Here is a 250,234-nt window from a genome sequence, read left to right as displayed (position 1 = left end):
AGTTGCCCTGTAAAAGAATCAGAAACTCTGAAGAATATCCTTCCCAACTCATCTGAAGCATTGTGTTAATCCTCTTTATAATTACGTGGGATTACACTGCTTGCGACCTGAGTTTGATCCCGGAGGAAGCTGGGCTAAGGTAGCCGGCTCAAGGTTGACTCTGAGAGCCAAGCCAGAAGTGACACCTGACACAGGTTGTCAGCTTCCCTCAAGTTTTGATGGGAAATGTAGGCAGCTTGGCAGAATGTTGGACAAGTGACAGTTGAAAAGTCCATTGGACAGCAGTTGGAGAGCGAAGCTGCGAGACCAGGATGCCTACATTTCCATCCTTCTGAGGTCGGTAAAATGAGTACCCAGTTTCCTGGGGGTAAAGTGTAGATGACTGGGGAAGGCAATGGCAAACTATCCCGTAAAAAAAAAAGTCTGCCAAGAAAACGTAGTGGTGCGATGTCCCCCCATGGGTCAGTAATGGCTCAATGCTTGCACAGGGGACTACCTTTACCTTTACCTGTGCATCTGAGAAGACAAGGTCCCCTCCCTTTTGAGCTTCAGGTGTTCCTGTTGCTGCCTAATAATTAGCAAAGCAGTTTAAATTCTTGTTCTACTTTTTGAGTAAGCTTTGAATTGGTGCAAAATAAACCCAGCCACATTATATATACTGAACAATACTCCATGAAAGTGTACTGAAAGGAAAAATTGGGGTGACGGGGAACAAACAGATCCCATCTTACCAGAAAACACAAATGGTTGTGTGCAGGATTTTAAGATGCAATTCTGAACACAAGTTGCAAGTCACACTATTGTGTACATAAATGGGAAGGGCGATATGAATGGGGACTGTGTGTGTGTGTGTGTTGTATGTGTGTGAGAGAGAAAGACAGAGTGTCTTGGCAGTCATTGGATGAACAACTGGCCAATAGCAGTTCCAAGCAAGCCCTACGCCCGTTCTGTACTATTAATATTCTATTTTCAGGAGGGAAAGAGGCAGACATCTGAGTGAAAGGAACTTCAGCTGACACTGAGAGGTTCTTTGTTTTTAATATGGAAAGATATAAGGATAGATATTTACTTATTTACTTCCCCTTGTCTGGAAGATAATTAATTGCATTATATTTACAATATGAGCTAAAACCAGAGATTTCTTTGATGTATCTTGTGTTTGCTGAATTGCACTCTACGAGTGAACTTTATTAGCCTCTGTTTTCCCAAGGGAGAGAATTGCAGCCAAACATCTTTTGAGAGGAATCCATTAACAACATCACATGAAACTTCAGATAATTAGCAGGAGATAATGCTGGTCTGCTATTGGTTTTGGCTTTGTTAAAAAAAAAATTCCCTTCTCACTCATGTATTTATTTATAGTCCCTCTTTTTTGCTGAGACTCAAAGCAGATTACACAATGTAAACCGATAACAGTCCATATGAAGAGTAAAAGTAATGTAGGCTGATACAATCAATACGAGGAGACATCAAATCTGCAGTCCACTACGACTAGGATTACCAAAAACTGAACAAGCATGGCATATTAGGCATGAGAGAGAGTGAGGACATAATGACAATAAATGGTATTGCATCAGTAGAAAACTATGAAACAACAACAGGGTAATACATGCAGGAAACTGGTAATATGTCCTGTACATAGTGGTAAAAAAAAAGGAGCCCCGTGGCACAGAGTGATAAGCAGCAGTACTGCAGCCCAAGCTCTGCTCACATCCTGAGTTCAATCCTGGCAGAAGGCAGGTTCAGGTAGCCGGCTCAAGGTTGACTCAGCCTTTCATCCTTCTGAGGTTGGTAAAATGAGTACCCAGTTTCCTGAGGGCAAAGTGTAGATGACTGGGGGGAGGTAATGGCAAACCACCCCGTAAAAAGTCTGCCAAGAAAACATCATGATGTGACGTTCCCCCTTGGGTCAGTAATGACTCGGTGCTTGCACCTTTACCTGCATAGTGGTACAATCCACAGTCCCTTTCCCTTTATAAAGCACCTTCCTGAACTATTCTGTTATAGTATAGCCCTATTATCTTTATAGAAAAGCTCTCTTGAACAACTATGAAATTGCATAATTTCAGATTGACAGGATCATGAGAGCCTTCTTGATTTCCTCAGGTTGGCCATTTCACAAAATGAGGACCACAACAGAGAAAGCACTTGTACAGGTGGTTGTTGATCTTGCCCATTTGCACGGTGGCACCTGCAAGAGGCCCTGAACAGAGGGATAGAGCTGTCATGGCAGAATATAGGAGATACTGTCCTGCAGATATGTCCAAGGCCATGCAGGGTTTTGTATGTGATAGTCAGTACAAGGGTTGTCATCTCCAGGATGGGAAATTCCTGAAGATTTTGGGGGTGGAGCCTGGAGAGGGTGGGGTTTGGGGAGGGGAGGGACTTTAGAAGGGTATAGTGCCATAGAATCCACCCTCCAAAGCAGCCATTTTCTCAAGGGGAACTGATCTTTATGGCCTGGAGATCAGTTGTAATTCCAGGAGATCTCCAGCCACCATGTGGAGGTTAGCAACCCTAGTCAGTACCTTGAATTGAATCCAGTAGCAGATAAGCAGCCAATGAAGTGACTGCAGAATGGGTGTAATGTGTATGCCCCATCTAGCTCCTGATAATAACTGAGCTGTGGCATTCTGTCCTAACTAAGGTGTCTGGGTTGACCTCTAGGGCAGACCCATGTAGAGTGCATTACAATATTCTAATCTTGATGTTCCCATGGCATGGCTCTAAGTGGCTAAATCTGCTGAGTCAAGATAGGGAGCCATCTTCCAGGCTTGATGAAGTTGGAAGAAAGCATTTCTTTTGCAGCTGAATTAACTTCCTTCTCCAGCAGTAACGGTGGATCCAGTATAACTCTTAGGCTCTTAACGGGTCAGTGTAGATCAGCTGAACATCATCAGAAGCAGGAAGTACAATGTCCTCAAGGCCTTAGCCTTCCCAACTAGCATTACTTCTGTCTTATAAAAATTCCATTCCCATTTGTTCACTCGTCGCCACTGAACCACAGTAGTCGGGTAGTGCTTTAAGCCCTCTACTGCATTGCCAGGAGATTTGGATGGATCTGGGTGTCATCAGCATATTGCTGACCCTCAGTTCTAAAGCTATGAATTATTTCTCCTAAGGTCTTTACACAGAGGCTGAGTAGTAAGGGGAATAAGACTGCACCCTGTGGAAGTCCCACTGATGACAACTGGTCCCCGATAGAAACCTTTTGAGACCAGTCCATCAGAAACAGTTTAAACCAGTTCAAAGCACATCCCGATACTTACTTCTGCCTCCAAACACCTCAATAAGATGGCATCATCTACTGTATCAAAGGCTGCAGATAAATCTAGTAGGAGCAACAAAGAGGTGTTGGCTTTGTCTACATTCAGATGGAGAGGATCAACTAAGGCTACGAGCAACACCCATAACCTGGTCTGAAACCATAATGAAAAGGATCTGGAGCAGATGAGTTATTCATGAAGACCAGGGAGGTGATCTACTGCTCTCTCAATCATCTTGCCCCCAAAGGGCAAACAGAGACAGTATGAGAACATTTTTCTGTAGGGCCTCAGAGTCAAGCTACAAGTGACGCTTGACACAGGTTGGACACTTGTCAGCTCACCTGAAGTTTTGATGGGAAATGTAGGCATCCTGGTTTTACAGCTTGGCTCTCCATTACAGCTGCAAGACCAGGACGCCTACATTTCCCATCAAAACTTGAGGGAAGCTGACAAGTGTCCAACCTGTTGTCAGGCGTCACTTGTAGCTTGGCTCTCAGTCTTCAAATTGTTTAATTGAATAATAGTTGCTACAGTAGACCTACAACATTTTCAGGTCCTGTTCCACAGTCAGTGGCAAGGAAGTAGCCCCAAAAGATAGTCATGGCAATAGTTCTTTTTTAAAAAATTATTAATTTTTTTAACAATATGCAATAGTAAAAAAACAAATATATGACCATATAACTATATAAACAGTATGAATATAAACATGTGCTCGAGACAGCGTATCAATTGCCTTGGCAGTATTTACCACATATGTGGTAAGGACAACGAAAGAACATAAAATTTAATAAATTGCTACGTCATGGTAATAGTTAAAGATGTTCTCTTCCTAAAACTAAGTGGATGTTGTTGTGGGTCCGAGGGAAAGCCAAAGCCCCCTTCTTCCTGCATGCTGCAGTCGTGATCCGAATTGGAAACTTAGTTCCCCTTAGGAAATCATCTCTGACTAAGTACCTGAGGTGATCACATGTCAAATGTAATGTGTAGTTTAGCCCTAACAAATGAAGAAAACCACACAGAGGATTACAGGTGCCAATCTACAGCTTCTCGTGTAAGATTATATTCTTACAGATGATAATGGTAGCTTGAATTCCTGTTCCATCATTGCTTCAGTAAGAGAAGAGATATCCATGGAAACTAACCATGCCTGAGGGAGCTCAGGAAATACTGTAAATGAAAACGGAGTGTTTTAAGAAGTTGGGATCTTGGGCAGGCTCTGCTACTGTGCCCTTGACAATTAGAAAGCAGGCACAAGAGGGCTGGGCTCAGGGGGTTTTAATCCCTCAACCACAGTGCACACAACATTCTCCAGATAGAAATCAGCACCCCTCCCTCCAAGGAGGGTAGGGGTGAGGAAGCCTTGCCCCACTAATGGAAACTCCTTCCATCAGCAACTGCAAGATCCAAGCCATGAATCCCAGTGCTGTGGTCCTCGGCCAAATCTCCCCCAAGATATTGAGAAGACTCAGAAACCTATCAGGATATTAAATCATGGATTTCCCACGTAACATGTACTTTGATTCTCAGACCCACATCTTGCAGATGAACTGCCCATTCAAGAAACATCTACAGCCACTATGATTCATTCTGTCAGAAGAACTACTTGGAGCAAAATCATGGCGACAGACCCATTCGCAGTAAGAAACCCAGACAACAACGTTGCAACTGTATCTGAAAAGCAAGTGTAGGCTAACGAACACATTACCAAGCAGAGACTGAGCAAGCTTTTGAATTCCTCAGAACTCTTCATCAGGCTAGAGGTTTTTAAAAAAAAGAAAGCAGGAACGAAGAGAAAAAAGATGTTTGAGGACACAGTGGAAAAGCCCAACAATTTGCAAGCACAATGGAAAAGCCCCACAAACTGCAGTTTGTACCAGCTTTAAATCAGCTTACAGTATAATCCTCCGCAGAGGTTCTTGTCAAAACCCACTGATTTCCCCAGAGTTTAGACTGGAGAAACTCTAGATGGGACTGCACTGTTAATTAAATTAAACTTTGCTAAGTGCCAAACAGATTTCAGGCGGCACCAAGGACTATTGAGCTGGTGAAGCAAGCAAATGCCTTTTGAAGATACAAAAGCCAGCAATAATTTGGACAGGACTCTGTTTCAAAGACAGTGGCAAGCTCACAGCTGGATTGCAACAGGTCCTGTCTCCTTGTAGAAAGACAGGAATCTTAGTGGATCCCCAAGGCACATAGCAAGTACCTATAACGGTCTGGGGAACGTTTCAACCCTTTGCACAGGGAGGAAGCATAGAAAGCTATTGTCAGACGGACTTGTGGAGATTCCCTTTGTACCTCTAGAATGAGCAGTACTTTGTAAATCAACAAATATCAACAGTATATTGCCAACAAGCAATAAACAAATAAATAAATAATAACCATTTAGTATATAAATCCTCCTCAGGACATGTAAAATGAGTAATTCTTAGCCTGAATCTCTGTTCAGTGTGTTTACTTCTTGCCAAATATTGATGTCACTGTGACAACACCCAGTCTCCAGACCTATAAACTAGGAACTTAAACTTCACCCCCTACAAACTTTTTCTTTTTTTATAACTGAGGCTTTGGGGACAGTCTGCTAATCCTCAATGAAGGCACCTCAGGGTGCCACCCAGCATTCACTTAGCCTGTTGTGAGGGGATTTTCAGCTTGAAGGAACTGTACTGCAGGCTTGAAGAAAACAACTAAGAAACAGGTTTATTTCAGGGGTGTATGTGGGTTGGTTGCTTTTATTTTCTCTAGTCCTTTCAGTACTACAGTTACCAAGTTACTGAAGAGTTGGGGCCTGAGAAAGAGTAACAGTTACAAAGCAGGTTTCTTGTTTGTCTGATTCCAAATTATGTAACGTGGAACAGAAAGACTTTTAACTGGTTTATAACACAGGGCAGACAGGCTTCCCCTTTTTAAAAAACTGTTTTGACAGAAACAACACCCAACCCCTGGATAACGCTAAGTTGCAGGCAATTTAGGGGTTTCTAGGAGAGAGACAAACAGAGGTTTTTTGCCATTGCCTGCATTGTGTATTGACCTTGGACTTCCTTGGTGGGCTCCCATCCAAGTACTAACCAGGGCCAGTTGTATGCACACACTTAGGAATGCACACTTGTATGCACACTTACTTAGGAATAAACTGCCTTTAGACTGCATAGTGGGAGGAGCTCAGTCTCACAAACCCGGTTTCAGCTTAGATCCAGCGTTGGCAGCCTCCCACTGCAGCGGTGCCCTTAACAGTAGTTCGATGTTTACCTTTACCGCTTGAAAACTCATACCTGGGAAATCTAGTTGGTCTTTACGTTGCTACTGGAGCCAAATCTTGCTCTTCCACTGCAGACCAACATGGCTACCCACCTGAAACCAGCTTTACAGTGCAATCCTAAACAGAGTGACTCCCGTCTAAACCCATTGAAATCAATGGGTTTAGATGGGAGTCACTCTGTTTAGGATTACTGGTCAGTCCATTAAAAGGTCCATTCGCTGATTCTTGCCGATCAAGCTGCCCTTAAAAGTAGAGGGAAAGGATCGGCTTTTGCTTTCCCTCCCTGGTCAGCTGGCAACACTCCCACTAAGAAAGTCTTCCCGATCAGCGCCTGCTGGTGCAACATGAGCCGTCTGGAGCCGGATCTCTGGCCGCCCGCCAGGACTTGGCAAGCAAGACCGCCCGCCCTCCCCCTCTCCATCAGGCCTCTCCGAAACCGCATCCAAGCCCTGGGCGAGGGGAAGAAACCCCCGGCCCGCCCGCCCTTCCCATTGGCCCGCGCGGAGGGTGTGCCGCGAAGGCGCGCTCTGCCTGGCCGGCGCTGATGTCACTCCGCAGCGCTGCTTCGCGCCCGCCCACTCGGCGCGCCGAGCTCCAGTGGCAGCGAGTCCCGCCCGCCCCGTCGAGCCCAGGGAAGGAGGCTCGTTCGGTTCCGCGGCGGCGATTGGCTCGGGGAGGGGTGGGAGGCGGGCTCAGGCCCGTCGCTAAAGGAGAGGAGGCTGGGCGCTGGGCGCGCTTGGGCTGCACGGGAAGGGTTCGGGCGCTCTGGTGGAGGCAGTTGGGCAGCGGCTGCCACGAGTCTTTGGGGTTCAGAGCATCTCTCCTTGGGGCCCGGGACGATCGTACAGGTAAAGAGGCCGTGCAGCGGGGCGCTTACTTTCTTGGACATTCCGCTCTTCTTCACCCGTCCTCTCGCCTGGATCCTCTCGTGGATTTCCGGAGAGAGCGCGCTGGGAAAATCTTTTCCAGGGCGCTGCTGGTTTAGACGCAGATCGCTTGGCCTGGCAGTAAATCAGCTGCGTCTCCGGCTCGGTTTTGAGCTGGAGATGCTCTCGAAGAGCATGAGCCTGGCGACTCTCTCGCCTCGACGTGGCAAACCTTTCTGGAGGCTGTAAGGAAAGGAAAGGGCTGGTATGCTGTCGAATCCTATGCGTGCTCATTCGTGTTGAGGCTGCTTTCACGCTCGTCGGATAATGCGCTTTCAACCCACTTTAGCAATTGTTTGCAACGCTTCCTGGATGAAAGCAGCCTGGATTTAAGGGGGCGGACCCTTTTACAGGGGAACGGTCCTCCACATTGCTTCTTGGGGTTAAGTTCCGGGGGGGGGGGCTCAATTGCAACTGGATTTAGGATTTAGGCCTCTGTCTTCCAAATCTCTTGTCCAGTGTGTTTTTATCCCGCTTGCGCATTCTGTACCGGAGGCTGTTTCTCCACCGCGGCATGCGCTTGGAGGAAAAGGCATTCTTCCTATGGTTGCCAACTGCAGCCTGGGGAATTCCTGGAGATTTGGAGGCGGTGCCTGTGAGGGGGGAATTCGGGGTGGGATGTCATCTATAATCTATGATACATCATACAATCTCTCCTCTGAAGCTACCATTTTCTCCAGGGGAACTGAGAGCAGGTGGAATTCCAGGAGAATTCCAGCCCCGACATGGAGGATGACAACCTCGCTTCTTCATGGTCGGGGTCCCAAAGACCATCGCTGTGCTCGGGACCCCGGGGATGCTGGAAGGAAGCGGCCGGCTTCTTCTGCAACTGGTTCCCGGCCGTGCAAATGGCGCTTGCAGAGCAGCTGCGAGGGCTTGGCACCGGCCGCGCCCCCGGGGAATGCTCTGTCCTAATTGGAACGCAACCCGCTGGCACGGGCTGCTCTTCCCAGGGCGAGCCGGCAGATTCGGTGCCTGGCTCGGGGAGGAAGCCTGCCTGACGTCGCCTTCTCCCTTTGCACGCGAGGAGGCGAGCCCGTGCGGACGCTGCCCGTTGCTGCGCTGCAGAAAAGCGGGTCGAGCTGCTTGCGTAACGCCGCGACTGCGCACTTGCGGGACTTCCCTTCAGGTTGCGGTTTTCGTTAGTTGAGAGATTGCAGTTTCTCAGCAGCCGGGAGAGAGTGCTGCCGTATCAGAGGGTCTTGCGGAAGGCGGTTATGTGACGATTTTCTTTCTCGGGCACATTTCCTTTCCTCTCTCGCCCAGCCCCCGCGCTTCTGTTTTGCTATTTTTAGTGCTACTGCTTCTTTCCTTTTCCGTGCTCCCCCCCAAATCATTTGAAAATGCGAACACTGCATACTGAAATCTGATACAAATCAAGCATGCATTTGACTTGGTGCGTGGCACATTGTTAAAACAATTCTAAATCCCCAATAATAAAAGGCATCCCTTCGGACAGATGCTTTGCAATGACATGGCCCTGTTTAGTTACTTGCGGTTCCGCCGTGGACAGCCTTGAGTCGGTTTTTAAGCGCCTGTGCAAAAGGCATGCCCGACTTGCACACCTATAGTGAAATCTGCCCCTACCAGGGCACCTGCTCCTCTATTTGACCTTCAGGGAAGAAAACAAATCCCAAAGGGAAAAGGATCGGAGCGATTTGTTAATCCTGCAAACTTCCTCCTACCCCCATTGCTAAGAGCCAGCTATCATTCTGTCAGTTAGAAATTCTGTGTAAAGCTGCCTGGAAGAGTGATATGTAGAAAGCAGCAGTCAGCAATCAAAGATTAAAAGGGTGTTTTTTTCCCTTTGAGATGAATCTTGGCATGGAGCTGCCAGTCTGTGGGAAAGGACAGGGAGCCCTGTGCGTTGGCTAGATTGGGTAGGCCTATGTGGGAAACGGATTCGGTGGAGAAGGTGGGTTTGTGAAAGGTTCTAAAGAACTTTTTGCTAGAGAAAGGAATGTGGGAGTGGAGTAGTGATTAGAGTGTAGGGTTGCCAGCCTCTAGGTGGGGCCTGGGGATCTTCTAGAATTACAATTCTTTGACAACATATCATTTCTGGAGAAAACGACTGCTATGAAAGACATTATACCCTACTGAGGTCCCACCCCTTCCCAAACCCTCCCCTTGCTCCACCCCCAAATCTCCACGAATGTCCTAACCTGGAGTTGGCAACACTTCTACAGTGTCAGGTTAGGATCTGGAAGAATCCCCTCTCTGCCAAGGAAGCTTGCTGGACGATCTTGGGCCCGTCATTCTTCAGTAGCCCAGCCTCCCTCACAGGGTAGTTGTGAGTATACCATAGAGGAGGGGAAATAACATTGTAAGCCACTTCGAGTCCCATTGAGGAGGAAAGTGGAATATAAATAGAAAATCTGCCTTGGATGGCATGAATTATTAGAAGCAACTGCAGTGGAGAAAGATTTGTGGAAGGAAAACACTTTTAGATAAAAGCCTTTGACCACACATTAAGTTGCCTCATACGGAGTCAGGTTCTTGGTCCATCTAGGTCCGTATTTTCTGCCCTGCCCAGGTCTCAACTAGATGTCTTTTACAGTACCTACCACTTGATCCTTTTAACTGGAGATTTCAGTCAGTGCTTTACCACGGAGTCACAATGGCTCCTCCTGGCAGCATAAAGTGATGGAAGGTGGAACAGAGAAGCCGAACCCCTTCCTTTAGAATTGCCTTTTAAAAAGTTCCTTTAATTTTTTGAAAGACACTGAGGAATTAAGACCATTCTCATCAAAACTTGTTCTGTTTTTCTCATGCTTTTCCATTGAGAAGCTCGGAATGATGTACGTGATTCTCTTCTACTCCTTTTCATTTTCACAACAACCCTGTGAGGTAGGCTAGGATTAGAAAGTGAGGGAGTGAGTGGCATAAGATCATCCAGAACATTGTGGTAGAGTGGCTGTTCCCATGCTAGTCTGATGCTGTAACCACTGCACCGCACCACATAAACAATTTCATCTTTCATTCTGTGGATTTCGTAACAGTCCATTTCTTCTGTGGGCTCTCTTAAAAAAAAGAATTTGGAATGCATTTCCAAAAAGGAATGATAAGGTGGCAGTTTTCTTTAGTCTCATCATCCACATTCCTTTCTGTACTGAAAGGAATTTCCTTTTGGAACTTTTCATAAACCTACTTCCTCCACTGTGTTATTTTCCATTGTAGGTTGTTAAATGTCGACGGCTCCCTGCCCTTTCCCACACACGGCTGCTTCTAGTTATTCTCTGCCAAGATCCTAATCTTGCCTAATGTTATCTGGCCAAGAGCCAAGCCTGAGGGCTTCCATTCCAAACTCAATGTAATTTTGGGTTCTAAGTCTGACCAAGTTCTCATCTCCATGGTGATTGGACCCGGAATGCGCACCAGCAATTTATAGTTGCATGTCTGCGCTCCCATCCAGTGTAAACCAGCGAGCTTCCACTGCAGAATGAGGATTTGAACCTGGGACCCTCAGATCATATTCCCTCGCTGTAACTACTATGCTGAGACAGCTGTGCAAATCCTTAGCTTCTGAAGACAGCTGTGCAAGTCCTTAGCTTCTAAATTGGTGGTGGTGGAGAGTGATGTCAAATCATAGCTGACTTATGGCAACCCCTGCTGGAGTTTTCAAGGCAAGAGACTAACGGAGGTGGTTTGCCATTGCCTGGCTCTGCAACCATGGTCTTCATTGGAGGTCTCCCATTCATTTACTAACCAAGGCCCATCCTGCTTAGCTTCCGAGATCTGATGAGATCAGGCTTGCCTGGGCTATCCAGGTCTGGGGGAATTGTACTTATAAATATCTATTTAAAGAACGGAGGCTTTTGGCTGTTTTTTTGGGGGGGGAAATCTTGCTTTCTGGCAATTGAGATATGGGTGAAGGTCTCCATATTCTATGTGTATTGGATAACTGCAAGTAACTTGATTAGGTGAAAGAAGGAATTGGCATCTGTGCTTGTCTTTGGAAATACTCAAACCAGTAAATCCTATTTTAATGAAAGTGTACAGTTCAGAGGCAAGAGAACAGAAAGGTAATTAGTACCTTTTTTGTTTCCCTTTAAAAAAAAAAGGTGGGGAAACGGTTCCCATCTGAAAAAGCTCCGATTTCAACTTGACGGAAGGTGTTTTGATTTTCTGTAGTACAGAAATAGACGCTTTCTTTGTTTGCAAAATAATTCCAATTCAATGCTTGATAGCCTTTCAAAGGCAAGGTCATGGATTTCATTTTCCTAGCTACACCTGCATTTAAGCTGTGGTAGCCCTTCAGCAGCTGCCGATTGTGCGTACCTCCTGATTAAGCTTTCTTCTGAGCCATCAGTGGAAAATTCCTCTGCCTAGGCAAAACCTACATAGCAGAAGGTGATCTTGCTCTTGAAACTCGGCAGAATGCTGAAAGTAACAAATGCCAGTTTTTAAGAGCCAACATGGGTTCACTTTACGAATGAAACAAGGGACTGGTATCATGCACTGGTTTCAGTCACATGTTCAACTGTACATGTGTTGAATGTATCTGGATCACTCACTGTACTTTTGAAGAAAAATGAAGTGCACACATGGAAGCCCTGTTCACAAGTTACAGTGAACACATGTACAATCAGTGTACAGTGTACACTAGATTTTTTTAAAGAAATGCGGTTTTCTCATTTTACAAGACTGAACTCCACATTTATTTAAAAGACAAGCTCCACATTTATTCAAGAACCTGGTTTCATTTGTAAAGTGAGCATGTGTTGGCTCTGGCTTACAAATAGTTCACAGGGCTAATGTGTACAATTTTATAGGTTAAAGGGATTCCTAGAGGGACCCGTATAAAAGTTGGCAACCCTACTGGGGGAGTGGAAACATAATTGGTATATCTTGCCACCACCCCCATATAAAAAGCCCCCCCTTCAAGATTCTCCAGGTCGCTTAGGCAGGCTGATATGCTCTCCGCTTTTTCCCTTTAACGGATTGGAGGGCCTAACTACATGTTACACCGTTTGTAGATCCACCAGAGCTTCTGGAAAACCGGACATGTGTTCAGAGCTCCCGGTGATTTTTGAAACTTAATTATCAAGTAGATGGGGACCTTATTTGAATTGGGGCCGCGTGTAGGCTTTATTCCTCCCGCCCCACCCCCTGTTCCATTTTGCTCCGTTGGAGAAATTTACATGCATCTCTTTTGTACGCAAAAGCTTACTCGAGGGCAAGTAATGGCTCCCTGGTGTTGTTTTTGGCTGAGAAAATGGTGCAGGGGGAAGATTTAAGCCTCCTCCTATGCATGTTGCAGTCAGGGTTGCCAATAGCCCTGGAGAAAAAAAATGTCCCATCATTTTAATAGAGTCTTAATGTGTAGAAATGGGCAGCTGAAGTTTTCTGCAACATGGAAATAGGTAACATCACGGGCTAAATAACCTCTTGCTAAGCCTCTGTTAAAAGGACAGATTATCCTCCAGGTCTGTTGGCATCTGTATTACTACCTCAGTGAGGCCTAGACCTGGAGCTGAAGAGATGCTGATGCAACTGAGCAAAGCAGTCACATCCTGGGTGTCATTCCTGGGCCAACACTTGTATAGGGTTGGGACTTGCAGTGGCTTGTTCCACTGACATGAACAGACTCTTAGATCTCCATTGTATTCAAAGCCGCCTCTTTTCAGTATTGTGATTTACTTGAGGAAAGGAGTGGTTGACATGTTCTTTTCATGAGATGCACTGTAGTGTGAGATGGCCTGGGTTCCTTTCCAAGGCCCGCCCTTCTACAAATCCTGGCACGGCAACAGCACCTGTGATGCGATTCCTTAGCTGGGTTGCATCATGTATCCTCTGCATTACCGTCCCCATTGCTTCCGCTGGCATGTAGATCCCACAGCCTGCTAGGTGTGAGGGCTGTGCCGTGTAACCACAGAATGATGCAAATTGCATTGGGTAGTTGTGTGACTTGCGTTTTGCATGAACACTCCTAGCTAAACAAAGCCATTATGCGCTCCGTGTCAATTTGGCTTGTTTGTTGCCGAATGTGTTAAACGTGTTTTTCAGCAATCTCTTGAAAAAGCCACTGTAGCCATAATTAGCCTTTTGTTTCTCAGCACAGCAGGCCTTCAGTTGCTGAGATTCCTGTTCTAGAAAGTAAAATGGTAGAATCTGCCTTGGTTAGGGGTGCCAGCTGGCCAGTTTTGCTCCAGCATGCCCTTTCTGACTGGCTGCCAGATATGGATTTTTTTTAACATAACAGAAGAAATACAAGCAGGGCCAGGATGTAATTATTTATCATTATAGATGACTTTGGGTGAGTTTGATGATTCCCCTTCTTGCTTGAAATTATCCGAATCCTTCTGATCATAAGCACAGAAAGTGGACAGTGTTTATAAAGCGTTCGTTCCCCTTGGTTCTGCAGCAAGTATGCTGTGAGTAGGCTCCGGGAGTATTGGCCCCGGGCCAGGAAATCTATTTCCAGACTTGTGCATTCCAGCCTTGGCAACTAAGAGCAGAACCACAAGTGACAAAAGGCACAGATTGGACACTTGTCTGCTTCCCTCAAGTTTTGATGGGAAATGTAGGCATCCTGGTCTTGCAGCTTCGCTCTCTGACTGCTGTCCAATGGTCTTTTCAACTGTCACTTGTCCAACATTCCGCCAAGCTGCCTACATTTCCCATCAAAACTTGAGGGAAGCAGACAAGTGTCCAGTCTGTGCCTTTTGTCACTTGTGGTTCTGCTCTAAGTCCTTCTTCCAAACCTGGTATCTTGAACTGTGAGCCAGAAGTCCATGGTTCAAATTCACTCTGTCCTTGGTTAAACAAACCACTGCCTTTCAGCAATACCACACCATTTCCCCTAGCTTGCAATACCCAGTTAGAAGCAACAGCACTGATCTTACATGAAATAATGAATGGGAAACATTCTGGCTACTCAAATCATGTTCAAGTCTAAGGGCACCAGTGTGGTATAGTAGTTAAGTTGAGGAGACCCAGCTTCAAATCCTCACTCAGCGCTGAAGGCCAAAGGTGACCTTTAGTCCAGTCTGTCTTTCTAATACACTTTTATCCCACCCTTCTTCCAAGGTACCCAGAACCATATATCTAGTTCTTCCTTTCTCATTGGCATTCTCTTGGCCTAGGCCATTTCCAGACGGCTTACCGGCCCCCGGAATGTCGCACCATGTTGCGGGGAAAACGCGAAATACCGCGTTTTCTCGCGCGAGTTTTGTGCGACGTCGCAAATCTACTATCCAGGGGTATAAGGATGAAATGGAAGAAAGGAAAACCACGTGTCCCACCCTGTGATGCATATTAGGCTGAGAACTAAACCCAGAATGGGATCTTCTGGGCTACAGCAATTAATTGCTCTTCTAGAGGCTTTGTCTAATTTACCAGTTAGCTGTAGTAATGCTCACCACAGTCATTCTTTTGGGTGCACCAATTAATTTGTAGCGTTATGGTAAGTTTATTGATGATCCAGCCAGAGTTGAGCATTTGAATTCAATTAGTGCAAGCAAAAACAAATGTTTTTGTTTACATCATGCTATGTGTGATTAAGGGAATTTGCTCTGTTGCAACTGATAAAACCTCAAGAGCAAACATTACTATGTCACCTGGGAGGTGTCATTTGCTACGGTGCATGAAAAAAATGTTTCCTGTTCAGGTTTCATTTAGTCAAAGTGGGGGGAAAAGCAAAGGACCAATCTGACATTCTCAAAGCTTGAAGCTGTTTTTCTTCTTCTCCTTTCCCCCTCCTGATGGTTTTATAAAGTTTCCTTTAATCGCAGACTTTATATTTGGAGCCCACTGAAAGCAAATTATTTGCAGAAAACTTTGTGCCACAGATATTTATTTGCATTTATATCCTGCTTTTCCATTGAATAAAATCAGCCCTCAGAGCTAACCACATACCTTGATTAGAACAATAAAGCCATTAAATTTATAACAGAATAATTCTATAGCCCCAAGTTCACAAATGGAACATTTCCCAGCAGAAAAAACCAAACAACAAAAATGCATCCAAATAAGGCTGAGGAATAAAATGATAGCTTGCAGCAGCTTGCAAAAGGTGTGGCAAGCTTCCTGAGTTCTGTAAAATGGGGGCCACCACTGAAAGTGCCCTGGACCATGCACCAACCAACCTAGTTTCCCTCGTTCAAGGTGCACAAAGCAGAGCAGCAGGTGATCTCAAACCATGGACAAGTTGGTACAGGAGTAGCCTGGTTGATAAAAATGAACAGGATACACAAATCTACTCCCAAATGTTAGACGTGCCTGCAAAGCAGCGGCTGTAGTCATCAGGGATCATTAATTGTTTCTCCATTTGAGGCAGCAAGAACGGTTTCAACTTGGATTTTCTCTGTGGCTGCTCCTATTTTATGGAACAGTCTCCCTGAGGATGTGAGTAAGGTGCCAGCCCTACATAGGTCTATAATGCAGAGCTTTGCCAACAGCACTTGAGTGGAGGTCTGTCAGCGTGCGGGCCCGAGAGTGATAGTTTGCTTTTTTCTTTCTGTTTGCATTTCTGTGGGTTCTAGATTAAGGTCGTTTTTCTTTTAAAAAAAAAAGCTGTATTGAATCAGGAGGAAAAGCAGGATACAAACATAAATAAACTAAACAGTATTTATATGTGACCATTTTGCAGCTAGCTAGCATTATGGCACGCTCCTTTGCAAGTCTGTGTTATGAAGTCACTCTTAGGAGTTACGGTCCATGTAGCCTGCTCCAGTGTGCGTGAACTTCGAAGAAAGACTCACAATGTTCCCTCTAAGCTTTGCAGTGTTGTGAGCTAAAAATCTACTTTGTGAGTCGAAACAACAACTTTCATTTAAGTTTTGTGTGCACCTCCTTTTTAAAAAAAAATTACAATCAAATTGTTTTGATTACAATTGAAACAATTTCACAATAAAAGCCATTAGGTGAAAGGGCCACAAAAATCAGAGTATACTTCTATATAAAAGTGGATATGTCCATGCTGATTACAAAGGGGTAGTTGTATTAGTCTGTTGCTACAAAATTAAGCAGACACACAATGGCACCTTAAAGACTAGCACATTTATTTCAAGATGAGCTTTTGTGAGTCAATGCTTACTTCTTCAGCCTCCTTCTGCACCAAGGCCAAGTTAAATGATGCCTTCACCATGGTGGTGGCTGAGGCGCTACCTCCTCTCCTCCGCTTTCTGGGGCTGAGGGGATCCTAGCGATTTCAGGCTGCACAGGTCAGGCCAGACCCGATCACTCAGCTCTGCTCTGTTCCCCAGCTAGAGAGCCAGCAGTGGCTGAAGGCGCTCTCTGGCACCACCCTGGGGGCCAAACCAGCCACAGCCAGGAAGGGAGCAGAGAAGTGGGATGAGGCTCGATCCCTGCTCCATCCCTATAGGGCCCACCTGCAGATGCTGGCTGACTGGGAGGGCGGGGCCACCTGAGGGTTAGTATTTGTGAGCTACATCTGAGAAGCTGTGAGCGGAGGAGTCAGAATCTGTGAGCGATTGCTCACGTGCTCTTATTAGCGGGAACACTGCTCATGGGATTCAATAGGACTTTCTTTCCAAGTAAATAGGCATAGGGTTGCAGCCTTAGCCAGGGTTCTTACATTGTACAGTACTGAAAGGAGTAACATGATGACCTTTCCCATACCACTGGGATAATGTGAAATGCATGAGACCATGTAAGAAAAGCACATGCTGCCACTCCTCTTGCATGGGCCCAAACATCTTGTGTTATTGTGGTGACTGGAGAAAAGTGATACAGCAGTCCTTCCTGTACTGGTGTGGTCACAATAGAACACAGGCTTTGTGCTTTTACTTAGTACTGAGGTACACTGATAACCAGTAGTAGGATCTGAGTCCACGTAGGGCTCTGCCCATTGTGAGTTTGTTGATATCATCATACTAGTCCTAAAGAGCCAGTCATGATGATGCATCCTTTTCTAGAGGTCCTCGGTTTCATTGAGCCTATGGGTTCTACTATAAAATGGCTGCCATGGGGGCTACATCAGATTAGAAAATGGCTGCCCTGTAGCTGATCTCAAAATGCTGGGAGGATCCAGGCCAAACATCCTCCTACAATGGAGGCAGCTGGTTCTGAATTGGGTGTGTTCTCTGTAGACACAAAGGTGATGCCTCCATAGAGTTAAGGCTAGAGAGTTCCTAGAATTACAACCAACAACAACAACATTCAATTTATATACTGCCCTTCAGGACAACTTAATGGCCACTCTGAGTGGTTTACAAAGTCTGTTGCTATCCTCACAACAATTACTCTGTGAGGTGAGTGGGGCTGAGAGAGCGCTAGAAGAGCTGTGACTGATAAAGGTCACCCAGCTGGCTTCAAGTGGAGGACTGGGGAATCAAACCTAGTTCTCCAGATTAGTCCTGCCGCTCTTAACCACTACACCAAACTGCCCACCAGGCCATAGAGATCAGTTCTCCTGGAGAAAAAGGCTGCTTTGGAAGGTGGATTTTATTGGCATTATCGAGGTTCCTCCCAAACCCTTCCCTCTCCAAGCTCTACTCCCCAAATCTCCAGGAATTTCCCAACCTGGAGCTGTTCAGTGAAGCAGAAGAAAGCCAAGAGTAGAACTTTCTTTTGGGAAGGGATGCTTTGTACAAGAAGCTAATGGACACCATTTTGAACCTGACTCCTGTGCCATTATAAGTTGACAGAACAGAACCAGGATAGGCTGAAGTTGAGATTCTTAATTGTCCAAGAAGCTGGGTTGCCCCAGGCAGTCGCTGTATCTTGCTGTGAGGACAAATTGGGCGAAGGCAGCGTGTACTCCTCTCTGAGCTCTTTGAAGGAAGGGCAGGATAAAAATGCAATAGCTGTAGAAAAGAATGTGCCTCCTTCTGAGGATCTTTGAAGTGGCCTTTTTATGCACCATGGCAATATAACCCCCCCCCCTTCTTCTTCACCAACTCTCATTGTTTCCAGGACATTCCAAGACCTGCTTCCCACGGTTCATTCTCCACCAAGTTCTGTGGAACCAAGTTATGTCCACTGCTGCTTTAATAAGCCTGGTTAGAAACGGAGGGCACCAAGTAAGGAGGAGAGCGCTGCTGACGTCCCGCCTCTTCCAAGACGACAGTCGCTTGATGGTCGTGTGCCAGAGCTCCACCACTGACCGCAGGGCATCCCGCTTTGATCTGGATGGTAGCGGCCGCCCAGCTACGTGGGACTCGTTTGGCATTTGGGACAACCGCATTGACGAGCCCATCCTCCTCCCACCAAGCATCAAATATGGGAAGCTGATACCCAAAGTCAGCCTATCGAATGTAGGCTGTGCAAGTCATATTGGGAAGCGAAAAGAAAATGAAGACCGTTTCGATTACGCCCAGCTAACCAACGATGTCCTGTATTTTGCTGTTTATGATGGGCACGGAGGAGTGGCAGTGGCAGACTTCTGCAACAAATATATGCAGAAATATATCCGGTGAGTGCCTGGTTTGGGGGGTCTCTGTTACAGTATTATTATTATTGTTTATTTATAACAATAAACTTTTCTCACTGAGATCTGGTATAGCCTGTGGCCACCGTTTGATCTCATCAGTTCTTGAAGCGAGCTGCCAGTGTCTATCCCTCTAAGGCTAAGGGCCAAGCTACAAGTGACATTTTCCATTTAATTGAAGTTTATAGAGCGGCAGTCTATGGGAGGGAGAACATGCGGTCGGGAGGGGAGTGCAGGCATCGGGCTCTCGCCGGGCGCCCCCCTTCCCCTCCGCTGGGTGTGTGTGGGGGGTTTCTGTAAACTTCAATTAAATGAAGAGCCAAGCTGTAAGACCAGGACGCCTACATTTCCCATCAAAACTTGAGGGAAGCTGACAAGTGTCCAACCTGTGTCAGGCGTCACTTGTAGCTTGGCTCTTAGTGCATATCTTAGTGACAGCTACTTTCATTTTGCCTCAGTGTGCTCTCTTTGATCAGTTGCAAGTGGCCTCAGCAGCACAGCATGGCACCAAATTTGTGCAAGTCTCTTTGGCAGCTGTTCTACATCTCTGGAGTTCATTTCCTCGTCTAGCTTTACCATGAATTCATTTGATGCAAGTGTTTTAGGCATGGAGTTCCAGAAAGGGTGCCAGTGAGTGGCCTATCTCATTTCCTTTGCATGTGTCTTTTACTGTTTGTGCTAGATAAAAAAATAAGGCCTATATTGTCTTCACCTCTGGTAGTTTGAACACATTTCTGGAGCAACTTACATACTGGTGGCCAAGTTTTGTGGTGTAGGCTTAATTTATGCCCCCCCCCCGGTCTATTTATTCACACAGGGTAGGGTGGAATATAAGCCAAAATAAATCAAGTATTTGATGTAGTATTTACATTTAGATAGTGTTCATGAGTAAATTTACCCTGAAGTGCAGTACTTCCCAAAGGGCAATTCCTTAGGCATATTACCTTCTGCATGCATCTCAGTGCATGTAAAATGGATGTAGTGCCAAATGATGATTTACTTCGTTTATACTATGCCTTTCGCACAGAGGTAGATTCAGGTAGATTTAAAAAAAATTAAACATCTACAATAAACAAAATACAAAACCATAAGATACATTAAATGTTAAAAACGACACCAATGTCCCCTTCATAAAAATACCCTCCTGAAAAATTCCATTTTGCATATTCTACTTAACGTTACTAGTGTAGGAGCCTAGGATTCATTGGGTAGTTTATTCTACCTGGTGGAGACCACAAGAGAGAATCATCAGGTATGGGCAGCCAGTGATCTTCACCGTTTGCAAGGCAGCAACTTCACGAAGCCTCCACATCCCATAAAGGCAGTCCATACAGGGCAGTTGGTGCTGCATGCATGCTTGGCATGGGCCTTTTAACCATGCTAGTCATCAGGGCTTTTTTTCTAGGAAGAGGTGGTGGAACTCAGTGGGTTGCCCTCGGAGAAAATGGTCACATGGCTGGTGGCCCCGCCCCCTGATCTCCAGACGGGCAATCTCAACTCCCCTCTGTCTGGAGATCAGGGGGCGGGGCCACCAGCCATGTGACCATTTTCAAGAGGTTCTGGAACTCCGTTCCACCGCGTTCCCCCTGAAAAAAAGCCCTGCTAGTCATCTGTTTGAGATGGGCGGACAGGTGGCTTCTCAATTTTATATTATTGTTTTCTTCTTTTTCAGAGAATTCCTCGCTGAGGAGCAGAACATGGAAATAGTATTGTTCAAAGCTTTTGTTGAAATAGAGAAAGCATATGAAAGGCACGCTCACTTATCTCCTGATGGTAGGTACAAAGAATGTTTCTATTCTAAGATGGAAGGAGAAGGGATGTCTCCTTTCATGAGGGGGGCGGGGCTAGTCATTTTTTAAAAAGTTTAATGTTATGTTCCCGTCCCCAAATGTCTTTTTAACATACAAGGGTTTGCTAAACCAGTTTTGTAAAATCTGTGTTCCTCTAGGCCTTTACTGCTGAAAATGTTAAAAGAAGAAACTACTTGAAGTGTCAAAATTAAGTGATGTGCTGCTTTATATCTTTTAAAAAAAAGATCCTTGTGGCTTCTGTCATCTTGCTTCCCCATAAAACATAACACTCATGCAAGCCTTAAGCCTAACCTTGCTCTTTTGGCTCTGAATAGGCAGTTTCGTTATGTAATACGCTTTTATACTATCCCTTCCTCCAAGGAACTTGATGCAACATTTGTGGTGGTTTCCTCTCCTCTGTTTTACACTTGCAATAATCCTGTGAGATAGGTTAGACTGAGTGTGTGTGGCTGGCCCAACATCACCCAGCAAGCTTCCATAGCAGAGTGGGGATTTGAACCTGGGTCTCTCAGATCCTAGTCTGACACTCTAACCACTATCAGATTAATATTTACCAAACAAAACGGTTAATTTTGATGGAAAACCATATTGAGATCTGAACCATGTTTCCCAAAGATCTAATTATAGCCATTCTGGCTACCATAATCAAGAGCAAATAAATCCATTAAAATGTGCATCTCACAGATGAAAGATGTGCTCTAAGGGGAGAAACCATCTGCCTTTGAGATCCATACTTGATTTGAGAATGAATCCCCCTGATTTCCATAGTATTTCCTGCTGAATGTGTAGTCTTGGACTCCTTATCTATACTCTTATGCATACTTGGAAGTAAGTCCTGTTGAAACGGTGGAATTTGCTCCCTGTTGAGTGGTGTGTGTGTTTTAATGTTTTATAAGCTGTTGGAACTAAGCTGCTTTGCCGGAATTTCATATTTAGGAGGCCCAAGAATAAACCAGTTCTTAAACAAATGGCCAGTGATTCATCTGTTTACCTAAACGAGGCTTGTGTTCATATTTTGGGCTGGCTTGTGTTTGGTGCTGATCCACTCCTGTGAATCAGCCAACTGAATAGAACAGAGAAAAGCGAGATGGCAAAGACCTGAGTGTTTATCGGTTTATCTTAAGGATGCCAGAGAGACAATTTATTTTTAATTGCCTCATGCCTTTTGGTCTGACAGCATGCCCACTTTATTAATTGGATGAGTTGAGAGCTCTCTTGTCTCCTGATCCAAAGTGTACAAAATGAATGGGAGAGGAGAAATCAAAAGGCACGTGACACTTTATACCCTATCATATGCAAAAGGCAAGCCCCTGCCTAAGAAACCTTTTACAATAGTTGTGTATTTTAATAATAGATATTTTATTTTCATCAAGGAGTAGTGTCCTCTGGAGGATCTTAGAATCTTGTGTATTTGGGTTTAGTGACGAAAATAGTATTCATAATGCAATTAAGATACTGAATGATTTTTTTCCTAATTTAAAAGATAGTCAAAACCGTGACTTAAGCTTTAATATGTTAACCTGCAACACTGCAGAAGTGAGAGAGCTGCAGAATTTTAAAAAACAAACATCTACTTATGGGACTTCTTGTGAGGCGTTACCTTGCATCTTTTCCCCCCACCGGCCATCATGGATGTGACTTTGCAGCCAATGGGCATTTTCATCTTCGATTAAAGCCACCTTAGAATGAATGAAATGCATGTCCAATTCACAATGTAAGTGAATTCCCAATAAATTGTGCTGATAGATTATTGGAAGTTCTTGTCTGTAACAGCTGGAGGGCAGTGGCTGCGGTCTCCTTCCAAGTAACCACTGGAATTGCCAGGGCTGTCTTGATAAATGCTGCTAGCTATATCGATAAACAGCTTTTGATTAGCGAAAAGCGAGAAGAGAAGCAAAAATCAGCCCCTTTTCACGAGTAAAAAATAATTTCAATATGCAAATATTTGCAAAAAAATTCAGATAAAGCCTCTAAGTTGGCTATTTCCATTATGAATATTTTCATGATTTGGGGCATGTCTTTAAGTACCCTAAAAATGCCTTTTAGTTCCCTTCATTTCCAAACTAACGTCATACCTTTATGGTATTTTTTTAAATGGGTAGGCGTGCAAGTGGATTGAAGGGGTTGCTAAGGAAAAATGCATAGTGAAGTTGGATATGGCAATACAAGAATTAAAAAATAAAGATCTCTAAGCAGAGTCCTCTAACTTGGAATGGATGCTCTGCTTTTTTTTTTGCAGCTCTGATCCTCCCAAGTGTTGCAGGTTCTATTTTAATTTTGAGCAAAACTTCCTGGGTGAATTTCCTATTTGCCTCTGTGTACATGTTATTTGTGGCAGACACTGTACCCGACCAGCAGCTCTAGAACTGGAGGCCCGGGAGTCTATATGCTGGGCTTCAGTGGAAAGAAAGAACAGCTTAATTTGGTCCCAGGTGAAGGAGTCTGGCGGGTTCCTAGCCTGGACTACTGGAAGGTTCCCACATCCACTTTGTCATATTAGTTGAGATGACATGCTCTAAAAATTTCCAGTGAGTGTTAAGATACCTATTGAAAGATTTTGTATTTCTGTTGTTTAGGAAACAAGAAATCTGTTAACATTCCAAAGCAATGCTCTTCTTGTCGAAGGCTTTCACGGCCAGAGAATGATGGTTGTTGTGGATTTTCCAGGCTGTACCGCTGTGGTCTTGGCATTGTAGGAACTACAATGCCAAGACCATGGCGATAAAGCCCAGAAAATCCACAACAACCAATGCTCTTTTTGCTGACTGGATTAGACTCAATAGTAGTAAAGAGTTAACATCTTAATGAAGAACACAATTCCTTGGTTTTGGAACTGCGCTACTACTTAGGGGATTTAGGCGACCAAGCTCCACTCCAATAGAACTTGGTAAAGGGCTCCTGTGCAGAAAGCCCAGTGGAAAAGAGTGTATCTACTTTTAAATCCTCTGGCTAGCACCAACTATAAAATGCTTGTTGATCCAACTGAATCTTGTCTTAAATACACTGTGATGTAGGAACTGCTCTCCTTGCATCACAGCTGGTATATTGAAACTGCTTCATACTTAGTTAGATCATTGGGTCAGCTTAGCTTGGTGCAGTTCATGCTAATGAATAGCAGCCCTCCATAATCTCTGGCAGAGGCCTTTCCCGACTCTGTGTCTCAAGATACTAGAGATGTCTGGGGCTGAATCCAAGACCTGCACATTTTCTGTGATCTCTCTCCAGGTACATGGTGTTACATATTCTGTGTAATACCATTTACCATTACAGATGAGGAAGATTTGGATCCAGTAGCACTTTAAAGACCAACTAGGAGCATGATGACCCTTCCAAGTTTTCCTGGAAGTAATGTCACACTGTTGCCTCCCTGCATTCTCCGGCTGTTTGCCTGGCAATTCTATTTAGCCATGATCCTGACACATGCTAGAGAACTTACAAAACAAGTAATTGCACCAAACAGACCTCCACACCTTACCGTGGTTATGCCACATTTAAAAAGAAGATCTGTGAAACTTGCCTCATCTATCTTTGAGGCAAAGCCTACTGGATGCTCATACCCTCTGAAAGAATCCTGATGGCTCTGCAGTAGGTTTAATGAGCAACATCTTCACAGATTCCTCAGTGTTTTTATTTTTTGCAGTAACAGAAAACTTTTCTGGTCTCTGGAGGATTTGGTCTGCCTGTTCCAAATGAATTCTGAACATAGGCAAGCTCAGGGCTTTTTTTCAGCAGGAACGCAGTGGAACGGAGTTCCGGAACCTCTTGAAAATGGTCACATGGCTGGAGGCCCCGCCCCCAAACTCCAGACAGAGGGGAGTTGAGATTGCCCTCCGCGCGATCAGGGGGTGGGGCCACCAGTCATGTGACCATTTTCTCCGAGGGCAACCCACTGAGTTCCACCACCTCTTTTCCCAGAAAAAAAGCCCTGAGCAAGCTTATACGCATACATAGATTCAGGCTGCTTTGTTCCCGCTTTGCATGGAGTGCAAAGGGGGGTTTCACATATTCAGTGTTTCCTGATTTTGTTAGCATTCTGCTAAAAATGGTGCCTCAGTTCCAAAAGCAAGGAATGCAATGGGTGGGGGGAGGGGCTAGTAGTGATCTCAAGATTTGGCCTTTAATATTTAGAGGGGGTGAAGGAGGTAAAGGCAAGAGTACCTCAATTTTTGACATTTTGCTATGTCCTATTTAACTTCTTGGTTTAAAACAGGTATTTTACTGGCAGTATTAAAGCTTAGAATTGCCTACCTAAAAATATTATGCAATCTTCCACTTCTCTGCTACCGTTGATCATGTATGGAAATGCTGTAAGCCACTTCATGATACTTAAAAATGCAGAGGGTGAAACTAAACTAGTAATCCTATGCCTGCTTTGGAGTAAGACCCTTTGGACTTCATGGGAGTTGTTTGGCCATATCAGACTGCCCATGCTGGAGAATTGAAAGGCAGACTTATGTTGTCACATCTGAGGGAAAAGGGAAATTTCTCTCCTGAAATTTAGTTACGGTGGAGTTTGAGAGCCCTTTACTGAGCTGCAGATCCTTCTTGCAGTAACAATACCTGTTTTAAATAAAGACAATCATAATATTGCCTAGTTCTAGGTACCTTTTTGGTAGCTTTCTTTTCTTTTCTATCTAATTCCTTAGTGTGTTCATTCCACAACAAGTTTTGATGCATTTCTTGTCACCCTTTTATTGTAGATAGGGGAAGGGGAATTCTGGACTCTCTGAGCATTGTGGTTCTTGTGGGAGAGATCTTTGGTGCTTCTCAAATCCTCTCTTCCTGTAGACCTGCATCCCATGAACCTACTGATGCATGAAAGGGCATGGGCAACTATACCCGTTGATTAGAACCTTCAGAAAACTACAGTTCCCAGAAGTCTTGGGGGGCAGCTTTGTGAACTACACTGATTTCAAACCAGCTTCAGACTGGTGTAGTTGCAAAGTTCAGATGTACCTTATCTGGCTCTGAAAAAGGATTCCACCTATATATATATATATATATATATATATATATACTTTATATATATATATAAAGTAGCAGTAGAGAAAAATGCTTTCAGCTTTTCTTCAGCTGCCATCCTCTTGAGCTTTCTGAGCTCTTAGCTTCGTCAGCACAAGCTTGCAGTGCCTACATTTGAATCTTGCTTTTCTACCCAAAGCAGCTTACAATACTTTTCTCCCCTCCTCCATTTTTTCTTCACAACAACCCTGTGAGGCAGGTTAGGGAGGGAGGCGGGAGAGACAGATAGACAGACATTTGCTGACTCAAGGTCACCCAGCAAACTTCCATGGCAGGGATTCAAACTTGGGCCTCCCCAACCTAGTCTAACCCTGCCATACCACTTGGGGAAAGTGAAGTGCTGGAAATGTCTCTGAACCCTTGTTGAAAAACTCTTAAAGTAGGACCTCTCCTGTTAGTATCACACTTGCCCCCTTGCATGCAGCCATGTTGTGAAAAGTGTTCCTCCTCCTTTCTGTGCACGTGACATCTCTTCTTCCTGTTTTCATAGCTTTGAGCTGTACAGCAGTGAGTCTCCTGGTAATAGAATAGTGGATGACAGTTTAAAATGTAAAAGAGACAGGAGGGAATAGTGCTCAGGTGCTAACAGTGTCTTCTGTGACCGTTATAGCTACCTTACTGAATGCCGGGACCACGGCAACCGTGGCCCTGCTGAGGGATGGGATAGAACTGGTCGTGGCCCATGTTGGTGACAGCCGTGCCCTTCTGTGTCGCAAGGGGAAAGCTCTGAAGTTGACCATCGATCACACTCCTGAAAGAAAGGATGAGAAACAAAGGTACATCCTTATCCGCAAATCAACTTATGCGGACATTTCAGTTTTTCTTGGCATCTTGTAAGAATTCAGGAATCCCTGTTTCCAGGCTGTACTGAAAGAACAAAGAAGAGAAGGAGCATTATCTCCTCTCCCTCCAGAGAGAGGTAGAGGTTGCACCTCCAAATACACGTGGCATCTGAGGCCGCCACCTCACCCCACTTCATTGTAGAGTTGGCCGTGCGTCTCCAGAACAGTTAATTTAACGCTTCATTTCTAAACCTACTACATGAATGGGAAAATGACACTTATTTTAAGAGGAGGTCTTCTTCATAAGTGGGTTTAGGGACCTAGCCTCAGTATTGGTTTGTGTTGTTTCCTGGACTCTTGTACAAAACCAAATTGAATCTGAATCAGTAGATTTTATTTCTTTATTTAGCTATTTACACACTATTTTTCTCCTGAACGGAGACCCAAAGCTGCTTACAACATTCTCCCCTCTTCCATTTTATCTCACAACAATCCTGAGAGGAAGGTTAGACAGAGGGTAACTGGCCCTAGCTTCTATGGCAGCGTAAGGATTTGAACCTGCCTCCCCCAGATTCTAGTCTGATAGTCTAACCACTACATCATGCAGGAAAATTCACTTTTCCAACATGACATACTTGATAATAATACAATAATAATACATTCGATTTATATACTGCCCTTCAGGACAACTTAATGCCTACTCAGAGTGGTTTACAAAGCATGTTGTTATTATTATCCCCACAACAAACACCCTGTGAGGTGGGCGGGGCTGAGAGAGCTCCAGAGAGCCGTGACTAGCCCAAGGTCACCCAGCAGGCTTCAAGCGGAGGAGTGGGGAATCAACCCCGGTTCTCCCGAGCGGTCCCACGCTCTTAACCAATACACCAAACTGATGCCAGCCCTGCAATATCCTAGACATTTGTAGTGGGCATTTAGGGATTCCCATTAGGATAGTTTTAGGTGGGTAGCCAGATTGGTCTGCAGTAGAACAGCAGGATTTGGGTCCAGTGACACCTTAGAGACCAACAAGATTTTCAGGGTGTAAACTTCTGAGAGTCAGAGCTCTCTTCTTCATATCAGGGATTCCCATGTTGGGCTGAGCAAATTACAGGTACTCCTATCAGAGAGGGTCTAAGATCTCTGAAAAGTGGTGTGTATTTAACTGAACCTCATGGCAGCCATCCTAATGGAACTACCTTCCTTGAAAGGAAATGGAAGACTGAGCAGTTGTCTTCCAAAATCATTTCATACACCTAAGCTGTGAAAGTCTGTGGTGGGTAGCAGCCACATAAGCTGGTTGTTTGGATTCTGTATAAACCATTTATAAGTTCTGTAAACTACTCTGGGCATATTTTATGAAGAAGGGACAGAGAATAATCTCTCTGCTGTTATCTCCCTCTCTCTCTGGCATGTGCAAAGAATCAAGAAATCTGGCGGCTTTGTTGCCTGGAACAGCTTAGGACAGCCTCATGTAAATGGCAGGCTTGCAATGACACGAAGCATTGGTGACCTCGATCTTAAGCAACGTGGTGTGATAGCAGAACCAGAAACAAAAAGGATTCAGGTAAGAGGCTTGCCGAGGCTATATGCTTTCTTAAGTTGAAAGCCCGTGGGTGGTACTGGTAACAATTTTGTGTTAGGAATTTTCACTGCCAATACCATCCCCCACCTCCACCCCCATTCTGGGTTTGGCTACCGATGTTTGTGCTGTTATATGAGCAGCAGTTTGTAGGCTGCTGTGCACATTGAGTTGGCATGCCCAACATTTTTAAAATACATCCTCTGGAAATTCCCAAAATCAGAGTGCTTGATTACATGCAAAATGCCTGATTCGAGTCCAGTTATCTGATGGAGAGAGCTTGACTCTCAAAAGCTTATCCCCTGGAAGCCTTGCTGGTCTTTAAGGTGCTACTGGACTCCATTCTTGTTCTTCTACTGGAGACCACTATGACTGCCCACCTGAAATTATGCAAAATGTAGGTAGCACTAAAGCTGACTTTAGCAATACAAATAGGTAGGGCTGTGTGTATCACCTGAAGCTTGCCCTCTCCTAGATCAACAGATGTGGCCCAAAACTGGTCTTGAAACTGAAGCAGTGGCACTCTCTGTCTGTAAAATGGAGATTTTAGTGTCCTTTGTCACAGGATTGTAAGGGTGATGTTCAGGGCTTTTTTCTGGGAATAGAGGTGGTGGAACTCAGTGGGTTGCCCTTGGAGAAAATGGTCACATGGCTGGTGGCCCCGCCCCCTGATCTCCAGACAGAGGGGAGTTGAGATTGCCCTCTGCGCCGCTGGAGCGACGCGGAGGGCAATCTCAACTCCCCTCTGTCTGGAGATCAGGGGGCGGGGCCACCAGCCATGTGACCATTTTCAAGAGGTTCCGGAACTCCGTTCCCCCGCATTCCCCCTGGGAAAAAAGCCCTGGTGATGTTTAAAATAACTATGGACATTTAAAATACTATGGACATTAACATTTCAGTCTTAAGCAAAGTTATACCATTCTAAGTCCATCGAAGACAACTGGCTTAGCAGGCTGTGTAACTATGCTTAGGATTGCACTGTAAAAATATTCAGTCTTCTAGGCTTGTTGTTATCCAGTCAATGAAATCAAGAGGCAAATTTTCTTTGCAAATAGAAACAGAAAAGAATGTAGGTGAGGGGCCAGAGTTTAGAGATGGAGCTGCTGCATTGACACAGAGAAGTGTTGGGTGCTAGTGTGACGTAAGGAGCTCACCAACATTCCTGGCTCCGTTACGAGTTAAATATATAGTTGCCCCAGCAGAACAGACTAGAGATCCCTGGACAGCGGAGGGCCTTTCCCCTTGCCAGATGGCAAGCCCTCCCTTCAGAAGATCCCCTTGTTTTGTGTTTTGCTGGTCTAAGGACCGTAATAAATTCTGAAATTCAGAAAGTTCAGTTCTTGGCCATCCCCAGTTTTAGCACTCCAGTTAGCAAGTAAAGACCTAGGGAAGTGCTTTCAGTGTAGACAGTACTGAGCTAGATGGACTAATAATATGACCTGTAGCATCAGGCAACTTCATATATTCATATAGGAGTAGATTCTATTCCCGATGGCTCCCATTAGAGTCTGCTATTTGTAATCAGAGGTGCATTTAAGAGGGAGGTGCAAAACTTGTCCCTGCCATGCTCCATTCCACTGGCGGAGGGGAGTGCTTGCAGTATATTCCATCTTTTAAAAGTAATAATGTATGTCATTCATCTAACAGTTTCTAGTAGATTGCTATCAAACTGGGCGATGCCTGTTTGCTTGTGTCCCTGCAGCTGCAGCATGCGAGCGACAGTTTCTTGGTCCTCACCACAGATGGCATCAACTTCATGGTGAACAGCCAAGAGATCTGCGACTTCGTCAGCCAGTGTCATGATCCCACCGAAGCAGCTCAGATTGTTACCGAGCAGGTAAGTGGCTGCTGCTGGACTGAACTAGGGACAGTGTGGTTTTTCCACTGGGCAGTTGTCTGAAGCAAACAAGCTAAGCGTGCTTGGATCCCTTTTGTGGTGCGGTGGAACGTTTTTGTACAAACTGGGATAGTTGAGACAGCTAAACCTCTGTCTTGTCCTCTCTTTGTCAGGCTGTACAATATGGGACGGAAGATAACAGCACTGCCATTGTTGTGCCCTTTGGAGCTTGGGGCAAATACAAAAACTCCGAGATCAGCTTCTCATTCAGCCGGAGCTTCGCCTCGAGTGGGAGATGGGCATGAAGGCCTTCTGCAGCCCGGGTGTTGAACACGCTGTGATGAAGGACGCTTACAAGAAGGGACTCAACCTGTAGATGTCCATCTTTCTTCCCAGCCTAGTGCTTTCTGTCTGGGTTATGTGTTGCCTTTTAAACAACAGCCACACAACTGCTTATTTTAGTCCAACGACTTTCCCGTCCTCCGTCATCAAGGTTGGAGAAGGATCCTAGTTTGTGGCTGACATCTGTTTTGGGATGTTGTACTAGGTGCTTTATTTAACATGCCTTGTACATTTAGAGGGTTGAGAGTCTGTCATAACCAAGCTCTCTTGATTTGCACAATGAATCCAGAAGCAGTGGGAAGCAGTGGCATTTTTCTTCCCCCACTATTGCAGGAATGGCCTGCTTAAGGAGGTCAGAGAAAACCAACTAGTGGGAGACCGAGAGCTGCACCAGTGGCTGCATGCTGGTTTGTGTAGCCCATTGGCTCCAAGTTAAACCAGTGTGAATTTCAGATACAAAGCTAGTCTGAGGTTCCCTCATGATTACAGGCCTGACGGAGACCATACTGTGCAAGTTGAGTGGTAGAAACTCAGCTGTGCGGCTGCTATTCTTGGGTCTCTTTCTTCCAAAATGGAGAGAATTTCACCCTTGGCTTGAAGCACATGCCTGTTACTTCGCTTGTGGAGACCTTGGCCAGTATAGAGTTAAAGGGACCCGCTATGGCCCTAGAGAAAGGTGAGGGCTGGACATTAACAAGGGGGAAACATACTATACCTTTAGAAGAATGAAAATGACGTGATTTTCATTGTTTTATATTTTTCTTCAGAGGAGGATACTAGGAAATCAGCCTTGCTTTAAAAAAACCCCTCTTAAGTGATAAAAGAAAATTTTAAGTTCATGTTAAAATGGCTAATTTTCTTTCACTTCCAAGTCCCTGAACAACTCTGCCTCAAATGCACAAAATTAACAGGTGTGTGTGTGGGGGGTGGATTTTGTCAGGGATACTTGGACATTTAAGTTCCAGATTTGGTAATCTTCCACTGTAATCCGAATGTCCGCTGCCTGAGGATACAGTCTAGAGTGCCCAGTTAAAATTCTGTATGATAGGGATAGTTAAATTTCTCTACGACTTGACTGAGTTTCTGGGCACTTTTGAAAATTTGAGGAAGGGGTAGTGGGTGCCACCACAAAGCTGCTGCCATGGCAGTCACAACGTGTTGGGAGGTTCCAGGTCAAGTGTTGACATCCTGTGATGGAGGGCAGCTATTCTGCAATGGGTGCTTCCTGCAGGCCCAGAGATTATTCCTCTTGGGCCCTTCTGCACTACCTCCTGATTTAACAAGGTGGAGGAAAGCCAGGATTGGCTCTTTGCTTTGGAGAAGAAGCAGGAAGCACATCAGCAGGTGCCCGCCCCATAAGGCTCACTGCTCTAGATAGATAGACCTTGGGAACTCTGCTAAGCATCAGAACCTCAAAAACACACACAACAGAATAATTCCAGTAAAGTTATTTTTTCACTAGGAAATACAGTGCTGAGCCATCTAGCTAACCCCGGTCACAATGTGAACTGCTGCTGTTGAACATCTGTACTGCTTTTAGGGCCACATGTTTTGTGTTGGTCATTCCATTGTGAAAAATAGCAAGCGCTTTGCAAACAGTGCCCTGATACTGTCTTTTTAGCTAATATAAATGTTATATTTGTATAATATTTGTAAATATACAGTGCTGTCAGAATAGGTCACTGTAGTGGCGCATAACAGTTTTTTTGGATGACTGTTATGGTCTTTTCTTCCTTAACTCCTGTTTTTCAAGGGTTTGAAGTTTGTTTTCCATTCTTTAAAAAAAGCTTTATTTTGGATCCTGCACATTATTCTGGCTACTGTTGGAACAGAAGGAGAGGTGAATAACAGAAGTAAATGGAAGCTGGAGCAGTGTGCTGCTAAAAGTCCCAGAGGGTTGGATCCAACTGGCTTACCTGCTGGTCAAAAGAGGAGGAAAGTGTCCCCTTTGACCACCAAAAACCAGGGATCATGGAATCTTCATGGACAAAAGCCGTGTGGGAGAGGACTTGTAATAACGAGTGGAACTGGCCAAGATGGCGTGAAAAAAGCTGGCGGGATCCCATCCCAAATCTCCTTTTCCCTTGTAATATGCAAAGCTATAAAGTTAGTTGTGTGATATCAGCTTGCTTCGAATCCATCCAGTTCGAGGGTTTCTATTTACCTGGGGCCGTCCTGATTTTTCTGGCACTTGAAAACTTTACGCTTTGTAGATGCCTTCTTAATGTTTTGCAGTTGCAAGTTAACTGGTATTGTATTGTTTTTCAAGCTTCTGCTCACTTTCATAAGGAAACTGGAAGTTCACACTACCAGTTTATGCACGTTTGCACTACGAACTTCTCTAGAAGTTTAACTTCTGGTGGTGGTGAATGTCTCTGGTGCACATAAGCACTAAGGTACGATGTCGCACAGCCTGCCATTGCGCACATGAATATATTTCAGATTGTTGATAGATACCATGTATAGGGACAACTTTGCTTTTCTAATATGTTTAACCAAAAGAACAAATGTTTTTTTAATATGTTTAACCAAAAAAACAAATACCCCCTTTCACTTTTAAATGCACGCCTTGATGAAGTAAATGAAGTAGAGCTTCCAGCATCTTGTCATGTTGTGAGTGGAAAAGGGCGTGTACAGTCATCCTTGGTATGATAACAGGGTATTATATGCATATTACTCATCTTTCAGATGTTAGAAGGTTTGAGATCCCTTGTTCCTCTTACCACCGCCAGCAGCTGGTGATAATTTCTGCTGTAGCAGATAGGAGAACTGCAGAGACTTCTTGTCTCTGAGGTTTGGTTGCTACTAAAACCGCTTAGAGGCAAGGCTAGTGCTGGTTATTTGAAAACTATGAAATTGGCTGTTTGCAACCTGGAATGTCACCATTGATTTGAAAGTGTTTGAATTCTGCAGCCCAGCTGCTACTTCACTTTAAAATGTCCACTTTAAAAGACAAAACAAAAAAATGATCTTGTAACAGAAGCTGGCTAAAAATTGCCTGAATAATAAACAACTTGCTTCTAATAGTTCTGTGTTCTATTTCTTCAGCTGTGTGTGCTTTCATAAATTACATAGGTATGTAGCCTGGTAGATAGAAGTGGATGTGAAAGATTAGGAGATCTCCTTTTTAAAGACTAGCATTCAGTTTCCACTTCTGGTATCTTTGGCCCACCATGGAGTACCTGCATGCCAAACAAAACAGGCCTCAGAGGCTTGAGCATGGTATGTGAAAATCATGGGATCAAATGGGCTTAAAAAACCAAACAAGCAGGAGTATAGGAATCTCCCTAACCTTCAGTCCTCAGTTGGTTCACTATTTTTAAGTCGACGCAAGGATAAGAATGTAAGAAGAGCCCTGCTGGATTAGACCAGGCAGAAAATTCGGAAGAGAACCCTTGAAACGCTGCATTGAAATCTGAAGGGAGAGTTAAATGTCTGGAATTTGGAAGAAACCCCAAACCCCAGAAGTGGCAAAAATTGCCTGTGCAAAAAGGCCACTGTTGCCAATCCCTGGGTTGGTGGGAGGACTTGTATGGGAATGAATAGTCCTTCAAGTCTGTAAGTCCCAGGCCTTAGCAATTGAACAAGCATCCACAAGTTGAACCTAGAAGCAAAGTCATAGCTACTGTAACTAGCAGGGCATTCTGTCCACAACCCAATGGAAGACAGGCAGCTGGCTCCCAAATAAATGGGACCTTCTGAATTGTTTTCAAGCAATGCAAAGTACATGGCAGTAAACCAATCTGGAAGTTGCAGAAGCGTTTATCCGTATGGCAAGATCTGACATGTCTAAAAGGCAAGTGACTATGTGCTTAGGTATAAATGAAGGCACAGCGGACGACAGCTCCAACCTCCTAAAGGAGCAGTCCTGAACCTGGAACACAGATACTAAGCTACAGGCCCATTTCATGCATTTTTAAAGAAACAAACCTATTAGGAAACCAGTAAACTTCGGACTTCGAAACATAAAAGATAATCAAATCTTGCCATAAAGCAAATGTTGCTTGTGCCTTGATAGAAATGAACAAGTTATATGTTGTTATATGGTATTTTACTGAATTATATTTTATATATATCTTATTTTCAACGCTATTTTAATTTTTTTTAAATGTGATGTTCAGCACCCTGGGGACCAATTGTGCATGGAAAGGAGTCACAAATGTTTTGAATATATAAATGTGTTAAGTACCTGGTTCCTCCTAGAAGTCATTATTCAGGCCATTTCAAAGTGCCCAAGATTGCCTTCTGGCAGCGTATCCCTCTCGTGTTCTTTATGGATGAATGCATCCAGTAAATGATCAGAGAAAGTCTGCCTTTTTCAGAGTCCTGATGAATTTAGGTAGAGTGTCACACACCCTGGTTGTGAGAAAGAATCAGTATCTTGGAAGTCAAGAGTATGCTAGAAACAGGCTTGGATCCACTGGTAGTTTCCATGGGTGGATGAGACCTTTGTCTATGGGATATGACTTCCTGCCAGTTTCTGTTCCATGGATCCTCCCAAAAATATCTGCACCGATCAGATCAAGCAGAGACAGATTCAGAAAATGGATTTTTTAAATTCAGGAATCACAGTACAACTAACTAACACAAGGCAATTGCCGAGAATGTTTAACTGTAACAATGGTGACTATATATTCCTTGCCATAAACTCTCTATAGTTCTGCTAATAGAACTATCCCCCTAAACTTGGGGATTGTCCCTAATGTAAGTTTCCAAGCGGTATACCTTTACCAACTCCTGGCTCCCAATTTACGTAGAGCCTTTTCTCTGGCCAGATTTAATGTTCTTCCTTCAGCCATTTTATCTGGTAGATTTCATGGGATTCCTTATTATAGCGGGTGTTGTCCTTGTTTGATGGACTGTGTTGAAACTGTCTCCCATGTTCTTCTCCAGTGCTCTTTTTATCTGGCACCACGCCCGGATCTTCTACATCCTATATTAGCCCAACTTTCAGAGTTTTCTGATGATTTTAAGGTCCAGTTTCTGCTTGACAACCCAGATGGGGAAATAACTGAAATAGTAGCAAAGTTTCTCTACCGTGCCATGGCTATACGCCCCTGACAAGTAATATTCTATACTAGTTTTGCTGTACTGCTGCCCTGTTCCTATCTGTAATTTTAATCTCATTCTGTATGGACTCATTTCTGTATTTAAAATCTTATATTTTTATATATGCCAATAAAGGCTTGCTTGAATGTGTATATTCCTTGCCCCTCCCTTTTCCTATCGAACCGAACTCTTGGCTTTGACAGCCTTTCAGCGCTAGAAAACTATGTAACTTCCCTACCTTCTATAACTGACAGGCTAACCCCTGTCAGACATTAAACTGCAACTATGTAACTTCTACCTTCTATGCCAGACAGGTTAACCCCTGTCTGACACTTCCTCACCTTTCCCCTTCGTGTTGCAGTCCAAAATGCTTCTCTTGGGGGACAGAGAATCCCCAGAAACAGCGTGGGGTGGGGATACAATGAAAATTACTCCCCTTCTGTTTGTGAGAAATCTTTCATTGAATCCAAGTCATGGGTTGAGGTTTTCAACCTCCATTTTAATGAAGGTTGGTTTGAATTATCAGGGAGGGTTGAATTTCTATTTGACACCTTTAATCTCTAGCAAGGTGTTCCAGGAAAGCGAATGCCGTTCCTTCCAAAGCATTTACAAAAGGACAGGCACAAATAGGCAGTAGTACAGAACTGGGAACCCTGCCCAAGGCCAGACCTGAGGTTTATCTCATTAGACTAAATATCTATTACTGAAGCCTTACAGATCTGCAGTAGTCAGCCAAATTACTTTGTGATTGAAGCGGTTGCCTTCCAATGTCTATCTCTGTGACCCAGATCCCTCCTGCAGGGAAGAGAAATGGGCTATACCTCATTGCTTCTGGAATGAAGGTTGCTGGTGTGGCTTCATGTGTAGCAATGAAAGTTCAAGTCCAAGTTTCTAGGACCGAAGCCAAGCTATCCTGGCTCCAGCAACAGCTGCAGTCACCCATATATAGAACGGTATCCTTTCCAAAAGACTATGACCGAGCACTGTTGAGTATGCCACACGTTAGAAAGCACCTGCTCTATCGTGTCATGTGTACCCTAAATCTCTGTGCTTCAGCTCAAGAGTAGGGACCCCTCATGTGGGTCACAGAGACCAACTCCTAGACTGTGAGCTAAGTTGCCAACCTCCAGGTGGTAGTTGGAGATCTAGAGTTACAACCGATCTCTAACAGGGATCAGTTTCCCTGGAGAAAAATGGCTGCTTTGGAAGGTGGACTCTATGGCATTATACCATGCTGAGGTCCCTCCCCAAATCCTGTCCATTTAGTCTCTACCTCCAAAATATCCAGGAATTTTCCAACCTGGATCTGGCAACCCTTACAGAGCTGCCATTTTTAAAGCTGCTTTTTGGAAGGGACAGCTGATAGGCTGGGACAGCTGATAGGCTGATACAGCTGATTCTTGAAAGCATATACCCTGAAAATGTTGATCTCTGAGATGTCACTGGATTCAAATCTAGAAGTTGGTGCCACCCCTTAGAGGTTGGCAACTCTACCACCCTGATACTTCAGCAAACATTGTTTCTCAAAAATATCCATTTTATTACGCTGCTAAGTAAAAGGGAGCCAAACTCACAGGTGCCAGCAGAGACTAGAGACAATTAAAGCCCAAATTAAAGCCCTAAGCAGATGGACCGGCATATCTGCAAGACCTCCTGTCCTTAAATATGCCCCAGAGGACACTTTGATCAGCAGAAAAACTACTATTGGTGGTCCCTGGCCTCAGGGAGGCTCACCTGGCCTCAACCAGAGCCAGGGTCTTCTCTGTCCTGGCTCCGACCTGGTGGAACTCTCTGTCCACTGACACTAGAGGCCGGCAGGATTTGCGATCCTTCCTCCAGGCCTGTAAGACAGAGATGTTCTGCAAGGCATATGACTGAGGCTGTGCTAGGCCTCCACCGGCCTGAAGGAGGAGGAAGTGGATAATTACATCTCCCAGTAAACCTGACCATCACCCTGTTTTTTAATTGCCTAGTTGTTGCCTGATACATCCAAAGTGAAGCCAAGTAAATAGATGAGCAGGAACTGCTGCCACCTTGGAAATTATATTAGTACTGTTGAGAACTAGTTTTAGACAGTTATAATGTTTTATGTAAAATTATATGAAATCATGTTTTATTGTATTTTAAATGATGTGATCCACCCTGAGCCCGTCTGGTGGGGAGGGCGGAATAGAAATCGAATAAATAAAAAAGAAATTACCTTATTTTACACCACGCGCAGCTAGCTACCACTGAGGCCTATCCTTTCCAATCAGAATTCGTGCTGAGTCCCCAACTTCTTTCCTTCCCCCCACCTTTGTAGCAAGTATATATTATTATAGGTTTGAACCAAAACGTTCTAAGAAGGGCCGTTTCCACACAACTCCCCTTCATCCGGAATGCTGTGCAGCATCGTGAAAAAACCGCGGAAGATAGCATCTTCTTGTGTGAGTTTTGCACAACGTTGAGCAAAACTCGCACGAGAAGACACTATCTTCTGAGGTTTTTTTGCGACGTTGTGTAGCGTTCCGGATGAAGGGGAGTAGTGTGGAAATGGCCCAAGGATGCAGCCTGTATTTTCATTCAATGGATTTACACCACCTCTGGCCTACAGCTCCCAGATAATCTTCTCCTACAAAAACAAAATTCAGAAAAGAAAAAATCTCTCTGCAGGAAAAACTTCACTTTAAAGAATAATGTTAATAGATCTCTGGACTTGACTGGTAAAGGTTACTTACTGAGAACTGAGCTACTCAGGTTTTGAACTGCAACAGGAATATACTTTCTAACACGTGTAATCAGGACGTGCTAAATCAATAGTTTGTCCAGCTGGGAGAATTTCCATAACGATATTTGCACTATTGTCAAGAATGCTGAAAGTAATAGCAAGAGAATAAATATCTATGCACAAAAAAGAACGGGAATCCAAGTCAACCACAAAAAAGGACCTGTGTGAAAGCATTAGAATATATTAAATGAATCAGCAATGTGACAATATATATAAATATAGAATTGTACACGAAGCAATGTAATATGTCATAATGAACTGTAAATATGGATACGGGACATGAAGTTTAAATATACTCATAGAGTGTAGAAAGTATACTACTGAACAAATTCACACCATATATTAATATCCAATGTATCTGACGAAGGGAGTTTTGACTCTTGAAAGCTGATGTGCTAGAAATCTAGTTGGTCTCTCAAATCTTGCTATACAGTGTATACTGGATATAAACATTATTAAACAATGGATATGACTTTGTCAGGTTCCCTGGGCTCTTGACTCATTTTGTATATGCAGCTTCTTCAGATATTCATGTTTAATGATTCCTCATTTATCCTTGTAGAGAGAGTACTAGTGATAGATAAAGATACTTCAAGAGTTTATCAAGCATGTCTCAACTTTTCTCAGATTTGAAGAATCCACCTACATACTTTCTTTACAAAGAATGAAAATAAATACTGCCATCTAGTGGTAGTCACAGAAATTTGGTTTTGAGTTCTAGCTAAAAACTACAGGAAAGGTTTATTATTTATTTGCTTATTGATTTATAGTGTTTTTCTCACTGACACTCAAATTAGATTACACAGTGCAAGTGAAATACAATATAATCAACAGCTTGGACATTCAACTGAGCAAAACAGAATAGTGATCAACCATGAGGACATTCAGTGAGTAGATACAATAGGGTACCATAGCAGAAAATTTGAAAACAAGCATAAAGCCAAGCAAAGAGATGAAATCTTCTGAAAAAAAGCATTACTAATTAACATGACATATTTAGCAATGTGAAAACTCCCTGCTAGGAGCATACCTACATCAGCAAACAGTACCCAATAGCATAGTCTATAGTCCCTGTCCCTACTGAGCATCTCTCTGAGCTACTTCTTACGATGCATTCCTATGATCTGAGTAGAAAGCCCTGCTGAATAACTCTGTTTTGTATAGTTTGCAGAAAGCCAAGAGAGTGGGAGCTTTCCTGACCTCCTCAGGCAGGCCATTCCATAAGGCGGGGGGCTACCACAGAGAAAGTAGATGTGCAGGCAGCTGTTGATTTTGCCCAAACTACAGGGCGGTGTTCAGATGAACAAAGCTGCCATGGTGGAACATAGTGGGAGAGGAGGTTGCACTTCTGTAATGTCATGCCCTCCAATATTTACTGGGGTTGCACTACGCAAGCACCTATCATGTGGCATTTGGTATATGTGGTGTTCCCTATAAATGTACATAAGCATATATTTGAAATGCCAGATTACAAGCCACTCCCAGCATCTTTATATCATTAGTTATCTGGGATAAGAGTTCCTTAATTTGCCTTCCATTTTGGCATTTATTTGCATATAAGTTGGAGACCATCACCACCTCCTATAATTAATTCCAAGTATCTGGTCTCTTAAGGGATTCTTAACTCATTGGTCATTTCATGTGGGTCAATCAGTCTCTTTTAACCTAACCTACCTCACAGGGTTGTTCTTGTTAGAATAAATCACTGTAGCCTAATTTGAATAGAAAGAGTGAAGAGTACTTGCAGATGGAAAGGGGGCTTGATACTTTGTATAGTGTCAGTTTGTTTATCTGTTGCTGTTGAACTGGCCCCTCCCTGCTGTGAATGAACATTCCTTTTGTGTCAGTTAAAAAAAGGTCTGTTACTGTAACTGTCTATCTTATGTACAAGTCTTGAACAAGTTTTCTGTCATTGTTTGCTGTTTGCTTTACTGTATATAGTTATTAAAGGAAGTTCAATATTATCTGAACAAGTACGTCTGCAGGATATTACTTCTCACTAGATTCAACTATTGACAATGAGATATCGATCGATCGACCGACCGACCGACCGACCGACCGACCGACCGACCGACCGACCGACCGACCGACCGACCGACCGACCGACCGACAGACAGACAGACAGACAGACAGACAGACAGACAGAGGGGTCATTTCATAGAAAAAGAGCTTGAGGAACTCATTAGCATAACTCATTAGCATAACTAATTAGCATATGCCACACTCCTTGTCATCGCCGGAAGTGTGTCATTAGCATCACTGATTTGCTTATGCCACACACCCTGACATCACCTATCCTAGCTGTTTTGGACCCAATCCTGGCCATTCAGGGCCGAAATTGGGCCCAAATGGCAAAAAGGGGCTGAAAACGGCTGAAAAGGGCCCCAAAATGGTCAGGATCAGACCACTGCTGAGTGGGAGAGTGATCCACCACCCATCAGAGGCCCGATCTGGGCTGTTTCAGCCCCAATCCAGGCTGAAATGGGCCCAAAACGTCTGAGAGTCAGGTGGGTGAGGCCACCTGACATGTGACCTCTTTGGGGAAGTGCTGGAACTGCATTCCTGTGTGTTCCCCCTCGAAATGACCCCTGGATAGATAGATAGACAGAGAGAGAGAGAGAGAGAGAGAGAGTGAGTGAGAGAGAGAGGTGGAGTATCCTGCACCTGGTGAGTGAAGGGATATTGCCCCATAATGAGGATTGACTGGGGTATTTATATATATCTTCCTCACAGATCTAAGTCTTAAAAGGAGAGGACAGCCACGTAGGCTGCCCTGAGCTGTTTGGAGAAAGGATGAGATAAACAAGTGTTAAAAGTTGCCGGCTCCAGGTTGGGAAATTCCTGGAGATTTGGGGGTGGACCGGGAGAGGGGAGGAGTTTGATGACGAGAGGGAGAGTATGCTGTGGGACAAACTGCTGCTCAAGGGGTACAGTCCACACCAGAAAAACGGAGCAGAGACAAGGCCTTGACCATTTCCTCAGCATCATAGCCTTAATTCAAATCTGACCCCTTGTGTCTAATCACAGATTTCCTGCATCACATCTAGTCTGATATTCTGAGGGAGCAAACCTCTCAATACCGGCATGAGGAGGTTACGTAACATTACAGGAAAACCTTGCGCTCTGTGTCCTGTTGTTGGCCTTCTGGGGCAACTGGTTGGCCTCTGTCTGAAGCAGAAGGCTGGTCACGGTGGAACATTGGTCCAGTCCAGCACTAGCAGGGTACCTCTTATGATGGTCCAAAGCAGTCTTTGCCTTCTATTATCCCCACCGCCTCCTGTTTCTTTAGCCTTATTCTTTGTAAGGAAGATGTTCCCTCTCTGTGATCTTTTCAGTTGCCCTTTCCCAATACTTTCCCCCAATCTACAATATCATTTTTACAAAGACGTAAACTAGAACTGGTACAATTTATTCGAACCTATTGAAGAACTGGTACAAATTATTGAATCTATTGAATTCAAAGGGCTTAGAAGAAGATAACTTTGTTTTCGACGGCAGTGTAAATGAGGTTGCACCGGATAGACATAAAATGGCATTATGAAAGTCTTGGATTTATGATTGGTTTCTTTCCTATTAATTCCAGAATTTGCCTCTTCCTCCTCCATTGCCACAGCATTCTGGACTGAACATTTTAGAGAGCTTTGCTGATTGATAACACTTGACAATCTCACAGAGTTAAACAAAATTCAGTTGTCAGTAGCGCAACGGGCTGAGGAAAAAACAATTTCAAGTCATACCAACCATACTTCATAGGGAGACACATGCTGCCATTTTCTCTTACATAAAGTTCCATACAAGGTTAATGGAACAGAATCTCAAACAGCTTAACTTTCATGTCTATATCATGCCTTGGAACTAGAGAAAGAGAATATTAAGAGTTTCCAAGCCTTTTATGCAGGAGGCAGCTGTTCCCAAACAAGTGCTCCCTGCAAAGTCTCAGCTTTTCTGAAGCACCTCCTGCTCCAATGAGGAGAAGGAAAGCCTTTGCTTTAGGGAAGAAAGAAGTGGACACTAGAAGTGCCCTGGTGCCATTGGTTGCAACCCTGGGCATCACTCATTTTACCCTAATAACACCACAAGTTTTTCTGTAGCCTGCAAAATCATGTGACGATTATGTCCTTAAAGCCAATCCTCATCTCCATGAGAAAGGAGGGGAGTTTTCTGCTAGGCATGCATGAGTGTCACCCATATAACCATAAACTTTCCCACCTCCTTGTAATAAAAACTGATTATGCCCATTAATTGCTAGTTATATAAAAGCATTTAACCTTTTAGATCAGATGTTTAGACGTTTATGACACTTTATACATTGTGTTAAAGCTCCTTCTCTAGTTCCAAGGCATGATAGAGACATGAAAGTTGAATTGTTCGGGATTCTGTCCCATTAACCCTGTATGATACTTTGTCATCAGGCCAGTGCGAGGGAGCTTGTGGGCTCATGGGGGGAGGGAGGTGACAAAACAGGCCTCCTGGGGAACAGGCCTCCTCTTTGGGGCCCAGATTGGCCTGCTATGAAGCATGAGAGTGCTCCTGGGGGCTGTGTGATGATGTCACTTCCCACATGAAACAAAGAAAAAAGTGTAAGGTCCTCCCTCCCATTGGGAGGGTAAAGGGACCTGGCAACTCTAGGTAGAGTGGGAGGTCAAAACAGCCGTGGAAAGGGGCTTGCCCCCTCTCTCTTGTCATGTCCCCTGAAGGAGTATTCACACCAAGAACAAAACTGATGCTGACTACTGTTGAATCACTATCACACAACTAGAGATGGCCATGAACCAAAAGACGAACCAAAGTTTGTCATGAATCAGGTGGGTTTTTGGTTCACAAATTGGCGGTTCATTAGAGCTAATTTCTGACGAACCACTATGATTTTTAGAGCAGTTCGTATGGTTCGTTTTTCAGTTTGTCACTGCAGACAGCCTGGCGCCGATCAATCTGTTACCTAGGCAACAGGGTGAATGCAGACTTTCTGCAGACCTTCTGCAGCCCTGGAAGTGACAAACCAACAAACCAAACAAACCAGTTTGCAAACCAGGCAAGTTCATGGCGGTTTGTAGTTCGTGAAACGTGACAAACCACAACGAACTGCCATTTTCCTGGTTCGTGTGCCCCTCTACACAGAACTTGCTCCAGCAGCCACTATCCTGTTCCCGACCTGGTAGTGGTGGCTACTGTGTCTCTCGGTGTGGCCCAGTTGCCACCATGCAACAGGTCCCAGCCTGGCTGGTCACATGTCCCGAAGGCTGGCAAACCTGATTCCTTCTACCCCCAGTCCTGGAGCTTCTTTGGAGAGTGGACTTTATGGCATTATACCCTGCTGAGGTCCATCCCTCTCCAGGATCCACCTACAAAATCTCTCAGAAGTTACTACCCTGGGGCTGGCAACCCTGCTTCTAGGGCTTTACCAGACAGGGCCCAGATTGTCTTCACTGCCCACAGGCAACCCCCTCTTTAGTCAGCGCATGCCTGATGTGTGGCCAAATCTGAGGAGTCAGGCAGAGTGAACAAAACTTTTTTAAAAAACAAATTGCTAGCAAGTAAGTAAATAGGAGAAAAGCTACAAAAACGGAGCAGAATTAATACATGCAGGCCTTTTTTTCAGCTGGAACGTGGTGGAATGGAGCTCCGGAACCGCTCGGCAGCTCTGGGGCAATCTGAACTCTCCTCTGTCTGGAGATCAGGGGGCGGGGCCACCAGCCATGTGACCGTTTTCTCCGAGGGCAACCCACTGAGTTCCACCACCTCTTTTCCCAGAAAAAAAGCCCTGAATACATGGATGTGACAACTACTCAGGGTAGGACTGGATGACGTCATGGATGGGAGTCCAGCAGTGGTATGAGATGTGGGGCCTGTTATGTCACATTTAAGGTTGCCAATTCCAGGATGGAAATTTCTAGAGATTTGAGAACAGTGCCTGTGGAAGGCGTGGTTTAGGGAAGGAGCTCGGCCGTGATGTGATGCCAAAGTCCACCTTCCAAAGCTGCCATTTTCTCCAGAGGAACTGATCTCTGTCACCTGGAGAGCCACTGTAATTTTAGGAGACCTTCAGGCCTCACTGGAGGTTGGCATCCATACAACGTGACCTGGGTGCCACATTTTTGCACTTCAAATCAAAGGGCTCAGGAAGAAAAGGTGATGGGACAGAGGAGAAGAGAACATATTTAAACAGATTTAGCTAGTGTGGTGTAGTGGTTAGGATATTTGGACTAGGATCTGGTAATCTCAGGTAATTCCCACTCTGCCATGAAAGCTCTGGTTGACCTTGGGCCAGTCACATACTCTCAGCCTAACCTACCTCAGAGGGTTGTTGTGAGGATAAAATGGAGAGGAAGAGAACAATGTAAGCTGCTTTGGGTCCCCATTGGGAAGAAAGGCGGGGTATAAATGAAGTAAAATAAAATAAAATAAATAAAAGAAAGAGGTTAAATGGCTGAGCTCCTGGCAGTTTGCAAATTGTTCCTCCATTTCTTCCCAGGAAGCGGGACAACATCTGCACACATTGTATCTCCAGAAGAAAAAGGGTTAGATAGAGTTGTTTTTCTCTACTTTAAAATCAAAGGTTGAAATTCAAAGGTGAGACATGACAAATTTTGTAGAGGGCATTATCCCTGACTGCCACACCCCACACCACAAGGCCTGGTAGTGTATAAAGATTTCATACCACCATGTATTATTCCATTTGAGACATAGGACTGAAGTCCATCAGCTCTCTATCCAAATGACAAAGTAATTGAGGAATAAGACAAACTATTTACTCTTATGCTGGAGGATGGAGGGATGCTCGTTTTGGAATGCGAAGATTTAGTGCAAATGCTATAAATAAAATGAAAGATTCGGGCAGGAAATTTAAACAGCATTAATTACATCACTGTGGCTGCTTGACCTATTTGGAGGAAATACTAATGTGTCTTTTTGAAGCAAGTGTTAATGCAGAAGAAGGAACATTTTGTGGCTGATTGTATGCTGAGAGGCCTTTGTGATCTGATAGCCAGGTACTAGGGATGCCAGACCCCCACCAGGGGCGGGGATCCCCTTCCCCTCACCCCCCTCCCCCACTTACCTGGCCAGCAGGGGGGGGGAAGCACACCTTCTGTGCATGTTCCTGTGCGCTGCAGCCGCCTGGATTGGGCCCATTTTGGCCTGGATCAGGCCTGGATTGGGGCCACTGCGGAGTGCAGAAGCGCTCCTGCCTTCCACAGCAGCCCAAAACGCGTCCATTTAAGCCCAGATCGGGCTCATTTCATGCCCATTTTGGCGTGGATCAGGCCTCTTTTGAGACACTGCGGAGCGCAGAGTGCGAAATGAGCCCAATCTGGGCCAAAACGGGCATGTTTTGGGCCGCTGTTGAGGGCAGGAGCGCTTCCACGTTCCGCAGCGCCCCCAATCCGGTCCCCAATTCCCACCTTTCTGAATAACTATAGTTTACCAGATTTCTCATTCACTGAATTTTGTTGCTCTCTAGACCCTATAGACATTAGCTTACCTGTTATTCCACAGAACTTCCTAAGCCTGCAAACATAAAACAAAACACCTCTTTGAACCATATCTGCTTTTTAAGAAGCAGATTGGAATAAATGCTAGGGGTGCCTTTTAGCATCTTCATTTCCTTTTGTACTGCGCTGACCCAGCAGTGTTGATCCATTCTTCTTCTGTAACCTCCAGGATGGACTATCGTCCCATTTTCTTTGTGGGGCTGGCCTTGCAGGCATACCAGAAACTACAGCTTGTGCAAGACGTGGCGTCTTTTGGCTGATTTTGGCCATTGCACAAGCCACAGATCTTATGGCCGTGCTGTTCTTTCACCCTATCCGGCAAGTGGGAAAGAATAATCCATGCTAGCGAACAGATCTGGGGCAGGAGTACATAGAGGTTGTTCTTTATGTAACAAATATATCTGTGGGGCAAGATAGAACTGGGTCCACTTCTGAACACTGGTGAGTTTTTCTTCACCTATTGAATGACTCTTGTGAAATTGCCATTCATCAGCTATCAAAATAAGGTCTAGAGAAAATCAGCCTTTGCACTTGGCCCCTCCCTAGAGGAGACCTTTCACCCTCCCTTAATTGCAGCTGGAAAGGGGAGGGTGAACATTCTCCCTTTCAGGGCCCTGCAAAGAGACTTGTCTGCTGTCCTTTCTGTGGATTAACTCTTTATGTTGCAGAAACTAGCCTTTTGGATGTCCCATTCAGGTATTGAGGGAGTATCCCATCTGTGCCTTTTTACCAGCTGCACGAAGGCCAACAATTGTCACTTTACCATTGAGTCCCTCTTCAACAGGCTCCAGTTTTGCTTCCAGCATACTCTTCTATCTGGTGGCTATCTCTGAGCCCACTAAAAGGGTAAGTCCAAAATCGGCCAGGGGAATTTTGGGGGCAGGGATGTGGTTTGCATGGTAATTGTATCCTGCCGGGTTTCTTCTGAGCATGGTTGAAAGAAAAACAACAACAGATCCAAAGTGTTCTCGTTACCAATTTTAACTGGTAATAGTTAAATACAGTTTCAACTGTCTACAGCTGTTCTGTATGGGGAACAAGGAAGGCAGTCTTGAGTGGTTGTATTAGTTACTCTTCATTCTATTTTAATTAAAAAGGAGTTTTAAATGAGAACATGATCTGCCAAACAACTGAACGTTTGCAGCCGGTCTTTAAAGATATCAGAGGCTAGTGACAGAGGGGGGCCACCACATTACTTAAAAAATAGAAATATGTATGTTTGTAGAATTGGGATACGCCTGTGCAGAGATAAGGTTTTAGTGATCTGAGCCTGTCTAACACTGATATGACCACTGAACATTAACCACGCACTGGTTCCAGTGAAAACAAAGGAACTTAACTGAATAGAGAAATCCCATTGATTCCAACACAATTCAAGGGCAATTTGCTCTTTACTACTGAAAATGTAATGGGGAAAGTCGCTAACTACAACAGAACTGGCGACTTTCCCCAAAAAGTAATTTAAAGGTTGAAATCTGGCTAAAGTATGTCTGATATGCTGCAGACTAAAGTATCTTATATTTATTTGGAAAGAAGGGACTCCATTTCCTGTGTTTGTGATCTTTGCACAAGTAATACAGATCTGCCACAAACGCCTTAATCTGACCCTCAAACTTTAGGACCCATTTCTAAAAGCGCTCTACTTTTTGAGATCCACTTGCAAAGTGCCTCCATGCTACTTTCTCCTTTCCCAACATAAAATTCAAGAATCATACATAAATTTACAAAAGGATAGCTTCATGTTTATTATTAATTATAAATATCTTAGACTGAGACACAGGCTGTTTTTCCTAGCTGGATTGTATATTATGCGGAAGCAAACCCAGATGAGGTGTGGAGCTTCCCAGAACCCCTTCTCCCAGCTCATCCTGTTCCTCTTCCTTCCTCCGGGCCTTGCAATCTGGAGCCTGAGAACCACTGCCTAAAAATCTTTGCCTAAATGTTAAGTCTGTTGAGTTTAGCTAACAGACTTAACAGATACTTTAACTGTGTTCTATATTTTTTGTATTCAAATTTTCTTTATTTAAGCTATAAACTACACACCACAACACAATAAACAACAAACATAGAGAACAAGAAAAAACACACAATTCTAAACATAACACACTAACGATACATATATCTATAAAGTTAAGAGGAAAAGAAAAAAGAAAACAAAAAAATCCCTAAATTACACTACAAGTTGAGTATATGTCATTTCTAGAGTCCCACTTACTCTAAATTAGTCACAAACCCCCTCTTTTTTCTATTGTTCCTGTTTCTTAATCCATAAATCCAGATGTCATCAAATACTTGTTGTCCATTTCATGCAAAAAGTCTATTAACGGTTTCCAATCAGTCAAGAAGTTAACTAATGTCTTTTCTCTAAGTAATGCAGTAAGTTTTGCCATTAACGCAAACTCCAAAACTTTTGTCAACCATTCCTCCACTGTAGGCAATGTTGTAGTTTTCCACTTTTGTTCATAAAGTACTCTTTCTGCTGTAATAAAGTATAAAAACAGTGTTCTAAAACTTTTTTCCAACTGTTAGAAAAACTTCTATATTTTTTAATGTTTGTTTCGTTTGGCATTCCCTGATCCCTTCTTCCTCTCCGTTTTTCAATTGTTTTTTAATCTTTTGTATTTATTTTAAGCTTTGGTTTTCAATTGTCATAATGACATATCTGTGTTCTAATGGTTTTTATGATGATTTTTGTCTGTATTAATTTGTTTTTAATTAATGTTTTAATTTAATAAGGCCATGGTAGCCTTATTGGGGCAGAAAGGCAGAGTTACAGTGGTTGAAAGTAAGGTCAAACTGAGTGATGTAGCAAGTCAAGTCAAGTTTGTTATTACAGTCTGCGACCAGCACATATAAAACCATTTGCAAATCAGTTTAAAAACAATTGAGACTGGATACAGGAGAAGAACGATGAATAAATATAAGAGTAGAAAAATAAGATCATCATAAATTAGATGTTTAAAAGGTTAAAATACATTCAGACTGCCTTATGTGATTTACGTTGCTTGTAGACCTGGGCATGGAATCTTGCTACTTGATGTGTTGTCTGGTGATTCTGATCAGACAAAAGATAATCAAGTTTGATTTTATTTGAACTTCCAGGGAATCTTTCTACGAATGGACTGATGGTTTCCACTCTAATTTTACTGTGACTTGGGCAGTTAAAGAAAATGTGCTCCATTGAGTCAATTTCTCTTAGGGGACAGGAACAAAGCCTAAGAGAGTAAGGGATAGCTTTAAACTTTCCTTCCAGAACGGCAGAGGGTAGAGTCGAACTTCTAGCTGAAGTAAATGCCCTTCTGGAGTTACTGGATTCAAGAAAGTAAAAATAGGCTGCAGGAGCAGCAATATATTTAATAGTATCTGAAGAAATAAAATCTGGTGCTCTAAGTAAATCTATTTGTCTTTCAATGCCTGTCATTCTCTGCTTAATGAGTGATTTTGCCCGATCTAACCCCATGACTAGCAAACTTTGAGGGGAAAGACCCAATTTTCCCAGGCATTTCAGAGTCGCCTTTTGCCAATTAGATTGAAATCTGTCTTGGAATAACAGAGGGAGCAGACCTTGCGGGTTTAGACTTCCTGACAGCCATTTGAAAATTGAAAGGATGGTGAGTCTGGCCTCTACCCTTAACATTCCTGTTTCCAGTCTAACCTATGAGTTAGGCACGCATTTGGGCACTTGTAATAGGGCTCTGCCCTATTTGGACTGCACTCTCTCAAGTTGAGAGAAAGAGGAGGATGGCGGCCCCAAGAATGATCTGTATACTAATTGGGCGATGTAGCAATCCCAGACTGAAAAGATCAAGATTTGAAGTACAGCATCCCTGGGAGAAACAGACAATGGTTATTCCAGTTGTGGTAGGAGTGCTAGGTGCAATTCCAAAAGGAATTAACTAAAAAATTAGGCAATATCGGTATTGACAGGAAAATAACTGGCCAGTTGCAACCAAGGCGATACCTCACTGATTCCTAGATTCTTGGATAATATCTGCATTGGTGAGGGGCCAAAAATTCCAGGCCAAATATCTGGTGTACTGTGGAAAATAAAAATATTTTTGACATTATTTACTCAATTTATACCTCACCTTTCTCTCCAAAGCAGCTTACATTGTTCTCATCTCCTCTGCTTTGTAACACCACTGTGAGGTAGGCTAGGCTAGGAGTGTGTGACTGGCCCAAGGTCATCCAGCAAATGTTTATGGCAGCGTGAGGATTCAAACCTGGGTCTTCCAGTTCCTAGTCTGGCATTCTAACCGCTACACCATAAAAATAGTTTTAGGTAGGTAGCTGTGTTGGTCTGTAGTAGAAGAGCAAGATTCGGGCCTAGTTGCACCTTAGAGCGGAACCACAAGTGACAAAAGGCACAGGTTGGACACTTGTCAGCTTCCCTCAAGTTTTGATGGGAAATGTAGGCAGCTTGGCGGAATGTTGGACAAGTGACAGTTGAAAAGTCCATTGGACAGCAGTCAGAGAGCCATGCTGCAAGACTAGGATGCCTACATATCCCATCAAAGCTTGAGGGAAGCTGACAAGTGTCCAACCTGTGCCTTTTGTCACTTGTGGTTCCGCTCTTAGAGACCAACTAGATTTCCAGGGTATGAGTTTTCAAGAGTTAAATGATGAAGGGAGCTTTGAAAGCTCATACTCTGGAAATCTAGTTGGTCTCTAAGGTGCAATTGGACTCGAATCTTGAATTGGACTCGAATCCATACTGGCTTTTACATTATAAACTTAATTGTAAACAGCATCAGAGATTAGACCAGGGCCAGACAACCTTTTTAAAAATGAAATGCAGTATCTACCTGTGGCAAACAAAATTGCTCTGTGTGTGTATGAGTGAGTGAGTGAGTGTGAGGGTATTTATTGAACTATTTATATAGTGCCTTTCCCTTGTGGCTCAGGGTGGTTTCATTTCCAATTTTTTAAAAAAAACATACAAAGCGTAATACAATTATATCTCTCTTCCCCAAGAACATGTCTGCAGCTGTCACCCCATAATTGAGAACCCGCCATGCTAGCCACAGAAGTAACTCCACCTGAGCAGAGGGCAGCCCCCCACCCTAGCTAATGCTCTTCAGAATACTGTTACTAAGTACTGGAATTCTGAGTTTAAATTTTATCCCCCACATCTCTTATCATTCCTTTACCCTACTGTAGGATGCCATGTGCTTGGTACAAATTTGAAAACAACAAGAAACAAAAATGAAAAAGTGGGAGTGAGGGAGGGATTGAAATATCCTTGGGTTTCCTTCAAAACTAAACTTGTTGCCTCTGAAATGCAGGTTATTAGGTCTGCATTGGGTTTCCAAGATTGCAATTCTGCTGTGTCAATCCAGGAATCTTGTCTTTCTAAAATTTGTCATTTTCTTTTTGCTTATTTTTAATATTTAGGATTTCTTGTATTTGTTCCAGTAATTTTGCATCAATCTCTGCAAGTCCAGCCGATAGCTCTTGACATACTTCTTGAATTTTCTTCTGTATTCTTCCCTCAGATTTTTTTTTAAATTAAACTTTTATTTCTCGTAAAAAAGTACACAAATATAAATACAATTAGACCTGTGGAGAATGTAAAAGAACTTACTAGCATCAGACATAAGGGCAGTCAAAGAGAAAACCAAAGTCTATAGTCTTTTCTCTGTGCTAGGATCTCTCTGAATTCCAAATAATCAAAGACAGGATTCCATATTTCTTCATAAGTGATCCATTGTGCACTAAGCTGCGAGCTACAGAAAAAAGGATTGTGCACAATTTTCTCCAAAACACAAATCTCCCAAAGTTTCTCATGCTATCTATCGAAGGAAGGTCCAACTGGATCTTTCCTCAGATTCTTGAATATTCTGGGTCCTTTCCTCAAATTGTTGCATTTGGTTTGCCAGTATTTGCGATAGCTTTTCCAGTAATTCTTCATTTTTTGGGTCTTCATCGATTTCTACTAGTTTCTTTTTCTATTTGCATGAGGAGCAAAACAAATCAGCTATGAAATCTGAAATTTAATATTTAATAAGTCCCTCCTGAATGTTGAGGCAATAAGACAGTCTATTGAAGCTGATCTAAAACTTTATTTTGAAATAAACAGCACACCCAAAATTTCTCCATCCATACTATGGGATGCATGGAAACCAGTTTTGAGAGGGAAAATGATAGCTCTCTCATCTCACCTGAAAAAACAAAAAACACAAAACAAGGACAGGCTGTTACAAAACATAACACGACTGGAAAAACAATTTTCAAAAACGGGCTCCTCAAGGATATATAAACAATTACAAGCTGAATGCAAAGTCCTAGAAATGGTAGAAACAGGCCAAATTTTAAAAAAACTTGATCTTTTTAAAGCAGCATTGGCATTAAACTAACAAAACATTAAGACTTTTGAAATGGAAATTACAACAGGTTAGGAAATTCAGAGAGAGTACCAAATCAAAGAAAGCTTTCAAGTTCTCCAGAACTCTTCATTACGCTGAATGTTTAAAAACAAGGAGTGGGGAGAGAAGATCTCTCAGTCCATGGTCTTAAAGTCTCTTTCATCGGCATCCTGTGTAGAATATTTCATGTAGCATTCCCAGGTCCCTATACCCTTCTGGTGGGAGGAGGGAAAGTCAGGACGTATCTGTTGTAGTTTTCTTGTGTTCACACAAAGTGGACGCAGGCTCCCAGAGAGGTGTGATGATGTCACTTGCAGGAAGTGATATTCTCACGCTGGACACGGGCATGATCCTGCACTTTTCATGGGGCTACTTGACCCATTTGGGGCCAAAATTGGCCCCAGCAGAGCACAGGAGCATGCCTGCAGCTGGCGCAATGATTTCACTTCAAGAAGTAACATTGCGCCCCACCAGGAGCGCACCTGGTGCACACATTCCAGGGTTGCCTGCTAGTGGGAGTTGATTGCTAGGGGGTTTATCACTAGAGATGGGCACGATCCCAAAAAAATTAATGATCAAGCTGATTGTGGATTGGCGCCGGCGACGATCCCGATTTAACGACCCGCACCGAGCATCTCCCGTTCCCGATCTGTGGATCGTGGATTGTGGAGGCAAAAGTGGAGGGGCGCCCCGCTGTTCCGAGCGATACAGGAACGGTGGGTGATGCTGGCGGCATCTGTGTTTGTGTTTGGCCATCTGTGTTTGGCCATCAGAGCTGCCTATCAGGGTTTGCAGGGATGAGATTGGAGTGCCTATGGCTACAGAACACCCCCTTCCCCTTCCCTCCCCTGGGTGTCTTCTCCCAACTGGTGATTGCTTTGCTGCTCCGTGGTTGGAAGGAAGCCCTGCTGATCAAGGAAAGCTGGGCTTCCATTCGGGTTTCCACGGTGACAGAAGGAGGGCAAACAGAGCTCAGGCATTCCCCTGACTCCGTTGCCAGGGGAATAGATTGCTGGCACCTGAGTGTCTGGATCCCCGATCCGAGCCCGATTGCCCCGATCCAGGCCCCTCCCGATCGCTGGATCGTTGGCCATGGACGATAACGATCTGCCGGGTCACGATCGCACAATCGCCATTATCGTGGTTTGTCATGCGCTGGGGCGCCCCCTGGCGGCGTTAGCGGCGGGGCGGGGCAGGGCCCCCTCGGCGGGTCCGTCCTGCGAGCGTCGGGCCGCCGTCGCTAGGCCCAGGGCACGAGGGTCTCTTCCCAGGTGGCCTCAGAAATGGACGGCCCTTGTCTGCACCGGGGGTCCAGGCAGCACGTGGCTCCACCCAGCCGACTGCGCCTTAACGTCAGGGCAGCCGGCTTCCTTCTCCTCCTCGACCAGCCTGTGGAGCCCTCTTAAATACCTTCCTCCCCCTTTAGCTCCACCCCCTGTCCCATGCACCCCCACCCAGGGCCATCCCTACCACCTGGGCCAGGTGTGGCCATGCCTGTCGGCCCCACCTGGCCTCAGCCCGTTGGTGGGCTTCGTGGGGTTTTCCCGCCCCCTTGTCCCTGCTGCCCTCCCTCTCCCTGATGGGCAGCTGGCGGGGCCTTTCCCAGCCCGGCACGGCCAGGCCCGCCCCCGCCCCAGCATCCAGCTCGGCCCGGCTGGCTCCCTCCCCTCCCCCTCCCCGTTGCGGTGGGGAAGCGCCCGGGCTGGCCGAGAGCGCCTGCGCTGGCGTCCGCCCGCTTGGCCCGGCCGGGAGCGGCTTGCCCCCGGCCCTTTCCCTGCGCCGGTGCGCAGCCCGATGCCGGAGCCGCCGCGGGGCCGCGGTGGCCGGCGGTGGCCGGCCCGGGGCCTCGGCTGGCGGTGCGGCGGCGGCGATGGCCGGCGCCCCGGGCGAGCGAGGGCCGCTCCGCACGCCGCCCCGCGGGGCCGTGGAGACCGGCGGCGGCCAACCCGGGGCCTCGGCCGGTGGCACGGCGGCGGCGGCCAGTGCCCCGGGAGAGCGAGGGCCACTCCGCACGCCACCCCGTGGGGCCTTCTCTGCAGCCCCTCCGCCGCCCTCCCCTCGACCCCCAGGTAGGTGGCAGGGGTGGTGGTTGCTGCTGCGGGGGGGGGGTAGGGGCCCGCGGAGTCTGAGGCCCCCGGGTCGGGCCTCGGACATGGTTTTTTTCAATCGTAATGCGGATTGTGCCCATCTCTATTTATCACCTTCTGCCGATCACCAGCGATCGGCGGGCAACCAGGCAAACCACTGGGGTGGCAGGCAACTGGTAAGCTTAGTTTCACAGCTTCAGTGAGGACAGGATGTAGCTGTCTGGTATCAGGAAAAGGGCATAACCTGATTTCCCCCTTCGTCTTCCTAGAAGATTAAAGGTTCAGCTTGATAACCAGCTTCACCTTATCTAGTTAGTGAATACGGCACAGTAGCAATTTCTCTGTGGTAATCCAATAAATGTTCTTTTGCAAGATCTGAGCGTTCAATTGCAGTACTTTTAGCCCCAAATAATGGGTTCTTTCTATGTCGCTAGTCCATCCCGGGCACAGTGAAAGCTGTAAGAGGTGTCTCTTTTGTGAAGGCCTGTTGTTATTTGTGTTCCACAGGAGAGGACAAAACGTGGCAAGACATAGTTGTTCACACCCCTATATTATTTCTGAGGCTGGGGAATGGCTGGGGCTCAGTGGGAGAAGCATCTGTTACTGTGCAGAAAGTTCCAAGTTCGATCCCCAGCAGCAGTCTAAAGGATCAGAGGGTAGATGACATGAGAATCCTCTACCCGCCAGAGTACACAATAATGACCGTAGCAATTCAAAATTCTGACATGGTATAAGGCAAGATCATGCGTTCATATTTTGATGTATAACAATGACAACACTTGAGCCTCTCTTGCACCATTTGTCCCACGTATTGAGGGAGTCTGTGAAATTTGCTTTTTGCATATAAGTCATCCACTCGATTTTTGTGATTCCCAGGAGTGAAGAAGGGCCTCAGCAATGACTCACAAGGCACAAATCAGCATTCCGATATTGGAGGCCAATACAAATGGTGTCCCAAACAGGAAACGGTCATCTCAGGAGGACATGGCCAGAGACACCATTGTGACCTTTCACAATATCTGCTACACAGTGAAGACCAAGAGTGGCTTTATATGCTGCCGAGAAACAGTGGAAAAAGACATTTTGAGAGATATCAAGTATGTATTTCTTAAAATGGATCTGTTATTCCTTTCCTTCGTGGTTCTTAGCATTTATAGTGGGCCTTTATGGTGTATTATGTGCTTCTAAGATCCAGAGGAGTTAGCCGTGTTAGTCTGTAGTCGCAAAATAGTAAACAGTCCAGTAGCACCTTTAAGACTAACCAACTTTACTGTAGCATAAGCTTTCGAGAACCACAGTTCTCTTCGTGAGATGAGATTAACTACAGACTAACACAGCTAACTCCTCTGGATCTATGACCATGGCATTCAGCTGAATGGAGAGGAAATCCATCAACCTCATGAAGAAACTGGCACAAATACAAACAGATGTCATCTTCCTTTCTAAATGCAAAACAAATGGACATTCTACCCAAGGGACTGTGTGTGAAGAACCCACTTAAATCCACTTACTGCACAGACTACAGTGAGAAACTACGCAACACCTTATCCAGAAAACTCTTCATTCACCGCATCGGACTGATGTACAGCAAACAACAAAGGATCAAGCATGAGATCTCCAAACTAGGCTTTTCCATAAAAAACAATCATGCATCTGATGAAGAGAACTGTGGTTCTTGAAAGCTTATGCTACAGTAAAGTTGGTTAGTCTTAAAGGTGCTACTGGACTCTTTTCTATTATGTGCTTCTTTATAGTCTTTTCCTCAGTAATCCTCACAACAACCCTTTAAGGTAGTATTTTCATATCCATATTGCAGATGGGCAGAGAGAATATTTATTTTAATGCATTTATACACCTACTGTGCTCTCAATTTAAAACCGGCAATTAAAACTATTAAAAATATAGAATAGCTGCTTATTCAAGCTGTACAGTGAGTTCATGGCATGATCAAAATTTGAGGCATGGACTTTGTGATCCAGACAGAATATGAAAGACCAGGATCTTCTGTTGATTTTTTACAAAGGTAATTAACAGCTCTAGGTGAAGACTGCAGAAGGGTCCCTAAAGGAAGAGGGTATTTAAGTCTTCCCTTCTAACCATGATCTAAACAGCCCCTCCAAAGCATCTCCGCTTTGGGGAAAAGCCAGATCGAAGAAGCAGAGCCTGTCTTTAGTTTTCCCCATCCATAGAGCTAATTGCAACTTTACAGGGGGCTATTTAAATTATAGAAGAGCCACAAAAGGAATGCATTAAACTTCTTATTACCCCAGTGACTCTTCCGTGATCTTCAGTGCAGCAACCTGATGGCGCTAACTAGCTCTTTAGGATTTTGTGCACTTAAAAAACCCCTAGAATCTTTCACATTTTGTCTGGTTTATTCTCAGTCCCAACAATATTCTCATTTGTTCTATAATACAAGAAGCCATTGCTCAGTAAATGTTGCACACATAGGAAGCCTTATGTCTGATGTAATGTCAAAAAGATTCCATCTGTTATCTGCAGTGAACTATCTATGGTTTGCCATCATAATTAAAGAGAAAAGGCACCGCCCAGTTTTAACAAGTGTCTTGTTTCTTCAGCCATTACTAGTGTTGGTGGTAGGGAATCCCCAGCCAAAACAAGAAAAATTCCCGATGCCTGCACAATTTTTTTCTTTGGCTTCCGTGTCGCTTCTCTGGATCTCAGCCAGAATGGTTTATTTTTCTTTATGATGGGTCTCAGATGTTCAGTATTATATGACCACAATTTATAAGATGCCTATAAATAATTAACTGAATTATATTGCTTTTGGTGCAAAAGGTAACAGGGGCCACCCCTTGTAGCATTAGGGCAACTTATAGTTAGAGAACTGGAAGTGACAGGAAAGCAGTAATTACCGACCGTGGCATGCAAGGAAATTAATGTCCAAAGTTTCAAAAAACATCTGGTGATCCATAGTTGTCATTTATGTAAACTGTAGACTGATCTCCTGGAAGATTGGCCATTGCCACCTTATTTCCTTGGTTGTTTTTGAAATACTTTTTCAAAGATGTGTGCGAATTCTGTGTTGCCCTATTTGGGCTTAATAGATTTCCAGTGGGCAAGATCACTAAAGTTACACGCTTTCAAATAATGTTATTTAATGGCTTCTATATTCTGGAGAAGTCTGGGGTTCCTTAGAGAGTTATCAGGAGTTATTCGCGGTTGACAGCTTGCCCCACCTTGACCTGGATATCCCAGGTAAGCCTGATCTTGTCAGATCTCAGAAGCTAAGCAGGGTCAGCGTTGGTTAGTAATTGGATGGGAGACCTCCAAAGACCGGGGGTGCAGAGGCGGGCAATGGCAAACCACCTCTGTTAGTCTCCTGCCATGAAAACCCCACCAGGGGTCGCCATAAGTCAGCTATGATTTGAAGGCACTCTCCTCCAGGCAGCTTGCCCACTATCACAGATCTCTTTCTAAAGAGCGGCTACAAGGAAGTTTACTGTGCAGCTTCAAGGAACTGTTGAGTATAAAAGGCCCACATTTAATTTCTTTCCTTATATTCCTATATATCTAATAGCACAAGGCTGGTGCTATTAGATAGTGAAACCTGAGGCCAGCCACAATGACCAATTATGGTTTTGCAATTCCTGGGGGATCACAGGTTTGCAGAAAAAAACATGGCCATTTTTACATGTCTTTAAAATAGTGCAATACTCACGGAAGGCTGCCTGCTTCCTAGTGCGATTTTGATGCCATCCATGATGATGGCGCTTTCATGGCTGCCTGCCTCTGATTTGTAAATCAGAGGCACAAGGAAGCCAGCAGCCTTCCATAAGTATCATGCTATTTTAAAGAGGTGTGAAAACAGCCCACGCTTTGTAACACAAAACATATTTTGTGGGTAAACTGTATCAAAAGAACTTAGCCAGTGATGTTTCCAGGGCTCATTTCGAGGGGGAGTGCACAGGAACACAGTTCCGGCAGTTCCCTAAAGAGGTCACATGTCATGTGGCCCTGTCCACCTGACTCTCGGCCATTTTGGGCCCGTTTCAGCCTGGATTGGGGCCAAAACGGCCCGGATCGGGCCTCTGACAGGTGGTGGATCACTCTCCCACTCAACAGCGGCCTGATCCTAGCCATTTTGGGCCCCTATTTGGCCATTTTCAGCCCCCTTTTGCGACTTTGGGCCCAATTTCAGCCCTGAATGGCCAGGATTGGGTCCAAAACAGCCAGGGTAGGTGATGCCAGGGAGTGTGGCATATGCAAATCAGTGATGCTAACAACACACTTCCAGTGATAGCAAGGGCATGGCATATGCTAATGAGTTATGCTAATGAGTTCCTCCAGCTCTTTTTCTACGAAATGACCCCTGGATGTTTCACATATGCAGATAATCACAAAAAGCAAACTGCTAAACAATTCCAGTCTTGATTGGCCTGTGGGCTGATTCAGTATAAGGCGGCTTCATGCATGTTCAAGGCTGTTGTCTAAACTTAAAATATATGTTGGGAGATCTGATGATGGATTTGCAATATCTCACTTACTTGCAACCTTTGTCTTGCCTTCTGCTCCTTGCAACACAAGTGTGGCCTGTGCAAGTTATTTTCAGTAGTTTCAGGTACTAAGCATTTTGTTTTGCAACATCCGGTGCAGTGACAGATTGCTTGCTCATCCAGGTAGGCTTAACTCCTGCCTGCCAATTACAATTTCTTACAGGTTATAGTACACTTAAGAAAAAAAAAGGGGGGGGAGTGTCAGACTGTTGTTGCTGGACAATTGGGTTCGCAAGCATTGATGATTAACGGAGGTGATTTAATGGAAGTAATGAATAAGAAAAATGCTGGGCTTTGCTTTACAGTGGGATAATGAGGCCAGGACTGAATGCAATTCTTGGGCCAACAGGCAGTGGAAAATCTTCGTAAGTATTGCAAAAATTAATCTATCTACCTCTTATGTATTAATTCCATCCTGCCTCCAAGGATTCCAGGGCAGCATACACAGCTTTCTGCAACTTTACCCTTACGACGACATTGTAAAGTGGATTAGACTGAGAGATTGTGATGAGCAAAATGTTTAGGAGTGGGGTGCTTGCCCTTTCCGATAGTTCTGGTTGTTGTGCTCTCAGCTGTGCTTTTTTAAAAACAGTTTATTAAACATATATACAATAACAAGCATAGTTCAACCTGGGCTGAATCCACACTTACCGGCGTAGCGCTAAACAGTCGGAATGATAGCGTCTGCTTGGCTCTTTTTCTTACGTCATTGCACCATGAGAGTGGCATCGTGGCGTGATGATGTAATAAAACGCGCCAGGAAGACGCTATCATTCCGACTGTTTAGCACTATGCCAGTAAGTGTGGATTTGGCCATAGTTCAACAATATATGATAAACGTTATCATACATAAACAGCATAGGTGTTGCATTATTGTGTCATTTTTCTTCTTTTCTTATCTTAAATATTTATAAATATTTATATTCTTTTATCATTGTGGGACTAGAGTATTCAGAGTTTAAATCAGCTGTGCTTTTTGATGGTTTTGGTAGAGCAGTGGCCCTATGCTGGTGCCCAGCGGCCAGGTGTTCAATGATACGGTCTTAGGGAAGACATATCCGGGTGGCTTTTCTAAGTGAAATGGTCTACATTGAAGAAAAGTTGAAAAAGCAAAAAGTGATGGTTGATTTCTCCTGATTATGTGACTCGGCAGCTAAAATGATTCTGTCAATGGTTTCTGATTTCTGGCTTGAAAGATCTACACTTCTTTCCTCTAAGGAGCTATTGTGCTGGGCCAGTGAGAGAGGGACTTCTGCGAAATCTTCCAGCAGAGCCCTGTGGTACATGCCATGGACCTGTTTATAAAATATACACTAAGGGCCAAACTACAAGTGATGAATGACACTTTAACGGCAAGTGTATTCCTCCCTGTTCACTTGCCCTTCACTTGCTCTCCTCTCGATCCACTTGCTGTTTAAGTGTCATTCGTCACTTGTAGCTTGGCCCTAAGTTGTGGCCGTGTCCCACACTCGATGAATGTCAACGTACATGGGAGTTACGATGCCTACATGGCAGCCTAGCACAATTACTGCTCTCCGTGAAAATTGTGCATGTCTATCTTTCAGCAATTAGAAACGTTCGGAAGCTTTGGTGTGCTGTATCAAAAAATAACATGTGATGCTTCTCTGACTATTCTTCTAGGCTATTGGATATTTTAGCTGCAAGGAAAGATCCTCATGGGTTGAGTGGAGATGTTCTGATCAATGGAGCTCCTCAGCCTGCCAATTTTAAATGCATCTCTGGGTATGTGGTGCAGGTAAGTAATTTCCAGAGCGTCACTCTTTTGTGTCCATTGAAATAGAAGTCACTGTTACCGTCTCTGCGTTTCTTATTTTACCATTCACAGAAGACTTATTTTCTACAGAAGTGCTGTTTTTATTTGCGTTTAAAGCAGTTTGCCCCATATTATATTTATATGCCTGTCGTGAATCACCCTGATCCTGTGTGCGGGGAGGGCGGGATATAAATCTAATAATAAACGTAAACGTTTTTCTGGCCCTGATGGGAATGCTTGCATGGAGCTCCATGTATACCCTGGAATCCTTCTATGTGCATTAGGGTTCCTAGTTTGGACCTTGTATCAGGAAGCAGCCTAAAATTTTTCTTTTGTTCAGGATGATGTGGTGATGGGAACCCTGACCGTGAGAGAGAACTTCCAATTCTCAGCAGCGCTTCGACTACCAAAGACTGTGAGGCCATACGAAAAGGAGGAGAGGATTAACCAGATCATCAGTGAACTGGGCTTGACAAAAGTGGCAGATTCAAAGGTACTGGCTGATTATCAGATGTCCTGTTCATACTTTTAGACAGAGTAAGCATCACATTTTAATCAGATTTAACCGTTTCCCAGGGTATGCATTGCTAAGAAAAAGAGATTGGTTCTTCTTTGGTCTACGTATTTGTCTCATTTGGCTGAGCCCTGGGGCTTCCTTCGCCAGGGAAGAATTTAGTGGAAGAGCTCCACTAAATTCCAACCCAGTGTTTTTATTTATTTATTTATTACATTTCTAGACCGCCCTCCCCGTTGGACGGGCTCAGGGTGGTGTAACAACATATAATTTATAACATACAGTTTAAAACAATAAAAACATTATAAATAAACATTTAAAAACATTATCCATGTGCAATAAAATTTCTCAGATGGTGGATATAAGTATGTCACACTTTATGAGCTCCTGCATGGGAGGTGGATGGTCTTCAGTGGTATGGCCGGCAAGAGGACAGCCTAGCCCCCACCAAATGCCTGGTGGAACATCTCCATCTTGCAGGCCTGGCAGAAAGATAACAAATCCCGCCGGGCCCTAGTCTCCTCAGACAGAGAGTTCTACCAGGTCGGAGCCAGGACTGAAAAGGCAAGAGAGAAAGCAAGAGAGAAAGCAATGCTGTCTCGCTCCGGGTCTTTTTGAATTATGTGTGTGCCTCCTGTAGTGAAACGGACCACACGCTCCTGAGGAAGTTGATACGAAATCTTTAGCGTGCAGCCGGCCCTAGATTGGGCGTGGTCTGGAACTCCGTCTTTCAGCTTCACCTTTTTCCGCTTGTTAACATCAAGGAGGACTTGGGAGGACTATATTCTAAGAGACTTTATATTGTACCTGGTTGGTCACCATGTAACCAAGAAAAGTTTCCTGGTTGATCCATTGATATATCTGTATGAAATGAGATTGTATGAAATATTTATGAATTATCTATAGCACTTGCACTTTCAATACATTTTTGTGAATGATTGTTAAATTGGCACGATTATCTGTATTGTGCTTCCCGTGGATTTGTTCCTCTTTTGTCCTGCTGGATTATTACGGGGGCAGCCTTCGTTTTCATCATGACTGGAGCTCTGGCTACCACTCGTGCAGCTGCATTCTGAACCAGCTGCAGTTTCCGGATCAAGCCCAAGGGAAGCCCCGCATAGAGCGAGTTACAGTAGTCTAATCTGGAGGTGACCGTTGCCTGGATCACTGTTGTAAGGTCGTAAGGTCATGGGTTGACAAGTAAGGGACAAGTTGCCGAGCCTGTCTTAGGTAGAAAAATGAGGATCAAACAACCGCTGCGACCTGTGCCTCCATAGACAGAGAAGCATCCAGGACCACCCCCAGGCTCCTAACTCTCGATACCGGGGTAAGCGGCGCTCCATCGAGAGCAGGGAGCCAGACTCCCACACTCTCCATTGTATCCATTCATTAAGGAGCCTCAGCAAGTTAAAAACTGTGGCATAAATAATAACAGAATAAAGTCAGTTTCATTATTCAGTTTCCCACTTTTTTGGGGGGGGGGAAACCATGAGAATTATAAATTTTCAAAATGTGATCTGGCTGCACAATGCATCTTCTTGTTTTGCATTAGGTTGGAACCCAGTTCATTCGTGGTATATCAGGGGGAGAGAGGAAAAGGACCAATATCGGAATGGAACTGATCACTGACCCAGCGGTCTTGTTCTTGGATGAACCAACCACTGGCTTGGATGCCAGCACAGCCAATGCTGTTCTGCTCCTCCTGAAGAGGTAGTGGTACATGTTCTTTGACTGGCAATTAAACTAGACCCTTCTTCAGTTCAATGAAAGGAACTGTGACACAATTACAGATTCTTGTACGAGCCAGTTTGGTGTAGTGGATAGTGCAGAAATTGGATGAGAGAGACCTGGGTTCATGTTCGGTGATGCTCACTGAATGACTTAGGGCTATCTCTTCTCAGGGTGATTGTAAGATCCAATAGCAGGGAATTGAGTGATTTTGGGCTGTCTCTTCACAGGGTGATTGGAAGATGCAGTAGCAGGGAATGTTAAATGAATGCAGTTCAGCCTTAGAGAAAGGCTGGGGAATCCACATATGGTAAATAAAAGATCTTGACAAAAAAGGCAGCGATTGAAATAAATCAATACTTGTGTCGTAGTATTGTGTATCTTCACTGGGACTTTGAATGGTTTCTCTCTACATTAAAACACTTCTTCATGTGTTGTACCAAGTTATATGTGCATTCTCTGATACTGTCTAGGCCATTGATTTGAGTAATATGTGCTCTGTACAGGATGTCCAGGCAAAGGAAAACGATCATCTTTTCGATCCACCAGCCTCGCTATTCCATCTTCAGACTGTTTGATAATTTGACCTTACTGGCCGCAGGAAGAATGCTGTATCATGGACCTGCCCAGAAGGCCATAGAATACTTCAGATCTATCGGTAAGCTTTCAGAAGGCAAACAGTTGGCATGGAGGAAGACATGTCTGTGAATTGGTATACCAATATCTCGTTTAATTTATCTGGCTCTGTAGCCATTTGCCCACTTGGTGGATGTCTGCTGATCTTTGGCTTTGACATTCTCTCACTTTGCGTAACATGAGAACAAGAATGACGTTTGAGTTAACTTTCATTACTTAATGATATTTCTTATTTTGATTGCTGATTTTCTGCTAAGAGGCCAGGCAGGGAATGCTTGGTTGCCATGGATGTCAGGAATGCAAAATAAGACCGTTGGAGCAAACAACTAGAGAGTGAGGAGATCTGAAGGGTATGTGTGGATTTTAAGAGACAGGGAAGCAAGGATTTTAGTTAAAGCTCTTTTTAAGCTCAACAGAGCCATTGTTTCTTTCTTTTATATATTATAGTAGTCTAAATATATCTACTTTGGTCCACATTTTATTTATGTCTAAACAAGCGTTAATGACTGAATGGATCTCCTTCTAGCTGTGGGGTTCAGTAGATACAACCAGGGCTTTTTTGCAGCTGGAACATGGTGGAACGGAGTTCCGGCACCTCTTGAAAATGGTCACATGGCTGGTGGCCCCGCCCCCTGATCTCCAGACAGAGGGGAGTTTAGATCACCCTCCGCACTGCTTGGTGCAGAGGGCGATCTAAATTCCCTTCTGTCTGGAGATCAGGGGGTGGGGCCACCGACCATGTGACAATTTTCGCCGAGGGCAATTTAACCTTTTAAAAACTCCCCCCTTGTTCCAGCTGACCCAAAGTGACGTCATTGTCCGGTCCTGAGTTCTACCACCGAGTTCCACCACCTCTTTTCCCAGAAAAAAAGCCCTGGATGCAACCAAGATATAACAGAGCTCTCTTGCACTGGGCCCTCATTTCTGCTGGCCTGTGCTTCCTCAGAAGAGGTATATGTGACACTTTCCCACTCCATCCCCAAGACTCAGGGCTGGCAGCAACAGGTAAAGACCGCAAGGAATTTCTTCTGCATCAGCTCCAATGAAATTATTGGTAGGAATGTAGGAGCGCAGCCACAAAGGGCTAGTAGACTGTGGTTGATATTAAAACATATAAATATAAGCCAACTAAAATGAATTCAATAATGCAGTTAAAACACTGCTCCAATATTCTGTAGCTGTCAAACTGAGCCTAGACAAAGATTTTTGATCCGGTTCAAATAATCAGGAAAAAAATGGGTTTCTGTATCTGTACTACCTCAAATTGCGGACATGGGGGTAGAGGTTATGTTTTAGTTCTCCCAAATGTAATAGGTATGATAGTTGATTTCTTTGACCTTTAGTCCACACCTTCGCCAACCTCATGCCTTGCTTGTGGGCTTTCCATAGCCATCTGGCCACCTGCTACTGGAAATATGATGGCAGACTAGAAGCACTGTTGATCTGATCCAGAAGAGGCCCTTCTTGACTACTTCTGTTAAGTGATACTTTCTGAGGATAACTGTATCACATAATTTATCCTTGACAATCTGAGCTGGCTTTTGCATGTCTTCCAAAAGATGCCTAGACTCTTGTTCTGGCAAGACTCCAAGAGAAGGAAGTGCCACAGCTGAGGAGCCTTCACCAAGAATGATTCTCCATGTGCCCTTGCTGTTCTAACTTGGCACACATCTGGGCCTATGCCATCTTTGGCCTGCAGATGCAGCCTAGGAGTGCCAGGATCATGCCATCAGTGTACTAATTTTGCAATTGTGGTGATGTCATTAAATATGAGAGAATTCATGCACTTCATCTGCAAAAACAAAAGCCATGGTTAACTGAAGCCCGCTTTTTTAATAAGTAGATTTTTAAGAAGCATTACTCTAAGAGACTGGGAACAATTTTCCTCTGCTTTTGGATAACCTGGGAGAGCTTTCTCTTTGTAGGCTATGAGTGTGAACCGTACAACAACCCTGCTGATTTCTTTCTGGATGTCATTAATGGAGACTCGACAGCAGTGGCATCAAACAAGGCTGAAAATGATATAGGTACACAAAACGTATCTTGCATTTTTTTTCTTTCCTCTTATGAGCTTGGCACAGTGTACGTGGTTTCCCCCCCCCTACCCCGCTGCTTTCTTCTCCACAGCAACCCTGTGAGGTAGTTTAAGCTCAGAGAAAGCAACTAGTCCAAGGTCATTTAGTGAGCTTCGTAGCTGAGTGGGGACTTAAATCCAGGTCACTCTAAGCTGTTTGCTTTTAGTGTATAATATGGAGAGAAGACTTTCATGTTGGACAGCTCTCTCATAGAGAAATCACTTCTGGAGATATCGGGTTAACAGAAACCATTAAATTGTATAGAACACAGGCAAGTACACCAGAAATTTCACCCTACAGTTGTGTAACCACAGTTGTGTATCCACTATACAGCCCACTTAAGGGTTTTCCTTAGTGTTGAGTGACATGTTGGAGCTGAAGCACCCATAATTTAAACAAAAGATAAAAACAAAAGATAAATTATGTGCAAGCATAATTTAGATTATATGTCATAAAAAAGCTGAATTCTACAATTCACAAATTATGCAAACAGAACCCATGTGCATAACTTATTCCAACTCTCAGTCTAACCTACCTCACAGGGTTGTTGTGAGGATAAAATGGGGGCGAGGAGAATAACGTGAGCCGATTTGGGTTCCCATTGAGGAGAAAGGTGCCCTATAAATGAAGTAAATAAATACATCCATCAAGCGCTGAAGGCTGGGCACAAACATTTAAAAATTATGCAAATAGCTTTCTGACTCCTGAGACTTCAAGAATATAATTGCACGGAAAAAAGGAGGAAAAGCTTCAAAAAGTGCCATACAAGACTTATTCAACATAAGCAACATATGATGTAAAGTAAAGCTAGATAACATCATTATTTTGTAATTGCTATAAAGGAGTAAGAGATGTAGTAATTGCTACACTCTTGGTTATACTACCAAGCCATTCAGTGGAACAGCTCTTTTCCCTGTTTCTTGCTGGGATAAATGTACATATTACTAAGAGTGGTTTTTTTTTTTAAAAAAATTGCCACTGAGATTAGATCTCACATGTTGAAAGGATTTTGTTAGCCAAACCTGGATAAAAACTTTAATTTGTTTTAATGACAGTTACTGATAACAGGTGTGTTCAATAAAGCTAAACAAATGTTAACATAGAAGTGATGGTTTGACGTACTTTGACTGTATAATGATAATAGAAATCATATTCCATTTTAATACGTGTCTTTTGTTTTGGAGCCCTATGGAACAAAAGAGCAGAAACACCTTGGGCAACTTCATAAAGAATGAATCAGATTCATTGGATATTTTTCTTCTGTGATCTGGTGTAGATTTTTTTTGTTTCTAAAGCATATCTTTCCAGTCATGAGGTCTCAAAATTTTCAAAAATAAAACAGAGAATGGCAAGAATCTAAACTCTGTGCCCAGCACTGCATACTGTACTTTCCCCAGAATCATGGCTTACAAAACAACTCTGCTGATAGCTTTCTACAAGTATCAGCTCTAAATTGGCCCTTAATTTTTAAGTTTTAAATAAAAATATTTAGTCTTCCCATTTAATATTTAATAGACTATACTATTTTAGTCACTATTAATTTTAGTCAAAGCAAAGCGCTTGAATGAGCTCCTATAGAATTGCAAGCTTAAGATGCTTTTGTCCAGGTGATCTTATCACACATTTTATTTAGATATTTATACCCTGTTTTTCTCCTCAGTGGAGACCCAAACATTGTTCTGGCCTCCACCATTATCCTCACAACAGTCCTGTGAGGCAAGTTAGGCTGAGAGGGAGTGACTGGCCCAATGTCATCCATTGAGCTTCCAAGACAGAATGGAGATTTGAACCCAGGTCTTCCAGATCCTAGTTTGACACATTATTCACTACATGTAACCAATATTCTCCTGTCTTTGTTTTCAAGATAGCATCAGTGAATATATCAGCCGTGACAGGACGTTGGCAGAAAGACTAGCAGAGGAGTATTCGAGTTCTTCTTACTACCAAGAAACCAAAGAAGAATTAGAGAAGCTGTCATTGGGAAGCCAACACACAACTGCTGCTTTCAGAGAAATCACATATTCCACATCCTTCTTTCACCAGTTCAAATGGGTCTCCAAACGGACCTTCAAAAACCTGATTGGCAACCCCCAAGCCTCCATAGCACAGGTAACCCTGACTTAAATCATGTCTGTGTCTGAGCATTACTGAAAAACAAGTTGTATTTCATGGCAAATTTTTCACATTATGCAGAGGCAGATCCAAATTTGCCCTCAAGTTTCCCACAGCTTCTTCTCCCTACTCATCCTATTTCTTTTCCTGCTTTCAAACCTTGCAACTTACCTGAGAGAACACCATGATACATTTTTTACTCTGACTCTACAGTTTGAGAACCACGGGCTTAACCCTTCCTGTTATATCGCTTTCCTCTCACATTCTCTTTTCCTAGCTGTTTTCCTCCAAGCCCTGACAGACATTCAACTGGGAAGAGAAGAATGCAAGGGAAAGTGGTGGGCAAGGGAAGAGTTAAGATGCCCCCCGTCTGCTTTAAAATGTTCAGAAGCCTGGGGCCCCGGACTGAATCTGTCATTAGGCCCTCAAAAATAATACCTGTCTGTTTTGATCCAATATTTATATGAATGCTCTAATTTACTAATACCATTCTCTTGTTTCTACTGTTTGGTATAGTGGTTTGGTATAGAGCCAGTCTGGTATAGTGGTTAAGAGCACGGGACTCTAATCTGGAGAGCCGGGTTTGATTCCCCACTCCTCCGCTTGAAGCCAGCTGGGTGACCTTGGCCTAGTCATGGCTCTCTGGAGCTCTCTCAGCCCCACCCACCTCACAAGGAGTTTTGTTGTGGGGACAATAATGACATACTTTGTAAACCACTCTGAGTGGGCATTAAGTTGTCCTGAAGGGCGGTATATAAATCGAATGTTATTATTATTATGTTATTATTAATAAAATAATTGTGGAAAAGAGAGAAATGAATCCTATAGAACATTATTAGATAGACCTGCCATCTTGTTAAATCTTTCTTCTCTACAGAAAAATCTCTTCAGAATGCTGACATGTACAGACTGGGATTCTCTCTGTATGTTGATATTATGGAGATCCCTAATAATTGCTTTGTAAAAGCTTGACCTTGTGACAAGAATTATGGCCTTTCAGAGCTTTGTAATCTTTCAGGGTTAAGGGCCTTGACTTATTTCTTTCTCTCAATCTTTTTGATCTCCCTAACGTCATTAGGAACAGATTTGAAATGCGGACTGTAAGTGGCCCACAGTTCATTTCCCCTTCTGTGCTAATCTTCTCAATCGGTCTTGATATGATCCTTGTTTCCCACTGCAATTGGCTTAGTGGCTGGATTATCCCTGACATTTGGTCTTTCGGCAGGTTCTTAGCATTGTGGTACCATGTGTGAAGTGCTCTTTAATGTTAATGTTCAAGGCTTTGTCCTCCTTTGAACAACAGAAAAAAGGACTCGGCTGTCTGACACCATCATCTTGGCTGCAATTTTAATAATTTCAACCGAATTCTTAACATGCAGTCTCAGCCACTCTTAACTATATTAGGAAACCAACGGATATTCCGGCTGCCTTATTTTGTTTGATTCACTAATACACCACTTTTCTGCCGCTGAACTATTAAAAATAACTGTCTACAACAGGAGTCCTCAGTCGTGTTAAACCTGTGGACATTTTTGGAATTTTGAGAAAAGGTAGCAGGTGCCACCACAAAATGGCTGCCAAGTTAAGTGGGACCAATCATAAAATGGTTTCCAAGGGAGGCCAATTATAAAATGTCAGGAGGTTTCATGCCAAGCAATCCTCTTACGATGGGGGCCGCTATTTCACAATGGGCAGAGCCTATATACCTGAAGGTCTCCTGGAGGCAAATATTGCAGTGAGGCTATGGAAAGCTGGGACTGGTTCTTTTCTTTGGGAAACTGACATTTTAGGGAGGAAGCAAGGGGAGATCATAGCAGAAGGCCTGTGTGTGGTTAGTGGGTGTTGATGGTAGTCAGGTTAATTTCCTCATTAACCTGTCTTCTGGTCCACACTGAAATTGTTATTTTTAGATTTTATTTGTCCATAGTTGAGAATTGATTACTTTTGCACTGTTTTGCTGTAAAACTATGTCACTAGATAGTAAATTGTGTTGTTTGTGTTTCAGCTGTGTGTTACAATTTTTCTGGGATTGGTCGTAGGTGCCATATTCTTCGGGGTGAAAAATGATGCTAGTGGCTTGCAGAACAGGTTGGTCAGCTGGAGGCCATGTTATAACATGACTGCTGTTTCTTTTTCTTGTGGAAGCTTTAAAATGACATTGATGAATACCTTACATTTATATCCTGCTTGCTTTCGGTTATGGAATGCAGAGTGCACTAGAGAGGGTTCCCAACCAGGAGTTCCCACATCTTGCCATTGATCAGACTTGTTTAGCTTCAGGAAGGTGGCTACATCATCATATCTTAACCACATTAAAGGACAGTATTTGGCTAGTTTTTTGCTTGAATCTTGCACTTCTCTTTGACTGTTTAGTAGGAATCTAGTTAGTATCTTAATTTTAAAAAGTATACCCTGAAAAGCGAGTACGCTTCAGATTCTGGCCAGTCTTGTCTGAATGAGTTCTGGCTCTTTCCCCAACGTGCCAGATCTTTGTCCAGCCTCTGCTTAACCTTGCAGGTTCCATCTTGGCTTCACCACCTAATCCTTACTAGGGACTGGCATTTTTTAAATCAAAAGTTGGCCCTCCTCCAGGGCAGGCAATTCACAGCTTCTCTACAAGGAATATATATATATTTCTGTGTGTATATCCAGACTCTCCTAGTATGACTAGCTGGCAGATAAATTGCTACATTAAGGGTGCATGTATGAGGGAGAAGGAATAGGGAAAATTGTTTCAAGAGTGTGATAAGAGTGGCAAGATAGACCCTGCCTCTGGCAATCCTGCCCTTCCTCTGTGAGAACGGAGCCAAACTAAATGTGACGGTGAATTTGGGCCACCACAGGTTTGCTGTTGCCGTTTTAAAGTGATTTTAAAATGCCACGTGGGCATGATCCTGATTGGCCCTGTGATATGGAGTCCCCCCACCCCGCAGCTTTTCAAGTGCTGAAACAGTCCAGGATCCCACATGGGCATCCAGAGTTCAGATCTGCAGGTCAGTTACATCCTGTTCATCTAGCTGATATCAGTGCAACAAAAGTGGCTTAATTTGTCTGTGGATTTCAGCCCAATGGTGCTGTTATTGTGAGTGTTCTTTATCTTTGCATATAGCTCAGAAATACTCAGCAGGATTTATGCATTCCCAAGTAGAATTAAAATTCATACACCAGTTAAAATCAGATGGTTCATTCTTTCCAGCATGAGTAGGGTAGCAAGAGTCTATGCAGCTGCAGCTTGCCATGTGGTGTGGCTGAAGGACAGAGTTGGATTCAGTTATTCCCTTCTACCAGGGCTTTTTTTCAGGGGGAATGCGGTGGAACGGAGTTCTGGAACCTCTTGAAAATGGTCACATGGCTGGTGGCCCCGCCCCCTGATCTCCAGACAGAGGGGAGTTTAGATTGTTTAGATAGATCTAACCTCCCCTCTGTCTGGAGATCAGGGGGCGGGACCAACAGCCATGTGACCATTTTCTCCGAGGGCAACCCACTGAGTTCCACCACCTCTTTTCCCCCCAAAAAGCCCTGCCTTCCACTAAAGTGGATGCAAAGACTCCCTTCCACTAACAGGACTTCCATTGGGTGAAGCTTTTGTGCCTGTAACTTGGTAGAAGGGGCATCACTTGCTCCACTTCATAGAGATTGTCCAAGGTTTAAGCTGCTTGTCACATGAAATCAGTATTCAGAAAAATAGCTGGATGGCTGCTAGAGTCTTGAGCTATGCAGAGGACCATTTGAAACAACAAGCTTGCAAGTTGGTCTCCAGCTCTATGTCTGCTTGAGCATTACGAGTGCCCTTATGTAGCTGATATGCAATGCAATCGTTGCACCGGGAAGCCAGAGTGGAATGTGAACTGGAGTGGGGGCAGGTGGCAAAATAAGAACAGGTGATGGAAGGGCAGGATTGCTCCGATTGTTAAATAAAGAAGTAGGTTTTAAAGAGCAAAATGGTTGTTGGCAACCAATACTAAATTTCCTTGATAGTTTGATTTAGCCTCTGATTTACATGACAGCTATCTTTGTTTTATTTTTGCTCTGTAGAATCGGTGCCATGTTCTTTATGACCACCAATCAGTGTTTCAGCAGCATCTCTGCCATTGAACTCTTTGTGGTGGAGAAAAAGATATTTATGTAAGTTGAACATTGTTTGTTTCGGAAACAGGACCTCTGAAGATGACTGGTGTGCATGGGTAGGTTCATATGTGAGAAGGCGGTCCTTAAGATGTGCTGGTCTCAAGCCATATAGGGCTTTAAAAGTCAATACCAGCACCTTGAATTTGGCTTGGAAGCAAATTGGGAGCCAGTGATATGGTCCCTATGACCCACTCTAGTAAGCATTCTGGGTGCAGCACTCTGTACCAACTGAAGACTTCAGACAGTCTTCAAGAGTAGCCCTGCATAGAGCACATTGCAGTAATCTATTACTAGAGATGGGCACAAACCAAAATACGAACCAAAGTTCATGACAAACCGGGCTGGTCAGAGCACATTTCTGACAAACCACCACGAACTTTAGGCTGGTTCGTTTTGTTCATTTTTGGTTTGTCACTGCAGACAGCCTGGCGCTGATCAATCAGTTTACTAGGCAACAGGGGATGGACTTCCTGCAGACCTTCTGCTGACCCGGAAGTGGCCTTCTGCTAGCCCAGAAGTGACCTTCTGCGGACCCAGAAGTGACAATTTGCTGAGCTGGATGTGATGTTTTCACGAACCAAACGAACTGGTTTGTGAACCGGGGCAGGTTCGTGAAAGTTTGTGGTTCATGAAATGCGATGAACCACAAACTGCACGGTTTGGGTTTTTTCCAGTTTGTGCCCATCTCTATCTATTACCAGGGCATACATTATAGTGGCAAGATCTTTCCTACCCAGGAAGGGCTGCCAAAGCTGGTAAAAGGCACCCCTGGCAACTGCTGGTTATCCAACAAGAGGCCTGGGTGCAGGACCACCCCAAAACTACAAACCTGCTCTGTGCAACCCCATCTAGAATAGGAGATAACCCATTTCCTGGGTCAGACCTATGACATAACAAGTTCATGAAAGACAGAATGGATGTATACTCTTTAGGCAAATGCATTTATTCTGGTTTCAGTAATGTCATCTGATCTGATAAATTCCCCACAACTTACTGAAATGGTTCATGCACACAAAATGATTTGCTCAGTTAGAACTGATTAATCTTGTTACGTTGTTGTCTTATAGACATGAATACATCAGTGGTTACTACAGGACATCTGCATATTTCTTCTCAAAGCTCATGGCTGACTTAATACCCATGAGGACTTTACCAAGCATCATTTTCACGGGCATAATTTACTTCATGTTAGGCAAGTATACAGTAGACACAGCTGAGGGTAGAAGATTGAGTCTGAACTGAAGATAACTTTGTTAAATGGGCTTGGTATCATTTGCTACCTCAAGTTTTGATGGGAAATGTAGGCGTCCTGGTTTTACAGCTTGGCTCTCCATTACAGCTGCAAGCCCAGGATGCCTACATTTCCCATCCAAACATGAGGGAAGCTGACAAGTGTCCAACCTGTGTCAGGCATCACTTGTAGCTTGGCTCTGAGTGAATCGGGGAATTCTGTGCTTATTGGGATGTAGAACCTTCTGGTTGAGTTTGTTAGCATTTCTCCTGCGGTGATAAGAGCAGGCAAAGGGGTGTTGGTGAGCAAGGCCTTGCCCCCAGTCTTGCCTTGGGTGAAACGAATCACAAGGCCATGAAATGACTGAGCAGGACTGAACTCAAGCTGGGCTATTTTCTTCTGAAACAGAAGTAATAGGGAACTACCTCACAAGGTGGCTACTGAGGAATGCATTATTATGCCAATTACATATGCAATATGTTTTGAATGACATAACAATGAATATCGAACAGAGGATACAAACATTCCCTTCTTGTCTTGTCCTTCTAGGTTTGAAGCCTACTGCAGAGGCGTTCTTCATTATGATGTTCACCCTAATGATGATGTCTTATACGGCTACATCTATGGCATTGGCTATTGCCACAGGACAGAGTGTGGTCGCTGTGGCTAACCTACTCATGACCATCGCATTTGTCTTTATGATTGTGAGTATCCTTACTTGATAGTGACTTACGACTGCTTCATGAGTTATGACTGAGAAGCTGAACCATATGGGCATCTGGCCATGCAGCTAGCTGAAGGAAGAGCCACCCTTGCAGTTTTTGTGCCAACAGAAACAATACCTTGGGCATAATGTCTCTCCCAGTGACGTGTGGCAGCGATTTCAAGACTGTGTGCAGGAATACAGTTGTGAATTACAAGAAAGGCTTTGAAAAAAATGCCACTATGTTGGATTCACTCACTGCTCTCTGCTGTTTGAACAGGAAGCCCTGTATAGCAGTTATACTTCTTCTTTGCCAAGATATGGGCAACAGCACTGGAACTAAAGGTGGAAATACATGTTACAAAGTACCTAGGGATGCTCAAGTGAATCTCATTTCACATGTTCCCCCTCCAGCTTTCCATGCACTTGCTCACAGTCACATTTCAATTGGCTCTATGTGAGTACATTCACAAGTTCGATATCAGTTCCTCTTCAACTGCTAAAAGTATCTCAGACTGTTTACAACTGCCAAATTTCCATTTCCCCCCATTCATTCATTGAAATGCAGATTTTCACACCTTAAAGAAATGCAAATTGGCAAATCAGAGGAGCCTAAAGTATTTGACCTACTGAGTTCTCACTGCGAAACAGAGCTGAATTGGAGCTCTGCGCTCCTGATTCAGTTCGTACTCACTTACAAATGCAATCACACAAAGGGACCTCTCATGAAAGTGCCATTCACATGTGCTGAGCAAGAGGCAGCCTGCACGTGAATTGAGGACCACACCTAAAATCCTGCACTTGAGCGTCCCCCGCTAATTCACAACATGTATTTCTACTCTAAGAAACATGAGGGAGGGGACAAGACACACTTGGACTCTGGAGCGGTCTTGGGGCCAAACTAGATGTGACAACATCCTCATGTCCACCATGGGGACGCTGATGCCATTTTAAAGCCTAAAATGAACAATTTAAAAGGAAATTGCCTATTTTAGACATTATAATGGCAGCAGCATCCTGGTGGTAGACATGAGGATGCTATCATGTCTAGTTTGGCCACTGGGAGACCCCCTCCAACATTGGAGAGGAGTAGCAGGCTGCAGCTGCCCCTTATGCTTGCCACTTCTGGGGCTCGGATAGCTGGCTTCTGGTGGCAGCAGCTCCCATCCACATTCCAAGGGTGAGGACCACCTCTTGCTTGGCCCTGCTGGGGTGCGTGGTGTGTGGTAGAGGTGATAGCGATTCTGGGGCCCATCCTGGACTTTTGTCTCATAATCACTAAGAGCACCCTTGGTTGGTCTCCCTGATGCAGCCCAGGCCACAGCTAACAGGCATGATGAGAATTTCAAAAGTGCCACTGTTGTCCACCAAACATGTCCCTGCTTAGTCTAATCAAAAGGTGGGACAGCAGTAACCAATCTGGAACAGGGCTATTCTGTACTGTACTAAGAACGTCATATTTTACATTTGTGGTCAAGATTGGCAGGAGGTAGCAAATACTTAAGTACGAATATAAGTTTTTCCTATACGGCTGGGCTCAGTGGTTCTTAACCTTTAATCCATTGCCCCCCCAATACACAACATTATCATCAAATTCCCCACCCCCAAGCCACAAGTAAAGCATTAGGACATGAAAGCAACACTCCAGACAAAGGCAACTTGTATATTTTTGTGATATATGACTACAATGGGCATATATTCAATGAGGCCCTTGTGCCCCAGGGCCACCAGCCAAGTCCTCAGTCTTAGACTTGATACTTGTTTGCACTCTGCTGTGGTTTTAAGGGGCTGGGATTTTATGCTTAGGGTGGGCTGAGCTGCATAAAACGGCTCTCCACTGCTGATTGTCAGAATCCATTGCAAGTAGGGAGAATGGGCTGCTTACCAGCCAACCTTCCCATATGCCTCCAAAAGTTCTGAATGCCTCCCCCACCCAGATTTGCAGAATGCACTCAGGTGGTGTGTGTGTGTGTGTGTGTGTGTGTGAGAGTGCGTGCGTGTGTGTGTGTGTGAGAGAGAGAGAGAGAGAGAGGGGTGGGTGGGGTGGGGTGGGGTGGGGGTGGGGAGGGGTTCGTCTTGAGAATCAGGAATTTTCAGCACTCTTGATTTATTCCTGATTTTCTTAGCAGTTGATCCATAAGAATCAGAATCATTTTGAGCATGAGTCTTCCTCATATCTGTCCTCTTTCTGCATTTTTCCAGTGGTGAAATTAGTTACTTTTCTTCTAGATGTGCCTTAAATAATTGATTTCAAGCAAGGATACTGTCATCATCAGGGATGTCACAGCACCAAACCCCCTTTTTATTTTGCAAATATATTATATAAGTACAATAAACATGCTTGCGGGGCCAACCTTTTATAGCAATATATTGATACAGAAATATATTTCTGTTAGATTTTTTTTTAAGATAGAAAATGAAACCACACATTTTCCAAGGTGGAGAAAGAGTAGGGCAGGAGGAAGCAATAAGGTGTGGTTTGATGAAAAAAGTTGTGTCATCAACAAGTGGGTGGGAAGTGGGTGGGAGTAGTTGGAACAACCAAAACCGAAGGAAACGCTACGCACAAAGACCAAAGGTGACTCAGAATCGGTTTCAAAAAAATATAGGGGTAAAAGTGTTCCCAAAAGAATCAGAAAAAAAAGCGGGGGAAAAGTGAGGTGTAAACTATAGGCACAAGAAAAAGTTCAGAAATCAGGGGACTATGTTGCTCAAGCGCCCCTAGATTGGTCCAAGCGGCAACATTGGAATGGGTTTCTGATGCTCTTCAAAGATCATAAATTTTTGGAAGTTATGGATATGGTACCACCTTTAAAACCACTGTTTAAACCCATTTAAAACCACCTTTGTGGATTCGGTTTCGTTTTCTCAGCCATGCCGGACGCTCCTCTCGGCTGGTCCGGAGGAAACGACCGGGCACCCTGACCGGGCGGCTGATCCGCAAGGATTAGCCCCCAGGACTCCCAGGGAGGGAGCCAGGGTCCGGGACGCGGCGGGAAGAACTCCCCGAAATCAATGCGGGGGGGGGGGAATTGCCCGTTTGTCCCTATGAAGGCCGGCAGATGTGCGCGGCGCCTCGAGTGCCGCCGGGCAACGAGAAACGGCAAGTAAAAGAAACAGGCGGAAGCCTGTAAACAAGCGAATCCCTTCTGTTCTACAAGCATTTGTGAAGGAGAGGTTGATCTGAAGAGGACTCGCTCTTCCCCTTCGTTGAGTTCCAGAATTTTGTTGGCGCCCCCCCCCCAAAATGGCAGCAAAGAAGCAAAGTCCCGCTCTCGGTAAGTCAATCTCGGCTACCTTGCAGAAGGGGGAGTCGCTCGAAGAGTTGGTACGCAGGGCGGTGGTGGAAGCTATAAAACCCTTTGTTGACAAGCTGAACGAAACTGATCAAAGGGTGGGCTTAATTGAAAGCGAGGTGAAAACCATTAAGGCAGCAGCGGGGGGGGGGCAGAAAAGTCTGCTCTGGAAAGTGCGTCACTTGTGAAGGCTACAAAAAAGGAGCTGAAGTTGGTGGAGAACCAGCTGATCGGGCTACAGGTGGAACGAACGCAGACAACTTTGCGTCTCCAAAACGTTAAAGAGGAGGAAAATGAGGATCTGTGGGATTTGGTCTCGGAACTACTGGCGACACCCGCGAGGACGACTAAAGAAGAGGTCAAAAGCGCCATTTTGGAGGTCCGTCGGGCTTCTTCAAAATATGCAACAAAGCGACAGTTGCCTCGTGAGATCATTATTGACTTTTCATCTAAAAAGATTCGGGACACCATCCTATATAACTCATACAATGCGGATTTGGACTTTATGGGTTTGAAAGTCAAGATTTTGAAGGACGTTCCATTTCTAGTCCGGAAACGGCGTTTTAAATATAAAAAGTTTGCAGCACTTCTGAGGGACCATGGAATAAAGTACAAATGGTTATTCCCGGAAGGAATATGGTTCAGATATAAAGATCAGGCCTATAAGATATTATCAGAAGATCAACTAAAGGATTTTGAGAATAAAAACCCAGAACTCTGCTGCACCAAGAACGAAGAAAAGGAGGAGCCGGAGGGGGGGGGGGAGGAGGAGAGCATCGCAACAGCAGTTGCACAGAGAGAATTGCGTCCGGGACCTAGAAGGGGGAGGAAAGTTTAATCAGAATTTGAAATGTTTATTCTCTGTATGATTAACCACTCCATCATTATTCTATGGAGCTATTTTTGTATTATGACAGTATGAAGGGAAACATTGAAGTGTAGTGTTTAGTGTTTGTAGTTCATTCCCCCCCTTTTCTTTTCCCACCCCCTTTGTCCCTTCCCTCTCCCCTTTCCTTGTGATAGTCTTGTGTAGTGTTTTGTAGAAAAAAAAAATAAATAAAATAAAACCACCTTTGTTTTCTATCTTGGTTAGAAAGGGCTTTTGGCTTTCTAAATGCAGTACACTATTACAGATTAGGGGAGAGAAGTTTAGAGGAGAACCCACACAAGTTTTAAAATATGCTGCTGGTGCTCGTTGAAGCTCTGGGATCATTGCAAAATAAACAACAGAACTATGTTGGAGAATTGTATTTAGAGTTTAATTATGGTTTTGTGGCTTGCAGATTTTCTCTGGTTTGTTGGTCAATCTCACCAGTATTCTGCCTTGGCTTTCCTGGCTCCAGTACTTCAGCATTCCTCGCTATGGAATGACAGTAAGTGCTATGGTCTCTTGTGTTATATATGTGTCCTTTCCAAGAGGAAACATCTCCCTTTGCATCAGAATATTTGCTGGATGCCAAATCAAATCATTAGTCAAATCAGCTCCATCACCTTAAGATTCTAGCTGAAGATTTCTTATGGATAACAATGACACGGGGAATAACATGTCCATTGGTTCAACCCAGCTGCGACTAACAGTGAAATTCTAAGCATCAGAATTTCACTGTAAATGTCAGTGAAAGCAAGGGGATTAGGTTAGTCATTACTAACTTGCAATGCCATCATAAACAGAGTTTTACAGCCTTCTAAGCCCACTAAAGTCAAAATGTGTGTTTGAATGGCACTGTTGGTCTATTAGTTTTGGTAGGATGGCCTGCCTGATGCCATACTTGGGAAGTAAGCCCCAGTGGAACTTGGCCTGCACCCCCCAAGTAAATATGCAAAGATTACAGCTTTAATCAGGGCTTTTTTTTCTGGGAAAAGAAGTGGTGGAACTCAGTGGTGGAACTCAAGACCACACAATGACATCACTTGGGATCAGCTGGAACAAAGGGGGAGTTTTTTAAAGTTTAAATTGCCCTCGGCGAAAATGGTCACATGGTTGGTGGCCCTGCCCTCTGATCTCAAGACAGAGGGGAGTTTAGATTGCCCTCCACGCCGCTCGGCTGCACGGAGGGCAATCTAAACTCCCCTCTGTCTGAAGATCAGAGGGCGGGGCCACCGGCCATGTGACCATTTTTAAGAGGTGCCAGAACTCCGTTCCACTGTGTTCCCGCTGAAAAAAAAGCCCTGGCTTTAATCATGAAAACTAGTGGGATTGGGCCCATAATCTAATTAGTGAACTTCATTGCAACTACTTTGTATATAGTTTTTATGTGGTTCTTGCACATTCATCATATTCTTGATGTATTTATAATGCCAGGCTTGACAGCCATCTTAAAAATGGATTTCATTGAAAAATGGACTGCATCATAGTTTTGATAACTGGCATGTCAGTCTGTAGAGTAATTTAATGGGGGCAATTACAAGCCCTTCTCCAACTAACAACAACAATAAAACTACAGGTTATCCAGTAGTAACAATTTTCCAGCAAAACACATACAAGATGCCTGAGCTAGTTTTACTACTACAACAGTTTGGGAGCCTGTGTTTATGTGAAATAAGAAATCAAGGAATGTTCTTCCTCCTCCAGCATTCTGTACTGTTGTGAAAGCTGTCTTCCGTATTTCCCCCCTTTATTTGATTCCCCACAGTTGTCAACATTACACGCGCAATGAGCATGCTCAGTCCACCTCAAGCCATTTTGTGTTTCTTCTTCACTTCCAAACTGATATCATTCTGCAAACTTACAGAGCCCCCAACCCACCTAGGATATAGAAATCCAAACTTTTGGAGTCAATTTTCACTATAGGTGCTTGAGCATTAGTAATTAAGCTGAGTTTGCACCACAGAGGGATGGTTTGGAAATCCACACTGGGGGAAGCTCAGTTTTTTGGTATAGATTTATTCTCTGGGTTTTTTAAAAAAATCATCACAATATGGAAGTCTATGAAGAATCATGGGAGAGGGAAATAAAAATGATCGATTCTCCCTCCAGTGCAAATCTCTCCTTCCAGGATATTAAAAGCTTTCTGAAACTTCAACAGCCAATTATCTTGCTGGTTTTTTTTTTTAAATTAACTGACTCACAACACTCTGCTTTCTGAGCATGATTGGTTCGTCAGGCTGGGTTTCTGAAGTGTGTTTTTTGGTTACCTTACAATGTCATATTTCTCTGCATATCTGAGGAGATCCCCCAAGTACATAGAAACCTCTACCTTTTCTGCTGTTCTTGTAATTCGCATGATAATTGTAATTATCATGAACCACCCACTTTAGCATCAGATGCAGGAAAATGATTTATATGGTACTTTTCTAAATCACTCAAAGTCCCTCCATAGGTATTATCTCCACCCTCTTTATAATCTAGAGGCAGGACTATGTTACTTTCCTCGTATTGCTGTGGGATAACCATAATGGACAGTCTAAAGCCATCCAGTGAGCTCACAGCCAAAATGAAATCTGAATTAGAAACTTTCTGGCTTATTTTTCTCATTCTTGACCCTACACAATTTATAAGGAGAGAAAATGTGGTATTCTTTTTATTTTGCAGAATGGCAGTGTAACAACTAAACCAAAATGTGTTGTTTAGAAGTCTTAATATTGTTTTGCCCCTTATCATCTTAGGCCCTGCAGGTTAACGAATTTACTGGTCTACAGTTCTGCAATCTTACCACAAATGTTAATATTAGTGATCCTAATTGCGTGGAGATTAGCAGATTACAACCGTAAGTATTAGCTCTTTCTTCTAACCAAACTTAATCCAATAGGCTGAAGCCATATGCAGTCCTCACATGACGATCAGCCTCTTTCATGTATTGCTTAAGTCTCCAAAAGAACACCAGAAGGAAAGGAATAAGCCCATGTCATTGTTATGACTTACCATAAAGGTAAAGGTAGTCCCCAGTGCAAGCACCGAGTCATTACTGACCCATGGGGGGATGTCACATCACGACATTTTCTTGGCAGACTTTTTATGGGGTGGTTTGCCATTGCCTTCCCCAGTCATCTACACTTTACCCCCAGGAAACTGAGTACTCATTTTACCGACCTTGGAAGGATGGAAGGCTGAGTCAGCCTTGAGCTGGCTACCTGAACCCAGCTTCCGCCGGGATCAAACTCAGGTCATGAGCAGAGCTTGGACTGCAGTACTGCAGCTTACCACTCTGCGCCACGGGGCTTATGCATGACTTACCATATATCATTATTATAACTTTGTCTGGAGTAAGCAATCTGCATCTGGGCCAAACTATCCCCTTGCATGATGCTGCCCTATGTGAAACTGCCGAAGAGTAATGTAAAATGGAAAGGTCTTTTCAAAATATACAAAGTACAATTATCAATGTCAAAACAGGAGGTAGAAAAGTGCAGTGGTTAGAGTGCAGTCAGATCAGTGAGACATGGGTTCAAACCCATGCTATACCATAAAGCTCATAGGAGACATTGAGATCTATCACCCTCATGCAGCCTAATCTACCCTACAGGGTTGTTGTGAGGATAAAATGGAGGAGGAGAGAACCTGGGGTTGCCTGCAGATCTTGCAGAATTACAGCTGATCTCCAGATAGCAGAGATAAGTTTCCCTGGAGAAAATGGCTGCTTTGTAATATGAATTCTATGGCATTACACTTGGCTCCCCACCCCAAACCCTATCCTTCATAGGAGCCACCCCTAAATATTCAGGAATTTCCCAACCTGGAGTTGGTAATCTTACGAGAACGATGTATGTCACCTGGAGCTCCTGGGATGGATGGTAGTATAAAAATAAATTAGCAGCCACAATACTGAGAATAATTCCTTGAAGCACATTTTTAATGTTTATTTTTAAACATTTGCCTGCCTGGACTGCAAATTCCATAGAATTTCAGTTCAAAATGGAAACTATATAATACATAGTGGACAAACCCTGACTTGTGTTTCTTTTAGGTGCACTGGAGAGCAATATCTGGAGAGCCAAGGGATTGATGCAACAGCCTGGGGTCTCTGGCAGAACCACCTTGCGTTGGCTTGCATGGCCATCATCTTCCTTACCATTGCATACCTGAAGCTGCGTTTCATGAAGAAGTTCTCTTAAAATGTACATGGAAATGAGTCTGTGGTTCAGACTGCCTTATCATAAACAGAAGAGTTACTGGATGGACTTTTTCTTTGGTTTTGTTAAATAGATTCTTGTATAGTTATAATTATTCCCTTTGTTCAGTTTACAGTTAGGAAAAAAATTGCCAAATGTTTACCTGTATAGTACACCCAAATGTTCTTTTGCTATATCAGTTACATTGTGCATATTGGCACAAGTAGTGAACCTAACAACATTCTTCAGTATTTGCTTTTTATAAGTGGCATGATTGATTCAAATTAAGCATGTCTTAAGCTCCACGCAGTTCAGTGGAAGAGAGCTGCTTTAATTCTCCCTTTGAAACCAAAGGGACATAAAATGCAGTCTTTGGCTGGATGTCACCCAATAATTATTAAAATATAGAATAGTTTTCTGAGAAGTTGGCTTTACACTTTGAGAAGGTGTCATCACAAACATATACAATATAGGAGTAAGATACTTACATTAGGAAAAACAACCAACATAAATAGTTTGTTTATCCTCTAGTTTTATTAAGCACTAAGTGTTCTCAGCTTATTGCACATAATGTATTGGCTGCATTTAGATGTCAATAACCCTCATTGCTGGGTTTGTGTCTTGCTCCTTTTCAGACAGAGATCACTGATTAGAAATTAACTCTAATTGCTTATACATGGTTCTAGTTAAACTTTCTAACTGTGGCACCACACTGGGTCACTCCAGTTATCCCAAGCACCTGGCATGGCCCACTGTGATGCCATGGGTAGAGAGTTTAACTAGGAAGAGCTGAATTCAGATTCCTTGCTTATTCATGAAACACACAATCTATTTTTGTTTATGTACAGTACACCATTTCTGTAGATGCACTAGAAATAAATATCAGATAAACTGCATCAATGCCTCCAGCCCCATGAAAAACCCTGTGCACAACAAAGCTGTTCATGCAGAATAAAGTAGTTGGGAAACCTCCTTAGTACCTTTAAAAAAAAAGTGTGGCAGTACTCATATGTAAGGTAATTCCAATTTCCACCAATATCTCAATCAATACTTGGAAGAGCCCTGATGAAGGTGTTGGTACTAGTACCAGTGAGTACCATCATAAAAAAAGCTGAGGACGGATGGAGACTGCAGATATCTGTGTCTGCCCAAAGCACCAGAATCAAAAGCCATGTTATGCCTTTTGTTAGGATCAACCAAAATAGCACAAAATCATTGTGCAAGTTCTTGAAGTCTGCCAGATGTTTTCAACAGGCTGGATATTAAAAGGCACCGGGGGTGGGGGGGTGGGGGGAAGATGTTTCACACCTGATCTTATGGCTCTTCTCTGCATCCTGTGCAGAATGGCAGGCAGATGTGACTAGTTAATGGGATTCTTAGTGGAACTAGTAACAAGTTGCCTTCTGGGAGAAGAAGGAAAAATGGCTGCTCCCAGAGAATAACAGGAAAACTCCTTGACTAAACTCCACCAAAACACAGAGAGGCCTTCAAAAGCTGATCTAAGGAAAAGACAAGCCTAGTAGTCATATTAATAACAGCATCTGAATGTATAGAAAGAGGATGGTGAAAACTTATTCTTCTTGCTCCCAAAATACTTTGAGCTGCACTGGTCAGTGTCCTTAAGACAGACAAAATAAAGTAACAACAATAATATTTGCACTTATATACAACTCTTCTAGATAATTACTCCACTCAGAGCAGTGAGCAAACTTAGTGTTATTATCCCCACAATACAGCTGAAGAGCTGGAGCTGAGAGGAGTTGCCTAACCAAAGCCACCTGCTGAGCTCATAACTGTAGTGAGATTCGAACCCACAGAGTGCTAATTTCCAGCCCAATCACTATGCTACAGAAGTACTTCAAACAATACATCATTAACTTGTGAAACTCACTGCTAAGCATATTGGACACTAGCTTAAATGGGATTATACAAACTCATGAAAGATAGTTGGTTCATCAGCGGTGACTAGGTGGCACCTCCATTTCAGGATGAGGTGAATTTCTGACTGTTATATGTCTGGGGGTACTCCTAAGCCCTTGTGTTGTTCTGGGACTGCTGAGGTATCCCATTAACAAGCATGTAAGGAAATGATGTATTTATTCAGTACATTCTTAAGACCTGTTTTTACCAAGGACCCACGGCAGTGTACATGTTTCCCCTTTCTCTTATTCACTACAGCTCTATAAGGTATTTATTTATCCACATTATTATAGTCCACCTCCTTGGGCTGCAAATTGGCACTCTGCTGGTTCAAATCCCACTACTACCAAGAATTCAGCAGATGGCCTTGGGTAAGCCACTCCCCTCAGCCTCAGCTCCCCAGCTGTATTGTGGTGATAATTATAACACTGACTTTGTTCACAGCTCTGAGTGGGCACTAATCTATTTCGAAAGATGGTACATAGGCACAGTTATTGTTATGCAATGTGTGTCAGGTACTCCAGCTCGACAGAGTTCCAAGTCAAAGAGATTCATGGCAGAAAGGGGATTCGAACTTGGGCGTCACTCCTCAAACACTGAGCTAAAGGAGTAACTGATTTAATCTCGCAGAGCTTTTAGGAGCGAAAACTGCCCTTTTAGATGGAACCCATGTCGAGCTGCACTAAAACCCTGAGGTTTTCTCAAGCGGGCCAACAAACACATACACAACGCCAGCCTGGCACTTCCCGCATGCCTAAACTCCCTGCGGCGTTTTGAGAAGGAAAAGGCGGCTGACTGCCCCGCCCACCAGTATACACTCGGGTGGTGGAACGCGCGAGCCGGAGCCGTTATTCAGACAGCGCGTCAAGCTGAGCATTCCAGAGCCCGCCCCTCAGGGATGCTTCACCAGCCCTACAGCGCTCACCTGAGGCGATTTTTCGCCTCCAGCAGGTACCGGTTTTTTCTTTTTGCGCATGCGCAGCCGGCGGGTGGACTGTTTTCATCCATTCCTCAGCATCTCCGCCGGGTAAACAAAGGGTGGGAGGAAAAAGGGAGTGGGCTTCTCCGCCTCCTGGTCAGCATCACTGTAGGGTACTTGGGAGACGAGGAGGAGAGAAGGGAGTTTTTTCTTAAAAGTGAGAGGGGGGAAAAAAACTGGTCAGAAAACAACCAGAAACCTGCCCAGTTTTGCATCTGACGAAGAGAAGTGTGGTTCTTAAAAGCTTATGCTACAGTAAAGTTGGTTAGTCTTAAAGGTGATACTGGACTCTTTACTAGTTTTGCCATGTTTATTACAGACAACATGCCCTGCATAATTAATGTTTAAAATGGGGAATTCGCTCAGAGAATGTAGTATGGGGTTGCCAGATCTGGGTTGGGAAATTCTTGGGGATTTTGTGTATGGAGACTGGGGAAAGGCAGGATTTGGGGAGGAAGCTCAGCAGTGTATAATGCCATCGAGTTCACCCTTCCAAGCAGCCATTTGCTCCAGGGGAGCTGATCTCTGTTGTCTGGAGATCAGTTGTACTAGCAGGTGATCTCGAGGTCTCACCTGGAGGTTGGCAAGCCTAGGGCCCACATGCAACTTTAAGTGGGAATTAGAAAGATTTATCACATATAGGTCTATCAGTGGCTAACCATGGTGATTAAAAGGCACCTCCACATTCAGAGGCAGTAAACCTCTGAATACCAGAGCCAGGAGGCAACATCAGGGGAATGCCTCTGTACCCTCTTTGCTGGATCACTGGTCTCATCCAGCAGGGCTTTTATGTACTTCATGTTCTTGTGTATACAGTGGCTTTAGAATACGTTCTTTAGACACATGGTGAGGACAAAATTATGCGCTGCCTACAAGTGGGGCTGTATTTTTGTTTTTGGGTGGAGGGAAATTGGTTTTAGAACATAATGTTTAAAGAAAAAGTAATATTAGGGATTTTTTTTCTCAATTGCAATGTGGGCACACATGTGCACATATATAACCAAGTACTTATTTTTTTTCCACTCCCCCTCCAGGATATCTAGTTTTCTTTACAAATATAACCCTTACAAGGTAGATTAATGACCAGCCCAAGATCATCTAGTGAACTTTGTAGTTGATGGGGGATTTGAATCCAGGCCTTCCCACACCAGTATGACTGTGGTACTCTGTTTATTTGTGGTACTCTTACTTATTTACAATATTTTTTGCATTAGTCATAGATATTTTCAGCCTACAGTCAACCATGATCATACGCCCTCTAAAAAAAAAAAGCTTCTTGGAAAAGCACAGTTTTACATATTGTTTGTTAAAAGCAAGCAGACATAGGTCCCTCTAGTAACGAGCCTGTTCCAAAGAATTGGAGCCATGGCAGGAAAGGTTATCATCCTCACTGAGGACACCTTCACCTGTCAAGAGAGGCTGGACTGAGGACAGCAGGATTCTGTTTCCACTTTCATTCTGCCTGTTTTTATCAACAGTCTTGTTCTATTTTCAGGACTGGTAGAGTAATGGGCAGGCTAACTCTTCTCTGCAGGTGTAGAAATATTTTGTAAGTGCTTCATGCATATGCTCAATGTGAACCTTTTTGTTCTCTTCTTGAAAAAGGGGTGGAATGCAAAGATTGGGTGTCTCCACAACTGAGCATCTTGTGTGGAGTATTCATGCCTTTTGAGGTGTTATTTATTCATGGAGGAGACAGGGACAGAACTGCTCATCCACACCATGTCAGTTATAGTACCTGTTACGGTAATTATTTGATGTGAGCCGTAGAATGGTAGAGCATACATTTGCCTGCAGAAGGTCTCTGGATCCCTGGCATTTCCAGTTAAAGGAGATCAAGGGGGAGATGCTGGGAAAGACCCTTCTTTACACCCAGGATAGTCCCTGCCAATCAGAGTCTTATTTATTTGGTGCATTGTTAATATACTGCCTTCTGACAAGGAGTTCTTAAAAGGAAAGAACCCGACATGGCTCTTTCCTCCTCTAGTTTATCCTGACAATAACCCCTTGAGGTAGGTTAGGCTGAGAACGTGTGATGGCCTGTGGTCACCTAGTAAGTTTTATGGCAAGTGAGTATTTGAAGCCAAGTCTTTCTGGAATGTTTCCAATCCCGTGACCACCATAGCATGCTGGTAGTAGAAAGTACTGAGCTAGCTGGACTGATTTGCTGTAAGGCAGCTTTGTATTTTCTTAGAGCCAATTTTCCTATTGGGTGGATTTGTGGTCAAAAATTCAAATAGAAAGAGAATATACTAAATAAGAAATCTTAGATATTTTGCAATCTTTTTTTCTCACCAAGAGATGTCTTTTAGATTGTTTGTGAACTTTGTCATTGCTTAGTTAATTTGTATACATTTTAGTCAACTCTTTTTTGATTATTGGTTTCATTATTATTTTGGGCTAGCAATGACTTTATCATCCCTCCATTTATACAGTAGAAGCGTTATCCCAAAATGAGAAAGTTTTCTCACACCTTGAATGAAGAACATGTAAAACATGCAGATAAATTGCAGACAAGACATATGATACTTTCAGAATCTGCATTTACTCATGGAAGCACAATGACCTTTCACGACATCAGCTACAAACTGAAAGTGAAGACGGGCTACTTTGGCTTTCAAAAAACAGTTCAAAAAGATATTTTAACAGATATCAGGTAATAATTGCTTGAGGCTTACTGATCTTGAGTACCATCCTGCTTTCCCTTTGTGTTGAATAGAGTAGCCCTTCCTTCTCTACTATGATTCTGCAATGTCCTCAGCATATACTACATTACAGCCAGAATGATCTCTGCAAAAGAAACCCTCCTGCGTTCCACACTGAAGCATTCATCAACTTCTTCCTTCCCCAGGCCTTTTGTGTGCGATCTGTGCTCAGGATGTAGGCCTTCTTGTCGTTCATCATTTATGTTCCATACATAAATCGTAAACTCTAAGAAAGGGTTTAGTGAATTTAAAAGTTAATGTGGAGATCCTAAAACTCAGGACAAAATAAGTGTCTTGCTAACCAGCAGTATATGAAAACATAAGCACAGAATGTTACAATTCATTATTGTTGTTCTTCACAAAGATATTAACTATTCAGGGTTTATATCCATCCTGCAATGGATGGATATAATCTGTGCAAACAGCCCATGATGCTAACTTTATATTATACTATGTCTAAAGCCCACATCTGCCCTATATCTTGGTTCCCAAGGTGGAAAATCCAGAATCCTAATCAACATAGGGTACACAGCAAGTTCTTCTCTCAAACTCCCCTGAAATTAACAGGAGCTGTTCTCAGGGAGAAATTCCCAATGGATTGAGCCCTGTCAACAGATGGATCCTATCTGCTTTCTTAAAGGCACCTAAAGAGTACCTGGAGTTAAATGAAACTAGTTGATTCATACTCTTTCATTAAAATGTATTTACTTTGTTTAAACCCTGCCTTTCTCTCCAGTGGGGACTCAGAGCAGCTTACATTGTTCTCTCCTTCATTTTATCCTCCAACAACACCGTGAGCTAGGTTTGACTAAGATTGTGTGACTGGTCTGAGTCAGCTTCCACTAAATGGTAGAGATTCAAACTTAGGTATCCCAGATCCTAATCTGACACTGTAACCACTAATCACTGTACCATGCTAAACCATGAAGAGCTGATCAAACAAAGTTTGTTATTTATAGTCTGCTTTTTTCACTGAGAGTCAAGATAGATTGTGCAGTGTAAGTCAGTACCATCAACAGTTAGAACATTCAAGTTAAGGCAATTCTTTATAAAATATGGAACCTAATCTTGCTAAACTGTTCCTGTCACCATTGATATTTGGAGGGGGGGGGAGAAGGCATTTCATTTAAAACTACATTATGAGTACCAGACTATAGTCTCTGTAAGAAGAAAGAACCCCCCTCCCCACAATCAAAGATATCCTTGGATGCTCGCTCCCTGACTCCAAGTGATGAGAAGTTGTTAGCGCAGTGCTACCTGGATTTTGTTCTTTTTGGACAATGCTGGAAACTTAGGAGCATCTTCATAAAATGTGCAAATAAGTAGAGCAAAAGTGGAGGCAGAGTGTGGATCCTGTGGGGCAAGAGATCCACCATTCTACATCACCATTCCACATCTTCAGTGAGAGAGACTTCACTCCAAGGTGCTTAAGCTATTTCACAGATTTCTCCATCTGCCATTTTCCCTCTCTGTTCTAAAGTTCAGATTACTTTTTTTTTTAACATGCATTGCTCCCTCCCTAAGACTGAGGGCATCTCCTTCTCCAATATCTGATGACTATTTCAATCAAGAGACAACAGTACCTGATTGAGACCAATTAAAAACAGCACAAATTACTGAGAAAGCTTTCAGGTTCAGTAAAACCAATCTTCAGGATGGAGGTTAAATTTTTAAAAAAGGAGCTGGAGCAGAGGGGGACATTGCTGGTTAGAAGCCAAAAGCCCCTGATCTTTAGCGTAGATGAGTAGAGGAAGATTAAGTAAATTAAACAAAATTAGATTAAGCTGTGGAAATGTAAAAGAAATCTCAAACTGTACCAAAGGGTTGTGGGATAAAAAGGCAGCAGCCCTTGAGAATATTAAAGGAAACTGTTATCCATATCTAGCACTAAAGAATGCCCAGTTCCCTTGAAAGACAGAGAGAAGATACAGTAGTGCTTCTTTTAGCAAAATTCCAGGCCCCAACTGCATTAGGGTGTTACAACAGAAATAAGAGTCATGTGGCACCTTGAAGACTAGCAAATTTGTTGTGGGAGAAACTGCATGAGTCAGCAGCACCTGGCTTTAAGGTTCTCATGACAGTAAATGTGTTGGTCTTTATGGGACCCAGTACTCTTCATTATATTAGTGAAGCTGAAGACAAATTTTAAGTGTTGTGTTAGATCCATTCAAGAGAGAAAGGTATAAGTAAATCATCTCCCAACATCAGCTGCCTGTTGAGGAAACATGAACATTCTTTTGTCAGTAATCCTTTCTCCTATTACTATCCCTTTAGGGGAAAATTGTATTTGTAGATGCTTTCAAAATAATCAGATAGCAATCTCTTCATAATCTCTATGGGGTTGGACTTGATTATTAAAATATATGAGTAGACATGGGCACGAACCACAAATAAACCGAACTGTGCGGTTCGTGGTTCATGACATTTTTCACGAACCAGGAACCACGAACTCCTACGAACTGGGGCAAGTTCACGAACCAGTTCGCGGTGTTTAAATGCCCCTTTCTGGCCGCTTAGCAGCAGCAGCAGGAAAAAGGGTATTTAACCCCCCGGATCAGCTGCTTGTCAGGGAGATCCCTGACAATCCCCACCCGCAGTTTAAATGGCCATTTCCCTGCCTCACTGAGCGGCAGGGAAATGGCCATTTAAACTGTGGGTGCGGCTTGGCTAGCTGGCTGGGAACTCCTGGCTGGGCAGCCAAGCCCAGCAGTTTAAATGATCAGCTGCTTGTCAGGGATCTCCCTGACAAGCAGCTGATCTGTGGGTTTAAATGCCCCTTTCCTTGCCGCTTTGCAGCAGCACAGAAAGGGACATTGCTGTTTAAAACGAACCAAACTAACCAGTAGACTAGTTCGTGGAAGTTCATAGAAATGAGCTGCCATGAACCACTGGTTTGCGAACCACAAACTGGGCTGGTAAGTGGGTTTTTTTGGTTCATATTCCGGTTTGTGCCCATCTCTATATAGGAGTAAATTAAGCAACAAACTTGTGACAAGTTGTTTTTATTTTACAGTGGTGTCATGAAACCTGGTCTCAATGCAATTTTAGGACCCACAGGCTCTGGCAAATCATCGTAAGTGTTTAAACAAGAACGACAGCTTGGTTCATGATAAACTTGTACTGTGAAGTTTAACTTATTATATTCAACATCAGTAACTGAAATCAACTGAATGTATATATTTTAGACAGATGTTTAAAATAGCTTTAATTTGGTTATCTAGTGAACCTGATGATCTATATAATAATAATTATTTGAGATTATGGGACCTTTTAAAATTGTAAGTGAAAACCTCTCAAATTGATCTAGTTTGCGTATCTTCTGTTTTGGCAGGGATAGCAGCAATAAAATGTTTGAAAACTTACCAATCACATTGTCTGACAAAACAATAGATAACTGGCAAAAAGAACTAGCAAGATCTATATGATATGGTAAGATACCTCAGGTTGCATTTTCTGTTATGCAAAAACAATGACTGGGTGGAGGAATGTGTGTCTGTTCTGAATCTGATTATCTATTACCAGTCCTTGAGGTTAAAGATATTGCATAAACAGCTTTGCAAGACTGAAATTTTACCATGGTATTGCCAACAGCAAGATAGCATTAAACGTTTTCCGCATGGGACTAGGAATATGTGGTTTCCCTGTTGCTCCTGTGATTACTGATGTAGTACAGCAGCAATGGGGCTTCCACATGGTAAGTTTCCCCACATTTCTCCAGTCCCAGGCCAGTAGCAGCAACAAAGGGCTTTTTCAGGTTTTTAAAATCAGCAATTGAATATCATAGTATTATTGTATCATTAAAGTAATTTGTCTATCAGGTTCCCTGAATATTTCTTTTTTAAAGTAAGTCTACAGCTCCTGTCTTTGTGGTGGCATAAAGGAAAGTCACATCTCTGAAATAAAAGGGGTTGGGAATTCAAAGAAGCTGATAGACAGATTGTTATATCCTTATAACAATGTTTCATTGCAGATTTTTTTCTTTAAAAAGCTCTCTGCTGGCAGGGGAAATGGCCATGGGTGAGTTAAATAGGAAAATTGTGCTGATGTAGGTGGAACTGAGAAGATCTGGCTTTTCTCATCCACATGGGTGCCACCCTGGCTTTGCTGAGATCTTTTCCAAACCATTACTACAAAACAAGGTTTGGGGAAGATCAGAGATGGAGGTAATGCAGGAGGTGCATTGAAGCATCACAATGCCATGAGGAAGCAGGGGGTGGGGGTGGGGGCAAACAACCTATATTTAAGTGCTACCACTGTGTCAAATAGCTAAACTATCAAAACTAACAGAAATGGTCAGAGTGATGTTAGAATGAGGAAACCATCTTTTTTTTAAAGTTCGAAACTCTTAAAATTCTGGACTGTAGAGTTACCACTTACCACTCACAGTGGGTTGGTATGATTATGCAATCTTTTGTAATTTTGAGTATATTTTTCTTTTTTCTTTGGTTACTGTTTATTACTATGTGTCTTTTGACATATCCTTGTCTTTAGAATGCATATTAAAATTATCTTTTTAAAAAAGAGTTTGATGTCTGATCTTCAAAATGCACACAGTCATCCTGGCTGAATAACTTATTTACTCTAGGCAATTTTGTATATCTTCTAGGCTATTAGATATTTTAGCTACAAGGAAAGATCCTCGCGGACTGTCTGGAGAGATTTTGATAAATGGATACCCTCAGCCTCCCCATTTTAAACGTATGTCCGGATATGTAGTACAGGTAAATAATGTCTATAATAGGCCTTACTTTTTTACTTTCCTCCTCTGTTACACGCATTTCACACTGTTCTCTGTGCATGTGTGCTAGCATTGGTGTAATGGTGGATGTAGATGAAAACTTATTGTTTTGTCTTAAAGGATGATATAGTGATGGGGACCTTGACAGTAAGAGAAAATTTAGAGTTCTCAGCAGCGCTTCGTCTGCCTTCTTCTATGAGTTCACAGGAGAAGAAGGAGATAATTGACCAGATCATTGTGGAATTGGATTTGACTAAAGTTGTGGATGCCAAGGTACAGATGTGGCAATGCTGAATATTTACCGAATGTCAGCTTTTGATGGTAGTTAGAAAAAGCCTGTCATATAAGGAGGTTTCTTTTGACCATGCCTGCACAAGCTGATGCTCCTATCCTTCAATATTTGCCTTCAGGGAAGTTTGAAGCCATTCCCATTATGAATCCACTGCTTTATGCGAATACCTATCAGGCTGCAAATACAAGAATCTTCCTTATAATGAATTAGGCCATGAGTCTCTCAAGCTTAGTATTGTTTGCTCAAACTGGCAACAGCTCTACAAGGTCTCAGGTAGACTTTTCCTCTTATATCACCTCCTGTCTGATCCTTTTAACTGGAGATGCCGGTCACTTTTTTTTTTATTGTATATTTTTCGTGCATTTCCTTCAAAACATCCTTATTCCCATACATATATACCCATTGCCCTCCAACCCCTCTCCATAAGTTCATATACAGTTTCTATATCTTCGGCAGAAGTCCCTTGTAAGAATCATTCTTCTATTTATCTTGTTTCTTCACATCCGGATAAGAGGAGTTAGTCTCTGAGTCCTCTCCTTCTTCTATTCCTCCTTGATTCTCCTTCCTCTTCCTTCTCACTTAATTCATTGCCGAAGATATTGTATCCTATAGCCGGGGAGGGCTGAGAGTTTTAGTGTATTTTGGATGACTATTTCCCATTCAAGTTATTCATCTGTATTTCCATACCCTTATCCCTCCCGCCCTCCCTTTAGCTACTCATCCTTTCTAGCCAGGGGCACAAGCTTAGGAGCTTCCACCGAACGTCCCGTTGTTGACCCTCCATGACCCATTTTAAATATAAATGCCATTTTTCCTTAATCTTTCCTATTCTTAATTCCAATGACTCATCCTGATTAATTATGGCTATAATGTCTGATTGAATGTATTCAAATAAATAATCCTGCCAGTTTAGTTCTGTCCACTTAGTTTTGTCTTTCCAACCAAATGCTATTACTGCTTTACCGGCTAGCACCATTGCTTTAAATAAGTCCTGTCTTTCTTTTCTGATATCTTTATGACCTAAAGTACTACCTAACATCAATTCTAGGTCTATCTTTGGTCTTATTGCGAAGAACTTATAAAGTTGCTCTGTTACCTTCTCCCAAAAAGCTTTAACCTCTGCACACTCCCACCACATATGGGAGTACCATCCTTTCCCGTTTCTGCAGTGCCAACAGTTTGAACTTAGTCTTGAGAACATATTAGCTAATATAGCCTGGGTTCTATACCACTTCGTGTAGAATTTCAATTCCAGCTCTCTGAATTTATGCACTTTTATCTCCTGTATACCTTTTATAAGTCTGTCAACCCTTCTATCCGCTAGACTAATTTCTACGCTCCACTTCCCCTGAAGGAGGGTTCTTGTCCGATCTTTATCAGACATCATGGAGATGCCGGTCACTGAACCCAGGACTTTCTGCATGCAAATAGCAGATACTGTGCCACTGAGTGACGGAGTCTGGGTACTGGGATAATAAAACCTCTGGCTGCCTGCCTGTTTCTAGGCACAATTCAAAGTCCTGCTTACCTTTAAGACTCAAAACAACTTAGGGCTGTTGTACTTCAATGACTGTCACCTCCTGTACTGCCCAGCCACCAGTTAAGATCCTCTTTCCACACTAGGCTCTTTGTGCACCTGCCTGCGGAGATCAGGTGGATGGCAGCTAAAGAAAGGGCCTTTTCAGTGGTGGTCCCTTCCCTTTCAAATTCTCTTCCCCAGAGGGTCACTTGGCACCTTCCTCACTGTCATTTAGGCATGGTTTTTGTGGATTGATTTTAATATTGATCATTCTTATATTGTTTTTATTATTTTATTGTATTGTTTTTACTTTGTGAACTGCCTTAAGCAAGTCTCTTGGGAAGTGGCAAGTTGCCTCAAGACCTTTTTGTTTTTAGTTTCCAACAGAATTACCTTTGTTTGAGTCACTTTTTAATATGTTAAGTCTTCTTGGGTACCAGAACCAGTGAACGGGTGAGGTGTGTATATGCTGTAAATCATATTTAAATGAAATGCCTTCCTAGTTTTAACTAAAATATCTTCCTAGTTTTTAAGCATTTTATTACAGCCCAAAGAACGTCACTTTTGAGATTTCTTCTCCTGCATTAGGTTGGCACTCAGTTTACTCGTGGAATATCTGGCGGGGAGAAGAAAAGGGTCTGTATTGGACTAGAGCTCATTACACACCCTCCAATATTGTTTTTAGATGAACCTACCACTGGATTGGATTCCAGCACTGCCAATGCTGTCATGGAGCTCTTAAAAAGGTGATTGCACTAGACTGTTAGGCGTTGCACATTATTGGCAGAAATGTGCTTCCTGGATGAGTGCAGATTGCAATTTATACATCATAAATTGAGAGCTTGGGAGGAATTGCAAGGAAATAAACCCTTGCTGACATGGATCGCTCTCTTTCCATGATACAACAAGCTCTTTGAATTTAAGAAAATAAGTGAAGCCTGTTGGATCAGATCCATCTAATCCAACATCCTGTTTCACAAAGTAGCCAAACAGTTGCCCTGAAGGGCCAGACAGACAGGAGGTAAAAGCCAAGGCCTTCCCTTAATGCTACCTTTCAACACTGGTATTCCAAGATTTGTTGCCTCTGTATATGGAGGTTCCCTCTGAGGCTTGAGCAAGCCAGTTTTAATTGTATCTTTGTTTTTTAATTACTCTCAACTGCTCTCAGCATTCCAAGATCAATGAACATGCTCAGCCCTCATTGAGTCTCTTTGAATCCCCCCTTTAGACATTTAAAACTACTAAGTCCCTGTAATTCTGTGATTATTCTTTCCAAGGGGTTTTCTTTTGAAGTGCAAAACATCTCACCTAGATGTTTTAATTTAAAGTCTCATGTATAGATATTATGAATGATTCACAGTATTAAAAACAAAGAGTAATTGCTTCAGTTAATTATCTTTTCTGTGTTGCATTTAAGGATGTCGGTGAGTGGGAAAACAATTATTTTTTCAATCCATCAGCCCAGATACTCTATTTTCAGATTATTTGACAGCCTAACGTTACTTGCTGCAGGAAAACTTGTGTATCACGGCCTGGCTGATAAAGCTCTGCCATACTTCAGATCTCTTGGTGAGTTTTGTATGGTGTGTTGACTAAAATAGTATTTCATAAATGTCATTTGGTTGCAGAAAACCCCACAGACACTCATTTCTACAAAAATCTCACTAATTGTGAGATTTGAAAGTACAAACCATTATACTATGTGATTTTTATGCAAAAAAATTCAGTTGGAAATTCCTGTAGATTTGGGGGTACAGCCTTGTGAGGGGCTGAGTAAGCCTGGCTGGAGATCAGCTATAAGAGAGATCACCAGCTCCCACCTAGATGTTGCCGTCCCTAATAATTAATGGTCAGAGCTTATTGGGTGGCATTGGGCCAGCTTATTGGGTGGCATTGGGCCAGTTGTCTGTCTTGGTCTAATTGCTATACTACTAAGTTTTGCAACTCTGGGTTGGAAAATTCCAGGAGATTTAGGGATGTAGCCTGAGGGTAGAAGGGCTTAGGGAGGGGAGGGACCTTAGTGGGATATAATGCCATAGATTCCACCCACCAAGGAAGCTATTTTTTCCAAGATCAAAAAGAGTCCAGTAGCACCTTTAAGACTAACCAATTTTATTGTAGCATAAGCTTTCGAGAATCACGTTCTCTTCGTCAGATGCATGGAGGGCAGAAGGAAACTGGCCAAATATAGAGGAGGAGAGGGGTGGGGGGAAGGGGGGAAGGAGGAGAGGGGGGATGTAAACAACTCCTTTGATATGGAGATGCAGACAGGTCCTTTTGGTGTGGGGATCAGTTTGCTTGTATAAAGATTCAAAGGAGTTTGCCATGTTAGTCTGTAGTAGCTACCCAGAAACTTAGTAGTAGTAGCCTTATCTAGTGCCAAATTTACTAGCTGCCAGGTGAAGACATTTTTATTTTCCCAAACCTTTTAGATACCTTCCCACTAGAGAAATTTATTCATTGTTTTGTTATATTGTTGCACTTTTATCCCATGGTTCTTTTAACTGGCTTTTTTTTACTATGTTGGCTGTTTTAGGATTTTAATGATATCCTAAATTTCTGTCTGATGCTCTTTTGAATTGTCTTTTAAATTGTTCTATTCTGTTGTCTTGTGTTTTTGCTGCTACTTTTTATCCTTTTATCCTTTTTTATTGCTTTACTGTTGTTAGCATTCTTATTGTTGTAAGCTTCCTCAGATATATGGAAAGGTGGAAGCAGGGCTTTTTTTCAGGGGGAACGCAGTGGAACGGAGTTCCGGAACCTCTTGAAAATGGTCACATGGCTGGTGGCCCCGCCCCCTGATCTCCAGACAGAGGGAAGTTTAGATTGCCCTCTGCGCCGAGCAGTGCAGAGGGCAATCTAAACTCCCCTCTGTCTGGAGATCAGGGGGTGGGGCCACCAGCCATGTGACCATTTTCTCCTAGGGCAACCCACTGAGTTCCACCAACTCTTTTTCCAGAAAAAAAGCCCTGGGTGGAAGTATAAATATTTTAAACAAATAATCTATGTCCCATTGTTGTAGTAAAGATAAAATGGCTGGTGGTTGTAGCAGAAGTATATATGGTACACCATACTCCTAGTAGGAAAGATTGGAAAAAAATCAAAATCTAAATTGAAGGGGCCTCATGGCATTGTTAAGGCTTAAGAATTAGCTTCTTAAGCATTCTGAAACGCCTGTGTGTGTTTTCAGGACAGGTTTGCACAATCGACAGTTTTATAAATGACCTGCCATTTCTTTACAGGTTTTGTCTGTGAAGCATACAACAATCCTGCTGATTTTTTCATGGATATCATTAATGGAGACTCTACTGCTGTTGCAGCTAGTAAAACTGGCTTTAGTACTACAGGTACAGATGCGGAAAATCTTTTGATACCTTGTGGAAGCAGTTGATTTACAGTGGCCACAGCAAGGGCATGAAGAATCCTCACTGTGTGTGTGCAGGCAGCCTTTGAAAACTTTTTAAAATTAGAAAAGTACAAAAATACATATATACATACCAAATTCCATTGAGGACAGATGTTTCAAAAGCCATGATAGATCTGGTCTACTAAACACATTGTCATACTTGCTGCTGTACATCTGTTGGCCCGTGCACTTGATCCCAAGAATAATTTTTATGGTAAAAAAATAATGAATGAATGCCATTGTTCCATAAATCTTGCCACAGCCTCGGAAAATGTTGGCTTGGATACTGTGAACAAATTGCATGCTAGATAGTCTCTGCTCTGGAGATTGCTTCCTTTTGTGGTAGCACTTCTGTTTGCACAAATGTTTTCAGTGAGCCTTGTGCAAATGGAAGTGCTAGTGCAAGAGGAAGCATGGTTGCAGCAGAGACAAATTAGCACACATGATATTTGCTCAAAGGTTCCAATGTCGTCTTTTCGTCCCCTTTTTAAAAGTCTCCATGAGAGATTAAAAATGATACACTAAATTATCTGAACACAAAATAGGTAGTAGTGGAAATATATTCTTCCTCTTGGGCTCAATAAGTCATAGTAAAACCTATGCAGGTCTTCTACTGGCTTCTTTCAGGCTTGTTTTCCTTGGCGGAGCTTGGAACATGATGAAAACCTGCCTGCAAAACCAGTTGAACCAGAAATTATGGAGGTACACAAAAAGTATTTGCCATGGACCATGGCACTAGTAGCTGCACTTTAGCTACAAGTCTCCGAATGCTATCATAACATAAGAAGAGACCCGCTGGCTCAAACTAGTAGTCCATCTAGTAATCCAGCATCCTGCCTCACACAGTGGCCAACCAGTTACTATGAAGTGTCAACAACAGAGCACAGAGGCAAAGGCCTTCCCCTGAAATTGCCTCTTGGCACTAGTATTCAGAAGTATACTGCCTCTGAATGTGGAGGTTCCCTTTCGTCACCATGGCTGGTAGCCACAGATAGACATCCTCCATGAATCTGTTCCTTTATAAAGTTTTCTATACCTGCAGCCATCACTACTTACGAATCCTCTGCTTACGAATTCCACATCTTAATCACTCATGTAAAGAAGTATTTCTTTTTGTCTGTCCTCAGTCTACTGCCCATCAGCTTCATTGGATGCCCTCAAGTTCTTGTATTTTGGGAGTTAGAAAAAAATCCTTCTACTTTCTCTACCCCGTGCATAATTTTATAAGCCTCCATCATGTCCTTTCTTAGCCATCTCTTCTAAACTGAAGAATCTCAGGCCGTTCAGCCTTTCTTTGTACAAAAGGTCTTCCAAACCCCTAATCATCTTGGCTGCCCTCTTTTGTACTTTTCCCAGCTCTTCAATGTCTTTTTTAAAACATGGGGACAAGAACTGCAGACATTATTCCAGATGAGACCGCTCTGTACAAGGGCATTATAATATTGGCCATTTTATTTTTAAACCCCTTCTAATAATTCCCATCATTTGTTCACCGTCGAATATACTTCCAAGTACACAAACTTTATGAGTTAATTTTGTCACTGACTCGCAGCATAATCGTCTGTTGTTGTTTTCATTTTTTCCCCATTTGAATCAGACCAGGGAAATCCTGAAGGAGAAGTTGCAATCATGTTAGCCCAGCAATATTCCCGATGTGCTCAATACATAAAAATGAAAGAAGAATTAGAGGAGGTGTCTTCAGAAAATAAAAAAAGAAAGATATCTTACCATCTTATTCCATACTCCACTTCCTTTTGTCATCAGCTCAAGTGGGTGTCCAAGCGCACCTTTAAAAATTTGATAGGCAATCCACAAAACTCCACAGCTCAGGTAGCCTTTCTTTTGATCAAACTTATTATTAGGTAGGGAGTAATACAGCTGACTTCTTTCTGAAAATGCTTTGAATTTAAATATCAAAGTCTTGTGGGAAGAATGATGTTTGATACATTATGGGATGTGCAGTGTATTCTCTCTGAAGTGTTTGGGGGTATGTCTGCACTAGAAATGTGAACTGATGTCGAACCTGTTTAAATGTCAAAGTATTCAGGATCAAAATAGATGAGTTAATAGGAGATCTGTGATGGGATACTTTCCAGAGATTTAAAACAAGAATGCATTCAGCTGTGTGGGCTTTGGTTTGGATCAGGGCCATTTGGGGAGAACGGGTCTAACACTGTTACACAAATCAAACTTCACCTAGGATCTGTTATTAGACCCTTTAAAGTTGAAGTATGGATATCATCTTGTTTTCCTTAAATGAACTATTTATTTATTTGTTTAGAGTATTTCCGTGCTGTTTCTTCAGAGTACTGCTTGAGTGGCTTACAGTTAAAAATCACAATATTAAAGTACAAGTCATTAAAACATGAGCATTTGGACTTTAGCAGGATAAAAACCATTCAAAAAAACAGAACAGACCGTTAAAAAGCTGATAAGATAAAACCCCTAATTAAAAGCCTAGGTAAAAGGATGTGTTTTAGCCTGGCACTTATAAGAAAGTAAAGTAGGTGCCAGGTAGGGTTACTACCTTTGAATTGGGAAATTCCTGGAGACTTTGGGGAGGGGAGGGACCTCAGCAGAATGTAGTGCCATAGAGTCCATACTCCAAGAGCAGCCATTTTCTCCCCAGGGGAACTGATCTCTGTTGTCTGTTCCTTTTAAAAAAACACACGCTTCTTTCATTTTGGACTTAATTCTGTAAGAAAAGAAAAAGAAAAAGCTAACTGAACAGTGATGAACGGTACATTTCCTAATGGCACTTCAAATTTTATAGTTTTAAAAACCTTGACTTGTAAGAAGTCCCAAAATACTCTGATAAAAAGGAGGTTATTTGCTGTGTTTATAAAAAAAGTGCTAGGTGTGTTACATGAGTCCTGCTTTGGGTGGAGAGGACCGAGGCAGCTCCAGCTGAGGAAAAGAAGAGAGTCAGATCTTAACTGGCAGGCTGAATAGTTTGGGAGGACATGGTCCATTATGTACCTTGATCCCAAGCCATTCAGGGCATTAAAGGTAAAGAACCAGCACTTTGAATTATGCCCAGAAACAGATGTGTAACAAATGCAGATCTTTCAGCACAGGGTTGAGATATGATTCCTGCCTTCCATGCCTGCTTGTTGCCATAATTAAACCATCCCCCTACCCTCTGCTTACTGATTTTGAGCCAATTAGCCTTCTACCATGGCACTAGGCATGGCAGAAATAGTGTAATGGTGCATTTGTGCCAATTTTTTGGTAACTGCGGCAAGCACTTCAGAAAAGTTGCAATAACCTGGTCCGATAAAATAAGTGCTTACTGAGCAGGCACAAAGCTGCTTGGCATAAACTTCAACAACAGCAGTTAAGGCAATCCGATCATGATCTTGCCTCATCGCTGTTCGAGGGAGTTGAAAAGGTAAATTTGCCTGGTAAGTTGCATTTGCATCAGACTTTGCAGAATGCCTGATCCTTCCAGTTACATGTTTTCTACAAAATCTGCAACAGTTTTTTAAAAAAGTGATAGCTGGTCATCTCTTCAGAGTGTGTGAAGCTAAAAGCTTTTTGTGGATGTTGATATTATAGGGATCCCTATTAATTGCTTTGTAAAAGCTTGACCTTGTGACAAGGATTATGATCTTAAGAGCTTTACAAACGTCCAGGGTTAATGGCCCTGGCTTTTTTCTCACAATCATTTATATCTCCCTAACCTCATTAAGGATGGATTTGCAGTACAGTCTTGAAAGACCCCACATTTCATTAAACCCTGTTTGCTAATCTTCTTATATTGGTCTTGATATGATCTTTGTTTCCCACTTCAATTGGCTTAGCAGTAGAATTATCCCTGACATTTGGTCCTTTCAACAGGTCCTTAGCTCTGTGGTACCATGTAAGCAAATGCATGTTGGTGTTAAGATTCATGCAGCTCCTCGTGCCTTAAACCATGCTGAACAGCTTGTTACCATCATCTTGCCTGAGATTTTCATCTCTTTTCCTAATTCTTAGGACAGAGTAAAATAGAGTGCAATTTTATTATTGTAAATTGAATTAATTAATTATCCTCACAACAACCCTGTGAGGTAGGTTAGGCTGAGGGAGGAGTGACTGTCACAAAGTCACCCAGTCATCTTCATGCTATGTTCTGCTGCAACAACTTCACTTATCAGAGCCAGGCCTTCTGAAGGTGCCATCCTGCAAATAGGTATAATCAGTACGTGCCTGTTCACTTGCATTCTCTGTGGCGGCTCCCACCGTATGGAATTGTCTGCCTGAGGGTCTTAGGAAGGCCCCCATACTGTTATAGCTCTGAATAATGTGCAAAACAGAATTGTTCAAGAGGGCATTTTTGTAGAGGAGTAGAGCTGTGATATAATGGATCGGCTTGAAATGTGACCTCTGTCAGAGATAATGTGTTCTTTTCCCTGTCCCTGGTCTTCAGTTCCAGCCACACTGTATTATTATGTTTTACTAGGAATCTTTGCTGTAAGACTGAAACGTTGTCATATTTTGTAATCCACTTGCTGATTGACTGAAGTGTTCTATCATACTTCTAATTCTCCTTCAGACCCAGTAAGAAAAATGGACTATAAATTAAAATAAATAAGGGGTGGAGTGGAGGAGTCAGTCCCAGGTTGCTCCTGTCCTAGTTTACTCTAGCCATTATATTAGTTCGCAGTGTAGGGGTAGTCCTTAGTGGGGAATGAGTGTTTAGGTTTGCCAACTCTGAGCTGGGAAATTCCTGGAGATTTAGTGGTGGAGCTTGAGGATGGGGGAGTTTGGGGACCACAGCATGATATAATGCCACAGAAATCACCCTCCAAAGCAGCCATTTTCTCCAGGGGGACTGATCTTTGTAGACTGGAGATCAATTGTAATTCTGGGAGATCCCCAGGCCCCACCTAGAGGTTGGGCACCCTTGTGTGTGGTGCGAAGACCATCTTAACGAGTTACCCAGACATGCTAGACTTGTGTATGGGACTGTTTCTTTATGGGGTTGTTTCATATGGTTTTCTTTTGTTATGGTTTCTTTCATTATTGTTTTGTTTTCATAATTCTGTTTCGTTAGTATTTCCCACTGGCTTCAGTGAAAGTATTGCCCTCCTCCTTTCTTGGATCTGTACCTTCCTGGTTTTATGTCTGAACTGGACAAAGTCCAAGGAGGTTGTCGTACTCCACTAGGACATCTGTACTGTCAAATATCAGTCAGAATAAAGGGGTTCCTCTTTTTGAGGAAATGAAACGTGCTTTCCCAAGTTATGTACATTTTCAAATATTGCTCTCCCCCCCTTCCTCCCTTAAGGCAGCATGTTGTTAATTTGATTTTTCTTCTTCCTAGATATGTATTACAACTGTTCTGGGAATAGTCATTGGAATTATGTTTGCCAGTGTTAAAAATGACATCACTGGCATTCAGAATAGGTTAGTAAATGTGAGAAATACATTACAAACAAGAATATAATCGAACTTTTCCTTCCTTCCTTCCTTGGATCCCTAGTCCAAAGGTGCTTTTATTTTACTGTGATGCTTCAAAAAAGATGCTAGCAAACCAGTTTTGGGAAAGATTGCAGGAAAGTGGGGAAGAAAAGCATAGAAGAAGCCTGAGTAGAGGACAATGTTATGTGGATGCTCCCAGAAACAGGGCTGCAGAAAGGAACCGAAGGCAGAGTAAAACATCAGAGTGTAAACACTCAAACTATGGCACCCTTTTGGAAGGCACAAAACACCTGTGGAAAAAGAAGATGGCTGTTGGTCCCCCACCCCCACATAAGGGCATCTCATTTTCCTCTCCACCACCATTTGTTCTTTTCCTTTCCAGAAAGCCCCCTTAGCCTCTTCTCATTTCCTGCTTCCTTCTCCATCCCATTCTCCTTCTCCATCCCATTTAACAGACAACCTTTATCTTATATTGTCGAAGGCTTTCACGGCCGGAGAATGATGGTTGTTGTGGGTTTTCCGGGCTGTATTGCTGTGGTCTTGGCATTGTAGTTTCTGACGTTTCGCCAGCAGCTGTGGCTGGCATCTTCAGAGGTGTAGCACCAAAAGACAGAGATCTCTCAGTGTCACTGAGATCTCTGTCTTTTGGTGCTACACCTCTGAAGATGCCAGCCACAGCTGCTGGCGAAACGTCAGGAACTACAATGCCAAGACCACGGCAATACAGCCCGGAAAACCCACAACAACCAACCTTTATCTTCCCCCCTGTCGTCAGGTTTCCTACCTTTCACCCCCCTGGCAGCTTCTACCTGAGAAAACCTGCCAGACTGGGCCCTGTTGTGTGGTGCCAAACCTGCAAGGAAGTGCAGAGGGCACTTCAGTTTTTCCTGTATTCCCCTCCCCACACTATTTCCTCTTTCTCTTCTCCTGATGATCTTCCTTCTTTCTTTCCCAGCCAGCAATCTATCTTTTATCTGCCCCACCATATTTGGCTATATTTATTTATTTATTTCATTTATATTCCACTTTTATCCACAATGGGGACCCAAATCACTTTATATCATTCTCCCCTCCTCCATTTTATCTTTACAAGAATCCTGTGAGGTAGGTTACGCAATGTAACTGGCCCAGGGTCACCCAGTGAGCTTCCATGATACAGTGGTGATTTGAACCTGAGTTCTACTGTTGAACAGTAGTGAGCAGCCAGTCTTGGGTGAGTCATGCAAATTGCATGGCAACAAGTCACCTGATGGTTGCTGTCAGGTCCTGTGCTATTGAATTCTCCTTCAAAGATAACAAAAAGCCCAGACACAGGCCCGCCCCCTGCCTTTTACTACCAAGGCTTGAAGGCTGGCAATACTGTTGTGGTTGCTAGGTCCCTTTACTTTCTTGGCAGCAAGGGGAGGATTTGGCATTCACCTTTCCTTTTGTCTTCGTGCATGCGCAAAACACATGTACATTTCCAGGGTGGTGCGGTGATGTCACTCCTGGGAGTGATGTCATCACAGCCCTGGGTGTGCCCAGGAGGCCTTTTCCTTTGCCTTTCTCCCCTGCCATCCAGGTGAGTGGTGGCAGGGGGTGGAGTGTGGGAGCGAAGGATCCCCTGCCCCCATTGGGGGACCTGGGATCCCTGCTAGTAACTAGGGTTGCCAACTTCAGACAGAGAAATTTCTGGAGATCAGTAGGTCCTGGGAAGGGTGGAGTTTTGGTAAGAACCACAGTGAGATATAATTCCATAAAGTTCATCCTCCAAAACTGCCATTTTTATACAGGGGAAGTAATCCTTGTAGTCTAGAGATCAGTTGTAATTCTGAGGGAGCTCCAGGACCCACCTGGAAGTTGGCAACCATACTAGCAACCCCCACAATGGTCATTGCAGAAATTCATTCATTTCTTAAAGGTACAGTTTCTGCTTCTATGAATGGGGGTGGTGGTGGTGGTAATTTTTTAAAAAAAAGATTTCAGGTTTTTTAGGAAATCTATCCTGTTTGTTCATCATGACTCCAGTCTCTGGATTTAAATATCCACAGATTTGGCCATGCGGAAAAACAGATATATTGATTTGCAGCAGCCATTGCTGTGTGATCTGCTCTTTATCATGCTGCTTCCCTTTCAGGGGCACCTCAGTTTACACTCCACAAATTTTCCATTAAGTTGCTTCCACATGGAAATGTTTTCCCTGCATTGAAAGCAGGAAGCCCTTAGCTTTTTGCACATGATGCCATATTCCTTCTCATCCATGACCTGGGGTGTTCCTGAGACTCTCCTGCTTAAACTGGGTGGGTGGAGAGGGTCTGATTTTTTATGTAGACACTTCCTTCATTGCCGCTGTGGTAATGTGCTAGAATGAAGTGCCTCTTTCATTTCCCACTCTTTAAGCTCCTTCACAACACTGTGTGGAAGCAGTCTTAATGTAGTTACACAGGACAACTTTCCAGTAGCTCGTGCCTTTTGTTTCCACAGGCCCGGTCAATGTATTTCTGACTGTTACTATTGTATAACCACACCATACACCCATCTCTCTTGTTGGTTAAAATGTTTGGGACACATTTTTTCTAATCTTCAATTTTTGTGTGTATGTGTTTTCCTCTAGAGCTGGAGCTTTATTCTTCTTGACAACCAATCAGTGTTTGAATAGCGTTACGACGGTTGAACTTTTTATCACAGAGAAAAGGATATTTATGTAGGTAAATTTGTATGTGGCAGGATGCCATGCTTCTGCTGATTCATCTTTTAGCGGTCTTATCTATTTGCAACCTTACAGGGCTATTTTGCCACACATTGGCTCTCAAAGGGGATGAAATCCTTCTTGCTCCTTTTCAGGGTGACACAGATGTCCCAGGTGAAAAAGCTCACCTTGGGGTAGTATGGGCTGAGGGAGGAGGGAGGAATATAGTCTGGAAAGAATGAAACCGCACTTGGGGAATTTTGTTTGGGGATCTTCCCCCCCTCCCCCACTATGTGTTAGATCCAGCAATGCACACATGAGAATGTAAACAGACTTAATACAGTTCTGCTTGCACAAGATTTTGCGCACACCTAGCACTTTTCTTCCTATATATTATAGTGCCCAGAAATGGGTTGCACAAGCTGAAATGCAAGTGGAGATACAGTAAGTCTGGCTTTGCACAAGCAACTACCACGGTCTTTTTCTTGCTCGAGTACAAGAGCTCAAGTGCTAGTGGAAATTGTGCACTGGGTCCAGCCCTCTGAGTTTTTCTGCATATGTTTCATAGGAATGAGTTTGTATTTTACCAAACCAGATATTTCACATGTGGTATTATCAGCAAGCTCTGCTTGGAAAATAGCTGTCAGATGATTCAGGGTCTGAACAGGATTTAGAAATTTTTTTAATGGGCTGATTGGTTTTTTATTCCACCAATCCCAGTCCTGAATATTATTATATATTTTGTATTGCAGGCATGAATACATAAGCGGTTACTACAGAGTGTCTGCATATTTCTTCTCAAAGATAATAGCTGATGTGATACCCATGAGGACTTTACCTGGGATCATCTTCACCTGTTTAAATTATTTCATAATAGGCAAGTTTTCCACCAAAGTAATCATTCTCTCACCTCTCTACATAGGTATCAGGACTGTGATTTTCCTTTTCTTTTCCCTCTCCCTGTTTTCTGTTTGATATGTTAATTCTGAACAGGTGGGTAATATAGATTTGATCTATGCATGCCAGCAGAATGAGGTATTACGATGGACTGAACCACATCAGGCAGCAAGTGGAGAATATTTTTTTAAAAAATGCTTGTCCATTTTAACTGCCTGAAGGTAGAAAACTATCACATTAGGTTCTTGCCCACTTCACTCCCCACAGTGCTAGTTTCTAGTTGCAGCGCAAGCGTTAAAAAGTTGTGGGGGGGATATTCAGAAACATACCATTTCATCTACAGTCAGAAACTGGTACATTTACTGTGCAATCCTCAGAACGTGTTTTTGGGAGTAAGCCCCATTGAGTAGATTCCAGTAGGAGTCTGAGTAGACCTGCTTAGGATTGCACTGTTAATTTCACTTTCTGAGGTCTCTTGTGTGTCAAGTAAGTCATAAATATATCCCAATCTAGGTGTTCAGGTGGTTTAGAATATTGTCCTGTATAAGTGGAATGAAAGATGAAACAGAGTTGATCTATATAATTTCATTTGTTGTTCTATTAACATATATATATGTTTAAGTCAGAAAAGGTGAACTTCTCTTTTCCAGCTTAAACAAACATAAGGTAAAGAGCACTGATTTACGTCAGCCATCAACAGGAAGCTATGTTACAGTGCTGCTGTGAGGTCTTCTTTAATTTGCAACAGCATTCTCATCTTTCCTGTAGATGCCTTCAGGATAACTCTGGGCAGTGGAAGTTCCAAGTGATGTGCTTAGGCACAGGGCATTAGGATCCTAATCTAAAAATGCAAGATGGGTGGCTGAATAGATATTTTCTTCAGGCTGCTCATCCAGTCCAGGAGCTGGAAGTGCATAAACATATGTATGCCCAGGGCTTTTTTTCAGCGGGAACGCGGTGGAATGGAGTTCTGGAACCTCTTGAAAATGGTCACATGGCTGGTGGTTCCGCCCCCTGATCTCCAGACAGAGGGGAGTTTAGATTGCCCTCTGCGCCACTCAGCGGCACGGAGGGCAAACTAAACTCCCCTCTCTCTGGAGATCAGGGGGCGGGGCCACCAGCCATGTGGCTGTTTTCTCTGAGGGCAACTCACAGAGTTCCAGCACCTCTTTTCCCAGAAAAAAAGCCCTGTATATGCCCCTGCCAGATTGTGTTCAGAGGAAGAACAGTGGGTTAGATTTACAGTGACAGTCTAAGAGCCGAAACAAACGTGATGAAATACCTAGATTCAACTCGTGTTCTCTTACCTCAAGGTTTGTCGGGAAGTGTAGGCGTCCTTGCAGCTTAAAGTTTAGCATTTACAGAGCAGCAGGGAGGGAAGTGCAAGGGTCCTTGCAGCTTAAAGTCTCCCGGTGCAGCCAGGCATTGCTCTGCAGGGCCAGGCCGGGTGAGGGGAAGGGAAAATGCTGTGATGCACCTTGAGAATGGGAGGAAAGGCGCCCCACGCCTGCACTTCCCTCCCTGCTGCTCTGTAAATGCTAAACTTTAAGCTGCAAGGACACCTGCACTTCTCTCCCTGCTGCTCTGTAAATGCTAAACTTTAAGCTGCAAGGACGCCTACACTTCCCGACAAACCTTTAGGTAAGAGAACACGAGTTGAATCTAGGTATTTCGTCACGTCTGTTTTGAGTCTAAGCAGGGTTACACCTGAAGTCAGTGGTCTGAAGTGTAACTTTGCTTGGGATTGTACTGGTAGTCCTCGCAGTCCCCTCCCCCCCACTAAACAGATAATGGTATTAACACAGTCTGGCTGAGGCTGCATTTTGCACATATGGTTCTTCTTATTGAATCAAGATCACAATGTAGTTAGAACAGGTGAACACCAAGAGCATGGGCATGAAAATAATGAAGTGTTTGGAACCTAAAAGAATGGATGCTTTGACAAGAAGTGAAAGGTAGATAGTACTCAGGCTTCTCTGACAACTTCATGGGTCATGGATTTAGCCTGTGGGAATACTAGTTGTTGCATTATATATTCTTTTTAGTATACATTGTACTGGCAAATAAAAGCAAGCTGTGATATCAGCAGTGCAATGTGATGGGGGCGCTGTGCAGAGTTGCATTGCAAATGAGTAACAATACTTGCTTAAAATGCTGTTGTGAATTTTCCCCCCTCATTTGTTCAGGATTCAAGCCTACTGCACAAGCCTTCTTTGTCATGATGATTACCCTTATACTGATCGCCTATGCAGCTAGTTCGCTGTCTCTAGCGATCGCAACGGGACAAAGCATCTCATCGGTTGCAAACCTCCTCATCAACATTTGTTTTGTTTTTATGATTGTGAGTGCTGGGTCATTCCTTCCTTTCAAATGTGTCTTTTGAGGAGTCCTTGATGCGGCTTTCACTTTGCTGCTACTTAATGGGGGTTCTGTCTTCTAGGGCGGACAGGCCATTTAATTTCCAGGGAAAGTTCCTCATGGGCATCTTCCTTGGAGGCCACTGGACAAGCAGAACCAAGCCCCAGCAGCTCCACCAATGCTGCTGGCGTTGCTTGGCCTGGCTTTCAGTGGTCTTCAGATCTCTAAGCAGGACCCAGATGTTATTACTGCGGAAGGGTCTGAGCTGAGTGCCCCTTGCAGCAAACAGCTGGGCTTGTTTCTGGCCCATTTTAACTTCCCAATTGCCCCGTTTTAATATTTTAATTTTTAAAATAACATTTTAATCTATGCTGTTGTCCACCTTAGATGCAGGATCTTTTTTCTAACTCCCTGTAAGTCTCAGAGCTCTTTCCCAACATTACTTCCATTATCCAAAGTTCCACTGCTCTCCAGTGCCACCAAGAAACTGAATCAAGTGTGGAGCTCTGCATCTTGAAACACGCTAGATTCCTAATGACTAGGGCCACCAGGGGGCAGCAAGGAGGAATAACCTGCGCCCCAGTGTAGTTTCTCCATGATTGAGCGTGGCACCTTCCACATACAATGGCGCCTATCTTCCCTCCATTGGCCTCCTATCCACTATAGTGACCTACATTGCCCTAGGGTTTTCTAAGATGAATGTTTAATTATACTGTATATCTACCTCACATAGATTAACGCTGGGGCTGATCCAACCCCCCACTGCACCATCCTCCCACCCGTTTGCTGCCTCATACCATGGACTTTAATTACTGTATTTGTAACTCCTTTAGCAAAGTTTAGCTTATGAAACATTATAAATTTCTTCAGTGTTAAAGCCAGGGCTCATTTCGAGGGGGAACGTGCAGGAACACAGTTCTGGCAGTTCCCCAAAGAGGTCACATGTCAGGTGGCCCCACCCACCTGACTCTCGGCCATTTTGGGCCCGTTTCAGCTTGGATTGGGACCGAAACGGCCTGGATCAGGCCTCTGATGGGTGGTGGATCACTCTCCCACTCAGCAGCGGCCCAATCCTGACCATTTTGGGCCCCTTTTCAGCCATTTTCAGTCCCTTTTTGCCATTTCGGGCCCAATTTTGGCCCTGAATGGCCAGGATTGGGTCCAAAACAGCCAGGATAGGTGATGTCAGGGGGTGTGGCATATGCAAATCAGTTATGCCAATGACACACTTCCAGTGATGTCAAGGGACGTGGCATATGCTAATGAGTTATGCTAATGAGTTCCTCCAGCTATTTTTCTACGAAATGACCCCTGGTTAAAGATACTGGAATGATCCCACCGAACCGCTTTCCATTAGTTTCTGTGCCAACTGAACACGGAATTCTCTTGTGCTTCAGAACAAAATACATCTGGCAGTGATAAGGAGAACAGAACAAGTGATCTGCTCTGGATGCACAAAACCACATACCGTGTGAAAGTAGACAGGTTGTAGGACTCCAGTCACACCAGCATAGACTTGCCTACTTGTAAGCACTGATGCAAATGGTTTACCCACTTCTGAATTTTGTGTGCTGGCCCCCTGCAGCTTCCACATGTAGCAGGCATCTCTTTATGGCATATGTGGTGCCAGCATGGTATAGTGGTTAGAGATCAGACTAGGATCTGGAAAACCCAGGTTTGAATCCCCACTCTACTGGGTCAACTTGAGTCAGTCGCTCTCTCTTGGCTTGACCTACCTCGCAGAGATTTTATTGTGAGGGTAAAATGAAGGAAGCAAGAATAATAATGTAAGCTGCTTTCGGTCCCCATTGGGGAGAAAAGCAGGGTATAAGTATCTAAATAAACGTGAGTGTTGCAGGATTGGAACTGAAGGGCAAAAAAATAATAACTCAGGCTCTCTTTGCTGTCCTTCAGAAGGTAGTTGCATTCTTGCTTCTCAATAACAGGCAGCTTCTGCTGATCCACAGAGCCCTAGAATTGGGCCATGGCAATAGAAAAGTCACAGATCCAGATGTGCATGTTTCACGGAAATCCAAATAAATTTTGGGCACTGGATTCTAAATTTTTGTAGTATCCTGAACAAAATTCTGCATTTTGAAGAGTTCTATTTTCCCAGTTTTTTCCCTGTATTTACAGCTTTTCTCTGGCTTGTTGGTAAATATTACAACTATTCCTCCCTGGTTGCTGTGGCTACAGTATTTTAGTATCACCAGATATGGCCTGAATGTAAGTATTTAAAGTTCTCTGTGTGCCCTCACAGCACTTTTGAAAGAAATAACCATGCTAGAACTTTCTACCAAACAATAGCTGGTCTGCAACTTCATAGCAACTGAGAGGGAAATGCCTTCCGAGGCCACAGGGCTTTCCTTGGCCATGACTATTTATGAGTGTTGAGATGCTGGTCCCAACAGACCATTGGTCTGATCTGGCAAGGCGCTTCCAGTGTTCTTATCTTATGTGTCAAGGTACTGTCTTGAAAAATCTCAACAGAAGGGCCTCCTCTGTATTTTAAACATTTGAAAAGAGTTATTTTAATTCCTACAGAGAGGAGAGAGAGAGGAAAAAAATTCATCTGAGCATTCTTGTTATAGTGCACACATGAAAACAAACTCACAAACAAATCAGTTCTAAAAACAATTGCTGTTCACTGGTTGTTGGAGATAAGCACAGACACACTGCAATGCTCCTGTGTCATACCTTTTCATCTTCAGGTATGGCTCTGGTTTACATTAATTCAGTTGCCTCTTTCTAAACATGGATAGAAGGAAAGGGATGAGTCAAAAGATGAGAGAGAGGGAGAAGAACAGAGGTGTCAGCCATTTCTAAGGATACTTTCTGACCTAACAGCTTCGGGGGGGGGTCACCTATCTATATTGGGAAATAATTCTTATTTACACTTCTATTTATTTATATATTTCCAATTAATTTACAGCCATTTAAGGGAGTAGAGAATTTTCTGCACTTTTTTTTGTTGCAGCTCAGCTTCATAACTGCAACCCCCCCCCCAACCCTGTTACACACAGTATCATCCCCACCCGGTTTTCCCTGTGTTTTTTCAGACTGCAGCAAAGATGGTCTGAAAAAACATAGGGGAAGCAAGAAGAGAAAAACTAGGAGAGCTGTGACCTATAAATGATACTATGTGTAAGGGGGTGGGGGAGAACCTGATAAAACTGAGAAGCTGAACTGCAGCAAACCACCTGGTGCAGAAACATCCTCATTTAAAACTTTCTGTCTTCACAGAAGCTAGCCCTGTAGTAGGGCTTCACTATCAATTCTTATGAACAGAACATCAGTGTATCTAATTCTCAACGTGGTACCATATATGGATATTAAATCCATGGATTGGGGCCATGTGGAGAGAAAACAGATTTTTCTACAAACTTGGGGGGGGGGGCTGGGTTTGCAGAAAAATCTGACGTTAAAAGGTGAGAGGGTTAAATCCCCTCCAAACATTCATTGGCCCAAGCCTCATCCATCCCCCTCATGGCCACTAGATAAATGATCGCGCATGGCAGACACTGCTGTAGGCAGGCAGGCAGGCTGAGAAGGACAAGTGGGAACCAATACTGCCCCCCCACTACTGTGCAAGCCTCACATGTGGTGGGTGGTACAGGTGGGAACAATAAAGGAGCAGGAGCTGCCCCCCACCACCCTGGGAGCTGTGGAGGTGGTGGTGATGTAAGTGAGGGAGGAGTGGGAGCTGCCATTGCTGGCAAGGGAGTCCGGCAAGACAGCAGGTGAATGAGCAGTCTGGTGAGCCAGCTTGAGGGGGGGCAGATGGAATTCTCCCCCAGCAGTACGGGGAGGTTCCCACTTGTATTCCATAAAGCTCTTCTGCAGCTGTCCATTGCAGGCCCTAGTAGCTTCAAAAGCCCTGCTGGATAAGACCAATCCAGTCCAGTATCCTGTTCCCCACATAGGTCAGCAAAGTACCCCAGAAGCAGGGGTGTAGAGGCTAAAGTTTCTTCCCATTGTTGCTTCCTCCACAGATGGCATTTAGTGGTATAATCCTGCTAATCACGGAAGTTCTGTTTAGCCTTCAAGACTTAATAGGCATTGATCAATGTATTCTCCATCATTTTCCTAGTTTCAGAGGAAATGCCATCTGGGCCATCTCTACATTTTATTGCAGTGAATGGTTGGGTAGGCTGCTTTTCAGTGAAGGTTATCTGCTACAGATGTAGTTACAGCTGAGCCTCTAATAAGAATCTCCAGTTTGAAATGAATCAGAGCTTTGAGGAAGTCTGAATCTGTTAAAACACTGACCTCTAGTGAGCCATATCTTGAACTGCATGGCAGAGCACCTTTCTAGACTTCAAATTCCATTGGTTGATGTGTATTATTACTTATTATTTCCTGGATGGTATTACACCAAAGATGCATTTTTTAAAGACATTATGGGCTTAAAAAAAATTAATGGGGGTTAAAAATTTTCAAACATCAGCAATGAATTGGGCCCTGCTGTAAGCAAAGCTGGATCAGACCAGTGGTCTATTTGGTCCAGCATCCTGTTTTATGCAGCAGCCAACTCGTTACCCTAGAGGGTTAACAAACAGGGCAAAGAAACCAATGCCATTCTCTGATATTTCCACCAGCATTGGCATTCAGAGGTTTACTGCATCTAGATGGAGAGGTTCCCTTTAGGCATCATGGCTAGTATCCATTGATAGGCCTGTCCTCCACAAATCTCTCTTACGTCCTTTTAAAACCATTTCTGCTCATGTCCTCTAGCAGTGAATGTCACCATTTAATTGCTAATTGAGTAAAGAAGTACCTCTTTTTGTTAGTCCTTAATCTCTTACCCATCAGCTTTGTTGGGTGGCCCAAGTTCTAACATTCTGGGAGAGGGATAATTTTATAAACCTCTGTTATGTACCCATCCTTCCAGAAAAGCCCCAGACTTTTTAGCCTTTCCTTATAGGAAAGATGCTCTAACCCCTGAACTATCTTGCTTACTTTACCCTTTTTCTGCAGTTTTACCAACTCTGTAATATCTCTGTACTACCAAAGCAGATTATTAAATACTGAAAGGGGGCAGGCAGATTTGCTGTTAGAAGTAAAAACTAAATTTTCACATTGTTTGAACTGAACGATCTATTCTAATTAAAATTTTTCCAATAATGTTGTTAAAACAAGAGGAGCCCTGCTGGATCAGACTCGAGTTTCATCTAAACCCGCATCGTGCATCACATAGTGACCAACCACTTGCTCTGGAGGACCAGCACACAGGACGTAGAGGCCAAGGCCTTCCCCGCATGTTGTTTCCCAGCACTGGGTTTCAGAGGTTTACTGCATCTGAATTTGGAGGTGCCATTTAGTCAACCTAGCTAGTCGCTGCTGATGGACCTCTCCTCCATGGATTTGTCTAAGCCCTTTTAAAGCTGTCTCTACCTGTGGCCAACGCTACATCCTCCAGCAGCAATTCCATGTTTTAATCAAGAGCTGCTTATTTAAGTAAGTAAGCAGCTCTTGATCTATGTTGCGGCAATCATGAATACCTATGCCATGTGGGCTGTTGATACACTGTGTTGTATCCCACTGCTCCACTCAGTGAATGGTGGTGCTTTCCTTCCATTCCAGGAGCCTTCCTCTGACCCCTGAGGCTCTTCCATTGGAGGAATGCTCAGCTGTTCACCAAGTGGCATGGTAGGAATCAACTCGTTTTCTAATTATTCCGTATCCCTGCCTCATTGCTCTACGCATGGTGAGACAGGGGACAGAGCTTGGCTTGCACGCTTCACAGGGTATCTTGTGGTTATTTGAGTAAGGGGATCCCCCCTAGCCGAGGAATGGTCAGTGTAACAACGTTCTCCTGCATATGTTGCTTTGCACTCAAACCTGCAAAATAGGACAAGCAGATGTAAGCAAGTGATTTGGTTTGTCTGTCTCCAAAGGCTTTGCAAAATGGAGTTTATCAGCAGGGAAGCCTTCTCGCATGCATGGAAATACAAGCAAGTAATTGTTTGTTTGTCTCCAAAGGCTTTGCAAATCAATGAGTTCACTGGTCTCAACTTTTGTAAAGGATCCACAACCGGGGTCAATGTGACCTGTATCACTCCCAGTCCATTTACAATGTAAGTGTTTATTCCTCTGCACAGTAAGCTAAAAACTGAAAGTCTTTTAATTTTTTTCTTTCACCTGTGATCTCTTTATGTGTTCATTATCACACTATAGTCTTGCATGATGTGTAAGCAACGTAAAATATTGTTACAGAGTCCTTGCTTCCCCAAGTGGTGGGAAATTCTGGGGAGAGTAGCTTACCTGGGCTGCTCTCCTTTAGAGGAGAGCATGCAGTAGAGACTTGTGGTGGTTTTGTAGAATTTGCTTTATTTACAAATCAGTAAGAAGAATAAGGGGGAGGAAGAACACACAGGTTGGGTCTGGGTCCCCACTGTGTGTCAAACTACACTCACCCATGGCTTGTGGATTCTCCTCTGTTCCTCCATGTGCAGTGCCCAATTAGGATCAGAACTGTGCTGCGCATAACCTTCCCACTTGCACCATTTTTCCAGGCTGAAGCAATCTCAAGGAGGTACTTTGGGACCTGTTGGGAAAACCCATGTGTATGCAAGTTCCCTCAAACAGTACGGCCCTATGACTGTTTTAGGTTAGGAAAATGACATAAAGGATGAGTGGCAGGTAGGAAAGCCAAAGCCCCTTACGCTTGTGCACTTCCCACAAAATATCCCGTGAGTGACTCTGACTGCCCTTCTGGAAATTACTGATATTTTATTCATTGAAGGCTTTTAAAATGCACATCCACCATGACTTTCTTATTTAAAAGAGGGAGACTGTGGATACAGTAAGTCCAATGCTGAGAATTATGCGTTTATAAATCCTGTAAAAGATTAAAATGAACAGCTGGGAAGGCTACACTTGATGAGGAGAAGGCTGCTTATAATGACTCACGTGGGGAAAAGGTATTTGTATGGGAAGCAGAGAAATTCTGTCTCCACAGAATCTGTTGTTCTTTTGAACTGGCCTATACACTGCCATTTGCAACAAACAAGAATATAGGCAGATTAAGAGCTGTGCATTTTTAGTAATGGATTTTTAAAAATTCTTGTTAGATGCACTGGTGAAGATTATCTGAAAATACAAGGTATCGACATAACTCCTTGGGGCATCTGGCAGAATTACCTGGCTCTTGTATGCATGACAATCATTTTCCTCACAATTGCATACATGAAGTTGAAACTTCAGAAAAAATATACTTGAGCGAGTAAGGGAAACATCCCCGATCGGCCTTATACTGTACTTTTATAGTAAGTATGTAGTATCTGTATAGTATTATTTTGTTGATTAAAGCACTCCAAGTTCATGTCAAGTAATTTCTACTGAATTACATTTGATACAAAAGCTACCATCTTCACAGATATATTTGAGGGCTTATTCTCATGAATAGCAGATAAGGCAGTGAACCTGTGTTTTGACTGTGCCACTTTCAGACTTAAAGGGTGGGATGGGATGGGATGAAAGAGAGAGAGAGAGAGAGAGAGAGAGATTCTTTCATGTACAAAACTAGCAGAAGGAAGGCTTTTCTCCTTGATAAACTTTCTGTATACAGGGTTTTTGTGCTGCTGTGAAAGCACATTCAGACATGCAAGTCCCCACCTGTTGTCTGAAGTGATACAGCCCAGATGAAAGTTATCACTTCATCTGTTGTTTGTAAGGCCTAAATATGGGCTTCTCTGACGAGGGCACTGCATTTTATGCATTGAAGAGCCCAGATTAGAGCAGGAGCCTCCAAAAATGCTCCAGAAGAAAACTGCCCCATGACCATAGACGATGAAAGAGCCTCCAATCTGTGCATCTAGTGTATGTCACCCAGCAAGAGAAGCTAACCAGCTTATTCAGAGCTTTTCACACCTTGCAAGAAACAGGAAACCCAATAAATGTTTGCTTCCTACTGTATTTACCCAAGGAACATGACCCCCTCCAAAATGTTAAACGCAAAGTGTTTTATTGTACATACTTGTATGCAAAATAAGATGACCCTGCCCTTCTTCTTAATGGCACCCATGGAAAACAGCCTAGTATTCCTTTTGAGTAAATACAGCCATTTCTTGTTTTATGTAATTCCCCTACAGAGCTGATACAGCTTCACAACCACAGGGGAAGATGCCTCCTTTTGACCACTACACTCTCTCTATTGATTGAAGTATACGCTTTCAGACTGGAGCCCACTTCATCGGAAATGTGAATTATCAGTCAGTAGATACACAGAGGGACAGAGTGGAGAGAGAGAGGGAGGTGTGCTCAGAATTGGCAGGATGGCATTATGGAACACTAGGATTGCTTATTCCTCCAGAGGAGGCACAGCCAGGTTGCAGGTAGATGCCTGTACGCTGTAGAAGGGCTCCTCTTCCCAAGTTGGCTGGCAAGAACAGGAGCATCCTTCCAACTATCTCCAGAAACTAGGCAGAAGATGCTTTATATCAGACGTTTTGAACCCAGGAGCCGTTGTCTGACTTGTCCAGACGTAGCCTACCCCATGCAGCAGGATGGATTAGTAGCCACCTGAAAGTAACTATAGAGGGTCAAAATGCCATCCTGCCTCTTCCGAGAATAGGAATTTTTTTCATCAGAAGTGGGAGGACATTCTCTGGAACTTTTGGAATATGAAACAGCAATATACCCTCAGGTGGGTTGATAGTCCTTAATGATCCCCCTTTCAAAGTCTGCAACAGGCAAGAATTGGTCTATCTTGCAATGTCTTGTAAATGAATAGATCCAGAGGAGTTAGACATGTTAGTCTGTAGTAGTAAAATAGAAGAGTCCAGTAGCACCTTTAAGACTAACCAACTTTACTGTAGCATAAGCTTTCGAGAATCACTGTTCTCTTTTGTCAGATGCATCTGATGAAGAGAACTGTGATTCTCGAAAGCTTATGCTACAGTAAAGTTGGTTAGTCTTAAAGGTGCTACTGGACTCTTTTCTATTTTGTAAATGAATGAAATGCCAGCCACACAGCTATTCTGCAGATTTCTTCTAAAGCACCTCTCTCCCTAGCAGCCAAAGGAAATTAGCTGTAATACCTGGAGGGGCTCATTTTCTTATTAACTATATGCCCCTTTTTCTAGATTCCTTGAGTTATGTAGAAAGACTGACCTTAGAAACCTTTACAGCTGAGAAAGAGTCCTTGAATACTGCAAACAGACTTTCTAAATTGAAAGTCTAATCTAGTTAGAAATTGGAGAGTGCTCCTGATATCGAGCTTGCACCAGTTGTGTTCTTGCAGATGAACGAACTTTGGACAGAAGGAGGGTAGACGATCTTTGAAATAAGGGTTTAGTCCCTGGGTATGAACCAAGAGTGTATTCTCAGTATCGTCTTGAGTACCATGCCAGTTAAAGTCTCCTGGGTGTTCTCTCCTCCTCGTGTAGTCTTGGCCTACAAATGTTGGGGTGGGGGAATGAAAAGACAAAATTCCTCTAAAAAGAAATACTTGAAGTGCGGCTGGTATGGGAAAAAAGTCCCTCTACAGGAAAAAGTCACACCTCCTCTTCTAACAGGGAGAACAATCGCAAAGGTTTCAGAATGAACTTGTGCCTCTTTTGGAGAAAATAAACTTCATTCCCTGTGCTAGAGCCCTCTGTCTTAATTTGAGAAGTAAATTGAATTGCCCTTGAAGAAAAAGACATTTGGCATCTCCTCCCCACCTCATAAATGACTCCCAAGTTTGGGTCCATTTTAAACAAGACCCTCCCACCCCCCAAAAAAACTAGAGAGTGCCTGCTGCAACCAGTACGAAATCTTTATTAGGTAATGAAATGTTCATCAACTCAATACATTTTGTATCAATCGAAAGACTTGTATAATCAAACAAACGTTTTGTATTTTTTGTTGAGAAAACATGCTGGAAACAGGGTGATTTCACAAGTATGTAGTTACACTGCAGAAAATATAAAGGATACAAAAACTGGTATCTTAATTGCCATACCTATAAAGTATGGTATGTTGTCAATATGCATGGATAACCCATGAAATCTTACTGCACTTCAAGATGAAGTTTGTTATTAAGTAACAACATGTTACAGAAATATAAACAAATATGATTATGAATGCAAACGTTTTAATTTTAATATTAACATACTGCAACTGAAAGATAAAGTTTGTGCTATTAAAGACCAGGAAGGTGCAACTTTTTTAAAAAAAAGTATACCAAGGAATATCGCAGTGGCAGATTCCCACTGCATTGGTTGGGCAATATTGCACTTCAGCAACAGCAAGGGAAGTGTGCCAGGAAAAAAGGCACAAACATTTCCCAGGAATACTTCTAGGGTCCACTGTGGAATGCAAGGTGGATTGGCCCTTTAACTTACCAGCTCCTGGCAGCTGGTGGCCAGGAGCAAGTCAAGCTGGCAGTGCCACAGCCATCCCCATTTTTGTCTAATGTAAACTGTAAACTAATCACTCCTGGTGCCCAAGAGTGCAAGCTATGCAGTAAATCTGTTGTTGTCCTTGACGGGAAATTTCTTCAGTGGCTGAGGCAGCAGTATGAACTTAAAAAAAAAAATCAAACTTTCCTTTGAAAATGTACCTCACCAGAACAGCCTAATTTTTTCTTGTTTTGAAACTTAAGCCTACAAGATAATACTGCAGTGTGGCATTTTCACATTATCCTTCTCTTGCAATGGAGAAGGATCATGTGATAAAAGGCAGGAGGAGAGCAGTCCTGAGAATGTGACACCTCTGCAAATAATTCAAACGGATAATTCCTGGCATTCAATTTGATGGAATCCTCATTAGGGAGTTCAGGTTGGTGTACATGAAAATAATTTTATCATCATCACAGTCCTGTGAGGAAGGTTAGAAAAGAGGGAATGTGTGACTGGCTGAAAGTCACCCAGTGGGCTTCACAGGCTGAGCAAGTATTTAAACCCAGGTCTCCATGGTTCAAGTCTAACCTAGCCACTCCACCACATTTGTTCTCTCAAATGTGAATGCATCCTTGATAGAATATGGGCTAATTCACACAGCCATGTCTATCATGAGTGACAACTTAGTTGTATGAAATTAACCATGACATCCACTTCCATGGAAAGAATTTTCCATCAAGTACCTGATGGATGGAAGACAAACATCACAACTTCTTACTAAACAGTTAATGCTCTAACTGATTTGCAGTCCTGATCTGCAGCCAGGTGCCAGTAAATACTGCATCATCTAAACATGCTGTGTCTCAGAAGTGTAAAGCTTTACCATTGCTGGGAAGGCCACTCCTGGACAAAGAGAGTACTGAAAGTCAGAGTAGGATAAGCAGTCCGAGTAAACCTCTCTCTTCCTCAATAATCATCAGTATGCCTTCATGATGGGAATTTTTGGGAAGGGGCTTTTATTTTATTTTGCCTTTATTTCTTCACAGTCCAGTTTTTTCTTTTGTTTTAAAGCCCTGAAATAAGGAGATATGTACTGCTGGAAACTTCAGAGTAATTTACAGGGCTTAGCTTAGACTGGCTTTAAAGTAATTTGAAAACTGAGTTTGATTTTCATCTTTATGCTGCTAATATTTGTTTTGTTTAAAATGTATTATAAGACTTCTCTTTTCTCTATTAACGTACTGTATTTTGATATGTCTTTGTTATTTGCTTCGTGTAGTTTATTAGTCTTATTCCTAACTTCGTTGGAGAAAGATAGGCTTATACATACTTTAATACATTTGAATAAAATCAATCAATTCAAGGTTCAACTCTCCACTGTTCTTTGACATGTTTCATTATTTTTGTGTATGTTTCCTATAGTTATTTACTCATTTCATTTATCTGTCATTTCTATTGTGCTTTAGTAAACCAGGTTAATTAGCTTCAATTAAACTACAATCCTAAGAACATTTTCCAAATTGAATAAAATGGTACTTTCTTCTAAGTATACCCAGCTTAGGATTGCTCTCTCTGTCTTCTGACTTGTTAAGCATTACAACCAGGGGGACGTATATAGATCCATATTAACAAATCTTACAGAATTATCTATAGGAGGGTAGATTTTGAATTCTCAAACTCCACTGGAGCAGACTATTAAGTAAAAATATAGACAAAGAAGCACTGACAGGGAGGAGCCATCAGACCCACAGAAGGTGTCGGGGGAGACTATTTGGAAATGACAGTTAACATTTCTCTGACACTAGTTTCAATAGAAGCTCATGGAATATGTCTAAGGAAAAAAAACCCTATTTGGTCTCTGATTACATCGAATCAACTCACAATACTTAATAAATTGGAAGATACAAATACTGTCACATTCATAAATATATCTTCATGCTTGAAAAGAAGTGTTACAGATAAGTGCTGAAGGATTCCACAACATTTCAACTCTTTGAATATCAGAGTGGAGCCCAAAGAAGAAAAACGTCAGTATGTCATATGCTTGATTTGTATGGATTCTTTTAAAACATCCACTTTGTCAATTGGCTGACAATCATATGTACTAACTAGCCATTATTTTTCTGATAAGTGGAGAAATATGTACTGTTTCAGAACAGAGTCCAGGTGTGATCTGGTCCTTAAAGCTTGGTTTTCTGCACAAGCCAAACAAGAGTATCACCTTCCTTTTATTGCTTTGTATTATGCATTACGGCATGTCAAGCCTTAGATAGTTTTTAGAACTGGTTTTGCTTGCACTGTTTTTCACTTCTGTAATCCTAGTCCTACTGCATTGTTTATTGGAGGGCCTTGCTGGCTGATTGAATATTTTTTTTTTAAAAAATGTAGAGTCTCAGTGAAAAAGGCAGGCTATAAACAAATAAACAAATAAAAATAAAGTGACTGCGTGGATGGTATCTTGAGGAGGAGACCAGCAAGCTCCCAGCTAGTGGTAGAATTGAAAGAAGCATCTGGCACAGCTTTGCCCCTAAACTTCTGCCTCTGGCTGGGTCCAATCTGAGCCTGAAATGTAGACAGCCTCAGGCATCTGCCCTGCCAACTGCCAGGTCTCAGCTGAGCCCTGCACCACTGTTAGCACCACTTGGACTTCACTTGCTCCTGCAAGAGGATGCAATGGATAATGTAACTGCTGAGAGTCACAAAGACTGCAGTCCTAAGGAGACTTTCCTGGGATTAATCTCCAGTGAATAAAATGGGACTGACTTATGAGTGGACCTGCTAAAAATTGCTCCCAGAATAACTTAAACTAGCACTTAACAGTTAAGCAGTTTCTCTGTGTACTGATTCTACTTCCTCCTGCCATTAATCCAACTAACTAATAGTGGAAAATGCTCATTTTTAAGGCAACAGAAAACTCTACACATGGACATTGCTTCCACCACTTCCAGCTCCTCCCCCATCCATGCCTTCTGTGGATTGTGAGGAAGATGGGCGGGAATTCCTAACCCGCGATTGACCATTGAGTCCCATGGGAGTCCCCAGTTGGTGGCTCACTTGGGATGCTGTATCATCTGATTCCCAACGCTCCAGTTCTTCTCGGACAAGTCTCTCCATTTGATCCCTGTGAACTTCACTGTCACGACCCATCCTTTCGTCCTAGAAGCAAATGTCACTCAGGTTAATTCCTACAAAACTTCTAAAAAGACTACACTGCAGTAAAGCACGGAAAACTCTTCAGTTAGGAAGAAAAACTGCTATTCACTACTGACTATTTCTGTAAATCAACACTGCAGCAGAGCAGTAGTAAACAAGGGAAGAGGTACATGGGGACAAGGCATGCCCTGTTCCCATGCTGCATGCTGCTGTCTCCAGCCTAAACTCATCCCCTGCTCCTCTGTCTGACTAGTGCAGAAATGCCCAGCAATCCCCCCTCCGCACTTTACAGCTAAGCCACTGCACTCAAAGAATCCTGCTGTGAACTAAAAAGAAAAGCCTGTTAAAGGGTTGAGGGAGAGTAAGAATACTGGAGTTTAGAGCTGCCACTTTGAAGGCAGAGCTTAGCTCCACACAATCCTCAAACTGGCTCTGGGCAGAGCTTCCACACACAAGTTCTGCATACAGCCATCCTGCCATTATCCCTTTAAGCCGGTGCAAAGGAGGAAAATCCCTAGGTGCTCCACATGTCATGCTCAGAAAAAGCATGGCATCATGTGGGAACGGTCCCCTTCCCACAAAAGCAGGGAACTTCTGAAGTCCACCATGAGAAAAATCTCCATGTGGAAGCAGCCATTAACAAGAATAGTGCATTGTGGAAACTAGAAACATCCCCTTACCTAAAGAAAACAATCAGTATTGAAGTAGCACCGACCCATCTGCCTTTTTGCAATGCAAACTAGCTTACCTCTGTGACCCCATCAAGCAGCCTTCCCAGCACGTCTCTTCTTTTCAGTTTTACCCTCTCCATTGCTTCTAGCTTCACGATGACAGCATCTATCTTAGAAACTATGCTGCCTATGGAATGCTCCATGCGATCCACTCGCCGCACCAATCTAGAAGCAAAGCATTTTAAAAAAATGAAAACACACACACACTGGGCTGAAGATTTAAGAATTACAAGATTTAAGTATGTATTGCATATTTTAAGGGGATGGGCAAGTTTCTCAGTGGCACAGAGGTCTAACGTACCTTGCCCAGTTCAACCTCTGGAATCTTTTGTTAAAAAAAATCCCCAAGTAGTTTAATAGCTAGGAAACTCGTTTGACTGTGACAAGCTGAAACCAGTCAAGGAAGATAGGACTGAAAGCAGCTAGTATAGTGTGATGGTTAAAGTGAGCTATGAATCATGAGTCCCAAATTTAAATCTCACCTCTATCCCAAACTCACTATGCAAGCAAGCAATCTCAGACTCAGGCCAGATCTGCAATATGAAGACAACAGCACTGGTCTATTCTATAGGGTTGCTTTTCCCTCAGAAAACAATGGCTGAATTTTTCAGAAATATCCAAACCGAATTAGAATCAATATGGAATTCAATTTTTTTTCCAGGTGTAAAAATTTGGATATACTGAATTTTTTTTGTACACACCCCTATTTATGAGTGAGAAGTTGTTTAAGGTTGGGAGGTCTGTCTGTGGACTAGAGGTGTGCAGGGGTTTCCCGCTTTGGGTTTACCCAAAGCGGGAACACAATCAGGAATACCCCAATTCAGGGATTTAAACCACTTCGGTAAGCTCTGTAAAGATATGGAGCACACCAAAGTGAAAAAGCTGGGGGAAGCTTTGTCCCAGACCGGTCACCCACCCCCTCTTGCCCCAGCTAACTGGTGGTGCTTGCGAGCGGCAAGGGCCCTTTAAACTTCAGCTGGCCCACGGGGAGGGGTAATCTTCCTCTGCTCGTCAGCTGGAGCCAGCTGCAGGGTTTGAAAGTGCCCCGAAGCTTCCCAAAGTGACCCAAATTGCTTTGGGAAGCTGGGCCCAATTCTGAAATTCTGAATCTTTACAAATGTTACCCCTCTTTACAAATGATACTCCTCTTTCTGAATCTTTACAAATGATACTCTTCTATCACAGACACTGGATGGCAAACCTTTTCTTGTTGACATATACTTGTTCTACACATCTACTACATATATTTGTTCTAGGGGGAAAAACAGAACTACTCTCTCACGAACACAAACACATTCCATAGCACTTAGGAGTGTCAGCAATGAATCAGTTCATCATTTGCCATTATTATCACGGGTGCACCCAAAAGGGGCCACTGAGAAAAACCTGCCAGGAGCTCACTGCTTTCTGCCAATCCTGTAGTTGTAAGTGGAATATACAACAGCCTTGTGTTTCCATGTATCTAAATTAAAAGGAGAGTAAAGGCAGCTTGCTGTGCTTTATGGACACTCTTCATTGTGTAGAATCCCTTATATTTGGACGTTTTAGACTAGGTGGCCCTTCCTCTGAGCCAGCAAGGCACTTCTTATCTTCTTAAACAAGAGTGCCAACACAGACATTCTATGCCTTGCCTTGAATATGCAGTCTTGCTTTGAAATTCCACACAAATTGGTGGATCTTGGGGACTTGGGGGAAAAAAGATTATAGAAGAATGAAGTCAGCCTTCCTCTTACCTTATACATATATGGAGGGGGAAAGGGAATGTACTTTTTATGAAAAACCCAACCACTAACATGACTTACACTTGAAACTCTTCGTATGAAACCCCACTTGAGCTGCTGCCTCTCCTCCTTGAGCTGTGTCCACTGTCATCATCGTCATCCTCTTCTGAGTCATCCAGGCTTCGTGGAAAGCTGCGGCCACTCAGTGGGCGTTTCAGAGAGCCTCTGTCTAGCTCTAAATCTTCCTTGATGAAAATAACCAAGGTTGTTAAGCCTTCCAGCACAGGCACAATATCCAAACCACAAACTCTGTGCTCTCTCTCTCTCTCACCTCAAGCCTGTTACAACCAAGCATGTGATAATTATAAACTGAATTTTGCATATGTTATTCTTTGATCATTCCTATAGTACTTGACTGGGAACATTGTGCTTTACCATTCTTATTTTCCTTATTCTGAAAATTAAAATGTTGGGTTTATGGCTGAGCAAGGTCCCCCCTGTCTAAACTCAACATTTATATCATTCTGCTTGTAACCTGAAGCAGTGAAATACATTATGCAAACTGAGCAAACAGGATTTGGACAAAATTGCTCCCCTGGAGACAAAATTTAGTATTTGCAGGTTTAACAACCCTCCAGGATTCAATGATGTATCTGCAGACACAAACATTTCTTGAGTCTGTGGATAAAGTAACCAATATAGTCAAAATAAATCTCTTTCCATTTCAGTTGGTGACATCTAACCTGCAACTCACCCTCTCTTTCTCCAAGTCATCTCTCATTTGCTGATGCTCCAGCTCTGTTAGTTCCTGATCCCCATCTTGGTCGTATTTTGTAAAGATGGCTTCAATCTCTGCATCAGTGTGCCCTTTCCTAGGGAAAATAATATATAACCCTTCTGTTTTAATCTAATTGCCTCAAATATCTGACCAAGATGTTTCCAAAAGATACTATCTGGGAGGACATCAAGAACAGAACACATACTCACTTTAAGATGCCTAAGCCACAGCTGGCTGTTGAGCTGTGCACCTTCACCCTCTCCCACACCTATATCAGTCTTGGGATGCCCTGTATCTTCATGGTATAGGCACTGCCGTGAGCACTTGTAGCCTCAAAGAATGGAAATGCTAAAATGTGCTGCAGCATCATCTCTGGCCCAGTCACCACACCAGTGTTTGCAAAATGAAACCAACTGACAGCCTTCTATGGCCACAGTGCTTTGTGAGCACAGGGAATAGGGAGGGATCTGTTCAAACTTACCCCTTCAGATCTTGCCGCAGTTCATCAAAATTTAATTTGCCTCCACTTTGTCGCAGACTCTCTGAAATGTCATCAACAGGAGTTTTTTTCAATTTTAACTTCACCATGGCTTTAGTGTATCCCTTAAAGGGGGGACAATAAATGTCTCTATTCAGTGGATATACAGTGTTACTGTTAATATATTTAAGAGCATTTATGTCCTGTCATTTTGCTGAATACACTCAGCCCTCAGGGTGGCTAGGCTAACAACATAAATTCACTGACAGAACAAAAGGATAACTAACTCATAAACAAAATAAAACACACGGCAGAAAGCAAAATACACCAAGAGCAGTAACTCTCAAAAGAGTTCCCTATAGCAAAATCTCAAAAATAAACAAACTAAAAATTGCAGCAGATAAAGAAATAGTAACAGGAACGAAACAGACAAACCAAATGAAGTTAAGGGATAACACCATTAAAGGTCTTCTAGAACAAGGCAGAGATTTGCAAGGCACACGGCCAAGCAGCTGAGCTGTAATGTTCTGTTGTTGGGGGCTCAATCATGCAAGAAGCATAGCCAGGGTAGGATGGTGGGTCTAGATCATATCAATGGCAGCATTATCTGTCTTGAGGAAGACCATTCAAAAGGTCAGCAATCTTCTGTCACAATGTTCTGCAATCTGGCCCTGAATGTAGTACCTGCTTTGAGATTAGAATTACGCAAGAAACACTGGGACAGAAAACTCAGCTCACTTATTTCCAAAAATGAAACTAAAGCTATTATATTTTCCTTCTTATATGTAAACACACTTGCAAGTTCAGTAGGGATGTTAAGAAGGTACTTGCACTCACTTCCAAGGCAACATGTACACGAAGGCTATCAGATGTTCTTAAGTGGACACATGGGGTGGTATGTTGCTAACTAGTAACTTGCAGCAATCTCAGCTTTCTAGCATGGCCACACTTCCAGTAGAAGTTCCTCTGGCTTGAAATATGTAGTAGATCTAACAGCTCACCTATGGCTGAGAACCCTATGTTCGTGTGTGGGTGCCTATCAGCAACAACCTTCGCCTGCTAACATTACATTAAATGTGCAGTTGCATTAAATGCGCTGTTGTCTCCCTGCCTCAGCAATTATTCAGTAGCTATTGGACTAGGTGGCCATTGTGTGCCTGTCTACCTGGCCGCATCCCCAGCTTCCACTACATGGCCTCTGGATGTGACAAGCCCTGGGGAAAGCTGTAGCACTCTCCTTTCTCAGAGAATATATCCGGTATGGTACTGGGGCACAGTCTCACACCAGTAAGTCCCTCACGGAGGGGTTGGATTTTACACAAGAAATTTTAGAATATATTGAGGTCACAGCACCGTTTAGCTTAAGCAGCACATGCAGGTTTTCACCTTTTTTATAAGATCAGACAGTTCCATCTCAGTCTTCTGCTGCGCCATATCCGACTTGACTTCAGAGTAGGTATCATTGATAATGGCCAGAAACATATTCTGTTTAAGATACAAAAATTCAAAGGCATCTTTTTTTAAAAAACAAAGTGTTAAAACTTCTACAACTATTTTTGGAGAAACAAAAGAGAGGGGGGTGGGCAAGTCTTGATCAAGGAGCGATCCTAAACTGGACTACTTAGAAGTAAGCTCTACTTATGTTCTTAACCAAGGTATCACAAAACAAGTGTGTAAGCTTTCAAGTTCTCCAGGTCAGGTAAGGGGAAAGGGGGGTACTGTAAACTGTGACAGAAAAGCCTGTAGTGTGCAGTTTGTAGAGTTAGAAGACATTTCCACATGGGCTAAATGCCCCAAATTCAAAGATTGTTGAAGTTGATTTTCCCCCCTCCTTCCCCATAGCATCGTGGTGCATTCCTCAGGTTTCCCCAGCTTTCCTCCTATCTGTCTCAACCCTATTTTGCTCCAAAGTTTTGGGGAAAATCACAGTAAAGCATGGAAAGCTGCTGCGTGAGTGGGAAAATTCTGCTATTCCTGCCCACATGGCTACCATTTGCCCTGAACGGTGGTAGCCATTTCCTTCTCCCCACCACCAGAGGGCTTTTTAATTCTCAGATTTCATTTTTAAAATGTAAATGTAAGGGGAGGGGCATATCTTCCCAACAGAATGAACTAGATGCTTCTTTTTTAAAATGAAAGCTGGGAATCCAGACCCTGATAAACTTACTGTGACACAGAGGAGGGAGATAGTTGCTGCTGAGGGACTGGGGCAGGGAAGCCCCATTGTTGCTACACTTTACCTGTAGCCACCCCAGCAACGGGGAAACCACACAATGTGGAAACTACCTTAGAACAGAACACAGGATGTAATGCAGACTTCATTGGATTAAGTGGTGCAGTGGATTAACAGATTTCAAGCTGCTTTAAAGCCTTCTGGGATAAAGGGCAGTCTCTCGGAATCTTATTTTGTCTAGTAATGAAACAGAAGGCTTATTCACATGTCCTAACAATTGCATAAATTCTTCTGATGCTATATACAATGGTTTGTATTCCAAGGTTTGTACGGCAAAGATTGTGCGATGAGGATCTGATAATAATAACAACTTTTGATTTATATACCGCCCTTTGGGACAACTTAATGGCCACTCAGAGCGGTTTACAAAGTATGTTGTTATTATCCCCACAACAATCACCCTGTGAGGTGGGTGGGGCTGAGAGAGCTCCGGAGAGCTGTGACTGACCCAAGTTCACCCAGCTGGCTTCAAGCAGAGGAGTGGGGAATCAAGCCCGGTTCTCCAGAGTCCTGCCACTCAATCACTACACCAAACTGGCTCTCTCTATACCAAATTGGCTCCATTATCACCCTGAGAAGGTTGATAAGAGTTAATTTAATTGAGTAACCAGAGAGCCTAACGCTGTAAGATCATTCAAGTATTTAGATCCATTATGCAAAACTCATATTTAGATCTTCTGAGGCCCTGGCATAGGGAAGACAATGAATTTAATGTGATATGATGACAAGCAATAAAAATTTTCCATAAATAAAGGTTTACATACCAAAAGAATGAAGAACATAAAGAACACAAATGTAGTGAAATAAATGGGTCCCAAAACTCTGTTAGCTTCCTCAATCTCTGCAAAGTCAAAATCTCCCAATAGGATGCGGAACTGAGCAAAGCTTTAAAAGAACAACACAGTTTAAGCCAACCACGGTCATACAACATACATCCTCTGAGAGCTTTCAATGTATTCAGACTACTTATTTTCTCACTAGAAGCAGCAGCTACCATGCAACTAGATCTGCTTTACAGCTTCTTAGAGAGCCCAACAATCTCTCCTTAAAGCTAATTTTAAGCACACATTATGATAGCAATTCAGATTACTGCTACATTAAAGCATCTCTACCCCCCCCCCCCATATTACCCCTTTGTTTACTGAAAAATACAACATGCAGAATATTAGATAGATATGGTGAAGCTGATGAAAGGTGACTGCATGGATGTGCTGACGCGCCACTGCCAAGAAGTGAGACTGCAGCATGCTGTGTCCCGGAGGATAAGTCATACAGTGATGAACTCATTCGTTGGCTGACTCCACCTCTTTTGTTCTCCTTCACTACTGAAATACTGCTCTACAATTGCCTGTTTTTCAAAAGAGCAACATTTCTTCAGTTCAAGGGCTAAGGAGGGCAGCCCCCAGACATCTCGATGGCTTGGCAGACCAAGATTCTATCTCACTTCCTCCTGCATCTGCCCACACACTTTCTCCTCTGTCATGTAGCTAGATTAGTGACTGCTTTTTCATCATCCTGCAAGGAGCTGAGAAGCAGCTTTGTGGTTCAAGTCAACACTCACAGCGAGCTTCCTCCTTTCTGCAACCTTGAAAGCTACTAAAATTTTTCATCCCCTTGATCACTGGGCACAGGCTTGCACTGGGAATGACAGTCAGGAGGAAAGCATTCTGAATTTGGCTCCTTACATATCTGGCAGTTGGTTTTGAATCAAACCTACTTTTGCATTAGGTTATAAGGAAATGAAACCCTTGAACATCCAGGCACACCCAGAACGTCACTAAATTGGTTGTAATTTTAAAACTATGAATTTGGTGCAAGTTTCTGTTTGCAACAAGATCACTTGCTAATTTACCAACTGCCTTTTAAGCATTATTTTACTGTGGTACTTACATACTGCCTTGGAAGGTACTGAAGTCATCGACTTGAGTGCCAAATACAAGGTAAGCTAGCTGAGCATAGGCTATGAAAATGATGAAAAACATAATGGCAAAACCAAGGATATCTTTGGCACATCGCGACATGGTGGTAGATAACTGGTTCATTGTTCGGTTGAAACTGATGAATTTGAAGAGCTGTTAAAGAAGAAAAAATAATCAAAAGATGTGTAGTACAGTGGGAGAAAAAAAACATTGGCTGGGAGAGTAACAGTGATGGCTTCTTTGCACCATAACGAGCTACGAGAGGCGGAATGTCAGAACACAGCAAGTACCATAAAGATGGTGCCATCCTAAACAGGGTTGTGCTCTTCTAAGCCTAATGACTCAGTGCAGTTGGAATGGTGTATTTCTGCTCAGGATGGAACTTTGGGTAGATAAGAGGAGACTGAAAATGAAATCATAGCGATACACCCGGGAAGGCGTGACAAACAGGGGAACCAAACACTGTTTACAAAGGAATCATTCTCTGAAGCAGATACTTCTTTGATAAAGTAATTTCTCGTTTCCAATGCAATGCATCCAAGATATCCACTGTATAAGAAATGATGTATAAGACGAAGTCAAATGTTTGGATTTTGTCAAACAAGAATAAACAAGCTACAGCTGAGCTTTCCACTCATTTTAGAAATTGCCCCACCTTTTCCTATCTTAAAATAGGACAAGTTCAGAAGGTGCTTTGGGTGATGCATAAGCTATGTCACGCCAAAAAACAATCTAGAAGTCAGAGTGCAAGCCTACCGTTCTTTACTCATGTTTGTTGGATTGTGGCCTTGTGGTTTTCTTGCTATAGGCCTCATACCCACATTTAAAAGGATGAAACTGTGGGTCTAAATGTAAAATGCGGGTGAGAAATGAAGCAAAGAAGGAATCCTTACTCATCACAAAAAATACTATGGTGGTGATAATGGGACCTACATGGACAAAAGCCATATGGGATGGGAGCTGTAATAAGGAGGGGAATTGACTGAAACTGAGTGAAAAAAGCAGGCTGGATCCAACCCAAACTACTTTTTTCAAAGCCACAAATATGAACTATTTAAAAGAAACTAAAAACAGAAAATGAACTTTAGTGTCCTTGGGGGCTATAAGTATCACAATATTGTTCAAATTACCTTAATCCAGACGAAAAACATGGTGACAGCTGCAATATTGCTGAACTGCGTTTGCCAGTATGCTAATGGCTCAAAATCTGGGAAGCGATTTTGATTCTCTAGCAGTTTCTTTAGTAACTTGTCCACAGTCGATGTTCGATATATGTTAACTCCCACAGCGGCCACTGATAGCTGAATGGACACCCCAAAAAGGCAAATAAATAATATGGAACCTACTTAGCCAGTTTTCCATTTCCCTATACAAGGATGCTGTGGTTCTAGTAACAGTGAGGTCTGACCATCCAGATTAAATTTCTCTATTAGTATCAAGGCAGTGCCTTGACCTGGATGGCCCAGGCTACCCCGATCTCATCAGATCTCGGAAGCTAAACAGGGTTGGTACTGGTTAGCACTTGGATGGGAGACCACCAAGGAAGACCAGGGTTGCTATGTAGAGGCAGGCAATGGAAAACCATCTCTGTTTGTCTTGTCTCAAAAATCCCAGCAAGGATTGCCATAAATCAGGTGCAACGTTTTGGCACCTCTCTCTCTCTCTCTCTCTCTCACACACACACACACACCAAAGTAGCACAATGTACAAGAAAGAATTCTTAAGAGTATCTGCAGAATTTTAAGAGAAAAAGATCTTGTGCAGGCATTCCTGCCCCATCTCTTCAAACCACACTCATTTAGTTCTCCTATCTTTGGTTATATGCCTTTCTTTAAAGAGATGATTTAACATCAGTTTGTTATACCATGTAGTAATAAATATAATTCCATAGCAGTGAGCATTTTGTACTCAATTCACAGAAAAAAAATGGAGCTCACTGAGCTATTCAGCCAGCATAAATGGACTTTGTGTACATGACCATTAGAACTAGCATTATGGAACTTACACTCCTGTCTTTGCAAAGCTCTGAGTTCAAGCATGTTCCTCAAAAGGTAGCTATGAAGAGCTCATAGTCATTAGATTTCACTCACCACAATGATGAGAACATCAAGACAGTTCCAGAGACTCCGAAAATAATACAGTCTGTGAATATGAATTTCCAGGATTTCTTCCACCACATAATAAAGGACAAAGAGACAAAATAAAATTTCGCAGGCAGCCAGGAAGAAATCAAAAGTGGAAATGTAATGAATCAATTTCACTGGCTGGAATTGCCAAGATGTAAGCAGGCCACCTGTTGGTGGAAACTCCACCAATAACCTGCATTTCAAAAATAAATGAATGCATAAGATTAAATACAAATATTTGAAAATGTGCTATAATGTCATTCAAATGTTATCCGTAAGAACATCTACAGAATTCCTAACATTTTCCACGAGTTTTAAAATAATTACAACTTCCCATAAAGGACTGTTTTAAAAAAGCAAGTAGGTTCTAGACTCTCAAGTTTTGCATGAATGTCCAGTGTACTGGTTTGGAAAATATGCCAAACAGTAACATTTTGTGTTAACTAAGTTGTACATTATGACTTTGATGTTATTAAATCATTCATATAAGAGCCAGTTTGGTGTAGTGGTTAAGAGCGTGGGACTCTAATCTGGAGAACTGGGTTTGATTCCTCACTCCTCCACGTGAAGCCAGCTGGGTGACCTTGGGTCAGTCACAGCTTCTAGGAGCTCTCTCAGCCCCACCCACCTCACAGGGTGATTGTTGTGGGGATAATAACAACATACTTTGTAAACCACTCTGAGTAGGTGTTAAGTCTTCCTGAAGGGTGGTATATAAATCTAATGTTGTTGTTGTTGTTATATAGGTTTAAGTTTGATAGGAAAGTAAGTCTTGCATGAATTTAAATTTCTCCCAAAATCTACCCCCCCCAAACAACACAACAACAACAGAAAAAACCCCGTTTTTCTCTATAGTGTCAAAATTTCCAGAAGTTTTACATCTCTAGCCAAATCCCCCCAGTCCTAGTCCAACCCTCTGGCCATGACACTATACTGCCTCTTTAACATTAACAGTGCAATTCCATAGAGAGTTACACCTTTCTAAGCCCGTTGACTTCAATGCACTTAGAAGGGAGCAACTCTGCTTAGGACTGCCCTGTAAGTTATGCAGTAGAAAAGAGTAGCACCTATAAGACTAACAAAATCTGTAGTGGGGTATGAGCTTTCATGAGTCACAGCTCACGTCTTCAGACTCATGAAAGCTCACATCCTGCCACAAATATTGTTAGTCTTATAGGTGCTACTGGACTCTTGCTCTTTTCTACTGCTACAGACAGACTAACATGGCTACCCATCTTGATCTAAACCTATTATGGTGGGATTCGTGGGTAGTTAGTGTAAGGGTGCCAGGCAACATTCAAGAGACTTCACTTCATGAGTAAAAGTTCTTTATTGATAAGATGCCAATATCATACACTTATGCCATCTTTGCTAGGACTGGCGGCTACAGACAAGTATCACGCAGATATAGGTTGTCCAAGGCTACTCCTAATTCTGCCCCCTTTCTCCTAACAGTCCTCTAACTCTGCATTCAGGAAAACAGGCTGTGTGATTCATGGACTGCTCAAGGTCAAGCAGGCTCCCAAGTTCAGGAGAGATTACAACAAGAACAAGCACCTTCTGTTCCTAGTCTCCCACCCCAGGTTCAAATAACAGAAACACTCTAACATCATCAGCTTCAGCTGCAGGGGGGTATTGAATATGACAGGTAAGACCCCAACTCACAGACAGGCACACAAACCTTTCACACTCCTGCCACTCAGGCAGGTAAAGGCCAGGAGTCTCCTCGCCACACACCACCTGCCTAGCCACATTAGCAGGCAGAGAACCCTGACCCAGATTCTCACAGGGTCCCCTCTTCCAGAGGTTCCACCAGAGGCAGCCCATTCCCTGTATTTGCCTCCCCTCACCCATCTACAGTCCAGGGCTATTGCGGAAAAGGGGACTCAGAGGTTATTTCCCCTCAACATATGCTGCCACCATTTAATGCATAGTATTCAGATTCAGAAATCCAGAACCTACCTACCTCACAATACAGAAGAGATTGATATTTGCGTTGTAGACAGAAAAATAAATAAATGTTGCTCTTGTGCCCCTATCAAGCCACAGGTTGTTCTTAAGGACACCAAGCAATGCAGACGTCTCCTCTCTGCTTCTAGACAGATCCTGGTAATATCCCCCTCCACTGTATGTTGCAATCAGTCCCCAGTCGCTGCTCCCATTCATATCTTTTTCACTGGTGTAAGTCCAACTGGAAATACAAAAGCCACATCAGTGCTACTACCTGTGAATACAGCTGCTGTATATGTAGGAAAGCTTAATAACTCTTAAGTAATTAATTCTGAAAGTTCTTTAGGAAAAAGCATGAGCACATCTGAACTACCTGAGCAAGAGCAAGATATGTAAGTCCAGTAGCACCTTAAAGACTAGCTTGTTTTTTTTGTGGGTGTAGAATAAAATATAAATAGTTTAGAGATGCCAAATGAAAAAGAATGCTTTTAAATGGTTACTAGCACAGAGACTGTAATTTCAAGCTAGAAGTCATCGGAATGAAGAGTAAATAATTCTCAGAACAATGGGGAAGTGGCTATTGGTTACATATATGCTGGAGAGATACCTACGCAGTTCCATTGCGGAGGCCAAACGGAGCAGTGTCCTCATTACCCACAGAGTACACATCGTAACACTCCTTAATTTCATCCTTTAAATCTTCAGGTATTGAACACGAGCCATTCCTCACTTTCAGTTGTCTGATGCGAGGCACTCCCAAAAGCAAATTCTCATAGTAGATGAAACTTCTGTTCTCTGCCAATGTCTTATTGTTGTACCACATCTCCCAGTAAAGCCCATCTAGCAAAGGGCCCTCGGCAAACTGAGACAGAAAGCAGTTTTAAAGAAATTCACTGTTAATTTGAAAAAAAAAAACCATTAAAAAAAGAGCTGCAGCAGCATAGTAGTTAAGTGGTTGGGTTGCAAATCAGCACTCTGCTGGTTCAAATTCCACTACTGCCATGAGCTCAGCAGGTGGCCTTAGGTAAGCCACTCTTCTCCGTCCCAGTTCCCCAGCTCTATTGTGGGGATAATAATAACACTGTCTTTGTTCACTGCTCTGAGTAGGGTATATAAGCATGGTTATTATTATTATTTTCATTACTTCTTATATGCAGCTGATATAGGAAGTTCCTATAACACTGATTCCGCACACGTTGGATAATGTACTTTCAATGCACTTTATCAATCATTTGAGGTGGATTTTTTGTTCCGCACACAAAAAAATCTGTTTCAAATGATCTATAAAGAGGATTGGAAGTGCATTATCCAACGTGTGTGGAATCACTCTACGTTACTGAATTTACTCCAATGCAAAACTAGGTTTTTCTCCAGGTATGCCATCAGGGAAGGGAAAGGAAGGGTTACCTCACATTTGCATCCAAGTTTCAGTTACATCCAGTAAAATTTTTGCGGGGTAAATAACATTTGGGGTGGGCGGGACTGTCTTACATTCAGGGTCACCTGAATTCAGGTTGCTGTATGTTAATAATGCAACATTCAATAACATTAAAGTATTCTAGCCAACAATGGGCATCTAACTTTTGTGTCATCTTTGTGTTGTTGCTGGTTAGGTGACTGATGCATGCTGCTACTTGTGGAACAGAAGGATGTCAGCTATTGCTGTGCTGTGGGAGGCACATGACTAGCTGGACTTTGAAATGGACCATCTGGGCATGGAGAGTATAATATATCCTGTTTGGGGAAGGGCCAGAAGCTCACTGATGGAGCACATGCTTAGCATGCAGAAAGTCTGAGCTTCAGTCCCTGGGAAGTCCAGTTAAAGAATCTTAGACTACAATGCTAAGAACATTTTCCTGGGAGTCAGCAGCACTGAAGAACACAGAACTAAGTAGACCAGTTCAGGCTTACTCTCTTAGTGCTGGAAAGACATCTCTGGGCTTGAAATCTTAGAGAGCTAAATAGGCCAACAAACAAGAAACCTGGGCAAAGCCAGGACCAATTAAAACATACAAAAAACAGGATACTATAAAGCAGTAGCCATCTAGAACATGAAAATGTCTGTATATGGCTATCCATATTGTAGGAAAATTGTTCACCTGAAGAATTGTTTCCAGGTGACCAGGGAGTGATGAGTTATTTTTCTCACCAGGTCATTAGCATGCCACAAAAGAGTACGTATGTTGAGGCAAATGGACTAATAATTTCACGGGCTAGTAACTGCTTTATTGGAAGGCCGAATTAAGAGCAGTGGAATGCTCTGCCAACTCATACACAAACCTTTTCAGGGTTATTACTTGAAATGATTCTAATGCTGCACTCGTGTGCTGAATATATTAAGGGAGCGCATTACTGCTCAAGGATCAAAATTCTGATTTATACCTTCCAGAAGTCTTCCATTGTGGACAAAGTTTTGAAGTTTGTCTTTTCCATTTTTGAGAGTGGTGTTTCCAGAAAGAGCTGTGACATCACCTTTGTGTAGCAGTATGTATTAGAAGTCACCATTCCATAAGACACTGAAAGAATTTTAGAAGATGAAAAGCTTTTAGCTTGTTTAAAACAACAATAATGCCACCACCTCATACATGACATGCATGCATTATTACAAAAAATATTTTATTAGCAGCATAACATTGCAGCCAAGAGTCAATGCCAGACATGGGAAACCATCATGGGGATTAAATGTTTCTTGGACTGGTCTGGACTCCAGGAATTTGATCTGGAGCAAGGAGGTGGGGGGATATATTCCAAAGCCACCCTAGTTTAGACCTCCCACCCTTCAGATTCTACCACATCACTAATTAATAAATATGAATATAAATCAAATATCTATCCATCTCTGTCAGGCAGATTTGCTAGCATTTAAATACCGGGTAAAAACTTACAATTTTTGACTGTGCATTTAATGACCTTTGATATTAAAGAAATGTATACTGTTCTTATAGTTTACATCAAAGGTTTTTTTCTGTGCTGCTCTAATGGTTGTTATGCATTTTATTGTCTTGTTCATTTTCCATATACACGATTTTAAACCAGGGGAGGTTTTATGTTTCTGGGAGCTACTTAATTTTTTCCAAGAGCCGCTCAGTGGTAGGGCCAGCCACAAAAGTGTGGCTTGTACAAGAATTATACTGGTGTTTCAGAGCAGAACTGTAGTGCCTTTCCTCTGCTATTTTCCCAAAGCTAACTAGCATCACCACCGTCCCGAACTGCAACTTGCCCTGTAGGGAGAAAATATACAGTCACCTCTATGTTTTTTCTGGAAGAGGCAAATAGCACCTTTGATGCAGGTAGAAAAAGTCAATTCTATGCTTTCTTATCCAAAGCAAGGGTGTGTGTTTACATGCATGGAGGAGGAGAAGAGGTAGATGGGGAAGGAGACTGCCATTTTTCCATCCAGAGCCAAGGTGTCTGCCCACACAATAGAGAAAAGGATGAGAGAAGCTGCTTAGGTAACTTTACAGAGAATGATAAGAAAGTGATTAGAACAGCACGGGAAGAAGGATATAAAGCTACTTTTAATTGCTTGGCGAGAGATTAGTCACTCCCAAGTGACCTTCTGCCAACATTTACTTTAAATGTATTGAAAGCTACCTTGGAACCATGCAGTCAAAAGAGGCTTACCCAAAATATCTGAAAACAAGCTCACAAATTGGTACAATAATTCAAATAAAATTTTGCATGCACTCGCTTCCACTTAAAACTGTGACTGGGAAAAGTAATGTCACATGACAAGCTTTTCTTGAAGTTGCTTTAGCTAGCAAAGCACCGCCAGTTAATCAGCAGATCAAGCTGTTATTTTTTTACAGCCTCATGCAGCAGTAAACTATGCAGAAGACTGCACTGCAGTTTTCTTATGTTCCTTTAGGAGGTAACGCCTCTGGCTTGAATATAAGGAGTTTTTGATAGATATGTATCTTTACAGGGAGGAGGGGCAATGATCCCATTTATGCTGTAAATGTGCCCTGATATTGTTGAGCTTCACTAGTGAAGAGTGAGCAGAAAAAAACTTGAAAGTATGTGAATGAGGTCAAGGGTCATGGGAAATTTACATGGATTCTCACAAGGAGGTCTTTTTTTCAGCTGGAACGCGGTGGAACAGAGTTCCAAGCACCTCTTGAAAATGGTCACATGGTCGGTGGCCCCGCCCCCTGATTTACAGACAGAGGTGAGTTTAGATTGCCCTCTGCGCTGCTGGAGCGGCGCAGAGGGCAATTTAAACTTCCCTCTGTCTGGAGATCGGGGGGGGGGGCCACCGGCCATGTGACCATTTTCACCGAGGGCGATTTAAACTTTAAAAAACTACCCCCTTGTTCCAGCAGACCCAAAGTGCACACACACATGGTACCAGGGGCACCACCTGCTGGCCAGGAGTTGCCCCCTGTGCTGGCAACCCATTGAGTTCCACCACCTCTTTTCCCAGAAAAGTACTATTTCACAACTTTTCTCTTTCTCTCAAAAGCTTATATCCTAGAAATCTATTAGATTGGTAAGGTTCTAATGCACCGAAATCTAACTTTCCCCAAGAACTTAAAACAGTCACAGAAATCATAAGCAAGGAACTCAACACAACCTAAAACTCAGGGTCAAAACATATATGAATGGATCTCCTGCAGTTTTAAAAATGCTAATACCAACCACACTGTGTGTGTGTTACAAATAAAACTGGAGCTGCAATAACTCCCTCCCTAGGGATATTTGTCTGTCCCCTTCCATCATTGTCTTTCACCGTTCTCACGAAGAGAGCTGTGGTTCTCGAAAGCTTATGCTACAATAAAGTTAATTAGTCTTAAAGGTACTACTAGACTCTTTACTATTTTGCTACTACAGACTAACACGGCCAACTCCTCTGGATCTTTCACCATCAGGTGAAGACTTTTTTTGTTTCAACTGGCATTTTCTTAATAATCCCTCCTTCCTACCTGCCTTATGTTTAAATGGCTGTTTCTGTGTCTTACATATGTGTTTTGGTTTTAATTGGTTTTATGATGTAATTTTATGGATAGTTCTTATTGTTAGCCACCTTGGAGGCCCTGATTGGGCAGAAAGGTGGGATATACATTTTATAAACGAACAAATATTAGCTTTTTTTTTTTTAATGGAGATCTGATTATGGACCTCTCACCATCTCATCTCACTGTAACTTTTCCCTATGTTAGTGTTAGTTTTGCAAAACTGATTTTTTAAAAAATCAGATTTTACTTACGCTTTTTGCATTAAACCAGAAAATATATGACTTGATTATCTAGATAGGTCTGCAAGGGTGCCATGGTATACAGCACCCTATCAAAATCTGATAACCATACTGAGTCATATGAACATACAATACACTGAGCATATGAAGTTGACCACCCAGCTCTTTATTTTCTACTCTATCTGGCAGCAGCTCTCCAAGATCTCAGGCAGAGAAGATTTTCCTCAGCATCTGCTATCTGTGATCCTTTAAATGGAGGTGTTTGAATCTGGAACTTTTTGCATGGAAAGATGCTCTCCCACTGAGCAAAGGCCCCTCTCAATCAGAGGAGCTATATGACCATGACATTTGACTGACTTATTTTTATGAGTAAAGGTATCGCAGACATAGAAAGAACATTAGCACAGCTCTCCAGAACCATGCCATAGCTACTAGATACCACACTAAAACATTAGCAAAAAGCATACTTACAGATGCATACCAGAAGAAGAAAAATTAAATATGTGATTAGTTCTCGTAGAACACTTTTCAGGTATTTCTCTCTGCTTGTGTTTTCTTCTGTTAGTCTTGTACCCCAAAAACCTTGAAAAAGAAGCATTAAAAGGGAGCTTTATGAAATACCATATACTGCCCTGTTGAACTTTGACTGTTCAGTCCATGGTTTTTATTTAAAAACATGGCTTTAATTCACTGGTTTTAATTCATGCATGGTTTTAATTCAAAAAAATAAGGAGGAACACAGTGTATGATAACACAAATTACAAAATGCTAATCAGCACCACACTGTATACATTAATTAATTAACTGCAAATCCATTACACAACAAAGAATGGCCAACAGGAATCAAGACATTGTACCCTGTTTTGAGATTTTCTTCATCAGAAGAATGCAAGATTAAAGTGAGATGAAATTCTTGTTGAAAAGTTTCCTATAAAGTTGAAACAAATAAAACATGACTGCTCAGTACATAGAAGTTTATTTACTAGAGAGCCTCTACTCAAAGCAGCTGCAATAAAACATTTTATTCCTAAAACACCAATTAGATATAACTGGTGACCAGAAATAAATTTTATTTCATAATACATCTTTCTTTATTATATGAAGGACTATATCTTTTATCCTTATTTAAAATAAAAGAAAATGTCTCACCTGTCTCTGATAGTAATAAAAACTGCTGCTGAATATATTGGCTCACTTCCACAAGACAAAAAGTCTAAACACTTGAAATCTCTGGAAGAAAAATTAAGAACTAAGTTAACATAAGTTTGTAACTTCGATTTAAAAACCTCTCAGAGACTCCAATTACTAACCTGTATGGACCTTAACGCAGCAGAGAATTTATTTCATATTGCAGCTGATCCAAAGAGGCTCTCCTTACAATAGGCTTTACATATAGGTGCTCTCAAAGCAACATGCATACTGCAAGGCTAGCAAAATCTTTACATTTAGCAACACTTTTATTATGTTTGAACAATCACATCCCAATGTGATCCAAATTCATAAACTACAGTAACTTCACAATGTAGGGAAACTTATTTTATTTATGTCATTTATAGTCTGCCTTTCTCACTGAGACTCAAGGTGGATTACACAGTATGAGCTCGGTATCAAGTACATTTCAATACAGTATCAAGGACACTTCAAAACAATACCATAGTGTAAATAGAGACAAGTTTAAAAGACATAGTATTAGCAAGAATCCAATACGGAGTAGAAAAAATACTGAAGCAGAACATAATCAATTCTAGGACTAACATTAGACAACATGGAGCACTGGTAGTACATAGGAATACATATATAAAGCAGCAGATAATATGTAAGGCAATATAGTGATGAAGTCTATGGTAAATCTACATTCTTGTATTTTATAAGAATAGAATAAATTCATTAAAAACAGGATTGAAATCGAGTCTATCAGGCATATATGACTTGAGACTGAAAATCCATTCAGCATCTTTGCATAACAGTACATTATTGTTATCAACTATATTGTATACCTATGTATATTTCAATAACAAAAAACTTCCTATATGGATGTGTAAACAACTTATTTTATAACATTGTATGTTTACAATTCACAAAACTTGTGCAAAAATACATATCACTTGCAGCTTGCACATCTTATCTCTGGACTTGGATATGTGTAATACATTTTAAATCTTTATTAATGTATACAGTGTAGCGCTGATTAGCATTTTGTAACTTGTGTTGCGTGATTTTAATTTGACATTCAGACATAGTCAACAGATGTATATTATTTATCATATCTCTAAGGAACAAAAAGTCTGCAAGGGACTTCCCAGTGCTACTAGCTGGCATAACCCTCAGGTATGAAGAAAAATCTAAATAGTGCACCAAAAGGGAGGGGGAACTGGCTTAGTGGAACAAACTGGCTGACTGGGCAGGTTGTGGAGGGGTTGAGGCAATGGAGAGGGCAAAGGAAACTCAGTGACTAGGCAAGCTGGGTAAGGCAGAAGAATACAGGCATTTTGGAGTGTTCTGAAGGGAGGGATGAACCAACTGAGTGGGCAGTTTGAGAAGGGGAAATCCAAGTGATTAGGCAGAGCAAGAGGGGAGGAAGCAGAAGCTTGCAAGAAATAGGATTTCCTCTACCCAAGAAGTCCTCACAGGTTCTCTTATCATATACCTAATTCCCAACTTGGTCCCCAATGTGGATTTAAAAAAATCTGCACAATGGAGTCACATAGATGCTTCTACCTAACGGGGCCCATCCCCATTTGCTGAAATCAATGAAAGTTAAGGGGGGTTGCCTCCCCCTTAACTTTAAAAGCACAGTCAAGTCAGAACGTGTCCTCTTGGAAAATGGCCAAATCAGGATGCAATATAGAACAGAAATCAAATACGTAACAGGCAGTACAGAGTTATATAAAATACCATTTATATTAACGGTATATATGACTGTTTCCTAACTATATGAATGGGTGCCACAAGCTCTAAACAGTCCTGCTAGATCTTCCGTAGATATTTCAAATACATGTAAAATCTGGCCAATTTTAAACTACGTAAATGTTCAGCTGAAAGTAGCAGCAATGGAAAGCTTTTAAAAAATCAAAGTGGATCATAAAGAAGGAATGTGGCACTACTTGTTGCATGAAATATTCTTTAACTTGCCACATTAAACCTTTAACTAAACCTTTAAGGAAATGTTCTTTTCAAATAATTTAAGGCATGGATGGTGCAGTGAGTATACACATGCCCCCCAACCTCCGTATATTGATCTGCTGCGTACAGACAGACAACCACTTCATGCGTCTGTTGAGTGTACATATAAAAGGGCCTGGCAAATACTAATATTTTCCTATTAGCAGGCAGTTTTAAAAAGTACAAAAACAGCAGTTCAGTATGTTTCCTAGCTATGGAACCAAACAGAAAATCTGTTTGACATTATGCAAAGGCAAAGGAATGTTACTAAAAATAGTTGTATGATTCCCCTTTAGTAGGTAGAAAGAACCACACGGACAAAAAAAAGGGAGCTGAATTTGAACGTTTTAGAACACAGAATTCCATTTGGCTTTAATTCAACTCAGTGGAACAATGTTATGTACACTAACACTCTATTCTAAACAGTAAATAAACCACAAGAAAGCAAATTTACAATGCCACCCTAAGCAGAGTTATGTCCTTTAAGTCAATTGAAGCCGAAGGGGTTAGAAGGGCTATCTCTGCTTATGATGGCGCTGTTAGGTTCTGAGACAGTATCTCATGTAATTTACACTCTTGCAGCAGAATCTTAAAATCTGATGATAGCGTTCCAGCTGTGAGGGGAGAGCACTGACAGTGATCACTAGGGAAAGGGGGGGGGGGCTAAGGCTTAACTTTCCATGCCATTTTTACCTTTGTATTTAAAATAATGGCTTATTTTGGCAGTGAAATAAGAGAAAATTTTATAATTGCTGACAACATTACAACCAGGGCTCATTTTGAGGGGGAACGCACAGAAACGCAGTTCCGGCAGTTCTCCAAAGAGGTCACATGTCAGGTGGCCCCGCCCACCTGACTTTCAGCCATTTTGGGCCCGTTTTGGCCTGGATTGGGGCCGAAACAGCCTGGATTGGATCGGTACCAGGCGGGGGAACCCTCCCCTGCCCAGCACTGACCCGATCTGGGCCATTTCGGTCCCAAACCAGGCCCAAAAGGGCCCAAAATGGCCACTTTCGGTCATTTAGAGCCCCAAAACAGCCAGGACAGGTGATGTCAGGGGGTGTGGCATATGCAAATAAGTCATGCTAATAACACACTTCTGGTGATGTCAAGGGGTGTGGCATATGCTAATGAGTTATGCTAATGAGTTCCTCCAGCTCTTTTTCTACAAAATGACCCCTGATTACAACTATTACTCTTTAAGGTATTCCCTTTCCATATCAGTTAAGCCTCTCACAAGCAATATAACCTCTTGAAGGGCAGGCTATTTTTTTTTTAAGTTAACATCCCAATTTCCAAAGCATAAACTCAAGTATAAGAATAATGCTATTATTTGGGAGCTTCCTATAAAAATACCTTACGTCGGGCTCTATTTTTTTCTAGATACAGAGTTCTAAATAAACATCCAGGTCAAAACCACATATAATATGGATCACCATCTGTAAAAAAAAAATATTACAGGGAGCCATTTTTAAAAACTGCAGAAGAATGTTTTTGTTTTTTAAATTCCCTGCCAAGATTTGTAATCTGTCAGAGTACATTTAAAGCTTTCTTGTTGCCTGGTCAACCAGAATTTGCTTATTTGTTCCAGTACAGGATATCCATCTAATTTCAGATTCCAGAAGGGTATCCATGATAGCCTGTAGCAGCAAAAGACAACTAAAAGACTGGTTAAATTACTGTGTCATGAGCTTTTGAAAGCAATTTATTCCATATCCTTGTTGCTGCTTTAGGGTTTTGGACATGCACAGCTGTAAACAACTTTGCCATCTCAGTTTAGGCCATGCTTTTGTGGGCAGGCAACAGGCTCAAGGTCTTCCACTAACTTTTCGTGCTCCATCTGAGAAGCATCAGCTATACAATTTAGCTGCTGTTGATATAGCTGGTTTCAAACAAAACAGAAGCAGATCCAATTGTTCTCTCCCCCATACCTAGACAAACAGATCGTCCTACTAATGTACAATAAAGGACAAGCCTTCATTTCAAACAACAGCCTCTTGGTCAAATGTGTTAGCTCAAAGTGGATTCCATTGTATCGGGGTTAGAGTTACGGGGTGAGGAACTTCTTTTTCCAAAATCCAACTTTTTACATAGAGCCACTGATTCTCTTCTTTTTTTCTCTTTTAAGAATACAGTTTCTCTTTCATTTCTCTTTGAAGACAAATCAAGGTGCCCTTTTGTAACTTCAGCCCTTGCAGTTGTTTTATGTTATAAACCCCAGGGTGGTCCTCTAGCAGGAAGACCGGAAGGCTTGGGAAGACATTGCCTGCCTTTGAGCATCTACAGAGTGAAATTCTGCATAACCTTCTTTCCTGCTCCTCCTCCTCTCTGAATTTCTCTTTGATCAAAAAGGAACGGATTAAGAATTGACTCCAAATTCCTAAAACAGAAGGGGTGGTGGTAAACTGTTGGATTTCAGGGAGAAACTAGTCGAAGAAGAACGAAGAAAATTGCTCTTAACAACCCTGATTGGACTTTGATCTGATCCCCATCCCAAAATTTTGATAACTGTTTCAACATACATATATACATGTATGACATATGTATATATGTGACATTCCAATACAATATCCATGTTTGTATATGTATTCCAATACAATACACACACATGTATGCATATGTATGTCATTCCAACTAAGCACTTACATATGTGTGTGTGTATATATAAAACAATCCAATACACAATATACATATGTATATTTGACATTCCGGCACAATACACATGTACATATGTATGACATTTTAATCTATCTATCTATCTATGGATAGATATAGATTTAGATATAGATACATAGAAACATTCCAATACAATACTGCAAACTCCAACAATGCCCAGCAGCTTGAGGCGGAGACCCGTGGAGCCAGAAGGGATGCTAATGCTATGCAAGAGCCTGAGCGCCGAATGTGTGCGGAGCGTCGGGATCCCGTCCTCTGAACGGACGGCAGGATCTGGCCGGGGGCGCCACATGCCCCACAGTCCCAAGCCAAGGCGCCCCCTAGGCCTGCAGCCGCTCACTCACCTCGCAGGCGCCGCGCCAGCCCCTTGGCCCAAGCGACGCGGTGAGGCGGGGGCCCGGCGCCCTCCACCCGCTCGGCGTGAGGGAAATGCGGGGCCCGCGCGTCGCCCTCGCCGCCTCCGCCGGGATAGGGCCGCTCGCCCCCGTCGTCCCTTTCTTCCTCCTCCTCCTCCTCTCCTCCCCGCCGCCGGCGCTGCCGCCTCCCGCTCTCGCTGCTCCCGCTTCGGCCGCCGGAGGAAGGCGAGCCCGCCCGGCCGCGGCCCCACTCCACGTCCATCTGCAGCACCGGCCCGGCCGCCGCCGCCGCCGCCGCCCGGGCCGCTTCCTCCTCCTCAGGCTCGAAGCCCGGGTTGTCCCGGCTCCAGGCCTGCCTCGAGCAAGAGGACAGCGGCGGCGACGGGGAGCAAGAAGAGCCGCCCGACAGCGGGTCTCGTAGCCGCCCCAGCTCCAGCTGCTCGAGGCCGCCCGGGGGGCAAAGCCCTGCCCGGCCACCGGCGGCCATTTCGCGTTCCGCCCCCCTCAGCCGCCGCTGCCGCCGCCTCAGGAGCTCGCCCCCTTCGGCCCAGCCGAGCAGCGGGGCGGGAAATGAGCGGCGTCGCTTTCTTCTCCTCCATCCCCGCCCACGGCGCCTCAGCAGCCAGCTGGAGCCCGGGCTGATGGAGGGGAAACTGGACCAGCCGGTGGGGAGAGAACTCGGAGGGGAAGAAGTAAGAGTTTTATTCCTTGGCCGGCGTAGTTTACTTTCTGACTAGCTTGGATGACGCCCAAGAGAGCCAGGACCTCTCCCCGCCCCCCACTTCCCGCCAAAAAAAGCCCAAATGTGCATATGCTTATTCATGTTAGCAGAGGCACATTTTCCACACACAAACACTATTCGCCATGTACAAATTTGAAACTAATGTGACAATGAGACCTACTGTTCAAATCCCCCTACTCCGCAAGGACAAAACGTGCATATGCTTATTATCCACATTAACAGAGGCACATGCTCCACACCAAAAGATAACTTGCATTGTGCCACCACTGTCGGGCAGCAATCACAACCACGGCACATTGAACATGTCACTTTGCAAAAAAGGCTCCAGAAAATTAATAACGATCATTTTTTAAAAAATCACTGCTGCTGTTTACTAGACAGAACTTGGCCGTTAAAAATAAGACTGTCCTGGTAAAAGGATGCCATGCTGACCATACAAACCTGAAATGAGTGACAGTGAGGAGACATGTTCAAATGCCCACAGGCTGGCCTTGGGCTAGTCGCTTCTCCTGTCCTAAATCACCTCACTGGGCTGTTGTGAGGCTAAAGAGGAATGCAGTGAGAAACAATGAGTCGCTTCGGGAAAGGGTAGCATTTTAAAAGGTAACACATAAACCTATATAATCAGAAGGCTGCCTTTATTTTTATTTATGTCATTTATAGTCCACCTTCTCATTGAGACTCAAGGCAGATTACACAGTATGAGGTTAATACAATCAGTATCAAGTACATTTCAATACAGTACCATAAGGTAAACAGATACGAGTTTAAAGACATAGCATTAGCAAGGATCCAAGACAGAGTAGAAAAAATACTGGAGCAAAACATAATCAATTCTAGGACTAACATTAGACAACATGGAGCACTGGTTTTACATAGGAGTACATATTTAAAGCAGCAGATAATATAGAAAGCAAAAATACTGATGAAGTCTATGATCCCCAACTCGTTTGTGAAGCATCTGAGACCCCATCCCTACAATATAGCCCTCCCATTTGAGTAAAAAGTCTTTTTGAATAGTTCCGGTTTGCATCATTTACAGAAAGCCAGGAGAGTGGGGGCTCTTCTGACTTCCTCAAGCAGATAATTGCACAGGATAGGGGCCACCACAGAGAAAGCCCTTGTACGGGCTGCTGCTAACTTCACCTGTGTGCAGCCTGGCACCTGCAGGAGACCCTGTTCAGATGAGCGAAGCTGCCGTGGAGGAACATAGGGAGGGAGGCGGTCCTGTAAGTATGCCGGACCAAAGCCGTGAAGAACTTTGTATGTAATAACTAATACCTTGAACTGAGCACAGTAAATGATGGGTAGCCTGTTTATATTTACTTTGAATCAAGCCAAAATGAACAATTAATTCTGATTCTCATTTTAGAACAATACCGAGCAACCTCATGTTCATCTTCGTTCTTCTGTGCCTCCACACATGGGACTGCGCAGGCGCAGGCCAGCCGCCGGAGAATTTTCTAGAGCTTCCATGGCTCCGAAGGGGCCGTTTGTCGCGCGCCTCAGCGACCGTTTTCCCGCCCAAACGGTCACGTGATCCTCCAGCGACCAACGGCCCCTTCCCTCAGTTCTCTTCTTGCCGCCGCTTGGAGAGAACGTGAGCTTCGTTGCTCTGTGCTTTTGTGCTTCGTGCTTTATTCTGACTGATTGCTTGGCTTTTGACTTCGGACTTCGTGACCTCGACTATTCTTCGGATCTCGTTTGGACTTTGTTGTGGACTCGGTAATTTGACTCGGACTGTTTTTGACCTTCCTTTCGCGTGCCCCTGAAGATGGCCTCAAAGGCTCTCTTCAAGCATTGCCTCCAATGCCACACTAAAATGGCCAAGACCGATGGCCATGAACTGTGCCTGTTCTGTTTGGGGGAGACCCATAATGTGACGGCCTGTAAGATTTGCCAGGGCTTCACCAGCAAGGCCCGACAGGAGCGCAAGGCCCGTCTTAACTCCTCCCTGTGGCAGAAGGTCATGTCCGGAGGCGCCCCGTTGCCCTCCTCCAAGGCCGGCCCTAGCCCCTCTGCCGAACGGCATTCCAGAGCTGGCTCAGTGGCCTCCGCGAGGTCGGGGTCGAAACCGCGTCCCCCGAGTGCCTCGGCGTCGAGAGCGGCCTCTCCAGCGCAGGGACCGGTGCGGCCGCCCCGTAGCGCATCTTCCACCAGGTCGGATCCGAGACCGACATCGGAACCGAGGATCCGTCTACCGAGTCCCCGATCGGAACCGACGACCGGGTCGATTCCGGTAAAACCTAAGAGGTCGAGGCCGAGGTCCCCTTCGAAGGCGAGGAGCGCGTCGGTTCCGAGGTCTTCTTCGGAACCGGCGAAGAAGAAGAAGAAGACCAAACATCATCGGTCGCCGCATCCCGCTCCCCAGGAGGAGGTCATCGTGCTTCCTCACACGCCTTCCCCTCATCTGGATTCCCCCGAACCAGAGGAACTCGCCGTGCCAGTGCCGGATCCGATGGCCTTCGAGACGGTGCCCGCGGAATTCTCGTCGGGGCCGGAGCCGAGCCCGCGCCGTCGGAGCCGACCATCGCCTGCTCTTCGGTCGCCGAGGCTGGAACCGAGCCCGTCTCCTCGTCGGAGCCGTCCTTCCCCTGCCCGTCCATCTTCACCAGCTGCCGGTCGTGAGCGACGTCGGTCTGGGGACAGTGTCCGATCGGCCCGGTCCACTGCGTCCCGACATCGACAGGCCTCCTACCTCCCCTCGCCATACCATTGCCAGTGGGAAGGGGCACCTGCGGGTTTCTCCGTGTCGGAACCGAGGCCTTCGACATCGAGGTCGACGTGGGCTCCCCCTCCGCACCAGGTTCCGGAATCCCAGCTCGGTTCCGATGAGGAGGATGTGGAGAGCTTTGGCGGCTACCAGTCGGAGTCATGGTCCGAACCATCGCCAGCTGAGGAGCTAGTGCCATCTGCGGACTCGCCATTCGAGGACCTCCGCATCTACGCCGACCAGATGGCACGGATGGCGAAGGCTCTCGAGATGGACATCTCCTCGGCAGTCCCCCAGACCAAGGACAAGCTCCTCAAGCGTATCTACGGGGATAATCCGGCGTATGTTGGCTTCCCCATGCTCGAGGGTATTGAGGAGATTGTGGAGAAGGTATGGCAGGTGCCCTGCGATCAACCTCCAACATCCAAGCGCATCGAGCAGCTTTACAAGATTAAGCAGGGTACCTGGCCGGCGTTGGTGAAACACCCTCCACCTTCCTCCCTGGTCACAGAGGAATTCAACCCCCGACGATCGGGTCACTCCTCGGTGCCTGCCGATAAAGAGGGCAAGAAGCTTGATGCCATGGGCAGGCGCCAGTACATCGTCTCTTCGCTGGGTCTGAGGATTGCCAACTACCAGACCATCATGGCAGGGTACCAGCTGTACCTCTGGGAGAAGTTGGCATCCTATACCCGGGACCTCCCTCCTGAGCAGAGGGCGGTGGTGTCCCTGCTGCAAACAGAGGCTGTCCGGCTGTCGAAACAGCAAATGAACGCAGGGAGCCACGCTGCTGACACTGCTGCTAGGGGGATGGCTTCGGCGGTGGTCCTCAGGCGCCACTCCTGGTTGCGGTCTACGGCCCTGTCCCAAGAGGTGCGTTCCAGAGTGGAGAGCATGCCATTTGAGGGGGACTCGCTCTTTTCCAAAGCGACCGACGAGACCCTGAAGAAAAAGAAGGAGGACCGGCAGACGGCGCGGTCTTTGGGTCTGGCTCCAGCGGACAAGCCCTCCTCCAGGTCACGGTACGCTCCCCGATCTGGCCCTTACCATTACCAGGGCAGATACCAGCAACAGCGGCCGGGCTACCAGCAGTATCCTGCCTACCAACAGCGGCCCTACCCTCCCGCACAACAGCAGAGGAGGCGTCGGCCCTTCAAGCCTCGTCCGGCACAACAACCGGCCCAGCAGAAGGATCAGCAGGGCACCGGGAGGCAGTACTGACGGGTCACGCCAGCCGTATCCCCGAACTTTTCGGACAGACTTAGTCCACTCCTCTCTGAGTGGGAGTCAATAACATCTGACTCATGGGTCTTAACTATTGTTGAGCTGGGATACGGGCTGGAATTTGTTGAGCTGCCTAGATGCAGTTCACCCCTGACAGCTGTCAATAACACTATGGCCGAGCTGGATGCGGAGATCGTGTCGCTCTTGGCCAAGGGTGCTGTGGAAGAATTGCCCTATGAGGACTCTGTAAAGGGATTCTTCTCTAGGTTCTTCCTGGTCCCTAAGAAGGATGGGGGCTTACGTCCCATCTTAGATCTGAGGGACCTTAATGCCTTCCTCAAGGTGACCAAATTCAAAATGGTAACGTTGGCGGCTGTGATCGCCTTGCTGAAACAGGGGGATTGGTTTGCGGTTCTTGACTTAAAAGACGCATACTTTCACGTGGGCATACGGAAGGAGCACAGGAAGTACCTGAGCTTTGTTTACCGGCAACGGGTTTTCCGGTATAAGGTGCTCCCCTTTGGCCTGTCCACTGCCCCACGAGTGTTCACTAAATGTGTGGCCCCTGTGGTTTCCTTCCTACGGGAAGAAGGCTGTACCATCTTTCCGTACCTCGATGACTGGCTCATCGTGGCTGAATCGGAGTCTAGGCTGGTGCAGGACATTGGCTTGGTACTTAGCACTTGCCAACGCCTGGGGCTCCTGGTGAACTTGGAGAAATCCAAACTGGTGCCCAACTGCAAAGTGTCCTACATTGGTGCACTGTTAGACTCTGTGGAGGGTAAGGCTCTGCTCCCTTTGGAGAGGGCTCGGTCCCTAAGGGGTCTAGTGTCCATGTTTAAAAGGAACCGATTCCAGTCTGTGCGCACTATCCAGTGCTTACTAGGGCATATGGCAGCGGCCACCTCTGTGGTGCCTTTCGCTAGGCTGCGTATGCGCCCTCTCCAGAACTGGTTTGTGCGGAGGTATGATGCTCTACTGCACCCTCCGTCCCTCAAATTCTCTATCCCGAGGGTCATCCTCTCCTCCTTGAACTGGTGGCTGTCTGATGACAACTTGTTTAGAGGGACCCCTTTTGGGTATCAACACCATGACATCACGGTTACCACTGATGCCTCTCTGTTGGGATGGGGGGCTTACTGTGGTGATGTGTCTGTGCAAGATGTCTGGTCTGACAGGGAAAAGACCCTCCATATCAATGTGCTTGAACTAAGGGCCATTCGTTTCGCACTTGTGTCTCTTACAGCACTGCTGAGAAATCGTCAGGTCTTGGTGCAGACGGACAACACGACTGCCATGTACTACGTGAATCAGCAGGGGGGCACAGTGTCCATGGCCCTGTGCCGGGAAGCCACACTCACTTGGCAGTGGGCTATCAAGAACGGCGTGTCGCTCCGTGCTATACACGTGGCTGGGTCGGACAATGCCCGGGCAGATGCCCTCAGCAGGGTCCCTTTACTGGACCACGAGTGGGAACTGAACGTAGAGTGCGTTGGGCCGATCTTCCAGATGTGGGGTCATCCAGTGATAGATGTGTTCGCCACTGCGGCGACCACCAAGGCCCACACGTTCTGTTCCAGGGCAGGGAGCGACCCCCTCTCTATTGGGGATGCCTTCCAGTTTACGTGGACGCAGGGCTTGCACTACATGTTTCCTCCGTTCCCCTTGATTCCCAGGGTCCTGTGCAAGATAGAGGAGGACGGGACGGACTGCATTCTAGTGGCCCCCTTCTGGCCACGGCAGGTTTGGTTCCCGAAGCTCCTGCGGATGTCCCAACGGACGTATGTGAGTCTGCCCCCTCGGCAAGACCTTCTCCTAAACGGGAGCCTGGTCCACCACGATCCAAGGAAGCTGCACCTAACGGCTTGGCGGATCGTTCCTCCCCGATAGGCTTTACTGACGAGGTACAGAGGGTCCTCCTGAATGCTCGTCGGCCATCCACTAGGCGCGCTTATGCTGCCAAGTGGCGCAGGTTTGAGCTCTGGGCAGTTGCCAGAGGAGTGGTGCCTGACAACAGTCCCTTGGGGGTTGTGTTCGAGTATTTGTGCCACTTGCGTGGCCTGGGCTTGAAGGCTTCCTCCCTCAAGGTCCACCTGGCAGCGATATCAGCTGCTCACACCCGAGATGAGGGTGCTACGGTGTTTTCTCACCCACAATCCCGCCAGTTCCTTAAGGGCATGTACAATCTTTACCCACCTGTGTCAGCGCCAGTGCCTCAGTGGTCGCTGTCCTTGGTGCTCTCACGTCTCATGTTGCCTCCATTTGAACCTATGGCTACCTGCCCCTTGGATATGCTATCCTACAAGGTAGCATTCTTGGTGGCCGTCACATCGGCCAGAAGGGTCAGTGAACTGTCTGCACTGCGGTCTGACCCTCCCTTTCTTGTGTTTCATCCCAACAAGGTGGTCCTGCGTCCCTGCCTCGGGTTCCTGCCCAAGGTGGTGTCCGCCTTCCACCTCTCGCAGGATATCTCACTGCCTGCTTTCTTTCCTCAACCCTCCTCTAAGGGGGAAAAGGCCCTCCATACCCTAGACTTGAAGAGGGCCCTAGCCTATTACCTGGATAGGACGAAGGGGTTCCGCTCCAGTCCTCACCTGTTTGTATGTTTTGGGGCCAAGGACAAGGGTAACAGGGCTTCCTCACAGACCCTGTCTAGGTGGATTGTGACGGCCATTAGCAAGGCCTATTCCCTGGCAGGGGTGGCTTGCCCGCTTCATGTCAGAGCCCACTCCACGCGGTCCCAAGCATCCTCTTCGGCACTCCTCAGGGGGGTGCCCCTGGTTAACATTTGTAAAGCAGCCACATGGTCCTCTGCAGACACCTTTGTCAGGCATTACGCCGTTGATGTCAATGCGGAGCAGGATGTATCTGTGGCCAAGGCTGTCTTACACTCCCTTTTTTCCTGAGGGAGTTTTGGTATGACTTTCTTGGCGTACCTGTTGGGTACCCTTGAGTGAAAGTGTGTATATATGTACCTGGGGGTGTGTATATATGTAAATATTGAGTATTTATGTGTCCTTACACAGTATTTTTACATAGATGTATATATGCATATCTATTTTTTGTTGATCTTGTTTGCTTAATAAAATTGTGTTGGACTTCACCCCCGCCTTCCTTATTGTGTGAAGCTTGGTACACTCCCATGTGTGGAGGCACAGAAGAACGAAGATGAAAACAGGGTTAACATACCTGTAACTTATGTTCATCGAGTTCTTCTGTGCTGACACACAACCCTCCCTCCTACCCCGCTGTGAACTCCAATGCACAATACTGTGATGGCTGTAACGGATATTGGTGTTTTTAAGGTGTTACGGCTGACGTGTGTTGGTCAAGCGGCGGCAAGGGAGAACTGAGGGAAGGGGCCGTTGGTCGCTGGAGGATCACGTGACCGTTTGGGCGGGAAAACGGTCGCTGAGGCGCGCGACAAACGGCCCCTTCGGAGCCATGGAAGCTCTAGAAAATTCTCCGGCGGCTGGCCTGCGCCTGCGCAGTCCCATGTGTGTCAGCACAGAAGAACTCGATGAACATAAGTTACAGGTATGTTAACCCTGTTTTCTTGAATATTTGTGTAGAAGAATGCAAAATGTAGCAGAACCATAGCCTACATGTAGGATTGCCAAACTCAAGTAGGCCTGAGTATCTCCTAGAATTACAACAGATCTCCAGACTACAGGGATCGCTTGTCCTGAAGACAATGGCAGCTTTGGAGGGTAGACTTTGGTGTTGCATACCTACTGAGCTACCTCTCCAAACTCTGCCCTCTCCAGGCTCCCCCACCCCCGGCCATGTCCAGGAATTTCCCAACCAGGAGTGTTCTTAAAAATACCCCTAAATTTCTTTCTTGTTACAAAACTGGCAGTTGAATCCACTCTTGCATTTTTAATTACTGGATTAAAATTCAAAGCAGACAGAGATGTTATGCAAACTTTGACTCCATGAGCAATGGACTCCAGTTTTGCTAATATAAGGATGACCATGTTGTTCAAATTTCAAATAAAGGCCAGGGAAGTTCACTGTTCATTACTTACAAGGGACTTGTGGTTAGTTAGTGGCAGATTAAAAATAACGACTGCTATAAAAGGGAGAACGTTCATTGATGCCTTTCCCCAGGTTGCCTCAGAGCAGGCTGTGATCTTTTGCACTGTATGACCCGTTTAATTTGCAAATAAATTATTGAATTAATATTTGTAATAATGCACCAGATAGCAATTTTTGCTCATTTATAGAATTTTAATTTTTTATTTCCAGTATTAATCATTACATTACTGTATTGAAATATAATATTGAATGTATGAATAACAGAGGTGACTCTTTTTTTAAAATTCATTCATAATGATAATGACCATGATATGAAGCAGGAAGCTATGCAGGAAAAGCCTTCTTGAAGCATTATAGACTTCCAGTTAGTAATGGTTAATTTGAGATCAAACTCACCTTTACATTTGCTTGGAGGTAAATATAGAATGGGTATGAAGCCAAGTTACCCATTTCTCTAAGTCAGAAATTGATTGATTTGAGTACAAATTTCAAGCCCCAATTTCCCTCAAAAACAGTTTTGTCATGAATGCTATAGCAATCTTCAGAAAGTTTAGGAAACTTTGTTGCTATTATCAGTGATTTCAGGCTTCCTGTTCTGTTTCAAATTCGATGTCTTCATTGTTCAGATAATCTTTCAAAAAGTCATCTGTTAGTTCAATTTCATCATTAATTTCTGCAACCTGAAAAAAAAAAACAGTATCAACAGGTTTTGTAGGGCTGCTATAGATTGCTACTCTGAACCGAAGGAGATTGTATCCTTTGTATGAAATTCAGGCTCTGTCAATTTCACCTCCCCTTCCTGGAGGCGAAGATGAAATTAACAAACCCTCTGACCAGCGAACTCTGCAGGCTCTTGACAGAGCCTTTGGTTCTGTCTTTTTAAACTGCACTTGAGTGTCCTTGTATAAGATGTCTTGCATAGAGAGACTCTCTGTTGCACAAATCTCTTTCAAAATAATAAGGATCAGATCCCTGGGCAATGATTGTTAGTGGAAATCCATTAAAATGTTTACACAAGTATATTAATTTCTTCAGTTATCAAATGCTCCGGATTCCTCATCCTTTCATCCTCCTGTTACTGTCTCTGTGTCAGTGAATGACTGAGCGTCCATCTACACAAGACATCTTACACAAGTTGCATCAAGTGAAAAATCTTACATTTGTTCTCCCATTGTGGATACCCATGCACTGCTAGGGAGACAGAGTACACTTGAATATAAGACCACACAGAAAGTAAGTCACTTGAGTGTCCCCATGGAAGATATCTTGTGTAGAGAGACTCTGAGAGGACTTCTTTTGGGAACACTTTCCTCCCCAAACCCCTTCAGTATCTTCCAGCACTCAAGGATTTTTGAGTATTCTGCCTCTCTCATAGCCCTCTACATTGCCTTCTTTTTGCAAAGATAGCAGAGCATCTGCCATGAAGTTGGCATTTATCTTATCCAAGGATTAGCCCTCCAGGCACCTTGATGCAAAGTCCAGCACAACTATTTATAGCAGGTTTTGTAGAGAAACCCTTGCCCCTATCCTGGGGCTTCCCCACCTTCTGACACGTTGGGCAGGAATAGCAGAAATTAGCAGCTTCTGTTCACAACCTGGGCCAAAAGAAATTCCATACCAATCTCTCCTTTGTCTCAGCCACCCCAAATATCCACTCCAATCTCATCTAACAGATTTAAAAGTTTTTGTCTGTGCATCTTTAGCACAAGCAGCTGGCAACTGGCTTTCCTTGTAGCTCAGTATCCTGATGGGAATAACTCCTTATATAGGAATCCTTGCTTTATTATAAATCAGGAAAGGTGCTGCTTGGACAGAGTTAATAGCTCCCCCTTTGCGTTTCCCCAGGCTTCTTGCAAACTGGCATCTCCTCCTTGTTGTCAGTCAAAGAAGATCCCCACACACACACACACACACACACACACACACACACACACACACACACACACACACACACACACACACACACACAGAGCAACCTTTATTGGCATAAATAATACAGAAAGAAGATCTGGTAGAAGTAAAGTTGGGGGAAGCTGGTAGGGGTTGAAGATTATCTGGCCACTGAGCTTTTCTATCCCTTTTCCTCTCCTTTGCTCCCTGTGCCAGCACACTTCTTGTTCCCTCATTGCCTTCTTCCAAAGCAATACAGTCCTTCCTTCCCCCTTTGCTGGCAGGGCTAGGGAGTCCATCCATTCTCCTAGAGGTGAATTTGGCACCCCTAGATTGCATCTTCCTGCTGCTTGGGCAACTCTGGCATGGATTGCAGGGAGTGGATAGTCTATCTTAGCAGGGCTAGAAACTGTCATGTTCCGTCCTCTCTATGCATTTGCGTTTTACGTTGTGTTGCTACTTTGTGGGTCATCCTGGCTGAATCCGCTTGCAGATGTAGCTTCATTGCTTCCAGTTTGAGACTTTTCATCTTCTGCTTGTGCTGAAGTTGTGCCTGGAGCACTTCTGCATCTCCTGCATCCTCTAGAGCTTCCATCCTGCCCCTTTCTGTGTGCAGGTTTACTACTGCTGAAGCCATGGATACCTCGCTCCTTCCAGGGTTGGTTGCCACTGCTTCCTCTGAGCTCCTTCCAAGTCCTGCACCTGAGTCTTCCACCTTCTGCATCAAAACAGACTGGATGTGGCTAGGATTTCTCCCAGTCTGCTCCCCACTCTGTCCTGTAGAGCTGCTGACGATGAAAATACTTCCTACTCTTCCCTCTTGCTTTCTCCTCCACCTGGACTTCCTGGATGAGTGTTCCTGGAAGCTCCTTGTCTCTTATTCCTGACCATATCTGATTAGCTCAAATGCCCTTTCAAAAACAAACACTTCTGCTCCATGCTGTGTCTGATACTCCCACTCAAGCATGTGGTTTACAAAACTTTCAGACTCCACAGAATTCTTAATTTGAATCTCAACCTGCAAGTGGGAGGGGTTCCTGCTGCCCTGCCCCCTCACACACACGCACCTGGTTTAGCTCCTGGGGCCCTGGCACCCCTAAGGAGTAGACAGGGCCTATGACTAATCATTAGCGATAGGTTCTGATCTCCTCACAGAATTGATGCATTTTGGTGAATTCTTGTGTGATTTTTGGAAGGATCAAATTAAAAAACAGGCCGAGTAATATTAGTCTTGTTCACTGGATCCCAAAGTCCAGAGAAACTAACAAATGTGTGAGGTGAACAAATGTTGCCACTTTGAAACCTCTCTAAACATTGGCTGAGCTGCTATGATGCTAGAGCAGTCTAGAAACAAAACGTGATCAGTTTTCTACAACTGTTGGCTAAGTTATTTCACTATTGCTCCATCCATGTTCATAATAATCTTGGGACTTAACTTGCTGGCACAAAGGCCAAAAAACCCTAGGTGCTGCTGGAGAGATTGTGACTCACCAGTTGAAGAGCAATGGTCTCTGTATGTGTGTTATGTGCTGTCAAGTCGTCTCCAACCTACGGCGACTCTAGGAATGAAAAACCTCCAAAACGTTCTCTCTCTAACAGACCTACTCAGATCCTGCAAACTGGAGGACGTGGCTTCTTTTATTGAGTCAAGCCATCTCGTTTTAGGTCTTCTTCCTCTTTTCCTGCTGCCTGCCACTTTTCCTAGCATTATTGACTTTTCCAGATAATCTTGTCTTCTCATGATGTGACCAAAGTACAATAGCTTTAGTCTTGTCATTTTAGCTTCTAAGGAGAATTCAGGTTTTATTTGATCTAGTACTCACTTATTTGTTTTTTTGTCTGTCCGTGGTATCCGCAAAACTCTCCTCCAGCACCACATTTCAAATGAATCAATTTTTTTCCTATCAGCTTTCTTTACCATCCAACTTTCACATCCATACATGGCAATGGGGAATACCATAGTTTGGATTATGTTGATCTTGGTTCTCAGAGAGACATCTTTATCTTTAAGGATTTTATTTAGCTCCCTCACAGCTGCTCTTCCAAGTCTCAGTCTTCTTCTGATTTCTTCATTGTAGTCTTCCTGTTGGTTGATGACTGAGCCAAGGAATAGAAAATCTTGAACAACTTCAATTTCCTCATTGTCAAATTTAAAATTGTGTAATTCCTCGGTAGTCATTACTTTTGTCTTCTTGATATTCAGTTGTAATCCTGCTTTGGCGCTTTCTCCTTTAACCTTCATCAGTAGTCGTTTCAAGTCTTCACTTTTTGCTGCTAGAAATGTGGTGTCATCTGCATATCTCAAATTGTTAATGTTCCTCCCACCAATTTTCACTTCACCTTCTTCTAGATCTAATCCAGTTTTCCTTATGATGTACTCTGCATAGAGGTTGAACAGGTAGGGAGATAATATGCATCCTTGTCTGGCACCCTTGCCAATTGGAAACCATTCTGTTTTCCCATATTCTGTCCTGACAGTAGCCTCTTGTCCAGAGTACAGATTGTGCATCAAAACAATCAGATGTTGTGGAATCCCCATTTCTTTTAAGACTCTCCATAGCTTTTGACTCATATCTGCTCTGAGCTCCTTGAGGAGAAGGGCAAGATATAAATGTCACAGATTATGTTATTTCGTTTTCCAAATCTATATTATTTAATGTGCCCTGACCTGGATAGCCTGGGCAAGCCCAATCTTGTCAGATCTTGGAAGCTATGCAAAGTCAGCCCTTGTTAATAATTGGATGGGAAACCTCCAAAGAAGACCAGGGTTGCTATGCAAATGCAAGCAATGGCAAACCACTCTGTTAATCTCTTGCCTTGAAATCCCTGGAAGGGTTGCCATATGTCAGCTATATCTTGATGGCAGTCTCCACCACCTCCATTATTTAATATGATAGCTATTAGTTCTAATGTATTACTTCCTGTCACATACTCTGAGCACGTGTGTGTATTTAAACACGGGGATCTCTTGGTTAATTTGGCACGAAGAGTGCCAGCAGAGAGCTGAAAGTTAGATGTCTTGTTAATGAACTTTCCTCCAAAAGAACTGAAAATGATTAACCCATAACCTAGAGAATGCATGCAAAAAGTTCAAGACATGGTTTAAGCACTCTCATTTTTACCTCCTCTTCTGAGACATATTCCTCGTCTGCTTCTGGATAAGGTGAGTTCTGAAACAACAATGATAAAGAATATCACAAATTTCCTCCAGCCTAAGGGCCTAACTACATGAGACGTGTGATGTGAGAGCCAAGCTACAAGTGACACCTGACACAGGTTGGACACTTGTCAGCTTACCTCAAGTTTTGATGGGAAATGTAGGTGTCCTGGTTTTACAGCTTGGCTCTCCATTACAGCTGCAAGCCCAGGATGCCTACATTTCCCATCAAAACTTGAGGGAAGCTGACAAGTGTCCAACCTGTGTCAGGAGTCACTTGTAGCTTAGCTCTGAGTCAGATCAGGGGTTCTCCAAAGCAACTTGCTGTCACACTTATGACTGGAAGTCTCACCTTCCAATGTGCTCCATTGCTCACTGCAGCTCAGGAGCACTGTGCGAGGGGAAGGTGGTCTTCAGTTTGCCCTCCCATGCCATTTTCCCAAGCAGAAATGGCTAGGGGCAGGGAGGGGCAGGGGTTTGTCCTACTGCCAGGGTCCATATGTCCTGATACCCTGGACTGATGACACCCCCTCCCCTCACACAGAGCCCCCAAGCAATGGAGTACTTTGGTAAATGCACCTGCCAATCATATGTGTGACTTGCATCACATGCCTTATATAGTTAGGCCCAGGAGAAAATGGCATGCATAAGTCTGAGTCTAAAACTCCCATTGAAGATCTGGTGCAAAGTCATTGTATGGTCCAAAGTCTTTGTAACATAAATTTGCCCTGAAAGTGTTATAAAAATGTTAAGTACTTTCAACTGCTCAAGAGAATTTATTTTAGTGTGTTTGTCCTCCTCCACCAATTATTCTTAATTTCTTTTTTAAAAATGTGGGAGATTCAAACACAGATCAATTAATGTTTTTTTAAAAATGGGGGGAAGGGCATGTGTACTTTGGCATCTCAGTGTCTTTTAATATATTTAAAAGAAGTACTTTCTTTTGGCTTATATACCTCATTACTTCCATCAAGTTCTGGAAGGCTCTGAAAAAGAAAGATTAGTGTCAAAATCAATACCTATCATAAAGGTATTATGATACCTTTGAAAACTGCATATTGAAAACTTCAAGAGATTATAGCTCAGGGTACATAATATTTTGGGCCTGTGCCCCAAAAACTACCTGTAAAAATGGTATGCTGGCAAAAAATTAAGTGTGTTGGGGGGAAATAAAGGCTGTACCCAGAGCATGATATTTTTCTATTACAGGGAATAATAACTAATAGTCACATAATTTAGGTATTTTTGAATCAAATGGCTCTCCAAATGCTTAATCTGTAGGAAAAGAATCGATACAACTATGCAAAATGAAACTTTCCAGTTTCCAACTCTCTACTCACTACACAATAGAATTTCTGTTTGGTTGAATGCTATCATTTCCTCAAAATTTTGCTCATTATATTAATAAGCACAGAGTTGGTATTTTATGCTAGTGTGCATGAATGGGTGCAGTTCTGAGGCCCAAGCATCTAAAGGAAACTAATATTGGTACAAATAAATCTTGTTTGCTACTTCGGGGCTTATAATTCCTGATGCTCACCGCTGACAAGTGATCTTATTGCAGCATAGCCCTGTGCATAAGTGTCAGCAGTGGCTATGGGCCAGTTGATATAACTTTAGTGCTAGCATTTTTACCTCTTGTTCATAGGGGTCATCTGAAAATTTTGAAGTATGACGGCGCTGAAAACAAGAATCAAATGCCAGTGTTTGAAAAGACAATTTCATCCTATCTGTACAATGTTTTTATTTAAAATAGTTACCTTGCCTTCCAACCCAAGGTTCATGAGGCAGTTTATAATTTGCATTAAAATACAATAACAGCAAAACACCAACACAGAACCCTATCAAAACAGTCAACAAGCAAACCTCAGCAGAATTAGCCAGACAGCAGCCTAAGTTCATGCCTAGATGATTGGGCATGCTTTTACTTGATGCCATTATGGCAGCCATTAAGACATTTAGGTAGGCATCAAGTGGATAACATGGGGACACAATTCCATTTATGAGGCCCCAACACCAAGAAGACTCCAGTGAAGAAGAAGCTTTACATACCAGTTTCATAATTCCTTTGAGTTCATAAGTAAGAAATTTCTTAGATTTCTAAACCACAGGGGGGAAAACATTATTAGTATTCAAAATAAAACAAAAGGTGTTATAAAAAAAACTTGTACGATGAAATTTCATCAGACAGAAGAGTGTCTTTTGTCAAAGGAAGTTTCCTCAGACTGGAGGAAAGTTTCAAACATTTCTTCAGATCATCGCCTACAGCAGAGTAGTAGGCTGTGATTTGAGTATGATTATTAACCTTGGATGCCTCTCTTGTCAGCTTCAGAATAAATTCCTTTTTTGGTTCAGAATACAAGGAACAATATAATAAATTGTCGAAGGCTTTCATGGCCGGAGAACGATAGTTGTTGTGGATTTTCCGGGCTGTATTGCGGTGGTCTTGGCATTGTAGTTCCTGATGTTTCGCCAGCAGCTGTGACTGGCATCTTCAGAGGTGTAGCACCGAAAGACAGGGATCTCTACACCTCTGAAGATGCCAGTCACAGCTGCTGGTGAAACGTCAGGAACTACAATGCCAAGACCACGGCAATACAGCCCGGAAAACCCACAACAACCAACAATATAATAAATAACTATAGGGGCACTACAGATACAAAGGCACTGATCTGGTATTTTACAATAGTATCCCCTCCAAATATTGTGGAGACATGGTTTGAAATCAGAATGCCAAAGACACCTTCCTCAAAGGGCTTGGCTGTCAACCCCTTGAAGTAAATCTGGAACTCATGTGGGACAACCGTGAAAGGTCTAGATGTGGGGTCTAAATTGCCTCTAAACTATTGAGAATATACACCCCACAGATTAGAAAAGAAATAAAAATGTATATAATACAAAATATATACAAAAAGTAAAATAAAAAGGAAGAAAAATATAAAGAAAAATTTGCTAGTGATTTAAGGTGCCCCAACATTCCTGTTTATTTCTCTTGTAAATAACAGTGGATAAAGATCCATGAGGTTGCCAATTACTGGGATTTGGATTCAGGTTTATGGCTCTTCCACTACCATAACTTCTTCAGTACAATTCTTAGAGTGCTGTCTTATTTCTCAGCAATTCTCTCTTGAAGTATTTCAATGGCTTGTCTACAGTCTCAATTTAATTCACTAGCTGAGAGATCAGCCTGTTTTAGTGTGCCAGTGGAAGAAGCTGTTTTTTTGATAAATAATATTGAACAGTACATATTTCTCCTTAGGCATCCTGCCTCTCAAGATACCGTCCTCCTTAAAAAATCATTACATGCGGCATCTTTATACTGTTGTTCTTTTACAATTCTTGTAAAGAGGTGGACACAGCTAAAACATTGTAATTTCCATGTCTTCTTTGGAATTTTGTCTGAAAGACACAAAGGTGGCTACAGAGTAGGGGCCCCCTTGCTGAACCTCTGAGCACATTGGTTGGTTTTTTAAATAACATTTAGGGGGTTCTCTTCCACCAGTGAGAAAGTGGTTTGATGGATAGAGTTATAATTTCATTGACATTAACTATTTTTCTAAACTGTGTTAACATGCACAAGTTTGATCGTTCCTGCTGTTGTGCAAGGTAAAAGATAACATTCTAAGTACCTACATTCCACAGTAAAGTAACAGAGAGAAGACATACCTGAGAAGGCCGATAAGGTCTGTAGACGGCTTGACCATAAGGATCCTTTAACTATGGGTGGGAAATCCTGTATCAGAATTCAGAATGACGGTGTTCCAGTCCCCTAATTCTATCTCTTGCATAACATTCTTTTAGATGAATGCGTCTTGTGGGGGAAAATGGTTTGGCTGGCAGAATATGTTTTGTTCAACACCCCCAAACCATTTTTTAATTTTTAAAAAATTTTATTAATAGAGTTAAAAGCCCAATAAAATGGCAAAGAAATAAAAGAAAAATCCCCAAACCATTTTTTGATGGAAAGCTCCACAAAGTCAATAGCTTTTTTACTTAAAGTGCTATGCATGCTGCTGACTTGCATATTATATGATTGTTGTGCTTAGCGGACTACTAAATTATTTGTTTTACATCTGTCATGGCTCTGCATAATAGATAGATAGATAGATAGATAGATAGATAGATAGATAGATAGATAGATAGATAGATAGATAGATAGATAGATAGATAGATAGATAGATAGATAGATAGATAGATATGCTTATCTAAGTTATCTTACCTATTCTTTTGCTTTACGCATTTATTCAGTCTCTGTGACAAATTACCATCATCCACACACCATTCAGGACTTTTTTTGTTTTGCTACCTCTAACATTACGTACCTTTGCTCTTAGTTTTTCAGAGGTGTTCTCCCCTTTCTTCTTTTAGTTCTTCTAAAAGCAGATATAAGCCCCTCACAATGTGTGAGGGGGTTATATCAGCATTCAGAATGAAACTTCTCATATTCTTTCCCCTGTACAATGCTGTCTCTTATGAAAGTATCTTGTAAAAATACGATTTGGCTGTTAGAATTTTTGTCTTGTTGAACGCATATCCATTATGCAACTTTACTTGCATAAGGTTTATATTTTCTGCTTCTTTGTGCGGTAACAGGTGAGCTGTAATTATCTAATACTGCCTGTAAAGTAACATACCGAAGCCACTGATGTCCTGGAGGGCAGGTGCTTGTAATCAGCCGCATCCTTTGAAACCTTAAACGATGGAAGGAAGGAAGCCTATGTCAGTATTTAAAATGAAGTTGGTCAAGTCCCTTAGTTACATCCCCTGCAAAGCAGTCTTTCTCAGGGTCAAACTACACGTTACATGTCTTGGCAACTTGGGATGGGGTTCCCCAGATCTCTCTTGCTTCCCCTGCATCCAGTTAGTAGCTGTGGTTAATCTCCTTTTTAAAAATTTGGCACAACCCTAATTCTGCTCATTTTCCTTACCCCAGTTTCCCCCACAGGGGCCACCCTGTCCTAAGTCACTGGGGGCTTTTTCTTAGAGAAAGCTTGTGGGAAAGAAATTGTCAGATAGATGCTCTCTTTTGCTGAATGCCATGGTTTTCCTGTACCCTTTCTTTGAAGGTAACTTGCACAAGTTCAGTATCTTCTGATAGCCTGCAAAGTAACAGATTACTCTCCTAATGCCGACTCTTGCCAGTGAAATAACATACCGGAGGCATTCCTGGCTGCTGTTGAGGATGTATGTTAGCAGCGTGAAGGTCAGGTTCCTTCAACTATGGGCAGAAAAAGGCCATTATAATTATCAAAATGGAAATTTCCAACTTCCCACATTCCATCTCTTGCACAATGCTGCCTCTGATGAAAAAGTCATTTGAAAATATGATTTGGCGGATAGAATTTTTATTTTCTTAAATGCATTTCCTTTTTGCCATTTTACTTGCATTTTACTTGCTTCTGTACAAGGTAAATGATCAGTCGTCAGTACCTAACATCCCCAGTAAAGTAACATACCAGAGTTGTTAGCTGAAAATACATATCTGTAGGCAGCATGAACCTCAGAATACTTCAGCTTGGTGGTGGGGAGGCTGTAGTCGCCTTCCACTCAGTCCCCTACCCAATGCTGCCTTCTATGAAAGCATCTTGTGAAAATACTGTAGCAGCTTTTGAGCCCTGTGGGTCAGTCTATCCTACTGACAAAAGAAAGGGTAAATGTTTCTTAAAGATTGTAAATATCCAACTTCAAGGGCATTAATGGCTGTGGTCAAGCAGTTTATCAGACCTAGGGGGAGGTGACCCTTGTTATGTGTATGTGAAAAGGAAGCAACATTCTGATTCTGGGAGAGACAGAAGGGGAGAAGCAGAGACTCTACTGAGAGTTGACTGAAGCACCCATTGGGTGCAGTAGCTATCCCTTTCTCCCCTGTGCATTTGCAAATAAAGTACATAAACACTACAAAATCATGAAGGGAGCTCTGACTCTCGAAAGCCTGAAATCAAACTGGCACAATCAAACCAGGTTCTCCTCAGGAACGCATAATCCCACTGCTGTCACCATTGTTACATGCATCCACTTCCCCGAGAGGAGAGAAGTCCCGTGGGTTAATCCCACGGCATAGTGCTTATCTGGAGACATATGGCATTTTTGCAGAAGCACAAGAGGTAGTTGACATCATTTCGGTTTTATCAAATATGATTTTTTGTTGTCATTTTACTTACACTTCTGTACAAGGTAACAGGTGAAGTTCTAAATAATATCCCCAGTGAAGTAACATACCGGAGCTACTGCTAGCTGAGATTGCAGGTCCATGGAAGCATCATGAGCGTTGGAGTTCTTTAATGATTTAGGGGAGAAAAGCCTTTCTCAGTATGCACAACTCAACTTTTCAAATCCCAAACTTGTATCAGTAATGTAATCTAAGCTTCTGTGTGAAAACCAATTCCATTTAAAAGATACTTGTTTTACAGATAGCCATTTCTCAACCTGATCTTTTGAAGGAAGAGCAGTACACCATTAATGCTGGACAGGTCCAGGCTCAAAATGTATAGATTCGCTACACTTGTGCAATCATATCCCACCCACTATAAGGAATAGTACTAAAGTATTTCCTCATTTCCTTGGCTAGGTTATCTGTACCTCAGATGGATTGCTTGTTCTTTTGAAGGGCATAATATGGGCTGTAGTCACCCTTTTCCACTCACTGGGACTGCCACAGTAGCAGGTGAGGCTTTAAATATGAAGGGGAAATCAAGGGTTTCTTCAAAACCAACTGAAACTTCTATAACTTGATTTCCCAGCATGTATCTATATCTGCATTTTCACATTTATGAATTGTTAGATGAATATGAACATCTGGCTGGATTTATTTATGTATATGTATATGCAGACTTGCTTACATCACTAGACTCGACAACCCTTTTTTAGACTTTGATTTTGGCACTTGAACTGCACATAACACGTGTGTGCACTATGCACAATCTTCCCAAGGAGCAGTCATAATTTTGTGCAAAAGGGGCAATGAATGTATTTTCCATGTAATTAAAACTCCAGTGTGCATGAGTGAAATGCTAGATTTTTGAATGAATATATTTGTGTATACTGAAGCTATGGAAAATACATGTGTTGTCTCATTCACACCAAATAACAGCCACACATATCAGGAGGAGCTTGTGCTCCTGTTACATGAAGCTGGAGTACTGACATTTAAAGTGTGAAAAGGGCTATGGTGGCATACATAAAGTTTTCAAGAGGTTTCCTATCCTGTCCTGACCAGATCCAGACTTACTTATCTTCAAAAAGGTAGCTTAAATGCCCTCAGAATATGTCCTGTGCATAATTAGATATTTCTAATTCTAACTCTTCCCCCAAGAAGCTCAGGGCAACATATCTAGTCTCCCCTTTTCTCCTCACAATAAGGTACATTAGACTGACAGGAGGTGGCTAGTGCACAGAACAACATTATGTAGGGATCTCAATTCTCAAACCCTGGCTAGTTCGGTCCTAGTCACTCATATTCATCACACTCACAGAATTCTGTAAAGGTGAGAAGGAATGTGTGAGAGTTCAATTTCTGTCCCTTAGATTGTCTAATCATGCTGGGGAAAAGAACTGCCTGAATTAGCCTTCAGAATTTTTATGGTAATCAGATTACCAAGAATCAAATTTGAGGGCACATGTTCAAAAGACAGGCTTGTCATTTGTCCACCTGCAGCAGGAAAACACCCACCGTCAGCTCCAATCCTTTGACAATTTAAGGAGCAGTAGAAAAAATGAGGGAGGGAGGATAGCATCCATAATGATATTCTAGGAATTTACCAAATCTCCATGGTAAATATGACAGAGATTGTAAGGATTCCTAGAGAGTTGCCCAGAAATAACATCACTTCCAAATGGAGAATTTGATGTCACTTCCAGGTGATGCTCTAGGAATACTTAGTCGCCATTGTCTCTACCACAGAGATTGAGGAAATTCCTAGGGTGTCCCAGAGCATGTCACATCCCCTGAATTCTGGAATTTGATGGTGCACGACTGGCAACCCTAAAAAAGCAAAAATGTGTGGAATTTGCCTGAGGAGTAGGGCAGAGGTGAGTGACTTTCTCTTACATGCCAGAGGTAGGGTGCACTTTTAGTTGCAATAACACATGCTGGTGTTTGCTTTGCCATAGTCAAACTGGGTCCTGTATTGGGTTGGGTTGTTTTTGCTTTTTGAGGGATGTCCATAGAGAGGATAATAGACGTACCTGATTTGTCTCCAGCTTCCCAGCATCATAAAGTTTCTGGCTTTCCTGAGAAATCTTGGAAACGAGAAAGTGGAAAACTAATGGTGAGAACTGATCTTTTGGTACCAAATCACATTCTTAGCTTGTTCGTTACACTATAATGTACTTACAGAGAACACCAAAGGCGTGCTGCAAAGGCACCAGAACACTGTGGTAATCTTCAACATGGTAAGATTCCTTGGGGAATATTTTGTGATGGTTAGTATGCAGGAAACACATTCAAAAGACAACAAAATAGCAAACAGATTGAAAATTGGCTAGAACTTCACTCTTTTGGTGCTGTTGTTTATTCCTCTGAGGTAAAATATGTATGGCCAGTTTGGGATTTTCCTACTGTCCTTGTAAATTGCCCAATTACCCTCTCCAGAAGTCCCCTGAAAACTTTTTATTTTGCTCTGGGACCCCCACAGAGTCACCTGCCTGCTTAGACTCCTTCCCTAGGATGGATCTTATGGGACTTTATTGGGATTACGCGGTGTTCATCAACTTAATAGCCTGCTCCCCCAAAGTTCAGGCCTGCACATGGGGTGAGTTAAGCCTAAACAAACAGAGATTAACAAAGGCTTTATTTAGAACTGCACATTATATATATTAAGCATGCATTGAAGTAATTAATAATACCTGAGGAAAAGATAATTAGGAATTGGTGTCAAATATATCAGCTTGCATCCTACATTCACATGTGCATTAAAAACAACTCACAGCTCTAAATGTCTTCTTTAATGTACTTCTGTATGCAGTCTTTGAACTCTCTGAGTAGCAATACAAATGTTAAATATCATTATGGTTACCTTGGCCTGAACTGTGAGCTTTCAGAAGTGTGCTTGGCAGAATGGAGTTCAAAGCAATCTTGTTTCAGTTTCTCAGAAGATCCTTATTCTTTTGCTGTCCTCAGTGTGGCTCGATGCATGCAGCTCTTTGGCATTTAAACCCTTCATGGTTTTTCCCCCCAGCAGCCTTCAAAGCAAAAGAAAGCTACTCTATGGTTAAACGATCAAGCATTTTAGTTCAACGTTCAACCTTCAGTATCAAGTAGGATGGTTTAATGGGTACAAAGCAGTATGTCCAGTTCTGTGTAGGAAGTTCTAAGGGGCATGATGTGGTTTTGTGTTGTTTGCAAGGGAAGAGTGCCATTCTCTTTACTGATTGAAGTAATAATAGCTCTCAGATTTTTTGTGGATGAGAATATCATAAATGAGCATGTATGGAGTAGACATGGGCACGAACCAGAAAAAAAACGAAACATGGGGTTCGTGGTTCATGGGGTTTTCACAATCCACGAACGGGCATAGAACTGGCCCAGTTACGAACCAGTTTGTAGTTCATGGTTCGTGGGGTTTAAATGCCCCTTTCCAGCAGGGAAAGGGGCATTTAATCATTTAAAGGGCCCTTTCCTGCTGCTTGCAAGGGGCAGGACCCATTAAACTATCAGCTGGCAGGCGGCGAGGGGGGATCCTTTAAACAGTCCAACCCCCAGCCCCAGCCCCTCACCCCCCCAAGCCCTAGCCCCAGCCCCCCACTTACCTTCCCTCTGATGTTAGGGTGGTAGAGGCCTCCTTTGCTGTCCGCGCAGCAGAGGAGAAGGCCAAAACCACCCTTTCCGCCCCTGAAATGGCAGCTGCGGCAAGGGTCCTTTCGCTTGTAAGTGGCAGATCCCATTAAACAATCAGCTTTCAGTCCGCGAGGGGGGGATCCCCCCTGCCACCTGCCAGCTAATAGTTTAAATGGACCTGCCGCTTACAAGTGGCAGGAAAAGTTTAAATGGCCATTTTCCCCAGGGAAATGGACATTTAAACTGGCCCTTTAATACAAACCAAACAAACCAGTTCGTGGAAGTTCGTGGAAATGAGCTTCCACAAACCCTGGTTTGCGAACCCCGAATCGGGCTGGTTCGTGGGTTTTTTGGGCTTGTATTTAGGTTCGTGCCCATCTCTAGTATGGAGTAGCGGAAGGACCATGTAATAATTCACTGATTCTTCGTTTCAGTACAAATGGCTATAGATCGTTGGGAAATGTTATGGGTTCTTTTAAATATGGATAACACAATAGTTGATTTTGGACTTGTACTGGTTTTGTATGAGAAAGGAAATCTTCCAGTAGCTGTTCAACATCCATAAAAATGCTAGGACAGGATGCTTCTATATTTTATAGTGAAAGGTCCTCCCATGCAAGGGCTTTTCTGTTAAACAGAGCTTGTGCTTTACTGCTGAGTTGGTGTAAATTTATTGCAAATTTGTGTTGGCTGGGTGGCTGCATTTTATGTCAAATACTCAAGATCAGGCATCCCCAGCTTTGGACTTTGAGAAAGAGTAGTAGGCACCTCCAAATAAAATGACTGCCATGGGATGCAGGACCAAAATTCTACCATTACAAAATGTCTGGTAATTCCAAGACAAGCACTCAAGCATAATTTGCAGGTATAACTTGCGTTTAAAAAACAAATTCTGGCTGCACTTTATGCCCTGTGCCCAAAGGTGGCCAGATGTCCACTTTCTCTGAGTCGGTCCTCTTTCTTGAGGCCTTCTTTATAGGGCTACCAGCTTTGATAATGGACTGGAGTTCTGGAATGATCTCCAGACTATAGAGATAAATTTCCCTTGAGGAAATAGCCACTTCAGAGAGTAGATTCTGTGCTATCACATCCCTGCTGAGTTCTTTCCTCACCCCAAACTCTGCCCTCCCCAGGCACTGCCCCCAAAGCACTAGGAAATTCTGAATTTGGAGTTCACAGCCCTACTTGTGAACTATCTGGGTTCTGTATCTGTATTGCTTCAATGATGTGACATCATTTCTGGAGTGAAATTGAAAGTGACATCATTGCAACAGTGCGATTTTCTAGGGTTCACTGGAAACTAGTTTCTGGAGAATCTTAGAGTGTCATGCCAACACAATGATGTCACTTCCAGGTTCTCCTTGGAAGTGACGACACTCTGGTGAAATGATAGCCACCCCCATGTCCACACTGCCTAGTCTCCTGCTGGCTGGCAAACATATGTCATGTGTCAGCACAACACCAAATTGTTCCCACCCCACTGCTTTGTCAAATGGCAGGCCTGGGATGGCAGGTTTCCCAGAAAATTGTCTTAGAAAATTGATCTCCCAGCAAATTGGCTTAGATCATTTTTTTTAACTGTGAAATGTATTTCTTTTTTTACTTATGGTATTTATGTGTAAATTGGCATCACTGACTGCAACATTTGCAGCATATGCAAATGTTGTCTTCATGATTTCCTCACCATATGTGCTTTTTACGAGCCACCTCGATTTGGTGGCACACACCCGTTAAAGCAAAGAACTGCAGGAAATGCCCATCCAGATCTGAATTTTCAGGGGTATAGTTTTGGAGCCTCATTATGGAAAAACACCTCCTCATTTCTGAGACAATAATGAGGTCTCAGTATTCTTCTAGGGGCTGGGAGCTGGTCTTGTTTTACTCTTCATCCTTGGGGTATCTTATACCTCATTACCATCGTGCCCAAGTGCCTAATGTCAATAAAACTATCAAATTTTGCTGTCTGCACATACAACTGAAGAGAAGCATTTAAAATGGAAAACATCTCTCCTGACACTCATTATTAATGCTGTGCATGGATGCTGTAATGAATTATTTTCTTCTTCTCAAGGCCACAGTTTATGAAGAGATGTGTGCAAACCTCTGCACACACCTCCATGTGCTGAGCAGCTATTATGTGACAACCTCCATGTGGGGCCTGGAGATCTCTGGAAACTGCAACAAATCTTCACGCTACCAGGAAAAGTTCCACTGGAGAAAATGGCCGAGGAGGATGGACTCTGGCATTATACTCTGCTGAGGTCCCTCCCCTCCTCAAATTCCATCCTCTCCTAGGGTTGCCAGGTCCTCTTACCCTCCTGGCGGGAAGGGGCGGGGGGACGGACCTGGCATTAACCTTCTGCAAGTCCTCTGGACTTCCGGGAGTGCTCCTGTATTTGAGGCCCAAATTGGCCCAGCACGAAGCGCAGGAGTGCTCTACCACCAAATATCCCGCTGAAGTTGCCAACCGTACAAGACAAAAATTCCATCCTACCCACATTGCGAATAAATACATTTTTAAGTGAGAAAAGGTGGAGGAACAAAAGATTGATCTGCCCAATTCTGCAGTAAAACACTCTCATGCCTATTTTCCAAGAGCAGTCTGTGCTCATTAATAACTCAAGAGCTGAAGAGTGTGGGCCTAACTTTAGAAAAGCCACCTCTATATTTAGAGGCCTAAATATAGATGTGAGAAGAACTTGGCTGAATGTTTTTGAAAGATTTCCCTGGATCCCAGGAGTTAAACATCAAAATAAACACGTTATTAACTGATTAGTTCTTAGATGTTCTGTTATTAGATGCTATTAACATTTGTTCTTATGCTTTGGATGAAAACTATGGACTGGCCTATATAAGCACCACACAACCAGTTTTCCTGCTGGTTTCCCTACTCTTGTCCTGACAGCAGAAAGCAGTGGACCCATGTCAAAACCATTTCTGCCATGTCTATATGACTATTGGTGAGGATATTTATTTTATTTATTTCATTTTATTTACATTACGGGGTCGCCATAAGTCACCTATGACTTGAGGGCACTCTCCTGCTCCACCTCACCTTTCTCATTGAGACTCAAGGTGGATTACAGTCATTTTCGAGGACAATTCAATAAACAATGTAATAGGGTCAATAAATTCAAACGTACAAAGATTTAAAACCAACAGAAATCCACTACAGAATTGAAGAAATAAAATTGTAGCCCACTTCCCTGTTCTAGAAACAAAGCTACCAGGATTCCTTCACAGGGAAAGAAAGCCTATTATACCAGGCTTAAGGTTGGGTCCAGCCAACTTTTTCACTTAGTCTCGTCCAACTGCTTGTCCTTATTATAACCTGCCCACCCGTGGGCCTGGAGATCTCACAGAATTACAATTGATCCCCAAGGGAGCTTCATCTCTTGAAAGCTTCTTCCCTTGAAAAATCTCGTTGGTCTCTAAGGTTTGCCTCCTCTCCCTTATTGCAGCTGCTTACAGTCCTTATCTAAAATGGGTCCATGGAGCTGCAATTTGGCTTTTAAAAATGCCAGGAATAAATCTTTTACATTTTGTGGCATTTTTGACAGTGGACAGCTGCTGCTCTTACTCTTTTTCCTGACACTGCCAGCAATAACATGAATGTGATTGTTTTAATTAGTGCTGTGGAGATGGTTTTTTTCTTTTTACGGAAGCTTTAGATCTTTGTAAACCATTGTGTATTCTTGAATGGAAAAACTGGCTATCTGTTTTATAAATGAAATAAATTAAATATTTATTCTGGAAATATCGCAAATCTCACAGCATTTTGTCTAGTTCAGCCCTACGTATCAATGTGCCGTTGTGATATTACTTTTATGAACTGCCATACTATACTTTCAGTCCCCTCTAGATGGCAGCATTTATGAAAAATTAATTTCCTGTTAAAAACGGCTAATCAGTAGCAGTTTCCTTTGGCAGAATTAATAGAAAAGGGGCTGAACAACTTCGTCCTTTTAGGGCATTATTACCTGCAAATTAGTAAACAACCTCCAAAGTCAGTTGGAAAGCCAGTTTGGTGTAGTGATTAAGAGCACAGGACTCTAATCTGGAGAACCGGGTTTGATTCCCCACTTCTCCACTTGAAGCCAGCTGGGTGACCTTGGGTTAGTCACAGCGCTCTCAGAGCTCTCTCAGCCCCACCCACCTCACAGGTTGTGGGGATTGTTGTGGGGATAATGATAACTTACTTTATAAACCGCTCTGAGTGGGTGTTAAGTTGTCCTGAAGGGCAGTATATAAATCGAATGTTGTTGTTATTAAAGTAAAAAAAACTACTTAAAGTTTTCTGTCTGTAAACAGAAAAGCTCCTTAGCATAAAACAGCTCTAGAATGTTATTGGTCTTTTCCCATTGGGGAAAAGTTCCATTGCAGTTATAGAGTTGTTGTTGTTGAATGCAGCAGAATGCTTCAGAAATGGCTCTATATTATTGTCTTTTTAGGACATGGTCTTCTACACATTAGTAAGCAATGTGCTACAGTACAGCCACTTACAACTTAACAGTTTCTTTTTTGTAAACAGAAAAGAACCTTGGGGAGAAGACAACCTACCTTTTTCATTAATTTTTCATTTTCCACTGGCTTTCCAAAGTGTTTTGAAGATGTCACCTATGTTTCTGGAGCGAAATGGTTCTTTGTCAGCTGTGCCAGTGGTCATAGACCCTTTTCTAATCTCTCTGAACTCTGTGGGATCCTCTTGCAGGTCACACCTTCTCTCCTCAACATAAAAAGCAGGAATCTCCCATCAAAGTAAACAATGAACTAGTTTATATTTTATTTTTCATGTTCAGTATTTATACATATATAGAATTACTGAGCAACGGGCTATATATACTGTATGGCCATTTTGTACATCTTGAAGGGCCAAACCCAAATTTGCCATCAAGTCTCTCGCCTCACTCTGTTCCCCCTTCTCCCTCATGGCCTCATGACCCACTTCCGAGAAATTCACAACAAGGGTTTGCCAGCCCAGTGTTGGCAAACAACAACAACAACAACATTCCATTTATATACCGTCCTTCAGGATGACTTAACACCCACTCAGAGTGGTTTACAAAGTATGTTGTTGTTATCCCCACAACAAAACACTCTGTGAGGTGGGTGGGGCTGAGAGAGCTCTGAGAGCGCTGTGACTGATCCAAGGTCACCCAGCTGGCTTCAAGTGGAGGAGTGGGGAATCCAACTCGGTTCTCCAGATTAGAGTCCCACGCTCTTAACCACTGCACCAAACTGGCCCTGGGAGAAGGGAGGGCAGACTTGTGACAAATGGCATTGTGCCTCCGCCATGATGTCACTTCCAGCATGAAACTGGAAGTGATGTGACTGCATCATGGTGGTGCTCTAGGATCCAACCCCCCCCCCCAAACCCTATACAGTTATGGGTGAATCCTAGAGTGTTGCATTGACATGGTGATGCCACTTCTGCGTTCACACCAGAAGTGTAAAATGTAGTAAAATGTGTTAGCACAAGCTTGTGAGAGAATGCTCTCCTAAAATTGTGTTGGAAAACCATATGAGACTGAAACATGACATAAGCATCAGCCAAGGCATTTTATGGGTTCATTAAAAAATGTACCTTGGACTGTAATATGGTCTGGGAGAACAGAACTGGCATTTTGTTAGGATTTAAAAAGTGTGACCTTTCTTTTACTGCCTGGCTCTAAGGGAACCTTCAGACATTAGGAAAGGCAAGGAACTGTGATGTAGTAGTTAAAGTATTGGTCTAAGCTCTGGAAGACACAGATTCAAGTCCCTGGTCTGCCATGGAAGCTTGCTGGGTGACCTTGGGCCAAACACTATCAGCCTAAACAACCTTACAGGACTGTTGTGAGGAAAAAATGGAGGACAGAAGAACTATGTAAACTACTTTATGTCCCCATTGGGAAGAAAGGCAGTGTATAAAAGAATTAGTAAGTGAGCACAAGATACTCAAACTGTGTATTTTCCACTACTTTACAATACAGTATTTTTAAATGTCACTTATAGTCCACCTTTCTCACTGAAAAATAGAACTGTAAGGCACACATTCCAGCCAGATCCATTTGGATCCATTTTGAGGATGGCTTCTGCATCTCACTAAGGGGAAACCTGAGAAGATGCACAAGTTCCACATCAAAAAGTTGGAGTGTGTGTGAGTTGACTGTGAGTGTGTAGGCAAGGACAGTAATCTCTTTCTTTTTGTCTATCCTGGTGTAATATTCTTGATGGCTGCATTGAGTTTTGGAGTTATTCCCCACTGGGCAAATGAAGAATGTGGCCTGGGATGGGCTGCAAATCAGGATCCATTCTTCAGCTGCAGAAAGACTCACTTAAAACCAGTCCAGTTTTAGTGTCCTAATGCAAATTATGCCCAGTGGTGGCATGCTTCTCAAAACTTGAAACCCTTTGCATGTGCCCTAGATAGGGTTCCCCGTTTATCTGGGGCAGGGTGTTACCAGTTCTCATCCCCAATTTCCTGCCTCTGAGGAACTGAGAAGAAAAAATGTCCTCCACATAGTGATGTGCCAGGTATCTCCCCAGTCCCTATGGTAAAGGCCAACAGTAGAGTCTCTATGGTGAAGACCATAACCCAGGAAGTGACATCATATCCTCCACAAGCTCTGTCCGCCTCGTTCCCCCCCTCCCAATATTGTCCAGCATTTGCCAAGGTAGTGTTAGGAACCATTGCCCTCAGGCAGGGGTCCACAGTCTTGTTGTGCAGTGATCAATTTTGGAATTTTGATGATGGGTAGCAGGTGCCCCCCAAAGTGGCTGACATGAGGCATGGCCAACCACAGAATGGCTGCCTTGGAAGCTGGGACCAGTCACAAAAATTTTAGGAGGTTTCAAGCCTAGCTTTCTCCTATTGTGCAGATATATTGATTTCTCTTGGGCTCTTCTGAAGCACTTCCTGCTAAAATGGGGTGGGGGTGGGGGTGGCGATTGGCTCTTTGCTTTGAGGAAGAAGGAAGTGGCCATGGCACCAAACAGTGCCACATTAGGGATCACTGCCCTAGGCACTACCGAACAATGTCCTCTATTCTGATAGTTATGATGTTGTGTACCTTTGTGCAACCACAAGAGGGAGCACAATACTGCCAGCCCATGAGCTCTGGAAGACCAGACTGATTTCCTAATAGACCAGCACCTAGAGTAAGAACCATGTTGAGACCCAGATGTAAGGTTTTTGTCTTTTATTTAACTCACCATTATCAACCAAATTTACATTGCAACATCATACCCCTTAGAAGTACAGTATCATAAACCATAACATTCAGTCTGAGTAAAAAAACTAGATTCCCCCATCCCCACCACCACCACCACCATCATAATCTTCATCATCATCATCATCATCTCCTCTCTCTTTCCTTCATAACAAATCACCCTGTGATTGAGCAGAAGATTATGCAAAAATAAGGTCTTACAATTCAATAATGGACTGGTACTGAACCCTGAAGGGTGCAACCCTAAACAGTTTTACTTGGCAATAAGCCCCATTCAGTGCGGCAGGAATTACTTCCAAGAAAACATGCATAGGATTTAGGTGCACACCTGCCTGGTTAGCAACACCCATTCTCAGCAACTGCTACTGCTTGCAATCAGACTTCTGATGTGTATATAACTGGCAGCAGATATTCAAGTATTAATTGTATTGCCCTTCTCTCTAACTCAGCAAAAGGGGAAAAAAGAAAGAGATGGATTTGGGTTCCAATCCTAGATGCGCCCATTCATGCAAAAATCCAGGAGGGAGGTACTGTTAGGTAAGTGTGTTTCTTTGCACCCTGCTTTGGTTTTCACTTATTCAATCTCATTGTCCTCAACGCTGTGATGATCGCCAACACTTTCAACACTTTGGTTGCTGACATTGTCTGTGTCGTGGTCCTGGTCTACCTCTTGGAGTTCCTTGCTGTGGTCCTTCAGTTGCTCACTGCTGTGGTCAACCCCATAGCTCTCTTGGGAGATGTCAGATTTGCTGTTGTCGTGGTCTTCCTCAACACTGTCAAGTTTCTGTTGGCTGTCATTCTCTATACTCTTATCATGGGATGCACTGTGGACCTCAGTGCTGTCTTGTAGGTTACTTTTGCCCTCTCTCTCTACACTAGTATCTTGACTCTCAAAAGAATGGGCTTTGGAAGAATAGGATTCATGGCTGTCCACTTCTGGTGTGCTGTCAACTTCCTCTGTAGTGTCATGAGAATCAAACTGTAAAAGGAAGAAAAAAGGATAATCAATGTCTATCCCAGAGTCAGAGGGTATACATACACCAAGGATCTCTAATATTTTTGAGCCTTTGGGCACCTCTGGAATTCTGACACAGGGTGGTGGGCACAATCACAAAATGGCTGCTGCAGGAAGCAGAGCCAGCCACAAAATGGCCACACACAAGAGGTGGTGCCACACACATGTACAAGCACAGGGAACAAGAGGAGAAAATAATTTTAAACATACTGGGAAAGAGAAACAATATTGTTTTAATCTGCACAACCAATCAGACATCTGATTGTCAATCCAATAACTTGCTGGGCAGCAGCCCCATGCATTTGAGAAAAATACTTGATGAACACCAGGAAAGGTGTTGGCGGGAGCCATGTTGGGGACCACACAACTGTTACAGAAATGTTAATTGTATGCCTTATGTGTCTACAGAAGCAACACTGAAGGAGACGATGTTGGAAGATGGCTAGCCCTGCACCATAATCCAAATCTGGAGCCCTGAAGGCCCATGTCAGTGTGTACAAGGGTCTGTGATAAATTATTCTCACAAATGAAATCCTTGTCATCTCTGAAAAATAACCCTTCTGGATAAGCTCCTAGAGTAGGCCAAAAATTACTTAAATTTGTTGAACAGTCATTCCTTTTCCTCAGGGAACCTCAGCAGCTGAAGTTGCATAAGAAAAGCTTAACAGGCTTTTCAATACCTTCAACAAACTACAACTCCCAAGATTCTTTAGGGGTGGGTGGGGAGGGAAAGCCAAATCAGTGAAATGGATGCAAAACAGAAATAAGCATAGACCTTGTCTGTGTGATATCTCTTACTTTATGTCTGTCAGGAGTGAGGAGGTCAGACAACTTGCCAAGTAATTCCACTTTTAAAAAATAATATTCTGTCTTGGGGAATCCAATGGAATTTTTCATCTTTTGTGTTATTTCTGTAGGAGATTTGCCCTCTGAAGCGGCGATTTTTTTCCCTCTAGAGGAGATCAGTAGTCTCGAGATCAGTAGTATTTCTGGGAGAACTCCAGGCCTTACCCACATGATACCTGAGATCCTATAACTGGCTGTTCCAGAGACTGAATTTGGGACCTTTTGTATATAAAGCTTACTACCACCAATCCCTAGGCTGGGTTTTAAAAAAAGCATACCATTTGTGCCGAGGTAATTAAACCACAGGGGATAATGGAGTAAGGATTCCTCTGGCAAGAACAGCACGCAAACCATACCATGGCAAATGGGTTATGAATGTTTAGAAATGGGTCAGCTACTCAGTTCTTCTTTACTACCTCCTACATTTCTAGCAGCTACTCCACTCATCTGTGGTTGCAGCTTGAAGGACTATAATTTACCTTTCCAGAAGATTTCTTGGACTTCTTCAAATACGCCAGGTCCACTTTGGCCCGTATTCCATAAGGACTGTCACCTCTGCCTGTAAATGGGCCAGGAGTGGGATATGGAGTTGCAGTAATGTCAGTGGGAACATCGGTGACAACTTTATCGGATTCATTGGATTCATCAGACTCATCAGAATCAACTGCGTCGCTGTGGCTGTCATCATCCGCATCATCAGGGCTGTCCACATCATCGTGGTCATCGGCATCGCTGTGGTTGGAGTCATCTTCCTTACTTTTACCAGAAGGTGCCAGGAGGGTCTGCAAAACAACAGCAGCAACTCAATAGTATATGGACACTGGCAGGTATGAAAGCCGGATGCACATTTGGGCGGCAGAGTTTATGATAAAACCACCTGTGTGTAAGCAGTAATGTGGATTTCAGCATCGTGTTGTCAGAGCTCACCCCATAAACAAGGGAAGTAAGAGTAAATAGTGCCTTAGAGCATATATTTATTTATTTTACTTCATTTATCCCCTTTCTCCCCAGGGGAGACTCAAAGCAGCTTATATCTTTCTCCTCTCCTCTATTTTTCCCTCACAACTGCTCTTTGAGGTAGGTTAGGCTGAAAGTGTGTGACTGGCCCAAGGTCACCCAGTGAGCTTCCACTGGGGGCAGGGGATCTCTAGCCCCTATTTCCCCCACCTCTGTTCACAGGGCTGGATGGGGGGGAAAGCTACCTGGAGGAAAGCACGTGTGTGAAGTGAGTAAATTCTTCCTTGTTGCACCAAATAATTTCCCAGCATGCCACGGAAGCTGTGAGTCGTGCCATGGGGACAATTCACCAAAAATTACACCAAAATATTTTCTGGCATGATGGATGGATGTGGGACCATGTGTGCACTTGGCATGTGTATGAGGGCTTTGCATTTTGGCCCCTAGGGAACCTGGAACTACCTGGCAGAGTGAGGAATGGGACCCGGGCCACCCAGTCCAACCACTATACCACACACTGGCTCACTATATGGAGGGTATTTGGTTCTTTACTAGGAACCACAGACAAAGTAGGGACTGGTCTCAAACAGCAATATACTAAACAGGGACCATACGGTCCACAGAGACCTGATAACAATTACAAATGAGATTTTTAATTCAAGTGCAAGTGCAGTTTGTGCAAGAATTTTAGAAATAAGTACTCAATATATGTCTACTCCACAAAATTCTGGAATGGTTATCTACAATCATATAGAACCAATGCCTGAAATTTCTGTTTCTAGTCCATACATTCTGTTCAACACGTATAGTATAACTTCAAGGTAAATGCAATGTTCATATTCCAAAGTGCACGATTCCAATGTATTGTTTTTTCTTCCTTGCAGGCAAGACTGCCAATAGAAGAGGACAAAGAGAGCACAACGGGAGCCAGATGATGAACCGAGGATCTCCCGGGCTGTTGGCAACGGGTGCGCTAGCAGTTATGACAGCCCGTTTCATGTTGTATTGCTTTGTTAAGCCATTCCTCTATTGCATCATCTTCACCAAACAATATTTAAACCAGCATTGGTAAGTTTCTTCCTGATGGTCAAGAATTTTGTGGAGTAGACATATATCCTTACTAGGGACAACAAGCCTGTTTTCCCAGCACACCAAGAGATCATTTAACTAAAGATGCTAGGAACTGAACCTGGGGCCTTCTGCCCAGCCCTTCTCTGATGTTTGGATCCCCATGTTTGTCTGCTAACATGTACTTATTTCTTAAGAGGCCTGAGGTGCAGGAAATAGCAGCAAAATTATTGAAAGAAGGGAGACAAACTTTCACTGAGGGAAGGATAGATATTAATGAAATGGCATATATGGCGCAATCATCAGTGGGTCGTTTGGGTGCATTTACTGGGTAGATGAAGACTTACTTGCTGCTCTGTGATCTCTTCACTCTCTTCTGAAGAAACAGAGGCCTGGAAATGAAAATGTAAATTCAAAAGTTCTGTCTGCAACACAATAACAGAGCAATCCTAAGCAGATTTACACCGGTCTAAGCCCATTGAAATGAATGGGCTTAGACTGGTGTAACTCTGCTTAGGATTGCACTGTAAATGACCCTAACAAAAATTTAAGAATATCTCATAATTTAATTTTCGAAAGTACCATCCTTACAGTCATGGGTTACCCCCCACCCTGGTCTGGGGAGGGACTGAATGGTCAAGTGAGGGTTATGGAAAACTGAGGAATAAAATGGGGTAAAATAAGGAAGAAGCATGACCTGAGCCCCTTGAGGGCAGTCAAACATACGGGATAATATTAATGGTAATTTTTGTCTGATTCACTGATAGAAAATCAATAAATGAAAACCAAAAACAAGTTGAAAAATGGTTAAAGATGAAAGATGAGTATTTAAAAAAAAATCAAATGATGAGCATAAATCCTGGATGAAGTTAAGTTAATGACTACTAAGTTCCAATGAAAGCAAAGGGACTTAAAATGGTTGAGACAAACATCTCCTGTCAGTACCAATGGGGCTTAAGAGTACCAGACTTTAGCTGCATCAGGGTCATAACTCTAACCAGAAAAAGTACAGCTTAATTTGCTACCGATGCTGAGATCTACTTGGACATGAAATCAAAACAGATTAATGGAAAGACTACTTATTTACATGGTTAGTAAGATAACTGATCGGTCGGTCTATCTTTTTGGCCTCATATCTGCACACTGCAGAATGGCGGCTCAACAAGGAGGAAGCGTTTCCTACCGGATGAGAAGACGACTGCTGTTCTTGTGATTCGTGGCTGTTCACGTGCTCATGGCTATGTTCGTGGCTGTGGTCGTGACGGTGGTGGTGTTTGTGAGCATGATGGCCTCTGGAAGCCTGCAACAATACAAGGAGGTATGTCCGTATTTGTTACGAAACATCCTACAGCACAGGGCTTGATGAATGTGGGGAGAAGAACATATGGTGTGGTAGGAAGATGAAAAATGAAACCCTGCCCTCAACTCATAGTTGATTTATGGTGATCCCTGGTGGGGTTTTCATGGCAAGAGACTAATAGAGGTGGTTTGCCGTTGCCTGCCTCTGCAACCCTGGGCTTTGTTGGAGGTCTCCCATTCAATTACTAACCAAAGCCGATACCCACAATCAAAAATCACAGAAGGGAAAGTGAGAGGGGGCCAGAAAATGCCCATCCTACTGCTTCGGTGACTACTCAGGGATGTCTAGGTAAACGTTTGAAGGGCAATGCCATTATAAGAATCCATGGAACAACCACTTTGGGGATACAGCAGGCAGCTCTCGTTTCCCTCTCTTCACAGGATATCGTGGAGTTAGAGAAAATGCCAAGGGTCTACTGAAATGATTTAGAGGACGGAGCAAATTTTATACTGGGAAAGACTGGCTAGAAACTTTTAAGTTTAGAGATAATGAAAGATGTCTAAGGCTAGAAAACCATGAAAAATGTAGAGATACTTGAATAAAGGGACTTCCTTCCACCCTATAAGTAGGGTCACCCTGGGCAGGGGGTTGGACTAGATGGTCTGTAAGGCCCCTTCCAACTCTATGGTTCTATGATTCTATGATTCTATGAAATTGTAGGATGAGTGGAAAGACAAGTGGGACTTCTTCCCCACAATATATAATTTACTTATAAAATCCATTTCCCCCACAATGGAGTAGAGATGGGGATAAATCTTGCTGGCTTTTAAAAGCCCTGGCTGACCCAAACTGATTTATAAAGGAGAGGTCTGTCTATGCCTTTGAATACCCGAGAGGCAATCTAATGTTCCATATACAATGACAATGTTGGGTCAGTGCCAAGATCATTTTTGGCTGCTGCCCCAAACTGTAGAACTCACACCTTCAGAACATGCAGTTGGGGGCCTTTATTACAAACTAGTTGGTGGTGAAAACTTATTTGTTCCATAAGGTCTTTGAAGAAATTTGATATTCATGCCTGGGATTTTAATTGTGTCTCTTTATTGAAGCATGGTTCGAACTGCTGCCATAGTCTCTGTTTTGTCATTTGTTAAGCCACCTTGGGTGTTTTAAACGGAACAGCGGCATGGAGAATCCACTAAAAGGATAATTATGTAATGAAATTTCTGCAGCAAACGGGGAGATTTTGAGTTTGCTTTGAAAGAGCAGTGCTTCCCTAAGTGTAAGAAATTGCTGCAAAATTGCAGTACCTCCCTTCCTCCTGCAAAGCACTTGCTAAGAGTCACATTGTACGTTGTGCTGTAGGTTTCCTCTTACAGCAAACACTTTACAGGAGCAAATTTTTGCCCTTGTGCTTGTACTCTACTCTTCCCCCACCCATCACTGGAACAGGAGTCCTCTTTTGCAGGGGCAAACTATTGCAAAAAAAGGGATCCCTTGTTTCAGCTGAATTCTCCTAGATAATATGCAGAGAAAAATCTGGAGCAGCTACATTTCATCCTGAATTATACTTTAATTATAGTTTTAATGAATACAGTGGGGATAGGAACTGATAACAAGGAGGAAAAACTTACATGCTTTGTTTCTGAGCTCGCTGAATCATGGAATTTTGATTTGCTGATCTGTGAGAGGAAGGGGGGAAAGAAACAGAGAGTCAGTCTTGATTCCTTGCTACAGCATTACAGAAATGTGTGTAGTTTTTCTATGTGTATTACAAGTATTTTTGCATACTTACTGGTAGCGCGAAAGCAATGGTGAGAAGACACAAGCACAGCACAGCAATCTTCATTGTGATGAATGTCCTGGAAAAATAATCCACATTTCATTTATCCATCTGTCTATGCATCCATTCACTCATTCAAACACCACATATCAATTCAGAATTTCCCAGATGTCTTCCAAAACATCTAGAACATTTACTAACAAATCAGTATTCAATAAAACACAGTTTAAAACCAATAAAACCTTAGCTGTCAGATGCAATAACAAACTTACCATTCATGAAAATCATGTACAAATTCTAACCAGAGTTCTAAGTGGATGCTTAAAACTCAATAGAATAGGCCCTAGGCAAGCATTACATAAAATAAACATTAATGCAGAAAAGACCCTATCTAAGGTTACTCCTTGCTTTATCTCTGAAGGGGCAAGGTCTCTACATCTGAAGATAATCCGACAGAATGGGCACTTTTATAGATGATAATTCCTTTGGCAGGAACACTGTTTAAGAAACAAAGCAGATGTTTTATTTTTTCCTGCTTATTCTAATATGCAGGAAGAGTGCACTGCATAGTCTAGACCTTTCTGGATGGTACCATCTCAAACTTCAGGAAGGGAATTTGCATATTACCCTGCAGGTAAGCAATGAAAACTTTTCTCGATGTGTTCTCATGTTAGTGAGTTTTTGATGTGTCCATGGGGAGTACTTAAAATATAACCTCAGAGTGGTTCAAAATGGTACAGTCCAGAAAGGGCTGTAACAGATACCATTTCTTAATGTTTGGATCAGAGTTCAACATTCTGAGCTGATGTTTCCGTGGGTGACTCAGCTTTTCCAAGCTGTCCTGTCTCGAGGAACACTTTTTCCCTTTAATTTCAACATTTTCAAGGGCAGGGCTGCGGCTTAGAAACAGGGCACATACTTTGTAAGCACAAGGTGCAGAATTCAGTCCTTGAGCTTTCAGGTAGCAGGAATTAGGAAAGACCCTTCCTGGCCTTAGACCAGGGAGAGCAGTTGCCAGTCATGGCTGACAGTTCTAATCTACAGGGGATTGATGGTGTTTCTTGGTGTAATGCAGATTCATATATATTCAGGTGCAAGGAGACTCCTACCTGTAGATGCAGGGCTGTTTTCAGGTTTTGAAGGGGTCAGGCAGATAGTGCCTCCCCCCTATGCCTGCTATCAGTTCCCCTTTTTCTCCATGCACCTCCATACCCTTTCCTTGACTTTGCTGGGCAGTAAGTGCAGTTTGGGAGTGCTATTGCTATGTCCAATGACGGCACTGTTGGGTGACAAAACATTCACAAGCAGGCAGGGGAAGGAAGTGAGTGTGGGCATTGGGAGTGGGTGGGGAGTGGGTGGGGAGTCAGCAGCAGTGCCGCCCAGCAGAAGCCCTGGGCCCTGGCAGCTGCCCCACCTCTGGGTATGGGGGGCATCTACAAAGATGCCACCTCTGTGTAGATGTTTCCTAAAGAACTATGGGGTTTTGCATTCTGATGCAACATCCCTCCTCCTCCAAGATTTCCTTTGTTAATGTTCCTTTGCGATGGAAAAAAAAATGTCACATCGGAATTTGGTGTTCATTTCTTTTCTGTGCCGCACTTTGCGGTACACCTTGAAAGCGCTGCTCGACAGCTGACAGAAGGCTGACAGCTGAGATTGACTGCTTGGTTAAGCATTTGGCTTGGCTTGAGAGCTGAACATGTGATTTTTGCAGGGAAGACGTTGCTAAATCCAAGTCCAGATTCCATTGGCAACATCAGTACCCACTAAATACGTGATGCTTCTAGAACCCTCACAAGTAATGAAGCAGAATGGGGGGGGGTGGAGGAGTGAGACAATTTCTCAGTATCAGCCTCGGAGATTGGAAAAATGTCCTGTTCTAAACTGAGGCCCCTGATTTCTACCAATGACTCCAAAGGGCTCACAACTAATAGGGTAACTCCCTTGGAACAACATAAAACAAAGCAAAACAAACCCGAGCAGTTATTCAGAGAAAGCTGGTTAAGCAAAAATGCATTTTCCTAGCATGTATCTTGGCTCACTTGCTCGAGTTATCTACAGCTATTTGTTTTCTAAGCACTTTATGAGAACATCATGGTTTGGAATGCTAGGAGTGCTGCTGGATGAATGGTGTGAAGACAGGCTGAGTCTTAAGATGATTACAGACAATTAAGAAATGAATAGGATTTTTCCTCCATTCGAATTACTTTTGTTTAAATATGCTTTTCATTTCTAGGGACTGCCTCTTATGCCAGAATATTATAGCTGAGTGGAACTGATTTTAACTTAGATCTGGGAAATGAATCCGGCATTTCCATAAAGTCCTAGAGGCCATACATCATTGCACCATAGAATCCTTTGGGGTATCAAAATCTATGCAAAGAGCTTTTAGTTAGTTTTGCAAGGGCAGAGGATGTAAAACTCCATGGAAATTTGAGCGAAAGGGATTTCTTCCACAGAGGTACAATAAGCTGATTCCCCTTTTTGATTTCCTTGCCTGTTATTACTGTAAACAGGTTTCATGATGGCTTCATCCTTCCTTCCAAGACATTTAAAGACAGCAATCTAAATGTTCTAGTCCGGAAGGAAACAAACCAATGCTCAGCCTGACTCTGCAGAAAAAGGGATGAATCAGGGCTCAGGAGATATCAGAAAGTGATGAATCATGATGGGGCATTATGCATTAGCCAGGGTGATGGGGGAAGTGGCACACATTGCTGTGTCTGTCCTTTTTCTAAGAAAGGTTAATGAGTCCTGGTACATAAAGAGAAAATCGATGTGAAAGCATTGCAACAAAATGTATCTGAACTACCTCTTGCAGAGCAAAGGGGGAAAACCCTAACCATGTCTTTTGGGAGATTAAAAACCCGGAAAATAAAACGGCTTTTAGCAAGGAACACGTTGATGACTAAATAGACAGTACTTGAATAGTAACATTAGGCCAACTATCATGGCTTACAAAACCTCCTGTATGAAACTGACAAAGCTTAATCAGAGCCTCATCAAGGTGTTTAAGTGCCCTTGAGCATGTGCAAAGTGTCTTCCCCCCCACAACTGAGTAATTATAAGATAAGGGCTGCCATGCAATATGGTTGTTAATGGTTTTGCATAATAGGATCCTTGTGTCTTTGATTGACAGCCAGAGAATCAACAAATGAGGCTTTTCCCAGTATGGAGATGCTGATGAGAAAAGTTGCTTTAGTCACAGTTATAACAGCCCTAGCTGGGAATTTTTAAATTTTTTTAGCAATCCTAGTTTTCAGAACCCAGACTTTGACTTCTTGGCAGGCTCAGCTTTTTAGAAATGTAGGGGTGGGAGGTGGAATGTGAGCTCTACTCTGTGCCTGAAGAGAGTGGTGCTACAAATTGTCTGTGGTGCAATTTGAGGAAGACAAATATATGGGTTTTAAAACCACTTCCAACCACATAAACCCACCTAAAACCACCTCTGCTCAGCAAAACTCCCTCTTGTAGACTTCTCCCTTCCTGCAGGTTGAAATATTCTCCTGGTGCAAACCAAATATAATATAAATATAAGTCAATAGTTGGCACCGAGTACCTTTTCCCTCACTGTGATATTAAAAAAGCTGCCGCCTTGCTTCTTCATCGTAATGAAAGCACAAACCAGGCAAAGTCAATTGCTAGGAAGAAAAAGCAACTACCTTATCTGGATCCGAAGGGGCGTCTCACGCAAGAGGTCTGCTCAAGGCAATGCCAGGCTCACTTGCTCCAGAGATGCTCCGTTTGCCTTGCCTCTTCTTCTGCTGCTTCCCCTCCGCAGATCTCTGGAATTTAAACTCTATCCCAGACATCAGCCAACCAATCCTCACGAGGCGGAAAGGATGAGGTCATGAGGTTTCTTGTCACTGTCCTCCCACTATTCTCCACCGTTTCCCTTTAGGGTTTTGTGGCTTTCAAAGCAAACAAGAAACGACTGGATGGTTAAAGCATTACTTATGTACAATCTCATTAACCAGCCTTTCAGATCAACACATGGCATTCAGCACTGAGCCAGAGGGTTTTAGGGGCAAAGAAGCCCTTCTGCATTTGCGGGTAGGGAGAAACTAGAACGGGCTTGGAGCTAATTTTTTTTTTATAGATGCAGACACTTTCGTTTTAAGAGGCAATATTAGCAGCTTTACAGGGAACAGGTCAAATGTCGTCAATCACCGATGTTTGGATGCAGTGGGGTTGCATGCAGACTCCTGGCAACAGCATCTGAATAATGTCTTGGAAACATAAATAATGAGCTATCGTGCAATTAATGCATGTGAAAGGGACTTCCCTTTACATCTAAAGAACATCTGCATCGTGAGATGCGTTAGATGAAGTTGGGTTCCACCCATAACATCTTAGGCCTCAGTATATCTGTCAATCTCTTATGGGGCTACAAGACCCTGTTGTGCGTTGCAAGCAACAGACTGACTCTAGTAACCCTTTTGGAACCCCCCATAGATCTTTTATTTGGGGAGCTGGGAAAGGGGAGAGTGGAAAGAAACCACAGCATGTTTTTTGCAATGAGTTACTTGCATCCCAAGATTAAACACCCCAGACTGGCTGCACCCCTAAAGGCATGATTTCCCATCTGGCAATATTTGCATATCCACTCAGCTATCCTTATTCCTTCACTGATTCTGTGTCCTGCTTTGGACGTTACCCAGAATGGCACAGTTGCTGACCTCCCAGTGTTGATCCGATGCTACTCCCAGCCAGATATGCAATGTCTCCCCATGCACTTCCCTACCACCTCTGTTCCAGTGGGACAGACACTAGGTGGCCCATCATGGTACAAGACCAGGTATTCTATCCTGACTATGTAGCCAGAAGTTGCAGATGTTTCTGGAAGTGGCAAGGAAGCAATGCATTAATCGTAGAATCATAGAGTTTGAAAGGACTTCCAGGGTCGTCTATTCCAACTCTCTGCGCCATGTAGGAAATTTATAACTACCTCCCCTCCACACCCCCAGTGACCACTGCTCCATACCCAGAAGATCGCAAAACACTGGCTGATTCCACACATATTGGATAATGCATTTTCAATGCACTTTAGCAATCATTTTGAAGTGGATTTTTTGTTTCACACGCAAAAAATTCAGTTCCAAATGATCTCTAAAGAGGATTGGAAGTGCATTATCCAACGTGTGTGGAATCAACAACTGTCAGGATCCCTAGTCAAACTGGCCTGGAGAAAATTGCTACCTGACCCCAAAGTGGCAATCGGCCTTATCCTGGGTATGTAAGAGGGGCCACAAAAAGTAAGCATTGATGTAACCCTTCCTGTCCTCCCTCTCGTGATCTACCTTGGTTCACAGAATCAGCATTGCTGATGTAAGGAGCTACTCATGCCAGATAATATCTGTATTATATATATATATATATATATATATATATATATATATATATATATATATATATCAGTCTTTATTCAAAGAGGTCAGCCCAATGTACAGGGCTGGTGAGGGCTGTGGCTGAGTGACAGAGCACTTCTGGCAGACCCAGTTAAAAGGATCAAGTAGTGGGTGACAGTCTTTCGCTCTCCGGGGTCTTAGGCAGCTGTCTTCCATTTTTCCTACGATCCGATCCTTTTAACTACAGATTCTGGGGTTCTGACCTTCCATCTTCAAAGCAGGGGCTCTGCCACTGAGCAAAGGCCCTGCCACAAACACAAGACCAGTCTGCTTGCTAGGGGTTCGGGCAGAGGTCTTTCACATCGCCAATTGCCCAATCTTTTTAACTGGAGATGGCAAGGGGGGGGACTGAATCTGGACCCTTCTGCATGCAGATCAGATTCTGTACAGCCCCTCCCTCTGAGAATCTGATTCTCTACAGCCACAGCCCCTCCTTCTGAGCTTTAGCACTGGGGAATCAGCACTTTATTAAACTGATGTCTAGACAGAAATTTCGCTTGGAACTTTGTAATCGATGGGCTTGCCGTGATGTCGCAGAAAGAGGCAGCTGGTCTGTTACTAGTTCCCATCAAGGGCGTACAACCGGAGGGTTGTTTCAAAAGGCAAACTGTACGCAGCTTTTGGGCTTGCCCCTTGCACTTGTAGGGAGAAAGAAGGGCATTTTCTCTGCCCCCTTTCTCTCCGGGAGTAAAACGGATTAGACCCAAAGATTGCTCTTTGCAAGGAAGGATGCCAGCCTGTCACATCAAGCTGGGGGCTAGAATTTCCCTTGCCAGTGGGTCTCCTCAAAAGTGAGCATTGAACCCTGGCAGTCATGCACATGCAGATAATACAGAGCATAATGGAAACCTCTAAGGGCAAGAAGAGGGGAAATTTTCGCTCTCCTTACTTCGGAAAAAAAAAGTCTGAAGGAATGGACAGTCGTTTTACGCAGGTTTTTATGCAGGTTTTCGCCAGTGTTGCTCGGGTGTTTTTAACCTCCTGCAACTGTGCCAAGTGCAAAGAGGAGGAGACATACGCACTAAAACAACTGTGCTTCCAGCCTCAGACATTCCTGGGTGATCAAGGGTGGCCAATTGCCTGGAGCAGAAAAATGTCCTTCCCCTTTAAGAAAGGTTTAATGGGATGTTATATACCAGATGGTGTTATTTACTTCCATACATTAAACCTCTATTAAAGGGACAGGGCATTTGTGGGCAACTCTGCCTGGGTTTATCACTCTCCTTCCCCATGTGCTAAGACACACAAGATGTTAATATTACACCACAGCAGAGGAGGAAGAAAAGTGAGCAAGAAGGCCTGGAAACAACAGAGCAGGAGATGCCCAGTTTATGGGCATTATTACAGGTAGAAGTAAATTGAAAAGGAGCAACTCTAGTAGGAGGTACACCCCAGGATGCCATGGCCTATAACACTTCTCCCTTCATTCTTAAAAGCTTTCAGAAAGATTTCTGTTGAAAGCAGGACCAGTTCCAGGGATTTTTTTTGGCGGGGGGAGTTCCCCATACTGCTTCTCTGACTTGGGTTGCCAACTCCAGGTTGAGAAATTCCTGGAGACTGTGAGGGTGGAGTGTATGGAGGGCAGGGTTTGGGGAGGGAGCTTAGTGGCATACAACAACAACAACAACAAAATTCTCTTCTGGATTAGTGCCACACAGAGTCAGTGTTATTATTATCCTCACCAACAGGCACCCTGTGAAGTAGGTGGGGCTGAGAGAGCTCTGAGAGAGCTGCGACTGACCCAAGGTCACCCAGCTGGCTTCGAGGAGTGAGGAATCAAACTCGATTCTCCAAATTAGAGTCCTGCTGCTCTTAACCACTACACAAAACTGGCTCTCGAATGCCATAAAGTCCATCCACCCACCAAAGCAGCCATTTTCTCCAGGGGAACTGATCTCCATCCCCTGGAGATCAGTCATAATTTTGAGAGATCTCCAGGCCCCGCTTAAGGCTGGCAACCCTACCTCTGACTGCCACCAGCTACCCTGCTCATGCCCTCCTTCCCTCGCACCCATCTGTATACCTCCCACCAACTTTTGTGTCTTTCCCTTGTCTTCTCACAAGCGTTCCCACACTCACAACTGTCTGCAACTCTTTCCTCAGAAGCCCTGTGCAGTGTGCATGAGTGGAGCTCTAGCAAGTTAGTGGATAGCCAGGGAGTACTAGCAACAGTAGGCCTGCCAGAAGCCCTGCCCCACCTCAGAATATGTGGATGCTCGACTTGGTTGAAAGCTGCCCCAAGGATCGATAGCAGGCCTAGAGGAAAATGTCCCGTCCTTTTAACAGAGGCTTAATGTGTGGAAACGGACAACTAAAACTTTTCATGGCATGGATGTAAGCCCCAGTTTCAGGGAATTTTCCCCCTCAAGGCGGGGCCTAGCTAGCTCAGAATTGGTCTTTACAATTAAAAGCATCAGATGAGCCTAGCCATATCAGACCAAGGTTGATTCCGCACACGTTGGATAATGCACTTTCAATGCACTTTATCAATAGTTTGAGGTGGATTTTTTGTTCCGCACATGAAAAAATTCGTTCCAAACTTAAAAAAAAGAAAATAAAGAGGATTGGAAGTGCATTATCCAACGTGTGCGGAATCACTGTGGACCCCACAAGCAGGGCATGAAGGCGGCAACCCTCCCCATCTGCATTTATTCATTGTGGTTAATATGGACTGACGAGCCTGTTCTCTTAGAGTCTGTAAATCAAAACTAGTAGCCATCGTTTATATCTTGTGGCATTGGGTTCCACAAGTGAGTTATGTGGAAAGAAACACTTCTTTAGTCTGCCTGAATTGATGTCACTTCAGTTTTACTCAGTTCTAGTGTTATGGGAGAGAAACAAAAATACTCTCTGTTCACTTTCTATCCCTTTCCCTTCATTTTATAAACCAGATTCTACTCAAACTGTTTTTTAATTCATGGGTGTCTGACTTTGATGCTGCAGAGCAGCAAAGTCACCACCAGAGGGCACTGGTAGACATTCCTTCTCTGCCCACCCTAATGATCTTTCCCTTGCTTCAATGAGGTTATCTCGATTTGATAGCATTAACACAAAACCTTGGCTTCTACATCGAGTTATACATTCCTGAGTTTCATCTTTGTTGGCTGTTTTGTAGGTGTACACTTGGTGTATAAAAACATTCAGATTTGTCATTACAGGCACTGTGTGATGTCTTAAAATAAATTTAATAATTGTATCATTTGTACTACTACCTGTAGCACACGTGTGTACTGTAAATTGTTATTACCAGGGAATGGACAATTATATATACATGATATAATCAACAAAAATTGAGAGTAAATATCTGTGTATATCACCAGCCTCAGAACACCATTTTCTGTACACGCGTAGCTGTCTGTATTGATATAAAGAGGTTTACGTAGTAGTTATTGCACATTTATTCTTATTATTACTGTATACTGTATCTTTCTGGATAATGTTGTGCATGTGTAAAATGTACTGTAATTTTTTTCTCATTAGACATATGATACATAAGTAGGTATGCAGAATAGCGATGGTGGTGGAGGGTGCCGTCAAGTCATAGGTGACTTATGGCGACCCCCTTGCCGGGGCTTTCAAGGCAAGAGACTGACAGAGGTGGTTTTCCATTGCCTGCCTCTGCAATCTTGGTCTTCATTGGAGGTCTAACCAAGGCTGATCTTGCTTGGCTTCCTACATCTGACGAGATCAGGCTTGCCTGGGCTATCCAGGTCAGGGTTTGCAGAATAATAAATGGCTTTAAATATATTAATAACTGAATCCTTGATTTGATGTCATTATTTTGCTGTTTTTTATGTACTTTACCAGAAATTATACATTTGTTCAAACGTTAAAGCTGGCCCTGCTTCGGGTGCCTCTCCCTTGTAAGATTAAGTCAAGAAAAGGCCTTCTTGGTAGTGGCACCAAAACACTGGAACTCTCTCCATGGAGACTTGTCTTTCCCCTTCAGTTGCCATCTTCCACCAGCTAGTGAAGACTTTTTTTGTTTTTTTTGGCTTTCCTGCCCAATGTTTTTAATAGTTGTTTTTATGTTTTGTATGTAGTTTCGCTCTGATTTTGATGATGTTTGCTTTGGTTGGTTTTAAAATGTGGTTTTATCATATATGTTTTAATTTGTTAGCCACCTTTGGGGCCATTGTGAGGACAGAAAGGTAGGATACAAAATTTGTAAAATAAAAATAAATTATCAGCTGCTGCTTCTGCTCTCTCTAGGAAAAGCCATTACAGGAAAACAACATGGAGGACAGCTGGATTGAACACCAGAGCTTAAAGCCCCACACTTGCTCACTCACTCCCAGCTGTTACAGCTTTGGTCTTAATAAAGGGAACCGCCGTGAAAAGGGAGCTGAGTCCTGGGTGAGTTCTGGATCCAAGGTTTTGGTTACACCTCTGTTAAAGTAAAGGGCTAGTGCTGCAACTAGTCTTATCACCCTTCATCAACTAGTCTTATCTCCTTCCATGTTTTTTTTTTTAAACCCAGTAGAAAACAGAAATAGTGTTGTATCCCATGAAATGAACACTATATGAGGTTGGCAGGCCACAGCCAGCAACCCCTGGAAGCAGGGCTTTTTTTTCAGATGGAACGTGGTGGAACGGAGTTCCAGAACCTCTTGAAAATGGTCACATGGCTGGTGGCCCCACCCCCTGATCTCCAGATGGAGGGGAGTTTAGATTGCCCTCCGCGCTGTTCGGTGGCGCAGAGGGCAATCTAAACTCCCCTCTGCCTGGAGATCAGGGGGCGGGGCCACCAGCCATATGATCATTTTTTCCGAGGGCAACCCACTGAGTTCCACCACCTCTTTTCCCAGAAAAAAAGCCCTGCCTGGAACGATATAGGGGACTGGGATTGATGATGATACTTCAGGTGAAAACCAGAAGTGATGCCCTGGGATGCTCTAAGATTCACAAAAACTCTATGGTAAAACTGAAAGTGTGCACTAGTGTGCCAGTGCAGTGCCAACATGTGCCCCCATTCCCCCCATTCCCTCCTGCTGATGCTTTAGATGCTGGCAGGCATCACAATGGGTGGTGCAGCCCTGGCACTATACTACATTAGCCCCGAAGGGAAGGAAGCACTATATATCCTTACTCCCATGAAATATACATTGACTAAATGTACACATCTTATTTGCTAAAAATGTATTTGCCTTGCAGTGCAAAACTGGTTAACATCCATGCCAGAGTGTTAGAAACGATGAACGTCCAACATTACTTTTCTAAGGATATTTAAATGATCAGAAAAATAAAGGCTGCCTGCCTGTTGTGATCACAACACAAAAGGGGGTTTGCGTACATAAAATTCACCGCCGCCCCCAATAGAAGGAAGTAGGAAAGAGGGTGAGATGGCAGCCTGCAGTTGGGGCTTCTGTGTATATATGGACAAATGGAAATAAGAACAAATGGACAGCATGGGCGTGTGCTTTAACAGTGTACTTGTGTAAGTATGAATATACACACAATCTGGTTCTACTGACTGCTGTAATGGTGAGCTGAACACTAAGAAAAGGGTGGGGAGGGCACAAGCGAAAGACTTCGGGGGTCTTTGTGTGGAGTGGGAGTTACGGGAACCAAATTCTCCCAGACGGGGTAAAAAAAGCAATCAAGAAACATTATCTCTGAGTTTCTAGGAAAACAAGACAAACAAAGTTTAAGGTCAAAAAGAAAATTAAAATCTGGGTTTAAAATGTGCACGGCATCAGCCATGTAAATAAACTCCCTGCGGCCGCAGCTTTCCAAAGCAGTTTTCCCTCCTCCAGACAACTACGCAGTCTGTAGTAAATAGCAGTTTACATGAAAAACATACAAAAACCATTTTTTCTACGATTGCTGGCATCCTATCTTGCAGTGGGAAAAATACTCCAGCCTTTACGATGCTAGGTCCCTCACTTAAATCGTTCATCTCATAAAAACCTGAAATAAGAAACATGTTTATAAATCATGTGACATATTCTCACACAGAGGAGAGAACAGGCCGTTCCTGGTGGCAGAAGATCACCTCTTGATCTCTTGCAAATACTTGCACATAGCCAAGGGACAGGCCTGCAGATCTTGGCAGGAAAAGAATCGTGCCTAGTTTGGAAATTTAAAAAAAGCACCCATTTGTTAATTTCTAAAGTAGAATTTCAAAATGGAGGGGTTATACTCCCCGCCACCAAATTTATAATGAAGAACATTTAACAAGCATTTTTTATCTAGTCTCCTTACCACACCCTCCTCCCCTTTATTCCTTGCTTTGAGGGAGGGGCCATGTTACAGCAGAAGAGCATCTGTGTGGCATGCAGGTTTAATTTGGATCGTAGCATCTCCATATAAAGGACTGGGTGGGAGATGAGGTGGAAGTCCTTTACTTAAGCCCTTGGAGAGCGGCTGCCAGTCAGAGGAGGTTATACTGTCCCCAATAAACAATTTTCTCACTAGGACAGCTTCACCTTTTTTTTTTTTTTACGAATGCAAACATGAATATGGCAGCTACCTGTTTTCCTGTGTCCTCAGTGCTTCAGAGGTATGATTTTCCTGGGGCCAAACATCCCCATTGACAGATTTCGTGCAGGCAGAGAGTGGAGCTTGTGGGAGGACAGTCCATGCTTATGGGATCAAAACTGGGCCAGGAATCTCTTTTGTTATGCATGCTATAAATGTACGCCCCACAGTTTAATTGAGAGCCAGTTTGGTGTAGTGGTTAAGAGCGGCAGGACTCTAATCTGGAGAGCCGGGTTTGATTCCCCACTCCTCCACTTGAAGCCAGCTGGGTGATCTTGGGCTAGTCACAGCTCTCTGGAGCTCTCTCAGCCCCACCCACCTCACAAGGTGTTTTGTTGTGTGGGGTTAATAATGACATACTTTGTAAACTGCTCTGAGTGGGCATTAAGTTGTCCCGAAGCCCGATATATAAATCAAATGTTGTTGTTATTATTAATTTCAGATGGTTCGGTTTCACGGTGCTGTTCTCCCTGTCCTTGTGACCTCATTGCAACTGTGTGTTGTGTGTATGTGTGGGGAAACACAGATTTTGCCTTCTCCCCCAAACTTGGCTTATGTGTTTGCCCTATAAAAGTCAACTGGAGCCTCTGAGAGCTGCATATACTTCCATATCTGTGTAACTTCTGCCCTGAATTTCATTTCCAGGTGACACTAGAGTGTGACAAAGAGAGAAACTCCACCAACTGGCTTTATATACATATGGTAGAAATATTAGCACCATAAGCAATTTTGAATTTTGAACAATGCGGGTCCAATGCTACTAGGGTTGCCAGCTCCAAGTTGGGAAATTCCTGGAGGTTTGGTGGGGGCGGGGTGAAGCCTGGAGAAGGCAGGGTTTGGGAAGGAAAGAGCCTCAGCATGGTATAATTCCATAGAGTTCACCCTCCAAAGCAGCCATTTTCTACAGAAAATGGCCTGGAGGCCTGTGGCCTGGAGATCAGCTGTAGTTCCAGGAGATCTCCAGCCACCACCTGGAGGCTGGCAACCCTAAATGCTACTCTCAAATCATACGGGTCATCCCTGTCCCACCAGTGAATGATATTTTGCCATAATTTCCAGAGCGATACTCTGACACCCAATATAGTTACAGTGTAAGACAGAAACTGGGATAGCAGAGTCATAATCCCTACTCATCCATGGAACTTGTGGGGTGTCTTTGAGTGAGAGTGGGACCACAAGTGATGCCTGACACAGGTTGGACACTTGTCAGCTTCCCTTAAGTTTTGGTGGGAAATGTAGGCAGCTTGGCGGAATGTTGGACAAGTGACAGTTGAAAAGTCCATTGGACAGCAGTCGGAGAGCCAAGCTGCGAGACCAGGATGCCTACATTTCCCATCAAAACTTGAGGGAAGCTGACAAGTGTCCAACCTGTGTCAGGCATCACTTGTGGTCCCACTCTTAGTCACTCTCCGTCAGCCTGACAAGGTTGTTGTGAGGATAAAATGGAGGAGGAGAAAACTGTATCCACCACTCTGAACTGCTTGGAAGGAGTGTGGCGTAAAAAGTGATAGGTAGCAGCCCCATTGAATGCATTGAAATGGAAGGGGGGACAGCATGGCGAGTGGTGAAGGGACTTCCCGGGTCACGGTAGTAGCATCCAGTAGGTATAAGGCCACGTGTGGCCCCTGTAAACCAACCTGGGTGCCACTGATGATACAAACACTGTGAACCAATATTACGAAAGGACTATGCCATCCAACAACAACAACCAAGAGGCTCCTCTTCTATTGCTTAACAATCGCTTGTAAGAAGTTTGTGCTACAGATTGCCCCCCCCAAATGCTGTCAGTCAAAAACATTGGCCTTTCCTGTTCTCTTCCAAAACAGAGACATCGATACAAAAGTTGTTTACAAGCTGCAAACTAGGAAGATAATAGGCTACAGATGGAGAATGAACATCCTGCATATAATTCAATGTTAGACATATAGGAAGATTCATGGTTGAGCATGTGGATGTAACTTTGGCAGAAGCAACGGCAAATTGTGGTTGGCTGGTCATGCAGGGAAGGAAATTACGCTTCTAGGTATACATTAAGGAGAGAAATGGGAGGCTTTGGATTCTAAAGCAAGCAACGTGGAGACATCAGGAGCACCATTTACTGAGGACAAGAGTGGCAATGTTCTCCCCTGCCAGGTTCAGACTACACGGGATTGTGCTTGTTTTATGCATATGACAAAGTATAGATAGGGAAGGCATGTAGAAAAGGGGACTGGATTGCATACCCAAGCCGCCTTCCCCATCTCCTTGCACTCATCATCAGGGGTTTTTTTCTGGGAAAAGAGGTGGTGGAACTCACACGCTGCTCGCATGGAGGGCAATCTCGACTCCCCTCTGTCTGGAGATCAGGGGGCGGGGCCACAAGCCATGTGACCATTTTCAAGAGGTTCCGGAACTCTGTTCCACTGTGTTCCAGCTGAATAAAAGCCCTGCTCATCATAATTGATCTTTTCGGATATTGCATGCATACCACATGCAGATCCTCCCAGTACTTGTGGTTACCATGTTATGTTGCCACACGTATTTTGTATGGGTGGAACACATGAACTGACCACTGATTTTTCTTCAGGGTCTTGGTCTGTGTATATCCAAGCTGTATAATGCCAAATATCCATGTTGCCCTTGTTCAGACAACATGGCAGCCACGCATATAAGAAGCATTGCGGGCAGAGTGACCTTCTGACATGTGCAGGAGCTGAACTCCTGGTATGACTGGATGTAATGTCTGAGAAGAACTATTAGCACAAGACCTACCTACCTACCTACAACACACATAAGAGCAAGATTTGGGTCCAGTAGCATCTTAAAGACCAACTGGATTTCCAGAATATGAGCTTTCAAGAGTCGGAGCTTTCAAGAGTTTTGAAAGCTCATATCCTGAAAATCTAGTTGTTTTTCAAGGTGCTACTGGACCTGAATCTTGCTCTTCTACTACAGACCAACATGGAGTCTCTCTACATGAGACATCTTTCACAAGAACACTCAAATGTAAGGAGAAGCAATATTGGCCAGGAAGTGTAGTTTAAAAAACTGAGCCAAAGGCTTTGTCAATTTCACCTCTCTACAGGAGGGTAGTTTAAAAAGAGCAGGAGGAGATCACTCCTCAGAGGGTTAATTTCATCTTCGCCTCCCGGAAGGCTCTGTCAATTTCACCTCCCCTTCCAAACGAATGCTTGTAAGCACTCTCTTCCTCTGTGGTCTGGAACCCTGGAAAAGGAGAATTCTCCTGTTGCCAAGTAGGCCCCCTCCCCTGCTTTGAAGCCTGCTATGAACTGTGCTAAAGTTTCCTGCGTTGCTGTTTCACTGCTGCACCAAAGATTGCTTTGCACGTGTGTGTGTTCTGATACACGTGTCAGTTTCCTGCCTGCGTGTCAATTACCCTGCTGCAATAGACTGTGTAGTTTACTGACTCCATGTTTGGGTAACTGCACAAAGGACTCTCTTTCTGGGCAGCCCTGCCCTGACCTATATCTGGAATTCCCTGTGTGCGTTTGGACTCTGTTACAGGTGTGCCCCGTGCCTGCTTTGCCATCTGCCACGGACCGTGCCTGTTCCCTGCCTTGGACTGTGTTTTAAAGTGTTGTTCCCGCTGCCTCCATGGAAGCCTGCCTCATATGGGCCCAAGCCGCTGCTAGCAGCCGGGCGCCTGCCGGGGAAACCTCCAGCGAGCCTGGCTAGGCGCTCCCTGGTCAGTTCCCGCCTGGAGCCTCCCGCGGGCCGGTCCCCGAGCTTGCCCTTGCTACCGGGCAGCCTGCTATCCAGCCCCAGCTATGCCCAGCCGGCATCCATGTTCTCAGGCACCCAGAAGACCCAGAGGAAAAGACTGCTTTGAGAAGCCATTTCGGCGAAGCGGGCACACCACGTCCGCAGCGAGAGCCCCTCGCCCCGCTCTGCATATCTTAGGAGCCGCCCCGGAGAAGGAACTAAGTGCCGACCATCCCAAGCACTCAAAGAATGCATCTCAAAGAAACCTCCGCATTCCAAAGCTGATGACATCAGGACAAGCCCTGTCCGCTGGAACATCCTTTCAGCCCACTTGGATTTCCCCCTCCCTCTTTTGTCCCCTCTTCCTGAGGTGTCACTTATCACAATCTGATTACCAAAGTGGCCCATCCAAGCCATTCAGTAGCCCATTAGACCCTTTGTTTTAATCTGTGAGAACCACCAAGTACAGCACCAGCCCCAGGGTACGTTTTGGGGTATTTAAGCTGGTCTCCCAGACCACTCGGTGCCTCGGCCATTCCCTATCCAGACCTCCTTGCTGTCCGTCTGTGGTCCCAGTGCTGGCATTGGGCCACCCTCGCTGCCGTGTCTCTGCTTCGCTCCAGGATTGTGAGTATTTCCCTTACCATCGTTGGGAACCCGCTAATGCGAACGTCTCTGTATTTCCTACCCTGTATTTCTTAGACCTTGTGTGTTCCTTGTATGATTGTGCAAGCTAGGCTTACGCTACACTCAATACACGTGTTTGGACCTTACTCCTTGTCTGCCTCTTTTTCACTAGAGTGTCTGGGATCGAGACCTCCGTATACATAGGTTATGATCCTCGCTTAATATTAAGTTACAGACTGCTATAGCTAATTCCCCATTATAATAAAGAGCAGTTCTGGTAACAGTTTACTGGTGGAGGATGCGGGCATAACCCGGTTCGTGTGAATGCACGTGAGTCGACACGCGTGTCTTCAGCGAACTGACTTAGAGGAAAATTTTCCAGACCTCAGTGTAAAGAGCGCAATTTAGCTCAGGGAATTAAAAGTGTGAGTGTGTGTGGCTCTAGTGAGCATCTCTATCTTGTGGGTTGGCTTTTCCCCATTTCCTCCTTCAGCCAGCTTTGGACTACTTGCCTTTTGTGGTGCACCGCGAGGCCCTCCAGCCGTTATAACCGGTGTACTGTGGGTGAGGACCTCTGAACTGGTGAAGTTCCTGGCCACCTTCCGGGCCGCCTAAACGCGTCTATGTGGGTGGGATCCCAGAAGTAGGCTCTATAGATTTATATACCTCCTGAAGCAGCACATATAAAATTCTTTTCCGCCCTCCCCCGTCTCTCCTAAGTCCGTCCAAACCCCGTTCCTGCCAGCACTTAGGCTTCAATCCCCGCTCCGGAGGAAACGTGAAGGGATCGTTAGTCCGTTTGGTTGTTCAGTCAGTTTAGCTTTGGGAATCTGAAGCCAGGTTCCTGAAGCCCCGCGGCAGCCTGCCGCACCGTGCTTGAGAGTTTTAAGTTAGACTCTTGGGCGCCTTTCCGCTTGCGAGTTTTAAGTCAGACTCGTGGGCGCACCTCGCTTGGGAGTCAGTGGGACTCTTGGGCACACTTTTGCTTGGGAGTTGTTAGAACTCTTGAGCGCTTTTCCGCTTGGGAGTACAGTAGATTTACTCCTGGGCACTTTTGCTTGGGGACTTGCAGAGGCAGTCCTTGAGCGCTTTCAGTCTTTTGGTCGAGGCTTGGAGACAGTTTAACCGTTTGTCTCTGAGCACGAGGCCTGGGGACACTTTGAGTTTAGTTCTTGGGTAGAGAGCTTGAGAGCATTTTGGCTTCTGAGCAGAGGCTTGGGAGCATTTCTGGTTGCCTGAGCAGAGGCTTAGGAGACCCCTTAATTGCAGTTTCTGGGCAGAGGCTTGGGAACACTTTTTGGTTTTCTGAGCGCATAGGCTTGGGAGACCCCTGAGCTTTAGCTTCTGAGTAGAGGCTTGGAAGCACTGAGCGTTTTTGGTTCTTGGGCTTAGAGAGCTTGAGAGCACCCTCTGAGCCAGTAAACTTTTCCTGGTCCCGTGGCTTGTAGGCAAGCTTGAAACGGGAATAGGAATTTTCCCTTCTCCCCCGGTGGAGAAGAGCCGAGTGTAGGACCCTTAGAATACCCTTGTGAACCTAAAAGTAGGACCTTAAAACCCCCTGGTAAAAACCCTTGAGGACCTGAGGGAAGGATAAACCTCCCAAAAGGAACATAGAGAGGAAGAAGTTGTTAAAACCCTTGAGCAGCTTTAATCGCCCCACCCCTGGTGTCGCTGATCCACTCTTTAACCTCCCCCGAGATCAGCCTTAAACTAAAAAGAAAAATGTACCGGGCAAACCCCACCGTGCCCCGCCTGGAGAAGTGGCTAGTTAAGAAGGGAGATTGCCCTTGGGAAGCAGGTTCCTTCAAGGGACCCGACCCACTCCAGATAGTTAGAAGTGCCTTCCAAGATTTTTGTGAGAAGGAGAAACCCAAGTCGAGCAAGAAAGACAGATACGGAGCTTGGGCACTTTTCACTGCCTTACAGGACAGCGTGTCCCTGATAAATAAATTCCACATAGCGCAGGAAGATAGCGAGCAGGAAATAGAGAGGCTCAGAATAGCCCAAGACAAAGAAAGGAAGGAGCTAGAGGAAAAAGCAAAGCGAGAACAGGACGCCCTGCACCTAGAAATCCAGAGTCTCAGGGCCAAACTAGTCGAACAGGAGAGAGACCATGAGGAAAAAGCAGTTGAGTGGCGCGCTGAACGCGTCAATTTCATATTGGAAAAACAAGGATTAACCACTGCCCTCCAGGACACCCAGCACAAGGCTGAAGCGGCCACCGCTCGTGCCGACATGGCTGAGCATGCAGTAATCGAGGGACAGGAAAGAATCGCTAAGCTAACCCATGCCGCCCAGTTCATGGCAGAGCACAATCACTCCAAGGTAGCTTCTGCAGACCACTCCGCTTGTAAGAGGGAGCTAGAGGCCCTAAAGCAGCACCTGGGAATGCAGCAGGCCGTAATTTCCGCCGTGCATCCCGCAGCCCTCTTGGCCCTCCCCGAAGGTAGTACCGACAACTGGTCACCCCCTTCGCCCCAGTCTGCGGAAGCCCCACAGCCCCTCCACCCAATAGCCACCAAGGAAATTGTATCCATGGACGAGGATGGCAGGAAAACAGACCGGGTCGTTAAGGAAACCCGCAATTGGAGGCCCGACGAGCTCCAAGCCATAGCAGACCGCATGGGACCCCTAAACCGAGACACGGCCATCCAGTGGTTCACCCATGTGACCACTTCCCAGCCCTCCGCTAGTGGTTCCGATGTGGCCCAGCTGGCCCGCCAATGCGCTGCCCCTGAAATAGTCTCGGCCCTGAATGCCTATATCTCTAACCGAAGGCTAGCCACGCGCAGCCAGTATGGAGCAATTAAGGAAATTTGTGCATTCCTGTGGCCCACCAAGAGCTTGAAAGCCCTGTATATTGCGGAGTCCCAGAAACCCGGGGAGGACCCAGAGGCATATTTAGCTAGGAAACAGCTTCTTGCAGAGCTAGCAGACGAAGTGGACCTGGATGCCAGCGATGTACCCGACTTTGACGAGTTAGAATTCAGGAGAGCAGTCTTAGATGGACTCAATAGTACCACCCGCCTAGCACTAGCAGGAGTGGAGCCCGGGAGCATCTCATGGGGAGACCTGGAGGCTCGCATCAGAAGCATTGCTGGCCTGTTGCGAGAAACCGGCGCCATCCGCCATGTGAAGCCCCCGGCCTCTCGTAGGAAGGAGAGCGAGCCGATAAGTGCAGTCACCTATGCCAATCATGGCCCCCACTCTCAATACCGACCACAGGGACGCAGCCCGTATCCGGAGGCAAGGGGAGGAATCCTGAGGGGAAGGAGCGGCAGCTTTAACCGGGGAAGGGGACCAAGGGACTACCGCCCGGGAGTCTCCTTTGCGCCCGCCCCGAGTTACAGTTCCTCCTCCTCCCAGCAAGGACCCCACGAGCCCCGACTACAGGATGCACCCATAGCCCCTTCCCACTCGCGAGCATCGCACCCGTACCACCATCAGGTCTACCCGCCTCCAGATCAGTCTAACGCTTGGGGAGCATCGCAGGGCGACCACGAGGGCTACCGGGACCGAGGCAGCACGCCCCAGTCCAGGGACTCCCTCCGTTGGGAACTATGGATGCGCCTCAAAAACATTGGAGCGAACATGGAGCTCTTCGACGGAAAGCCCACGTCCGTTCTAATGAAGGCGATCATGGAGTGGGAAGACCAGCAACAGCCCCCAGTACCTCCGTCGGCGCCCCCTTTGCCGCCAGACCCTCCCTTCTCGAGTCCCCCGATAGCTGCGGTTCGGGAACGCCCGAGCCCCAACAACCCCTTTAGAGGAAGCGCCGCTTCCACCGATCAGGGTGCAGGATCAGAATAGGGTTGCCCCGAGTCCCAGTCTCCCTCCGTGGGCATAGTTGCCAAACTAAAGCCGGACACATGGGGGAGACCGACAGTGAAGGCAGGGATCGGGACTCCCGGGGAAAAGAAGAAGCCTGCCACCCTCCTCATAGATACCGGAGCTTCACTTAATATACTCCGGCCCACCTTAGTCACAAAGGGAACTCAGACCCCCACAACCATGCAGCTCGCCGGTTTTGGAGGCGGCACGCAGGAATCCCCGGTCTGGCAGGATATCCCCCTCTCTGTTGGGAACCTGGCCACCCGGATTTCAGCATGCGCAAACCGGGGAGAAGATGATGGACTTTTGGGCATGCCATTTTTCCGTGCCGAGGGACTGACCATTGACTTAGCAAACGGGCTCCTGTGGCGCATCCCGGGAGGCCCAGACTTTGTTAATGCAGTCCATCGATGCGCAGCCCTCAAGGCCCCCCTTCCTCTCGCCCCCATCACAGGAGACCCCTGGGTTCAGGACTTTCCCGAAGTGTGGGTGACAGACAAGGCCGAGTGTGGGATAGTGAAGGGCGCCTGCGTCCTGATTGAAGGAAAGGACCCCCCTCCCCAAAGACAGTACAAGTACCCAGCAGAAGCTGAGGCAGGGATAGCCAAGACCATAGAAGGACTCCTTGAGTGGGACGTCATACTCCCGATGCAGTCCATCTGCAACGCCCCATTGTGGCCAGTTCTGAAAGCAGATGGAGTGACCTGGAGAATGACGGTCGACTTCCGTGCCCTGAATGCCACCACCCCTCCAGTTGCCCCGGTTGTGGCCAAGTATAATGAGATCCTAACGGCCATTGCCGCTGGGTCCCGGTTCTACTCGGTCATAGACCTGGCCAATGCTTTCCACTCCATCCGGTTGCATGAGTCTTGCTGGTACAAGTTCGCGTTCACTTTCCGCGGCCAGCAATACGCATTCAAGCGGACACCCCAGGGATTCCACTCCAGCCCCAGCATTTGTCATGCCCATGTAGTTCAGATGTGGGAACGCCTCCAACCCTCCTCGAGGCCCCACGTACTGAGCTACGTGGATGACATTTTAGTCCACGCCCCCACCGAAGAATTAGCCCGCCAAATCACCAGGGAAGTCCTGGAACTCCTCCGCGAGACTGGGTTCAAGGCAAGCAGGGAAAAGGCCCAATTGGTTCAGACCAGCGTCAAGTACCTGGGTCTGACCCTGGGACCCGAGGGTCGCACCCCGGACGCTCAGCGAATGGAGGTCATTTCCAAGCTGCCTGCACCCACCGATGTCCCCTCCCTCAGAGCCCTTCTAGGAACTTTTAACTTTTCCCGAGACTTCATCGAGTCCTTTGCAGACAAAGCTCGCCCCCTTTATGCTCTCCTCAAGAAGAACACTCCCTGGGAGTGGGGACCGGAGCAACAGACAGCCTTAGCCGAGCTAAAGCGCAGTCTGGCCGCAGCCCCGGCCCTAGCCCATCCAGATGTTACCCAGCCATTCTTTATTCAGCTGGCAGTATCAGACAAGAGCATAGGAGCCACGCTCACCCAGCAGCAGGCGGGAACCGCTAGAGTAGTAGCCTATGCCTCTCGCAACCTAACCGCAGTAGAAACTAAGTTCAGCCCGTGCGAGAAGACGTGCCTTGCTCTAGTTTGGAGTCTGACCCATTGGGAATTTATCATAGGAGGCTCCCGCACAATAGTTCAAACTACTCACACGCCCCTCAAATATATTCTGTCTGGCAAGATACAAGACGGACAAGTTTCAAACGCCCGCATAGCACAGTGGACCCTGGCCCTGGTCAACCGCGGAGTAGAATTTAAAAAGGAGACCACTGAGCCACCAGCCCCCTATGGCCTGTTAGTAACCGGAACCGAGCACGAGTGCCCCCTGGACCCGCCACCGCAGGTTGTTTGGCCAGTCACTTGGGGAGTCCCGCTAGAGGAAGCCCGACAGAACGGCTTCACATGCTGGTTCTGTGACGGCTCCTCCTTTCACGTTGGAGGCTCCCCTCGGACAGGCTACGGCGCCGTGCGAGTGAGCGACGCCCATACTCTCAGAGGTCCAGCCCGCCCCCATTCCAGCCAAGCGGCTGAGGTGCAAGCGCTTCTGGCAGTGCTTGAGTTTGAGCCCCCAGACAGCCCACTTGCCATTTACACAGACTCGGATTGGACGGCCAAAGCCGCCACGGTCTGGCTCCCGGTGTGGCAGAATCAGGGGTGGAGAGCTAGCGATGGGAAACCCGTAGCCCACCTACAGCTATGGCAGCAAGTAGCAGCACTCCTTCAGTCCCGCTCAGGCCCAACGCAGGTGACCCATGTCAAGGGACACCAGAAGACAAATTCAGAGACCGCTTACTGGAATGACCAGGCAGACCTCGCAGCCAAGGCAGCCGCCACTGAAAATGCTCCCCTACCGGAACCAGCCACCGATTGTCCCCTCCGCCCTGTCACCACTCGGGCACAAGCCCGCAGCCAAGCTCAGGGAACCGCAGGAACACTAGACCTAGCACAACTGCAGCAATCTGACCCAGAAATAACTGACCTCCTAGCCGCAGGAAGGGATCAGACAGGGAGACTCATGGTCAGAGAAGAGGAAGGCATAGTTTGGGCAGTAGATACAGCCGGCGAACGCCATTGGGTAGTGCCATTGGAAGTTAGGGCTGACTTAATTCAGTTTGTCCACGAGCAGGGACACCGAGGCAAGGATCTGACTCTGGAAAGGGTAAAAGAGGTTGGTTGGTGGCCTGGCATGCGCACCGAAGTAGCGCAATGGGTAGACAACTGTCTGTCCTGCGCTATGGTCAATGCAGACCCCACCGGACCTAAGGCTCCCCTCCAGCATCAGAGAATTGATGGACCCTGGGCTCGCATACAAATCGACTTTATCGGCCCCCTTCCCCCCACTGCTCGCGGCAATCGCTACTGCCTCACTGTCATTGACCCCTTTAGCAAATGGGTCGAAGCGTTTCCGTGCAAGCGCAACAATGCCGCCACCACAGCCAAACTACTGTTCAACAATGTCTTTTCAAGATGGGGCATTGTGCGAGTCATGGACTCCGATTTAGGCTCACACTTTATCGGAGAAGTTACACAGGAGCTTTGTAAAGCACTGGGCATCCAGCAACGGTTCCACATAGCCGGCCACCCTCAGGCTTCAGGCGCCATAGAAAGAACCAACCGGACCCTCAAGGAGGCTCTCCGCAAGATGGTTCGCTCCTCCGGGAGAGACTGGGATGAAAAACTCCCCATAATCCTAATGGCCATTAGAGGCACTACCGCAGTTCACGGGCTCACACCCCATATGGTAATGACAGGGCGAAGAATGCAGCTCCCGGAAGCCTTCTGGCTAGATACGCAGCTCCCTTCCGATATGCAGCCTGTAGTGATTAATGATGCTTGGGTCCAAGATCTGCTCTCATCCATACACGCCGTCCACATGCAAGTGGCCCAGAAGTTGGGCACAGCTCAGAAGGATATGGACCGCAAATTAGGATGGGTCAGGAACCCCAGGCAGTGGGAGGAAGGACAGCTCGTTCTGTACAGGAAGTTTTCACAAAAGGCGCATTCGCTAGCAGCCAAATGGCAAGGCCCAGTCCCTATCACAAAAAGAGTCTCCCCAGCTGTCTATCAGGTAGCCATCCAGAGAAAGACAGGAGGAACGTGGCTAAAATACTTTCACGCCTCTCAATTAAAAGAATGGAAAGGGAAGCCGCTGCAAACCACCCCTCCTGTGTATGACCCTGGGGGAGCCACCACCAGCCCAGCCCCCCTCTGCCCAGTGATTCGCCAGATATCCCTCCACCCTGGGCCAGAGATACCGTGTGTCCCCTTAGACCAGACCTTTGTAGCTTTAGAATAAGAGAAATAGTAGAATATGTAGATATCGGTGTAAATGTTAAAAGTTTTTCCAGTTCTATTCTTTGACCTCATTAGGCGGGCCCCACAGTTGGGACCCTTAGGAGAAGACACGGCAATCAAAGCCAAATAGGACCACCACCGAAAGTGATTCTTAATTGGATTGTAAGCCGCATGTTCGGAAAAAAATTGCACAGGCAAAAGAGATTTGCTGTGTGTGAAAGTGGGTGGAGAGGCGTTAGCCCAGAGGTGCATACATTCCTTCGAACATAGTGGAACCACCAAATAAGGTGATCCCTGTATTCGAAAATATATCACCCGCCGTGCTGGTGAAGATCCCGCATCTACGTAGATTCGGGGTCTCACCTGCCAGACCCACGCTTTCGCATGATGGTCGGCTTTGGCTTTGAGGGCCGTGCTTCCCCTGGAAAAGGTCCCCCGGATAGCCCAACATCCCTCTTTTACTAATGCTCATATTCGTCATGGTGAGTTGCTATACGGCGCCACCAGCCAGTACGCTTTAGTGCAAAGGTAAAAGACCCGCCAATGTTTTGTAAATATGTTACCTCTGGAATGTGTTATTGGGGTGCGTTCGCCATGCACAAGGGACAGCGTACCTCATTTACATAGCCAGAATCCCCTGCGCCAAGATGACCCCAGAATAACCCAGACCCAGTGGCGCCGGCAGATCTCGGCCGCCTCCGCCACTTTTCGATAAACGCCGCCGAGCGCCCTCGGCTCCATTTCGGCCCTTTCCGCCAGCAGCCGCCCGCCACACGTAATCTTTTCCCTTGCCTGTACCGTACAAAGGAAAAGAAGGGGGGGAGACATGTTGAAGTTTTAATGAAGCCCTGCCAGGCCTTCCAAGTGAGGGCAACCCAAAAGTACCCCACACCCGTATGCCTCTTGCTCCGTGTATTTTTCTTTTGGCTCAGTGCATTTTTCTTTTGCTCAGTGTATTTTTCCTTTTTGCCCGGTGTATCGTTTTTCTCTTAACTAGAAGATGGGGCCTCCCGAGGGAGTCCCCCCCAAAAATTGGTTGTCCTGCAAACATATGACGAAGGCCTATTTTTGAAAAATTAAAACGAGGGCCCCCGTCTGCAGCAACCCTTATAGTTAATGTAAGCCGCTCTCTAGTTTTTTTTCGTTTTAAAACGGCAAGGCCAGGCCGAGCCGGACAGACAGCTCTCAGCCCGCAAAATAAAAGTAGCCCGCCACCGAGCAAGGGGCACCTGAAGGCCACATAGCCTAGGCACCCAGGGACCCCTGGGGCGAGTTTGCATAATCCCGCCTAACGCACAGCCGACCCTTGCTCGACGTAAAGACGTCCCCCCTGAAATATACATGCTATAGGAAGAAGCCCCCGCACAGGAGTCCCCCAGAGCAACAAGCTGGAAGGCTCGCTTAGTGCTCCGGGACTTCTCGTTCGAGCCCCACCTAATAGACAGTGCTGGCAGAAATACGCCCTCCTTTTTCCCCGCTTTACTTTATTTATTTTGCTGCAAGAAACTCAGGGAACCTGTACTTATATCCGCAGGTCTCCCCAGGATATTCTCACCACAAAAGGAAAAGGAAGGCCAGGAGATGAGGCACCTGGCTACTCTGTGTTTGCTCGTGCTGACAGGCACTCTAATAGAGGGACGCCCGTCCAAATTAATGCCCTACCCCCACTGGAGATGCATCAATACCCTGGCAGGGAACGAAATGATGGTCTGCAAGGTTGTGCAGCAGAGCAATATGACCACCCCCACGGATCGCACAAACTTCCGCAGTTGTGAAGAGCAGTGGATCCGACCCCCAGAGCTTGTTATTTTATGTGTGGGAGTAAAGACTCTGTCCCAAGAATTAGTATGCTATTCACCTACTGACACAGTGTCACCACTTGCTCCGATTCCATGTATGTTTCTCCCCCGCATCAGGCCAGCCCCCACCGCAGTCCCGGTGGTAGACAGATATACCACCCCTGCCAACTTCGAAACCTCGCCATTTGTTACTGAGGCTTTCGGACCATACTGTGAAGTTATTTTAGTGTCGGCCGCAGTATGGAAGGCAGGAGACCCCTTTAGAATGACCATCCTACTAGGCACCACTGCCACTGAATCTGCATCAGTCACTATCACGCCCCCTTCAGGCGCAGTTCTCTCCTTCGCTATAGAGCACTGGGAGAACCTGACCTGGATTGTAAAAGAGGAAGACCTAGCCAAACATGGCCCACCCGATTGGATTCTGGTTCAACAGACGCCCGAATGCCAAACCAAGCCCCTAGTAGAGAAATTTCACCGGCTTGGGCTGCTCTTTGTAAATTTGACTCATGAACCAGGCAATTATTCCCTGCTGATCCGGACCCAGGAGACCCACACCATCCAAATTGACCCTTTGATTGCCAGCAATGAACAATTGAGCCAAGGCGGCACGCATATAGTGGGCTCCCATGTTTTGAAAACTGACATTCGAGAGAGAGTTCTAGTCCGCCCGCAAATGTCTTTAAAAGAGATCCGCATAGACTTAGCTGAACTAAATGTAACCCAGAGGCTGCCACAGTGCGCTCCCTATCTGGAGGCCGGTAGCAAGGGTTGGAATGCATGGCTACAACTGTGGATCGATCCCTCCCCCTCTCTCTCGCGTGCCAGACGAAGCATTGCCGACTGGACTGCTCCTGCAGCCGGAGGCTTAGCAATCATGGATTCGGTCAACATTGAGACTCTCGCTAATAAGTTTGCCCATGTCACGACTAGCATCTCCGACTTAGGTAAACCAGTGGTGCAGTCCCTAAATTCCATTTCGAATGGGCAACACGAGATCAGCTCCATTTTAGTTAACTGGGAGAGTCAAATTGAAAGAGATTTTTCTCTGCTGCTCAAAGGAACACAGTCTTTTGAACGCAGCATGTCAATAGCCATGGCATGTATGCAAGCCCAACAATTAAATCAGGCTGTGGCCATGGGGCTAATTCGGCAAGCCATGGACGGGCACTTGCCCCTGGAAATTAAAAGATTGATTATGCCCAAATTGTCACCCATAGAACTGGAGCTTGAATCCTGGTGGTCTCTCGTAAATTCCCCATTCTCACCGACCACCCAGGAACTTAAATTATTTTTATTAACGGCCAGTGCGCACGAGTCATTCCATGTGTACCCAGTCGTGCCTCTGGGACTCCAAGTCAGCGACACCGAAGTCCTCTACGCCCGCCACCCCGACCATTGGGCCCGCTTCACCCTGACCGGATGGCAGCTCGTCAGCCTCCAAGGGTGCCAGCATTGAGACCAGACCGGCTTCATTTGCCAGGACCAAGCCTTTGCACCTCATCACCCCTGTGTAGCCCCGCAAGTTGACGCCCTCAACGAGTGCCCTTTCGAGGTCGTCCGGGAGAACAGCTCCGCTGTGGGAAAGGATGTGCCTGCGTGCGAACGGCCTGCGACTTTGTGATCCTGAACTCGTTCCAGCTGAAGCCCGTGATCCCGGGAGTCAACCGCTGCTTCTGTAACCTGTCTTCGGTGGCAGCCTGCGACTTCACTTACACGGTACCGGTCTGGACCCAAGAAGAGATCCTGGTGGCGCCCTCCATCTATCGTTATGTGAAGCCTGTCGCCCTTGGCATCGGTCTGGAATTAATCCACGAGCTCCTGGCCCACCCGCAGCTCCACCGCACCCTCCAGAGCATCCAGAGGGACGGGGATACTACTGCTTTGGTTGTGTCCCACAACGGAAAGGAGATTTTGGATCTGGTCCAGCGGATTAAGACCACCGGAGAGCACTCGTGGTGGGAAATCCTCTTTGGTTGGAGCCCCACTGCCACTGGAATTTACAATTTGGCTTTGCACCCGATCATTGTGATTTTGGCCTTTCAAGTTTTGTTGTGTGCCTCACTGCTTTACCTGGGCTGTTGGAGCCGCCGACAGCTCCAGCAACTCCAACTGTCCTACCGTTTGGATCATTACAACCCCGACCTCCTCTTGCCCTAAAGGTTATTCTTGGCGCCCTCCTTTAACCCTTGTTCGTTTTATTGCTTGTGCCGGTATGGACTATGATTATGTTTATTACTATGTGTACGGATCCTGCACCGGCCCCATGGACGCTCTGCTGCCGGACACCGCTCCGAGGCCCTCTTGTGGACTAGGGGGGGACATATCTCTCTGCCTCCCAGCCCACGGCCCGTCTCCAAACGACCGCCAGCAACGCCACCGCCATGAGGACTAGAACTGTGTGCCTGAAGCCCTTCTCGCCGCCTGCCGGCCCTGCTCTGCGGATTCACGCAGACAGCAAGGGGGGGTGGAAGTGTGTTTTGGAACACATGGACTAAGTTTGCTTGTTCCTGTATATATGCAACCCAGTCCAGCAGCTGTACTGCGGACTGAGCCGTCTGTGATCTTTGTTACTCTATGGTCTTATGAATTTCTTGCCGTTGCTTCTTATGAATTTTACTCCCATGAATTTAGCCCCGAACTAGTCCCTCTCTCTATCTATTGCAAGTGCGCCCATGAACTGTATCCCGATGAATTTGGTTTTAACCTTCTGAATTGCCTTCTTAACCCAACTCCCTCCGCCGAGGCAGTTCTAGTCTATGAATTTGATTTTAATCCAGCCATATTGATTTGGTTTTTAATTGCAGAGTGTATTTTTCTGCCCCCATGAGCCCTTCCGCCGCCTACCCCTCATGAATTGTTTCCACGCACTTGCTTTTATTCTTGCTGCTTTTGACTTCATGAACTATTGCTTTTAATCACATATATGTATTTATGATTTTAGCCATTTATGAATTACTCTACCCTTGATGAATTATGCCTTGCTTGCACATTTCACTTTACCTTGTATGAATTGCTTTTAATCCTACATTCATGAATTGAACCATGAATTGTCTTTGCTTTTACTATTTATTCTGACAATTGCACTTAGCACACCCCCTGGTGTGAACCCAGAGACCTGCAGCCCATTGGCTGATCTAAATTGCACTTATTCGGTTAGGTGGTTCTCCAAACTAAATTTTTGAGTGACGCCTCCCCCTCCTTCCCTTCCCACTCCTTCTTCGCTCGAAGCTCGACCACCGGACATTGCCGACCACCTCGCCTTTGAAGTCAAGTTCGGAGACCCGCGCGCCTGACGTCCCGGGGTCTCCGAGGGGGGGAATTGTTGCCAAGTAGGCCCCCTCCCCTGCTTTGAAGCCTGCTATGAACTGTGCTAAAGTTTCCTGCGTTGCTGTTTCACTGCTGCACCAAAGATTGCTTTGCACGTGTGTGTGTTCTGATACACGTGTCAGTTTCCTGCCTGCGTGTCAATTACCCTGCTGCAATAGACTGTGTAGTTTACTGACTCCATGTTTGGGTAACTGCACAAAGGACTCTCTTTCTGGGCAGCCCTGCCCTGACCTATATCTGGAATTCCCTGTGTGCGTTTGGACTCTGTTACAAGTGTGCCCCGTGCCTGCTTTGCCATCTGCCACGGACCGTGCCTGTTCCCTGCCTTGGACTGTGTTTTAAAGTGTTGTTCCCGCTGCCTCCATGGAAGCCTGCCTCATATGGGCCCAAGCCGCTGCTAGCAGCCGGGCGCCTGCCAGGGAAACCTCCAGCGAGCCTGGCTAGGCGCTCCCTGGTCAGTTCCCGCCTGGAGCCTCCCGCGGGCCGGTCCCCGAGCTTGCCCTCGCTACCGGGCAGCCTGCTATCCAGCCCCAGCTATGCCCAGCCGGCATCCATGTTCTCAGGCACCCAGAAGACCCAGAGGAAAAGACTGCTTTGAGAAGCCATTTCGGCGAAGCGGGCACACCACGTCCGCAGCGAGAGCCCCTCGCCCCGCTCTGCATATCTTAGGAGCCGCCCCGGAGAAGGAACTAAGTGCCGACCATCCCAAGCACTCAAAGAATGCATCTCAAAGAAACCTCCGCATTCCAAAGCTGATGACATCAGGACAAGCCCTGTCCGCTGGAACATCCTTTCAGCCCACTTGGATTTCCCCCTCCCTCTTTTGTCCCCTCTTCCTGAGGTGTCACTTATCACAATCTGATTACCAAAGTGGCCCATCCAAGCCATTCAGTAGCCCATTAGACCCTTTGTTTTAATCTGTGAGAACCACCAAGTACAGCACCAGCCCCAGGGTACGTTTTGGGGTATTTAAGCTGGTCTCCCAGACCACTCGGTGCCTCGGCCATTCCCTATCCAGACCTCCTTGCTGTCCGTCTGTGGTCCCAGTGCTGGCATTGGGCCACCCTCGCTGCCGTGTCTCTGCTTCGCTCCAGGATTGTGAGTATTTCCCTTACCATCGTTGGGAACCCGCTAATGCGAACGTCTCTGTATTTCCTACCCTGTATTTCTTAGACCTTGTGTGTTCCTTGTATGATTGTGCAAGCTAGGCTTACGCTACACTCAATACACGTGTTTGGACCTTACTCCTTGTCTGCCTCTTTTTCACTAGAGTGTCTGGGATCGAGACCTCCGTATACATAGGTTATGATCCTCGCTTAATATTAAGTTACAGACTGCTATAGCTAATTCCCCATTATAATAAAGAGCAGTTCTGGTAACACTCCAGAGTGGGGATGGAGCCTAGATAGGTACCGTTGGTGCAAGCATAGGCTGTATACCAATTAGGTACCAGCAAAGCAGTTACATTATATGGTACATAATAGTTCTTTACGCAAAGCTGCTGTTTCCACTTTGCAAGTAGATAGAACTGCCTGACTCAAGTCCCCACTCCCTCATTCCAACCCCCAATCCTTGGCAGTACTTTAAACTCAATAGAAAAGATAACTACTTTCAGGTGGGGATGTAATTTTCAGTCTATCTGGTTCTTCTTTCTCATTTTGCTTTATAATCCTACAATATGCAACTTTATATCCAGCCATTAAGTGGGCCTACTGACCAGCTTGCCAAAGGCACAAAAATACAAACTTTAGATGCTGGAATGGGAGATGCTGAGGATTTCGCAAAAACAAAACCATTCTAATTGGTTAATTTAGGTAGAAGCCAGATGAGCAAGGGTAGGATTTGGGAAGGGACCTGGGGAAACTTTCAGAGCTGCTCGTAGCAATAGAAAAAGACCAACATCACACAACAAATTTCAAAACAAAATGAGATGCTAAATGAGAACTGCTGATCTTACATTTTTTTAAAGTTTGAGAGTCCTGCTTATAGTTTGCAAACAAATTGCAACAGGGGAGTGACTGAAAAACCCTAGGTGGAAGTAGATATTGCAGCTGCATTGGCTATGTGTAGGACTGGTGCCCCAGGCAATAAAGACGCAATCACTTGGGAGAAAACTGACCACAACTTTGTTGATTACAGCCATCAGAGCACTGGCGCGGTATAGGGTATGGCTCCATGGCATCAAACAGCCCATCTGCAGCTCGATGGTATGTCCTCCCCAGTATGCTTGCTGGGCACCAAACATAGGATGCACCCACCCGGACATGACCCTGACAGCACCCTGCATCCAGGGTAAAGTCTGCAATGACCCCTGAAACCAGGCACACCCTTTGGCTTCAGTTAGGGGGCCCTGGAAGGAGTGAGCTGACCAGCTGGTGCAAACTCGCCCCAGAAGATCTGGCCCAGTGCCTCAAAACTACCACCAGTGGCAGGTGTGCTTCCTGGCTCCCACCAACACTCCCATGGCTATTGCCAAGTTGGACCCACCTCCCTCCAGCTGAGGTGATCCCTCCTGCCGGCTCAGAGCAGCCTGCCCTCTTCCCAGCCTCCCCTCCCAGCTGCAATGATACCCACAGGCAGGGCTTTTTTTCTGGGAAAAGAGGTGGTGGAACTCAGTGGGTTGCTCTCAGAGAAAATGGTCACATGGCTGGTGCCCCCGCCCCCTGATCTCCAGACAGAGGGGCGCTTAGATTGCTCTCCACACTGCTCAGTGGCACAGAGGGCAAGAATGGGAAGAATGATATTTTGCTGTGCAATGGTGAACAAGGAAGTGTATGCTACAGTTTGCTGACTGAGGTTCTTTCAGCCATTGCAGTCAAATGACTTTTCTTTGCCCATGGAAAATGCACATAACAAGTTTGGTTAACCAATTTGGGAACCAGCAGCAGAGTGAAAGGGTGACAGCAAACGTGGGCTGCGATCCTAAGAACACTTTCTTGAGATTCAACCCCACTAAATCAATGGGACTTACTTCCATCAAGTAGACCTGGTTGGGATTGTTCCCATGGACAGTCACTGAAGGCATTTTGATGGCAGTCTTTCCAATGAAAGATCACACCGAACCAAATTTTGGAACAACCGCAACAAAGGAGAGGGGAAAAATCCAAACAGGATAAACAGAGAGGGATGTCATGAGGATACTTTTGAAAAGAGTTCTGCAGTACAGAACCCATGGTGGAGCAAATATCCACATGGGAATAGCCTGGAGGACATGTTTAGTAAGGAAGAACATTGAGTTGTATGGAAACCTGCCCCCCCAACAATAGTTGGAAGTGGTGCAGCCCACAGACTCTGCCAGTTTGGTGTAGGAATGCCAGTTTGGTGTAGTGGTTAAGAGTGCCGGGACTCTAATCTGGAGAAGCGAGTTTAATTCCCCACTTCTCCACTTGAAGCCAGCTGGGTGACCTTGGGCTAATCTCAGCTCTCTCAGAGCTCTCTCAGCCCCACCTACCTCACAGGGTGATTGTTGTGAGGATAATAACATACTTTGTAAACCGCTCTGAGTGGGTGTTATGTTGCCCCGAAGGGCGGTATATAAACCGAATGTTATTAATGTTATGTTATTATTTGTAGTCCCAGTGAAAACTAAGCTCGGTTTACCTTCTGGCTGACTCAGAATTAACCTCAGCTCTAGATACTAAATCAAAGTCAGTTCCTATGATTGCTTACTGCTCCGGGAGGCAACAGCTCATGTGGACAGTGTCACAAAGGAGCCAGAAATTCAAACAAGATTATGTCTCCATTGACTGGAACGACTGCTTTGCCATGTTTTCTTCTGTCTACTGAAATGATAGGTAGAATAGGGGCATGGGTGGGGCAATGGTTCAGTGGTAAAGCATCTGGTTCATGCGCAGAAGGTCCCAGGTTCAGTCTCTGGCACCTGCTGTTAAAAGGATCAAGTGGGAAGTGGTGTCAAAGTCCTCTGGCTAAGACTCTGCACAGCTGCGCTGCTGTAATAAAAATCCCTCTTCGGCCTGTGTCGTAAATATGCATGCCTCCAGTGATAATGGAGGAAAAGCCAGAACCTGGGCATAGCAATCCCTGATGCCTTTGCTTCAGTGCAACAGTGGAGAAAAACAATCTAGGGTGTCTTCTTGGAATTTATCTGTGAATGGAAACATTCTCCGTGGTGTTGCTCCAGATTACAAAAATAAAAGTCTGCTACCATAAATAAACTGATGATGTCATTGGAACAAAACAGCTGACCCTTTGCCACAGGATAAACATTGCCTCTGAAACATTTAGGGGAAGTTATGGTTACAGGGAATGTTTTTTTAAACAAAAAATTAATAGATTTCACAATAAGCATGTCATCCCAAAACTGAACAGCTCAGATCCTATCAAAATGATCAGTGCACAAGAGATAGTGACTGCTGCGGAGTGCGCTTCCTCTTCCACTAGAACTTGTTTGTGCAAAATGGTTTTCAATGAGGCTTGTGCACATGGCATCAGGGCTGTATTAACCCATGGCCGGGCCCCTAGGCTTTCAGGTATTTTGGGCCCCCTCCGGCACTTCAATCTTTCACCCCACTACAGCTGACAGCCTGACCCTCGTACAGTAGGTACTAGACCACAGTACTTAGCCCTCTATCCATTTTGAAGGTCTCCTGAAGAATTCTATTCACAATTTTTAAAAATATTTTTATTGCACGAGAAGAACTCTTCAGGAAAGCACTTTTGGGGGGTACAATTGTTCAGTACTGTGATATTTTGAAATGAATTTTTATTATTTATTGCAAATATATAATTTATGGTTAATTGTTTTAATATAAGAGACAATCTGTTTCACATCAATAAGAAAGCAGTTAATTAAAGGTGCTGTGAAAATTGCAGATAGGAATCCTAAAGTTATCTTCCTCTAGTTCTGTTTGGTTTTTATAATTGTTCCACTCCAAATGTCTCAAACCTGTCCTTTACCAGTTGCTGGCATGAACAATTATTTGATATATCTTTTCAACCTATTCAGAGATAAGTACCACTGGAAAGGCAAACTCTTAGTACGGTTGACATCTTGGACCTATGACACAGATAAGAACTAGATGTGGTATCCTGGAGTTGCCAGTTGCTACCAAACACAGCAACTTGGTGGCACCTTCTCCCTCTCGTCTCCATAATGTATATTTATGAAAATGTGTGAAGTGATTTCATCGCATTGTTAAATATTCTACTCCCTGCTCCATATTAATGGTTGTCACTAGGGAAAGGAGTGAGGAAATATATGACTAATTCAGCCCCAGTAGTACTGATGGTGTCTTAAGGGTTGTTTGATTTATACCTGACCAGTGGTAGTGACCACAGGCCTCGGCTTACCCTTCAGTTCCTTCTCAGACTTCAAGGGAGGAGGCAGTGGAGAAGCCTACATTCTTCTCCACTGCCAGTGACTGGGCCTGAGCCAAGTAGCACCTAGAAGTTGCTGGTTTATTTTTACAGAGTGTGCTATCATTTAAATGGGTTTTTCTGTATTGTTTTATGTTTCACTATTCTGTCTGATGCCTTCAATTAAAAAAAAATCAGAAAGAAACTTGTTACCTTTCAAAAAACTTCACATTGTATCAATATTTTCCCAAATGTTTTCGGCTTTGAGGTGAGACTTTCTTGTTGTCTTTTCCTAGGTTGCGTCTGGGCAGAGAACCTCAGGTCAAACGCTTCCCTCCTATGTCTGGAAAATGCCCTCCTCATGTTCCCTTAGCATCTCTTTGTACTGTAATATGCAATGAATATTTCTCCAAGGCATGTTTAAATTATGAGGTAACATTTAAGTATTTGTTTAAGGGAAGAACTGTTCTTTTGTCACATAACTGTAGTGTATCTTCTTGAGTCACATTTTATATTGGAAGGGGAACTGAAATCAACATTTGTCTCATCTGACAGAATAGCTAAAAAGTTTTGTGGAGGAGAGAGAATTTTCCTCGGGACTGTTGTCTATTTGTGCATTTGTTTCTGGGTCCCCGTGAAGCCTGATCAATCTACATATTCACAAGTTGCTACAAGGCCACTATAAGTCTCTAGTGTGCTCTCTCCTCTCCAAAAAGGGACTTTACCTCCAACAACTGGCTATCATTTGAGAAAGTAATAGGGCAGGGGTGGGCAAATTGTGGCCCGCGGGCCACATGCGGCCCGCTACAGAGTTTTTTGTGGCCCACCAAGACAGTCAGAAAAATCTGCCTTGAACCGAGATTTCCTTCCCGTGCGCAACCGAAGATTCATCTCATATTTTCCACTAGGACGGCTACGTCAATACGCATGCGCAGTGTAGATACGCGCTTTTCCAGTTGATCTGGTTAATTTCAATTTTGTCTTTGCAACATTAAAACAATAAATAAATTGAATACAACTACCACTATTTTATTTAATTTATATTTATTGATTTTTTATGATACAATTTATACCTTTTCTGAAATGCAAAGTTAACTAATGAATGCAATCATTTTAAAAGGTGCGGCCCTCCGCTAACCTCTGCTCCCACAAAGTGGCCCCCGAGCCAAAACAATTGCCCACCCCTGTAATAGGGCAAACAGTATTTTAAGGCTTAGTCCAAAGGACTCATATGTTCCAGTCATTGAAAAAGAATGTTAAATAATAGTGGTTCTCAAACTGTGGATTGGGAACCAAAAGAGAGTAGTAATTCTGTTGCAGTTGGTTCACAAGGTCAGAAAGGAAGGGGTAGAAGAGGATGAACTGGAAGAGGAAATTCTGGGAGGCTCAAGGGCAAATTTGGGCCTGCATTGTGTTTGAAATGGCTGTGAAGTTCAGCTTTGTTGCTCAGAAATGATATGTATTTTTTTAAAAAGTGCAATAAAAATGAAAAAAAAAATTAAACACGTGCAGTAACAATTGTTGGAAGAATCCTAATTTTACATTGGGGGAAAGGAACATCCAATTACTTTGTAAGAGAGCCCGCAAAACTACAATATGTTTAGAAAGGTATGTTTCAATATGTTTGAAAAGTATCGAAAAGTGCACAACTCTGTTATTATATAACACAGATATAGTGTTGTGATACCCAACATGGCCTCTATGGGCACCATGGTGCCCACTGATGAGTTTTCTAGTACTTAATACTCCCCCAAAGTACCTATTCTCCTAGTACTTAATACTCCCCCAAAGTACCTATTCTCCTAGTACTTAATACTTCCCCAAAGTACCTATTCTCCTTTCCTGTTTTTCTCCCAACTCACTGGAACAGAGTATGTTTCAGAAAACAGCAGGATGAATCATCGTTGTGTCTGCAAGGAGCACCCATTGAAAGTAGCTGTTCAGATCAAAGGAAGACACTTGGCTTGAAATATCACAACATTTTGTCATTTACCCTCATGGCAGCCATTTGTGAGTGGTCCCACCTCTGTTTGGAGTCCTTTTGTGCTGGTGCTCACCATCTTTTCTAAAAATTCTCAAAGTCTCCACAAGGTTGACAGTTGTATCTGATCATTCTCCTCATCTAACACCCGTGCATTCCCTGACACGAAACATCCTCTGGTGTAAGGTGCTGTGATATACAGCTGCAGGCATCCAGGTTTTCTTTCAGCTCATGAGGAGCGAATATTTCATATTTCGTTTATTTTTATATTTATCTACCTTATCTACAGTTTCACTCTGTTTTTTGCTGTTAGTTTGTATTCATTTGTATTGTGTGTGCACCCAGTATAGTTGTATAGTGTATATCCATACATACAGTATATGCCATTTATACACATAATATGGGTGTCATGCGTAATGCTGATTTATTGATGCATAAATAGATTGGGGAAAGGCATATATTTTATGGGAAAGATTTGGTGCAAGGAAACAAAATGGTGCTTAAATAAAGAATCACAGACTCAGCATGCAGAGGTGGGGCTGAGAGAGCTCTGAGAGAGCTGTGACTGATCCAAGGTCACCCGGCTGGCTTCAAGTGGAGGAGTGGGGAATCAAACCTGGTTTTCCAGATTAGAATCCTGGCACTCTTAACCACTACATCAAAGTGGCTCTCAAACTGGATGAGAGATTCAAAATTATCTCTGGTTTTGCCTGAGGATGAAAATTAGAGGATTGTGCCGAAGGCTTCATGTTAAAGACAGTAGAAAAGAGCAAGAGTCCAGTAGCACCTATAAGACTAACAAAATTTATGGTAGAGTATGAGCTTTCATAAGTCACAGCTCACTTCTTCAGATAGTGAGCTGTGACTCACAAAAGCTTATACCCTACCACAAGGTCTTATAGGGGCTACTGGACTCTTGCTTGTTTCTACTGCTATGGACAGACTAACACGGCTGCCCCTCATGATAAAGGCAGGTTTTGAAGAAGATGTGGTAGTCTTCGTAATGGCAATAAACAAGAGAGCTGGAAGCACTGCTTACTGGGAGATAGGACAGGATAGTAGAAAGAGGTCTGACTGAAGGCCAATTTACACATTACAAAGTCCTCTTATAGGTGAGGACTTTGATGTTCAGTTAGGGGGTTTTTCCTCCCAGATTCACACATGCCCTTTTCATCTTGCAGCCGGGGTGATTGACAGAAGTGTCTGAAGCGTTCCCCCTCCGTGCCATTTTCTCTTAAACCACCCAGTTGGAGATGCTCTTGGCTCCACATGTGACATCATATTAATTATATGGCTGCAAGTTATTCAAAGGAACAAGTAACATAAGAAGAGCCCTGCTGGATTAAAACTCCGATCCATCTATTCCATCATCCTGTTGTACACAGCCAACCAGTAGTCCTGGAAGGCTAACAAACAATTTCACGAGGCAGTTTAAGGAAGACCAAACAGTTTGGAGGGGAAGGCTGAAACCACTTCTGCCCCTACATCACAGTTTTGGGGAGAACAGTGTGCATATTAATCTGGGAGGCACAAAACTTCCATTGAACATCTCATTCAAAGTCCTCATGTCAACGCTAAACAAACACAAGAACTTTATAATGTGTAAACTGGCCATCCAGTAAACGGCTGTCTGACACAGGGCCGGATTGATGGGGGGGGCAGGGGGGTAGTCTGCCCCCAGCACTGCCAAAGAGGGGGCGCTGGGCGCAGCTGCCAGCCACCGGGAGTGCACCGGAGCTTGCAGTGGTAGTGTGGGCTGCTGAACAGAGGGTTGGGAGGCTGCCCTCACCATTCGCCTGCCCCGCCAACGGGGCGGCTGGCTTGCCGCACGCGCAGGACAGGGAGTGCGTGGCAAGCTGGCCGCCTCGTAAGCGGGGCAGGCGAATGGCACGGGTGGCCTCCCAGCCCTCTGCTAGTTCGGCGGCGCACCTTGCACTGGGGCAGCTGGCTTGCCACGCGGGTGGCACACCTCCGGGCCCTGCGTGATGACATCACAGAAGTGACGTCATCATGCAGCTCTAGGAGCGTGCATGCACGGGGGGGGGGGGATGGCCAGTCTTGGGTTGCCCTGGACTCCCACAACCCTAGATCCGGCCCTGGTCTGACAGAACAAGAAACAAGAAGAGTTGGACTGAGCCTACCCTATCGGACTGATTCTGCTGTTGCTGTACCTGCTAAAATTACACAGTGAGTTGGATCTAGGTAGATCTTGCCCCATTCTCCTCCTTACTACAGTGCTTGCTGCACATGCTTTTTGTCCATCTGGGTCTTATCATGATCCTCAGTGATCAAGTTAAAGAAGACTCTCCCCCCCCCCTCTTTGTTCACCAGCGGAAAAGCTGTTTGAAGCCATCCCAATAAAAAGCTAGTTAGGAACTTAAGTTATATGACCCAACAGAAAGGTTTGAAGAAGGAGCGAGATTTCACGTCTTGCCTGAAATGGTGCCAGGAATCCAAACTGGGGGTGAGTGGGGGTGGAGTTCAGTCTCCAAACTCCCCTAATTCTTAATTTGCTGATATCATTACAGCATATAGATGAAAAAACAAGAGTTTTCTGAATTATGCCTGAAATGCTATTGGTGCCAGGGTCATTTGGGAAGGAGTAGTCCCAAGAACAATGGACTATTATATTACATCAAGCTTTGCTCTCGGGTTTCATTGTTTTTACTGCAGCAATTTACTGTCACAATGGGCCCCCGGAGCAAAAAGCCAACCCAGACATACAGAATAAATAAAAACAAGCTAACCATATAATTGCATTCTAGACAGGGAGGGTTTTAATTACCATTTCTTTTACTGAAAGTCCTGCCTTCTAGGCAAGTGGGCAAGGGTGATTAGGCTGGGGTTATGAACACACACACACACACCTACACACAAGAACCATAATCTGCAATCTACAAATAAGAAAATAGATGCACACACTTTCTTATCATGTGGGCTACACAGACATCACAGACAAAACCCAGGGGCAGCCACTGCCAGAATATTCCTACAAGGATTCCAGCCCTGCCACTCCCGCTCAACTTTCTGTGTCCCAGCTTGACTTCTAACTCATTTAAGCACAGCAGGAGGAGAGGAAAAAGCTGACGAATTCTGTGGTTAATTCTTGTTACAGATTTCTAAAGCAGAAGATGGTATGAAGTAACGCACTCTGCTCTACGCAGTCGCAGTCAGGGGTTGGGTTGACGTTACTTTATGAACCACCTTTGTTACGCTACTTTGGGGACCGTACGGTCCAAAGCCATGACAGAAATGTTTTACACTAATAAAAAACAATAACAGCATAATAACAATAGCTTAGCAGTAAAATTGGGCAGTGGTTGTAATGGAAGTACCTTTCACACAACAGTTTTGTCAACTAGCTCATTTCTTTCAATTGACAGCTGTCATTGTTTTCTGCCCCCAAACTCATGTTGAATTGCAACCTACAAAAGGGATCTGTTTTATATCATGAACATTTATTTTGTTCATTCACTGTCCCTCTGAGACAACCACTGGCACCTGGCACTGCTGTGCTACTTCAGCTCTGCAGCCACAGGCCCTGGGGCCTCCTTTTTGACTGTCCCAGCACTGGCTAGAGATGGGCACAAACAGCAATACGAACAAAAAAAAGCCACGAACAGCCCAATCTGCTGTTCACGAACAAGCTGTTCATGCGGCCCCATTCTAAATGAACAGGTGGTTGTTGCAAGCCTCGTTTGTTGCTGTTGCTGTTCGTTGCTGTTCGTCAAGCCAGACAGTCTGGTACCTGCAATCAATTCCCTTGGCAACTTAGGCAGGGATTGTCTGAACTCTGTCTGAACTGCTGTTGCCCTGGAAACCCCAATCTAAGGCAAATTTAGCTTGATAGGCAGGTCTTCCTTTCAAGTGTGGAGCTCCACATTTGTTACAAGGGAGCAAAGAGCAGGGGGGAGGGGGCTCCCAGCTCTGACTTAATTTGCAGACAGTGGAGAGGGAGAGAGTTTCTGTTGGCATTTTGATAGAGAGAGTGCATTGGAGTTTGAATTTTCTTTGTGTGTGGTGGGATAGGGATCGACCTCTTCAAGTTCCAGGGCTGCTGCCAGGCTCTGGGCCAAGCTATTATTTATTATTGGTACCTTTCCTGCTGCCTGCTCAGGTAAAGTTTCTGGGAGTGGTGCGGTAGAGATCTACCCCTTCAAGTTCCAGGTCTGCTGCCAGGCTCTGGGGCCAAGCTATTATTTATTATTGGTACCTTTTCTGGTGCCTGCTCAGGTCAGGTTTCTAGGAGTGGTGCAGTAGGGATCTTGACTTGGATGATGGCTGGAGGAGAGCCTGCTGGCCTCCACAAAGAGCCAACCACGAACATGTTCGTGAACAGGGCCACGTTCATGGTTGTTCGTGAGTCCCTGTTCATGGATGGCAACGAACAACGAACATCATGTTTGGGTTTTTTTTGTGTTCATGCCCATCTCTAGCACTGGCATCTTGGCCCTTTTTAAAGCCCATGCCTCCCCTAGTAGGCCTTGCCTTCTCCATGGCATCCCAACAGCTCCTCTGACCCAGCTGTTGGAGCTCCAAATCGCATGGCTGAGATCTGTTCCACCTCCACTAATTATGGTCAGTTTCCTAACATTCCTTGCTTCTAAAGCCAGTTGTTGAAAAGTAAAAAGACGAAATATATACAAGAAGAAATGTATACACCTGAAGTTCTTTTAAACTGAATCAGACCCTTGGTCTATCAATATTATCTACTCAGACTGGCAGTAGCTTTCCAAGGTCTCAGGTGGAGGTCTTTCACATCACCTACTGCCTGACCTTTTTAACTGCAGATACCAAGCATTGAACCTGGGGCCTTCTGCATACAAAGGAGATGCCCTATCGCTGAGCCATGGTCGCTCTGTTTTGCCAAGGGGCAAAAGGTTCTTTTGAATTTGAAGACAATAAAGTGGAGGGAAAGCAGATTTAAATCTCTCCAGCAGGGCTTTTTTTCTGGGAAAAGAGGTGGTGGAACTCAGTGGGTTGCCAGCACAGGGGGCAACTCTTGGCAGGAAGTGGTGCCCCTGGTACCGCATGTGCATGTGCAGAGTGCACACATGCTCCCAGGGCCAATGATGTCACTTTGGGTCAGCTGGAACAAGGGGGGAGTTTTTAAAAGTTTAAATCGCCCTTGGTGAAAACGGTCACATGGCTGGTGGTCCCGCCCCCTGATCTCCAGTCAGAGGGGAGTTTAGATTGCCCTCTGCGCCACTCCAGCAGCATGGAGGGCAATCTAAACTCCCCTCTGCCTGGAGATCAGGGGGCGGGGCCACCAGCCATGTGACCATTTTCAAGAGGTTCCGGAACTCTGTTCCACCGTGTTCCAGCTGAAAAAAGCGCTACTCTCCAGTAATTCGCAAGAAAGAAATGAATAAGTGCAAAAAAATAAACAGATATACAATTGAGAATGTTTACGCCTCTATACAGCTGTTGGGAACCCCTGAAGACGACAATGGGTGGGTCCCTGGTTCTGGCCAGTTGCATGGCGCAGTCTGCAGTTCAGCCTGGCCTGATGTTCTGCTGTATAGGGGTTCTCTGAGACATATATAGATGCTAGATTACACATATAGTTACACCTGGCACTTGTTTGCCCCTGTCTTTAGAAAGAGAGGATGCAGTCAAGGCCAACGGAGAAGCCGTATGTCTGGCTGGAGTCCAAGATGAAGAGTGTTCCATAGACTCTCAGACCAGGCACCTAGTCTAAATGACTGCACTCCTAAACGTAATAACATGACACCATAATTAGATAAATAGAATGAAAAATAAGATCTTTAAATGAAAAATATCTTACATTACCAAAAAGGAATATCCAGGCTTGGTCTGCACAGCAAACTGGGCATCGGATAGAGGAACTGTGGCACATCACTAAACTCCGCAAATCACAACATTCTTCCGCTTATGCCACTACGCCCTCACTACGTAATGCATGCTGTACACCATGGCTGAAAAATCCCAGTCTTGCCTGTACGTGTCATGTAGTCAAAACCCATGTTCATCTAACCAAGGTACCACTCCTCCCTCTGCTCTGTTCTCTCCTCCCTTCCCCTGGATAGATGAAGGGTTTTTTTGAACCATTTCCCCCCTAGCTCTGGGGAATGCCCAGTATTCATCATATAAACCTTTAAACTTTTTAAAAATAAAGACAATGGCAGTGATGGATATGCAACTGTTGGTTTGACCCAATTTTGGGTGACCTGACGTCCCTGTCAATAGGTAGTTAAATAGGCCTGTCTCCATTTTCTGCATTTCTCAGGAGTGGACTCATATCTCCGTGGAAGAACCTCTGCTTTGCATGCTCAAGAAGATCCCAGGTTCAATCTCCAGCATTTCCAGTTCGAAAGGACCAAGCAGCAGGAGACATGAAAGATCTGTACCTGAGATGCTGGAGAATCACTGCCAATCTGAGTAGAAAATACCTTGATGGACCAAGGGTCTGATTTGGTATAAGGCAGCTTCATGCATAATACAAAACTAATGTAAATATACTTTTTCCTCCTTTTGTACGTACATAGGGAAACACTGTCAAGAAATACATTTCTTCAATGACATGTAAGTAATGTTGCTTTCTTCCTGTCATGAACTATAATTCTGCAAGGAAATTGAAGCATAAGAATGAGGCTGTTTTGGGCTATGGTTTAAAATCATTTGTAAAGTTAGATCTGCAAAAGAAGGAAAGGGTGGGGGGGGAATCCGGCAGACGTCTCTTTTTCTTCCTCTTGTTTTGGAAAGGAGTGCTGTAGCCCTTAATAACAGGTGGTTCACTGGAAGAAATTGGTTTCTCCCTCAGCCTATAAACATAATTTTAGGGAGATTACATAGCATACCGCAACATGCACAGGCTTTGCGCTGCAATTGTGGGTTTGACTGGTTAACCCAGACTCTGACCTTGAGTGATGGTAATACTCGTACCCAAAGGTTTATGTGTTCAGAAACATAAGAGAACAGATCTGTAATATTCAGCAGTCTGTCTCATATTTTATATTAGTTCCAGGGCACTGGAATCTGGAGCAATTCCAGCCTAGTTTTTACTCACGTCTAGAAAAGCTGTCTAGAAAAACTGCTATTAAGGACTCTGTTTCTTTATTCATTTCTCCTAAATAAAGTTACTCTGTGATTTTTGAAAAAAAGACCCTCGGCATCTGCCTGGTTGGTTGCAGCTTCTTACATCATCAACTGCCAAGATACAGCAAGGGTACTGCAAATTTCAGATTGCCTTACTGTTCACACCTTGTGCGTTGTAGCAGTCCAACCTGGATATAATCATGGCATGGTTTTATGGGCCGAGGCACTGACTCCTCTTCACTGGGCAAGGAAGTCAAAGCTTCTCACAAGGAGGCGGCTGAGGTTCTGGGACTGCGCTAGAAGGAACATTCAAAACCTCTCAAGGAACCCCATTTAATGTCCAGGAGGAGCCCCAAGTGAGGGGACTACGCTCCCAGCAGGAAGTGAGGGGACCTAGTACTCACTGGCAGGAAATCCTTTACGCATGCGCAAAGCACACATGCACTCCCAGCACCAACACGATGACGTCACTTCCGGCCTGGTCTGCCTGGTCAACGGAGCTATGTATTTTCTGCTTGCTGTGTGGCAGGCCCAACTCCTGCTGCTGTTCTGAAGAGCGTTGAACTGGAGAGTGCAGCCACTCCAGGTCTAGGACTAGACTCATTCATCCATCTTGGTTCAAAGAACCGGCCCTGCTTGTGGGGAAGTATTCAGGCTATCCAAGCACTGATCATTCCATTATCAAACCGTATTTGTGAGTGTTTACAGATTCATGATGTAGTGGATGTTGAATCAGGGCACGGTTGGCAAGTAGGACTTGTAAACTTAACAGGAAGTTCTTGCCATAGAGTTCTGGAAATTTCTAGAGCTACAGAAATAGCAAAGGGTAGCTCTACAAAGCACTCTATGATAAAGCCAGACATTCTTACCCTATTTCCAGGTAGCTCTAGGAATCCAGAACACTATGATGTGAACTTCCTGTAAGCAGACAAGGCCTTATTTTTCTTTTTAATTCTTCTCCAGGTATGCTGCCCTTCTGACAACCCTTCCACCAGTTGCCATGCACTGCCTGGCAACCCTGTTAGTGAAGTGCAGGTGTGGTCTTGGGATGGTGCGATGATGTCTGTGACATTGTTGCACCATCCCAGGAGCACACCCAGGAGGCCCATTCCTGTGCCTTCCTCCCCTACCAGCCAGGTAAGTAGAGGTGGGGGGTGGAGGGTGGAAGTGGGGGATAGCCACCCGGGCAATGGGGTCCCTGCAGCTAGCAGTGACTGAATAACGTATCACTTAAGCTATTCCGTCCCTCCTCATAGGAACTGAAGGCCTAGATGTGCCTTGAGGTTAGAGTCTCCAGGTCTCTATACCCTCCTGATGGGTGGGAGGGGGGCTGGCACTTACCAGGAGTCTCTTTCCTGCATGTGTGCAAAGCACGTGTGCGCTGCTGCCAGCAGGTGTGCTCCCATGCTTTGATGGCCAGGTGAGTGGTGGCGGGGGGTGGAGGCAGGGAGCAGGGAATCCCCCTCCTCCACCAGGGGTGGGTGGGACCTCTACTAGTGGCTCTTCTGGCAACAGAGGAACTAGGGAAGATCCAACTAGCAACAGATGAATAACATCTTTCTGAGACTGTTTCTCTGCTTCCCACAAGTATTTGAGGCCTGGGCATGCCACGAGGTGTGAGCTGAGGGGCTCTTTTCTTTTGGCTCTTAGCCTAGAGCGGGGAGGAAGATCTGCAGAAGGAAAGATCTGCTTTGCTCTTTGAATTCTTTCCCCCATTCTCCTCTTAGTTTTTTAAATTCTATTTTTCTTTATTGTATTATTTGTACTGTAAGCCACTTTAGGCTCCCATTAGGAGAAAAACAGGCTATATGTAAAGGGATTAGAAGCCAGCTGTGAGAATTTTGCTGAAAGAATGTTGGGTACTTTGAATGCATGCAAGTTGTCTGATGAAAGCAATAGATTCTTCCGCTTCCCTTTCTTGAGAAGCAACGGGGCAGCGGCTCTCCATGCCAAAGCCACTGGCCATGGTCAGATTTCATTTTTGTAAATAAGCTTGGTTGCATTCTTCCTCCACCAAACCACCAAAAAGGCACATTCACCCATAAGGAAATTCCTTATATTTCATGTAAACCATTGTCCACAGCAGTTTAGCATTCTGGCTTCCAAGTTACGATAACCCACTGCTGAGTCACATGTTGAGACCAAAGCATGTTTTTCATTGATTCAGTCCAGCTTCTTGGCATCTTCAGAAACATATTTGCATAAAGTGAAGATCTGGAGTTTGCCAGCTAGGTGGAGGTGGGTCGTACGTTCAGTCTCTTTGACCATGCTGCAGATGTATCAACTGGAGGTATGGGTAACTGCATGTTTGCATATTTAATAGCATTGTCATATATTTACATATCATTTACATGGAAGGGTGAGTGCCAATGTTTATCTTTCTGGATATGTTACATTTATTCTATTATATTTTCATTCAGCAATTGATAATGTTGCACAAAAAAGTGCTCTTTCCCTTTGCCCCTTCCAATCTTCTGAGAAAAAGAGAGATGAGACAGACAAGGGCTGTTGTAACAGAGTATATTTGCAAATATAGGGTACCAGCTTACAAAATGAGCTTAGAATGTACCACAGAACAAAGGAGCACATGCTTCTTTTAAGGGCTCGTGACATCATTTTGGAGAAACGAAAGTCACATTCAGAATAAGGCACCTGATCACTTTTATACCTTTACATTGGACTATTGTCCACCGTTCAGTCTCGCGACAACATCATGTACCATCCTTTCTTGGTCTCCATAGCAGCATCTTCCTTCATTCCACAACTGGTTACTTTTCTACACAAACAAGAGAGTAACCTCAGAAGTAAGAATTGTGTACTCATCCAGTTAAAAAGCAGGTTTGAGTCAACCTTGTGGGTTAAGAGCCAGTTTGGTGTAGTGGTTAAGAGCACGGGACTCTAATCTGGAGAGCCGGGTTTGATTCCCCACTCCTCCACAAAGCCAGCTGGGTGACCTTGGGCGAGTCACAGTTCTCTTGAGCTCTCTTAGCCCCACCCACCTCACAGGGTGATTGTTGTGGGGTAATAATAACACTTTGTAAACCGCTCTGAGTGGGCATTAAGTTGTCCTGAAGGGCGGTATATAAATCGAATGTTATTATTAAATAATGGGACACAACTTTATCAGTGCTTAAAAGATCTACAATGCTCCAAGTGTAGGCAAAAGTTAATTTAGATCAAGACAGCGGAGACATCGTCTGTCCATCTTGTCTCATGTCCGGGCAAGATCAGCCAAGAAACAGTAACTGTAACTGCCCTTGCTCCTCACAACCACAAATCCATTGTGCCAAGGAAGGCCTTGCTCTTGAGCTTTGTAGCTGTGAGTAGGTGAAGCAGACCCCAAGGTGGAGTCTGTCCCAGATTTTGCTATACCCAGTAGTCCTCCTGAGAGGCCTCATTCATCATCAGCTAACCATCATAATATAATGGATTTAGGAAATTCCTAGAGTGTCATGCAACTTCATGACATCACTTCCAGGTATGTATCCAGAAGTGATATCATGACATTGCATGCTTCCAGCCTCCCTCCTGTTCTGCTCTTGTTGCTACATGGAGCAGCAGGAGGAGGCCTAGGGTTGCTGGTGATTTGGGAGGTGGAGCCTGGGGAGGGTGGGGTTTGGGGAGGAGAGAGACCTCAGCGAACTGTAATGCCATACAGTCCACCCTCCCAAGCAGCCATTTTCTCCAGGAAAATGGATCTCTGTACTCTGGAGATCAGTCGTAATTCCAGATAATCTCCAGGCCCTGCCTAGAAATTGGCAACCATTAGAAGGACAGGAGTTGTAGGTTGTTAGATGGAACAGCTTGGGATACAGGAGATCTCTCTCTGGAAATCTAACATGAGATAGGTTCTTAATGGCAATATGCGTACCACCAATGAGACACAGAAGTAGTCTAGGTGGGATGCATATTTTTATAACTATTAGAGTTTGTTCTCCCACAATTCTCATGCCCACCTGCAGGTGTGGTGTGCTGTCTCCTACTGACCCTGCCTGTCACATATTGTCTGTCTGGCATGCTAATAGTAGCCTTGAATAGACATGGGCACGAACTGCATTACGAACCAAAAAAACCCACGAACCGCCTGATCGTCTGTTCGTGATCTGGCGGTTCATGAGGGTCCATGGCCAACGAACCAGCATTCTTTGGAAGCCCGGTTCATTGCATTCGCCCGTGGTTCGTGAAGCCAGACAGTCAGGCACCATTAATCAATTCTCTTGGAAACGGAGCTGGGGGAATGCCTGAACTCTGTCTACACTCCTTCTGTCACCCTGGAAACCCAAATCGAAGCCCAGCTTACCTTGATTGGCAGGTCTTCCTTCCAACCATGGAGCTGCAAATTGGTTACAATTGGTTGCATGGGAGAAGACACCTGGGGGGAGGGAGGGGGAAGGGGGGTTCTGTAGCCATGGGCACTCTGATCTCATCCCTGCAAACCCTGATAGGCAGTTCTGACAGCCAACCCCTTGTACACTGAGCCAACATCAACTGGTGGCTATAATTGTATTGAGTGGGAGTTTCCTGGGGGCCTCGGACTGGAGAGGCTATAACTCCAAGATCCCTATTGCAATCTTGACCAAACTTGGATGCTGGCTGGAGGAGAGCCTGCTAAACACTCCTTGTGAATATGGGCTCTCTAAGTGCAACGGGGGCTGGTCTGACGCCTACGAACTACGAACTACGAACCACGAATCGGTTCAGTAATGGGAAATGTTCGTTATGGTTCGTTTGTTTGGGTTTGTCGGTGGCAGTGAACCATGAACCGCAGGTTCATTAATTTTGGGGGGTTCATGCTCATGTCTAGCCTTGAACCCTAAGTGTTACTCCTAATCCCCTGTTCTCCTGGCCCAGCAGCAAGTGTCTTTGATGGGCTGCTTCCTGCTGACCCTACCTGTCAGGGATTACCAGTAATGCCATAGCAATAAAATTTACTCTGAACGATACTGGTGCAATTTTTTATGTCAGTAAAACTGTAAATGATAATCATAATAACAGAATGCCTGTAACCATATAACTGTCCTCCTTGGAAAAAGCAGGTTTTTTTGTTTCTATCATGGTATTTCTGTTGTGGTGGGGCCCAGATTTGATAGAGTGATTAGTAAGATACTAATGACTGGGAACTAGTGAATAGAAGAGTGGCTGCACTCTAGGAGTGCATTTTTGCATTCACCTGTGTTCTGGCTGTATATTTGTAGATAAAACATGTTTTACAAATAAAACTCCAGTGTTCTTTTTCCTCCAAAGGGAACCAGCCCTGTTAATTTTATTTATTTATTTACATTATTTATAGTTTGCCTTTCTCACTGAGATTCAAGGCAGATTACACAGTGTGAGTCAGTATAGTCAGTTTCAAAGACATTTAAGAACAACAACTGCACATATACCTCTCTTCTATACTCACGGCGAAGAACAAGATGTGTTATCATTTATCCCTACAATACAGCTGAGGAGCTGAGGCTGAGAGGAGTGGCTGACCCAAGGCCACCTGCTGAGTTAATGGCAGTAGTGGGAGTCAAACCACTGCTAATTCGCAGCCCAACCTGTTAACCTCTCAACCTCTTAACTACTCTGCTACATGTAACAGGGTATATACATGGACATTTGCAAAGATTTAAAACGAGCAGAAATCTAATACAGAGCTGAAGAAATACTGAAACAGAGCCTAAGCAATTCTGACATATTAACATTTTTCTGGGAAAAGAGGTGGAGGAACTCAGGACCGCACAATGATGTCACTTTGGTTCAGCTTGAATAAGGGGGGGGAGTTTTTTAAAGTTTAAATTGCCTTCAGCGAAAATGGTCACATGGCTGGTGGCTCCACCCCCTGATTTCCAGACAGAGGGGAGTTTAGATTGCCCTCCACGCCATGCAGCACGGAGGGCAATCTAAACTCCCCTCTGTCTGGAGATCAGGGGGTGGGGCCACTGGCCATGTGACTATTTTTAAGAGGTGCTGGAACTCCATTCCATGCGTTCCCGCTGAAAAAAAGCCCTGCATATTAAACAACATAGGAGCTATCCAGGAGGATCATACTTACAGCAATAGTAGTAAAGTCTGTAGTTACTCCCTATCCCTTGACTGGTGCATCTCTTTGAGACAGCTTCCTTATCTTATAGCCCTCTATCTGAGTAAACGCTGCCCCTGGAATTTCTAGCTGCTTGGAGAAATGGGGAGTGCATAACAATATGTTTATTTGCACATAGTAACCAGGTATCATCTGTATAAATAAACTCTTCTGACCCTTGAATGATATATGATAATGAGCATCTTCCCCACAAACAAGAGAAGATGAAATTTGGAATGTTTAGAGTTTATGTGCAGCGATAAATGGGAACAGGCTGAAAAACCAATGCTCTATAATGGTTTTCCTTCCATTTTAGAACACTGGTGTTCTTCAATGGATTTTCACCAAACTTCATGCTATAGTGGGGTGGGGGATCGCGTTGGTTAATATGAATTTTGAAGCTGATTGTGGATATCCCTCTTGAAATCTAGGGAAATCGTTTACCGATATACATCATGTTTAGTGCTATGGTTCCAGCATTACACTGAGGATCTCTCTGCTCAAGAAGGCATCTTACATGGGGACGTTCAAGTGGCTTACCTTCTGTCTGGTCTTACATTCAAGTGTACTCTGTCTCCCTAGTGGTGCATGTGTATCCACAATGGGAGAACAAGTGTAAGATCTTTCACTTGATCCTACTTGTGTAAGATGTCTTGTCTAGAGTTACTCTGAGTGTAAATCTCCAAGAAGATATTCACATATTGAGAAACTGGGATACTTCCACTCTAACTTTGCTTAAAATGAAATTCAAACTGGCTTCTTTCTCAGGTGTAATAACGGAAACTTTGTAGGACAGCAAAGACTTCTTCAATAAGACTAGAAAAATTCTCTGGGGGACTTTGTACACCAACAATTTAAAAAAACGTTGTTCCCCTAACTATACACTAATTACTTTAAGCATTCATGCCAGTCCTAGAACTGTAGTAGGTTTGCCAGCTCCAGGTTGGAAAAATTTCTGGAGATTTAAGTGGAGAGTGTGAGTTTTGAGGAGGGGATGGACCTCAGCAGGGTACAATGCCATAGAGTCGACGCTCCTAGACAGCCATTTTCTCCAGGGGAAGTGCGTTCTGTGGCCTGGAGACCAGTTGTAATTCCAGGAGATCGACAGCCACCACCTGGGGGTTGGCAACCTTAGGCTGCAGCCGTGTATAAGGGATTGCTTTTGACTGCCTGTGTTTTTATGGATTTTGTATCAGCTGACAGAAATCTTCCTAATATTACCAGTGAATTTAAAAACTGCAGGCTTCCAATGCTTTCTGGGAGAAGGCGTCCAGTCTTGGCTTGCAAGACAGTAAATGCCTGGTGGTAAATGTGGTTGTGGTCTATTAAACCTCCCTAGACCAGGTGGTGGTGTTATGGCTCAGCAGGGGCGGGAGGGGAGCTGAGAGGCAGACAGCTGTGAAATCTGAGTCTCTGGAGGGGGTAGAGACCTTGGGTGGTCACCTGGATGGCCTCCAGGCTTCCCAGGCCCAGACTAACCACATGCAAACAAAGAACAAGGCAGGCCTGTGTACCTCATGAAATATTGCTCACCTGTGTCTGCTGCTGCTTCTGCTTGCTTCATTAGTAAACCACCTTCAATTTAAGCCCATTTTGAGTGGACCTGGCACCATATTCCTTCACTGTCATCAAGCTCTCAGTCCCATGACAGACACACTGAAGTTCTTTATCCTGAGAATGCAGCAAACATTCCTCTTCACCTAATGGAGTGAGTTATTATTTTCTACAACTAGAAGTAGGGTTACCGGCTAGGGTTGCCAGCTTCCAGGGGGACTATTGGATACCTGCCAGAATTACGACTGATCTCCAGGCCCTCCAGAAAATAGCTGCTCTGGAGGGTGAACAATATGGCGTTATACCCTGCTCTGGTTCCTTCCTTCCCCAAACCCTGCCCTCTCCAGGATCCATTCCCCAAATCTCCAGAAATTTCCCAACCTGGACTTGACAACCCTGTTACCCACCCCGAGTTGGAAAATTCCTGGAGCTTTTGGGGATGGACCCTGAGGGTGTGGTTTGGGCAGAGGGTTGCCAGGTCCCCTGGGGCCCAAACTGGGAGATGGGGAGGGGGCATGTGGGAGGGGACTTACTGATTGTAAGCAAAAATACCCCCATTTGGGGGTCTTCTTTTCCTTGTTGTGCTAGGAGTGACATCATTTCTAGCACAACAACAAAGACTCTGGAGGCAGCGGGTGGGAGGCAGCTGCTGGGGACAAGGATCTGCCACCTCTCCTGGGGAACCTGAGAACTCCATTTGGGCAGGGGTGGGAGGGAGCTTGGTGGGTTATAATGCCATAGAATCCAATCTTGGAAGCTGCCATTTTCTCCAGGTGAACTGATTCTGTGTCATCTGGAGATCAGTTGTAATTCTAGGAGATCTCCAGATCCAACCTGCAGTATGGAAACCCGAACAAGAAATCTTGCCAACTAATGTCAGGCTTAGCTAATGTTAGGTCTGTATGAAGTGGCTTATTAGTTGTATGCGTAACCTAGGGCCACTGTCTTTAACATGCTAGCACACAATGTTAGCTGGGAAATGTAGTTTAAAAAGACAGCTGGTGAAGATAGCTCCTCAGAGGGCTTGTTAATTTAATCTTCGCCTCCCTGAAAGCTCTGTCAAGGAAGATGAAATTAACAAACCCTCTGAGGAGCAATTTCTGCCTGCTCTGTCTTTTTAAACTACGCATCCTGGCTAACATTGTGTCTCCCTACACTTCAGCTTTCTTGTGTAAAATGTCTAGTGTAGAGAGACTCTAAGCCTGGAACAAAACAGAGAGACGATCAAGTTTTCCCAGAACAGGTGTTGTGTGTTCAAACCAGCTTACATCAGTCAAAAGACTAATGATTTTACTGAGGTTTCCAAATTGTCTTTCAGGGCGTCCCCACGTAAAGCACTTTATGGTAGTCCAACCTGAAGTTACAGTGGCATCTCTTAAAATTGAGAGAAAACATTCGTTCGTGGGGGATGGGACTTCTCTAAAGCTTGTCCAAATAGATTTTTGCAAGAGAAGACTCCAGCCCACCAGACAACCTCTACTGTGTTTGACCCTACATGATATTATGGGGTGAGGAGAAGCATGGATTGCTGGATTTTTGATCTTATTTTGTGGGATTGTTCCAGTGACTTTGGAAAAATCCATGCATTCAGCTGATGGAGCCTAGAAATTGGTATGCTGACTAGGATCAGCTTGCTTATTCAGAAATTGAGGTATAAGTAGAAAGGCAGGAGGATGGTAAAGTGGCAATTAATCATTAAACATATAGACTAGTTAACATGCATTAGGCTCGCTTTCATGTTTGCAACTTTTTCTTTCAAGTATATTTGCAATGTCTAGTGGTTTATGTTATCACTCCACTATCTAGTGTGTCCTACTGGAGACTGATTTAGAACTGTACTGTAGACATGTTTTATTTGTTCATGCTTATGCATTGCCTGTTTATATATCCCATGTTACTTGCTGTAGCCATATACATCTCTCTGACGGTTTTGTATCTCTGCCTTTTCATATTCCTGTATCGGGCATCTGATTCATTTTGCAGTTTGCAATTTACTTTTCTAGTGTATTGTGCAATACTCCCTTCCCGTAAGCTGCTTAATTTGTATCAGGAGCACTTTGGAGTCGGTGTCTTCCTACTGACAGTTGTGTACCCACGAGGGTGATAGGAATCAGTAGAAAGAGAAGACTCCTGCATAAGGGGACTGAATTAAGACAGCCCAGTCTAGAAGAGAAGTAATTTACAAGCAAGATGCAATTCAAATAAAGCACTCTTCCTGACTCCACCAACTTGCTTCTGACAGTGCCCAGAGTGGGTATTCTAACCCGGGTCTCTTAAATCCTCATCCAGCTTTCTAAGCACTGTACCACACTGTCCCCCTCAACACTTTACATATTATTCCGGAAACATGCAGACTCCATCTATTATAGACAATGAAGTTGGAACCAATTAGCTTTTTCACTCAATTTCAGCCAGTTCCTCTCAATATTACTGCCCCTATCCCACATGGCATCTGTCACACATGAAAACTCCTTATACTGCTGAATCGAACCATTGGCCCATCAAGGTCAGCATTATCTACTCAGACTGGCAGCTGCTCTCCAGGGTTTCAGGTTGAGGTCTTTCACATTACCTTTTGCCTGGTCCTTTGAACTTGGATTACCTGCGATTAAACCTGGGACCTTCTGAATGCAAAGCAAAGGATGAGCCACAGCCTCTCCCGCTATGATCCTATGGCGCTATACTACTCAGCATAGCCTTTTGCTGGTCAAAGGGAAACCTTTCTCCCACTTTCATCAGCGGAGAAGCTGGATGGGTCCGATGTGAAGCAATTCCTGCTAGAGAATCAGCATTACCAGCCAGCATCAACTCCGTGTTGTCTGGAATTCAGTTTCAGCTTGTTCCTCCTTAGTCACTTGACCACAGCCTCCAGACATTGATTCATACTACACGGAAAGAAATTATGCCATAGAAATTACATAAAAAATAAATAATGTTGTGGAAATTATGTAGAAATAAAAATAATGCCGTAGACGTAATGAGGAAGTACCAGCATTTGTTGTGGTGCTTTCAGATCTGAATTGGTAGACATTATTGTTGTAAGTGTTGGATGACGATTGCTTTGTAAGCAGATTGTGGTGGCCTAAGACCTTTGGCTGATGTTTCATCAGTAGAAGCTAAGAGTTAGGAGATTGTCTCCTGATAGGTGAGGAATCTCATCACGATTTTGAATAAGAGAATGACTGAGGGTTAGAGAAATTGATACTCCCTCTAGCTGTGGAGAGCAGTTGACAGTTTAGAAGAAGGCTCCATCTACACGTTACAAAATCCTCAAGTTTGTTAGGGAAACACGAGGGGTCCAAGAATATATGACACATGACATGAGTTGAATTGGGAGTCCCCAACCCAATTCACACGCATACATCTGGGGACTCACCTTAGAGCCCTGTTTGCTGTTTCCTCTGGATCCACGTGTCCTCAGACATGCAAAGCCTGAGAAAGGGGCAAACTTTTCTGCCAGGGAAAACATTACAGGAGTGAAGGCAGAAGTCCCCGCTTCCCCCTCCCAGCGTTCTGAGATACACTGAACAATGGTATAGTTACAGCGCCGGATCTAGGGTTGCCCGCGCCCGGGGGAACCCTAGGCCGACCACCTCTCTTGCACGTGCAGCACGTGCGTGTTCCCCGTGCTGCGTGATGATGCAGGGCTGGGAAGCCGCCTGCACCATTCGCCTCCCCGCAGGACAGGGGGTGGCCGGCTTGCTGCACACCCCCTGCCCTGCAGGGCAGGCAAAAGGCAGCGCAGCCACCCATGCCATTCGCCTGCCCCGCTGGCTGTCCCCTGTCCTGTGGGGCAGGCAAATGGCGCGGATGGCCCCGCAGCCCCCCGCGCTGCCTTTTGCCTGCCCTGCAGGACGGGGTGCATGGCAAGCCGGCTGCCCCCTGTCCTACGGGGCAGGCGAAAGGCAGCGCTGGGGGCTGTGAGGCGTGGGGGGCTGCTGCCTGCGCCCTCTGGCAGCTGGCAGCTGCTCGCGGCGCCCCCTCCCTGGTGGCGCTGGGGGCAGACTACCCCCCCTGCCCCCCTCGATCCAGCCCTGTATAGTTATGAAAATGAGCCCCCTGATTAACATGAGACTGTGGGCCAAAACAGACAATATGGCATCTCCAGACCTTTCAGGGATGATGTTGCCATTTTACTGCTAAAATTCCTTCACATTACAAACACCACAGGGGACTGATCCTTCTTGCGACTGCTATGCAGGGAGAAAAGGGGGTCCTGTCTCCCGTCCCCACCATTTTCGAGAGCCCAAACTCTTGCTGAAAATGCAGTTCCTCTTGGCTCCTTTGTGAAACATATATGTAGCCAGGTAAGTAACATGATTTTCACAACAGAGCCAATAAGGATTCCATGGGGTGGTTTGAGGACACTCGGACAAAGTGGGGGCGGGAGGGTAAAACCACTCCTCCTTGTGTGCTATGGTTGCCAACAGAAAACTCGTGTGTTTGGGAGGCACAAAACTCCCATCGCAAGTATGATACAAAGTCCTTGGATTGTTCCCCAACAAACACAGGGACTTTGTAGTGTGTAGATGGAGCTGAAAAGAGAAACAGGTGTAGAAAGAGAGAAAAATTAATGGAAACTGAATACAGTCTAGACAAATTGCTCTTCTGCATTGTAGGAATGCCCACTTGCCTCCACTTATGCTCTTTTAATGTATTTGTAAATAAAGGGAATATTATCAATACTATCTCAGCCACCGGTAGTTTCTCATCCAGCCGCTGGAACGGCTCCTCGTTCAGAGAGCACATCACTGTATATAAATCTTTTCCTTCAGGGTTAGGGAACTCTTTTGTTCTTTTCCTACCCTAAGAACCCATTGGTTCCTCATTAGCCTAGTTTGCCATTTCCTAAACATGGTTCAAGGATCTTGAGGAAGAAGAATGGAAGGAATATTCTTTTCCTTGCAAAGCTCAGATTGGAACATACCAGTCTCTTTCTTGGGCAGAGCATTAAAAATATTTGCTGCAGTTAATCTTATTTTAAGAATCTCCGGTATCTTCGTATAAGCCTCATAGACCCCAGGCCTCATTCGTTTGCACACACTAGCATCAGTCTACTGATACTAATAGAACAGTGCTAGTGTGTGTTTGTGTTTGTGTTTGTGTGTGTGTGTGTGTGTGTGTGTGAAGTGATCAACTGTCTTGTGATCTGGCCATGCTCTGATTACATTCAGGTAGCACACAAGTCCAAATTCAATGAACAATGGAAGCCATCAACTGAGATTAAGAGGAAGCAAAAAAACCCCCAAACCCACCATCTTTGGCTGAATAAAAGAACTTTGCCGGTGCTCATTCTACACTCCAGTCATCCCATGATAATTTTGTTTCCCAGAAAGGGAAACAGATTGCTTTCCCAAAAAAGGGAAATAGAAAAAAATAGACACTCAAGTGAATAAATGTTGTCGTACATAAATCCAAGAAAAGGTACCTCCAAGGAACGCGTGCTCCTTTTTTTCACACTGTTGGCTATTGTGCAAAGAAAATGTGAGAGACTCCACTGGTTGAACTGGAAACATTGTGATCTGAGGCTTGGGCCAAATCTAGGTAACTGTCTTGAACAAAAATTGCATACCTTCCTGTCACTCAAAGGCACTAAGAGCGGGACCACAAGTGATGCCTGACACAGGTTAGACACTTGCTAGCTTCCCTCAAGTTTTGGCGGGAAATGTAGGCAGCTTGGCGGAATGTTGGACAAGTGACAGTTGAAAAGTCCATTGGACAGCAGTCGGAGAGCCAAGCTCCAAGGCCAGGACGCCTACATTTCCCATCAAAACTTGAGGGAAGCTGACTAGTGTCCAACCTGTGTCAGGCGTCACTTGTGGACCCGCTCTTAGACTGAAATCATTTTCAAAAAATCCTATCAAACCAGGTTTCGGAAAGGTCCCAGCAAACAGTAAATACCCAGAAAGTGAATGTGTGTTTACTTATTTAATTCATAGCCTGGTTTTTTTTCCTCCCAGTGGGGACCCACAGCAGCTTACATCATTCTTCCCTCCTCCTTTTTATCCTCAACTGACTTGTGGTATGTTAGGCTGGAGAGAGTGACCAAAGGGTGGGCTTCCATGGCCGAGTGAGGATTCAAACCTGCGTCTCCCCAATGCTAATCCAACACTCAAACTACTACATCACATTAGCATTGTGTGGACGCTCCAAAAAAGGGGAAAATTGGATGCCTGGATAAACCTGAACAAAACTTCCACGTGGAAGCAACCACCAGGTTGGGAGCCCATATTTGCTAGCATAATGTGTAGGATCGGGGAAGCCTGTTGACCAAAATTCCGTAGAGTGTGTGGGCCATAGAGAGTGGGGAAATTGTACAAAACTGCCTACCTTCTCTGTCACCTTTGAAACTTCTTCTGGCCAAAAGAAGCTTAAATGGTAAAAGACTGAGGTGGAAGTGTTTTGCCCTTCTCACTGAATCTACCCCCCGCCCATGACCCATGGAATTTTGCGCCTGACCTCTAGCATCAAATTTTGGGAGTCACAAGGGGATGATGGTGGAAGGGAAAGGGGGAAAAATTTGTCCAGAAGCTACCCAACCCACAGTAGACTATTACTAGTATTTGCACTACATGGAAAACTTGTGGATAAACATCAGGGAGTAGTTCAATATAACAAAAAATCTGTTTATGATAACACAGAGACAGCATGAATAAATAGAAAATAATAATTATACAGTCCAAAAGCAATGCTCTTCAGCTTTTCCAGACCATAAACCCATTCTGCATGGAACCCTCTGAGCTACACAAGTGTGACAGGAAGTCACATGGCATCACAGTCAGACCCATGTGACAGGAAGAAAAGGAGCCAGATCTATGACTTAGAGTTGCCATTTGCTCACCTGTGGCAAGTAAACTCATGTCTTTGGCTCCAATCCCCTACCTTTGAGAAACTGGGGAGCTGGAGAAAAAATGGCTAGAAAATGGACTTCATGGTGATGCTACAGAAATTTCCCCATGTCCCTATGATCTTTACCAAAGAGATTAGGGGAAATTACTAGAGCACCACCTGGAAGTGACATCACATCCTCCCCAAATTTCAGTTTCTCTAGGCTTCACCCTCAAAATCTCCCAGAATTTGCTGAGACCATTCTAGCTATCTTGCTATGACCTCGCCGGTGTCTAGGTTGGGGGACCATGAGCAGCAGACGAAGAGAACAGGAACAGAAAATGCAAGCTGACACCAGGAAGTGTGCCACAGTAGGAAACATGTCAAAGGCGCACAATCATGCAGGACTGCTGCCCACTGTTGAATGATTCTCCTCCTGCTACTCCTTTCAGTTTGCATGCAAGGAGAGCCGGGACATGTGGCAATCTTGTTCTCTGTGCAAGCGCACTATAATAATATATAATAACATTCAATTTATATACCGCCCTTCAGGACAACTTAATGCCCACTCAGAGTGGTTTACAAAGTATGTTGTTATTATCCCCATAACAAACACCCTGTGAGGTGGGTGGGGCTGAGAGAGCTCCAGAGAGCCGTGACTAGCCCAAGGTCACCCAGCTGGCTTCAAGTGGAGGAGTGCGGAATCAAACCCGGCTCTCCAGATTAGAGTCCCACGCTCTTAACCCCTACACCAAACTGGCTGTCCAGCAGTAAATCCTTCTGAAAAGCATAAAAAGTGGCTCTTATAGGACTCATGACTCAGCAGTTGGACCTCCATAATCCACTTGATGGTCCCTAACCCATAGGCTGAAGATCACAATGCTAGACAGTCCCAGTTCATATACCTTATTACATACAAGTTCAATGTTAAATGGTTTTCTGAAAAACATCTCTATATATCATCTAACCTGTGTTCCTTCTCCAAAACTTCTAGAGTTCATTTTTTTGGACATGACTTTTTATTAAGGCTTTCTAAAAGCTTTAGAGCAATCATGGGTTATGTGGTTTCTCATGTGGTTTCACTTTGGGTGGCAGCAGAAGACATGAAAATAAAATTTGCAAAACAGACATCATGTTTCCCCAAAATCTAGGTGGAAGAGTGCAGAGTGTAACTAACTTCATTTGTAAGTGGTTTTGGCTCCTGAAGTCTCATCTTGTTTAATGCTAGACATTCTGTGGACATCACAGGTGAATTTATTGCTATGGAAATAATGGCAAGATTGATAAAATACAAACCAGACAACTTTGGAGTATGACTATGTTGTGTAATCTTCAACAGTGATATTTACTAACTTGAACCAGATAAAGAATGAAAGACCAGTAGCACCTATAAGACTAGCAAAATTTATTGGAGGGTATGAACTTTCATGAGACACAGCTCACTTCTTCAGATACCAAACAGACTAAGATCCAAGCTACAAGCGATGCCTAACAAGAGTTGGACACTTGTCAGCTTCCCTCAAGTTTTGATGGGAAATGTAGGCATCCTGGTCTTAGAGCTTGGCTCTCCATTTAATTGAAGTTTACAGACCCCCCCCCACACCCAGCGCAGAGGAACGGGGGTACCCGGTGAGAGCCCGACGCCTGCACTCCCCTCCTGACCGCATGTTCTCCCTCCCATAGACTGTTGCTCTGGGGGGGGCAGGGTTACTGGCAGGGCTTTTTTTCTGGGGAAAGAGGTGGTGGAACTCTGTGGGTTTCCCTTGGAGAGAATGATCACATGGCTGGTGGCCCCGCCCCCTGATCTCCAGACGGAGGCATGGAGGGCAATCTAAACTCCCCTCTGGAGATCAAGGGGCGGGGCCACTAACCATGTGACCATTTTCAAGAGGTTCCGGAACTGTGTTCCACCTGAAATAAAGCCCGATCACCCCAAACTCTGAGACTCATTAGTGACAATAGCTCTGTTCACAAGTTACATTGAATGCATATATAATCTACATACAGTAAAAACTTGATTTTTCTTTGTACATACATTGAATAATTCCAGCACGATTTGAGTTCAGTGGCACCTTAGAGACCAACATGATGGCTTTTAAAACTCAGTGCTCCCTTCCTCAGATAAAAGTAGGAATGGAGATCCCTGAGCCCTTATATCTCGCCAGAAGATGGGAGGGGTGTTGCAAGGAAGGGTGTCAGGATGCAATTTTGATTAGATGCGAGGGGTGTAGCAAAAGAGAATGTTGGAATGTAAAGGTACAATGGCACAGTGCAACTTGATTAGAGCAGAAATTAGCATTCGTAGTGGGATAAGAATCCTATATCTTTATTCAGGCCTGGAGGGGAAAAGGGGTGCCCATTGTTCTGAACTTGTGAATGAACTTCATTTCAGCAATTTCATGGTCCTCTTGAAGCTTTTCTGTTTGAGAACAGCCACTTTAAGGTCAGCAGTGGAATGTCTTGGTAGATTAAAATGTTCTCACGCTGGTTTTTGAGATGCCACATTGAGGACTCCTGCTGCATGGTATCACATCCGTGCTGAGCTCCCTCTCCAAGCTCTGCCTCCAAATCTTCAGGGATTTCCCAGCCTAGAATTGGTAACCCTAACTATAGCATGGTAATTTGCCTGCAGGCTGTGTCCCCCAAGCCTTGGAAAGGTGTACCCATTTTCCCCATATGAAGTTACCTTATACCAAGTCAGACCTAGCTCAGTATGGCTGGGTCGGACTAGTAACAGTTCTCTTTTCTGACACCCTCTTCCCTAGATCCTTTTTAATGGATATGTCAGGGTCCCTGACTAGACATGGGCACAAATGGGAGAAAAAACCCAAACACCCTGTTCGTCATTCGTTGCCATCCACGAACGACGAACAACGAACATGGACGAACATGAACTGTTCCCGGACATGTTAGTTGTTCGTGGGGGCCACGAACAACGAACAGCAGATTAGGCTGTTTGTTTTTCTGTTCATAATGCTGTTCGTGCCCATGTCTATCCCTGACTCAGGGACTGAACCTCCATGCAAAGGAGATGCCATGGCCCCTCTCCTTCCTGTCCTCTGCTAGGCTGGTCCGCTTCTGCAGTACGATATGCAGGAGACCAACACAAAATGAACATCCACTGACTCTTTCAACCTCCAAGCTGGGAGAGACAGCTCTGACTCACCCTCCAGCCATAGTCTCTGATTTCTGGCAATGGTCTGGATGGGAACCACATTGAGTTACCACTGAACAAACATGTAAGAGGAAAAAAAACAGCCCTTGCCCTCAACATGTGAGAGTAAGGCTGTCACAGGTTTCTTTTTAAGAGTCTCTGCACATAGCTGTTCCCTATAATGCCCACTTTGGATTTAGGACAGACATGTTGGCAAATCAACAGTAGTTGGTCTGCTGGGGGAGGCAAAGAGAAACAGAGGAATGTGTATAAAACCCTTTGCCTGCAATCAAGTCAACAGATCAAGTTTTATTAGATGGGGCTTTTGAGTTTGTGGTGAGCTAGAAGTGACCCTGCTTTTTCCCCTCAATATAGTTGTTAATGTCTCTCAAGGCCAGTAAGAAAAATAGAAAACTGTCTGTCTGGGGTCTAAAATGGTTAGGTTAGAGAACATCAATAATGATGTCCGTCAGGTAAAATGTTCTGTCTAGGACATGTTTGAGACTGTAGTCATCATTACATGTTCAACCAGCGGCATAAAGCCTCTTTTGAAATTTTGAAGTACTTGCAGTTATTTAATTTTAAGTGAACTTAATCATCTTATTTTTGAGGTCTTTAGTAACTTGTTGCCATCCTCATGCCGTATAAACTAGAGTTGTGCGTCCCCAGCATGGGGCTTGTGGATCCCATGATGATGTCTGCCAATATGCTTTGTGGTGCCCTCATCCTTCTTTCAAGTAAGAGCTCATCATCATGACTTTCCTTTACCTCATTGCAGCAGAAGGTGTTTCAGAAGAACCCGGGAAGCATCACCTTTGTGTCTGCATGGAGTACCCGTTTGAAAACAAGCTGTCTCTGTCATCGGAGGACACATAGCTTGGAAGCACTTCGTGTTTTGTGAGACCTGTACCCCCTGACTGAGGCAGCCATTTTGTGGTGGGCTGGGCTACCACCTGAAGCCATTTTGGGATGGTACCCACTATCAGTTCTCAAAATGCCAGCAGTACCCATGGTCTCAGCAGGGTTGGGAATCCTGCGCAGCAACATGGGTGGAACCATGGCTCAGTGGTAGAACATCTGTTTGGCATGCAGAAGGTCCCAGGTTCAATCCCCAGCATCTCCAGGTAAAAGGGATTAGGTAGGAGGTGACATGGAAGACCTTTAGTGGAGACCCTGGAATGCTGCTCCTAGTCAGAGAATACCTTGATAGATCTGACTTGGTATAAAGCAGCTACACAGATTTAGGGAGAGATTATTTCAGACTAAAGAGATTACTTCAGACTAGAGAGACTAAAGTGCCATTCTGACATTCCCTGAGCAGTGCGAGAGTTGTGGCAGTGCAGTCCCTTCCTATACTTGGTATCAAGCTGTCTTGTACCAAGTCAGAACACTGGATCATTTAGCTCAGCAACAAAAGCTTTCACCCACCACCTGACACTTTAACCAAGGTTGGTGTCAGCATATCCTAAAGTGGGGCAGTTGCCAGGGCTTCTGGTGGGGCCCATTGTTGCTGACCCCCCCTACTCATGCACCATCCTGCTACCTGCTATGTCCCCTTGCCTGTGCATTTGCTTGCTAGCTCTCCATCACCCATACTTCTGCCTTCCCGGCATTGACGGGGCAATGTATGCTGACGCTGCACATTGGTGGAACTTCTGGTGGCCACAGCTGCAGAGCTGCCAGTTGCTGCACCAGCCAGTCTGTCAGGAAATGTGATGCAGGAGGCTGTGAATGCAGGCAGCGGGAGGGTTTGTGAATGAGGAAAAGATGTACAGTCGGTTGGGGGACACACAGGTGGATGGAAAGGGAGCCCCCCCCCAAAAAAATCTGCAGTTGGCACTGCCTTTAAGACACAGAATTCTGGAACTTCTGCTTGTAATACACATGCTGTCTCATGGAGCTGTATCCCTTGGAGAACAGCAGAAGTCCCAGGAAACAAGGAGAGAGTGAGTATTACTACTTGAGTTTCAGGGACAGCAACACTGGCAGGGAGAGAAGTCACTTTGTTGTCTTTCCTCCCATGTGGTCCAAGGTTCCTGATGATAGCTTGAAATGCAGCTTCTCCCACCCTATGGAGGTAATCTCAGAAGAACAGCCCCTTTGGGGCAAGCAACAACATTGAGAAAGAAAGATGAGGGGGGAGATGGTAGATACTCAGGGGAAATATGATACATTAACACAATTCATTTGTGGAACTCACTGAAACAGGATGGTGTCATTTAGGTGGCTTTAAAGGGGACAGGCAAATTCAAGAAGGTTCTTAAGTTCAGAATGGCTAAATGAAATCTGTATGTTTAGAGATGGGGAGCCATCGGGGGAGGTTTGGGTTTCCATGCCTTCCTTGAAGAACCTTCTGGGGGCATTTGCTTGGCCTCTGGACAAAACAGGATGACAGAATAGATGGATCAGTGAGTGATCTAACAACCCACGACATGTTCTTAAAAGTACTGAAATATCGTATGTGGTACATCTGGGATTGTTCCAGTTCAGAATGTAGGTGGGAGATGACAGGTTCAAAAGTATTCCCATAGGATAAAATAGACCATAGCATGGGGAAACATTTCCTATTTGGAAGAAAGGTGATGGTGGTTAGGGCTACCAACCTCCAGGTGGAGCCTAGAGATCTCCTGGAATTCCAACTGATCTCCAGACTATAGAGGCCAGTTCACCTGGAGAAAATGGGCACTTTGGGAATGGGTGGGTGGACATAAGAAGAACACAAGAAGAGCCCTGCTGGATCAGACGAGTGGTCCATCTAGTACGGCATCCTGTCTCACACAGTGGCCAACCAGTTACTCTGGAGGGAATAGAAACTGGGGCCTTCCCCTGATATTGCCTCCTGGCTCTGGTAGTCAGAGCGAGGATTATTGCCTTGGAATGTGGAAGTCCACTTTAGCCACCATGGTTAGTAGCCACTGATAGACCTCTACTCTATGAATCTGACTAATCCCCTTTTAAAGCTGTCTATGCCTGTGGCACTACCACTACATCCTCAGGCAGCAAATTCCACCTTTTAATCACTTGTTGTGTAAAGAAGTGATTTCTTTTGTCTGCCCTGAATTTACTGCCTATCAGCTTCACTGAATGCCCTCAAGTTCTAGGGTGTTGGAGAGGAAGAAGACATTCTCTCTGTCGGCTGTCTCTCTACCCCATGCATAATTTTATAAACCTCTATAAAGTTGGCCCTTAGATGTTTCTTTTCCAAACAGGAAACTCTCAGACTCTTCAGCCTTTCCTCATAGGAAAAGTGCTCTAACCCCTAGTCGTCTTGAATGCCATCTACTGTACTTTTTCCAACTCTGCAATGTTGGATACAGTGGCCAGAACAGCACACAGGATTCCAAATGAAGCTGCACCATCTATCTATCTATCTATCTATCTATCTATCTATCTATCTATCTATCTATCTATCTATCTATCTATCTATCTATCTATCTATCTGTCTGTCTGTCTGTCTGTCTGTCTGTCTGTCTGTCTGTCTGTCTGTCTGTCTGTCTGTCTGTCTGTCTGTCTGCAAATAAGGCTACTACATTGCTGATTCTTGGTTCATTTATGAATGAATGAAATATCACCAGCCATAAATACTGATCCTTGTGGAACCCCACTGCTTATTTCCTTCCATTGTGACAACTGTCCTACTCTTTGCTTCCTGCCATTTAATGAAATTTTCATCCGTAAGAAGACCTGTTCTCTCATCCTATGACTGGTAACCTTACTCAGGAGTTTTTGGTGAGGTACCTTCTCAAAGGCCTTTTGAAAATCCAAGTATAAATGACTCCCAGGTCACCATTATCTATATGTTTGTTCGCTTTCTCAAAGAATTCCAAAAGATTGGTGAGGCAAGTCTTCCCTTTGCAGAAGCCAAGCTAATTTTCCTTCAGTGGGCTTTGTTCCTCTAAGAGCCTAATAATTTTATTTTTAGTTACATTGTATCAATCAAGATGGGTAGCGGTGTTAGTCTGTCTGTAGCAGTAGAAAAGAGCAAGAGTCTAGTAGCACCTATAAGACTAACAAAATTTGTGGTAGAGTATGAGCTTTTGTGAGTCACAGCTCACTTCTTCAGATACAAAGAAGTGAGCTATGACTCACGAAAGCTTATACCCTACCACAAATTTTGTTAGTCTTATAGGTGCTACTGGACTCTTGCTCTTTTCTACTGTCTACTAATGTTACTCTTTGGCATTATATCCTACTCAGGTCCCTCCCCTCCAAAAATCCTGCCTCTCCAGGCTCTACCCCCAAATCTCCAGGTATTCCCAAACCTGAATTGACCACCCCATGGCTAATCATCCTGGTATACTAATTTTCTACATGCAAGGAGATTTTAACATACGGGAACATTCAAACTTTAGATTCTCCTTACTGCAATTTGAAACGATACAGACCTCTATATGATATTTTTTCTGATCATGTTAGCAAACTGTGAGTCTCAAAGTTATTTATATGTTCACATAGGAAGCCTGGGCTCTTTTTCAACCATGTTGAAATGAAGATATAAAACCTTAGACTGAGCAAGGTTCATGTCCAGTAGTACCTTAAATTGAAACATGTATTATAGCTAGCTTCCTGACACTCTAATTATAACTATAAGATTATAATTATAAGGACTCCTTCCTTTTTCCACTCCTCATATCTGACAAAGGGAGCTTTAACTCTCAAAAACTTATACCCTGGAAATCAAGTTTCTCTCTAAGATGCTACTGGACCTGAATCTTGCTCTTCTGCTATAGACCAACACAACTACCCATCTGAAACAAACTTAGACTGATCTTCTTTGGCAGTTTTTCTGCTGATTCTCATTTCCCTCCCCCAGGTAACTTATTTATTTAGAATATTTCTATGTCACCTCTTCAGAATCCCACTTGAGGCAGCTTACGTTTTAAAATCACAAAACAAGCTATTAAAGCTAATTTTAAAAAGCAATTAAAACACCATTCAAAAGCAAGCCATTCAAAAGCAAGCCATTTAAAAAGAGCCATTAAAAACAAATGCTGGACATAAATAGCATAAAAACTATCCATAAAACAGAAGTTAGAAAGTTGATGAGATAAATGCTTGGTGCTGAAAAGAAAAGCCATTTCCACACATCCTAATGTCACGCAACGTAATGAGGGTGTCTTCACAGTGCGATTTCTGACATCATTGTGTCATCATGTCACAAAAACGGGATCGTGCTGCGATGACATCAGAAATCGTAACATGAAGACACCCTTGTTCAGTGAGTGTTGTGTGATGTTACAATGTGTGGAAACTGCCAAAGTAAAATAGGCGCCAAGCAAACCTCAAAGGGAAGGGCATTCCAAAGGTAAGGTGCCACCACAGAAAATGCCCTGACTCTAGTCACCACCTGCCTCACCTCTGAAGAGGCAGGTCTTAACTGGAGAGCTGAATAGTCTGGGAGGAAATGATATTTCAGATATTCTAGCAGGACCTTAAAGGTCAGAATCAGCACTTTGAATTGTACCCCCAAACAGATGGATAACCAGTGCAGTTATTTTAGCACACGGTGATGTGTAACCAACCTCTGACAGTAACCTGACCACTGCATTTTGGACCAATTGAAGTTTTTGGACCAATTGAAGGCAACCCCATGTAGAGCACATTACAGTAATCTAATTGCAAATTTCCCCTCACAGGGAGGCCATTTTTAGTAGAAAACTACCTGGGTGGGGGGCAAGTTGTCTGCTCTAGAGAATGCATCCTCCATGGCTGCATTTTGAGGGGGGGGGGAACGGACAAGAAGCAGAGAACTTACATGTGTATCAACATCACACGGAGTTTGGCCATGCAAAAAGTATATGCCTCTGTCCCAAGTGGTTTACAGTGTAAAATGTTGACAGCGCAAGATACAACAAAGAAAAGGGAGATGTTCAAAAACGGAGAGTGGAGAGGAAGAGGACAGACAAGAGTCGCAAGAGATAGATGTGAATAGTTAGAACTTGGGCGTGGTATACATGGCCCAAACAGTTGGCTGGCTCCATACCTCGAACCCTTTTGCTGACAATGTAGTATGAATGGATTCAGTTTTCATTTGTCAGACACCGGATGGCCTCAGGGCTAGGCCAAAATAATGGATGTTCAAGATGGAAAACCTAAACAGCACCAACCTCCAACTCAGTAATATAGGCATTCTTGTG

General features: G+C 44.2%; 6 protein-coding genes across 6 annotated transcripts; 3 read left to right on the top strand and 3 right to left on the bottom strand.

Annotated features, from left to right (window-relative positions):
- Nucleotides 1-7,250: 7,250 nt before the first annotated feature.
- On the top strand, nt 7,251-35,381 carry PPM1K (protein phosphatase, Mg2+/Mn2+ dependent 1K). The gene is made up of 7 exons (XM_054989917.1): nt 7,251-7,373; nt 18,330-18,828; nt 20,516-20,616; nt 26,287-26,452; nt 27,878-28,022; nt 29,740-29,874; nt 30,048-35,381. Exons 2-7 carry the CDS (start codon nt 18,389-18,391, stop codon nt 30,177-30,179), a joined length of 1,119 nt encoding a protein of 372 aa, XP_054845892.1. The 5' UTR covers nt 7,251-7,373; nt 18,330-18,388; the 3' UTR covers nt 30,180-35,381.
- A 10,769-nt stretch (nt 35,382-46,150) lies between these two features.
- On the top strand, nt 46,151-82,577 carry LOC129337110 (broad substrate specificity ATP-binding cassette transporter ABCG2-like). The gene is made up of 16 exons (XM_054990618.1): nt 46,151-46,368; nt 54,851-55,071; nt 58,797-58,856; nt 60,133-60,247; nt 60,606-60,758; nt 62,332-62,489; nt 63,014-63,165; nt 65,069-65,170; nt 67,083-67,327; nt 69,336-69,418; nt 71,366-71,455; nt 72,526-72,650; nt 73,239-73,393; nt 77,972-78,061; nt 80,295-80,395; nt 81,593-82,577. The coding sequence occupies exons 2-16, from the start codon at nt 54,872-54,874 to the stop codon at nt 81,738-81,740; spliced, it is 1,977 nt and encodes a 658-aa protein (XP_054846593.1). The 5' UTR covers nt 46,151-46,368; nt 54,851-54,871; the 3' UTR covers nt 81,741-82,577.
- A 4,620-nt stretch (nt 82,578-87,197) lies between these two features.
- On the top strand, nt 87,198-115,846 carry LOC129336744 (broad substrate specificity ATP-binding cassette transporter ABCG2-like). The gene is made up of 15 exons (XM_054990059.1): nt 87,198-87,292; nt 90,355-90,414; nt 91,948-92,062; nt 92,200-92,352; nt 94,479-94,636; nt 95,308-95,459; nt 97,133-97,213; nt 98,894-99,126; nt 102,605-102,687; nt 105,296-105,385; nt 106,123-106,247; nt 108,454-108,608; nt 110,762-110,851; nt 114,608-114,702; nt 115,699-115,846. Exons 1-15 carry the CDS (start codon nt 87,198-87,200, stop codon nt 115,844-115,846), a joined length of 1,833 nt encoding a protein of 610 aa, XP_054846034.1.
- A 2,521-nt stretch (nt 115,847-118,367) lies between these two features.
- Nucleotides 118,368-139,842, bottom strand: PKD2 (polycystin 2, transient receptor potential cation channel). The gene is made up of 14 exons (XM_054990024.1): nt 139,705-139,842; nt 136,422-136,555; nt 134,651-134,901; nt 134,056-134,280; nt 132,054-132,282; nt 131,094-131,264; nt 129,935-130,116; nt 128,809-128,929; nt 127,198-127,296; nt 125,815-125,936; nt 125,310-125,427; nt 124,637-124,800; nt 122,852-122,999; nt 118,368-122,106 (listed from the first exon to the last, which is right to left on the bottom strand). Exons 1-14 carry the CDS (start codon nt 139,829-139,831, stop codon nt 121,867-121,869), a joined length of 2,331 nt encoding a protein of 776 aa, XP_054845999.1. The 5' UTR covers nt 139,832-139,842; the 3' UTR covers nt 118,368-121,866.
- A 5,565-nt stretch (nt 139,843-145,407) lies between these two features.
- On the bottom strand, nt 145,408-145,936 carry LOC129336969 (polycystin-2-like). Its single transcript, XM_054990400.1, has one exon. It carries the CDS (start codon nt 145,912-145,914, stop codon nt 145,408-145,410), a length of 507 nt encoding a protein of 168 aa, XP_054846375.1. The 5' UTR covers nt 145,915-145,936.
- Nucleotides 145,937-176,132: 30,196 nt separating this feature from the next.
- Nucleotides 176,133-186,909, bottom strand: SPP1 (secreted phosphoprotein 1). Its single transcript, XM_054990682.1, has 7 exons — nt 186,809-186,909; nt 183,159-183,225; nt 182,998-183,045; nt 181,247-181,363; nt 180,411-180,455; nt 178,518-178,820; nt 176,133-177,156 (listed from the first exon to the last, which is right to left on the bottom strand). Exons 2-7 carry the CDS (start codon nt 183,210-183,212, stop codon nt 176,752-176,754), a joined length of 972 nt encoding a protein of 323 aa, XP_054846657.1. The 5' UTR covers nt 183,213-183,225; nt 186,809-186,909; the 3' UTR covers nt 176,133-176,751.
- Nucleotides 186,910-250,234: the final 63,325 nt, after the last annotated feature.

Source organism: Eublepharis macularius, chromosome 10 (genome assembly GCF_028583425.1).
Source record: "Eublepharis macularius isolate TG4126 chromosome 10, MPM_Emac_v1.0, whole genome shotgun sequence".
Taxonomy (NCBI): domain Eukaryota; kingdom Metazoa; phylum Chordata; class Lepidosauria; order Squamata; family Eublepharidae; genus Eublepharis; species Eublepharis macularius.
Note: the sequence above shows the minus strand (reverse complement) of the source record. Positions and strands in the feature narration are given on the sequence as shown.

Bases quoted from the DNA above. Each gene is read 5' to 3' on its own strand.
- PPM1K (XM_054989917.1), top strand. From the start codon at position 18,389: ATGTCCACTGCTGCTTTAATAAGCCTGGTTAGAAACGGAGGGCACCAA. The intron at 26,453-27,877 runs GTACATCCTTAT...GCATGTGCAAAG, and splicing joins AGAAAGGATGAGAAACAAAG to AATCAAGAAATCTGGCGGCT. The intron at 29,875-30,047 runs GTAAGTGGCTGC...TCTCTTTGTCAG, and splicing joins CTCAGATTGTTACCGAGCAG to GCTGTACAATATGGGACGGA.
- LOC129337110 (XM_054990618.1), top strand. From the start codon at position 54,872: ATGACTCACAAGGCACAAATCAGCATTCCGATATTGGAGGCCAATACA. The intron at 71,456-72,525 runs GTAAGTTGAACA...GTTGTCTTATAG, and splicing joins GTGGAGAAAAAGATATTTAT to ACATGAATACATCAGTGGTT. The intron at 73,394-77,971 runs GTGAGTATCCTT...TGTGGCTTGCAG, and splicing joins TCGCATTTGTCTTTATGATT to ATTTTCTCTGGTTTGTTGGT.
- LOC129336744 (XM_054990059.1), top strand. From the start codon at position 87,198: ATGACCTTTCACGACATCAGCTACAAACTGAAAGTGAAGACGGGCTAC. The intron at 92,063-92,199 runs GTAAATAATGTC...TTTGTCTTAAAG, and splicing joins TGTCCGGATATGTAGTACAG to GATGATATAGTGATGGGGAC. The intron at 108,609-110,761 runs GTGAGTGCTGGG...CTGTATTTACAG, and splicing joins TTTGTTTTGTTTTTATGATT to CTTTTCTCTGGCTTGTTGGT.
- PKD2 (XM_054990024.1), bottom strand. From the start codon at position 139,831: ATGCTTCTTTTTCAAGGTTTTTGGGGTACAAGACTAACAGAAGAAAAC. The intron at 128,930-129,934 runs GTAAGTACCACA...GTTCTTTTAAAG, and splicing joins AGTACCTTCCAAGGCAGTAT to CTTTGCTCAGTTCCGCATCC. The intron at 122,107-122,851 runs GTAAGCTAGTTT...ATTTGCTTCTAG, and splicing joins TGCTTGATGGGGTCACAGAG to GACGAAAGGATGGGTCGTGA.
- LOC129336969 (XM_054990400.1), bottom strand. From the start codon at position 145,914: ATGGCCGCCGGTGGCCGGGCAGGGCTTTGCCCCCCGGGCGGCCTCGAG.
- SPP1 (XM_054990682.1), bottom strand. From the start codon at position 183,212: ATGAAGATTGCTGTGCTGTGCTTGTGTCTTCTCACCATTGCTTTCGCG. The intron at 181,364-182,997 runs GTAAGTTTTTCC...GTATTGTTGCAG, and splicing joins CGAGCTCAGAAACAAAGCAT to GCTTCCAGAGGCCATCATGC. The intron at 177,157-178,517 runs GTAAATTATAGT...TTCCTTTTACAG, and splicing joins CCAAGAAATCTTCTGGAAAG to TTTGATTCTCATGACACTAC.